This window comes from Serinus canaria, chromosome 1 (assembly GCF_022539315.1).
Source record: "Serinus canaria isolate serCan28SL12 chromosome 1, serCan2020, whole genome shotgun sequence".
In the NCBI taxonomy this organism is placed as follows: domain Eukaryota; kingdom Metazoa; phylum Chordata; class Aves; order Passeriformes; family Fringillidae; genus Serinus; species Serinus canaria.
The window spans coordinates 101,080,799-101,324,164 of record NC_066313.1 but is presented as its reverse complement, the minus strand read 5'-3'; the positions used below and the strand labels follow the sequence as shown (position 1 = coordinate 101,324,164).

At 41.5% G+C, this 243,366-nt stretch overlaps 8 protein-coding genes and 1 long non-coding RNA gene across 23 annotated transcripts; 4 read left to right on the top strand and 5 right to left on the bottom strand.

The window, feature by feature from the left end:
* Nucleotides 1-11,984: 11,984 nt before the first annotated feature.
* On the bottom strand, nt 11,985-21,279 carry LOC103815925 (organic solute transporter subunit alpha-like). Its single transcript, XM_050980215.1, has 8 exons — nt 21,145-21,279; nt 19,608-19,759; nt 19,416-19,489; nt 18,007-18,165; nt 15,330-15,441; nt 14,280-14,426; nt 12,812-12,917; nt 11,985-12,315 (listed from the first exon to the last, which is right to left on the bottom strand). Exons 1-8 carry the CDS (start codon nt 21,221-21,223, stop codon nt 12,128-12,130), a joined length of 1,017 nt encoding a protein of 338 aa, XP_050836172.1. The 5' UTR covers nt 21,224-21,279; the 3' UTR covers nt 11,985-12,127.
* A 20,385-nt stretch (nt 21,280-41,664) lies between these two features.
* ZFX (zinc finger protein X-linked) lies at nt 41,665-65,769 on the bottom strand. 5 transcript variants are annotated; one of them, XM_050972726.1, is made up of 8 exons: nt 65,666-65,769; nt 59,725-59,815; nt 58,719-59,285; nt 49,703-49,852; nt 49,366-49,509; nt 49,137-49,271; nt 46,800-46,940; nt 41,665-45,484 (listed from the first exon to the last, which is right to left on the bottom strand). In XM_050972726.1, the coding sequence occupies exons 2-8, from the start codon at nt 59,783-59,785 to the stop codon at nt 44,298-44,300; spliced, it is 2,385 nt and encodes a 794-aa protein (XP_050828683.1). In that variant the 5' UTR covers nt 59,786-59,815; nt 65,666-65,769; the 3' UTR covers nt 41,665-44,297. The 5 variants fall into 5 exon arrangements, with proteins under 5 accessions (XP_050828683.1, XP_050828691.1, XP_050828695.1 ...); XM_050972734.1 differs by lacking the exon at nt 65,666-65,769 and adding an exon at nt 65,457-65,632; XM_050972738.1 differs by lacking the exon at nt 65,666-65,769 and adding an exon at nt 65,002-65,270.
* On the top strand, nt 65,767-80,523 carry LOC127059430 (uncharacterized). The gene is made up of 3 exons (XR_007777219.1): nt 65,767-66,675; nt 75,018-77,815; nt 78,367-80,523. It is a non-coding gene; the product is annotated as an uncharacterized LOC127059430 (long non-coding RNA).
* On the bottom strand, nt 80,155-95,279 carry EIF2S3 (eukaryotic translation initiation factor 2 subunit gamma). Of its 2 annotated transcripts, none has more exons than XM_050972769.1 (12): nt 95,115-95,279; nt 92,795-92,858; nt 92,218-92,345; nt 91,980-92,101; nt 90,573-90,667; nt 89,060-89,218; nt 86,888-87,022; nt 85,883-85,977; nt 84,834-84,978; nt 84,242-84,411; nt 83,118-83,290; nt 80,155-80,898 (listed from the first exon to the last, which is right to left on the bottom strand). In XM_050972769.1, the coding sequence occupies exons 1-12, from the start codon at nt 95,181-95,183 to the stop codon at nt 80,835-80,837; spliced, it is 1,419 nt and encodes a 472-aa protein (XP_050828726.1). In that variant the 5' UTR covers nt 95,184-95,279; the 3' UTR covers nt 80,155-80,834. The 2 variants fall into 2 exon arrangements, with proteins under 2 accessions (XP_050828726.1, XP_030090188.1); XM_030234328.2 differs by lacking the exon at nt 89,060-89,218 and adding an exon at nt 88,277-88,435.
* Nucleotides 95,280-95,427: 148 nt separating this feature from the next.
* Nucleotides 95,428-98,075, top strand: LOC103815858 (uncharacterized). Of its 2 annotated transcripts, none has more exons than XM_050972774.1 (2): nt 95,428-95,751; nt 95,992-98,075. In XM_050972774.1, exons 1-2 carry the CDS (start codon nt 95,437-95,439, stop codon nt 96,061-96,063), a joined length of 387 nt encoding a protein of 128 aa, XP_050828731.1. In that variant the 5' UTR covers nt 95,428-95,436; the 3' UTR covers nt 96,064-98,075. The 2 variants fall into 2 exon arrangements, with proteins under 2 accessions (XP_050828731.1, XP_050828736.1); XM_050972779.1 differs by having other exon boundaries at nt 95,437-95,741.
* APOO (apolipoprotein O) lies at nt 95,751-161,816 on the top strand. 6 transcript variants are annotated; one of them, XM_050972760.1, is made up of 10 exons: nt 133,306-133,337; nt 136,118-136,191; nt 137,181-137,288; nt 139,549-139,668; nt 142,279-142,333; nt 143,413-143,508; nt 145,401-145,492; nt 150,158-150,265; nt 158,094-158,189; nt 160,986-161,816. In XM_050972760.1, exons 4-9 carry the CDS (start codon nt 139,642-139,644, stop codon nt 158,160-158,162), a joined length of 447 nt encoding a protein of 148 aa, XP_050828717.1. In that variant the 5' UTR covers nt 133,306-133,337; nt 136,118-136,191; nt 137,181-137,288; nt 139,549-139,641; the 3' UTR covers nt 158,163-158,189; nt 160,986-161,816. The 6 variants fall into 6 exon arrangements, 3 of the variants coding, with proteins under 3 accessions (XP_030090272.1, XP_050828717.1, XP_050828720.1); XM_030234412.2 differs by lacking the exon at nt 136,118-136,191 and having other exon boundaries at nt 133,214-133,337; XM_050972763.1 differs by lacking the exons at nt 133,306-133,337; nt 136,118-136,191 and adding an exon at nt 133,375-133,566.
* A 17,584-nt stretch (nt 161,817-179,400) lies between these two features.
* SAT1 (spermidine/spermine N1-acetyltransferase 1) lies at nt 179,401-182,128 on the bottom strand. The gene is made up of 6 exons (XM_009089716.4): nt 181,861-182,128; nt 181,694-181,745; nt 181,526-181,609; nt 180,264-180,365; nt 180,132-180,172; nt 179,401-179,912 (listed from the first exon to the last, which is right to left on the bottom strand). Exons 1-6 carry the CDS (start codon nt 181,924-181,926, stop codon nt 179,742-179,744), a joined length of 516 nt encoding a protein of 171 aa, XP_009087964.1. The 5' UTR covers nt 181,927-182,128; the 3' UTR covers nt 179,401-179,741.
* Nucleotides 182,129-187,435: 5,307 nt separating this feature from the next.
* On the top strand, nt 187,436-210,738 carry ACOT9 (acyl-CoA thioesterase 9). Of its 3 annotated transcripts, XM_018913620.3 has the most exons (16): nt 187,440-187,776; nt 189,157-189,248; nt 190,815-190,841; nt 193,779-193,824; nt 197,387-197,557; nt 197,650-197,687; nt 199,763-199,846; nt 200,431-200,534; nt 201,328-201,401; nt 203,424-203,491; nt 204,472-204,583; nt 205,593-205,683; nt 206,448-206,533; nt 207,298-207,385; nt 207,581-207,731; nt 207,993-210,738. In XM_018913620.3, the coding sequence occupies exons 1-16, from the start codon at nt 187,763-187,765 to the stop codon at nt 208,049-208,051; spliced, it is 1,305 nt and encodes a 434-aa protein (XP_018769165.1). In that variant the 5' UTR covers nt 187,440-187,762; the 3' UTR covers nt 208,052-210,738. The 3 variants fall into 3 exon arrangements, with proteins under 3 accessions (XP_050826914.1, XP_009087962.2, XP_018769165.1); XM_009089714.4 differs by lacking the exon at nt 190,815-190,841 and having other exon boundaries at nt 187,439-187,776; XM_050970957.1 differs by lacking the exons at nt 190,815-190,841; nt 193,779-193,824 and having other exon boundaries at nt 187,436-187,776.
* Nucleotides 210,739-214,339: 3,601 nt separating this feature from the next.
* PRDX4 (peroxiredoxin 4) lies at nt 214,340-222,631 on the bottom strand. 2 transcript variants are annotated; one of them, XM_030234018.2, is made up of 8 exons: nt 221,965-222,631; nt 220,130-220,247; nt 219,063-219,179; nt 218,387-218,509; nt 217,637-217,767; nt 216,022-216,056; nt 214,787-214,833; nt 214,340-214,463 (listed from the first exon to the last, which is right to left on the bottom strand). In XM_030234018.2, exons 1-8 carry the CDS (start codon nt 222,614-222,616, stop codon nt 214,460-214,462), a joined length of 1,227 nt encoding a protein of 408 aa, XP_030089878.2. In that variant the 5' UTR covers nt 222,617-222,631; the 3' UTR covers nt 214,340-214,459. The 2 variants fall into 2 exon arrangements, with proteins under 2 accessions (XP_030089878.2, XP_030089877.2); XM_030234017.2 differs by lacking the exon at nt 214,787-214,833.
* Nucleotides 222,632-243,366: the final 20,735 nt, after the last annotated feature.

The window sequence follows — 243,366 nt, the reverse complement described above, 5'->3', positions numbered from 1 at the left end:
AGAAATTCAAGAATTTGAATGCACCTACATGAAGACTGGGAGAAATTTCACATTAGCTATCAGGAACAGTATCTCCACATGCATTTGATCACTTGAGTTGCACCAGGGCTATGTCTATATAGTGCAGGGGTTTGTTTTGAGGACTTGGTATTTCCAATTGTTCACATTTTGGGCTAGCTCCAGGCTAGTCCCGTGGGCACAGGCAGCCTGCTGGCAGCTGGGGGGAGCTCCAGGTGTTCTCCTAGACCACATCTCTCCCTGTAGTTGTCGGCATCCTGCTGGAGCGCTCTGAGGTCAGCCCTCCTGGGCAGCTCAAGGCATCATTAGAAACGCGATTAGGAGATTTGCTTCACACCCAGTAATCCAATTTAAACCGTTACTGTAGACACAATCAGACTGACAAGCTGTAAAAATGCATCCCTGAGGAGCTGTTTGCTTTGTGCCAGTCGGGGAATGGACTTGAACGCAAGCTGGAGAACCAGCCCAAGGTCCCAGCACAGTGTTTCCACGTGGAGGGCAGGGCTCAAGAGCTGCATGTGTATATAGCCTCACATGCCATTAACTTACTTGTGTTGACAAGGATGAAATTCAAAGCAAAAGGTATAATAGGACTAATTTCACTGAAATTGTGATTATTGCAACATACAGGAGCACTGTGTGCTGAAGGAGATGGAGTGTCCACCCGGCAGGACTAATAGAGTAGGATCTCAGCAAAAACTGAGAAGGGCACCCATCCCCTGCTTTGATTTACGTTTTTTGTCTACAGGGATGGTTAAAAGTCAAACAAGCCTCGTTTCTTACTGTTTATAATATTGGTGAAAGCACTCTTAAATCCTGTTGGGGACTGCAAGTGAAAGGATGGAAGGGATAAAAATATTCTGTAAAAATTGTTCTTTCAAATCAGTACCCAGGAGGGGCTGCACCGTGCATTATTTCCCCCGATAAATCACAGATCCCCAAACCTTCCCGATGTGTGACTGCTGCTGGAGCGGCAGCCAGCGTCCTACCACCGCTAGCAGGCATTCCTTAAAGCAGCCAAAACAACGCATCCTCCAAAATCAAAGACGGCAATATTACTTCAGGCAAAGAAATTTTTGCGCTAATAATAAATTGCAAGCGTGCCAGTGAAGGCAGGAACCAGCAATGAAAGCGGGACCCGCGCAGAGCCAGCCCGCTGCCGGGAGAACGGCGAGTGCCGTGCGGCTGGCTGCGTGCCGGAGCCAGGGCGCGTTCTCAGTGTGCCACCTAGTGCCCGCGGGCACCGGAGCCTCGCCTCTCCCGACCGCACATCTGGGCCTGCCAGATGTCGGGCTGAATGCTTCAGCCAGCGGTTGCTGGTAATCTGGTTATTGGAGGAGGTAAGAGGGAGTGGGCTCAGCCTGTAGAGACCACTTAGGTGGAGTCCCAGAGCATTGCACAGGAGATTCACTCTGTAATCTGTGACATAACTTAACCTGTGGCTGCTGCAGTGAATTCCTCATCTGGGAAGAAATGTGGAAACCTAGGGGTGAGTGTGTGTGTGACACAATTATTTCATCATATCCCCCTTTTTGGTTTTTTTTTTTTCCCTCTTCTAACAGGGGCAGGGAATTATCTCAAATTCAGTGATTTTGACTAAATTACCAGAATTTTCATGGTATGGTACTGAAAACTGTTTTTTTCCATCATAACACAAACAAACTTCAGCCTCTTTTGCTATCCTGGTGACAGTGGGCTGGAACCTCGGAGGCTGATGATACTAACCATCTCTCACTGAAATTTATTTAGTGCAACACAGTTGCAGGGGTTTCTTCATCCAGCTTCAAGTGGCAGAAGAGTACAGAAAGAAGATAGAAAACTTTGAAATAATTAATTGCATAATTTTAAAGAAAAAAACAAACAGCCAGCTGACAGTCACACTTGTCTCACCACTCTTTAAGAGAGAGTTTCAACAGGATTGCTTACTCAGGTGGAGGAGGAGCACTGATAGCAAATCTCATCTCAGGCCCTGCTGCTTACAGAGAGGATTTGCCATAGTGCCAGGGAAATCTGTTTAATCTGTTGGTGGAAATCCTGCTTGAGGATGGGATAAGGTCAGTAATATTAGCTAAATTCTATTAAACTAATAAAGGATTCAAATCACTTCCTCAAAAAGAGCCATTCAAGGAGAGGGTTTAAATCTAGAAAATTAAGAATGATAAATCCAAATTAAATCCTTTTAATCTCTCTTTATTTATCAGCATTCTTTTTCTTCAGGGAGAGACAGGCTAAAATTGATGATGGGTTGCAGGCAAAAGATTAGCATTGTCTTTTTTAATGTTACAAAAGCAATTAAAAATCCCACTGAAATCATTACAAGAACAATTTTAATTAATTCCTTTGCAAAGGATGCATGAATGCAGCTTTGCTGAAGAAGCTGTAGCACAGGGCAGAAGCAAGGCTCACCTGAGAGCTGGTTCCTTGTGGCACCTGGCTGCTGCTGGGTGCTGCCTTGCAACGTGAGAAACCGCTTTGGCTGTTCAGGATCTGAGCAAAGCACACACCTCCCTGTGGCCTTCCAAGGGATGCTGTCTGCTGGGCCAGCACTAAACAACAGGGCAGTTTATATTAAAAGTAGAGAGTGGCTTGAGACTGCTATCAGCTTCCAGAAGCCATCTGACACAATCATACTGAGAGCAAAGGCCATCTTAAACTCACAGTTACTTACCCGGGGTTCAGAGCTGCCTTGGGCTCCCTGCGGGCAGCCAATCAAGGTAGCATCTCACAAGGAGACTTTGGCAGATATCCTCCATTTCAGTAAAGGCCATTTTCCCCAGGTGGTCTGGGGCAGGAGACTGTGATCTTTGGGCCTCCAATAAGAGAATTTCAAAGGGAGGAAGGAGCAGGAAAGAAGAGGTAGCCTAGTAGAAAGCAGCATGTAAGGATAAGAGACAAAGAAAACCATTGGTTAAGCTTCATCTCCTTAACATCACTTCCCAGGCAGACAACAGGCAGGGCTTCATCTGCCAGATGACCTAAAGGCTTTGAGCTTCCTTTGCTTATACAGTGTGGGTTCTTCAGCAACTCCCAAGGCAGCTGCACTGCAGGAAAAATGATCCCCAAGTGCTGGAACCATGGATGCTGAGAATTTTAAACTTTCTATGCTGAAAGGCAGACCCACAAGAGAACACTGCATTTGACCTGAGGCTGTGGAGAAGGCTTCCAAAATTGATTGATGGCACTGGGATTGCGGATGTGTAGTTTGAATAGAAGTGTGTAATATTACAGGGTGGAAAACTTAGAGTTTAAGGTTTTAGAATATAGCAGTGTATGTAAAGCAAGATGGAGGTTTTAGGGTGGTGGTGCTTGTTTTTCTTCACCTTCTTCTTCATGGATTTGGGTGGTATTTTGGAATTGGACAGAAAAGTCCGCATTGCAGGACTCATGAGTGGTTAGTTGTTGGGTTAAAAGTGAAAATAATTTAGGCGTCATTTCTTAATTGGATCGTTTAGCCTTAAAAGACTTTGTAGAGAAGGATAGTTAGCCATTTTGTAGCTTGTTAGTAGAATGCTGTAGAACTCACCATTTTTAAGACTGTAATATAGACAGGAAATAACAAACATTTGAGCCTGAACACGAAATACCATCTCTAGCTCTTCAATTCCGACCTTGAGAGAGGCAGAAAGGAAGCCAAAAGCCACCACCCAAGTTGCCAGGTGAGTCTTTTGTAACACAATAGCTGCTCTGGAAGAACCAGAGTGAAATGGGCAGCATTACTTCACCAGAACTTGAAATTTGATATTTTTTTTTTAAACTAGAAGCTAAAGTACCTAGGGAAAACAAAGAGCTTCAGGAAAATAAGCAATCATCTCCAATCTAAATCATGAGTGTTAATGTATTAGCCCCTCTCACTCAATTGACCATGCTCTCTTTACCACATTAAATACAAGCAGTGTGGGGGGATGCTCGACACAAAAGGGGAAAAGAAGGTGGTCTCAGGTCTGGGTGTTTGACCTTGGAGATATTGCCCAAAACCAAAGCAACCAGATCAGAGGTGAACAATTTCTTGTGAAGTACAGAAGCCACAGCAGCTGATGTAATGAACAAAAGTAGGCAGTGAACAGAAACAATAGAAAGCAATAGAAAAAGAGATATGAGACTTGCAGCCCATAATTTCACAAGCAATAGTAGTTCATAAGCAATGAGCTATAAAAAGCAAAACTGACCAAGAAAGGGAGTCATCTGTTTGCATAAAAATGCAAATCCCTACCACCTCTGTGTAGCAGTTCTGGCAGTGTGAATGGGCATGGAAACACATCACAAATGCTTCTTCTGTGAAAGAAGAAAAGCAAACTCTATTTACATTCATTAAAAAATGCATTGAGAAGAGAAAGCTTCAAACCATTATGGTACTGGAAATGTTCAAAACACATTACCTAAATGCCAGAGATACTTGCCCAGTAAGGGAATTCCTGAGAGCTGACTCACAACTACCTGGAACACAATTCCTATCTCAGTGCAAACAGTTGCCATAGATATCTGTGGACCAGCAAAAAGACAGAGCTGCCCAGAAAGAACCATATTTCTATTCCAGGGCTTCTTGAGGCAGTCTTTCTGGCTAAAGAATGCTGCTTGTCAAAGCTTTGGGAGATCAGATGTCATTTAAATCTTCCCTGCCTTTGATAGCTTTCTTTTTTGGGGGAGGCTCTGCTTGGAGGTCTTAGGAGTTTAAAGGCAATGCTGTGAAAAAAAAGCAAAGCAAGCAGAGCTTAAGCACCACACTCTGTGCCACTGCTCCCCTGGCTGAAACTGGACCTCTGCTAGGCTGCCTGCTCACATGGAGGGGGCTCTTCTCCTTGTCAGTACCTGTCAAGTCACACCCTGCTTGTCAAAAGCCACAGCACACTCACACCAGGACTAACACTTGGGTGGAGTTGGCTACCAGAGATTAAAGTCTCTCCTTTTTGAGCCCTGTGGTGACAGGTCACTGATGCACTGAGTTGTCCTAGTGCCATGCTCTAAGCTACAAGGGTAGCATTGTTTACCAGAAAAACTGCCTGGTTTATAGTAGCTACTGTTATCCATTAATACAGAATATATTGAGTTGAAAGGGACCCACAAAGATCAAGGCCAACTCTTATGTGGATAGCCCATACAGGGATTAAAGCCACAACCTTGGCATTATTAGCACCATGCTCTGACCAGCTGAGCTATGTCAGGATGTTACAACTCTGGGTTGCTGCAACTAAGATAGAACATTTCTTTGCGTTTTCCAATTACATTTGTTTCACCAATGTACACATCTCTTTCCCTAATTAATTGTCCTGCCTGGATATCCTTTCTTTCTAAGTACTACAGGGGATTTACATTTCTAGGAATGGTCTGAAGGATCAGAACATAGGTGTCCTGAGAAGATGCATTTGAAAGTTTGCAGAACTCAGGCTAAAGCCCTAGTCAGTTTATTGCCTCCTTTAGGGAAATAGAAAGAAGTAATTCTAGGAAAGTCTGCATTAATAGGAGGAAGAAGAAAGAAATACAGCACATTTCAAATTTAAAAAAAAATACTCACAATCCTGGAAGATAACAATTTAATTTTACAAAATTATCATTATAAAGTATAACTCTGTGGAGAAACAGTCTAAATAAATACAAGAACACCTTACACAGCAGATACCAATACTGAAAGAAGAGTAATAGAACTCTGGGGAAACCAGGCACACAACTTTCATGCCAAGGAAATTAGTCCTTCTACCATTAGCCTTTACATAGGTTTTGATGTTATACCATGTGTTAATTATTTCCAAATCACAAGTGCAAACACTCACCCTGATTGGAAAATTAGCAGATTTCAAACTCAGGTAATTTCACCCTAATGAGGAACTTGTTGAACTGAATTTAACAATTAGCTCACACCCTTTGCTGGCTGGGTATGAAAGGCTACAGGGAGACACTGAAACTCAAAACTCACCTTTTTCAGTAATTGGCAATGAAGGATTAATATAAATTCAAAATTTGTTGCTATGCTTGTTCTAGCTCCTGCTTTGGCTCTTAAGTCAGGGATTTGCCAAGGATGATAGATAGGAGGTGCTGCCTATACTGAACACTCTCCCTTTTGTTAGGTACCAAGCCTCAGCCAATGGATTTCACAGCTTAAAAGAGTTAAACTTCTGATTTATCGGTCAGTATGCACAAGCTGTGGGCAGAGCTAACAAGCGAAGGTGCTCGCCACCCTTGATAAGCACCGGGGCTGCCTCAGCCAAGAGGGGAAGGCTTGGCTTTTGTGGCTGCTTGGAGAGGGCTGAGCCTGGACATTGCTCAGCTGCTGTTATTGGGCAATTGGTGTTGCTTCTACAGAGTTTTGAATGCTTTTTTTGTGTTGGTTTTTTTCCTCATTGAGAACCCTTGAGCTGCTAATTGTCTCTGTGTCAATACTCTGTCCCTTGGCAGCACCCTTCCCTTTCTCCCTGCAGCTCTGCTCTGCAGAATGTCTGGCAGCACTTACTCAGAGCTAGCAGTTCTCCAAAATGTCTGCACCATTTCATCTTGGGTGGAAACTGTTCCTTAGTTCCCAGGTGACATCTGTGATCTGATGCCTGATCTCTAGAGGGGAGACTGACACTTTTCAGCTGCTAGTTACAATAAGGAAAAAAAAGTAATTTTATCCTACCACTAGTTCTCTACATATGCTGTGATCCTACCTGCATCAGGGATGTTGGGCAGTTAGGTCTTAGAGAGTGAGGTCTAGATGTGGCTGTGAAGGGAAAAGACACGTGAAGATGAAAAGGAAATTGCCTTTGGACAATTCTCTCTCCTTAGAATTGACCAAAATTGTCCAAAATATTGTCAAAATTTGTCTGATTTCTCCCACAAAAACATAAAGGCTATTGAATAAAATCTTCCTGTTTCTCAGTGCACTTTCCACAGTACGGATTTATTTTCCTTGTTTGAAGAGCAATAAAGGCTATTCTGAGACTTAAGCAGAACACCAACTGCTCAGTTATTTCTCAGGAAAAAGCATCAGTATAGGTGTAACAAACTTTTTTTGCATGCAAAGAAATGTCAACAAATAGAGAAAGGGGCGGGGGGGGAGAGAGAATGAAAGAGCTCAAACTTATTTTTGTAGAATATTCTTTTTCTATCCAATGTTGTGATTGTCTTCATAATGTCAACCAGCACAATGCAGAGACAGACCTCTGCTGACAATTTCCCTGCTTTTGCTGAAAAAAAGATGATCATGCTGATTCAGACAACTGTTAGAATCACCTAGCTAACATTTTGTAAGGGATTTAAAGCAGTTAAGAGATCATATGTTATCTAACCCTCTTCCCCCAAAAACTATGTCTTAAAAATAGTCATCCATTTTACCTGGGAGCTAAGAAGCTGCAAGTAGATTCATGAGCTGTCCTGAAGAGACATGTGAATGGCTGTCAGCAAAAGCAGCAGTCAGACTGTTTTTGAAAGGGTAAGGAAGCCAAATGCCTCCAATTATTCAAATTATTCAATAGGTAGAGTTGTTTCAACAGACCTATTCTAGCATTTGCATTAGGTATGTAGCAAATGCCTGCTGTGTTCTCTGTTATCCATGAGTCTTCAGGGCTTCTCTACTGCTTACACTAAATCTGCCTATGCCCTAACTTGTCCAGTTTACCACTGGATTCAATTTCCAACACAATCACAGAATGTGCTGAGGTAAAGAGACCCATTGGGATCATAAGTCCAGCTCCTGGCTCTGGATAGGACATCCCCAAGAATCACACCCTGTGCCTGAGGGCATTGCCCAAACAATGTCCAGACTTCTTCAACTCTGTCAGGCTTGGTGCTGTAAGCACCTCCCTGGAGAGCCAGTTCCAGTGCCCAAACACCTTCTGGTTGAGGACCTTTTTCTTTATGTCCGTCCTAAACCTCTCCTGACTCAGCTTCAGGCCATTGCCTTGGGTCCTGTCACTGGTCACAGCAACTAAGAAATCAGTGCCTGCCCTTCCTCTTCCCCTCACGAGGAATTATAACTTCAGTGTACTGAGGTCTCCCCTCAGTTTCCTCCAGGCTGAACAGACCCAGTGCCCTCAGCTGCTCCTCACATGGCTTCCCCTCTGGGCCCTTCACCATCCTCATGGCCTCCTTTGGACATTCCCTAAGAGCTTAATAATGTGATCCAAATCCTTCCCCTGCTCCAGTTCTGGGAACTGGACCATAGGATCACAATGATGGATGTGGGTATTTTTTTCTTGGCTTTTCTTTGGAAACAGACATTGCCTAGAAGGTAGGCTCTAGCTGTCCTGGGTGTGCAGGCATGAGCATGAGCCATTGCACATCCTCCCTGATGGGTCCCCACGCGATTTTTCCTCAAGCAAGGGAGAACAAGGCAGAGGCAAGTGTGAGGGTGAAGGAGTAGCAGGACAATTGGAGGGTGGGATGTAGGGGTAAGAAGATCTATAGCCAGCAGAGCACCCTCTTAACTCCTGGAACATCCTTTGGGTATTGAGTCATGAAGCCACTGGTGAGAGGCCTGAGACACGAGAAACACAAAGGCATGGCAGAACTTGCCTTTCAGGGATGTCTGCTGAGGGAACCTCTTCAAGGTTCCAGTGCTGGCCATGCTGCAGCAAACAGGAGCCCACACCACAGTCTTCTGAAACAGGAGGGATTCAGCTAGTGTGGCTTTAAAATGAATAGCTTGAAGGACAGGTGGAAAAGAAGAGCACGGAGCAGCCTCTATTTACCAACCCACTCCTGCAGCATTACAAGGTGTTAGAGATTCCCCCCTTGTGTGGGGGCTGCATTCCCCTACAGGACACTCCAGGAGATTTCATGGCCAGTGTTCACCCTCCTGCCTGCATCTTTAGCACATGGACACCCAAGCATATGGCTCATCTTCTCCCATGTTCCAATGGATTCCTTCCATGTGCCTGAAGCCTCTTAACCCTCAGTCACACACCTCTGTGTATGCTTATCTCTGTTTAATGTTGTTAATCACAGAAAACCCTGATAATATTACCTTTACCCTTCCTCACACAATAATCCCAGGCAAACACAGCATAAAGGCTGGGCACTCACCCTAACAATTACTTCTTTACTATAGCTGTATAAAACCAGTTGTGAAATTTATCTTCTAGCTCTTGTCAACTGTTTTCAAATACTTCAATCACAAACACGTAGTTGAAAGTGATCTGAAAGGGATGGTTATCAGAACTGAGACTGAAGGAATTTCTGGCTCTCTGTTTTGTTTTTCCACCCCCAGACTGATTAAGGTCCAGCTTGGAGGTGGTGACTTGCAATGTTTTTATTTCAGGAGTACTGAATGCAGGCCCTGCAATGGAGCCCAGCTGTTTCCAGGCTCCTCCATTAGGCAGGACACAGCTATTGGTCTGAGCCAGAGGAGGGCAAGACAGTCTTAGTTAAAAAAAAAAAAGAAAAACAAAATTTGTAACAATAAGGCCCACACATTCTGCTACAGTCACATAAACTGTAACTCAGGAAAGCATGTGTCTAAAAAAATATATGCCTAATATATTTCTATATCTATATATAAAAATATAGATCTAATTTTACATAGAATATATAATTATATAGAATATATATCTAATTTTGCTCTGAAAAGACTTTTGTGTAAGTAAGTGATGTTTGGAATGAGATCTCCATGACTGTACACAGTAAACAGATTTGCTGACAAATCCAAAGTCTGCTTGCCAACCACCACAGTACATCTTATTGCTGAAATACGTCAGATGAAGGTCACAACAGGTATTAAATACCTATCCAAAAGCACAATAGCTAGCAATACCTGTGGCTAAATCAGGCCCACATTGATATTTACAAGATATATTTAACAAACATGACAGACACCAGCCCAACAGCGAGTGAAGACTTTTGCTGTACCCCAGCAGCCTCCTCTGGACCTACAGACACACTTCTTCCACACTCCATCTGTTTTCAAATGCACTCTCCAGCTACAGCACATGGATCTGCTTTTCCATGCCACAGACCCCACCCATCAAAGCATTCCCTTGAACCACTACAGAAAACACAAAGATGCTTTACTAACTCAAAATATTTTATTTTCCAGTTTTGAAGCTGATTGTACTCGCAGCCAACCATCCCCAATGCTGTTATGAAATTCAGCATTGCTCTTCAAGCCCATGTATGTACCCATGGCCTAGATTGCACTGATATAAAGCAACATCAGGAATATGCTAATGGTCATCATGTTAAAATACATTAAGATTTCTCACGTTAAGAATAAGTTAGCTGATCCCATCTAACTTATTCTAATGCACTCACTCTAATGCAGAGTAAAAATTTTCACATAAATTATTTTTCAAGGGAAAAGTGCAGATTCTCTCAAATTAATGCAGTCTAAGAGTCTATATCAATTTCCCAGAGTGCCTACTTAGAAAAGAAAATTAATTTAAAAATTGCATCAACCATTTTAAAACAAAAATAATTCAACTTTTCTACTATAATGGAATCCTTCAATTGTTAAAGAAAATATTGTTTCTGACCTCAATCAGAAAGAAAAAAACATTTTAAGTCAGCCCCAATTTCTACTTCAGGTGGTTCACTAGTTGTTTTCAGTATGTTTCATTTCACACCAATTCCCAAACGGAATGCAATGTTTTAATTCAATGTGAGCCATAAATAAAGCCCTGCTGTGTGTTGGAGTGGGTCCAGAGAAGGGCCACAGAAATGATGAGAGGGCTGGAGCACTTCAGCCTGTGAAGACAGGCTGAGGGAGATGGGACTGCTCAGCCTAGAGAAGAGAGGCTCTGGGGAGAGGCCACCTTATTGTGGCCTTCCAGTACCTAAAGGGGGCTACAAGAAAGATGGGGACACCCTTTTTAGCAGGGCCTGTTGCAATAGGACAAGGGATAAAGGTTAAAAAATTACAAGCCCATAGATTTATACTAGATATAAGGAAGACTTTTTTACAGTGAGAGGTGTAAAATAATGGTATGGGTGGCCCAGAGAAATGGCAGGTGCTCTGTCTCTGGAAACATTCAAGGTCTGATTGGATGGGCTCTGAGCAACCTGATCTAGGTGAAAATGTCCTGCTCACTGCAGGGGCTTGGACTAGGTGTCCTTTAAAGGTCTCTTCCAACCCAAAGTGTCCTGTGACTCTAATCTGCCTAGCTTTGCTCTCTTGCCCTGCTCTGGACACACTCCAGCACCCCAATGTCCTCTTTGTCATGAGGGGCCCAAACCTGAACAAAAGATTTGAGGGGTGGCCTCACCAGTGGGACAGCCCTGCCCGGGGCCTGCTGGCCACACTCCTGCTGACACAGGCCAGGTGCCCCTGGCCTTCTTGGCTACCTGGGGACACGCTGGCTCATGTTCAGCTGTCTGCTGGCCAGCACCCCAGCAGTCCTTTCAATCACTCCCATCCTCACTGTTAGTGCAGGGATCCTGAGTGTCATTATCCCCATTTACCAAGCAGAGAACCAAAGCACCTTGTGACATCACAGACCAGAAGATATCCCAGACTCCAACTCCTACTTTCCTTTTCCAGGCCAATGACAGAGAACCTGCTGTCCACAGGAAGAACACCTGACATTTTTACAAACAGTAACTGTGTATTAACCAATTTAGGAGGTGAATTTTCAAGGAATGTAAAAAATTTAGGAGGTGTATTTTCAAGGAATGTAAAAAATCTTGCCCATTGTTTCTGTAGGTGGAGAGCCCACATGGGTTTGGGGATTTCAGAACAACCATGAGACTGTATTTACTGATCAGAATTAGCTATGGTGAGCTCATGGTGTAGAGTGAGAGATGATCCATTGTAATGGAGGAACCATGGAAAAATGCTACATTGGACATATGACAGCAATCCAGGGTGAAATCAGACTTTTAAAAGTCAAAAAAGATGAAAAAGAATTACTCTGAATTAACTCTAAATCATAGCCATTGTAAATAGCTAAAAAAATAAAAAATAAAAAAAAGACAGCTTGGCACCATCAAGAGCTCAGTATAAAACAGTATAAAATCTTAGTAAATTACATGGTGTGAAAACCCTCAGACCATGCACACATGGCTGGATCAACAGGATTATCTTTACTGGTCTTTCAGTACTGCAGCTCACAGGCACTCATGCCATGTTCTGACATGGACAGTGGCTATTTTTGGTGCAAGAAGTTCCTGAAGCTGATCTTACAGCTCCTGCATAACAGGAGCACTTCTAAACCTTTGGCAATGCATCTTGCACAGCTGCACCATTCAGGATACTTTTAGGAGTCTGCTGCTTGTCCCCAGGTTCTTCAGCCACGCACTCTGGAGGCTCCAGGTCGTGGTATTTCCTCCGATAGACCATCCTGGAGATTACAGTTATCAGAAACATTTCCATGATCAGCAGCTGCTGGGCAATGTCTGCCAAAAAAACAAAAAAAGAAAAAGGGAGACAAAGAAAAGCCCCCCAAAAGGGGAAATTACTATCAGACAAAAAATGAATAACTGGCTTATTAATTTTCAGCTGTGCAAAAGGAACAAACTCTATCATCCTGTCCCCATGTTTCTCACACTCAGCAATGACATCAGTTACACAATTCCAGTATTGCCCATCAATAAGAATGCAATAAATTATGCATCCAAAACACAAGAGATTTAACAGTAATTAAGCAGGTTGATTTATTTTCCTCTCATTTCTGATTCCAGCTCTTCTCATTATCAAGTTGTTCTCTACAATCATGACAGCTATGAAACTTTTGTTATTGTTTTTAAACAAAAATTGAGATTCTCCAAAAGCTAATGATACCATGAAATTTGTATTTTGGGAAAACACCAGAGATTGCCATCAGCAACAATGAACTGGTACTTTTGTAAGTCAATGAAGAAAATTCTTACATTCTTCCCCCAGAAAACTTACATGACCCTCTTGCTGTAGAGGAGAGTGGTGGAGCACAGGGAATGATTTTTTGTGTAGCAAATATGTTGATAATAGTGGTCTGCAGCTGGTTCAGAATGACAATAAACTGCACCAGAAACAGAAAACAAATGCCTTAGCTACCAGAAAGGGGTTTGTAGTTCACACAACAATTCTGCTTTGATAACAGAACCTCTTTTGCCTCATGCCTCCTTGCTTGCCCTCCCTTTCCCCCCACCTACCAGCAGGGTGCCTGCCATTCTGCAGAATTCATCTGAAGGTCAGGATGATATTGCTCTGAATAGGAGTATTAAATTAATCCTGGACTTGAAAGGCATTTCTTCTCAGGCCTTCATTTGGGAGGTACAATATACACAGACCTCACAGCAGGGATTTCAAATAATACTGAGTTCTGAATAATAGGTAACAATGTTTAAAAAATGCCAGTTAATTTGACCTATGAGCTTATGTTTTTCCTTAATGGAAGAAAGACTCAAAGAACATTTTTCCTGCTGTCTCCTCTTTCTGCTATAGCAGGGAGATGTTGTGATCCCCAAATTATATGAGACTGGCTTCTTTGCAGGAGGTATGAGGGACTTTTCACAGCCTGAGTTCAGCAGCCACCACTTGCTCCTCCCATCACAATGAGCCAGACCTTCGCTGCCATGGAGTTATCCAAGTGCCTCTGTAGCTGCTGGTGGAATTGCCCGAGTCTAAACCTCACATCAACAGAGTCTGCCATCCCAAACCTGAATTCACCCTAACACAGCTTTGCAGGTGTGACCATCCTGTTTGCTGCCTTTATTAGTGCTTAATAATTTACCTAACCTCAGTGCACCAGCCTTGCTGCATGTCCTGTTCAAGGAGACATATCCAAGGATTCTGCTGGACTCTATTCAGAGTGATGTGGAAGAGGGTGGCCTTGTCCCTGTGCTTTTTCAATCTAACCTATGTGGGTTTGTTCCTTACTGCTTAATGATTTGCAGCCAGGATTTTCACTGTTATCTAATTCTGAAGTGCAGAATGGCCAAGAATACTGTTGAAACAGCATACTGTGGAATGCTGAAACAGTTCAAACAACACCTGCCTGCACAATGCAACATCTCCTCTCTGAGGTACACACCAGCATCTTAACATTGCATTTCAGGATACCACAGCTACAAAGCTTCCTTCAAGCCCCACAGAAAAAGCTGTTGTGATTTCAGTAGTCTAAAGATAGACAGATTTTACATGGCTTTCACATCTCCAGCACTCCTGAGACTAGAGGTAAATTGGCCCCAAGTGAAACTGAACAGCAGCCAAGGAGAGTGCTTGAAAGGGATGCAGCTTTAATCAGGTAAAAATATGGCTTTGCACAGTGTATTTAATGGGAAAAGATCCCATAAATTTTCAGCAAAGGAGCAAGAACAAGAAAGGCAGAGTAGTATCAGCAGTTAAGAGAAATACTTACCAGAAATATTAAATTTCTCACCTGATAAAGAGCAAACTTCGGGATAATGTTCTTACACTTAAGGAGAATCCTAACTTTTCGAAACATGATTCCTACTGCCCACAGAGCAAAAAGGGTGAGGGCACCAATGAAGCAGTTGATCCACAGTGCAGGTCTTTTGGGAGATGCCTGAGAAGCAAATTACACAATCTTATACAACCTTATTTCAGTGCTTCCAGAAAGAAGTTGTGAACTGGATGATGTTAAAATGCTTTTTTCTATCTGCAAGAAAGCTGGTGGCAGCAGCAGCTGCTGGGTTTTGCATGGGGAAACTGCCCAGTACCAACTGGAGTGCTGGCACAGCTCTCTCCTGCAGGCACCAACACAGAGATGTGTTCAGCCTGGGGAGCTGCAAGTGACACAACCCCCAATGTTGCAATTGCCAGCCATGGAGTGTGTGCCTTCTCAGAGACCCCAGCAGCACCTGGCAATGCTCAACAGCTCATGAGAGCATGTTCAGCCTGACATCTCAGGTGGGTCATTCATTTTATACCATGAAACAACAACAAAAATATTGCTTTTAGTCTGAGTTATCCAAGAGGTGCCAAATTATTATCAGATACAGATTTCTCCATCAGCTTGCAGGTTACATGGTACAAAGCAGAAATACAGTACTATCTTTTCATTTTGCACAAATATGAAAATCACCATGTCTTGCTGAAAAACACAGAATTAGGCTTCCTGTTAACATGCCAGTACATACACTTATTTCTTAAGGCCATACCTTACAAAACACAGGGCAGATACATCCCACAGGGCAACTTGCAGCCCTGCTATTCTAACCATACCAGCTGGGAAATGTATAATCTGATGCCCAACCCCCCCGATGCCCAATTTCTTTCCCAAGAGAGCCGAGGAAGGCAGAAATCAAGGATGTCAGGAAATTATATGCTTCAGGTCTCAAAAGAATACAGTAAGGACTCACTTGGAAATGGTCCCAGATTTCACAGTTTAGTAGTAGGCTAAGATAGTTACATCAGCCCTGAAACCTATGGATTTTGAGGACCTTCTCTGATTAAAGTAGTTACTTACATTGTAAAGAACATAATTGCCATTAGTCCAAAGCACTATTGATAAAAATACGAGCACGGGCCGAAAGACAGCAATCTGAAAGGTGCCCAGCTTGAGCCAAAAGAGGGTTTGCCTGGATTTAAAAAAGCAACAAAAAAATTAGATAGGCCAAGATCATATTAGCAACCTTAATAACATTTTCTGGATACTATCAACTGCAAAACTTTTCCACTCCTCTGTAGCATGGGGCTAAAATCTGGGGAGGAACAGCTTCAAGATTAGAAAATATTTCCAAGAATTTCCCAGTGTTTATTTAATAAAGTCTCTACAAAAATAGTATTTTTCCTGATCTGCAGCAAGTACATACTAACCAAGGCTGGGCAAAACATGATGTCTTTCTCTGGCCTGAAGCCAACCAGGGAGACAGGAGCTGCATAACCGGTTCTGAGCAATGATGCCATTTGCTCTTGCCTTGTTGCCTTATTATTGCAGTCCTCCCATGAAACTGGACAAATCAGCCTGTTCAGCCACTTCCTAGTCCTGTGGTAGATCAAGAAAGGGGATCACACAGCCCTGGGTGAAAGGACTGGTGGTTTTTCAGTGCATCTGGAAGAGTACCATGTAAGATCTGGGCTTGCCCCTCTGTAGTTTAACAGGAGAAAGGAATAGCCTCTCACTTGGCAAATTGCACAAGGCTGGCAGGAGAGCTCAGGACTCCTTCACTTCTGTCACTGTAAAGTGGGCTCAGAGCACACCTGTAACCCGGCCAGCCAGCACTGGAGGCCACCAGGAGAGGGGCAGATGAACTTTCTAACAGAGGGCATGACTGACCTGAGCTCTCCTTCAGCTTTCACAGGGCAAGCTGCAGCTGCTACAGCTGCCTCATGGTTTGGTCTGTTACTGTGCATTATTTCCCATATTTTCAGTGTTGTTTTCACTGGAATTCCTTGGGCCCTGCCATCAGAGATGTCTCACAGGCAACAGGCTGCCATTTAGTGTGCTAAAGGATATAGCCATGAACCAGGAATTACAGGAATTGCTCAATGACTATAGCTGGTAACCACAGGATTATCAACAGCACAAACCCATGTGGAAATACCTGCAACGGGCCAGCCACTTAGTGTGTACCTTCTCAGAGATTTGTTATTAGCTTTAAAGAATCATACATATGACAAAGAGTGCAATCACTGCAATGCCATGAGCTGTTTCCCTTGTTAACACAGGCCCATCTTTACTGATCACCAGATCTCTTCTGCTACATCTTCCCTGTTGCATGGATTGTTACACTGCCTCATCTGTACCTTGTTGCTTTCCCCAAGACTACAGATGGATATTGGGTTTTTTTTAAAGAATTAATCCCTCCCTTGGGGTAGCTCCTTGTTTCCCCATAAGATACCTATGGAAGGAATGTGAGACTGACTTTTCTCTCATACAGCTTGCCAATATCTTTTCTTTAAAAAGGTACCCTGCACTGGGAAAAGGCTAGAGGTTAGAAGCAGAGAGCAGATGGGTTTCCCAGTGGTAGAGACACTGGAGGAGTCCTAAGCCCTCTGCAGAGCAAAAAGCCTTTTTTTTTTTCCAACAGACAGCTGTCCTTTCTGCCAGCAGTAGTAGGCACTGTGTAGCTCCTGAAATGAGTCCATATCAGCTGACATCATCCTGCATAAGCTGCCACTGGGCTGAACAGCAAGGCAGAGTAGGGCATCCTCTCCCAAGCTCCCAGCTGCTATAACCTATACTCTATTAAAATAAAATTATTGAAACTAAAGTTTAAATGCTAATACCAAATGAGCCAGTTTAAGAAAAAATAATTGGAATAAAAAATTAGAATTTTTGAAAATGCATCAGAAACCACTATGTTCTGTTTGCTGCTTTTCTTTAAACAGATTGTACAGTTCCCTACGACCCTCTGACACTAAAATCCACATCCTCATAGAAAAGTCTTTTTTCAGTCCCTCAGGTTTTGCTTATAATGAGAGAAACAGTCTCATGCTCTATGCCAGAAGGAAAAGAGAGGGAAATACAGGAGTCTTCCAGTCTGTGGAGTGGTGTGTAAGTGCAGGGGTGACACTAACCAGAGGAGGAGCTCCACCAGGCAGTGCTCAAAGGAGGACAGGTTTATGTTACAGTATGTTGCAGTATATTGGTCTCCATCCTTACCCCCTTTTCAAAGATCCTTTAATACTAAGTTTAGAAGAAGAAAACATCTGCTTTTGCCTCACCAGACAATGCCATTTCATTGAGAACAAAGCTTTACAAGAATTACATCTACTTTTTGTTCTAAAAATTATTTTAATCTTAAGTAGTTTTAAAGTAAAAATCAGAATGAAACATTTCCATTTTATCAAAGTGAGAGAAATTTCCTATCAAAAGAGCCTCCATTTGACAATTCTGCTTGTGAAAAATACCCAATCTTGAGACATTTGTTCCCTTCTGGAATGAAAAGAAACTGAAATGTCAATTATTAGGTTTTCTAGAGTAGAAATTTCTCTTCCCACACACCTCTGCATTATAAAAACGAAATAAATTAGTGGTGGTGTACAGCCCCAGAGTGAGGATGCTGTTTAATAGGAACAGTTTGAGATGTCTTGAGACTGATTTTGGGAAGCTTTGCTGTGAGCCTGGCCCTGCCAAGTTGGCTGAATTCCAGCAGCTGTTTTCAAGCTTCTGAAAGGGAAATCCTGAAGGGGTGACTCACCTGGTGATGGGCACACGAGGGAGGCAGAGGCAGCAGCAGCAGCAGGGGCCGGTGGTGATGGTGAAGTGACCATTTTCAAACCGTCTGAGGAGCACCTTCTGCCCTCCACACTCTTTAATCATCATCATCAGGAACTTGTGGATAACTATGGCAAAAAATCTAGGAGAAGGGGAGAATTCCAGCTTGAACTTGCCTGTGTGTCTCATATGCCTGTGCAGGCCAGTGCCACCTCCTGTACAGCGTTTTTACAGCTTGTGCTTCCCAATCAACAAAAGTTCTAGCTCTGTCTTTGACACACCTTCTGCTTTCCATCACCTTGGAGGGGCAGAACTGCACTACCCTCACTGAAAGAGGAATGAAGTGAGGCACAGAGCAGGTGTGGAATTTCCCAGAGCTGCTCTGGGGGCTGGTGGCAGAGTTGCTGTTAAAGCACAGGCTTTCCTGGCCCCTTCATTCTGGCTGTGTTTTTCCATAAGTTATCTAGTTCTCACTAGTCCAAACCCTTTAGAACAAGTCCTCTCACTCCTCAAACGTGGCTTTCAACCAACAAACATGGCTAGGTTCACATAAATAGCTATCACTGAATGTGCTGGCCCAGGCAGGGTGTGGTTCCTCTGCAGACAAAGCACCTACTGCTGCAACCCCACCTCTCCCTCCTTCCCCAGCTGCCCATTGTCAACCCTGCCCAGGAACTACAGATTGTGCCACCAAACATGGAAATCCAATCAATAAAAGAGGTCCTCTGCTGCACTGCCTGCACACACTGCCATATGCCAACAGTATTCCCTACTCCTCTTGTGTTGTCCCTCCTCTTTTACTCATCTCCAGATGTGGAGTGCTCAGGGCCATGGCATACCCCTACTTGGTCCTGCCCACCAGGGCTGTGCCATCACCTCCAGCAAGCAGGGACCACATTTCTCCCTTCTTCTCTGTGCATGCCAGAGCTGTCATGCTCACACATAAAGTGCTTTCATCAGGACAACTTTGGAACATTTTTACACTGATGTGCTCACTGGGGGCTCACTTGGCACCATTAATAATAGACCTCTACGGCTCATCATTAGTAAAAGTGCAGGGAAGAAGTCACAGGCCAGACTCTCATTCCACATGGCATGCAGAGAGAGGAAAGACAGACTACTGTTCCAAAGAGACTGTCAGTCCAAGGAATCAATTACATGTGAGTCACAGATCCTTCACAGTGATGTTCCCACACTAGGGGACTGTAGCACTGGGAACTGTTTCAGCATTTTCCACCTCCCAGGAAAGAGCTGACAAGAGATTTCAACTCAAACAAAGAAATTACTGAATTGTTAAATTTACAGAATGACTGTGTTACCAAGAGCAGCTGATGTTTAAAGGGAAGAAATTCGGGGTTTTGAGCAACACCTAGAAACGAGCAGAATACTCACATTCCTGCTGTGAAATCTGTAAACATTGTTGAGCGAGGAACCCACATGCCAATGCATGCAGTAGTGGAGATCACCTACAAAGAAAAGGAAGGAAGGTTGTATGAAGGGCAAAGAGGTCATGTGGCTCCTGTGGATTTTCAGGGAAGCCTTATTTTCAGCAAGGAATTTTATCTCGTTTCCATGTTAGCTTACTGGAGCTGCAGCATTAATCCAAATGATGATTGATCTTTTGGAGGAGGGGATTTTCCTGTAGATGTACACTGCTTCCTCTATAAACACCAGAATGGCAATGAGCGTCATCAGAGTCAAGGTTGCAAAGAGAAATCTCCCTGGTAGGTCAAGGCCTGCAGAGAGAGAAAAGCAAACAGTTCTGGTTTATTTCATAATAAAATGAAATATTATTGAATTTAAATATTATTTCATATTCAAATATTAATGTAACAATACAATTTCTGAGGGGCTTCTTTGTCTTATTCCTGCAAATACTGGCACTCATCCCTAGTTACACAGGCAGACCACTGACTCCAGAACCATTCAAATACTGAAGTTCATGACTAAATCTTTCCAGGATTCACAGACAGCAGGCAGGAAGAATATGCCTTCACCTTCTGAAAGCATTATGCAATAGTCTCTTTCAGAAAGGGGGAGTTCCAGGACAAATATCCTTAGATGAATGTAAATATGCAGCAGAAATAAGATACATAATCTAGGAACTTTTCCAGGTAGGCTACAAGCAAACAGGTATTCAGTCAGCATTAGTTCTCTGCTTCCATCATATGCTCATAGGCATGTTACATGTAACTTCCTTAGGCAGGCAAACTTACTAGAAACTCGGTGGAATTTTGTAGGACACACGAGCAATGTAAGGAAAAGTCCCTGATATCCCAAGCCTGAGATTAAACTTGGTGTCTTCACCAAAATCTTTTTTGCTCCTCCCTAAACATTTCAACATTTACCCATAGGTGATAGGTTTTATGTCTCCATTGACATTGGGTATGGATATCAACTTTGACCCAGAACTGACAGTTGAAGTGTATTTTCCCCCAAGGGATGTTTTTCCAGAGTCAGAAAAAGGCACCGCATGCTTAATTCAGGAGAAGTTCATGCCCATCATCAGTACTAACTCCTGCCGGACCCGCAGCCTATCGGAAGGCAAAGCAGAACCTCTGCCCCAGCCTCTTTCATCGAACCTGCTTCAAAAAAACTCGGCACTTCCAGACTTGGCTGCAGGCGGGGCAGTGCACGTCTCAGTGGACATCTCCACTCCTTAGATCTCACCGGACGAAGCCCGAGACCCGGCGCGGCTCCAGGGGCCGGTTCAGCGCTCGGTTCCGCAGGTCCCTCCGCACCGCCCCGGTCTGTGCCATCCCAGCCGAGCCGGGGCTGGGGCCGTGCTGGGCTCTCGCCCTGCCCCGGAGCCAGCTCGGCCCCCAGACAGGCGGAGGATCGGCCGGGACAGGCGGGTGCCGGCCTCCGCTCGGGGATTTCCTCGCCGGGGAAGAACGGCGAAGGGACACACAGGGACAGGGGATGGGCAGGGACAGGGGCAGAGGGACGGACAGGGACCGGGTCACAGGCAGGGACAGGGGGACGGACAGGGGCAGCATCAGGGACAGGAGCAGGGCCAGCCCCCGCCATCCCGTCGCGGGTGGGTGCCGAGGGCGCTGCCGGGCAGGGGCCGCCCCGGGTCTCCAGCGGACAGCGCCCTCTCCTCCCACCCCGCACTTACTCCGGAGCAGCTCCTCCGAGTAGGGCGGCTCGCTGGAGCCGCAGGAGGGGTGCAGGCTCCCATTCGCCTCGCCCTCCATGGCTGCGCGGCCCTGGCGGTGCCGGGGCTGGGGACGGGCAGCGGGGTCGGTGCGTGCCCGGCCGCCGGTCCCTGCCGAGTGCGGGCGGCGATGCGCGGCGCGGTGCCGGCGGCCGGGCCCGGTTAATGATTACCCGGAGCCGGGGCGGGCAGGGACCGAGCCCGCGCTGCCTCCTGGCGCCCGGCACGGCGGCACGGGCAGCGCCGAGCCCGGGGCAGCGCCGAGCCCGGGGCAGCGCGCCCACCCCGCCTGCCACGGGCCGCGACTGTTCCCGGCTGTCCCCGTGTCTCTGCCCGGCCTCGGTGCAGCTGCTTGCGGCACCCAGCCGGCCCTCCCCGGGCCCATGTTCACAGGCCCAGCGTGAACATGGGCCCGGGGCACCTGGAGTCGGGTCTCGCAGCCGAGGGGCTCTGGAGCCGGCCGGGGGCGGGCGGGATGCCCAGGGCCGTGTCCGCCTCCGCTGCAGCCCCAGGGCACGGGCGGAAGCTGCTCTGTCAGCGGGGCAGGTGTGTGAGGAACTTTTCAGGGAGCCGTTCACCAAAGGCTCCCCGATTGACTTGGCTGCAACGAGGTGAGACACTGAAGGGGAGCGCAGGGAGTGCAGGAATATACCGAGAGATTCTCCGCTTTCCCACACGCTTCCTCTGCTGGAAGGATTCTTTCTGCAGCCTGAGCGCTTTCAGGCTGTTTCCAGGAAAATGGAATGAGCACTGAAATGATGGGATTTGGTGACCCACCAGTGTTCAGGATACTCGGGCTGAAATCTGGCCAACACTAATGGTTACTGCGCTGGGTGACAAAACGACAGGGACCGCTGTAACAATGAACACAGAGGGTATCCGGGGGCAAGGAGGACAGTCCTAATTACCAATGCAGTGATAAACGATTTCCACTCACGAAAAAGATCCTGGGGGCAGAGTGGACAGTCTTCCAAAATGACAGCAAGAATCAGCATGGGACAAAATGCTGAAATTTGTGGATAAGAAAAGGACCAAACAGTTAAAATACATATGGAGGCTTCCCTACACCATGGCAGTGTTCTAGATAATTGAACAAATTGAAATTGGGAGGTGAGGAATTTAGGGACATTTTTGAGCACCAAGGGCCCTTGTGGTAAGGGCTGTCATCTTGCAGTTTTCACAGGATTTCCAAGGTTTTACAGGAAGGACAGGCCAGACACTGAAACACTGCCAGCAGAAACACAAGGATGCAGGGGGGAACGGTACTGCTTGCTGTCTAACACCAGCAGGTACCCAACTGAGAGGAGACAGGCTCCTTCCAGAGTGACAGGATTTGGGAGCAAGACAGATGAGGCTACTGACAGCCTGTTCTGTTGCTGTCAGGAGAGCTTGGTTACAGATCAGAGTAATTTATTTTGAGTATTCCTTGGCATTGCTGGCATTGTTTTCACTGCATTGAGAGGTGAGGATGAAAGCCTTCCTCCAGAAGGGATGCGACAGTGAGTGGCTGTTGGAATGTGGTATCTGCCCAGTTCTCACATCTGCCCTGAGCATTCTCCACCCAGCACATCTGCTCCTACCCAGCTGCAGAAACATACAGGCAAAATCCATGAAACACTGCTCCAGCTTATTTTCTGTTTGAAAGTCTGTTTTCTCATCCTGAAGAAACAGTTGCTGGTAGAGAGGGAAATGACCTCAAAAGACCATTCATTTTCTACACAGTTTACTTGATTTTTTTAACCGACTGTTTTCAGGTGGACACATATTCCAAAATGTGACCAGAAACTCATTAGGATTGCTGAGATTTAAAGATGGCCCGAGGCCTTTGAATGTTCTTCCTGAGCACACACAACAGGATTTCCATCTGTTGCTCTTTTGGTTGCCAGCTCCTTGTATTCCCTAAAAGCTAAAAATAACCCCCTTACCTGTGAATTATTTTTTCTGAATGGGGCAGGTTTGGCAATGCTTGTGTTAACAACATTCATACACTAAGTGTAAGAGGCTCAAGAATTCCCTGAACTCAATAACAGTTTTGGATTTGACAGTCATATTTAAGCCATTCAGAAGTACCAGTTTGGAACAAATCCTGCAGCAGACACTGAACATGGCATTAGAGAGTTTCCTGTCTCAAACCTATAGAAAATTACAGGTTGGAGTTTAGAGGTTAAGGATTAATTCCCACCTGGTGCTGTAGGGGTCCAGCTCTCCAACTCTCCTCTTCTACTGGAGCATCTCATGCAGAATGGAGTCTAAAAAGAGAACCACAGACCTGATTCCTTTTTGTTAGAAACACCATTTGCCATTTTTGGGTCAAACATTGGACCCACTCCCTTAAAAGCTGCCATATGTCTTGGAGGGAGCATGCATCACCTTTTCCTCACATTCTGGACTGTGTCTTGGCAGCAATATTTGCCTGACAGTGTTTAAATGTGATAAAGCAAACTGAAGAATGTGCCGTGATCCCTCAGTTACCACACCAGAGGTCTGCTGCTGTGTGCTCACTTTCTTTGACCAGGTTCTTCAGAAGTGCCCTCTCTGCTCTGCCCTCTAAGCCAAATGCTGTATCTCTACATCAATAATAAATCCTTTAAATTCCTATAAGCCTGAGTATGTTTTCCTCCCAGCTTCATTATTCCAATTTTTGGTTTAACATTTTAGTTCAATATATTGTATTTTCCATGAAAAACCAACCAACAACCAACCAACCAACCAACCAACCAACCAACCAACCAACCAACCAACCAACCAACCAACAAACCAACCAACCTCCCAAGGACCTTCTGTGCTAGAAGAGTATTTATAAATTGATCATCTATCCATTTAGATGCATCAAGAGATTGTCTCAGGTCTTCAGACTAGAAACCACCTCTGAAGACAGTTCCCTTCCTCTGTTGACCAGGGGCTGTAGAGTACTCTGTGGTTCAGTCCTCTTCAGACACTGCACAGCTCAGACTTGTTCTTCTCAAGAAACCTTTGCTTCTACTTTGCCCCTTTGTTTCTACTCATGTTCATCTTTTAAAGAGCACTGCAGAGCTTATCTTTATTCCATTTTTGTGATGATTTTCATTTTCACCCACCTCACTGCAGGGATTACTGGGTCCTCCCAGCTCTGTGGAACAGGATGCCTGTTGTGGACATTGTCCCACAGCATGTGGTCCAGAGCAGCTGATGCCATCAGTGGCTTCTCCCTGAAGGAGCCATACTGGCCTTCAGAAGGTGACACAGCCCCTCTACCCCATGTTGGTCGGCCAAGCCTACAGATAAAAATCCTGATGTCAGCCCTGGCTCAGAAACTGAACAGCAGGACATTCTGCAGGTTATCCCATGGGACAAACTCAAAGCTCCATTGCACAGGAGACATAGGATAGGCTATTGCCTTTTGGTTGTAGGAAGGGCAGCAGACATCAGCACCATCAGTGCAGATGAGAAAGATGGGAATGCAGCCCCTTTCACAGAATCCTTTGGTCTCAAAAGACCTTTAAGATGATTGAGTCCAACCACAAAACTAACCCTGCAGTTCTGAGGCAAGGTTAACTCACCTCCTGGAGGGGTACACAGACTTCAAAACCCTTACATTCCTTTAGTCAGTGAAAATGTACATCACCTGGAGAAGGTTCCAGCTGATTCTGAAAGGGCCTCAACAAGTGTGAACTCCAGGGACAGATACCAATATGTGGAGCAGCTGCATTTGCTAAGTAAGGTTAAAAAACAAGGCAGGCATTTCAGGTTCAGTTGTACAAAGTAAAGGATTTGAGTTGTAGATGAACAAACTCCAGAGATACCATAAGGAAAGGTTACTATGCCTGCCTGATTCTCCTCTGCTGACAGTTCTGGCCATGGACCTCCAATCACATAGATAAATCAGTCAGTTTGACAAATTATTTGAGCTGTTTAACCTCCTTCCACTGCACTTGCTTAAGACAATTTGGAGGTAAACTGACTCCTACCAGAAAGAGCCTAACACTCCTCAATCACTTATCCTTTTTAGTGCTGTTGCTGGATTTGAAAAGCTGCATTTTTTTTGCACACTAATTTAATGGAAAAGGAGGTAGAGCTTCGACAGTACCTCTGCTAGAGTGTGGACTCAGGGAGCACTGTAGAAGTACTTGCAACTATGCTTATATGAAAGGATGTGATCTATACTGATGCAAGAAACTTACAACATCAGTAAAAACGTGTGTAAAGGAGTCTTTAAACTTGGGTTAATATTTCAATACAATGAAAGCAACTGGTTCTTCCTTTTTCATTGTGATGGACAGAAAGCAAAAAGAAATAACTATAAAGAAAAAGAACATTCATACAAAGGAAGGAAAAATTAAATATGAGAGGAAAAATAATACTAACTGATGATTTAAAAAAATACCAAAACCTAGACTTAATTAATTCACTCAGGAAGAGAGGTATCTCCAATCCCCTTTAGAAGAAACTTTCGTTTCCCCTGTGCTCTGCCAAAACAGAGCTATGCTTTAGTCAAACCTGAAGCACTAGATGAAAATTCAGAGGAACTGGGTGAAATTACAGGGAATGAAAACCAACTTTTTGAGTTTTTGAACTGTTCAGCAGAGTTCAAGCTAACAGGACAAATTTGTGTTAGAAAAATAAGTAATCGATTTTCAGTGCTGTAGGGGACTGTACATCATATTTCTCACAGGTTTGGATAACCAGATAGGAACCAGAACAGTCAGCTAAAATTGTTCTGATTTCAAAGGAATGTACATGTTTAATAATTAAATTAAATCCTGTTTTTCAGCTATAGCATAATAAACAGTTGGACATACATGTAATTCAGCCTTTTCCACTATAAATCTGTGGATTTTTCACCAACCACCAGAAATAAACTACCTATTTCAGAAAAGGAGGGTCATTAATGTAGGAAAAGGAACATCTATGTCACTGAAAAGAAATTAATTAGGGGATTTGCTTGTTATCTGGATTATGACAGCAACTATAAAAAGAAATAAATACAGTCACGACAATGAAATAAAGATAACAAAATTGAATTGTAATTTTAGTGCTTATTCAAGTGGACAAATTTCTACATTTAAAAGAATATCAGGTGTGCCAGGAGCTTTCATACTCTTAAGAGGAAGACAGACAAAGACTCTTATCAGCACAGAAGCAATAAAAGAGAAAAAAGAGAGGCTTTCATTAAATCTGAAGCTAACAAGTGTGATTTTATCTTACTTCCAAAGCAGCAGATCAGTTTCTGCCAGTCAATGAAGGGGAGAAATACAGAGACAGAATCAAACTAATAATTTTTTAATGTATTGTTACGCTTTCCTCCAGTTACAAGTAATCATTTCCCCTGTCTTACCCTTTGAAAGTAACTTAGGAGCAATTGCCTGTGTCAGTAGAATAACAGAAAGGAAATTCACAGTACTTCATAGTAGAACAAAGAGCTGAAAGAACCTTATAAAATTAGGATCCTAAACTGGTGGTACGGTGGTAGCCAACAATCAGCATCCTGAGGGAGAGCAGAGGCAGGGAGTGCATTTTCCCTGCCACTGCTCTGATAAAGTACACATATTTGATTGCAGAGCTTTTCAGCACTGGAAGAAGTTTTTCCCCAAAGGAGTGTTGATGAGCAGGAAGACAAATATGCCTTAAGGACCAGGTAAACGCCACTCTGAGAGCATCTCATAGGTATCCAAGGGCACTGATGGGCAAAGACAAACCTCACAGATCTCGAGCATCAGAAGGAATAGATAAGGATTAAGAAGTTCTGTCTCTAGGGTGAATTTCTGTGGATTTTTCCTTTCCAGTCCTGATTTATTACCCCCAACTTCTACAGCAGGGCTGTCAAGAATTTTGATGTTTTGTGTCAAAAATGCCAGTTCAGCTGAAGGGAGGCTTCTGATAAGAAGGGTGATTTTTAAAAGATTTATTGTCAGGGAGCTATTTTGTAACTTTGGTTTATGTAAAAACATTTCAGCTTGATATTTCCTACAGGAATTGTTTTGCATCTGCTGTTCAAAGCAAATTTTGAAATATGAAACATTTTGAAAATCATTAAAATAAAAGAGTAATGTAAATAAAAACATAATGCTTCAAAGTGAGGAAATTACACACAAATTCATTGGTTTGGTTGGTTTCTTAATGGAAGTTGCTGCTTTTCAGCTTGATTCAGGACAGCAGACCTTAGGAAAAGCTGAGAACCTCCTTATGGAAGAGGGTTTCCAGAGCCAAAACCATGCTGGAGATTTTTTACAGCAGTTTTACAGCAGTTTCCTGGAGGGGAGAGCAGGGGTCTCTTCAGCAGTTACTGCTGTTAATCTGACTGGGGCATCTCAGGCACTCTGCCCTCAATGACTCAGACTGCCCTTTTCACAACAGTCAGTGCTGGGCAGGACACATCATGCATTTCTTCCAACAGGTCACAACATGACAGAAATGTTTTCTGCTCTCTCTGTACTGCTGTTACTGGGAAGGAAAAAAAAAAACCCAAACTCAAAACCAGAACATGCACACACAACTGCAAAACTCTAATATAATATTGTAATGGAAATATTGTAATATAATTTAAAACTCAAAACACAACATGCTCCAGAACTAGGGATATACTGTTTTGTGGAGCAAGCAGAGCACCCACCAGAAAGCAAGGAGAAAAGAGCACACATGTTTAAATGCAAAATGTTGTCAGCATGGGCTTTAGTCACCATGGCACTGAGACTGCCTGTGCCAGCAGCCTGGCACGGGTGAAATCCTGCACTGCCTACCTACAAAATCAGTGCCACAGCCTGAAACTGTTCTTTTAACCTTTATATAAAGACAGTCTGTGGAAAAAACTGAAGCTCCTACTTGGTTTTTTCCCCCCTCTAAATAATTAATAGAAATTGTATTTTGAAAGTTACAGTCAGGAAAAAAGATGTTTTCAGTTTCTTGCTATTTGAAAGCTACCTCAATGCTATAACTCTTGCTACATGCATGGGAAGTTAGGGGTTTAGAAAACACTGAAAAGCCAAAGGCACTGTCTGAGTTTGTAGTGAACTGTGAAGGTGAAAGAAGAGCACAAACATTCACATTCAATTTTGAATTTTTGTCCTATAGTCCATGCACAAACAGAGCCAAATGGAGAGATGAATAGGTTTGGGACAGAAGCAAGAGCATCTGGAGCAGAGTTTGGCTGGAAAGAAATCACAAAATTATGTTTCAAGTAAACATTAGGTACACATTTGGAATAGCTCAAAGATGCATTGTCTGCAGATGAAAACTGGACAGCCAAACACATGAAGTGTGTAGGGATAGCTGCATGGTCTGGGATGTTATGAAACAACACCCAGGTCACAGTAAAGCAGAAAGTTCTGAAATTTGTTAGCAAGAGAAAGGCTGCATGGCTGTTTCTAGTGCATCTCCTGTCTTTGGGCAAGTGGTGTCTGTGCCTCTGATCCATGTGTTGAGGAAATGTGCCCCCGACACAAAACTGCAAATCCAGGGGCAGCTCTTGTCATGAAGCTGGGGGTGCCCCTCCTCAAGGGCTTACAAACCCTGCTAAATTGTTTGTGGTTCTGCAGAAAAGGAAAAAAACACCCTGAAACTGTAACTTGCAAAAGACCCTGTAGCTTTCTTCTGCACACCCCTGGACATTTTTGCAACCTCTGACAACCTGTGATGACCCAGGAGGGGTTTTCCCTTTGGAATTGGTGTGTCTGGGGTACTTGCACTGGCACCCTGGGGGTTCCACTGACCCACCCCCAGCTCACAGAGATAGGCAGGGGCAGCTCAGGCTGCCAGAGGCAAACAAGGCATTGTAGAGAGCAACTGGGTCCTTCCAAAGGGAATGGCCATTTTTTGTGATTTCCAGTATAAAACTGGAAATATATAAACAAAATACTCAGATTGTGCTGATATTGCCTTGATAATGAATAACCTGTACCACTCCAGGTGTTTATGATACTGTTCTCTTAAAATGTTTTGTTTCCTTTGCATGCTCATTTGGACAGAAACAGGGGTCTTGTGAATACAGTGAAGGAGATTCACAATAGCTGTGGTATCTGTTTACTTTGGCAAGAACTATTTTGGAAGTCAAGCAGCCTGAGTCTGAGCTTTTTCATCTGGGCAATGGCAGAAGTGCACCTGTGTGGAGGAAAGGGTCCCTCCAGAGATGGATGCAGGAGGACAAGAAACATCAATGGTTTTGATCATCACACAAATAGACAAGTGAATTCTTCTGATGCTTGTCCTATTTGGAATTGTATCATTTTTCAATACTACTTTAAAAAGTGGCAACCAAATTAAAGTGTTTGTCTTTGCTGGGCAGAACTGTAGTGATTTATTCCAAAGTATAAGGTTAAAGGCCTCATGTGCAGAGGGACTCTGGATAGCTCTGTTATCTGGCATTTATGTTAGCCAGGAGACTGGTGCAGATCAGCTTATTCCGTGAGCACTGTGAGCCATAAATTACTAAAAATAATCACATCCTATCAGCATCTGTCACATCATCTTAGCAGCTGTCAGGGGGTACAGCTAGAAATTTGTGACTGTCCAAAGAGCAAAAATGGGGTCTGGAGTAACACAAAAAGTCACCACCAAATAATTGTAAGAATAAGTACACATCAGCCTTAAAAAATAAACAAAGGGCATTATACAGTGAACCTCTATTTATACATAGAAGTTTAATTTTCTCTGCACTTCTGCCCCCTCAAACCTTTGAATGGAATCTGATAGCCATTCTTCATTTCTTATGCTTCAAGCAATTATGCTGAGAAAATGCCACCTTCTCCTAATGCAGCTCTGCCTAAGCAGCACTGACATACTCCTGACAGCATTAATTCTCATGATCCATTGATATGGAAGATTACAAATTAAGCAAATTTGCAAAGACCTGACAGAGATGAAAAGCAATTTGAAGTGGAATAGGGTTCTAATGAGTATTGTCATCTACTATGTACATATCTTGATTTTATCTGAGCGCAGTTTTTCTTCTACTCCTGGCACACATTCATCCTGAGTACTTCAAAGTGTTAATTTGTCATCCTCTCCCAACTGGAGCAAACAGGTAGGCACACACCACAGCCATCCTGAGTGGGGCACAGGCTCCTGGGTCACTGTGGATTCGGGCTCCAGTTTGCAGAAGTCTGCAGAGCAGGACTTCCAGGACATCATACCTGGCATGTCTCAGGAGGGGTTTCTTTGGCAAAGGCTCAGTGCCCCCTTCAGTAGGTGACACTCCAAGCCTGTCTTTCTGTAAGGAAGCAAAAGCAGTCTCTTTCAATAGACAGCTTGGAAGGTCCAAATTGTGTCTGTCAAGCTGAAATAGAAATTCCAGCTCCAGATGTCAGACCTTTGGCACTCCTGCATTTCCAGAAAGTTCACACTGACCTGGTGGAAGACTGGGGCAACAAAGATACATTGAGGTGACTCACCTTTGGCTTGGGTACACCTTGCACATCCCACTTCTGCTCCCTCTGTAGGGAAGTCTGGGGCTGAAGAAGGAGAGATCGGTGGGATGTTTCTAGTGAGGAGTGGGACCTCAAGCATGCAGGACTTGCTTTGGGCTCTCACCCACAGCTGACATTTAGTACGAGACCAGCCCCATCTCTGTGGGCTGCTCTGAAGGCAGCCAGCTGATTTCTGTGGCATTTCTGCTGGAATGAGGACAGCTGCAGCAGCAGATCACAGATCCCACCCTGTCTGAGTACCAGCAAAGCCTCCTTTCACCCCTGCCTCAGGACACTGCTCTCCCAATGCAAATGCATGTACTGGATCAAGGTGAATTCCATCAGCATCTGTTTCAGGAAGGAAGGAGATGATTTAGAGCCACTAGAAAGTGCACTGCTGGGCACTTTTTTCTATTTCATGAACCATTTTCAAAAGAGCTGTTACTTATTCCTCCTACATTTCATTGTCTCAGGACATGGAATAGATCTATTCCAGAGTTCCCGAGGGGACAAAAATCATTATACAGAGATTGTTAAAAAACAAAAAGGAAAGAGAAAGTGAAACATGTTTTGCATGCTAGTGAGGCAAAGTTGTTGGAAGTGATAATTTTATTAGCCTGACTTGAGAAAACTGGGAAAAAGCAGGAAAGCTTTCAGATGTAAGAACCATCAGAGGCAGCGATGTGTCAGTGACATGGCTCACCCTGTAACCTTAGGCAGCAATTAAGCTCAAAAGGCAGAAGCAATTTTAACATACTATGAGCTAGACTATAGGGAGACATTTTCAACACGTTTCTCTTGTCTTGACAAATTCATTAAATATTCCCAGATACTTCTTGCATCCCTGATAGCCTGTTTCTCTCCTCCCCCCATAATTTTGTTATTTTCTTAGAATATATTTTTGTTTCACAAGACACATTGTTCATGTTAATGTGTAAGTTGCAGGGTGTGTGGTCTGTCTGAGACCCAAGCCAGCTTTTCTACTCTTGCTTGGCAGTTCCCATGGCAGCATCTGTTATCTCTCCCTTAGACTAACATCTCTCTGATTTATCTCTACTTGCCTCTTCTATTATCTCCTCTTGCCACCAATTTCCTCTTTTCTAGCATCTGACAAGTTGACTAGCACCTTCATAGAGGAACTATCACAGCTCCCCCAGCATCCTTCAGCCCTTGCTGACAGCTGAATAATGTAGTACCTGTCCTGGTTCAGAACTGTCATTCCTGCATAATAATTTTCAGAGAAAAGTTTCTCTGATGCCCTTTGTTTCTTTTCCCTCTCTCTCTCAATTCTACCTAGTCAGTTTACAGTTTCTCTGATATTTACTCCCCACCAATTCATTCTGACTCTGTAAGTGGAAGCAAGAATTTGGATAAGTTCCACCCAAATGTTGAGCTGTGTATTCGGGGTAAGGGGGAGGTGTTCAAGTCTCACGACAGAAAATTATTACCTTGTCTGACTGACAGGTAATACTTAGGGGCCAATTTCTGCAGTGCAAACATATGTGTGTCCAGAAAGTAATTTGTATAAACATTTGTCAACAATTGCTTGTTGACAAAACTATGACTATGACTGAAAACATTCATTTACAACAGTAAAGCTAATTCAGTGAAATGCTTGTAAAAAGCTACACTGTTATCTCTGGAGAAAAAACAGAAGCCTCAAAATACTTGGTATTTAAGTATTAAATTATTTTAATCATTAAATTTCTCTTCAAGTCTTATCTTCTGAAAAAATCTCAGATTTGACTCAAAAGTCCAATTTTAAAAGATGCTTTTGTCCAAAAAATATTGAAAATGCGATCTATATCCTAAAGGAAAAACAAACATGCACAACCAAAAAAAATTAACAGCATACTGTAAAAGAAGTATACATACATACACATGCATGTATATGGGTATGTATTTAAATCTTGTCGTTGTCTGAAGTAGGCTTTTATCAGCTTAGTCCAATAAATTAGAATACTGGAGAAAATGTATTCAAACCAAAAGCATATTTTTAATAATTCTTGGTTATGTTTGCAACACTTGACAAACCTGTTTCCTTTTAAAAAGTCAGGTGTAATGCCTCATGTTTAAAACCAGACATAGAGCACAGCATGGTTCCATACTCAGCATGGCTCCCAGATGCACATGTGTACTCCTGGCCCCTGCAGTTCTGGAAGAAGGGGGGGTCTCCCTTGCCTTCACTCACCTTTTCCTGCAGTTCCCACTGCCACTGGTGGCCTTTGTGGAAGCTGTTTCTATCCCACTGGAAGTCTATTGCCAATTGCCATGTGTGAAACTATGAGGAGCTGAGTGTTCCCTGAGAAAACAGAATGAGCAGCCACTTCAGGAGATCAGGACCAAGGCTGTGCCCAGGAAACTCACTGCTCTCATGTGCCCGTGCCCCTTCTCTACCCAGCCCTATCACCCGATCACACCTCCTTGTCATGCTGGATTTCACAGGATTACAGACTGGCTGAAGACTTCTGAGCACAGACAGCACCCTCAGAGAGAATCTGTTCTGCTCCCCTGCTCAGGGCAGGGGCACTGAGAGCAGGTTGCTCCAGGTGTGTCCAGAAAGGCTGAAGAGAGAAAAAGCAGAACACAGAGATGTTAGAGAAAGGCAGGGTTCAGGCATTGCAAAGAATATGAGCTCCTCTGAAACTGGAAATTGGAGTTGTTCTCATGAAAAGTTTTCATTTAAACAAATCTGTGGCATTTATGATGACAAAATTATTAAGTAAAAATCTCTAACAGCATGTACTTCGCTTCTACAAATGATTCACTTCTACAGTTTTTCATTCCTTTCTTTCATTCCTCAGAATACCAGTATAGTTTTCTTCTTGTTCTCCTTTTCTTTAAAAAAAGAACCAAACAAAACAACAGAATAACATTCAAAATTTCATAAAGAAATTTACTTTTGATCCTATTATCTTGCATAATATTTTTATAAGGGCCAGCCATAAATCAACCTGCCACTTCATTTTTTCTTTTCAGTGAAGTGGTAAAAAGTGGAGTTTCTGCAACTAGAAATGTAGTGGTGTAGACATAAATATCGTATCCTTAGCCAACCTAGGAATACTCACCTCAAGATGTGTCTCTGTGTCCTTCAGAGCAATAACTGTAGCAACTGACAATGGGATGGGGGAGCTTAAATGTGATGAGCAATCACTCATTTATTCCCAGCATATGCAGTGTACCTCAGAAAAACCACAGGGGTCATAACACAGGGGACAGTGTCATGTACTGGAGAACCTTTAAAGCCATTAAAATGAAAATACAAACCATTAAAGCTGTTCAGGTATATTTTAACTTCCTGTTTAAAGCATAGACACTGAGGATGGCAGTTGTGGTTTTCTGCCTGATGTCTAGCAAAGGGCTGTGCTTTCAGGCTGCCTCTTCTCAGGGATAAGGAAACACAAGCTGATTTTAGGAAAATCAATACAGGATGAGCAGGCATCTTTCTGTGATGCTGTGATTTATAATATTCATGCTAAGTAATTTGATCAGTATGTTAAACACCTGCTGCACATGAAATCGTCTCAGTCTCCCTTTTGCAGCAAAAGGATTTTTACTTGATACTGATGCCTTGTGTAGGCTGACCTAGAACAGAGACTGGATGGAGATAAAGAATAAAGCAGGTATTTATTAGGAGGTCTCAACAGATTTACCTTGGGCAACACAAGAGCCCAGCCAGGGCTACACCCAAGATGAACCAAAATGGTCACAAAATGGAAGACTGGTCACAAGGCCTCTCACTTTTCTAAGTTCTGGTCCATTTGCATATTGGAGTTAATTGTCCAATTATAGATTCAGCCCATGAAGTCCCATCCTTCTTGTTTTTCTCTCTTCATTCCACCATTGTTTCTGCTCTTGGGCCTGAGACTTGAGTCTGTTGTCCTTGGTCCCCAGCTAGAGAAGGAATTGTTTTGTCTCCCTGCTCTGTGAAGAGAGCTTACCATCCCCTAATATGAAGCTCAGAAGTGCACACAAAAGCAGTACAGAATCTGAAAAATAGAAAAGCCAAAACCTGAGGCATCAATTCCAAAAAAAGAAACAGCTTAACATGTGGGGTAGAGTTGAGGTAGAGTTGAAGATCAGGAGGTGTTTGGAAAAGGAGGACCAGCCTGTGCCCTGTGCAGGAGGAAAGGGCCAGACCCAGAGAGGAGGCAGAGCTGAAGCAGAGCAGGAGTGAAGGAGGAGCTGGCTGGACAGCCTGGCACTGGCACTGCAGCTGCTACACAGAGCTTGCAAATAAAGAGCTTTTGTTTTGCAGCCAATTGAGGAACTGGATGTGATTTTTACAGGTGAGCTATAAAAATCCTGTACACAGGAGGGTTTTTCCCACAGAACAATATGGTTTATAAATTACTCCAGAGCCACAGGTAAAAAGAATGTGGGACATGCAAGGTGCACCATACCTAGTATGTTTCTGAAAGATAAGCAGTAAATCTGGAGACAAGGGATCAGATGGATGCCCAGTAAAGTGATTTGTTCGTACAAACGGTCTGGAGGAAATCAAGATTGTAAATCAGAGTCCTTTAGGATCAATATCTTTTCATGTGCATCTGCTGAGAAATGATGGCTTTTGCTTATGCAGCACTGCCCAGGTTTATCATGAAGAGAAGAGTTTTCAAAGGCTGCTGAACTCCTTTGGCACATCACTTCTCTGTCTGTTACAATCACAATAAAAACTGTCACACAGCATGGAAAAAATTCCCTACATCAGGTATTATTCTTCACAAGAAAGTTATACTGTAGTTTAAATTAGCTAGGTGCTTATGACCCCCTATTTTAAATGTGTTTGCACTGACATCCCAAGAAAAGAGTTTTGTTATTTAATTGCACTGTCAGTGCCAATGCTTTCAGCTAAACCCATTTGGAGTTAGACCTTTTAATAGAAAATGACAATTTAAATTGCCACGATAGCAGCATAAATGGTGCTTAAAGTCATTATTAAGCTGATGCTGCAGTTGGCTCCAGACCAGTTTATTAAAGTAAAATCAAGGTGGAGGGAGGAGGAGAAGAGGAAATTAAGCGATGAATCATTAATTCCTTTGGTATTCGCTGTAACAACAGCAGCTGTGGTGAACAGAATTTGCCAGTGTGAGGGAGACAATGAATGATCCCGTCCTCCCTTTGCCTTAAGCAGCATCCCTCGGGGAGGAATCGGCGGCTCGGGTTTGGGCTGGCTGTCCCATGGGATGCTGTCTTGCTCTCCTCACCCACTGCCATGGCCCTCAGGGTGGGCATTTTGGGGTTTTGTCCGGCCGCGGGACACCAGTCCCGCTGAGTCCGAGCACTGCGTTCGGGGCAGGTCCCCGTGCCCCGGCTGCCGGGGCAATCCCCGTGTTTAACTCCCTGTTTGAGGCAGCTGATGCCGGGAGGGGCCCCCTGCCCGCGGGGCTCCCTCTGGGGCCCTCCGAGCTGCCCGCGGCTCCGGCAGCTCGGGCAGAGGCTTCGCTGGCAGGGACCCGCCGCTCCAGGGCTGAGCGGCCCCGGCCCTCCCCGCCCGCGGGCCCCCGGCCCTCCGCGCCCCCGGTCCCCCTCAGCCCTCCCCGCCCCCGCGGCCCGGCCTTATCCGGCACCGCCACCTGCCGACCGCGGCCCGGGCCCGCCGGGGCGGCCGCGCCGGGGGCGAGGGAGGTGACCGGGAGAGGAGGCTTCTGCGATGGAGCAGCTCGAGGCTGCCTTAGAGGAGCTGGGATGGTGACTCTGGGAGAGCTGCAGCAGGCGGGCTTTCCTGCGCCGCCGGAGCCTTTTCCTCCTCCCTCCCCTTCTGCTTCTTGCTGGCCTCAAAGAGGGGCACCGCAGGTCAGGAGCACCACAGGTTAAAAGCACTACAAGCTTTCTAAGCAGACATCAGCTGGGAAAGCTAACCAGCATTCCTCTCGTTCGGAGACATCCCGCACCGCCTCTCCACAGAGCTCTGGAAGTGTCTCTTTGGTGCTCAAACCCGCTCTCCACAGCCGGGAGCATCACACGCTCATGGAGCCTCCTCCGTGGTGATGGAAGAGGAACAGCCGTGCACTCCTGAACTGGCCTTCATTTGGTCGGTCAGCAGAACTTGATCTTGGCTATGCCAACCAAAAAATCAAAAGGCAACCCTGTGATTTCTGCCCTTTGGAATTGGCAACTCCAAGTGGGAACAGGACTCCTAATATTGGTTCCTAATATTGATCCCACTAATAGGATCAGTGATTTAAGACTCACAAGCCTCTTGGTACTAATAAGCTAAGCAGCAGCAGGTCTGATAAGGCTTTGGACACAAGAATTTACTCCCTCGTGCAATGGGGAAGAAAAGCCCACCTGCAGGGAAGCAGCAGGGTGTGCTGGCACAGGGCTCAGTGGCTGAGATAGTATCCCCAGCACTGCTGGAGTGATCTTGCACCGCAGGAGGGACCCTGGGCATCCAAACATGCAAAAGCCACCTGGGCAACTAAAGGATGGATATGGTGCCCTCAGCATTGATTCTCTTCTTTAGAGGTGCTCTTCCAGTATCCAGCTTCCTGATTACTGTAGGCAGAGCTGTCAGGACTAGCTGCATGTTACCTGCTATTTGCATTACATCTCATTGTATGCTCTTCCAAATATTATAAATTAATAAATAAGAAGGGAAATAAATGTTGTTTTTAGACACTTGGAGCTCAACTCTAAGAGACTGTTCTGTAATCTGGAATCACTTTCAAGTTTCCAAGTCAAGATCACGTTAATTTAGTTTTCCTTTATGTAAGATCTGTGTCATACTGAAGAGACATCACTTGCCAAATCTTTTTGTCTTTCAAGCACTGGTGTATTTCACAGATGGGTGTGTATTCTGGGGGACATCATTTATTTGAACACAGATGGTAAATCAAGTCCTTCCCCTCCCTGAGGAGCCAGGGATGCTCCTGCATGTACAGGGCTTTCTCTTTGCTTTAATGGTCTTCTACATCAGGAAATGCAAGGCAGCTGGTGCTTAGCTGCTGGCACACCCTTCCCAGCCTCGTCTCCCTGATGCAAGAGGGAAATCTCTTTTCATCCAGTCCTTTCTGTGACTGACCTCCTGCAAGTGGCCAGGCTGGTACTTTGGTTTCATTTCATTGTCTTCAGCTCATTTCAAAAGCTCTCAATGAAGAAAAGGAATATCTAGTCAGCAAAGGAATTGCTGCTCACTCACTCTTGGCAGCCCAGCAGCCATTCCTCCTTCCAACCAGAGCCAGAGGAGGAGAGGGGGCTGGTTCCATCTCTGTGTGCAATTGTCAGGAGGCCCCCTTGACCCAGAACAAGTTGGGACTCCTGGGAACATGTCCAAACCAGGATCCTGCCTGCCAGCCTTGGCAGAGCAGGCACTTAATATCCAACTTGTGGGGAAGGTTTTGGTCTGCACTTGCAGGTAAGGCTACCTGGCCTCAGTGACATGGATCCATCATCCCCAGCTTCACACAGGAGCCAATCCTGCACTCCTGCTGACATTCTCTTCAGGCTCACACAGAAATCCTGGCACAGGACACTGGCAGCACAGGCTGTTTGTCTTCCCACAGCAGACAGCTTCTTCTGATCCTTCCCAGGCTCTGTGCCTGCACATGTGAAGTATCTGAATTTGTGGTGAGAGCCCTGAGCCCCAAGCTGCTCTAACAAGAGGAGAGTCAGGGTTCCTCTTGCTCTGAAGTGACCATGAGATGGTATCATTATCCTGGCTTGCTGGGGTCTTTTTGCAAGGTATTTGTTGTACTACAGAAGATCTTTTCCATGGCAATATAGGGCTGTGGGGTGTTTTGTCCTGCATCCATGATAGGTTTATTGTGATACTGGTCAACTGTCCAGTCTGGTAGCAGCTTTGAGTACTGTTGCAAAGGAGCTCAGTGAGTCTGGACAAGTGCTGGCATTACTCTGACTACCCACAGAGAATTCACATTGCTCCATGCCAGAAACTTTCCAGCACAACTGCTGCATTAAAAGTTTAAGAAGTAAGGAAATGAAAGTGCTCTCTTAGTAAGGCCATGATAGATAGGCAAAATGGTATTAATGATACCATAATGGCATTTAAAATAAAGTAAATATATAAAGCATATATTAATTTTCCTGGTTTCAAGCACTTCTTTATTGTTAGCATTCTCTGTCTTTGCCAGTCATTTGACTGGCTGTAACATCCCAGCTTCTGTACCTGTGAGTGCTTGTTAACTATGATTCATGCTTTCGAATGGATACAATCCTGGCATTCTTTGTTTTTCTGAGCTGTGTCAAACAAAATATTTCTTAGTTTTCTTAGAGCTAACTTTACAGAATCAGATTAGCAAAAAAATTTTCTCATGCCAGTGCAAGAGAAAAATCAAGCCTGTGTTACATCCTTTTTTTGTCTGTCATGAAGTGTCTTTTCACCTGTAGTTGTTTCTGGGCACATCATCATGTGTAGATTCACCTCAGGACCTGTGTAGCATCTGGGAGTCCCAAGACAAATGAGTCACAGGTGGCTTTTATGCCTAGATGGGAGCAACTGAACTGAGACCAAGAAATCTAAATAGGACAAGGCAAGTCTTTTTGAACCCTGTCTGACACTGTACTTCTGTGTTGTTTTTTGAGCTTCTAGCCAACTTGCCAAGACTTTAGTTTAAAAATCTCGAAATGTGGCTTTCTGCTTCCTAGGGCAGGAACCCTGCCCTGTGGTCCCTGTTGGAAACACTCTTGTCAAGGCTTGTGCTTTGTGTTGGGCTTTCATTACAGAGCACAAGTTTTTCCATCAAAAACTTGATTTCAAGCACTTGGCTCCTCAAAAGAGACTCACTCAGACTCCTTGGCCCCTGACCAGCACCGGAGCATTGACCTCTCAGGGCAGTGGGCCTGACAGACTGACAGACATCCCCCAGGAGAACAAGCAGCAACCACAATGGGAGTCACCCATCTGAGGCTGTTGACACGCCACCCTTGGCTCCACAGAGGGGCTGGTTACAGTGAACCTCCAACACTGGTTAAAAACCACAGCAGAAAATCAGGTGAGAGGCAGAGCAGAGGTGAGCAGTGGTGGTACGTGGGGTTGGCTCTGGAGAGTTGTGCTGTCACACCAGGGACAGCCCAGCACATGACCCTGCACCCTCCCTGCACTGGAGGAGTCTGTTCAAAGCTAGGGCACACATGCTCTAATATAGCATGTGTTTGTTGTGTTTAAATCTTTTTATGTTTCCTTCTTTGCTTGGTGCCACCAGCTGTAATTCTTTATCCCAATTTTGCCTGGGCTTGTGCTGAGATAATTGTCAAATTTTTATCTTTAATGGAACAGTAACATTTTTTCCAGATTTGCGGATTTCCAATAAATATTACAAAAGTCCGTGTAGTACATGGCCTCTGAACCACCTGTGCTTGTAGTATTTAAATGCTCTTGGCCTATAGCATTGATTGTCACAGGCCTGGAAAAAACCATCTCCAGCCTTATTTGATACTTACGCTACTTTTATAAACTATCAAAACGCATGTCTTTTCTGCATCAGCCCTTACAGGAAACCAAATCAACCCATCCCCTCTTCAAACTTCACAAAAATCAAAGGAAAGGTTTTTGTTTGTGTGTATCAACAACCATTTCTTTGCCCCCGGCCCCTCTACTCACTTCCTTATTGGTTCCAGTCAGCCCCTCCTTGGTCAGTTTTCTACCTGTCCTAATTGTTAATGTATTCATTGTATTTCCTATTAACTATATATTATTTAATTTTTATTAATACTTTAACAAGCCAAGGAACAGCAGTGAGAAGCTGTCCAGCTGCTTATTTTCCTAACTAGTGACACAGCCTTTGGCTTGCAAATAAGGCTGTCAGAGAACTCTCAGGTTGGCATCCAGGCTCTGGGTGCCTTGGCTACAGTGTCACAGCGGGGGGGGAAAATCACCCGCATGGGCTGAAAGCACCTGGGCAAGTGGAGGATCCCTCAGCAGAGCAGTGAGGCTCCCACAGCTACAGAAATCCAAGAGGAAGAAGGGGAGATCCTAGAGGAGGGGAGGACTTGCTACTGTGCAGGAGCGTAGAGCTGGTCCCTGCTCCTGGCCCTTCCCGCAGATGAATGATGCAGCCAGAATTGGGGGCATTTCCTCTCCTGGGCCCTGAATGTCTCTGGCACTCAATGTACAATTACCTGATGAGTGGTTGAGGAACATCAGGTAGATGGAGAAAACAGAAAACCAAACCAAATCAAAGGGAGATTGATGGCTCTGCAGTGTGACAGATTATTTCTGTGAAGAGTTGCCCAATGCCCCAATTTAGTAGGGCTGAATCACTGAGATGAGGAGCAAGTCAGCATTTCCTAAAGGCACCAGTGAGAGTGAACTAACAGGTATAAATGTCCTGAAGGTACCTGGGCCTCCTCCCTGGGAAGGCAGGTGCAGATAGAGGGCAGTGACATCCAACAGCACCTCTGCCAGTCGTGGCACCAGCGGGCTGGCGCTGGGTGATGTGCTGTCAACACAGGATGGCCTGTGCCAGACAGACCATTGCCAGAGGAGCTGCCACTGCCCAGCTGGATTTAACTGGGCTGAAGCATTCGGAGAGCAGTGGGGAAAACAGCCACAAGCCCTCTGCACCCCCAGCCGGCCCCTGGCTGCCCTGCACAGGGAGCAGCGGCTGGAGAAGCTGGGCAGGGCAGTGAGGACAGGCAGAGGCCTCGCTCAGACATCTCCCCACAGAGCTCACCCTGCTCACCCATCCCAGCAGGAAGGGGGCAGCTGGGCTCCTGCTGAGGCTCACATGGCAAAAGAGGCACCAGGAAACATTTATTCAGTCCCAACAACAGCAGTGCCCCTCATTTGCTTCAAGGTCTGGAGGGGCGTTTTGGGACAGTTGTAGTAGCACTTAGCAGGAAACCACTTTGCTGAAAAACACAAAGGCATTATCAGAAGTTGATCAGATGTGAATTCTTTAATATAAAACCAGGCATTAAAATGGATTTCGAAGACCTGCCATCCCTTTCACTTTTGCAGACTTCAGGTAAGGGAACATTTCAGCCACAGCAGGGACTGAATGGCTCCTGCCCCAGTACTGCACAAAATGAGCCAAGGAGCAGGGAGCAGAAGGGAAGGTAAAGTGCAGGAGAGCTGCAGGTGACTGTGTCCCTCAGAAAAAGGCTCCATCTCAGGATTGGCATCAAATAGACTAAACGTTCATTAAAAGGAAAATATTTTGAATTTTATTTTTTCACGTTATTATCAAGTACACAATTACAATAATGTCACACATCCCTATATGGTTCTATGTATTGTTTTTTTCTTTTGTCTTTTTTACAAAGTGTACAGAGGGAAGGACATATACAATATTTAACAGGGTATTTTCTACAGAACAATAATTTATATTATGTCCTTGTAAAAATCTGTACCTTTTTTAAACATTAAACTGAAACATCCATTTTATAGCATTTGCTAAGCAAATTATTTAAGAATTAAAACTAACCTGTAACTAATGTCAGTACATTAACAATAACTATAACTTCATTTTCTCTTTATACAGACAAATACATTTTACAAAATTCACTTGACCAAACCCTTAATTATTAAAAAAAAAAAAGTTTCAACATTGTGCTTTAAAAAAAAAAAGTGGGTATGATTCCAGGCTACGTAAGAGAAAGAAAATGTGTAAAATTGTGTTCTTTGTCTTTCAGCTTATTTAAAAAAATAAAGTTCAAAATGGCTAAAATCCTCAGCACTACCATGGGATTTTTTGCAGATTTTGTACACTTCCAGGTTTCCAGTTAGAAAATGCTTGAACATAAGAGAGGAAAAAAAAAGTAGTCACAGGCAAGTATTTTGCAAGAAGCAAGTGGGAATCTCTGCTGGGTTTTACTGCATCTGGTTTGGCATCAGCAGGCAACGGACACTACGGCCATGGAGGAAATCCACTAGCTTCAGCGGGGATTTCAAGGAAGGCACAATGTATTACAGCCAGGAATTACACGCTAAAGAGTCATGGAGTAGCAATATTACACAAGAGCACCCAGCAAGTCTGGGCGCACTGCAAGGAGGCAAAGAAAGAAAAAACCATCCTACAACACAAGCAGTGACATGGCATAGGATTCTCCTGAACTGCACACTATGGACAAGAATTTCAGCTTACAGTGAGACAGGAGGGATGAGCAGTAGGGGCAGGGCTTGGTAACAAGACAAATTACAAAAGGCCTAGAAGATGCACATCCAGAAAGGAAACCTTTGTCCCTCTATCACCCCAGACTTGAAACTGTCACTAAAATTCCTGTTTGAGTTCAATTGGAAGTTCACCTGCCTAGAAACAGCAATTTACACTGGCCCAGCCTCTGAAGCCTTTCCATTAGGGAATTGTTAGTTACAAATCTAACCTAATCTGGCAGGCAGCTGGGACTGAATTCTGCAATCCATCATCAGTGGCTGGGATGAGAATTTGAGCAAGAGGAGCAGGGCCATGTCCTAAAATCTGGCCTGTAATTAAAATGGTTTGGGTTTTTTTGCTCCAAGGTTATTGTTAAAGTACATGACTTTGTGCTTGGTACATTTACACTGCAATTAGCAAATGATATGGAGCTACTTTATTGTAGTCTTCAGGTGGCAAAATTGCATCTAATATTTGTAATATTCTCTCAGCTGTTTATAAACAGATTGAGTTAATTCTGGATACAGTACTAATTATTAAACAGCCACTGAACACAGCTACTAATGGCTCAGGAAAAACATTTAATTTAGTAACAGAACTGCATCTATCATAAGTTACTTTTCTTATTAAGGATATCTACGTTACGTCTCTACTCCTTATGAACTCATCTGCTTCACTCCATTCCCTTCTTAAGCTCTCTCTGTAAATATCTGGTTTCCAAAATTGAGGCACCTCTTGGTCTTAAATTCTATTCTAAAACAACTAACAATAAAAATGTGACTTGAACCACAAACTGCTCTTTCAAAGAAATACCAACATACATAAAAGCATAAAGTTTGAGGTACGTTTACCAGCACATACAGACAGTTGTGATCTATTGTTAACTCTGCAAATGGAACAAGAGTATTTTATGTTTCCAACATTTAAGACAGGAATAAAGTGGAAAAAACCCAACTCTTGTAACACACAAAATCTTTCAAAGACAAAGAAGCACAGAACAATAAATGTAATATTTGCGCATATTTTGAATTTGCCCAGGAAAGATAAAAACTGCCCCAAACCATTTTCTGAAGTATTTTTCTCTCTGAAACCAGAATGAAAACACAAAGTGAGACTTGTAACTCCTCAACCGGAAAATAGTTAACCTGCCACGAAGTCTGTATAGTTAAAACAGGACAATCAGGTGGGCCCTAGTGACTTTACTGTCAACATGACAATTCCCCATTTTATACACACCTCTGACAATTTTATCAAGAGAAATTTCGTATTTTTAAAATTCACGACAAAACTGCATTAACATGGACACTGTGAGTATCAACGAGATCAGTAAGATAAATATACTTAAATAAACTATTACGGTTGAAAAATTCAGTAAGAGACAGGGTTTACTTTATTAAATGCAACTTTATTGTTGCCATCTTTTCTTCATTTATTAAACAAACTGAATAGAATTCAGAACACGCTATTGAACAAAAGGTATAAAAGTCAACTACAAGCAATAATCCTATTTTTATACAGCAACAAATCAAATGCACAGTATTTTTTTTGTTTTTGTTTTTTTTGTGGTTTTTTTTTTGTTTTGTATGTGTGTGTGATCGCAGGTGATTGGCTTTAAAATAAGCTAACTGCCTGAAAGGCAAATTTCCTTTATAATTCCAGCCATAAGTCTGTGAAAGAGACTTTAAGGCAGCCCAACATCTTTATGATGTCGCATAATGTGCTGGTTCTTCTCTGAAGGCCTTCGGAACCCTTTCTTGCAATACTCACACCGGTGAGGGTAGTCTTTTGTGTGAATGGAAATCACGTGCCGTTTGAAGCCTGAGGCGTCTGTAGTGCTATACTCACAGTACTCACACTGATAAACTTTCCTGCCACTGTGTGTTTTCATGTGTTTTTTCAGCTCGTTTTGTTGCCTAAAGCCCTTTCTACATCTCTTGCACCTGAATGGAAGATCCTTTGTGTGAACTGAGAGTATGTGGCGACTCAAAATGAACGGATCTGCAATTTTAAAGTCACAATGTCTGCACTGGTGCAATTTTTTACCTTTGTGAGCCGCCACGTGTTTTTTCAGTTCCGAAGGCCTGTGAAAGCCTTTATCGCACATATCACACTTATGAGGATAGTCTTTTGTGTGGACTGAAATAATGTGTCGTTTCAGATCACTCGAGTTTGAGCTCTTATGGTCACAATGCAAACACTGATGTGTTTTACTTTCTTGATGCATAAGCGTATGCTGCTGTAGCTCTTTGGTATCTGAAAAAGTCTGGAAACAAATGTCGCACTTGAGCGGCGTTTCCTTACTGTGTTTAGTCTTTACGTGGGTTTTCAAGTTGGAAGAGTCGGCAGATCGGTATTCACAATATTGGCACTGGTAGGGCTTCTCGCCAGTGTGGATCCGCATGTGCTTCTTCAACTCCGACGGGTGGCGAAACCCTTTGCCACACTCCACGCAAATGTGAGGAAAGTTCTTGCTGTGGACAGCCAAAAGGTGGTGACTCAATAACCCTTGTTCTGCTGTCTCATAATCGCAGAATTTGCACTTGTGCATTTTATTAACTCCTTTGTCCCTGTGCACCATCTTGTGAGTGAATAAAGTTCCTGCGTGAGAGAAGGTTTTCCCACACTCATCGCATTCAATAAGCTTTTCTGTTTTGTTGGTCAGCTTATGACTCTCCAAGTGGTTATGTAAACTTATTTTTTTATTCGTAGTGTAATCACAGTCTGTGCATCTGTATTTCTTCTTGGTAAGAAGGTGCTCCGGGTGGTTTTTCATGTGCCTTTTCAAGAAACCTCTGGATTTAAATTTCTTTCCACAAATCATGCAGGGATAGACTGTCAACGGATGACCATCAGGGCCAATGATTATTGCTGAAAAATAACAAAAAACCCCTTTATCAATATTATACAATACTATTACACTTCAGTAAATGTCAGATGTTAACAATAAGCTGAATTGTGGAGAAAGATGGGATACATATGTTTTACTATACAGATGTTCTTCACCTCAAATAATTCTATTTTGAAGAACTCTGACTGAGTTCACACATTAAATACATGCAGAAACCAATGGCTGGTGCAAAGAACAGCAGCCAACTTGTTAAATTGAGTATCATCTAGTAAGCAAAGTACACAATCTTCTCTTGATTCTCCACAAATCGGTAGAAAAAGTTTAATCTTGCAGTTTAATCACCTACCATTGACTACAATTCAGATGCCCTGAAACTAACACCTCCTTCTTACGCCATCTGTCACAGCTACAATCTGAAGAGGTACCAAGCAAGAATCAATAAGAACATGTTTCACATACAGAAACCTCATAGCTTTGGAAATTATTTGCACTCATCTATTACCCTGATTTGTTTATCCTGAATTTGCCTAGGCAAGTAAAAAAGCTGTCTTGTCCAAAAATGTTTTATAAGAACTGACTAGCTGGAAATAGAAAAGGCCAACTTTAATTTGGACAGCTTACTAACTCAAGCTAAACAAAACGGAACTCCTACAGTTAAGTCACAATTTGGAAAGAAACTTTTAGGCAAAATTTAAGGCAAGGCTACTGAAAAAAAAGTTGTATTTTTTCAACTTTATCAAACCAAATAAATATTCTGACTGTTACACAATAACAGCAGAAAACAATTATGCCATAAAACACTTCTGTTCTCACAGATGAAAGGAAAAAGATAGGCACAAACGTCAAGGCAATTTTATTTCACCATTAGAACAGGAAAGGGTATAGAAGTTACACTACTGAAAATTAATATACAATGTTCAGACTTTCCAGTTACCTACTGAGCTGAATGAAATGCATTGTTCTACATATTTTCAATAAAGACAAAAAAAAAAGGGGGGGGTTTAAAAGGCATGATTACAGAATACCATTTATCTAACATCACCTTTAAAGTTACATTAAACATTAAAATGGGTGTGGCAAGTTAAGTATATAGCCTTTTAACCTTGTGCTATAATACTTTTTTCCTATGTCAGAGATGACTTCCTTTAAAACACCTGCCACAATCCAAATCACCCATGTATTTAAAATTTGTAAAATAAAATATGCACTCATTTATAAAGCATTAGTGTTGTCAACCAAGTAACTCCCCAAATTCCTCTTTTTACAAAACACTCCACATGCATCTGTTGATTGGCAAGTGCTGGGATGAACGAGAGCCAGGCACCACATACTCACCTGTCTGATACTGTCTGGACTCAGGTCTCCTCTTCTTCTTTGGTTTTTGCTTGGCCAGCCTCCCAAGTCCAGATGACTCATCTATGTGCAAAAGAGCACTTGCAGTGCCATTCCGACTCTCGATGCCATCGTTATTATTACCTACCAAGGGAAGTTAAAAAGTTACCTACCAACGCTGCAGGTAATTCAAGCACAAATTTTACAATGGTAATAACAGAAATGATAAACTACTATCTGGACATTGAATCAAACTGTAATAATGTACAGCATAAGCTGCAAAATGTCTCACCATGTAACTTAGGAATTATGTTTGGTATCATGAGCATTAGGTTTGTTAACCTAATTTTACAGGAGTACATAATGTACATGAAATAATGGCTTTTCACTACACAGAGAATTCTCCTTCAAATGCAGCATTTTTTTGAATCTCTTTGGTTGCTAATTATGCCCAAAATGTTTAACATTAATAAATAATTGCATTCACAGTATCCACTGTGCCCTATTTTCTTCTCAGTCCTGAAATACATTTGTGTGTGAGCTCTCATTCACTTCTGTCTGAATTCACCTGACTGAAGTTTGTCACACACCAAGTCACACACCAAGTTTCTGAAAAGGAGCTGTGATCAAAGAATCTTTCTCAACAGCCCATAAAGTGGCAAACAAAGTACACTACTTACTATTATACACCTGATGCTTTAGGGCTTACAAATTCTTTCTACTGGGAACAAAGAGCATGCTCAGTATTGTGTAACAGAAAGAAGTAAAGAGTCTCTGCCTCACAGAGCTTTGTGTTTTAATACACAAATGGTATCACTGTATGTAAAACAAACATGAAAATTACAAATACATTCAAGAAGGTATTGGCAATCAGTTTGACATAGGTAATTTAAGAGCATAAGTGAACTTTCAATAATAAATGTTGTGGTCGAGTATGTACTTGAATCAATAAGTCAACATTTCCTAGTGAAAGCAAAGAACACAAGTAAGACAGGAAGATTCAAGAAAGTGGAATATGTTCAACAGCTGTTCCTTTCGTAGGGTGCTGAGCATTAATATTCATGATTAATGTAAGGAGACTCAGAGCCAGACATGTGCAGAGCCTGAAGATTCTCATCTATATGCTAGCTCCAGTGTTCCTCTGCCATTTTCAGGCCTTCATGCTTCATTTCTCCCTGTCCCCGCCATCTCTCACCCTGTATGCTAGGCTGCTTACTGCTGACAATGCAACCATTCCACTGTTTCCCACATACTTATATTCTCCTTTCAATTCCATCTCACTGTTTTAACACATTCTGCTCAATTTTCTCCCCCTCCTCCAAAACCACTGAATGTTTAGTATCCAACGTTTCAAGTTCACTCAATTTCGTTTTTAATGCCTACTCAGAGTGGCTTATGTAATTTCCTTCTCACTCAAACTGGTCTCACCAGTATATGGTCTAAGAAGAGGCTTTGGGTGCACTACCATCCATCCCCTAAGTAACTTTTAAACACACACTGCTCCCTGAAATCTTGCCCTTCCTGACTTATGTCCAAAATTCCATCCCCTTCTGTATTCCCAACCCAATTCTCTGCTGGCACCATCACCACAATCCACATCGTGCAGACTTTTAAGTTTTGTCCTCTACTCCACTATTTCTTTTGTTTTGTTTAGAAGGAGAAGGGGGCAACACAGAAACATTTTTTCAGATGAAATTCTGGTCTTAAGCTTACTAACTTTGGGAAACCAGTCTGTGCACCAGTTGGTGTAAATGGTTCTGCATGCTGGAAATACTCTTAAGGTTTGGCTACAATTTTAATATCTCCCTCCAATTTCTTTTATTAATCAATTAATTATAGCCATTAGTGAAAGCATGTGTTTATATGATCCTTCTAGAAAGCACTTACATCAAGCTGGACCTCAGTGCTGCTTTTCACTGCTACACTGAATCTTACATACTACCATTTGCTTTCTTTCTTGCGTGCCCCCCACCCCAAAAAGAAAAAAAAAAAATCAGTTCTAGTCCCAAGCCAGCTCTCTCAGTTTTGTGTCCCAAACCCCTAAACTCTGAGGAACAGAGGTACTTGAGATTCAATTTTTTAGCTGGAAGCTCATGTATTTCCCCTTTCACATCATGAAAATATCAAGGAAAATACCTGTAAATAGAAACAAGAAGAAACCTGCCTTACAATTTCCCTCTTCCTTTCTTTTTATGGCTCATTATGCTAAGAAACCATTCTTAAACTAAAACTCTAGAAACAAACACAAAAGCACAAATACTCTAGACTACCCTCCAAAAACCAATCCCTGGTACTTTGCTGCAGTGCCACTCAAGGATAATTCTTTCAAGTATTACTTACCATAAGCTGCTGCCCAGGCTATGGGCATGAAAGTTTTAATTTCGGTGTCATCGATTTGCTGTTCATGGGCTGCTGCGGCATCCTCCTCTCCTACAATCACCTCCATATAAACCTCATCAGCTATTTCTGCAACATCTAAGATAAAAAGAAGTTTAAAAAAAAAAAAAAGAGGAATGCTGCACTGCTGAAAGCGAAAATCCCTGCTCCCAAAGGAAAGCCACCTACTTACTTAAGTCTTCGTCTTCATGCTGAGAATCATTTACAGTCATGTAAACCATCTTCTCCCTTGGAATACGAATACTGCTATTCTGATCGAGCAATCCAACTGCGTGGTCATTCTCTGGCTCGCTCTCCACAATGTCTACTGTGCCCCCTGATTAGGAAGACCAGAGCAAAATATTTTAAATACACTTCACCAAAATCTATGCTAAAACACAAAAAATTCAAAATTTGTCAACTCTTCAGTATCAGACTCACAGGCTTTTACATACCACTTGAGAGAAACCACAGTCTCATGCAAAATTTCAAGTGTCAGGTTGGAGTATTCTCAAACATGTGTATTTTACCTAAATCGTCTTCTCCAGGATCTGCTTTGAATATATAGACCTTGATGACTTCTGGACAAATGCCATCCACTTTACAAGAGCCACTTTCTGACTCTGCTTCCATGGTAATTTCAGCAGAACCTTCGTGTTCTATCTTACCAGCATCATCCACTACAAAAACAAGTTATTACAATTACCCAGTCATATGCAGACAGACATATTTGAAAGACATATTTATTAATTATTACTCAAATTTGGAAGCAGTTTAAAATTTAAAAGTTGTGGTAAAGAACCTACCCATTAATTTTTTTTTTCATATCCTTGAAAATAGTGACAATAAACACAAAAATAAATTCAAGCTGTTATCTTGTAGTTAAGGTGGAAGTGCAAGAATGCTGCGATGACAGAACTAGAGGCACGAACACCGCACCAGGCAATGCTAATAAGGAAACTGACCTGCATCAAGATGATGGTAGGAAGAAGGTATACATAAATACTCCACTCTCCTTCAAAACTAATAAGCTATTAATTATTCTTTTCAAAAGCATTATCTATTGCTCAACCCTGTCTCTGATGCAAGTGGTACTACTGCTGGCCGTCAGACCTGGTTCCTTGCAAAGCACTCGTACTGATGCTTTTCCAGCTGCCAAGAGAGGAAACCTGAACTCCAGGAAGAAACTCCTCCCTTTCCTCATGCCCTCCACTGCTGAGGAAGGAGCACAGCGCCCCCGAGCACTGCCCTCCCACTGCAGGACTCCTTCCTGCAAGACCCTGCCCTACATTCCCATTCCTGCTGCAGCCTGTGCACTGGTGTTCTTCCTGCAGGACCCTGCCCTACATTCCCATTCCTGCTGCAGCCCTGTGCACTGGTGTCCTTCCTGCAGGACCCTGTACTGCATTCCTGCTGCAGCCCTGTGCACTCCCAAACTTGGCTCTCCTGCTTCCAGAAGGGCACCCACACCACACTCCAGCCTGAGCTGCTGAAACTTGCCCAGAATCCCACATATCCATGGCTGACAGCCAGCTTTACAAGGAACACACTTGGATTTTTGAGGTATACTGTACATAGGCACCTCCCCCCATCTTACTTTACCAAGAACAGGTTTTCAAGAAAAAAATAGTAAGCATGCATTCACAAAAATCAAATCCAGCTCTTAAGACCTTTTAAGCATCTTCCAATTTTCACAAGGCCCAGATGTTTCTTCAGTACTGAAATTATTTAGGAATTCTTAACGTGACAAAATACTTTTGTAATTTGTGACTTTACTGTCACTCCCTCAGAGTCATGCATGACTTCAGTTCATGACAGAAAGACATGGAATTTATTCTAATAAAAGTCTAAGAACTGTCCTATAAATGGTGACTAATTTTTAACTACCATGCCTAGGACATACTAAATACTTCACAAAATATGCTTACTTTACTAGCACTCATTGAACTACCCTCATAAATAAATCATAGCTTTACTACTCAGTAACTGCATTCTTAAATTTATTTTAATACGTACTTTAAAAAGAAGCTCAAAATGTTATTACTATTATTTTCCTACCATGAAGCCAATAAATCAGCCTTTGAATTAGATAAACTATCACATGTTCTGTCTCATGAATCAAAATAACTGTATTTAAGTACAATTTCTCAATCAGGCATCATTACTCACAAAAAAATATGAATAACATTAAATTATAAAGCACTAACAAATTAGTATGTCTCTCTCCTTACCAAAAGAACAGCAGAAAAAACTAAATACTCAAAACTAAAAACTAAATACTAAATGCTAAGATCATGATCAGCGGCCATGGTACAGACTATTTCAAGCAGTAGGATGTTTAAAAAATTACTTTGTGTCACGGGACAACATAACATCTTGTAGCTGAACCCCAAAGCATTTAAGAGTAAAACCCTTAAGATGTTCTTTTGAATCTCATTAACAATGTAGCTCCACAGTGTGTATATTCAGTTACTAACAGACTTCCATGACTTCTCTGTCATATCCGTGATATACCAAATGTCATTGGAACTCTGACGAAAAAGAGAACTTGCTTTTGTTCCTACATTTATGTAGCTGTTCTCCCTTAACTTGGCTGTTTCCAGTGTCAGGCACATTTACTTGGAAGGCTTTCAAATCAGTGTAGACTGACTTTACACCTCTGAAGCCAAAAGGGAAGTCTGCCACCAAGATCAACTGATGCTGGAACATACCCACGAGGAAGGAAAACCATGGCTGAGTCAATCAGACAGAAAACAAACCTATGTGCATGATGTGAAACAGGCCCATTTCTTTTAACCAAACCAGAGTTTTTACTTCTATTCATACATGGAAGTATCCATTAATAACTTTCACACAACAGAAGAATTCTAGGTCTTAAAAACATGCTCTATTCATGTTTTGAAATAAGTTCTCCAAGATTTTAAGAATATTAGAATATAGTATATTCTAAGTATATTAGTATTATCCAACAAAATAAAAAAAAGTTATACAATTTAGAGTTTATTTATCCCTGAATTCCCTTTATATTCAGCATTGTTTTAAAAATATAACAACTGGTTTAAATATTTTTTAACAGAGCCATTAAACTGTAAGGCAATTGATGCATAGGAGGTATAGGCCAACTTTTCTCATCCAAAAGGAAAAAAAAAAATATCACTCTTGACAGGTGGTAATACTTTAAAAACTGAAGTCCCTGATTACTGCTTGAAAAGCAGTAATATTTGCAGCATAGTAACGGGTAACAGGATGAAAAGTAGGGTGGAAAGAAAAAGATAGGAAAAAGATAAAAATCAAAGGAACACACAAACCAGGGTCCTTCAGGAAGAGAATGGGTATTTTTCAGAAAGTACCATTTCCAAGGTATTTTATCCTATGGCTACACAAGCATTTATTTCTACTGACAGTGTTTTTTAAAATTTGCTTTCTATTTAACATTTGTCCAAAGCTTCTGCATTCTCCATGTATCTCAGTCTCACAATCTGAGAAAATTATGTTAAGAAATACTTGACTGATCAATGTTTCAAGTTGGAACTTGGATTATATTAATTTTTCATTAAATTCATAGCCCATCAAGGGGTCCCACAAATTACCATCCATGGCTGATCTTCTTTCATACTGCTCTTCTTGGACATTAACCAAAAAACAAAACCAACCAACCAACCAAACAAGAAACCCTGCAAAAACCCAACAACAACAACACTCCCCCAAAAACCCAACCAAACAAAAGTACTTAAAATAATTAGTTAAACTTCTAAGATACCACTTTCTTTTAAGTAGAGCCACTGAGCATTACTAAACTAATCACAAATCACATTCTAGAAAAAAGTTCAGGCTAGCATTACTCCAGTGCTGTCATACCTTATGCCTCCATTTTATCAGATATAAACTGGACACTAAAAACTTTAAATGTCTGATTCCCCCCGCCCCCCCCCCCCCATAATAGCTGGTAGCTTTCATTCAGTAAACAAATGGATACAGACTAAATCGCAAGAGTTTAAAAAAACCAAACAAAAACAAAACCCAGAAAAATTACCAGACACAGTATGAACCTACATGAATTGCAAGAATGCAGTCTATGGTTAGCTTGCCAAAATTCTTCACAGACTTCACTGATTAGAGCAGCCTGCTCTTTGCATACTATGATTTGCAAGAAACAAATAAGTATCCAATGTGGCCATAATTGCTTCCATATAAAGATAATGCTAGAATTGTGATCAAAAGCACAAACAGATGAGAAAGGTGTCACACATGCATGTGTCACAACATGAAAGCCACAGCATATTTAAAATCTGTCTAGTTAGCACTTATGAGGAAATCAACAATAAGAGACCAACAGGTAAAAAAAGGAGTAAGGAATAAAGAATAAAGTGAAGAAATAAAAGATCCAGGCAACAGCAACAACAGCAGAATCTATGTGATCTATCACAATGACAGCATTGGTTTCCTAGAAAGTACTAAATTTAATTTTAAAAATCATATAATAAACTAGTAACAGCCAAAGAACAATTATCTCCAGTATCTCTACCCCTCTGTTACAACATGTTCAATGGCATTTTTGGGAACGAAACAAGCTCCCATGCATTGATAATAAACTCCACACTTAAAGCCCTGTTGCTGCCAGTTTCCCCACATAGAAGCATAAATGTCAGGCCAAGATCCTGATTTGCTCCCATAGAACACCTTTTGTTTAACCATGATACATACACTTTCCCCTAGATGTTGCTTTTAGTTTTTTATATCAGATATTTGAAGGGTAGGCAGATAAAGACTTTGTACCCTTACTGTGGTTTATTTCCAATTAAGAAATGCAAATTTAACTGCAATTATTTTTAATAGATTCCATAACTTTCTAAACTTTTTCTTTCCGAGCATTTCTCCTCTATGTGGGATTAATGAGGAAAATAAAAGGATTGCAAAAAATAGAATTCATTTAAGCACAGACACCTTCCACCTTTTTCAAGTACCCACTGTTTATTGCTAAAAAACACACCAAAACAAACAACCTAAGGAAAAGTCTATCTACACTAGTTAAACACATCTTAAAAATGTGTCAATGGAGCAATTAAACAAAAATAATCTATTTTGTCAGCCTTTATGTTTCCAAATGGTTCTCTAAGCTGCTAAAAAAATGTGTATCACGGGACACTTGTCTGCTTATAAAATAAACAACCCTATTTAAGCATTCTTAATGAAAAAAGCCATTCATATTTTCTCTAAAACAGATTAAAAGCATTGTTTTCCCCTGACTTTGTTCAGTTATTAGTGACAGCAACATCTACTTCACTCAAAAGCAGACAATTCCTAGTCCACTGAAGAAACTATTTTTACCATACACTTACTTCTTGATGGCAAAGCAGGTTTCCTAACCTTTGAGAAAAGAGAAATCTGCTCTATTTTCATTTTAATTCATTGCTTTTACATGTGAGTACATCCTATGCATCTAAAGGTCCCTTCAGGGTAGCAATCTAGTAGAGGTGTAATTCCTGAGCTCCGAGCTGGGATCTAACACTTGTCCTTCTTGTGCTCTGCCCCTAGCAAACAAACCAGACTAAGCTCTGAGACATCACTCAGCCCAAGGTAACCCTTATTTCCACCACCTCTCAGGGCAACCTCCTGAGCAGCCTGAGCTGCAACAACTGCTGATGCCACTCCAGTGGTCAGACAGAGACATGGCAAGTTCTATTCTCTGAGAAAAAAATGCATTTTTAGCAACTCCAGGGGAAAAGAGGGAGACATTTACACTAAAAAAGCAATTTAAAGCATTTTGCTTTCTTGACTTGAAGTCTACTGGATGACCCTAAAGAAAAGCATGAACCCTATTGGCTTGGTACATCAGATCCACTGCTTTCAACCTAAACATCCAACAAGGATGAAAAAAAATAGGTTTCACCTAGGCCTCTGAAAATCATTCTCCCTCAGTGAGTTACCCTGGGTTCAGACTCCTGAAATGAAAAGTGTAACAAACAAGAGACTTGTCTAAGTCAGAGAAAAGCAAGGGGATGGATGGATGGATTCATTAAGCAAGGGGATTGATGGATATAACACAGATCCCATTTTCACAAATTTTTAAATTCTTAAAACTGCAGTTTAAGCCTTGTGAGGCTGTCCTTCACTCTTTCCAGACTCCTCTTGTCAAACTTTTGTACCTCACTATTTTTACTGCAGTAAGAGCATATCAGGATACAATTTTTCATCTTACAGAATCAGTTAATGCCAGAGGATGTGTCTACCATTGCCAAACAGAATGAAATCAGACCAAGAAAAAATCTCCATTTCCACTGTATTGCCAGGTGCAGGACACTGCTTTCCTGGGTTAGTAAATGTAGGATGTTTGTTTTGTTTTGACAAACACCAGTTAATCTCACCACTACTTTTCACTTAGGGAGAAATTGTTTTCCAAGCTAACAAATAATTAGTACCAGTGTGAGTCACAGCACAATTTATACTTTCCTGACCCAACTCATGAACTGGCTTGTTATGGAACATGCAAAAGAAAAAAAAAAAAATTATCCAACCTCCTTTCATCTTTTTCAAGCTACTAACTGGTAGGTTTGCATTCTTAGTTGAATGAATATCTGATTCTGCTCTGCTGTAAGTGCCCCAAATCTTCCATGGAACAAAAATGAATCTTGGGCAAAGACAAAGTATCCAAGAAAAAAAAAGTACATAAAAAAGTAACTGGTGATATAAAGCTTTGCCAAGAAGCATTGCCTTGAAGATGAAGATAGCAAAGGCATATTAATGCCAAAGCTAAATTAAATCTAACTGGGAAAAGAAGTATTAAAATACTGAGCTCAATGAAGCAAAGTCACAGAATGAAACCCATAGGAACTGTACTCTTTGAAAAGACAAACCAGTCTGAAACCAACAAAGAAGGTAGAAACACAACATTAAAAAAAAAATATACACACGGATTAGTCATTCTGAATCACTTATATTCAGGATAAAGTGAAGAAAATGACCTTAAGAAAATATACGTATACTCAGCTCATTAGGAACAAAAATGGAAATGCTTATAGAGAGGCACAAGACAGGAAAAAGCAAGAAGATTTTGCCAATAGCTTCCACTGAAGAAAACAGATGGAGAAACCTACAACAGGAAGAACATGAAGTGTCATCCCCTGCTTTTCAAGTGCCTATCTAAAAGAAGACAGGCAAAGGCATTCTGAAGAACACAGTCTAGCTCACAGATCTGGGAAGCAGAAACATTTGACTACTGTAATAGCAGACAAGATTACATTCCAACATCTGCCCCTGCAGTTCAGGGAGTTTTGCCAGAATTAAACACAAATTTACAAGTTAGGATGAAAAACCCAAAATTGGATTGGCTGGTGTTACTACCTTTTGAAAACTAAGTTTAACTGAAAACTGAGACAGGCATCAGATCAATGAACACATACACTGCTGATGCAAACAAAAAATAATAAAAAATTAATTCAAATCATATTTTTCATACAACAAAGAGACTGTTTGGCAAGACAGCCTTTACTTGATGAAAAAACACTAGACTCTGCCTTCACAACCAGAAGAACTTGTTAAGCAGGCTTTAAACACAGTAGGTGGTAGTAGGGACTTCCCTTCAAAATGAACTGTAGAACATTAAACACAAGTAGAATGCATATTTTGTCGTGTAGCGATTATTTTAAATGCTGGCTTATTTAAGGTTCTGAATCTAAACAAAGCACATTGCAAGAGACATTTAATAATAAATAAAGTATGAAACTGCAGAAATATGTGACAGAAGATGGAAAATACTCCAGCACAAGTGAACAGCTGAATTTCTGTGCTTCCTGCCAGTCACCACCTGTTGACAACTGGTTCATCTAAGAAGCCTTTTCAGCTAGGCAGGGATCATCCAAAGTGGCCTCTACCAAGACATCCTGTCCTCGTTCAGCCACTGCCAGCAATGAACAGGATACACCCACCCCTCTCTGTGCATTTCCTCAGGCATGGTTTGCAAAGTGCTCCATGGCAGCAGCCCCAGAGGCCCTGCTCTGCTGCAGGAGGAAAACCTGCACTGGAGGGGTGAGCAGAGAAAGGGGCAACAGTGCCTTGAAGAGCTACAGCCAAGGATATGGAAGAGGGAAGGATCACCACCAGAATCAGGTCCCAATTATCCATAGGCAGATTATCCAGTCTGTTGTCTAACTATGCAGCAGGTTCAGAAGCATTTGAACTGCTTTCATCAGACTTAACTTGGGTCCAGAATCAGAAAGTTTTATCTGTACCACACCAGACAAGAGTGCATTTATCAGTCTGGATCAATACCATTTCAGAACAGATCCCCTGACCTATTTCACCTCAGTACAATCCTGCAGTTTAATTTACAATATTTTGTGTGATCCATATTTTGCATTATCCCATTTCATTGTTTTCCCAGATAATAGAGAATTAACTGTACCTCATATAAACTCAAAACATGGCTGCAACAAGGTTACTCAAGGAACTCAAGAGATGATAAATTAAGAAATGCAGTGATCCTAGGTAAGGAGAAGCAACATTAAAATTTGTAAGTACAGAATATAAAATTAAAACAAGTTATTATACATTTCAAAAATATGTCCAAAAGTAAAGAAGGGGGAAAAAAAAAGAAAAAAGGTAACTGAAGCAAAGCACGAAGTACACCTCATAAACGAAATCATTTAACACCACACAAAACTGAAGTGCCTGAAATGGCAATTAAACAAACCAAAGTAACAAGGCTTTTCTATTTCTGCAATAAATAAATGTTCAGCATGACACTGTGATGTTCCCAGGTGCTGCACTGAGTAATCACTATAATAAGTAACATACTTAGAGTAAACTCTAGTTCACACAAATGGATATACTCAGTAGAAAAAGGGTTGATGATATGCTCTATTTTTCTCCACCCTCTATTTAAGCCTTTTGAAATACAATTCAAAGCGATTGTGCCACTGCTCCTAAGATTTAGATATTCACTTCCCAGCTATGAGCAGCAATAGCTACTCTTTTTGTTAGCTGCATACCTCTGTCCTTTGCTTAATCAAGAGAAGAAATCACATCCTGACAGCAAAAAAACCCATATAGCTGTCAGTATCCACAATAAATGGAGTGCAAGAGGTGAGGGCTTAGCAAAAAAACAAGACATGGATTGGATTTTCAGAAACCACATTTTTACTCTTTCTTCTTCATGAAATATTTTTGTTTCCTTAAGGTCTTGATAGTCATCAAAGTAACCTGCACAAATAAGCATTTTTAAATATTGTCACATCAATTTTCTTTCAGTTCTTATTAAGTATATGGCACTTAGTTTACTGGAATTCTTACTCTTTTGTTCATATGCTATAAATTGCTACAGAAATAACTTACAATCAGACATGCATCTGCCAGTATTTCTCTCCATTAGCTTCACCAGAACTTTTAGCCCGTACACACTCCTAAAAATCCCTCTTTGTGAGTATACTTGTGAGATCTACATTTCAATAAAAAAAACTGAAACTCTGCTTTGGGTATTGTCTTAAGCCCTCCCTCAGATATTTCAAGCCCATATCATAAGAACTTTGATGGCTTTACCCAAACACTTACAGGAAATCATAAGGTAATCATCACAGTTGCCCTTCTCATCCTGATGTTCCACAGGGATTCCATTGGCATCAATCACTGCCTCTGATGCACAGTCTGCCACCAAGACTTCCTCAGAAACAACATCTGTTCCCAGAGTATCAGTGACAATATCTGCTTCTTCAACATTATCATGAACTACATGTTCTACGTGTCCAACTTCAGGTACATGCATGGACTCAGTTGTCAGTACATGCTCTGGTATAGACATTGTCTCTGCTGTTATGTCAGAAGCTAAAACATCATCCGGGACAGTGCAATGAGCCAAAGAAACCTCTTCGGCTACGTCTGTGTCCAGCACCTGCTCAGGAATAATGACTGTTTCAGACACATCTGGCTCGTCCATGATATCTGGGCACTGAACATCCTCGATAACAACATCCTCAATGACATCCTGGATTACTACAGAGTCTGGATCATCGGGAACAAAATTATGCACAGTTATATCTGAGTCGACCACATCTGAAACAAATACTGTTTCCTGTACTTCCACAACAATCTGATCTCCATCCATATGTGCTGCATCAGCTCCTGAAAAACACAATTAAAATAGCACTTAAATTGCAAAACTGTCTCATATGAGGTGCTTGATGATTGAAATTACTTTTGTTTCACTTTCACACTATGATGCACTTTAGTAAACAGCCTAACAGCATATGAACTATTAAGATAGATAGATAAAGCAAGTCCTCAGTAGATGCTAACATAATTAAGATGAACAAGATTTTCTCTCCCGAAAAAGATTTGCAATTTTTAGACTCTCCCCCAACACCCAAACAACTATTACTTGACTGAAAGAACAGTAGCTCATTCATATTGCTGTGAGTAATAAAAACAACCCAAACTCAAAAGCCAGTACACTATACAAAAGCATTGATGCAGCACACCACTTCTAAGCAAAGGCAGAATAAACAATAGTCAATTGCATCGAATTCGAACACTCTTATCTATGTATTATCTCCTTACGGACCTGTTGGATCAAAAAACGCATTTGGCTCATGTGGCTGCAATTCAAGCCCATCTTCATCCATGGCCTTTAACTCTCATCAGTCACAGCGTCTCTAGAAGATAAAGAAGAAAGGTTATTTCACTTGTATTAGGTGAAGAAGGTTGCTTCTGTTTATGCACTGAAAAGTTGACATTTTGGGTGCATGGAAGTTAACACACAGCACCTCATGACTTTAAGATTAATTGGATTTTACTCAGTCCCTCAGTCTGGGATTCTAGCAATAATACTCTGGATGACCAAACACCCACTGTTTGAACTAGAGTGTGAGGTCCAACACTTTGGGTCCATTTTTCTCAAAACCCCATGGCTTCACAAACACAGAAGCAGCTCATAAAGGAATATGAAAATATGATTTTCTTATCATCTTAAAAAAAAATTAAGACAAAGCCTAGAGATATTCCTGTGAGAACCTTAATCCAGCGTATTCCTACTGACAGAACTCAAGTCCCTATTGGATGGGGAGGAATACAGAACTGTAAATCATTAAGAATCAATATGATAAGTTAAACACAGAGAGCTCATTATCTGAAATGCACACCAGTTCTGATGTCCTGATGTTCATTCTTGGACAGTCAGGAAGAGTTCACTCTTATGTCACTTCAGGAACTGAAATCATCAATGTAAACTGCTTCCAGTACATAACATCAAAAGTTTTAAAACCTACATCTGCAAATATTTTCAAAACTCTTGCCCTAAGACAAAGTATCATAAGTATCACAAGTTAGTTCTCAAAAATTACCAAATGTCATGTTCTACCAAAACTTTTGAACAGCATGTCAACATTTCAATGCATATTGACTTAGGATTTCAGTCTTCTTAATGAAAGAATGAAACAAGACCACAAAGTTAAAATACTTGCAAAAATGTAAAACTGCAATCTAAATTCTGCTGCTTAGATATGTGCATTACAGTTAGAATCAGGCAAACCTAGTTAGGTAAAATGCAGTCTAACATAAACTTGTACTACTGCCTTGCACTGAAGTCCAACTACTTTCCTACATGCAAAACGAGCAAGAGACAACAGAATGTTGCTTCATGTTTCTGCTTGTATTTCTGTAGAAGTGGAAGATGTTATTTTTCTTCCTCCAAACATTTCTTACAGTCACAAGCAGAAAGCTCCCTATTTCTGTGATACTTTCACAAAAGACAGACAAAACATCAAGATTTTACACAAGGTTTCCATAAGAATCATAACCTTTCCAAAATACATCAACTAACATTTACATTCATTAAGGCTTTATCAGGGAAACTGCTATACAAAAGAAAAAATTAACTAGTCCAAAACACAAATCTAAACCCATAATCTAGAACAAGTATTTTCTAAACTTGCTCCACTTTTTGGCTTTAAATTTTCTCAACTCTTCACCTCTGGAACTCTCTTTTGGGATATTGTCCAGGCTCCAGTGCAGTCACTTGGGCCTTCTCTTTTACAGAAGCTGAGGGAGAAATATAGCCAGACACTGAACTGGAAGAAAAACAGTGTAACACTAATAATTTTCCAAAGTGTTCTGTATTTGTGTGATGCTCAGCTGGATGGTCTCTGTATTTAAAAGACAGCTGTGCTAACAAGTCATTGTGGTATCCAACTGGACATGAATTGCCTCCCAATTATTCTGTGAAGCACTTCCATCTGAAGTGCCCACTATGAAGAGGAACAGCTCTTCACCCAATGCCTTTTTTCAGAACCAAGAGCAGAAGGAAAGTGTTTCTCAGCCCAAGATGCAAGAAATAGCTTGACTGATGGCAATCAACTTCTGCTGTGCCACAGAAACAAAAAGAGTAACAAAATCCCATATAGTAATTCCAGCAAGAATTATTCATACCCAAATTGCTCTCCTCCCATCTATTTGATATACACCTATCCAGTCTACTACCAATGTCCTTCCTATTCATCTTGTCATATTTTCTGTATTGCCTTCACTGTTTAGTTTCTTCTCTTCTGTTGCTTCTTTTCCAATTTTTGGTATGCCTGCACCAATATCATGTTCATTACATCACCTGCTCATTTCATCCCTCCAGCTTCTAACTACAGTACCCTCCCATCATTCACACAAACCTCTGCTAGTCACCAGTTTGTAGCAAAGATTGTATCAGCAATTAGGAAGAGCTTATTTTGGTAGGAGGCAAAGGGGTACTAAGGGTTGGCAGAAATAAAACTGCCTCTCTCCTCAGACTACACACACATAGGAAGATGGAGCTCTCTGTCCTGATCTCTGGGAAAAGTTCAGATGCACTTTGTGCCTGTGCTTTTGAGGGCTGTATTATCATGCACATCAGCCTGCCATCTGCTGCGACCTGACCAGCCTGAAGTGTCAGTTCACCACCTGAGGAACTGGCATTCGTTTCCTCTGCTTCCTGCTTTCACACCTACCTGACCACTCCACCACAAATTCCTACTCCTTATGATTCATACCTGTACTTTCTCTATCCTATCCGCTCCCTAAATTCCTCACTTCACTAAGTGAGGTACTCTTTCACTGTCTGTCTATCTTCTTCACCCCTGAGATGCAGAGGTCTTCATCACTACTTTCCAGCTTCCTCTAAGTGCCCGCTGACACCATCTCTTCCCGGTTTTTCTTGTTTTCTAGATTCCAACAGATTCTAAACCCAAAATATCCCTGTGGTGTTCAGGAGCTGCAGTTTCACAGCAGTGACAGCCCAGCACACTGCACAATTCTGGCCTCTTCTGGTCAGGTCTTCTTACCTATGCTGGCAAAATGTGCTCATAACAAAAACTCAGGCTCCAACAAACCAAAGACATTTCCTGGCACATGGCTTTCAAGTCTGAGTCTTAAAAAGGCAACCAACACTTGCTTTGGTGCTTGTTCCAGAGGAGAAAGAAATTTCAATGCTTTCTTTTTTTTTTTTTTTCCCTCTTCCTTTTTTTTTTTCTGTCTTACTAAATAATGTTTCTCAAAATGCACTTTAGCATACAGACCCAGGGAACTCTTACCCCTGTGCAGTACCATAAAGAGTTTGGAAGCGCTCCACAAGGGCACAGGCCCCACATCCACAGAAATTTGCTGCAAGAAGATGACCAAATAGGATGCAGGCACTTAAAACAGGAATTAACTAAACTATCTGAAATAACAAAAGCATCCAAATCAGAATGTGCAATCCAAAAAGGCATAAAGTAACTTGACTATGGCTGAGGCAAAAAAATACAAAGATTCCTGAAAACACTTCAGGGTTTGAGCATTCTAACCAGGAGATGAGAAAACACTTCTTCCTGCTTGCTCTTCCGAGGGTGAGCACAAGACGCAGCCACACAAAGGAAGGAACACCACAGGGCTCTGTATCTCTAACAGCAGCTCCGTGACACAAGAAATACCAGAGCTGCTTCTTGCAAGCACCACAGAGAACACCTTCAATTCCCTGGCAAGCACCCCAAACTCTGTGGCACCATAAAGGCCAGGAAGCAATTCCAGATGTTCACTGTTCTGCAAGATTTCAAGAACAGAAACTCCTCTCAGTCCTTCCCAAACATTCTAGCTAACTTTTACCTCAGGACCCGGTTCTGGCATCAAAGCTAACAGAATCAGTTTTTCAGTTCCATCTCAGGAACCCAAATTCTCAACGAAAGCTGGTGCCCATCCATGTCCCTACACTTGGTCCTTCTCAACTGTGTGTCTTCTTGTTCAGATCTCAGGAATTCTGGTAACACTTCTTCTACCACTGGGACAAAAAAAATCAGACGCATGCAAAATCAGGTTTTGTAACCTCTGAAAATAACTAAACATCTACACCTTTTACTTGGCATGGGTCCATGCCAGCTTCACATGGATCAAGAACTAATACAACTCTGTAATACACTTAATTCTGTCCATACAGTTAGTTTTCACAAACTGATTTGTACCTATTTACTCAGAGACTTGGCTGGTTTTGGCTTTATAGAAGTCAAGGTAACATTTTGAAGTGGAAGGACAGATGGAAAATTACATATTAATTGAAGAAATGGTATTACTATATCAGCAATAATATTCCAAAATAAAAATGATCATGAGAACAATCAGTCAAAAAAAGCAATGCGGACAGTGCACTGCCACATTACAGATATTTGACTCAATAGACCTACCAAGGTAATCAAAATGAAATAAAATGAAATAGACAAGTTGTCATGCTTTAAAGAAGGAGCAACTTTAAAAACAGATCTCCTTAAAAGAGATTTAAATATTCTGCAGAAATAGTTTCTCCGCCCTCACAAAAAAAAGGGGAAAAAGGGGAAAAAAGGGGGAAAAAAGGGGGGAAAAAAGGGGAAAAAAAGGGGAAAAAAGGGGGAAAAAGGGGGAAAAAGGGGGAAAAAGGGGAAAAAAGGGGAAAAAAGGGGAAAAAGGGGAAAAAAGGGGAATGGGAAAAGGAGAAAAAAAGGGAATCTTCAGAAAAGCAATCCTTGTGAAGAAGAAATGCATATAGCATAGTTATTTGCCTACTCCTAAGTAAGGCCACACACCAAATATCTAAGCAGCAAAACTCTTACAAATCAAGTCATAAAGCAGCAAAATTCCCCACGTGCAAGTGCTGGCCCCTACCCACGCTGGGATGACTTAGTGTACAGCCACAACCATGCTCCCGTCGTGCCTTGCTACATCCCATTAAAAATTGCGGCACGCCTGGCATGTCCCATTTGGGTCAGAGCCCCGAGCCAGCGAGGCTTCGCGGTGCTCCTGACGCGGCCCCGGGCTCAGTCCACGCCGCTGCTGCAGTGTCACAACTCGCCTGACGTGACCCACTTGTGGGAAACGCGAGGCACACACACACACGCACGCTGCCCTCAGTCGCACACATAGGAAAGGCAAAAAAAACCCCCCTACACTCTCTACAGGATTTCATTCCTGCCTTGAAAATAACCCCCGTTATCACTAGGTGGAGAAACAGAAGAATAAAAACGACGTGCAAAAACGACGTTGTAACAATGTGATCATTCAGCTGCTAATTTCTTGACGCATCTCCCTCAGTTTTGGCAGGGGAATCAGCGTTGCTGTGCCCACTGCGGTTCCGTAAAAAAAAACCCTCAAGTCATTCCCCTCTTTGTTGTAGTTCAGTGGTGGGGTATTTGCAGAAACCGCTTAAAGAAAAAGGTTTTCTCCAGATTTCACTGGAATGTTGTGCACCAGACAACAGTAATTCCAAAGGAAATAAGCTAATTCTTAACGAAACCTAAATTAGGGAAATGACCGATCCCAGGCGCACCTTTGAACCAGCACCAAGGGGGCCCCAAGGGATTAGGGGGCTGCTTACAGGGAAAGTGGGCGAAGGCGGCAGCGGGAGAGCTCCCGGCGCTGCCAAGCCCGCGCCGCCCGAATCTCCGGCAGGAGGAGAGGAAGGAGATGGCGGGGCAGGAGAGGACCCGGCCGGCAGCCCGACGCGGCCGCGCACGGAGCCGTGGCGAGCCGGAACGCGCCTCGCTCCACTGCGCCTCGCAGTGTGGCAGCGGGAGGCGGGGAGGGTGTGGAGGCTGCGGGCGGTCCCTGCCGGAGCCCCGAGGCTCCCCCGCCCCGCCCGGCCCAGCCCGGCCCGGCCCGCGCGGGGCCCCGGCTGTGCGAGCGATTAATTCAAGATGGCGCCGGCGCCCTCCGCCCCCCCCGCGCGCCGCCATTTTGTCTCCTCCTCCAGACACCTCCGAGCCCCCCCCGGCCGGGCCCGCGGCCCCTCACCGGCCCCACTCGCCTCCCGCCGGGCCGGCAGCCACCCACCTCCACTCCGCGTTCCTCACACCACCTCCCCCGCCGCCCCGGGCCGCGCCGGGCGTGCGGGACCCGCCGGCGCAGAGCCCGCGGCCCGCTCCTGTGGCGGAGCCCTGGCGCGGCCTAGCTGCGGCCTCCTCGCGGCCTGCGCCGCGGCCTGTGCGGGCAGGGGGAGGCCCGGGCCGGGCGGGCGGCAGGGCCCGGGCCGCGGCTCTTACCGTGCGGGTGGCGGGCGGCGGCGCTCGCTCGGCGCGGCCTCTCTCAGCGCGACTGGGCCGAGCGCGGCGGCGGCGGCGGCGGCTGCGGCGGGGCGGGCGGGCGGGCGGGAGGGGAGGGAGGGGCCGAGCTCGGAGCTGAGTGGAAGCGGCCAAGCTCCCCGGGCCGGGCCCGCCGTCAGCACGTCACGTCACTGCCCGAGAGAGCCCAGGAGCAGGCGGAAGGGAGCGCGCCGCCACCGCCGCCTCGGGCCGCCCGCCCGCGGGGGCCGGTGCGGCCGAGCGGGCCGGGGGCCTGTGCGGGGCGGGCGAGGCGGCGGTCGGGGCGGCGGGGCGGGGGCGGCGCGGCGGCGCTCGGTCCCGCGGCTCCTCCTGCCGCCGCCTCCGCCGCGGCTCGGCCGCGCTGCGCCGCCCGGGGCTCGGCGTGCGCCCGCGGAGCACAGAGGTGCCCCGGGACCCCCTCCCCACCCGACCCCTCCATACCGGGCGAGACCCCCCCCGCGCGCCGCCAGGCCCGCGGCCCGGCCCGGCCCCAGAGTGCGGGCCGGAGGCTCCGCGCCCCCGCCGCGGGCTTGGAGTGGGGTCTGCGCGGCGGGCAGCGGTTTTTAGGGTGTGGGGACTCCGCTCTGGGGTGGACGCGGGTCACCCCGGCGCGGGGCGCGGCTCCCGGCCGGAATTGCCGGGAACCACAAGGACAGCGGAAAGCAGCGGGGTGCGGTGCCGGACCCCCGGTCCCCACGGAGAACACGGACGGCGCTCCGCGGGGGTCACTGGCACTCACGTAACAGCAGAACCGGGGCGGTTGGGAGGTGGTGGTTCGCATTTTGGGGATTATGGAAAATTGGAAGTAATTTGGCGTTTAAACCTAAGGCCTGTCTAGAGTTGTTTTCTCATCCTTGTCATAAAAGTTAATAAGAATTTTCTTTTTTTTTTTTTTTTTTTTTTTTTAAGGAGAGAGTTGCTGTTGATCCATGAAAGATGCACCCTAAAGTTTTCGAGGCATTAGAAATTAGGTGGGTAACCTCATGGATATGAGGAGGTACCTTCAAATTAGTTGCATAATTGTGGGGCCAGGCCTCGAGGAGGTTTCTTCAAGAGGCGTTTTTAACGTTTAAGGAAACTGGAAGGAAATTGGCTGTTGCACTTATCAAATGATGCAAATGTAACTTATCTGGCTGAGAACAGTGAATGTGTCGTGTTTATTTTGCCAATTAACCTCTGGTTCAGCTTTGACTACACTTTAATTTTATGCACTAGTCTTTTCTATCTTAACACACAGGCATAAAATATAAATTGGGTGGTGCTTGGAGTTTATTTCAGTACAGCATTTGATAAACATACATCCTGCAAACTTTAACGGTGTGTTGTGGGTTGACCCTGGCTGGATGCCAGGCACCCACCAAAGCTGCTCTATCATTCACCTTCTCAGCTGGACAGGGAAGAGAAAATGTAACAAAGTTAATGAGTTGAGATAAGGACCAGGGGAAATCACTCAAGAAATACCTAAGGGCAAACAGACTCGAATTGGGGATATTAAGCAGAGCCAGGATAATGAGAAGTAAAATAAATCTTAAAAACCGCATTCCCCCACGTCTTTCTTCTTCCCAAGCTCTACCTCCTTTTCTACCAGCAGGGAAGGGAGATGGGAATGGGGGTTATGATAATTCATCACAGATTTTTCCTCCCAGTGCTCAGGATGTGTCCTTCCCCTTCTCCAGCATGGGGTCCTTCCCGCAGGAGACAGTTCTCAGTTAACATCTCCTGCATGAGTTCATCCTGCAGGCAGCAGTTTATCACAAAATGCTACAAGGTGGGTTACATTGCAGATGGGGTGCAGTCCTTCAGGCACAGCCTGGGGGACCCCACAGTGTGGGTCCCCCAAAGGTCACAAGTCCTACCAGGAAGCCTGTTCCAGCATGGGCCTCCCATGGACACTCAGCCTCCTCTGAGGCATCCACTTGCTCCAGCTTGGGAGTCCTCCATGGGCTGCAGGGGAACCTTCCCTTTAGTGCCTGGAGCACCTCCTGCTCCCTCCTTCTCCATTGACCTTGATGTCAGAGTTGTTCCTCTCCCATGTTCTCACCCTGCTTTTCTCTGCCTGCAGTTACACCTGCACAAAACACATTTTTTTTCCCTTCTCAAACATGTTATCACAGAGGTATTCCCGCCATTCCTGATGGGCTCAGCCTTGGCCAGCTGTGGGTCCATCCTGGAGCTGGCTTTGGCTCTGCTGGACGTGAAGGAAGCTTCCAGCAGCTTCTCATAGAAGCCACTGCTGTAGCACCCCTGCTACCAAGACCTACTTGCATAAACCAAACACACCATGATACTGAGAACAGAAGGGGAACAATAATACTTTAAAAAATTTAATTACATTAAGGTAATAGTAAAACTTTTGTAGACTCAGCCCAGACCTGGGCTTCAGGAAGGGGTCCTAAAATACTGATCTACACAAGGTTCTCTGAGCTTGACTATACATGTGATATTAATGTAAAAGAGTCTTAAGTAAATATTTTTGCCAGGATGGAAGAGGCTAAGGGAAAGAACAGAGAAGGATGATGGTTAGTTCATAATCAACAGCAAGGTAACTCTAGTATAAATAAGTAAAATGCTGGAAAATTTATTTTTCCTTATCTTTGAATTTAAGACTGTGAATTTCTTTGAAACAGTGGAATATGTTTCCCATAGAGATTGTAAAGCCTCTGGATTTGGAGATACTCAAAATCAAAGTGGACACAGCCTTAAGCAACCTCCTGTAGGTGGCCTTGCTCTGAGCAGGAAGGTTGGGGAAGACAATCTCCAGAAACACCTTCCAGCCTAAACAATTCTATGATTTCTAAGCCAGTTTTCCAACAAACATAAAGTGCATAGAAAATTCCAATGAACAGCACAATGTGCTCTAAGGTTTGGTTCCAAGGATGTTTTATTCAATTTCTTGTTCACACAGGCAATGGAAATCCAGAATGCAGGGCATGTTGCACTCAAAGATTTAGCATAGCAAGTTGCCATGTTATTGCAGAGGAAGGGCTTCAGAAAACTAGAATGCCATTAAAAGGCAAATGGCTGGATGTTTTGCAATCTTCTTTGCAAACTTATTTGCTAACTTCTTGGCTGGCTGGCCATTCATCCTGTCTGTATGTAACTGTTTCACATTTACCCCCTTGTTCTTCACACTCAGGAGCAGGATACCAGCATATTTTGAATCTTTTGTGTAATTTTTGTCTTGATGGAGCCATTACCTCAGTGTTTTCCCAACCACTCAGGTTTCCAATAGGCCACAGACACCCTGGTGTGATCAGAAACAGGGTAACTCCCATGGGTGCAGCTGCCAGGAAGGAAGCCATGTTTGCAGCTGATACTCACGGCCCTTTCTGCTTCCACAGCCAACAGAGGTATCCAAGGGCAGAACACACTTGCAAACTGCAGGTACCATAGGTGTGCTGGCACCACTTTGGAACAACATAGGTTAACTTACCTGCAGAAATGTTTTTGTAACTTGCACTTTATGGAATTAAGTAGGCAAAGAGTAAAACTACATTGTAGGCAATAGGATTTCTGACCTTCACTGGTGGTTAGGTTGTGTCAGAGAGAGAATACAGCTTGTATATTAAAGTCTGTAGCTCAGTTGTTCTCAGTTCTCAGTGAATGAAGCCCTTGCAGTCCAACTCCAATTTTACTTGTGATCTACTGTTCTTTTGTATTTTTCCGTAGAGTTTATTTTGTTGTCACTTGGAAGTAGGTACTGTGCTGTATCTTTTTCCTCACAAAAGCAAATTAAGTCCGTGGCTTTTGCTCAGTGTCCTCTTATGTAGCAGTCATTGAGTTAGTTCTGGAGATACCTGCTGCTAATTTCATACTTGGACATTTATTTATCACAATGTTGTGATCAGGTTCCAGCTTGGTAATCTTAAAAGGAGTTACTTTATCTGTTGAGTAATGAAGAATGGGTTATAGCTCCAAGTTAGTATGGCTGATGCTTTTATCCATCTTGCTGATAATTTTCTGTCAATAAATGATAAAAATTCATAATGAGCTATTTTCAGTCACAGTTCCTTCCCTTTTATCTTGTGTGTTAATTAGATCCTTTTCCAGGTACTGGCAACATGCATAGCAAACACAATTTTGCCAAGTAAAACTCCCAAATTTCTCAAGCTGTAGCTCCTCTATTGCCAAGCCCCAGGTTATAAGAGAGTAACTTGAGTTTTGTCAGCTTTCTGGTGACTGATTTGAAGGTCTTTAAGTAGACATGTGTTTACTTCTTCATCTGTGAAATAGATAAAATAGAGTTGTTTTACCATCCAGTTACCTGATCATGTTTCAGTAACCATTTTTGACCTTGACAAACCCCTCAGCTGGTGGTAAGGGTTCATTGTGAGCTGGCTACGTCACTATACAGTAAACATGAGCCTGCTGAAGTTATCTTTTCATGTTTTTCTTATGCAACCACAGTGATGGAGGTTGGGGAGGAAAGAAAGTGAAGGGGGATTGTTCTGATTTCTCCCAGAATAGTCCTGTGTTACTATATTCTCATGGAAATTCTGGAATAATTTTTCTGTCTTCTAGCTTCTATTTGAAATTTTTCTATAAAAAGGAAATACTGCAATTTTACCCAAGGATCTAATGTTCCATAATATTCTCTTGATTGTTAGTAATATTGCAAGTGCACCAATATTTACCTGCAGTCATTGGACTAAAAAGGAAGGAGTAAGGAGGATTGACAAGATTGCTCCTAGCAGTGGTATAAAGGTCTGCTTCATGACTGTAGTAGCTGTTGACTTTCACACATAGTGTACTCAGGACAGTTACATTGAAAAGGAATCCTTGTAAAAATATGTCCCAAAATGGAAGGAAGTATGAGGGATAAGCAGTCTTTCTATTGATAGTTTTATCTGCAGGTCCAGATAACCCTGGAGACTTAAAATTGAGTGCAACAAAGGAGAAGTTGTCAGTCCAAAAGTCTGTAAGACCTCATAAAGTGTTTCTGGTCACTAATCAGTAGGAAATGCCTAGTGAAAAGTGAAAGTATAGGGAAATGTGGAGTTACGTGCTTTAAAATGCACTTCTGCCTGCCTTTGTCATCAGAGGAGGTAGCTGGTTCATTTATATCAATAAATCTCAAAAGGCTTGAGCCACTTCAGGAAGGGTGATATCAGCCAGTGCCCATTTGTCTGAGTTGGGTAATAAGCTGGCTGTCATGTTAAAGTCAGTTCTTTTAAAATAATTGAAAAGCAACATGGGATTTCTTTAATAAGGAATGAAAGGGTAGAAATGTAACTAGTGCCAGTAACTGTGGCTTAGGGAAAAATGATCCTGACAGACACACCAAACTTCATTACTCAAGTAGGTGAGAAGCTTCAGCACAATATAATTGTGTAGATGGAGCAGACTTGGGTAAGGTGCTTCATGCTGCACATACCTAAAGTCTCCCTTACTTTCAGTATCACACATTACATGGCTTAAAAGCTCTTGGACTGAGTGTTGTGAAGAAATACATAACATTGCAGAAATAACCTAACAATTGTATTGTTCAAAGAGGTGGAACCCAACACTTCCATCATGGTCTAGAAGTCATCATAGAGTCATTCCTGGTTTTATTTGTGACTGTGACAAAGATGCTGGAATAAGTACATAGAAATTATGAGGAAAAGACAAAAATGCAGAAACATCATACAGACTGGATTACTTTGTAAATTGAACCACTTACATAAGTTATGTCTTAATCTGTCCAAGTGCAAAATTAAGTGTCTAGGATTAATGAATGCAAGTCATGTACCTAGAGGCTATTTCTGAATCCTGGAAAGCAGAAACTTTAGAAAAGATTGAATGAATGCAATCACAAGACACCTCAAAACCAACCTCATATACATGTGGGACAGAAAGGGCTGGTGCTGTTTGGGGATGCTCACAGTAGAGTAGGTAGTAGAAATAAGGTCAGTTTGTATCTGCTGGGTCATGTTTTTTAAATAGACCAAAAACTGGAGAGGCCACAAAGAATGAGAGAAGAATTTGGATGCTTAAAAAGTCTTTAGCTGTTTAATACCAAAAAGAACAACAACAAAAAAAAAAGTAGACATTAATCATATAGTACTTTCCCAGTTATAGGAATTCACTTCAGTCTAAAGAGAGACATGGATAGCTGGAGTTTAAACAAGACAGATTTGATCAAAGAAGAGATTTGTCTTCCTAAGTAATAAATGGTGATCGACCACAAGCAAAGCAATGGACAGTATGGGTCTTCCTCCCCTCAATGCCTTCACCTCCAGATTGGATGGCACTTCCTGGCATTTCTGCCCAAGTCCTTGGGTTCACAAAGGAGTGAGTGAAATTTAATGGCTTATGCCATAAAGAAATTGATATTAGACCAGCTTTTACAATCCTCTCCTGCCCTTTCACAAGTGGAAGCAGGTAGACGTATCTAGAAGAATATAGTTTCTTGGAGTCCTGGTTTTTAGTAGACTGATGTTTTCTATCTAAGAATAATTTCAAATAATTTTTTTGCTCTGTCAAGACATGCCCAGGCCTAGTTACTCACAAGAGACAGTAGATTTTCTTGTCCATTTTGTAGTCTTTGTAGCGCTGTTTAGAATTTCTCAAGAATTGTCCAGACGTTAATTTCTGTTTGTAAGTTGAATTACTGTAATTATCCAATACAAATCTCTGAAGACAGTGAGTTCTGTAGAGTCGTCTAGTGTTCATGCTGAGGTGCTTGCTCTCAGACAGCAATGCTTGTTTGTCCCCTCTCTTTTTCATCCTCAGACATTACAGAATTGATACTGGAGATATTGCCAAGCCTTTAATGGCTGACTGACACCCTGTTCCTGGTTGGTTTTGCTGCTGGTTTGGGAAGGGGTCTTTCTATGGCTGCCACAAGCACGTATTGCCATCACTGGTCCTTCATTATCTCTTAGCAACCATTTGGTCTTTCACAAAAAATATCCCAGGCTAGATAGTCTCAAGAGTTTCCGTGCAAGACCATTGAAGAATGGGCTGCGATCCACAGAAGGAAATGCAGCTGGAATTATTGAATCACAGCCTCTGTGTCTAAAATGGCTCTGAAAAGAAGGTTCCTTAACTCCTCTCACCTGGGGCAAAATTCATGGTGAGAAAAGAGTTGCTAGAACCTCCCAAAGCAGCTCTGGTTGTTGCTGTCTGCTGTGACAGAGGCATGTGGCCATGCACAAAATCTCAGCAGAACCCCTTGAAATTCCCTACAGAAAAGTGAAGACAGGCCAAGTTATCTGGAATTCACAGGGTGTTTTATCCACGGTATGAAGCGTTGCACCATCTTATGGCCAAGGAACCAAAATCATGAAATTAAGCAAAATCAAAGCACAGGAGAGGCACCGTCAGACCAAAAAAACATGAGGTGCTCCAAGCTGTGAAGCGATGTTATGAGGAATCAGGGCTTGGCATTCATGCTGGACAAGGGAGTGAGAGGCCTATGTGATTAATATTTCTGGTGGGTAGGAGATCCCAAGTCTAAAACTGCCCAGGTCTCACTCAGTGGATGTGATCCATAGGCACCGAGTGGCAAGTGTTTAATAACCTTGCATTCCTCTCCAAAGGCGCGGTTCACAGAATCACAGAATGGTTTGGGTTGGAAGAGCTGTTAAAGATCATCTAGATATGCAACGCCCTGCCATGGGCAGGGAACCTTTCGCTGCACCAGGTTGTTTGTCATTATTGGTGGCAAGCTGCTCACAAGTAGAGGCTTCCCTGTTCCCCAGCCTTCTCTGTTAGTTGTCTGCCTCACTGAAGACACACAACTCCAGGACATCATCTTCCGTGTCCCCTGGCTCCAGCAGCTGTCAGTGCTGAGTTTGCTGCAAGAGCTGCTCCCAGCAGGCAGTATCCTCACCACGGAGCTCGACCATGAGACTGCTGCAGCTTGGTGTGCTGCCCATCACCATCCCCTGGGAGCCTGTGAAGGGGCTTTGACCCATCCATCTGCACTTATCCAGTTACTGCTGGTGCTCAGGGTGCTCCCTAAGAGAGCTGACGACAGAACTGGCTTGGTGTTGGCAGGAAGCTTCATATAGTTTCTGGGAAGCAAGGCTTGGAAAGGGGCCCAGGCTGTCACAGTGCCTGTGTTTTGGGTAGCATCTGGCCTGATGTCTGTTGGAACAAATGGCTGGCCACTGAGACAGGCACGTTACAGCCAACCCTAGTCATGCAGACAAAGCCACCAACTTGCTTTGGCCCAGGGTGCTTGGGGACAAAAGTGCCACACACACTTGTCTCCAATTCTAGGGTGAATTTAGACAACCAGAGCTGGGATGTGCACTGAACTGCCCGTGCACACAGGCAGCCACAATGCTTGGAAGCCAAAGGCTTGAGGGCAAAGAAAGATGAATGTAAGAAATACTTTCTTTGATGAAAAAACTAGTTGCAATGAATGAAGTAATGAAACAAAGATTGACCTTTACAATTGTGTGTCAGTACACAAAATTCTTCTGAAGAAATTTGCATTAAAAATGCTCATTGAATAAAGCAAAATATCTTTCAAAGAAGGTTTTTATGGCATTATAAGATAATTTTACCAAGCCTCAGCATAGACATTGCTGGGATCTGTGTAACCCTGAAAAATAAGGTATTGGAGGAATATCAGTGAAACAAGTATGGCAATGTTCATTTGGAGAAATTTCTTCATGATAAGGCTGGAATATTGGATAGCAAAGGAGTGGGAAATACACAAACTGAACAGTGAAACATGATCAGAGAATCTTATTTGTTGCTTGGTGTCTGAAAACTGTATTTGAACTTAAACTTTCTAATGGTTCCTACTTGTAAAAAAAGAGTATTTAAAAAATGTGTTCAGATATACCAGGCTGATGACTGACTGACATGCTTTTTATTCCAATATTAACATGTATCTTAGAGAACCATGTCCAGTGTAAAAAATCCCATGGTTTTGGGACCAGAAGAGGAATGCAAGGCTCTTGTGTTTGGTCTGTCTGTGCTGTGCTACACAGGGTAGTTGTAGAGAAAGATCAGAATAGGGTCCAGATACTCAGTCTATGTCTTTTCTCTTTCAGTTATACAAGGTGAGTAGGTTGGAACTCACCTAATAGGTTTAAATCAGTGAAAATGGAAGGCCAGTATCTCTACAGCTGCCTATATCTCAGATAACCTCTCTACTTAAAACCACCAGCAATGTGCAGTGTAATGTCACTTATTTTGAAGCTGACATTTTGCATTGTACATGTTTTCAGTTGCTCGTAAAACTTTGCCAGCTTTCACAAGTCTGAAATTTTCCCTAAGGGGTGTTGGCCTCAAACTGAATTTTTTTGTGAAGACTCCAGACACAGTTTTTTCAGCTGCCTCAGATCAAAATGCAGATTATTTGCCCTTGTAGAGAAAAGAAAAAGAAGAAGAAAGAGAAAAAGAAAAGAAGAAAAGAAAAAGAAGAAAGAGAAAAAAGGATGAGAAAAATGAAAAGAAAAAAGATAAAGAAAAGAAAGGAAAAGAAGAAAAGAGGAGAAAAAGGAGAAAAATAAAAGGAAAGAAAAGATGAAACAAAAGGAAAGGAAAAAAGTAAGAGAAGAGTTTTTTAAATTGAAAAGCTATATAAAAAAAACTTGAAAACAGATCTTTAAAAAGCAGGGTGGTCCTTGTGTTGAACAGGAGTACCTTGCATCCTGTGGAGAACTGGTAAGTTATTTGTTTGCATTAAAATCTCTGACATGTCTTGGTTTACAAATATTCAGTAGGCTTCTTAATCCTTAGTTGTACTTAGTTGTTAAAGGAAGGCTTTCCCAGGCAATTTTGTTTCTAGTCATCCTGATTTCCGTTGTGCAAGTTTAAAGGTATTTTTAATTAGGACAGTTAATTATTTATTCTACAATTTCAAATAACAGCTCTTAGTTTGAACTCTCATTGGTTGCGGGGGGGGGGGGGGGCGGACATTAAAAAATCCATTATTTCCTCCATAAATTTCATTTACCTTATTTGCCCATTAATCAAAAATACAGCCTAGAGTTGTTGGCGTGTACATGTAACAAAGGTAAAAGGACTGGTAAATGTTCAACCTGACACAGTGTTAGAAGTCAGCACTGATGGATCTTGAAAAAGAAAGGGTAGAGAAGACTCGGAGTTCCTTTCCTCGGCTGGTGGGGCTGTAGATGGCCCTGAGGGTTATCTGCTTCGGTGACTGTATGAGCATTGTGTTTTGAAACAGAAACAGCCCCTCCCTGTTTCTCTAGTAAATCCTTTAACAAGAGAGCAAGACATTACAAACCAAAGCATTACACAGAGAGACCAACCTTCTTTTTGGGGAGACTTCAATGGGACAACACTGATTTTTAGTGTTTGTCAGTTCAAAGCTATGTTATTTGGTCTCTTTCCAGCAAAACTCTTCTGTAGCTACATTAACTGTGCTCACCTTGAGTGGATGGGAAGCTGGTAATCAGCTTCCACCTGGAGCAGCTTTCACCAGTCCTTAAAGCAGCCAGGCTGCTCTGGAACGTACCAAGAGTCCACTTTCCTGAGATGTTATGTGTCTAAACCTTCCCATAAGGCTCAAAATGCTTTCCAAGACAAAATGTCTGGTTTTATCTGCAAAAATGAATTCCCAGCATGAACACACAGGTTGGTAGAACAGCAACAGTGTGAAGTAGCGATTAATTTAAAGGAGCAATTAAGCTTTCAGAAAAATGGAAGTAATTTAAGATTCCAGTTTCCAAACAGTTAAAGCACAAGCTCACCTTCAAGTGCACAAGGGTCCCAGCAGTGTTAACAGGACAATTTGTGTGCCTGAAGCGCACAAGTGCATGGTTCACAGGGCTGTACCAGTGTTTTTAATGAGGCAGGAAGCAAGGAGCCAAAACCATATGGAGAATATGTGAATGCTTGTGATTGCTGTGGAAGGACTAATTATATCCCCATACCTCTCTCTGGTGTGAAGTATGACACCATGTTAGATTTTTAAAGGATTAATTTGTATGCAATTACCGCCAATGCAATAAATGGGAGACAGTTTAAAGAAATAAAAATCATAGTTGCTAAACTTTGTTATCAACAGCATTTTGGCTGTAGCCAAGAAAAAGTACAAAAGATTATTCTATTTCTGTATGCCCAGTGCTAGTCACCAAGGTTAAAAAATGTTGCTTTAATGAAAACTTGTAAAAGCTGAGACTTAACTCTGTTGTGTGGTAGTTAGGATGATGTTGCAAATGAGGTATTTTGAGATACATAATAGATTACTTAATCAAATAGATGATTAAGCAAAACTGGGAAGAGAAATGAGTTCAGAGAACCCTAAGGTGCATTTGCAGGAGAAAACACTTTTCAGGTCTTCATTGAGCAACAAATAAACGAAAATAACTTATTATAGAAAAGTATAATGTTTGGCAGGGGAAGGGGTTTTCTAAATAACATAATGAATCCAGTCTAGTACGTTGGATTTCTTTACAAATGCCCACACAGAGGCAAAAAGGGAGAACTCCTGCCCTGATTCATTTGAATCCTTAGGATTGTGTAACATGAGACTAAATTAAGTGAATCTTGATTTTTTTTCCTCCAACTCTACTGAAATATTCAAAAAACTATACTAGGCTTTAGAAAGAAACTGAACAGAAAAATTTGTGGTTTTTAAATGTATAGCATGCAATTTCTTAATGAAGCCTTCCTCAACACAAGTAAATAACATATATATTAACATTACTTCAACTAAAATATTTAAATGGTTTTCACCTGTGAGCACAGTGTGCTAGTGCCTTGTTTTATAAAAGACATTGAAGAATGTGTATTTAAATATTTGAGGTAATGCCTTGAACAAGATATCTGTTCTTTGGTAACAAAATTCTCTTGCTAATTTGTTCTTTCTTCATTGCATATATAGTGCCCACGTTAGGAGTTCTTGTTTGGTTGGTTTTTAATCCTTTCAGGGTAAGAAAGGAGAATTTATTTACATACATGTATCACACAGTTTTCGACTGTTACAGCTTCTATGTTATTCACCATAAACCAAAATTTCTGTAAAATTGCTTATTTTAGCTGGGTTCTTAGCTGGAAAATATGAAACATGCACTTTTACTAGACCACTGAGGTAGACTGGAGATGAATGGAACATTCGATGAGCACGTACAGATGGAGCTTTACAGAAACAAGAGCAGCAACACGAAGCCAGAGCACATTAGTAATTTTAGCACCGTGGTAAGTGAACATCAGCCACTAAGGCAGCTGTGCCAGAAGAACTGTGGCAGTGGAAGAGCTGATGAATGAAGAGCAGTGCTCAGTCTGGTGATGTCAGGAAAAGGCAGCTGGACGTTATGGATGTCCACGGGCCGTGCCACGGCCAGGAGGGGCGGCAGCTCGGACCGGCAGCGGGGCTTTGCGCTGCTGGTTAAGGGAGGGCAGGCGTTTGAAACTTTATAAATGTTTAGCCCCAGCCTGGCAGCAAGAACTGACCCAGAACGGCAGGGGCAGCGGAGCTGGGACTTTACACTGGCAGAAGCACTTATGGGAAAGGGGGCGGGGACAGAAGTTTAAAACTCCCGCAAGCGGGCTGGAAGCTCATCCACATGACTCAGCATGGAAAAACAGCAGGAACCCTTTCTGCAGCAGAGAGCTAGAAGGAAGCACTTTTCAAAGTGCTACAAAACGAATGCAGTAAAAATATAATTTTAAATTTTTTCTAGATTTCATGTATACTAGGAATAAATCAGCAAAGCTGTTAACTGAAAGTTTTTTCTTCACCCTTTCAGAATAAAATCTGATATTCGGCTGGAAATGGCATATCCCAAATACTCAGTAAGTCTCAGAAATAACTACTGACACGCTTCAACTTTGTACCATCTACATCTGTGTAGATGGTACAAAGCTGTAGATCTTTGTACATCTACATTTGTGTCCCCAACCATTAGAAATGCAAATGCACACCTCTGTTCAGGTAGCTAAACATGACCTAAAGAGGGTAAAAAAATAAAATCACTCTGAAGCAAATCCTTGGTAAAGTGAGAAAGCTCACAAGGCATCTCTCACTATTTTCATCCTGGCCAAGAAAATCAAAATTTTCAACTTCCTTAGCTGTACATGATATTGTCTTCTCATTTTGCCTTCATCATCTCAGCATCACAGCTCAGTGACTGAGGAGGGGGTGGTACACCCATCAGCACACAACGTATTTGCACTTAGACTGTTCACACTTGTCTCCCCAATGCAGAGACATGTTCCATGTATTCAGCAGTCTCAAAATCCCATTACTTATCACTCATGTCAGCAGTCAAAGCTTTCCATTAGAGGAAATCTAACATTTTGGTGACAAAAGAAGAACACTGTACGTGATCTGCCCCCCAGGCCCCAGCAGTGGTGTGACAGGATATACAGCAGGGTAGAAAGAAGTAATCGTTGTGAGAGCCTCACCCTGCCTGGAAAAGCCATAGGGAAAGCAGGTCAATGCACAACTTCAGTAAGATTATGGCACTGGTGTTCTTTAAATTGCAGATCAAGAGAGACACAATCTCCAAAATATCTGAATGTCTAAGAATGTCTGTGGCTGCTTAACCATTTTCTCAGAAGCTTTTGGCACGCGTTTCATTGGACCCACAGGTGCAGTGCACTGCGAAAGGACTCTGCACTGAATTTCTCCCTGGAGCTGGTGCCATCCAAGCACTCTGCTGTAGCTTACATTCTCTTTCATGCTCACCCCTCCTGCCACCAGACTAGGCAAGACTTACATTTACCCAAGTTCCTCAATTCACAATTACAGAAAGAGATTCCAAAGCATGAAAGATGCAATCCTTGAAACAGACATATTTAAGATTGTAGATTGACCTGGAGAGTCAGAGAGAACTACAGCTGACTCCTGCTTTTAAAATGGAAAAGCACTATTCAAAAATTAATGTATTTACTCTCAACACCATGTGAGGTAGTACTTTACAAATGGAAAAACTGAGTACAGGAATATAGACAGAGTAAAGGAACACAATACAGTGCAAAATCAGGAACAAAATGCAAGCTCTTTCATCAAAGTTGAGTCTGGTGAGTGAAATCATGTTTACCTTTAGAAAGCCCTTGAAGATATTGAATAAAACCAGAAGCAAGCTTTGAAAACACGCAGCACTTTGTACCAAAATATGCTAAGTAGCATAACTTGCTAAATAGTATATAAAACAGCTAGAACTATGTATATTAGTACAAATGAAGAAGTGAAATCTAAATGGATTAAAGTATTAGCACCCTACAGTAAGTTTATTACATTATGTTTTATCCTGAGGCATGTGATTCAGAGTAGCTAAACAAAAGTGCTTTTATACCTTTTTTCCTCTTCCTATTCACAATTCCACCATTACTCTGCCCCCACCCCAAATCATTCCTTTCCACAACCTCTTCCCAATATTTTATATTTGCTCAACAAAATTTTAAGGTCTTTTACTCCTACTGTATAAATAACTCCAAGGTTATTCGCACAGAGTTTCATGATGACAAAGTTATGTTCCAATTAATCAGATTATTTTTATAAATCCATGCTAAAATAGGCCAAAAACCAGTACTGCCAGTTCAGATCCAGTTTACTTGTGTTTTTTTGGGGGGATTTAAGAAAACATGTAGTAATATCAGAAATGACAAATTCAAGTCAGTCAATACTGCCATCCTAATTACAAAGTGTAATACTTTAGAATCATAAAATCAAGAACCATAGAAACAAAGAAATAAAGTTTTTGTTGGTAACAGTTGTCTAAACAAAACAAATTGTGCAGAAAAGGTACTACGTCTTCCAAGAAGACTTTGCTTGCTTTTAATTTTTGTACTTGAACAATCACTGCAGTCTTTTGTTACTCAGAAAAACTGTATGAATTAATGAAAATAAGCAATATTTTATTTCAATACCAGATTTATGGTTTTTGTGTTACACTGGGGCTGGTTTGACTGATATTAAACTGATATGTCTGAAACACAAAGTAACATAAATTAGACATGCCATGAGACATGTACAATTAATTTCTACTTAAAGGTGGATAATGAAACCCACTTCTATGCCAATTCTTTTACACTTTTAATGGTGATAGTGACTAGTATTTTAGTAAGAGGGTAAAATTCAATAAAAGGTATGAGGACAGCCATACAACTCAAAGACACTGTTTGCACAGCTTCCAATTCCACTGTGAAAATACACCCCCTCCAAAACAGAAATAGGCACTTCATCTTTAAAAATGAAGCACTCCTTTGTTCTTCAGTCATCATCAACAGTTGGCTTGATTGTCACTCCTCTTCTGATCTGACCCCAACCAATTAAACTGAAAAAAAAAAATAAAGGTTTATATTATTTTTACCAGTAGTCAGAAATATCCTGTATAAGTCAACATCCTTCTGTCCTTCTTATGCCTTCAGTTCTTACATTTTGAATTTTCTACACTTGTCTCCCACCCAAAACATTCTACAAGAACAAACCTGCTCAGTGGAAACACAGAATAGAAAAGGGTGAAGGACAGAGGACATTTGTGACCAGCTAAGGGCGTACTCCTGAACAGAAGCTGAAAATCTGAAAATATTGTAACTTATGTTGTACTGTTGGATGGTAAATCTATGCACAGCTTGATCTCTTTCACCTGTGTCTGAAGTGTTGCATTACTTTCAAAGAGAAACGACAATTCAGTAAGAAACAGCTGTAACTCTCAATGGTAGCCTGCGATGGTAACTCAGCTCTCTGTGACTGCTGCTATTTAAATTGAGGAAAATGAAGGCCTTTTTTATAGGCCACTATTGCCTCAGAAAAATACACTTGCAAAAAGAAATTCAGAATACATCCATTTCCACAGTCAGCAGGTATTTCATGATTAGTAAAACTGTGTTCAAAACCTTTCCAGTTTCTGGTGAGAAATCACACATGGATCTCAATTTACCTTGCAGCCTGTTTTGAGACACCAGAAAAGAAACTGAAGTTTATCAGAGCAACACTTCCAACTTTTTACTGCCATAACCATAGCTCAACTTGACCATCTTTGAATTCAGTGACCCTTGGAATCACTGGTGTATCCCATTTGCTGTTTAACCTCTCTCTATTCCTCTGTATATTTCCTCTTTATTTTATACCTCTTTTTAGTCTTTATGAACTTTCTTCTGTATTTTCAGTACCAGGCTGCAAGTTCCTTTTCACAGTACTAACTGTATATTATCTTTACTGCAACTAGGTTTTATTATACTGATTTTCCCAGTTTGTCTTCTTTCCCTTTTCTCAACTTTCATATTCCTTATATTGTCTTCATCTTTTTAATACAGCACAGGAATCAACTTTTCAATAACTATCTTGACAGCAGGCTGCCACTATTTGCCCACCTCATAATCCAGAGACAGGTGAGCTTTTGGGCAAAATTTGTTCAAGTTTTTAACTGGAAAAGAATCTACAGAAGCAACAAAAGACACATTATTTGCACAGGCTATCAGTCTACAGCTCAAAAAAAGGGGAAAAAAAGCATAATTTCTAACATAGTTTTTCCTCTTCCTTCTGGTTTACCTGACTTAATTTAGGTCTTGCCTTTTTTTCCCTCCTGTTCAAGACATGTTATCTTTGCCTTGGTTTTCTTTTTGATTGGTTTTTTTGGTTTGGTTTTTTTTTTTTTTTTTTTTTTGTTTTTTTTTTTTTTTTTTGTTTTTGTTTTTGTTTTTTAGAGAATAATATCTTTCCTAATTTGTCATCTTGCTCTGAGACAGCAAGCACTAAATTCCTGTCTACATTTTCTTGTCATCTGAAAAAGAAACATGCATCCATGGATATTTAAAGCTTGGTTCCTTTCCATACAGTACAGACTTCTTGTAAAAATGGCTGTGCTTTCATACTACAAGAGCAGAGCCAACAAATTGAAAAACTCATATATTCTTATCAATCCAGACATATGAAACCTGTGACAGGTACAGTATGTGTAATCACCTAAAGAGTCTGGCACTGCAATAAAGCAATTCTGTTCATCGTTTTCAGCCTCCAGATGCTTCTGCAGTCAGACATTTTATATTTGAAATTTGATTGGGTCAATCCAGTTGATATTTTATTCTTTCCTCTGTGCTTGTAGTACATAAAACATTCAAACATCCCTCCTCTGTTCCCCTGCTGTTACTTTCAGGTTGCACTAGAAATCACATGCAGCTCCACTGCTAGAAAACCACTGAGGTGTGCATAAAGATGGCTATTTGGCTTAACAGGGTGAGAATTTCCCAACCCCTTTGCCAAGATTCCCTACTGAGCTCAATTTACAGATTGTCAGTTTGGGCAACAAACACAAACCTCAGGTGTTTCCTTGTCTTTTAACTAATAGGTACTTTCCCAATCGTGGTGTTTGTTTAAAAAAGAGATAGCAATGAAATTAAGCATTCCAGAACCATGGTAACAATGTGTCAGGAGAATCCAGAAGAATTTCTAAGACAGACATACCCTTTCCTATTCTAGTACAAAATCAGACCCATGTATTTTTTTGTTAACAATGCAGCAAGCAGGTACCCTACCAACTTTGCACCAACTTACCGCCAATGTTTCTCAACTCTTCGACTCAGAGCAATTTTTTCTCCCACTTCTGTGCATACAGGGTTAGTTAGCACAATCTTCCCCAAATCAGCCTTTACAGCACTGACTCTCCCTCCAGTAGATAAGGATCCTATATTTACCATTAGAACTTCATTCTTTGATAATTTTTGCACCTGAAGACAGACATACAACACTCTGAAACATAAGCTTTAGTACTAAAAAACAAACAGCACAGACAGTACCAAGTTATCTTCTGTTACCTTCTTTCCACAAAAAAAAGATATAGCTGAGAAATATTATAAATATACACACACAAATTATGGGCAGCAGTAACAGTAGATAAAAGTTTTAATGCAAAAGGACAAATGCATAAAGATATTGTACATGTAGTTTTGAGGTTCTTGGTATGATGTACTTTCTTGGGATTGATCTACATTTTCTATAAACTATACTGATGATTTCATATAATGTATTAAAAACACAAAGAGAGATATTGTAACAAACTGTGATGTTATACTCATTATTTACCAAGATGGTGTATTTTAATTTCCCTTATGCCTACATTTAATAAAAAAAAGTAATTCATTTCACAGGAAAAGAGAGCGCTGAAGCACTTTGCTCCCTGTTGCATGAAGCAGTTTATAATTTTAAATGCTAACAGGAGAAATTATGATCTTTTGGTTGATTTGTGTAAAACAGATTGTGTTACACATGTTTGTCCTATGCCTCAAGTTCAATTTTTCTTCAACTAGAGTATTTAAAATTTAAAAAAATTCTTCAGTGAAAAAAATCTACAAAAAGCACGTCAGTAGGAAGTAGATCAGTACCACCGTAAAACTAAGTATTGCACATATGAATAGGATGATAGCAAAAGAAAGCAACTACCAGCATGTTTAGAAAAATACATAACATGACACGTAAATACTTGATGGTACTTTAAACTACTGATATGAATTTCTACTCCTCTGAAAACCATTCTACAGTATTAAACAAGCAGATAAGTTTTGTGACAAGCTTATATCAACATTGAGACAAAACATCTACATATGATCAAAGAAGTATATTCATTAACGAAAATTAGCACAGGAAGCAAAATCAGGACAAACAAAAGAAGGGAGACAGACCTTTGCAGCTTTCTTGTCTCCTTCAGTGCGCACACCCAGGAGTCGTCTCAGCAGGAAGTAGGAGATTTCCAGCTCTGTAAATATTTCTGGCAGTGCCCCAACTGCACCAAGAACTTGGCCCACCATGCGGTCAGCCCGGCACAACGTGGGGTCAATCTTTGTGCCAACACCTACAACAAAACAAGGGGAGTCAGAAGGAGTAACTGAAAGGTAGCTGTCATTTTTATGTGCTAAAATATTTGAAGATGATCTAAAAAAAACCCAGAGAATGTACTGGGAATTTCCTACTACCTGGACAACACTTTCAGAACGTCAGGAAGACTGTGAGCTCTGTCTAAACAGACGAAGAAATATTCTGCTGTTAAAGCTGGTACAATTTACAGTGCAAGCTGATCTGCATTGGCCAGTGACATTCAGGAAAATTATTTAATTCTTAAATATCCATTTTTCACACTAATCCTGTCTCTTTCTACATATATGAATTATCTAAAAATGCTTGTGATATTTTTGTTAATTAATTCATTGTTGAATGAAACCAAGTGTTTTCAATAAGCATGAAGAAATGAATCTTTTCATAAGACAATATTCTTACCTATTAGCCCTCCTGGAGCAGCATATTGTAGATCATTGTGTTCAGCAAAGAGTGACACAATTTTGGAAAAGATTGGCTTGCACATGAGTTTGCCTTCACTGTCCTTGGACACAATACCAGGCCTCACCTCAATTTCCTGGCCCACCTAATGACAAAAGTGAAAAAGTGTTTAACTGGTAATTTCACAGGAACACAAAGCTGACTAGTCACAGATAAGACTTACATATCCCAAGATCTACTTTTTATATGAGTCCTTGGCTCTGGGCTACTGTAGAACTTGTAGGATTTCTGTTCCACTGTTTAATGCAAATTCAACAATACTTATAGCAAATGTAACAACTGATTTTCTTTTCAATACAATTTGTAAAACTACTTTAGCAAAGGATCTTTATCAGCAATAATTCCAACAATTAAATTTCAGTTTAATTTTCAAACACTGTATTTCATTTAGAAATATTTCAGCTTTGAGAAGAATTTAGTTAATTCAATCAGTGTAACTGATTGACATCAATACACTGCAAACCAGAGAAAGTACAAGCTGTGTAAGTGTTCAAAGATAGTTTGCTCTCTAGTCTAACAAACCAATCCTTTTAAAGTTTCTGTCTATTGCTAGCAAGCAAGCAAAATAAAAAAAAAATCAAAATATACAGAACACTTAAATGGGGAAGTGGGACCTGTGAGAACCCACACACACTCCCCTAAGGTGCTTTTAAAGTTCTTTTGCTCTCCTCTTCCTGACAATAATTCAGCAAGTTGAAGTGGTAGGACAGGAAAAAAGCTCCCTCCATTTCTGTGAGGGATGAAATCTGTTAGCATTATTAGCAAATGTTAAGACGACAATAATATATTTTAAAAATTAAAACCAGTGCTTCTTGTTCTGGTATTTTAAAACTGTAAAGTAAAAATGAAGTACAGACAGAAAGGATAAGTGTGATGTGACTGTACTCAAGTTTCAAAAAAATCAGTTATATAGATACATTTTGTAGCAAGCATTGGATAACTCTACTCATTATCATTACAAATTTCAGTCAAGAAAGAGAAAGGGTTACCTTTAAAACACCCTTCAGAATACTGCCACCAGCAACACCTCCCTTGAGGTCATCAACTTCACAGCCAGGCTTGTTGACATCAAAAGATCTAATTACTGAAAAGAAGAGAGCATAACCAGGTTTGTATTTACTATCAGGTTTTTAAACAATATCTTTCTCTAGCAACTTTGACTGCTTCTGTTCTTATGAAAGGATACACATATTTATAAATATTACAAAAACAGATCAGTATTTTATTCCCAATTTTTAGGCAGGTAATTTTATTCTCAAAACCATTTAAACTACTCATATATATGTTTTATAAGACTTTTTCTGCATAGCAGAAAGTAACTTAAAGATCTGAAAAAGAAGGCAATGATCAATCATTTCATAAACCCCTTCAATATTCACAATGATAATAGTGAATACCAGAACTTTGTTTTAATGTACTCATAGCTGAACACTGTAACCTTGATGAAATGTGGTCAATTTTTATGCATTTATGCAATGTAGGACTCCCTTGGATTACTGGGGAAAAAAAGGCAAGCAAATGAATTCCTTATAGGAACTGCATTTTATAGTATGCTGGACAAGAACTGAAACTTTGACAATTATAACTAGGCAACAGGAGACTCATACAAAAGATTTAACTAAGCTATCCAAAATATTTCCATGGAAATAATTGAATTATCAAATTCATCAGTTTGCCAATATTTTGTTAAATCAAAACTTAAATTCATAGTAACTAAAGGTTGTTTTTGAGATAGATAAATTTCTCAATTTTATTGCATTTTAGTGCTGTCACATGGACAGAATATACACAAAACCAGCATTTTAGTGCTGTCACATGGACAGAATATACACAAAACCAACTAACAGTGAACCAACAATACAGCTCTCAGAAGACATTCAAGTTTTAAAAAAGAGTGTCCTAAATACTCCTTTTAAACCCACCTGTGTTATTCTAAGTGTAGATACGTTCAGAAAATGTTTGGCCACAAACACCCAGGCCTGACATTTACATACCAATCAGCCTTGGCTCGGATGTGAAGTCTCGCAAAGGGACTGGGATTTTCTTCACTATGTACTCGCAAACCACCTCTATGTTGTACTTCAGCTGTGCTGAGATTGGAATGATTGGAGCTCCTTCTGCAACTGTACCTAAAACAAAATCATGCTCAACATTAACCTTTAATATGACCAAGTGTTCTGTCCTTGTTAAAAATACTAATGAATTTCATGGCATGGTCTGTGTATATTTCCCAAAGCAATATCAGAGTATCTATCCTTGCCTTCAACATTTTAGCTCACATCAGCCACACCTACTTTTTGAGGCATTCTGAAAGTGTGCAAGATCATCTTGTATTGTAAGGGAGAATTCACTTCCTACACTGTGATCAGAAATATTTTAAAGATTTCCTAAGAGAGGTCAATATCTCAGTATTGGATACACCAGCATTAATTTTACAGTCAGGTTTCATTATGACAAACTAAATTTCCTGTTAATTTAATGATTTCTGTTTTTCAAATTTTGCAATACAAATACATATTTTAGAAAAATCCTTATTTTACAGAAGAATGCATTTAGTAACCCAGGTTTGTTAGCATTAGTTTTAATTATGTCTATGTTCCTTGTGATAACTTCAGCTTTCAAACTCCAAATTTACACATCAGCCACTCTGACAGAGTGGCTGTTATGAACAGCTTCTGCAAGGCAACAATTATGAATTGCAGAGAAGAAAACAAACAAACAAACAAACAAACAAAAAAAAAAAAAAAAAAAAAAAAAAACCCAACCAGAAAAAAAAGGAAAAAAAAAAAAAGACCCATTGGCAACTTCTGATGGTGACAATCTAGCTCTGCAGCTTGTTGCATATCCCACCTACTGCAGATAAACAGGGAAAACAGTGGAAGCTCCAGGGAAAGATAAAACTCAAATCACTCTAAAGGCAAGACCTGTAGAGAGTAAGATAACACTGCCCAAACTGGATTTGCACAGACAGATAAAAGAGCAATCTTTTGTCATTAGTTAAAAAAAAATAATATATTTAAACCTACAAGGTGTCTCTAACAAGTACACCTTCCTTCTCCTGCACTGCAGTAAAATCACAGTGAAATCTCTACCAAAGAAGTACTCCAGGAAGAGATCACAAATCCACTGAAAGCTACTATGTAAGAGTGACTGATGTTAGTTTTACATCTAGAGCTCTGACCCAGAGCCATAACACTGCTGTATGCAAGCAGGCTGAAACAAGCAAGAAGCACAACTCCCATGGTCTAATTTTCACATTAACAGACCATGTACACCTGCATTGCCCAAGATAAGCTTTTCTATGAACATACAGAAAACCACTATGTCCATGTCTCAACACTGAATTTCCATCACTTATTGGATTTCTGCTCATGAAAACTTACCTTGTACAAATGCAAGAATCTGTTCATACTGTTCTTTAGCCTGGCTCTCTTTCACCAAGTCAATCTTATTTTGTAGAATCAAAATGTGCTTCAGTTTCATGATTTCTATAGCAGCTAGATGTTCTGAGGTCTGAGGTTGAGGGCATGACTCATTACCAGCTGAAAGAAGAGAAGTGACTGGAATATAGACACTATAAAGATAGATAAAACATGGTGACAATCTAGCTCTGCAGCTTGTTGCATATCCCACCTACTGCAGATAAACAGGGAAAACAGTGGAAGCTCCAGGGAAAGATAAAACTCAAATCACTCTAAAGGCAAGACCTGTAGAGAGTAAGATAACACTGCCCAAACTGGATTTGCACAGACAGATAAAAGAGCAATCTTTTGTCATTAGTTAAAAAAAAATAATATATTTAAACCTACAAGGTGTCTCTAACAAGTACACCTTCCTTCTCCTGCACTGCAGTAAAATCACAGTGAAATCTCTACCAAAGAAGTACTCCAGGAAGAGATCACAAATCCACTGAAAGCTACTATGTAAGAGTGACTGATGTTAGTTTTACATCTAGAGCTCTGACCCAGAGCCATAACACTGCTGTATGCAAGCAGGCTGAAACAAGCAAGAAGCACAACTCCCATGGTCTAATTTTCACATTAACAGACCATGTACACCTGCATTGCCCAAGATAAGCTTTTCTATGAACATACAGAAAACCACTATGTCCATGTCTCAACACTGAATTTCCATCACTTATTGGATTTCTGCTCATGAAAACTTACCTTGTACAAATGCAAGAATCTGTTCATACTGTTCTTTAGCCTGGCTCTCTTTCACCAAGTCAATCTTATTTTGTAGAATCAAAATGTGCTTCAGTTTCATGATTTCTATAGCAGCTAGATGTTCTGAGGTCTGAGGTTGAGGGCATGACTCATTACCAGCTGAAAGAAGAGAAGTGACTGGAATATAGACACTATAAAGATAGATAAAACTCCTACAGTTAGGATATCTACTTTTATCTACTATCACTATGTTAAACAAAAAAACGCAAAAAAACCAAACAAAAAAAAAACCAAAAAAAACCCCAAAAAAAACCCCAAAAAACCACAAAAAAATCACAAAAAAAAACCCCAAACCAAACACAAAAAAAAAAAAATAAAAGACAGTTGTCTTTCAGGAATCTACATGTGAATGAACCAAGTCAGTAAGCACCTCTTCTCTCCTATAGCTGCTGGCTCTAGCCTCCACAATGCAGGACAGATAGGAGGCTGCCAGAGAGGTTTTCCCCATTCTACCTGCTCCCACTAGGAACACCCATCTAAAATATCCAAAGATACCAATACCTAACTTGGTGTACTCCATTCTTTAGGTCTTCAGATATCTGAGAGTTGACTGTAGCTTAATACACAAATTACCTTTCAAGAAGTATCTTAATATTTTCTTATCATTGAAGTCATAAAAATATCAATATCCCTAAACTTTGTTATAGTTCTATCAAGTATGTGAATAGGGCTGCTATCAGCATGGTTTAGATTTCAGCTAAGAAGCCAGCATTGGCTGATATGTGATTATGGTGGTTAATCCTGCCTGAAGTTTGGTCTATCACACTTTCTGGAGAAAACAGGCAGAAGAAATGATAGCTCATCATCTATATCAGACTTTAAATTACACTATCTGAGGCTAGTTTTTCCTTTTGTTGACATATCTTATAAAGGTAAGGTAATTGCTATATATCACTACAGAACAGCAGAATATTCTACAGACATAGAAAAATAAGTTTTACTCACCTTCTGTTGCTTGCAAATCCAACAAAACTGGATTATATTAAATTACATTAAATTTAATGGATGGATTACATTAAATCTCCTGTACTAAAATTTTTGCCTATATTTATCTGGGTTACTGTTTGTACTGTTGTTTGTGAACTCTACTGTATGACAAAGACTATATGCATATTTAAAGGAAACTGAACCTTCAGAGAAACTCAAAATGCAGCTAATCTGTTTCCATAAAGTGATAAAAATGTTACAGTACCATACTACTACACGGTTTTATATTACCTATCTCCTATCAATGGGACCAGCTACCAGACTAGTGGGTATGGATAGCTATGTTTAAAACAAACCAGCTTGTTAGAGTACATTAAATTGTAGCACCACTTTATTTTCTTTAACACATCTCAAAAGCATTCACTTGTTTAAATAGCTCCCCACAGCCCAGGAGATTTCAAAGCCCACACAAAGCTGCCTCATGCTACTACAAAAGAGAGTTCTGCTTTTGGGTAGCAATCATTACCTATCAACAGCAAAGCTGCATCCATTACTGCTGCACCGTTCAACATGGTAGCCATCAAAATATCATGGCCAGGGCAATCCACAAAAGAGACATGCCTGTTGCAGGAGAAGGTGAAAGAGAAATCCAAAAGCCCATTATCAACAATTCCTCTGACTGATTTATGTCAGTGATTAGCCAGACACAGAAGTTAAAAGTATCCTTAAAATAGTATTTTCAAAAAAGTTCTGAAATGCTACTAAACAGCTACTGAATACTTCTTCTGAGTTTTCAGATTTAATACCACATGTCCATATTAAGTACCACTTAAATATTTCACCAATTTACTCTAAACTAGATTACATGCACCAGGATAAAAGCCTGAAATCAAACCTACCCACCACCACTACCCCAAACCCCAACATACCACATGGGATTTCTCTTATCTCTTTTAAAAGGCACCTCCCAGACTTCAATTTTAAGAAGCTATGCATCTTTAATTATAAAGTTATAACTGCATGTCAAAGATTTGTCTACAGACATGATGTTACATTTCCAACCTTATGGTTTTATTGTGCAGACCAAGATAGTTGATTCACTGTATTCTTTCCTGAATCTATCTAGTGAAGAATCCTTGTTCTTAGTGGCAGGCCACCAAAAAGCAAGGGACTAATTTGGTGCTTTGCTGATGATGTCAGAAATCTACAAGCAAATAACCAGAAGGATAAAGGAATGCAAAGCTTTTAAGCAGTTGTTTCACAATGACTGCCTGCCTGTCACACTCCAACAGAAATTAATCTTAGTACAAGTGCTCTGCTGGGAATCTGACAAAATGAAAGACACATGGTTGCAGTCCCACATGTATTGTATCATAAACACAAACTAAGAATCTCATACAACAGTCTTCATGACTACTCTCATTTGAGCAATCGTTGTGCAGACCCACATAACCACTGCATAAAGACTGTGCTATACTTTATCAGAAATCAAGAAAATAAAGAACACTTGGCCTCCAGTGAGAGGCCTGAGTTCACATTAGGCATCATGTTTTCATATATTCATTTAAAAAGCTTTGGAAACTCTGCCCTTAGGAAGGAAAAGTTCAACAAAGATCATCTTCCAAAAGAGATTTTAAAGATGTGTTTGTGAGGTCCACATTAGTTCTCAATCTGCCTGGTTTAAAATGTACTTCTATTAATAGCAGAAATATTTAACTTCAAAGTCCTGCAACTAGCTGAGGCCAGCAGACACAGCTGTGCTGTACCATGGAGTGCTCATCACCACCAATGAATTCAGTTTAGACAAAGACTTAGCCCAGGGGTGCCCCATCTAAGAATGTAGTCTGCCAGAACCCATTCAGCTCACAGCTCAATCCTGTTTGCATACAAAGGCAAGTAAACACAATTTATTCCAGTAATTTAAAGCAGTTACCTGACTAGTTTAAAGTTCCCTTTGGTGCCAGGAATATCTGTAGGGAACTCATCTGGGGTGCTACTTCCACAGGATCGGTAGCACTCTGGTCGAGAGCAGCTTGGGTCATCCAGCTTGTAAATCTGTGATTTTTTAAATGGAAAAAAGGTTTAATTCCTTAAAGGTTAGTTACCTGTAATCTTACATCCCTATGAAATATATTAGCAACAGAGCTGCTACATTTACAGTGATGACTCACCTTTGCATTAGCATAACCCAGCTTGATTGTGATATTTCTTTCCAGTTCATTTTTAAATCTGACAGTATGAACTCCAGATATAGCTTTGACTACTGTCGACTTTCCATGGGCTACATGACCAATTGTACCTGTGTGTAAAAGGAAATGTTTGTTAATAAACTAGTTTCATTTTGTGCAATGCTTCACTACAATCAATACACAATTACCCCATATTCTCCACAGCCAGTAAGTCCATATGGTATACATATGGAATTTGTAATAATCTTTGTTTAAACAAGACCTGAAATTGTGCTCCCAATGGACAGATCTTTGCATTTTAATTAAACTCATTTCAATCCTTTATTTTGAGGTAAAACAAATTTTGCTTTAGCAACTATTCCCCATGCCATTCAACTGTGCTCCTGAAGTAAAATTGGTGCTTTTTAAGTCAAAAGGGCTGGACAAGTCCCTAAAACTACTATGTAACTGTTTCTGTACGAATTTCTTGAAAGTGTTACCACATAGGCACCATCTGCTACTGCATGAGCATCAAAAAGTCACCTTAATGCACCCCTCTTTTTATAAGGTTTTGTTTTACCTATATTAATTGTTGCTTGTCTGCTGATGACTTCTGGTGAAAGAGGCGTCAACTTGGTAACATCCTGTATAAGGGAGATTTTAGAATTTATTTATCTTGTATTATAAGTGTTTAGAAAGTTAAAAATTTAGAAACTTGAAAATTAACTGACAGTTCTATTCAGCAAAATCCAGTTATATTATGTGCATTCCCTTCTTTTAAGTGTGTGAAATATGTGGGTAAAAGTGAACCAAGTCCTGCTTGTGAATCAGTACAGACTACAATTCAAAACCCTGACTGTAAATCAGCCTTGGCTGCAAAGTGTTAAAGATGGGAGTAAAAAAAACAAGAAACCTCAAAAGAAGTCTTTAACAAAACACCCCAAGCCTCTACATACCCCTGAACCTAAGTTACACATAAAGGCAAATCCATTTTTAATAGTCGTGAGGAACTGCACTAATATTTTATAAACAAAGCTTTGTCAATAAACAGTTGTTTAATTGTTGTAAGGTTCCATTACAGCCAATTTGTAATTACAACTAACACTTTGGAGTCAGTGGGTCCAGAGGTTTCATTAGAACCCTGGCTTTTTTTTTTCTTTTTATTGACTGTTTTTCTCCTCAGATACTGTTATTGCTGCTTCAGGTACCAGAAAAAAATTCTGCTGCCCTAAACAGTCTGTTGTGTGAACTTATTGGTAGCCCCTGGCAAAACAGAAACCTCACAAATACACTCTGTAGAGATAAAGAAACAACTCTGAAAGAGTTGTTTATTTTTTTTAAAGCTGTCTGACCAAATAATGGACAAGTGTTGAAATCCACTGAAATGTTCCTCTGTAAAGTAATATCCATCCTGCATTGAATTCATATGGATGAGCCACTCAGTTCAAGCAAAGATTCATGATGCCAGAAGAGTCCTCGGTACAGGATGAAATTTAAGATACAAATAATACAAACATTAAATCACATATTGTTTACACTGTTACATGAAGGCTCTGTGCAAAATGATCAAACACAGCTGTGTAAAAATGTAAGCTCATTCTGTTCTCAAGTATGACATGAATAAAATGTTCATCTTCTATACAAAGCAAGTTTTGAACACCTAAGACACACGATTAAATTTATATTTCTCATATATCGAACTTGAAATGATTTCCCAGCGACAGGAACGTGACCTGCAGATGGCACCATGTGGCCCGGCGACCAGAATTTCAGCGTGATGCAATTCCTGCCACCAGGAGAATTCTTCCTAGTGCACGAAACCATGCACGCATGGAGGTTTTGCCTCAAGACTGGTACAAGGCTATTGCTCAGCAAGAAGCTTCACTCAGCCGTGAGCACCCAAGGGCCAGCAGAACAGGTCTTAAAGAGAATTCCTGCTGATGCTCCAGCCAGTCTCTATCTGTGCCTCTTCCAACTAGCAAATGCCATGGTCAACAATGACAGGAAGAAAAGAAACTATCTGAAATAACTACCACGCTCGCCATAGGGAATTCCTGTGCTCAAGCCCGAAGAACAGCCAGTATTATTGCTGTAAAGACAAATAAGCTGCTACAGTTTAAACACTGGGGACACAGCAGCAGGATTTTTGACTATGTACATTATAACACGCTTGCATTTGAAATATACATTACATATACACTTAGACTAGCATGTAAGTGTAATAAGTGAGACAGCCCAGGTGAGATATTTAATAGGCAAGGCTGCCACAGCGGGAGACCACTGCAACTAGCTGCAGTGGTAGACAGAACTGGTATTTCTCGGTAGCTGTTAATAGTCAAGAAAATTTTCTTGGCAAACCAACCAAGACAGGGCTGGTAGCGAACTCCTCGAGCTTGCGGTAGAGAAATACCTAAAATTTATGGTTCTACTTCGGAAAAAGAAAAGTCTTTAATACCACAGAACAGGGCAAACCTTTCAAGAGGAAAACTGCACCCACCAGTGAGCCATAAAAGCTTCAGCCGCGCCGGCAGGACACGGAGCCGCTGAGCCTCGCACTCATGGGCAGGAGAAGCGCCTCGCCCGGGCGCCCCACACCCACCAGGACCGGCAGGACCTGCTCCATGCGCCGCCGCTCTGCCCGCGTCCCGCGTCCCATGTCCCGCGTCCCCTGCCCTCGGCCCGCGTCCCCCGCCACCCAGCGTGCTGGACGCGGCTCCCCGAGGCGCCACGGCCTCCCGCGGCCCTCGGAACGCATCGGCCACGGTGGGGCCCAACAGAAGGCTCGGAGCCCCTCAGGCCGCACCCCTCGCCCACCCCGTCGCCCCCTCTGCTCCCAGGGCGCCGCCGCCGAGCCCCGGGAGCCCTATGTCTCTCCGGGGCGCCCCGCGGGCGACGCTCACCAAGGTGCCGAGATCCTGCCGGCTGAGGTGCGGCTGCCCCAGAGTCACTCCCGCCTCGTCGCCCGCCATCTTGGCCCGAATAGGAAGTGAGGAGTCCCGCGCGGCCGCCTGACAGCCGGCTCCTCTCGGCGCCGCCGCTGCCGGCCCGCAGCCTCCGACCCACAGCGCGCTACCGGCCGGCCGGGGAGCGGACACCGAGCTCAAGGAAAAACCGCAATCAGGGCCGGCGAGTCGCCATCGGCCACGCGCCGGGGCGGCCACGAGTCAGGCGCGCCACCGGGCAGCCCTTGTAAAGGACCCCCGGTCGCCCTCACGCCGGGTGATGCAACCGGGGCCTGCGGCGGGGCCGCGCAGCGTGCACGGGCGGGAGCGCGGCCGGCGGGTAACGGGCGCGGGAGCGCGGGCAGCGCCTGGCGCGGGCACGGCGCGCCTGCGGGAGCGCGCAGCTCGGCCGTGCCGGAGCCCGCCGGGGCGGACGCCCCGAACACCCCGCCAAGAGCGCCGGGAGCCGGCAAAGGCCGCGCCGGTGCCGTGCGGCGAGGGTGTGGAACAGTGCCGTGACTGCGGGAAGGGGAGCGGGCCCGGTGAAAGGCACACCGAAGGCAGGAGGCTCGTGCGGGGCTCAGGGTTTGTGGCTGTGCGTGTTTATTTGGGGTGCCCGGGGGTGCGATGCAGAAAGGCACCCGGTGGGAGGACTGAAGCACGGTGTCCTTGTATGTACTGAAATGAGCACGTCGACCGCGGTGTCTGCTTGAACAGTAACGTGTTATATATAACCTGTGTTATAACCTGTGTTATACGTATGTTGTAACCTTTGCTGGCCAGCGGCATGAGATCTTTCTCATTTCAGCCTTTTTTCTTGTTACTGTCTTTGTAGACTGGGCGACAAATATTATTGTTAGGGAAAGCATGTGGATGTGAGAGCTGCCCCAACATAAGAACAACCTGAATGTTTTGTATGAAACAGGTAAAAATCCCACCAAACACTTGCTGTTTCCAGAGTTGGATATGACATACATGCTTTATAAATTGAATAAATCTCTAATTCAGTGATGAGAGCGAGTTTAGAGGTTCACCAGAGAGTAAAGGCCAAATTCCCAATCCTTCCCTGTGGGAAATCAAGCGGACCTCTTCATGGGAACCTCTTACAGGCATAGAAGATGTTGCTGGTAGTATTTCCTCTGGTCAGGGAAGCAGGTTTCAATGCAGGTAACTAGTTATCTCAAATTCGTGTGTGTTGTGCCAACAGCAGTGGCTTTGTGTGTTGGAAAACACGTTTGTTCTCAGACTTAGCCTGGCTTTGCAAGTCAAAAAAAGCAGGTTTGGGGCAGACAACCACGTGACTGAAATGTGATGATGGAAATCCGTGTGAAACTGGTGTGCCTGGTTTAACAATGGTTGTACCCTCCCACTTTCACCAGTGCTGCTATTTCTGTGATTTCCTTATACAAGAGCTGGGAGTGAGTTCTGCTGGATATACCTAGAGCAAACACATTGCCACTGTTCTTGATCTGAGGAAATTACCAGGAGCACATTGTAAGAAACCTTCCACTATCTATGGTGTTGTCAATGACAAAATGTATTTTGTCTTGCAACTCAACCATGTCGTACATTGGTCTGGAAAATAAATTTTCATATCTAATCTTTTATCAGGCCACATGGTGTTTTCAATTTTGTATTAAATATCTCACTTCTGGGAAAAACAACTGAGATACACAAGGTGTTGTGGGAACATGATGCAATACTTGGTTGTAGTTGCTTTGATGTTCACACATGTATAATCCCACTTTTATGAAAATGAACTAAAAATACTGGACTTTGTAGTTACTTAGCTGTTTAAATTATGCAATAAATGCAGTGCAGTGCGTGTAAAATTATGAAAATAGTTTTTGTCACATTTGAAACAGCCTTTAAAAAGGACTTAATCCTTGCCAAACACCCTGTCAGAAATGTGAAAAAATACACAAATTGTTGCTTCTATTTTAATAATGAGATCATACATTTTACATATTCTGAAGTACTCTTGCTATTTTGATTCACTTATTTGGAAATTTTGTATTATAAAGAAAACCCAGAAAAGTCTAAAGTCTGCAGCAAATGTCTAATTATTGTAGGATCATAGAATGGTTTAGGTTCTAAGAGACATCAAAAATCATTGAGTTCAAATCTTCCTGCCATGGGCAGAAACACCCTTCACCATCCCAGGTTGCTCAGAGCCCCTTCCAGCCTGGCCTCGAACACTTCCAGGGATGGGGCATCCACAGCTTCTCTAGGAAACCTGTGCCAGTGCTTCACCATCCTTACAGTAAAGAATTTCTTCCTAGCACCTAAACCTCCTGCCTCTTTCAGTTTAAAGCCATTCTTCTCATTTTGTTACTACGTGCCCTTGTGAAAAGTCCATTTTCTAGCTTTATTTTGGGCCCCCTTTAAGCACTGAAAGCTTCTATAAGGTTTCCTCAGAGCCTTCTCTTGTCCAGGCTGAACAACCCCAACTAAAATAGATCAGAACATTTCTAGGAATTGACATTATGTCATACGTCAATATATGTGTATTGGACATGAATATGTATTAATTAAATAATGTTTTAAAATATTAGAATTAAATTGTAACTAGTGTATTAATACTGCTGAAAAAACTATATCCAGAATTTTATTCATTGCAATAGTCTCATTTAAGCCAGTGGTAACTGTTTAGCCACTGACTTTGTAGAGATGTCTAAATCAGAGGGGTCAACCCAAATCTCAATTTAAATTAATATTCAGTAAGGTAATCTTGATACCAATGGTCATTGTCAGAAGCCTACATGTAATTATTTAATTTTATTTAGGAGACTAGAACTGAGACATTATTAATATATTTTGATTTTTTGGTAGAAGCAAGTTGTTCTATGTGAAGGAGAAGGGAATGGGAGGGTTTTTTTGTGCTTTGAAATGTTGAGCTTTTTTAAATGTCAAAGCTGTTGTGGTTTTGTTTTGTGGCTAGGTTTGAGGTCCTCTTCTGTGCCAGTGTGTAGGAGAGACCTGAAGATCATCTTACACCTCAGCTTGACACAAACTGCAGACAGCAAAATGACAGTCAGGTAAAAGATAGAAGTCTTCCTTAGCCTTTTCCACCCCTGCTGACCTATGAAGGTCAAAAGTCTGAGGGGTGCAGAAGGATGCATGAAGTTTTGGTTGTATTTCTGTATGTGATAAACTTGGTTTCTACTCATTTCTCTTTGTTGAAGCATTAGATATGGGTGGGTACATGCTTGCTGCAGCAGGAGATGTGCCTTATGGGAAAGGGAGGGAATGCCTCTCCTTTGAGACACAGGTGGCAGGAACACCTGCTGTCTTGGCAGCGTCAGTCCATAAAGGCCATTTTTTCCACCATAAGTGCACAAGTAACAGGTTTTAAAACAGTGACTGGGGAGATGGGGCAGATTTACTGTGTTAGTGAAGGAGATGGAATAGTAAGGAGTTGCTATAAGGTCTGGCCATTGAGATGAAGGAGTGAATGGGAAGCTGATTGTAGCAGAGGGAGCAGTAGGTGGGCAGTTGAGCAGAGTGGGAATAGCTTTGGGAAATGGTTCATGGTGTGAGGCCCTAAAAGGTGGGATAGACATTCAGCTTGGGAGTGGCAGGTATAGAGAAGGTACACTGGTTTTATAAATCAAGAATGGGAAGGGGTTGGTAATGGGAGACTGAAAATAGGCTGTGAAAGCGATGGGAACAGCAGTAAGCAGGGAGAGGATGGCAGCCTGTGGCCTACTGTTTAAAGCAGCAAGTGACATGGAAGGGTAGCAAATGGTTTGGAGGTGGTATTGGCAAATGAAAGTTCCACGTAGGTTAATTCATCTCTTACAATAAAATCTGAGTTTGCCAGGCAAAGATAAAATAGCAAAAGCTAAGGGGAGATGTTTGTGCTAAGGCAGAGCCCTGTTCACCCCACTCAAGGCAGTGCTCCCTGTGTGCAGTTTGTTGGCTGCTCAAGGGCTGCCGGTCCTGACCCCTGCGGCTCTGGTGACCCGGTTCCCACGCCGGCTGGCAAGGCAGCCTGCGGAAAGCGGAGCTGGGATCAGCCCGCAGCACCTGCGGTTGGCCGGTGTCCGGGGAGGAGCTCAGCCGGCACCGAGCGGGGATTGCTGTAGCCCGGGGCGGGTTGCAGCGCTACACCGGGCAGCTGCCATAGCAGACTGGGAGCTGCCATAGCAGACTGGGAGCTGCCATAGCCTCGGAGGAATTGGCCGCACCCTGGAGGCAGCGGGGTGGGAGAAAGCAGCGCAACACCGACCCTCTGCGCTTCCTCGCGGGCCGGACGCAGATGATGCTTCTCGGCGTCGCTGTCTCCAGCCGTGCTCCTCGGGGTGTGCCGGGGCTCTAGCGTGTGGCTGAGCCCGCACGGGGCGGGGCGGGTCCGGCCCGGCCGGTACCGGTGCCGGGGTACCGGTGCCGCTCCTTGCCCCGGGCCCGCCCGCAGGTGCGGCGGAAGTGACGGCCGGCGCGGTGCTGCCGGGGGAACATGGCGCCCGCGGCCGCGCGGGGCAGCGCGGAAGGTAAACAAGCGTGAGGGCGGCGGGGACCCCGGGGGCGAGGCCGGGCCGGGAGCGCCGGTGCCCGGGCGGCGCGGCGGGGGCGGCTCCTGCCTCCCCCCCGAGCGCGGACGGCGGGGAGGAGGGAGCCCAGGATCCCCCCTTCTTCCTCCGCCTCCTTCTCCTCCTCCTCCCGGCTTCGCCTCAGCCATTGCCCCTCTCCGCAGCCCCCCGGCGCCTCCCTCCGCCGCCCCCGGCTGTATGGTACACGGAGCCAGGGCCCCTCTCCGCCGCTCCAGCGGGAGGAGCCGCGTCCTCAGCGCCGCCGCTGCCGAGAGGTGGGTGAAGAATCCCCCGGGCCCTCCCGTCGCCGTCGCCCGCCCCATCGAGGGCGGCCCGGGCGCCCTCCGGGACCCTCCTCCCCCGGGCTGGGGGACGGCGGGCCGAGTGCCCGCGGGCGGCAGGCGGGGAGCAGGCGGGCTGGAGCGGGCATCGGGCGGGCGCAGCGATTGCCTGGCGGCTCCGGGGCGGCCGCAGCCCCGCCGGGCCCCTCGGGTTCCTGCGGCCGCACGTCGCGGATTCCGGGCCTGCCAGCCCCCCTTGCCGGGGAGCTCGGCCTGCGAGCTCCGCTCACAGCGGAGCGCGGCTGAGCGGGCCAGCAGACAGGCTGAAGTAGGTCATCTGAGTTCCTGCCCCGAAAATGGCCATTTTACCTCCTCCCCCCCCCGCCCGCCCCGATCGTAGTTGATCGTGAAAAAAATATCCGTGATCTGTATGAGTAGAGCTAGGCAGGGTTGGTACTAGAGCTTGGATCCATTCGGTGAATGCTGGAACGTCGCTTAAAATTTTAAAGTTCTTGCTTTTTTATTTGGGATTTTTCTCCTCCCATTTAGAAGAGGAGTAGGAGAATCATAAAGCTATTACTGGATAAAAGGACAGAACTACTGAAGTCTGGCTTCCTGTGGACTTGTTATATAAACTTGCTTGGAGAATAACCCAGCTCTTGCACCACCATTGCCCCAGTTCACATTCAGATCCCCTGAGCGCACCACCATGCACCAACATACTTCCTGTGTTTTCCCTTCCATCACCTAGAAAACATGTTTAATTTCTACCACATGTCCTATAAACTTTCCCACTGACACTCATCTCCTTTCACTTTCCATAATTATACCCTGTGGCTGGTTTGGATCTACACATATGTTGATTTACCTTTCAGCAAGCAGAGCACAGCAGATAACCATTGAGCTCACCCTGGAGGCTTCAGACCTTTTCCATTCATCTAGCTGCCAGTTTGGGGGATATGTGTAGAAATGAAATATGTTTGAGGTTTCTGTGTTTCTGACAAGTGAGTTTGACATTTGGCTGTGAGGTTCAAACCTTGTGTGTCTTGAGCAAAGGGCACAATCAATGTCATTTTCTCAGAAGATGCTTGGAGTACTTATAAAGTTAGCAATAAAGATACAGATAAAAAGACAAATGGAGGGGATAGTTTAGCAATCCTAACTTAAATTTAAAATATTTTTTACTAATGGAGTTTGAATATTACTTCTTGCTCTTTTCCATCTTATACTAAAAATTTATAAGTCAGAAAAGATAGGATTTTTTGTTATTTACAGATACTTAGCTTGCTACTTTTCTGTATAAAATACACTATAATTTTCTTCATAAAAATCTTCACAGTGAATCAGTCTTTATTCATACCTTTTTCTTACATTTGACTCATTCTGCAAGACACAGATATATATATATATATATATATATATAAGAAGGACTAATATCATTCAGGATAGAGCAGTCCTGTCCACTTTGAGAGCAATGGCAAATCTGTAGTTTTCAACACTGCTTATCATTTAACATTTGGTATTAGTAATGCAAGTATTTCCAGTTAAAGGTAATTCTCCTTTTGGTAGATGTATCAACTATTTTATACGGGGTACCTGTTCTGGTATCAGTAGTGAAATTGCAAGAGCATTGAGCTGAGCTTGTTCTGTGTTTGGGAGCAGGTTTTTCTGTACAGGTGTTGTGATGCAGTGACCTTTTAGACAGGTGGTTCATGCTATCTTAGTGTCTGTGAAGTGCAGTTACAGGTTCTGACACATAGAGTGAAGAATAACCATGCTGAGTTGAGGCACAATCCATGCTGAGTTTTAGGAGCTTTGGTTGTAACTGGTTCTGATGCTTCTGACACAGCCATGATGACCATAATGACACCAAGTGCCACTGTTGCTATGTGCTGATTCAGATTGCTCCTAAATAGTGACAGGAGCAGAGATTGTCAGGGGAGCTGTCCTGGTCAGCTCTGTGTCCCTAAGAAATGGAGTGTGGGCAGCTTTCAGGAGTAGCCAAGTTCTGGCAGTCTGGTTTCTCTGACTGGCAGTGATTGGTAAGCTCCTAACTTCTCCATTTTCAAGTTATCCGGTGCTTTTGGAATTCTCAAGTTGGATTAGATGAAGTCTTAAATGTGAGCATACCAATGTGTTGAAGATAAATTGTTTCCCCAGTTTAGTGTACTAATTGCAAAGGATTTCAGATAAAACACATGGAAACTGGATGTGTTGCTTTGTTCCCTACATTTGCAATTGTTGTAGCAATGGAAAGCTTTGATAGCCACTGGTTATTGATCTATCCCACATGACATCACTCCTTCTGTTGCTGTTAGTGGGGGAATATGGTGAAAAATGGTAGACAAAATATAATGGTTTTAGTTTTAAACCATGTAAACAAAGGTTTAATTTGGGGGATAAATGATTTTTTCTGTGTACATTATAATTGCATTCTTACTCAACACAGTACACTGCACTCAGAGGCCCAGCCTTCAGCCATGTGTGCAGTTGTGAAGGTTTGCTAGTGTGTTCAGATACTTGTTGTATTGTATTTTCATATGTGTGTATAACATTTGATGATGGAGAAATGTCCTCTTCCTGCAGAAAAGCGTGTTAACAAAACTAGGGTCAAAGAATTCTGCTCTAGGCAGCCTTTGCTGTGAACCTCACCAAATAAAGCATGCATAATGGCTTTAAAATTTACATTTAAATGCTTGCATTTGGTGGATGGAAGAGATTATTGTGTTTTAAGCGCTATTTTAGTACTTTGTGTAACCAAAGTGTGGTTCTGTGTGTCTGGTGAAATATCTTTATGGTGTAACTCATGGATAATAGTGTTTTAGTATGTGAAAATTTGTTGTTCAGCTTGTACACAAAGGTGATTTCATAGAATATCTATGGGATAGGTAAACTGAACAAGTACTCCATAATTAGTAAATAAAACCAATCTTGCTTGTTCTGTCTCAGCCTCCCAAGTGAGTTACGAAGGAATAACAGTAAAGGAAAGCTGAAATTTTCCTTTGAGCTGGTGTGCTAGACTTGGTAAAGGACAATAAATTTCTGTCCCTAGAAAATGCATATAAGCTTACATATTACATAAAGATACATATTCAAAGGGCCCTTTTTCAGGTAGTACTGCTTTTGGAGAGGTTTTAAATCCAGGAGGGCGTGTGTCAAAAGCAGATATTCTATAGCTTGCTTCTCAGTGGCCAGTGCATTTAGACTCTGTTTCTTCTGCTTGTGACTAAGAGCCTCAGACACCCTGAGGAAAGAAGGTTCTTCTTGTTTAGCAAGAAAAAGCAGTCTAGAGTAGGGTTGTCAGACTTTTATTACAGCTGCAGAATAAAGATGAGGAATCAGTGTTCCAAGTAAGTGGTTTTGCTGTTAGAGCCCTGTAGAATCTAATGCGTTATGTGCTTAAAGAGGAAAAAATGGAAGGAACAGCTAATAAGGTTAAATGTATCTCTCTTTTGGCTTTTCAGCAGAGTGTTGCTTCCTCTGCTGCATTATCCTGATCAGCTCTAATATGTGCTGAACAATAACAAATGTCAATGTACATTGCCCCCCACCTCCCGTTCATTGTTTATACATTGGAATTTTTTTGTTCCAGTTTTCCTATAGACCACTGCAGGCTCCATGTCTTCCATTGGATTAAGTGTGCAGCTGTGATTTGCATGCATGAAGAAAGTCTAACTAAATTTTCCATTTTTATTGAAAATATGAAAAAAAAATTATGTATTGTCCTCTGGGAAATAACTGCAGCATTTGAATAGTGCTTAGAATTACATCAAAGATTGCAAGTGTGTGTGTGGGAGGAATGGCATAGCTATGCTTTAGAAAAATTACTTGCTTTGAAAGTATTTTGTATTGCTTTTTTTAATGTTTGAGCTACCACATTGCTATTTGCTTTTGACGGAGGATGTTAGCTTTAGAAATGAAGATTTTTACCAATTAAGCATAATATGCATTTAATTATCTACTTTCCCAGTTTTTGTACTATTTTAACCCCTTTGTGTATTTGCACTGGCAATGCATTTTTTGATTTAAAGAAGAATTTATCTGCTGATAATGTATATGGCTTTATGCCAAGAAAAGGATATTTACTCCTTTTATTTAATGCAGGGAGACAAGTAGTCCTTTTGCTTTTCACTCCTAGAATTCTGAAGCTTCTTTAGATGGTGTAAGGAGAAGTCTTACTGCTTTTGTGTTTACCTAAGTAATCCATTCAATGCTCACTGCTATTTAGGAGGGAAAATATGTTAATGTTGAAAACTGTAGATTTACTAAATATCAGCAGGAATGTGAAAAAAAGGATTAAGTGATTTAAACACACACATTTTTAAAACATTCAAAAGTATTAATTTCCAAGTGCTGACCCCTTTGTTACTATTATGGAGATTTGTGGCTGACTCAGTGTTTTAAATATTTTTTATGGAACAGCCAGTTGTAGGGAGATGTAAAAATTGTAACTCTAAAGGGTGTTCGCAAAATACAGGTGGATTTTATTTCTCAGTATTTCAGTGCCTTGTTAGATTTAAAATTCAAAGGATTTAACATATACATGAATTTTTTTGTGTGTGTATATTTGTCTTATTTCTATTTAATCAGAATTTAAAAGAAGATTGCAAAAAAATCCCCACATCATTGCAGTGTCTGTGCAAAAGCAACAGGATCATACATTCACCGACTAGTTGAGGTCCTAAGGGACCTCTGGAGGTCATCTGTGCCACCTGCAGGGCTACCTAGAGCCAGTTGCCCAGGACTCTCTGGTGCTGGTTTGGTTGGGGTTTTTTGGTTTGTGTTTTGTTTGCTTGTTTGGGGGGTTTGTTTTGGATTTGGAATTCTTGTTTGATTGTGTTGAGTATTATTTACTTGTTTTGCTCCTTAAAGGCAGCACTGGAGGTGCATCTACCATGTCTCTCTGCTTAACTTCACTTCCAACTTTTCCATTTTGCTTCTTGAGGATGGAGCAAAAGGCCTTTCTTTTAGGGTCATCCTGTGTACAAGGATTTGTCTCCTTATTTTTGAGGAGTACCCATAATGTAATTACCTTTGTCAAAGTAAGGGCAAAGATCCTCCTGTGTGTTTGGAGCTTGCTGCTGTGGTTTTTCAGTGCTGTTCAGGTACACAGCACTGAAAAACCAGTGCTGCAGTAATGCATATACTCCTTTGAAGAAATTCCTTCAGTAGGATTACCTCTGTAATGGGGGATCCCATTATTTCCAGATGAATATACAATTGCTTCTGTCACATCAGGAATGTTGCTTCATTTTTTAACTTTTCTCCCCTGATACATTGTTGTGTCATTCTGTTCTCATTCTCACATTTGCAAATTCCAACTGTCCTTTCCCATTTTTAAACCTGATCATGGAACTGATGCTGAGCCAAGTCTTAGTTGGTCTCCTAAAGCTCTGTAACTTACACAGTTGTACTGTCTGAGAGTCTTTGTAACCACTGGACCTCTTGGCTGATTTCAGACAGCAGTGAGAGTTGTTTTAAGTCGCTGTATATTTTATGAAAATGAGTGGCCCATTTAAAGGCAAGTGATCATTAAATCTCTGAACAGGAAGGATGAGCTCCACTATTATTTAACATCAGACAACTGGGGATGGGAAGTGAGGAGTTACAAGTGCTCTGATGAAAGAAGGAAGTAAGCTGATATTGGTCCTTACCTTTTTATTTGATATCAGAAATCCGATTAGAAAGCAAAATCCTGTGAAGTCAGGCTTTATGCTTCCTCTTCAGTTGGGTGCTTCTTTTTGAGGTGGTAAAAATTAGTGAAGTGGCTCTTTCCTCTTCTGCTTTTGTGTAAGAGTTGGCAACAACAAAGAAAAATAGCTGATGGTAGTTTTTCTTTCTGGTAGGCATTTGATGTTGAGAAATAAGAGACTCACAATATGACGTTGCAGAGCAGTTTTCATGTCTCTCTTTGTCTTCAGTGACATTGAAGGGAAGGTGCTCTGTCTTGGATACTGGTGAGAAAGTGATTGGATTATCATCTTTGTTCTTTGCTCCTGCTCTTACTTTCAGGAATTTGAATTCTGTGAGAAGGCCTTAACTGTAAAGACCACTCCCAGCATTAGCTTTATCGTGGACAGAGCCCATCATCAGGCTTCAGCAGTATGGGAGTGGTGCTAATTCCACGAGGTGTGGCTACAAACACCCATTCACCAGTTTAGTTTTGCACAGACAAAGGGTATCTCCAGTTTGGTTTTCCAGGATGTGTGCTGAGGAGTGGAGAGGAGATGATTAACCATTGATGAGTCTAATAAAATTCATTCCTGTTACAATGGCAGCAGCCAGAATGTGGTGCTTGAGGAAGTGGGGGTAAGTGGAAACTGCTCTCTGAGGCTGTGAAACACAGGCCAGCCTAGAGTCACTTCTCGGTCCATATACTTGTGTGAATTTTTATGACCTTGAGAATCTGCAGGTTTTTCTAATGTGTTGGCATTATTTAGATTTTCATGTGGGTTACTAGTACCAAAACATTATTAGCTTCATTTGTTATAGAAAATTCAGAGTTAAATGCAACAAATATCTGAGGGAAAGTTGAAGTGTAATTTAGGGTGGGATGAAGTGGAACAAAAGTATCTGAACCAACTCTAATAGTAAATGAATGCCAGGTAGGGAAGTTGTAGCTCTTTCTCTCTCTTCCTGCACAGGTGTGTGTCCTGCCCTTTCTATCAGGTTGGTTCTTGTGCCGAACCCCACAGAGCCAAGTCAGAAGTAAGGTCACTGGGAAGCAGATAGATTTCTAGTTTTGAGGTTTTGTGTGTGCTGAGGAGTGGGGTGGTCATGTTTGTGTCGTACCTTTTTCACATCTGGCCTTCCCTGCTCTTAGTTCATTTTTTAGTCATGTTTATGAGTTGAATTGACTTTTTGGAGGAGCTCAGTGAGCCCCAGAAATGGCTCAAAGTGGGCAGCAGGAGCTCAGGTCCCGGAATGTGACAGAGAAGGAGAATGCAGTGTGCTGTGGTCCTTTGGTGAATTGTTAATTGGTTCAAGCTACGTTGTGCAGCCTCACCCTATCTAAACCCAAAGAAGTTGAGCAACATTTTGAGAAGTTTCTGGATTTTGAATAGGTTTTTATTTTGATTATTGAATTGACTTTAACAGGGTAGGATCCTGCTACTCTTTGATTTTTTTTGATTTATTTGCAGTTTAGTTTTAGCTTGCATATAAGTAACGGTATATCTGCAAATGCTTAATGAGCAATTAAGCTTCACTAAGCCCATTATGCAAAATGTTATTTTTGTGACCTACTCACAAAAAATGTCAGTGCTTCTTGTTGCCTTAGTATTTTGCACTTCATAGATCTCAGAACTTAATATTAATCACTGTAGTAAGAAATGGGGGGAAATGTGATGGGACTGTGTTTTTACAAAAGTGAAGCACACAATCTCAAATAGTATCTGTGAAAATGTTCAGTTTCCTACAAATAACTTTTGAATAAGTTGACATAGATCTTAAAGCATAATAAATGTTGGGGTTTTTTTAAGATCATACCATGTACAGATCTACTGAAGCTTGTTTCTGAAGTTCAGGAAGTTTGGCTTCCTTTTTTGGAGACCTTTGATATCCAAGAGTGGGTGTTTTATTGCTCCCCTGAGATAAATCTTTAGAAAGATTGATGGGGGGAGAGGAAAAAAACCATGACAACCTTTTTAGTTCATTATATGACCATGAATTAACTTGGAGTAAGGAATCATTTTGGCAGTACTGCACAGTTATTTTTGTTCATTACCCTGTCTTTAAAATGAGAATATTTGGTTTGGGGAGAAATATTTAAAGTTTGTGTTTTAAGTTATTTCCTAAGTTGATTTTTCAGCTGGAGACAGAACAGAAAGAATGGTGAAGACTTTTAAGTCCTAATCAAAGCAATCTCAGTTAGGATTTATCTGGTCAGGAAGAGCTTGTAATATGTTATTAGAAATTATGATTTATTTTTATTTTTATTTATTTTCTTTCTTCCCCCCAGGTGATTCATGGCAGGGGACGTGGAAGGGTTTAGCTCCTCCATCCATGACACCAGTGTCTCTGCAGGATTCAGAGCACTGTATGAGGAGGGATTGCTTCTTGATGTCACACTTGTCATTGAAGACCACCAATTTCAGGCCCATAAAGCACTGCTTGCCACCCAGAGTGATTACTTCAGGATTATGTTCACAGCAGACATGCGAGAACGAGATCAGGACAAAATCCATTTGAAAGGTCTGACAGCTACAGGCTTCAGTCATGTCCTACAATTCATGTACTATGGAACTATTGAACTGAGTATGAACACTGTTCATGAAATCCTTCAGGCTGCCATGTATGTCCAGCTTATAGAGGTGGTAAAGTTTTGCTGCTCTTTTCTCTTAGCTAAAATCTGCTTAGAAAACTGTGCAGAAATTATGAGACTTCTGGATGATTTTGGTGTAAACATCGAAGGAGTCAGGGAAAAATTGGATTCCTTTCTTCTAGAGAATTTTGTGCCACTCATGTCCAGACCTGACTTTCTTTCATATCTGAGCTTTGAGAAGCTCATGTCTTACTTGGATAATGATCATCTGAGCAGGTTTCCAGAGATAGAGCTGTATGAAGCTGTTCAGGCCTGGCTACGCCATGATAGAAGACGCTGGAGACATACGGACACCATCATTCAGAACATCAGGTTTTGTTTGATGACACCATCCAGTGTTTTTGAGAAGGTTGGTGCATTTGAAAAGCAGTAGGCAGGATTCATCATTTAGCTAGGGCAGCATGCCATTAAATAGGTAAGATTCCAGAAGCTATGCAAAGGAACAAAATGATAGCATTTATTTTTCTAATAAAGAAAAGCAGAGAAGGCAAACATCTAGAAGTGTTGTCTTTGCTTATTAGACAATAATACTACAGTGGCTGGAGAACAGGTATGTTTGCAGTACATGTTTATATGTGACTTAACATGGAAAAGACCTTTTGAAATAAGGTCACTTGTATCTAGTTTGATTTCAAACGTTCTTAACTGTTTTCTACAAGTTGCTTCTTGCTTTCCAGAGGTTTTAGAGCTGCATATAATAATGTAGAGTGTATGTTATGATGATTGTTATCAATATAATCAAAAATAGTGACTGCAGATCTTATGTGGCCTAAGTACAGGGGAGAGTTATTTACAAATGAAAAGTAGCATCTGCTCTTAAATCTGCAGAGCGTTGTTGTTGTATCTTCAGTACTTGTGCTATTACATAGCAGTTAGAAGTAGGCCCTGATCCTGCAAAGTTACACATAAACTTGGTTGTACACAAGATATAATACAATCAAAAATTTTTGATGGTGTCAAATGTAATGATTGACTTTAAATATCAGAGGACTCTTTGTAACAGGTGATTTATAGTTAACTTCCATTGTATGTAGTAAGAGTTCAACAAGAAAAATGCCTTTTCTACTCTTCTGTTGAAGAACAGACAAAAAAAATTGTTTTCTAGTTCTTCAGAATCTCTGAATATTGATTAGCAGTACAGGATTACAATACTTTGTAAGCAGTTCTCATACAGGCCAGTCAGTGTTCAGGTTAGGAATTACTTGATCTGTGCTGCTTTAACAATGTTAGTTTTGTGTTATAAGATACAACTTCAACTTCTATATTTTTCACCTCCTAGGAAATTAATAGGAATTCAGACCCCATGTTTTTGTTGTGCTTCATACAAATTAATCTTCCATATGTTTTTACTTCAGTATCTAGTGAATATACAGGCAAGGCTGTCTTGGTTTTAAGGGCCACTGGATCATCTAAGCAGGTTTAATGGTTTTAAGGGCCACTGGATCATCTGAGGAGTAATTCTTATTTGTATTTCAGATTGTAAGAGCTATTAATTACTTCAGACTAGTGAATTTTTATCTTTTGGATTTTTTTCTGTGCGTGTTAGCTGAATATAGGAAGCAATAATACATAAAATATATTTATGGTGCTATATTGGATTATAGACATAAATAAAATAAATACCTAAAGATATTTTACAGCACTAATGTAATGTTTATATTGGGTTAAAACATTTTTAACTAGTAGGACTTGAACTCTGCCGGATACTTTGCAGTGTCTTGTTTTAAATAGCACTTCTACCATATTATTACATTATTTAAGCCTTTCAGTAATAAAACCTACAGAATTCACAACATATTTTTTGAGGTTAATCTAATAAGGCAGGATTTGTGTGAGTCTGCTTCAGCAGTATGAGTTTTGGGAATGCAAGCCCAAGCATCAAGCTGTCTTCAGTTAAATTTCTGTAAGTACAAATGAAAATGTATGTTGGTCTTCAGCATTATATTTGGGTATAACTTCTGGAGCTGGTTTTGGGATCATTGGTATAAATCCTGCATATAGTGCTCCTCCTGTTTTATCTTGACAGCTACCAAATGGCCCAATAGGTACAGCTTCAGCAGAGCAGTTGTTTTGAGCATGCCAGGTTATATACTACATGTAAAAGCTTTATCTGCTAATACCCTCTCTGTAATTGTATGTGGGAGCAGAGAAAAGCCAGTGCAGATTATGGAGTGAGACAGCTCAGCAGAGGGAAGCAGAGCTAATGATGTCATTTGTTACTGCAGCTAGGAATGCATTTGTGTTCTACCCTGGCTGGAGAGTATTAAGTTATCCAGCAGGACAAGTGACAAAGGACAACTGCAGTTGGAGCCAACATCAGAATATAGAACACTTTATTTTTTTAATAAAAGAGTATGTCTGTTCACTGTTCTGGCAGTAACACAGGGAGAGCCTCTTTCTTCTCTGTGTAGAATGGGGAAATAGTGGTAAAGCTCCCTTTTTTGGAAATCCACAAACAGAATCCAGCCTTTTCCTGAAGCCAGCACATAGTAAATGCATGAATGTACCAAATACAGGCTGAAGTCGACTCTTCCAGTTTATCATACTCTGTATTTACTGTACACTGGCTGACTTGTTATGTACTTTTGTGTAATCTTTCTAATACCTATTTCTCAGATGCTTTTCACTGTAGGATATAAATAACTTAGATAACTTAACTTTGCAAGTCGTGGCAAGGATACTTTTGTCCTCTTAAACTGTTCTGTTCCTTACATCTTTTTTTTTTTTTTTTGAGAGATGTACAATTTAAAAATTAAAGCAGTGAGTCTAGATTAATACCTGGAAGCTGATGCATTTAGAGTGCACAAGTGAAGGTACAGCATGTTTGCTTACTACAAAATGTCCTGGAAGAATGGCTTCTGAGCTATGAGTAGGTACTCCTTTTGTTCCTCAGCCCTTAAAGTACATGCAGATGTATGGGAAAAAATGGAAATATAAATCAAGTAAGGATTTAGGGAATAGTTAGAAAGTAAAGGCAAAGTATTTGGGGAAAAACACAAGTTTCAGTATCTGTGTTGTGCTTCCCTGTTTTTACTAAACATATCCATGGCTTTGTAAGTCTTGAGGAAGTTTGGAAATAGGAGTTGGTGTGCCTTTCACCTGGATCACTGAGTAAATCTCTGTGTTACTGGAGGCAACCATGTCATGATTTCTCTGAAATATTCTGTTTAAGCTCCGTTTAGTTTCTCTGTACTACTCAGACTGAAATGTTTCAAAATCTCTGTTGTTAAAACCCAGAGATTTTTTTTTATGTCCAGTCTGTAAGGTCTATTATGACTAGCTCATGCTTATTAATTGCTAGCCTAAATCAAGTATTTGCTAATCACTAGGTTCATCAGCTTCTGTTGTAGAGGTAGGATGAATAGCACATTATCTCTGAATATCTGCTGTCCTGTTCCTAGAAAACAGTAATTTTTGAGAAGATGTCATTATAGTTTATGTTACTGTGACTTTACCTTTCATAAGTGTGTTGAATTTTTTTTCCCCATTTACCTCCATTTCTAGTAATACATATGTATCTACTTACACGACTTCGTTTGCTGAAGAAACGAAGTTTGAATAAGAAGTGTGGATGAAGTTAGGGGCCCCTCTTATTGTAAATAGGTGCTGTGCTCAGTATTTTTGGGTGTTAAGATTGTTGTTGGTGTGAATAGATCTGGTAGCAGTATTTATTACATGCAGAGCTTCTTAATTGTGGCATATAGATTTTTGACTCCACTTTCATTTGAGAGGTTAGATTGAGTTAGACTCCAGCTTGATTTTGACAATTTCTCTTTCTGCTTCTGAAAAGAGACAGCTGAGTAATCAGTTTGAGGGCATTGTCCTTGCTTCTCAGAGGCTTTCTTGGTTAGGCTGAAAACACTTAAATGATTTCTATTCTTGCAGAATAGCCCTTCAAGGCCCTTCACTGGTACTGAGCAGTTCTCATACCAGCTGATAATTGTGATTAGAATATGGCCAGAGATAAATTGATATGAAAATAATAAAGATCCTTGTTAGTGGAGTTGATGGGATCTTTAGTTTTGATTCAGGTTAATCTCTAGTAAAATAAGTTCAGGGTTTTGTTTCAAGTAAGTATTTGATCTTTAGAAATGTGATACAGATGCCATCATTCTTCATTGGAAAGGTGGAGCATTGCTTCTGTACTCCTAGTAGCTGAGTTTGAGTTGCATCACATATTCAGAATTGGCAGGCTTAGAAAACATAAGCACAATAAATTGGAATCTTAAAACAATTCTCTGTTTACATGACTAGAAATGAGAAAGTGACGTTATGAGCCATCGAGATTTTTCTGTGCTTTTGTTTTTGTTGGGTTTTTTTTACCAGTTCTACAGAAGGAAGCAAGTTAATAGCCACCCCATATAATAACATACTAAAATTTAGTTACCAGGTGCACAAATAATAGCTGTTTAGTTTGGGCAGTTCAAAAGAAGCCTTTTTTTCTGATTTTTAAAGCTTTTTCTTATAAACCTAAGTAACAAGAATACAAATAGAGCAGTAGCTGTAAATGGTTGTATGAGGAATTTTTTTTTTAAAGTCCATATACTGAAGTCAAATGTGTTACAGAACACTTACCTTGCATTTCTTTGCTCTTCCTGCAGCTTATTAATTAGCATAATTGGTTTTGGGGAGGGGGAAAGCTGATGAACATAATGTGGGACAAAGCTGATCTTTTGTGGAGATAACTTTTCAAATTAGAAAGTAATGGCTTAATTTTTTGTTTTACTTCTTCATATAATATAAATGGAAGATTCTGGGGCTTCCATAGCTGTTACAAGTAGAAAAGCATGCATTCAATACAGCAGAAAAATAGGTAGTGATTAATCACTGCATTAACTTGGAAAGCCAGCACTTTTTATGGAGTGTTTCACTGGTTTAAAATGAAGAAGAGGAAATGCATTAAAGCTCAAATGCATTGGAGGGATGCCCCAGGGGGCACGTAGAGGGATGGATGTTTTTAATTATTTTTACATCTTTTATTATGGAATAACCCATTTGATTTTGTTTATGCTGTTCTCAGTGTGTGTAGCAGAAAGACTGATTGTGAACCACTGATAGTTCATACACTGAGATAGTCCCCATTCTCCATCTCTAGAGATCCTGTGAAAACTCTTACATTAGGTTGTGTCCCAGCATAACCTCTTTAAGGGGGTTTTCTCCAGAAAATTAAAGAAAGAATTGGAAAGAATGTAAAGAAAAATCACACGGGCAAAGCTTTAGCACTTGGTTTAAATTCCTTTTTTGATGATGTGACTGGGGTTGATAAGGAAGTCCAACTTAAAATGCATTTGAGACCCTTCAGCAAGATAACATTTTAAAGAAAAACTTCAAAGCATTTATATATTTTGAAGCATTTATATATTTTTATCAATTCAGACTGATGATGTACTCTTTAGGAATACACGTTTGTTTTACTTCAGGGTTCCTGACAATTGCTGTACATTTCCACCTGTTTTGCCAAAGTCCGTGTGTTCTCTTTGAGTGTTGTTTATTATGGACACATTCCTTCAGAGCTTCTCCATTTGAACCTAACAGGAAAATTGGTCAGTTGATAAGCACTTTGCTATTTGCTGATCAGCTTCTTGTTGTTACTTACAGGTGGTAGCAGAGCCTACTTTTGAAAGCTGAGGGCTTTCCTTTTACATGTTTTGGGTGTCAGATAGAAGTTCCTGCAAAAGGCCGTGGACTTTCATCTGCTGACATTTACAACTTACATTTGTTTTAAATACCAAACCACCTAAATTTTAATGCTTCTCTTTTTTGATTATATACACAAGTAATGAAAATTACTGTAAAAATACTTGAAAGTGTAGGCAGAGGGTTTTTCTTATTAGGGGCTGAACAGGGCTTTCAAATATTTCTAGAACATTTCATAATGTGTGACTGAAAGCGGGTCAAATGACCTACATTTGCTTTGTTTTCATTTGCATTAAGCAAGTGTGAGCAGTCTGTACTTTCCTATAGGCATATCCTAACATTCATCATTTGAGCCTCAGGAGAGGTACTGCCCCTGCATGGCAGAGGTTATGCTGGTGGAAGGTGGATGGCTAAAACCAGGGATATTTTTCCTTGACAGCCAAGTCTAGGAATGCTCCATTTACCTTTTCTTACCAGAAGTGAGGCAGTTGATCACTCTTGTTTTGTGGGATTTTTTTTCTGCATATTGTAAGAATTGCTAGTGCTTGTGTATTTTCATGTTCAGCTCTTCAAACTTGTGCTTGTCGAAACTTCCCCATGAACTTCGAGAGGGTGTTAATAACTGGGAGTTGCATTTGCTCCATCATGTCTTTTTCATTTAAGGTAAGAGCTTGGGGCTTTGCTTTGGCATGAGTGCCTTTGTCAAGATAAGCAGTAGTAAACTAATATCCTGGTATTGAGGGTCTCTCTCTGGAATTAGAGATACTCCTTGTTTCTTTTGGCATGCTCTCATGGGGTGAGATTTAGGCTATGTGGAGGAGTACAGTGATGAAGTTGTATGCTTATTTTAATTCCAGTTTCTGGCTGGCATTCCAGTTCCTAGGTCTAATAGCAGAGTTGTAAATGCTGAGAGAGAAAGAAAAAAAATTTCCATCTCTGCCAGGCTTTACTGATATGCTTCACATTGTAAGCATGTTGATCCTGTTGTCTTCCATAATTGCCCAAGAAAACCTGAACTGCATTTAGATGGAAAAAAGATATTTATATTTTTATTTAACTCCAAAGAGGATAGCTCCAGTTTGGAAATATGGAAGTAGTCCTGCTGGTTTAGAATTTGAAAGTTCCTTTTAAGGATAAAGTAGCCCAGCCACGATTCTTTCTTATTTTAACTTCTTTTTTCATTTTTTTTTTAACCTTTATATGTTACCATTTTTTTGTGCTGTGGTTCTCCCTGCCAGCATATTTTCTGTAATTTATGTTCAGTCTTTTCAGTCAGGCAAGGCATATGGTTTATTCTAACAAGTATCATATGAGCAAATCTGTCTTTGTATGATATATATTATATATTTGCAACAAGAAAATAGAGCTGTTGTTCCCAGAAGAGCTGGGCTTGCTGTAGGTTTTCAGTAAGTACCATACCTGAGTAGACCTTTTTGCTCCAAAATCACTTCTAGTAAAAACAGTAGAAAGGGGCTAGACATTGCTTCCAGAATAATATATATGATCTGCATATGACCATCCTCCTTTTTTTCAAACAAAGATAAGTTGAACTTGTCAGAATTAAAGTGGAGGAAAGAAAAAGTGTAAATAAAAATATCAAGTCACTGTAACTATTGAGCAATGTATTGCTTTACAATTGTAGGTTAATATTCGGCTTTCTTTTTGAAATCTGGTGTTTCCAGCTGTCTCAAAAACTGTGCAAATTGTGTTCAATAATAGCAGTTCAAAAGATTTTTTTAAACAATCATTCTTTGACAGCAGAATGTCTTAATTACTATGCAAGGAAGATACGATTACCAGATGGCTAACAAAATTTTAATGGGATGTGCTTATGGAACAAGCAGCTACTTTATTCACAAGGTATAAAGAGCATTAATTTCCAAATTGCTTTCCATATATGTCGAAATTCATACCACCACTCCTGAGACATTTGTTTTTTCCGACTGAGGATAGGAGGAGGTGGAGTAAAAGATACTTAAAAATAGTAGCTCCAGGTGTTACTTTGTGATCACTTGAAATTTCAGAGTGGCCTCTGAATTTTTTTACAGAGCATCACTTCTTATTTGGAGCTGGTGGATACTAAAGGCTTTTAGACTGTTTGAAAGCAATCCAATTTTATGTGAAAGAAACTGGGATTTAGGATCAAATCTGATGGAGGGTTTGTGGATTTGTTAACATCTAGCAAGTTTTGATTTGTTCTATAAGTGTGATTCAGAATGCTGTTTTACACCAGACTGTACAGGAAGAGTGAGGCTTCTGAAGAGATTCCCAAGGTGAGCTGAGGACTGCCTTGAGCTAGATTAATTAAAATGTTCAAGACAGGAATGTGTTTTGGAATGGTCTCAGGAGCAGCCTCGGGTGCTTGAATTGGCTTAGATAGCGGGAAGGGTCCCAGAAGGAATTCTTATTTTCCCCTGTGCCTGCAACTCCAAAAAAACTGAGCAAGGATGGGTTTTAGGTTGTAACTCTCACCTGGGAAATGGAAGTTCAAACCTGTCTCTTCAATTTGCAAAAGAAATGCACAACCAAAGGATTATAGGTGGAGATGTTTCCTTCTTGTGTTAAAGGCATGTGTTGACGTGTAGACTCACAGAGGGGAAACTATAAGGTCGTTATCATGATGAGTGGTTGGTGCAAGCACATATTCCGAAGGAAGGCAGTTGGGTACCGTCCCTTCCTACCCCAAGGCAATTAAATAGCCCTGTGAGCAGAGCCTAGCATTTGAGAGCTCAAGCTTAGTTTGTGAGAATTCAGAAAAAAACAGACTAGAATAGACCTTGGTAACCACAGAATGGGTGTGTGGAGTGTCGTTGAAACCCAGGAAAAGATGGAATTTTTAATTTGGGTACTTTATCGATTAAGCAGAAGATGAACAGAAGCTGTTTTCAGGATAAGGAATAATGATTCTTAGACTTGGGGATTTCAGTTGTGCCTAATTCCAGTATAAATTCTGCATGTGATTATTCTGCTGAAAATGTTAGTCACTGCTCTTGATCACTAAATTGCCTTCTGGATTTTGGATAACAATACATCAGTTTAAACCTTCATGCATAAATGCAATTGCTCTCAAGATTGCCTGAATGAAACAAAGTAAAATAATCTTCTAATGACATATAGCGATTTAGGTTTTCTGGATTGTTTCTCTTGGTCAGAATTTTAATATCTTTTAAATGTATTCATAGGTAAAAACATCAGAGTTTTACCGATACTCCCGGCAGCTGCGACATGAGGTTGACCAAGCCATGAATTACTTTCATAGCGTTCACCAACAGCCTTTGATGGAAATGAAATCGAACAAAATTCGTTCTGCCAAACCCCAGACTGCAGTATTTAGAGGAATGATAGGACACAGTATGGTAAACAGTAAAATTCTTCTCTTGCACAAACCGAGGGTCTGGTGGGAACTAGAGGGTCCTCAAGTACCTTTACGACCAGACTGCCTTGCCATTGTAAATAACTTTGTGTTCTTATTAGGTGGGGAAGAACTGGGGCCAGATGGTGAGTTCCATGCTTCATCCAAAGTGTTTAGATATGATCCGAGACAGAATACTTGGTTACGAATGGCAGACATGTCTGTGCCACGTTCTGAGTTTGCTGTCGGAGTGATTGGCAGGTATGTTTATGCAGTGGCTGGGAGAACCAGGGACGAAACGTTTTACTCCACTGAACGGTATGATATTACTGAAGATAAATGGGAATTTGTGGATCCCTATCCAGTCAATAAGTACGGACATGAAGGGACTGTGCTTGGTAACAAGTTGTATATCACTGGTGGAATTACATCATCTTCAACTTCTAAGCAAGTGTGTGTGTTTGATCCCAGTAAAGAAGGGACAGTAGAGCAGCGAACACGGAGAACTCAAGTGGTCACTAATTGTTGGGAGAACAAATGCAAAATGAATTATGCGAGATGCTTTCACAAAATGATTTCTTATAATGGTAAGCTTTATGTCTTTGGTGGTGTCTGTGTGATCCTGAGAGCTTCCTTTGAATCTCAAGGATGTCCATCTACAGAGGTTTATGACCCAGATACCGATCAGTGGACTATACTGGCTTCTATGCCAATAGGTAGGAGTGGTCATGGTGTAGCTGTTCTGGACAAACAGATAATGGTTCTTGGAGGCCTTTGTTACAACGGTCATTACAGTGATTCGATTCTCACTTTTGATCCAGAGGAAAACAAATGGAAAGAAGATGAATATCCAAGGATGCCATGCAAGCTGGATGGCTTACAGGTTTGCAGCCTGCACTTCCCTGAGTATGTTTTGGAGCATGTTAGACGTTGCAGCTAAAACAGAGTGAACAACCCAGTCAAATACAAAAGAGCTATACTAATTTGTTGAAAAAAATTACAAACCAGTTGAATTCCTGCAGAGACATTTCCTTGTCTATAAGAACAGTGGCCAAATGCTCAAGAGAAACAGGATGTACAGGCAGTGTACTTACCAAGTTTATTAGAAAAGGTGATAGTTGCTCTGACCTTGTGAAAGCTTTGTTGTTTTTTTTAATAAATGTAATTGTAAGGATGAGAAAAAAATACATTTTTGAGTCTGCTTTTTTTGGTAACATTTTATGTCCACAATGTGTTCTGGGTTTTTTTTAATGGCCATTATACCACTATGCTTTTGAAATAAGTTGAGTTTGACAAAATATTTGTGAAAGGAAGAGAAGAAAGATGTTATTTTCATTTTTTATCAAGCATCAAAATACAGATCATCACCTGTACTTGGGTACAACCAGGTATAAAGTAACAAGCCAACCATTTCTGTATTTTATGTTGTCTTTTAGATGCTTTTCCTATTAACTGCAAAGTAATCTCAAATCTACTAGGTGTTTTTGTTTTTCCTTCTTTACTTTGGAAAAGAATTTTAACCCTTTTGCATGACCCTTTTCCTGGTTTTGTATAGTTGTACCAGTAAGTCTGCCAAAATGCAAATTACACATTTTCTACTAAATTGAAAACAAAGCATTTTTATATTCAAAACACTATTTCTATGCTGCCTTCTATTGTCTGTGTCGTGTTTGTTGGTGAGTAAAAAAATGTATACACACATGTGCATACACTGTAAAAACTGTATATAAATGCATCTTTTTATGTGCAGTTAAAATATTATATTTTAACTAGTGCACAGATTCAGCCATATCTGTTGAGTTTTGGGTATTTCATGAGCTGAATAGTTCAAAGTTCTTAAATGAAACTGGAAGCCTCATTTGGTATCAAAGTATCTTTAGTATATACTGATTGATCCAGTAACCAGATTGATCCAGTAACCTTAAACTCTTTATATTGTTGCTACATAATGAACTCTTGGTTATTTGTTATTCTATAAATTATTTTTTAAAAAGTAAACTCATACTACCTGAGTTTCGTTTTGGTTTCAGTGTGCTGCCCACTATTCTTTTTTCGTTGAAATTGAAAACGTCAATAAGCAAATGCTCAGCACTGCTGTGACCCACAGTTATTTTTGGAACTGGATACTGGATATGCTACAGTTTATTGTCAATACTTTATTATATTCACAATTCAATATGAGTACTCATATTGAAGTGGTATAATATTTTTATTATTATTATTTAATTATTAACTGTTAAGAACTACTGTGTTTGGAAAATGTGGAGTTAGGTGATTGGTTTGTTGGTATAATTTGTTTCTTTTGTAAAAACCTACACAGCTATGGCTACTGACCTTGGAGTGCCTGAATAGAGATGGCTGGTCCAAGAGGGCTTTGACTATTCTATTGCGTTAACTTGCAGGTATAAGTGACAGTAGATTGATAAGAATTATCTGCCAAGACATAAATAATAACAGTAACTGCATTTGGACTATCTTTGTGGATGTAAATTAGCCACATGTAGAACTCAAAGGAGAGATCTGGTGAAGCTGAAGGCTCACATGTAGTTCAGATGCTGAAACATGAGCTGCATATTTTGTAAAATCTTATGCTGCTGTGTTTCATTCTAAGCAATAGACTTTACTTTATATGCAGCAATGCAAAACCACTGTATTCAGCATCTCCCAGTCAGAATTCACTGTAGAAAAGGAATGTACAGTACTCAGGGAGTTCAAAAGAATGCACTTACAAAGGGACCAAAATCACCCTAAATTTTCTATGTTAAAAATAACATCTGTTTGTGTAAATGAAATTTCAAATAATAGAAGTTAAAACAATGTGTAAAACTTCTCATATTGTGTTCCTGTATATTTGTAGGAATTATGTTCTGGGTTGAAATGTGAGTATTTGGCGCTATATGGCAAGTCAGCAGATTTTTTTAGGGTTTTATTGTTAGAAATGATTTATTAATCGAGTATCTTCATATGTTTTAAAAGAAAGAGGAAATGTTTGCCATCATAGCTCTAGTGATAAGTTATTTACACCAGAAGGGACTGGACCAAATATTGATATTCAGCCTTTTGATGCAGACTAGTTTGCAGCTAAATTTGTCTTTTTTAATAATAATTCAGTTTACTGAATTAGAAATATAATTTACTTTCTTGATAGCCTAACTTAAAAAAAATGTGGCTTACATTAAAACATCAGTTTTACTGTGACATATGTACATCACCTTGTATGGGGAGAGATAAACTGACTCTGGTAGGTGCTGGCTGTGTGCTGACTGTACATAGTTCATGGAATACTGGGGCACAAGAGAAAAAAAAAAGGTTGGGGGATTTTTGTTTTTTGGAGTTGGGGTTTTTTTGTTGGGTTGTTTGGTGCTTTTGTTATTATTTTTTTTATCAGTCTCATTTCTTAATGGGGCAGCAAGCTAATCCTATGTGAGGCAGCTGTCAAGGGCACATTATACATAGAGTACCTCACTTTATGTGGGGCCAGTGCCAGTGTGGGGAGCAGCCCTGGCTCTGGATATCTGGTGTTCAGGAGTCAGATGTCCTGGAGACACGGCCAAGACTTTATTAAAAGTAATGGTAAGGATAGGGGCGTGTCAAGTTACATTTTTGAGTCTGCATTTAAGCACCTTCTGAAGCTCCGTGCACTCAGCAACTGCCACTACAGTCATTGGTGAGTGTTGACACTTGAAAAATGAAGAACCAGATCGGTTTTGGTGCTCTGCTTTTAAGCTCCTGTTTATCTTCAGGTGCCCCATTCTGAAAGATCTTGTTCAGGATTGTAGTAGTAATTGTTCTCTGAAATGATAATTGAACTGTTGGTTTCAGCTCCCCTGAAGCTATGTCTCCATTGAGAGGCTGGCTGTAACCTTTCCAGCATTAGGGATGGTTGGAATTTGCTTGGGATTAGAATGGTGGGGATATATGAGAATGTTTTGTCAGTTTACATATCTACTGTGCTTTCATTGTTTCAGACCTGAAATATAATGGAACTTTATACTATAATGGAACTTCTGAGACAGTTACTCCGGTTACTTGGAGGGATTTTTTTTAATTGAAATTTTTTTTAATGTTTGCTCTTAGTATTTAGCTCCAGATAATTTCGTACCTTAATAGGAACAAACCTAAGATGGCTAATAAGAATTGTCTATTACCATCAAATTTTGAGCATTATGGTCAGATTAAGATGGGTTTTAAAAAACATTTAAATGCCTCTAATTTGTCAAGGAATAGCTAAGTTATGATCTTTGGTTATTAGATTTGGGGAGGTTCTCCTATTCCTGTCCCATAATGGAATACCAGCAAATCTAATGTCACCCACATCTTTAAAATCCAACATATTACTTGCTTTGAAAAGCAAATGTACTTGCCTTTTTTTAGAAAGGTGGACATAGCGAGTTACAGTCTAGGGGTTTTTTTTCTATAGAAAAAATGTATCAGCTTCATTTCTTAATTTAGCAACCAACTTCAGGAGGAAATTTTCTTTTGAAATGAGACAATGGACAAAAAGCGGAGTGTTCCTGTAAAGGGACTGGATACTGCTAGTTCCCATTTCACATGCTCCTAGGTCTGGTTTTAGGGGACGGATTTTTTTTTTTATAAGTACTGCATAAAGAAAAAATAGCTCACTTTCTGCCACAAAGTGTTGGTAGTTTCATTGTGGGGAGGCATCAGCTGGCAAAAAGAAACTTTAGGTACTTTTTTCCCCTTGAATTCAGCTGGAAGAAGGCAGACCTTGGTTTTACAGAGGTCCTGCTGTTTCAGAAAGCACTGCTAGCAAGTGGCAGCATATGAGCTACCTGGCAACCTGCTTTTATGTTACTTTCTTTTGAAAAATGTGGATGCCCTACTTCCTGCAGTGTGATAGCAGTCCTGTTAGAACTAGCTCTGAGGGTTTGACTGTAATATTTCCCTGGTTCCTAAGCTTTGCAGCTCTTTATTCTTGAGGCCCTCTTGCCTTAGAATCCCAAGTGCTGCATTTCCTCATGCTGATAATATGGTACCTACTTGTGTCAGGGATTAAGCTTCACTTGACACTCAGAAAACAGAGATAAAATTCAGCAGGTGCAAATTGAAACTGATGTAAAAAACCCCATTGCTTAACTCATGATGTCCATTCTTTAGCAAAGGGAGGGTAAGCATTGTGAGGAGATACTAACAGTTCTTTCAAATAAACTTGTAGTTTGTGTCAGCCTGCATACGTCAAAGTCTTTTTAGATTTAGTCACATTTGTAGAGGTATTTTGCCTTTTTAATATACTTTTTCTTAAAAAAATAAATAGTGAATTGGGCCCCAGATTCTTTGAACACTTCATGTGTTAAAGATGTCCACATGAAGATGTGGACTTCACATATGTGAATAGTCCAATACAAAGAAACAGAAGACTCTAAGGTACTTAAAGGAAAACCTGTAAGCACATGTGTTCTAAGCCTGTGTTTAAGAGTTTATAGGGTTGGGGCCATCAAAGAAAACACCCCTCCTGCTCTCCTGCTAATAAAAATATATATATCTAGGTGGTGAAGTGACTTGAATAAGCACCTGTCACACGTGGTGGGGTGTACTGAAGGAGAGTGGGAAAGAACATAACTGGAAAACACATCATCTGTTTAAACAGAACTTGCTGGTGTCCTGTAGCTAACATTCTGAGATTTGTTCTGAGATTTTGTTTGTTTTAGTTTGTTAAACAACTAAAAGCTGCTTAAAATAAATGCTAATGACTACTTTTGCATCTGTATTCTATTTTTGAAAGCTGGTGAGTAACTTGAAAATTTCCATTTTGTGTGGGTAAACTTCATAAAACATAGTTGTATGTGGCAGGTGGAGGAAAAACTAATCTGTTTTGAGCACAGTTTTCCTGTGTGTCCCTCTGCTAATTTTTTTACACTTCTCGAAGTTCAGTTTATTTAATATTTTAAAAATAGCTTTCAAAAATCAATTTTAAATACCTTTGGGTTAATATTAAGTTGGTAGCTAGGGGAAAAGAATTTCTATTTGCAGATCGTTTTTATTTATGACTGTGGTAGAAAAATCTTACTGTAAGTCTAGGAAATGAAGTGCTCTGTAGAACTGTAAAGTTAGCTATATTTAGGGGGGCTTTTATTACCTCAGTGGGACCCACCTAACTTTTGTGTCAGTGTTGGAGCAGGTGAAGGGAAGAGTGAATTATGTTTTTATGTTAAATATTTTTCCCTATATATTGTTATTTTTGTAGGTCTTTCTAAAATAAATTATTATATGCTGGAGATTGCAATTCCACTATAATATCCCACAATTCCAGTGTAAAATATCAGATTGTTTGTATTGAAAAGAATGTATTTGATAAGTTAACAGGAAAAGTTATTTTCAAACTGTACTGTGTTTGTGTCTAGCTATTGGAAATACTTTTCCTATAGAAAATCAAAATTATATGTGTATGTCCTCATATATACATTTGGATTACCTGTCTAATGATTACCCTAGGACTGCTATAAACTTATCTAAATAATTTAAGAATTGCCTCTTTTTAACTGTTTTAAAGCATTTTTTCTTGTCTTTTTTTTTTTTTGGCAGAAAGTAATTTTCCCTTGCTATGGATACAGTATGCTCAGACTTGGATATATGCTCTGTTTGGGTTTCAAGCTGAAAAAAAATGTATAAAATGTGTATAAAGAAAAGTGTAAATAAAATATTTTTAATCTTTAAACACTCTTGTGTAAACTTTGTAGTACTCAAAAATGTAGTGGACCTGGATTATCTTCTCCAGGACTTCAGAAATGACTCAGTTAAACAGCTCTTCAAAACTGTCTTACTGCAATGTGTATGTAAGATTTTTTAAAGTTGTTCCATCAAGTTGGATGTGCTTACATAAGCAACTTCAAGCTCTTCTCTTTAGCTGTTATTTCACAGTCTTCCCAGTCTTAGTTGCTGTAGTGTGTTTATCTTTTTACTCTGCATTTCAGCCTTGAACAAATGTTTGGAGTTGACTTGGTTGTTGCATTAGTCCCCTGGTGTGCCATTATGAATTCAAACTGCCAAGGCTGAACAGGCAGGGCAGCCTTTGGTGCTGGTCAGCAGCCAGGAGAGAGCATTCCCTGCTGTGGGGCTCACAGACCATGTGTTCATTGCACCCCTGGAACTCTGAGAGCCACAAGGCCAGGTTATACTCCTTAACATTTCCTGTAACAGGAGGGGGAAACTTCATTTCAGGATTAAAGTGTCAGATCAGCATTCAGTACCATGGGAGGAGGAGCAGGGTGGGAGGGCAGGTAAAACAGGTTATAATCCTATTTTCTCAAGCAGTTTGATGAAAGGCTTCCTTGTCAGTCCACTGTCACACTTTTACTTTCTCTGTCACTATTTTGTCAAGTCTCTCTCAGATAAAAGCCCCTGGTTCAAAAGTCTGTTGTCAAGAATATTTGAAAATAGCTGTGGTGTCTTTATTTTTTTCAATATTGAGTTCTAAAAAGCATTTTAGTTTTATTTTAATAATTCAAATTACTCTAAACTTCATTTGCATAAAGTACCTTTCCCCACCCTCTCCTCCTTCCTCTCCTTTTTTAGTAACTTTTCTTCATCCTACACAGTGTACTGTTTAATGGGAGAATGCTGGGGATGAGTTAAGGGGAGGAAGGGCCACTTTTAATTGTAATATGTCCCCATTTTGAGTTCAAAAGGAGACTAAATGCATTAGACTGATACAGTGGAAGAGAAGATTACAATCTTGTCACATTTAAATATTACTTACATTTCTTTTCATTTGCCTTTTTAATTTCCCTTCTCAGGGAACCAGGTTGAATTTTTGGCAATACCTTTTTTCCAAGATGTCACAATGCCTGACTTGTTAGCACCTCTGTAGTTCGTCAGGCATCTCCATCAAAGTTCCCATTATTTCACTAAGAGCTCTCACATTTTGACTGGTTCATACCAAATTCTTCTTTTTTTTTTTTTTTTTAATATATGACCTTAATTTTGACAGTAGATAGTAATCTGTGTTCATTTGTTTTGTATGGTATGAAATTAATCTTATTTTGGCAGAGGGCTTATTTGGTGAATGCTTTCTATATTCTTTGCTATAAATTATTCTTGTTGACATGAAATTCCTAATTTTAACAGCTGTTCCCCCTTTGTTATAGGTTGGGATTTTGGGGTTCTGCTTTTTGTGTTTGGGTTTATTTGTGTGTTAATCCATTAACTTCATAATACAGAAAGGCAGAGTGTTGCTTTGGGTGTTGCACAGATTCTGTATCAGTTCTGTACCTTTTGAGTTCATAATACTCTTGTGGATATGTGATCCCCTACCCAGCCTCTGGACTGTCAAATCTTCCTGATGGTTCGGTGTCATCCTTTAACTGAAGGACCTGGACCAAGGCAACTTTCTTAGCATGTGCAAAACCTTCATTCAAGGAAGAGGGTAGGGAATATGTGTAAAGGCAGCTTCAATTTCTTGTTTTCTTGAACACTTTCCACTTCTACATTCAATTCTATAGCTGTGCTGACAGCTGCTGTGGGCAATGTTAACAGGTAAAAATAAACCTCATCATTATGTCTGTTTAAGCCTGCAGTGACTGGTCAGTCATCTATCCATTGGAATGAATGCCAGCATTAACATCATATGCTGAGCACCAAACATTCTAGATTGGTGGTATGTGGTATGTAAAGGAACTAAAAAAATACTCTTGGCTGTGTATCTGATGTCTTCAAATGTCTCCTGGTGGTGTCACCCTTGGTAGCATTTCTCCTGTATTACAAATAAATGTTGTTCAATAAGTGGTGCTGAATAAAATACCTGTTTTCTAATGAGGTAGAAGGCTTTAATGGTTAACCCTTTTATTGCACTGTTTAATTTTACCAGACAGATGTGTCTGTCTTTGGCTTAAACTGACAGCCTCCTTTCCCACAGCCTTTTCCATATGTCCTTAGACATGTTCTAAACATTGATTTCTTTGGACTTTGTCATGTGTTTCTTACATGTTTGAGTTACACCATGTGATTATTTTTTATGTGTGAGAATCTGTTCTTTCCTGTGGTGAATTGTGCATGGTGTGTGTCTGTTTATATGTACTTGAGTGCTATTGATGAGACTTTCTGACTTTACCATCCTTTCTTTGTCAAAGGAATTACATCATGCCAACAGAAACCAAGTATTTCCTCTGTAGTTCTGTCACTTCAGGGTAAGAATCCTGACGTGGTCAGTGGGTTCCTCTTGTGCTAACCTTCCCAGATTGCCAAAGTCATACAAAATGCATGGGATTGTGCTTCTGGTGTCAATGGAAGGCATGGCTTTAGTGCTTCCCCTATGTTGGTATAAAGATGACCTTTATTTTCACTCCTGGAAAGCAAGGAGTTGCTCTGCTATCATTCTCCACCTCTCAGAAAGCCCTCCTGGCAAATTTATGCTCTGGAAGAGTCCAAGTTACTTAGGTGTCCTCAGTCAGTTGAGGATATTCCATAGGATTTGCCTTGTGCCACACATGCTCTCACTTCTTCCTCTGATCTTACAGGTAGTTCTGCAAGGATTTTTTCATCTAACACAGGTGGCAACTTGATACCAAGAACTGAATTTTAACTTACTGTAATGAGATCCGAAATACCTAAGTTTCAGAGGGCAAAAGCTTTTTTTAAAATCTATATATTTCTTCTCCTGTGAATTTGAAGTTCATTTAATTGCAATCAGGAAGTTGCTGTCAAGTAATAACTTTTCCTAATCATTCTCCTGACAGATTATCTAAAGCACTGCAAAACATTATGTAGTCAGAAGGAAAAAAAAAAAGGTGATGATAATTAACTGAACTGCAGCTTTTAGTTGAATGACTTTTCATGGTCTTAAAGTTGGGAACTGATCCAATTAACAACCTTCTTGGAAGTGTTTAAGCTGTTTTCTTAAAAAGGTGGATTTTGGCTTAGTGCTGTTCTCTGAAAACAAGAGGAGTGAGATTGACCTCTGCCTAAGTTAAACACACTAAAAACCTTAGCCAAGGAAATCTCAGTACAAAATTGTTAACACCCAAATAATAACCAACTGTACTCTGCAGAACTTATGCTCCTTAAAAAGTGATCAGTTTCTCAATTTTAGTTTTGTCCTAGCTTTTCTGTGCAGAAATTTTTATTTTTCCCATGGTAAAAATCAATTACAAGAATGTATTTTTTGCTAAACTTGTTAAACTGGAGTAGAAAGCCGCAGAGAGATCTGCTCTCAGATCTGCAGCCTGGATCAGAGCAGGCAGAACACATTAAAGTGACTGGATGGGTTTGCAATTTTCCAGTGCTTTAACTTTTGATGATTTATGCAAATAATCCAATATACTCCAGAGATAATGTCTGGTACCAGACATACAATTTACCTGTTTGATAATCCCATTTTCTGTAACAATGGATTGATCCCTCAGGCTTTTCAGTTCATGAAATTGCCACTCTTGATATTCAGCAAAGTTGTTCCTTTTTGTAACACCCAGTTTCTGGGCCTGTGTAGTACCCTGCATTGTTACATGCAGAGAGGAGTGAGAACCCATTTGATCACACTTGAGAAGTGTGACATTTTTCTCATCTATACAAGAGCCAAAGCAAGCTAAGCCATGGTTTTTTGGTGTGCCAGCACCATATTGTACTAATTTACGAGTCTGAGGAGGTAGTTTCAAATGCTTGGATAGAAGCAGTTAAAAGTGAAGACTCAGTCAGGCTGTGCCCCACTGCCCTATGCCCCCGCGGTTCCTGCACCATGAGCTGCAGTCATGCCAGCCATGGCCCTTCTCCAGAGGGAGTGGGGGGTAGGCATCAATGATGTCACATGAGGAGAAGTAGGGGATAATGTGCGTTAACCAGATAAGGGATCATTAGGGGAAACTACCCAAATGACTGCTTTCATTCGTGATTGTGAGAGACCAGTCCTAGAGTTTCCTAAATGCACTTCGGGACTAAGCTTGTCTAAGGTTGGTGTTGCTCCTCTGTGGCATATGCTCCTAGAAAGGAAGCAGTAATAGGAGCTACCAGATATGATGGGGTTTGATAAATATGAGGCAAAGGAATGCAACGGTGCAAACCCAGCCTGCACAAGTGCTTTGGTACCACAGAGCAAGGAACTGCAGGAGGACTTCCTGACTAATAAGTGCTCTGCACAGAAATCAGATTATGTCCCAGAAAGGGCATTTTGCATCCATAAGGAATGTGTACCTTTAATAGAAAATTATTTGGTAGACCTAGAAACTCTTAGGTAAATAATGTACTGCATTTAATAGGCATTCATATTTATGAATATATGTAAATCAGTGCATTTACTGGCAAATGAGGTAAAGCTATTCACATCACCTTGCTAAGAAATTAGGGATTACTGTGAAAATAATTTTTTAAGGTAAAAAAAATTCATGCACAAAATATTTACAGACGGGCAACAGATGCAGGACCTTTCATCTTCTATCTTCAATTGATTTCCGGAATGTATCCCGTTCAACTGAAATCTGGGGTGCATTTGAATTTTGAAAGGAGCTGGATTTTGTTCTTATGAGTATTTAAGGGCATCAAAAAGCTGTTTGTATTTTCAATGCTACTGGTAGTCTGTTACCTGTGCTTGACTAGGCAATCCACACATCTCTGTTGATGGTATCAACTATCTGTTGATAGAATGACAGAAGAATTATTCATTGTGGCTGGAAGGAGTAGCTGAAAAATGAGGAACCAGAGCTACTGGTGGCTGCATCAAAAAGCCAATGATTTGAATTAGGGGAAGGAACGTTTGGGTTTTTAACCATGGTATATCAAAAGTGAAATAGATGCAGCTGGATTATACTGGGTTTTTGCATTATGTATGTCTCTCTTCTACCTGCCTCTTGTCTTATTTTATAGAATCTTTATTTGGAAAGAACAGAGTGTATTTTGGATGCTGTCAAAATGTGACAAAGCTGGTGAGAAAACAGGTGCTGAAATTCGTCCTGGTTTACCTCAGATGTGAATGCAGTAAAGCCTTTGCTGCAATTAAAGGTAGGTCAATGGGAACGAACAAATAGCTCTGCAATGGCATCTGTTCTCAACACCCAATTTACTTTCTGAATGTGTGAATTCTGACCTGTAGCTTCCAATAAAGTGCCTTTGACAAACGTCGAAAACCGACCCACCTTAGCTATGAAAAGAAAAAGCACAGGGTAAGTTTCACTCTAAATAAGATGGTATCATTAAATACAAAAGCCTGTTCAATTTCGGTTTGTTTTTGTTTTTATTTCGGAAGTGAACGAAGTAGAAAGGATGAAGGGGTATTCTTACGGACATGAAAACTACTCCCCCTTCACAAAGGCATTGTGAAAAGTGTCATCATGCACCCAATAAAAGCCAGTTCAGTTAGCTGCCTAACGAGTACGTGCTAAAAGTGACAGGAACCTGAGGAATTGATCCTTGCTTTGCAGACCCGCCCAGCAGAGCTGTGTGCCTGCCATGCCCCTCCCCCTGTGCCGTCTGTGGGCATTTGGAGCGCCAGGCTCACGGCACTGGGTGAAGCTGCTTAACAGCTGAAGCTGAATTTACTGGAGCCTTTGTGGTTGTGTATTTCCTATTAACTACATGTTTTCAATGACCTTGAAGAGAGATCTGCCAAACAGCATTCTTTCCACTTGCAACACAAACAAAAAGCTCTAAGAGGAGGAATAGCAGTTTATTTTATAAAGACATCAAAACCCAATTCTGAACAGGCTGGCAAAAGTCATGGTATTTTTTTAAAATAATTTGTTTTAATGAAAAAAGGTGCATGGAAAAAATGGGGGGTGTTTGGGTTGTTTTTTTTTTAATATACAAGAAGATTTATCATGAAGGAGAACATCAAAATAAACCAGCCTTTCAGAATTAAAATGTTTTCCAATAATCACTGTGAGTAGGTAACTTCATTGGTATTTGATGGACAGATGTTACACACTCATATTTTAACATTAATGTGCAACAAATCATTTTTTTCCCTACAATTATACATCTATGGCAAAGAACTGTAAGTGTACTAGAAGACTGATCTTATTTTCCTGACCAAAAAATAAACTGCAAACAAGCAATCTAATGCAACATTATGAAAGCTCAGACCATAATGCCTAAGGCATTGGATTGGAGATCAAGTTTCTTAAATTGTATTTCTGCCTGTGATTACGTAGTTTATGAACTATGGTGACATTTTCAAGCTTATCTGAGCTGCAGTTTTCTGAGGGAAATGTGTCTTTCACAAGTGTTTAGAAAAGCCAATTTTCTAAAAATAGTGGCATGCAAAATCAGACTGAAATTTGCTAGAGGTCCTTAGAAACAGCGAGGAGTCAATCATGCCAAACCTCTTTATTCTGTGGCCTCAGCAGCAGAAACTTGAGCTCCTTTTTAAGCCTGTCTAACAGACTTTTGGACTGTGCATAATCCATTATGGCATATATTATCCTTGTCCCAGGGAAATTTGGCAGGGACAACCTCCTCCAGTATAAGAGAAGAATACTCATACATGAAAGCAAATATATTTGTATTGTTCTCTACAAAGGTTTTCCCATTTATTTTAATCAGTCTAGCAGTAGTTTTAAAGATTAAAATCCACATTAATGAAATGAAGATGCCTGAGCTAATAAAATTTTTTTAATTAAGGTTTTTTTGAAATAACCATCTGTTCTTTAGATATTTATATCTGTGTTACATAATTATATTAATAATTGCTGTATAGCTGCTACATGTAAATTGACGACAAAAATACATATTTGTAACATTTACACCATTTTATGTCCAGAAAGAATTGGAATTTTCTTTACTGCTCATGTACCAAACTTAAAAAGACAGTGTATTTGAAATATTCTTATGTCTGTCCCTTGCAAAAATTGAGGAACAGTTGATCTTACCCATGGCATAGGACTTAGCTTTGGTTGAGAACTAAGCAAGGCAGGTGCCAATAATCACTCTGAGTGATTCACATCACTCCTCTTGTGGGCTCACCTGTAATTTTGGGCTTTGAATATTTTCTTTCTCAAGCTCCTTGAGAATTATTATTAAAATGCATCAAGAAATGCAAGTGGTTTGTAAACTACACCATCACTCCACACCCTCACAAAACCTCCATGTAGTGCTGCAAAATCAGTTTCCATAAACATTTGCCTCACTCTGGCTTATATTCTGTAAATGTAACTGATTGTGCATAGCATGGTGCAATGGAGAAAGAGGGCAATTAGTGTTCCTCACTGATTGGTCATTTAGGTACCTTTTAGGTTTAACTTTTCCATGCTAAAATCTATGTAACCAAATCCATAATAAAATACCAGTATTGTCTGTGGGTACTGGAGCTCATCTTGTACCATTTGTTCATGGTATTTCTGCTGTCCCATTAATTTGCCTGTTAAGGAGCATTGCCCAATTCTGCAATGCAGTGGTTAAACTTCTTCCTGCTATAGCTGCTTCTGTTAGGACTATAAAGAATCTGCAGTAAAGAAATGTAGGAATTTAAAGAGAGAACAACAAAAATTATCATCACAAAGAAAATCGTGCAAGGTTGCCTACCTTGTCTGTCTTTCCACAGTACTGTTCCTGATGAACTGTTTGCTACCATATTCTTCAGGTGATTCACCTTCTGCATTAAAATTCTAACAATGTTTTCTAGGACTAATAGGGTGCTATTCATATTCTAAAATCAGTATTAGCTTTTTTTCAAGAAACTATGTTTCTTGAACATCTCCAGGGATGGTGAATCCACCACCTCCCTGGGCAGCCTGTTCCAAGTAATTTTCTGACAGAAATTTAGCACTCCTCATTTCTGATATTCATCTCCCACTGAGTTACAAGTCAGTCACTGTGGGATGTACACAAGACCCTCCCTTAGTGCAGATGTAAGCAGAAAAACTTGCACCTGTCCAACTCACTCAAGTGAGTGGGGAGATGCCCCAGGGGATGTGGAGACAAAAAGTGTAAAAATACTGAGGAAAGAGTGATTGATTTTTATTTTTTTTTTTTTAATCGGAGATAGAAAGGCACAGAACGCTATCCATACACTAGCCCCATTGTGCTGCTTTTGGCTGGTAGAGTTAATTCTCTTCACAGTGGCTGGTATGGGGCTGTGTATTGGATTAGTGCTGAACACAGGGTTGATAATACAGAAATGTTTTTGTTATTGCTGAGCAGGGCTTGCAGAAAGCCAAGACTTTTTCTGCTTTTCCTAAGGCCACGCTGGTGAGGGGCTGGGAGTGCATGGGAGGAGACACATCTGGGACAGGTAACCCCAACTGACAAAAGGGATATTCTGTCTTCAACACACAAGTAACAAAAACATCTCTGTATTATCAACCCTTTGTTCAGCACTAACCCAACACACAGCCCCTTACCAACTGCTGTGAAGAGAATTAACTCTACCCCAAGCAAAACCAGCGCAGCCATCCAAGTTATTCTGGCAAAGACAGAGGAGCAGTGGAGCTGGTGAAGGGCCTGGGGCACGAGTGCTGTGAGGAGCGGCTGCGGGAGCCGGGGACATCCAGCCGGGTGGAAAGGGGGCTCGGGATGCCTTCACCGCTCTCTCCAGCTCCCTGGCAGGAGGGTGCGGCCAGCTGGGGCTCGGTCTCGTCTGCCGGGCAGCCTGCGACAGGACGAGAGGACACAGGCTTAAGCTGTGCCAGGGAAGGGTTAGGTGGGACATGAGGAAGAATTTCTTCACACAGAGGGCGAGTAGACATTGGAACGGACTGCTGGTGGAGTCACCGTCCCTGGGGGGGTTTAAGGAAAGGCTGGGTGTAGCACTCAGTCCAGCTGACAGGGTGGTGGTCAGTAACAGGTTGGATTCGACGCCCTCAGAGTCTTTTCCAACCTAACTGGTTCCGTGATCCTGTGACTGATTCGGTGATCTCTGAACGGCCGAACCTTCTTCATAAAGGCTGCAGGGTAACACACCGAGCCATGCCGCGGGGCTGAGGGCGAGCATGTGAGCGCTTTCGGCACTCCAGCACCCCGTTCGTCCCACACCAGCCCCGAGGGGCCCTTCCCGAAGGAGCGCTCCAACCCCTCCGCTTCCCGGGCGGTGCCTGCAGCGGGGCGGGGCTGCCTGCGTGACGTCACGTCGCGGTGACGCCATCGCCCCGTCGCCGCGCGCCCGGCGCCGCCATGTTCAAGGTGAGGAAGGGTCCCCGCGCCCGGGCCGGGCCCGCAGCGCTCGGCGCTCCCCGCGCGGCCCGCGCCGTTTTGCCTCTTAACTCTTCGCAGGCTCTTGGTGCCACTCTCCTTACAGCTGGTTAACCGCTCCTTTTAGCGCTTCGGAACCGCGTACCCTCCGTGTTGCATGGAAAGAGGCACATTCCTGACTTAGAATTGCTTCTGGGGTGCAGCCGCGCGCAGCGGACTGGTGCGTGCAGACCGCATTCCTTCTTTGCAGTGCGCTACCGCAGAGTTTGGGGTCGCGCAGTTGCCGCTTCAAAGTATCAATTCGATCTTGAAAAGTCTTCCTTTTAGTGCGTGAAGGTTGTCGGTAAAACCTGCGGAAAGCACGGTCCGGCTCTAGGTGTCTCAAAGGTCTTTGCCTCTGATTAGGGCAGCCCCAGATCCCCAGATCAGGCTAAAGGCGAGCTCTGTGCCAGTCAGATCGCTGTTACGGCTGCTTGCTTTAAAAAACAAAACAAAACACCAAAACCTGGTGATGCTCGGTTCTTGGTATTCATTTTCCTTGGTACCATTTTCCGTGTGAAATATTGATATCTCTAGATACCAATATACCGAGTATACTAAATACTAATGTATAATTGAAACACAAGAAGTTCCATCTCAGCATGAGGAAGAACTTCTTTACATTGAGTGTGGCAGAGCACTGGAACAGCTGCCCAGGTCATGGAGTCTCTCTGGAGGCATCCAAAGCCCACCTACCTGGACATGTCCCTGTGTCACCTGCTCCAGGTGACCCTGTCTTGGCAGGGGGGGTTGCACTGGATGATCTCCAGAGGTCCCTTCCAACCCTGACAGTTCTGTGAGTCTGAGATTCTGATGTGCTGAGCCCTTGCTTGCTCTGCTCGTCTCTAACTCCTTATTCCTTTTGTGCTTTAATGTTGGAATTCTGTGCTCAGAATCACTGAGAATTCCATAATTGTCATTAGAGGGTTTATCTGTGGGCCTGTGCATTTAGGCACTATGTATATTAGTATATTAGTACTTTTATACAGCCAGTGAGGATTTAGGTGCTTCAGGCCAACCTGATGTTATGCCTCCAAGAGCCAAAGGGAAGGTGGCTTTTTGTCCAGGATATTTGTGCTTCAGGGACAGGAATGTTCAAGAGTTTGGATTTTGGTTTTATGTTTTTATAGTTCAGGTTGAGAAATAGAAGGAAGAATCAAAAAAGATGAGAAAAATCAAGTGTTTTCATACTTTAGGACCTGTATCAGCCTTCTCAAAAGTATGCTCAAGCTTTTCCTATCTGGTGTCTAAAGATAAAATTGAATTCTTAGCTAGAGAGGAGTAAATGTATCTTTTTTGCTTAAAATAACTGCAGAGCATTGCCAATGGAAAAGAATTTTGGCTTTGCTTTTCTGATACTGAGTGGCTGTAAGACTGGCAGGCTGAAGGCACAGCTCAATCAGTCAAAATATTTTACTAAAGCAATTGGTTTAGTAATATGTGGTTAGTATGGAATTCAAAAATGAGATCCTAAGGGGAGTTCTGGAAACAAAAAGTGTAGCAGTTGATCTTTCATACTCCCAAATACTTCTGTGTATGCAAATATGCAGTATTTCAGCAGCAGTTCTGTCTGTCCCATAAGGCTGCTGGTGTAGGAGACCATTGCAGTATGACTTGAACAGCACATTTAAGAAGAGATTCAACTTGCACTTTCAGAGGTTAGTTTCATTTTGTTAAAAATTAAAATCAATGGAAAATGTACTTCAGTATCTTGATAGTATAAACAGTTAACATATCAGTCCCAGTAGTTCTGTGATCACCAATACTGTTTTATGAAACCCAGGTGCTTCCAGTCTTGTGCTCTGCTGTTTGTGTCTTTGTATAAAAATCTCAAATATCTAAAACATTTGGTTTTACAGTTTCTACTGGTGACACTTAGTACTGTTTGCGCTGTTTGAAAACATATTTCTGAAAGAAAATGGATTTAGATTTTTGCCTTTTCAGTGACAGAACAGTTTTGCAGTGAAAAAAGGAAAGATTGAGGAAATAAACTCTACAGCTATTAATGGTTAGTAGCATTTGGTTTTGTCCTGGCTATCTGAAGTATGTGAAAAGTGTTTAGGCTAACACTGTTAAAGATTATCCTTGTCTTTCCTTGGCTGTGAAACAGCTGATCCATTCATTGTGGTGTTTCATTTATAGTGATTTAGTAACGAGTCCATAAATTCAGACAAGGAAGAACTTCCATTTTAAGCAAGTTTTTCCATACCTTTTGACCTTTGATCAGATCCCTTATGTCTTTCAGAAGAGAATCCTGTGACCTGGTTCTTGTGTGCTGTTTCTCTACACCTAAACCAGCATTTTCGGGAAGTTTGACAACTGTGTAGTCTAATTTTTAGTTTGAGGAGTCTATTGGTTACATTTAATAAACATTCCACTTGCAAGGCAGTGGAAGGAATTTAAGTTGCAAATGCTTGACTACCTACAATAAACTGATGTGGATAATTTTAAAGCTATTTTCTAACAGTTCTGCAACAGACAGAAAGAGCAATTGTGCCATGGCTGGGCCAGTTACCACCATCGCAGCATGGAGAGGGATGGTTTGACCACGGCCTCAGTGTCACAAGCAGCTAGGTCAATGCCACAGACCCTACTATTTGTGGAAAGGAAGAGGCCTTGCTGCCTTCTCCTTTCTCATCCCCTGTCCCCACAGTTCTGTGGTGCTTGTCAGGCTGTTTCACGGAAGGGTTCCATTTGCTAAGCCCGCACAAAGCTCTCCGCTTCTCTTGCAGGATTAATCTTTTGCCAAATTGGCGAGGTGAATTGCCTCACGGTGGAAGCATCCGGCCACCAAAGCTAGGGCAAGGTGAGCAGCAGGACTTCTGGGAAGCAGTGCTGGAGAGGAGCCAGACGCCTCCAGTTTGGTGTTAGATCCCCTCGTGCTGTAACCTGATCCAGCAAAACACAGGCTGCTGTAACTCTGCACATTTCCCTGAGCAGTAACAGGAGTACGAGACATTGAAGGCTTTCCCATTTCATCTGACATTTCTGGAGTTATACTTTGCTGTTAACAAAGATGTGCATTTTCTGGAAAACGCTCTCTGGGTATCTTGATTTACTCTGCAGCCAAGATATTTTTTTTTTCTTCTGTTTTTTTAAGTTGAAGCAGACTTTCCCATTAAGAAATTCAGTTTAGCATAGGTCCTGAATATTGGAAGAATTATATCCATCTTACTCATGGTGGTTGTGTTGCATGATTGGATAGAATTTCAAGTATTCAAAAAACAGTCAAGTAATTCTTGTTTCGTACAGAAAGTAGGAGACTCTCCTAAAATTCTTAGAAAGTATTGATTTTGTTCTGGTATTTATAGCTGTAGGTCTTATTGTTTTCCTAAACCTATGTGCAGATATTAAGTAGAAGTAAAACACTGAGCTTCTTGGTACTACCTACATAGAAAATTGGAGGTATTATGGGCATACACAAAATTGTTTAAAATATGAATATAATCTTGCTATTTAAACTGAGAAAGTTAATACAAAAATTATTTTAAACTAGAAAAAACAAGATCTTTTTTTGTGAGATGAAAACTGATGAGATTAGCATTTATTTCTACTGCCTCCTTAAGCCTTAGACTTTTCCAATTACCACCTGAGTGATTTAGATGTTACCATATCAGTGCCTGAGGGCATTAGATTGTGTTCTGCTGACACTCCTTTCTCCTAATTTCCAAGCATCTATTGAGATCCCTTTTTACCATGTAGAGGGACATAAACATAGTCTACCTGGATATGTTCAGACACGTTGCAGTTTTGTTTGCACATAATGATGTTCTTGTCCTCTGGTAATGTTTCCAGGTAATTCGGTTGGGGGCCACCCCTGTCAGCCTGAGCTTGCTCTCTGTCCAGGTTTATGCTGCTTCTTCAGAGAAGACTTCCAAAAAGGAGTTGCTGAAAATTGAGGAGGTAAGTGTGGTTAGAGTCTTAGTGCTCTTCTGTCTAAATAATTCTGAAAACATTGTGTTTTGATGTATGAAGGCATTTAGGTACATCTTGTCACCTTTTGTATTCATGCCTTTAAATTTGCTTCTCAGTTTTACTCAACAGAGATGTCTATACAGTTTTGCTTTTACCTGGGCATGGCATTTGATGTTCTTCACTTGATAGGGCCAGGCTTGCTTCTGTGTAAAATATTTTCCCTACATTAAAGCGTGTTATTCTTCATTCAGAAATTACATTTTCATGTTTGTAGATTTACTTATGGTTATATTTCAGGTCCACAGGAATATTTTGTTTCTTTTTTATTCAGATAATACCACTTACTTTTTACTGTAAGTAGTGTTGGTAAATTCTAATAAAAATTAATTTATGTTCTCCACTAAAACAGTGAATCAGAATGTTTTATTTCTAAAAATATTCTCTTTTTATGATCACAATTCTTTCTGGCAATACTTTGAATCCAACATAGTAGCCTGCAGAATTTTATCAGTTTTCCTTTCTTCACAGTATTCAGACCTAATCAACAACAAATACAATAAGCCGTGGTAATACCTGTTATGCTTTCATTCCTTCAAGATGTTACAAATGTCTTGGTTATAAGTAGAGCCTTAAAATACTCTGTCAAACTGTAGACTCAGCAGCATTGTTACACAGGCTTTTAAAAGTCTCCAACACTAAAAAAATCAAAATAAGTAGTTCATAAATAAATCCAGCTTTGTAGGCAAGAGAGCATGCAGTTGTTTAAAAGTTTTGAGTACTTCAATGCAAGCTAAAGTGTTGTGCCATAAGCACTGGAACTAAACCAGCCTGGTGTTTTGCACACTTAGGTGTTGTGGCTGTCAGTTCCCTTGTGCAGAGTGAGAGGAGCCGCAGTTGCAGTGGGCTCCTGGGAGCCACAGCCTGGGCCCAGCCTCTGCTGGCCTGAGTCAGCCGTGAGACAGCAGCTGAGTAATGGGCTTGCCATCAGCTCTAGCACAGCAGAATGTGCAAGCCATGGAGTTCTGGCTCCATGCCTTTCTTGTCATTCACAGGCTCTTAGTTTGGATCTCTACTGTGTCATCTGTCTAGTTTCATAAAATATATGGGAATTTCCTTATCTCTGAGGCTTCTGTCCTTGTGCCAGGGGTTGCTGTTAGGTTGTCCAACAGGATCAAAGTTCAGCTTGTGACTGTGATTGCCAGGGATGACCGGATTTCCTAGGGAAGTGAGGCTGAAAATCCTCATCTTTCGAAGTATTATAGGAAATCCAGCTGCACAAGGTATCACATTATTGGATAAATTTGTTGTAATTTTATGTTAGCAGCTTTTTTAATTGTGACAGAGAGACAGCTTTTCCAGCTGATCATGAAAAGAGACCTAGATACATTTTAATGCAGCAATACTTGTAAACATCAGATTATAATAAACTACTAAATGGAGTATAAATATGGTGTAAAATATAAGCTCTTTATACTGAACATCTGTGTAGTATATAAACTGCTAGAAATTTTAATAGGTTTTGTTTTGTTCCGAGCTTTGCTGTTCAACAGTAAAAACTCAGGGTTTTTTTTAATGGAATACAGTTTCAAATATGCTCAGGTAATTGTAGTAAATGTTGTGGTGATTCTAAACCCTAAACAGGGTGGTTTAGCATTTATTATGTGAGGGTGCCCATTGCTTGTTGCAGTTCCTCTTTGCTCAGTGCCAGGGTGCCATTAACGCTGTCAGTTGCTGATGTGGTTAATGACCAAAGGATGGGATGCTGTACCATTTTCCGGCTCAGTAACAAACAGGCACATGTGTGTTGAATGTTACCTTTGTTAGAAGCTGCTTAGGCTCTTTAATGATGCCTTGTGCATATATAGAAAATGATTGATTGTGATTTCTAGTACATTCAGTATGTTAACTGGGAACCAGAAGTGCTGATTAAGGTGGGAAACATTTTTCACAATTATGTTGTGTGTTCTTATTAAACTAGTTTAATATTAATTTATAACTTGTGACTTGGATCATATAGCAGCTATGAATGAATTGTATAGCAGTTAGAAGTCATCTTCATTGTAATTATGTGCTGTATAATTAAACTTTGCTCATAATGGTTGTCTCAGAGCTGTGTGAATTTTTATTATGCATTGTTTATGTAGTAAGCACAGTGTTAGGTGTTCTCTGCTTAGACTGTTCATGCCCTGAAGACCTACTTACACAATTACACCTTTGTTTTTAACATCTTGTTTGCTAATATTCACAGCTATCACTGTACTCCTCCCCAGCTCGTGAGACTAAATATGTGGAGAATCCCAAAACGGAGTTGGAAGAGGGGGTTTCCCGTTTGCGGCAGGTTATGGAGCCATATACAGCCTGGTGTCAGGTACAATGGTTTGTATTGCAGCTGGTGATGGTTCAGGGGTAAAGTTCCAGCTGAGATTGTGGTTTGTTTTTTCTGAGTTGGAATTAACAGGTCGCAGCAGACTAAAAGCTGATAGCTGTAACAGCATTTTTCAAAAATGTGGCATCACTGAAAGTTTTCTGCATTGTTTAAAATTTTCCACAGTTCAGGTCATAATGTTTACGCCCTTCTCACACAGAACCAGTTGTGTCTTTATACTAATTTGCTGAAGTAAATCCTGGGTCTAGGGGCTTTCCTTCCAAAAGATTTAAAATTAACTAAGGCATAGAGTTGTTTTCTGAAATGAACTTTAGGCTTAAATATACCTAGGGATATCTGGATTTGGCACTGGTTCTGTGGCTGAGGAAGATAGGGGTGTGGTATTTGCAGTTTTCATGCTTGAGGAGGCCTTAAATTATCAAGCAGTGTGCTTTGGAGCAGCAAAACCAAGTTGCCCTCGCTGCAACTGTGACAAAACACAACTTAGCAAAAAATAAATCAGTATTTGCTGAACTGGAATGTTGAGGGAAGGAATACAACTCTCTGGAAGAGAGAAAATCCCAGGCCACTAAGTACTGGTAAACCTAATCCCCAGACCTTGCCCCAAAACTTTCTCATATATATTTTATCAGGTAGTATGCTTAGAGTAAATAGTCATTAAATACAAAAATAGGCTCTGTAGTGGAGAGGAAAACCAAGATTTTTGTGATCAAGGCCTAAATTGTTGGTGTTAGACTGCAAAGCCCCAGGAGAGCTTTCTTGCTCTTTCCTGCCCCGGAAATGTCGAGGCTTGTTTTGAAGTGGGGGAAGCCTTACCCAGTGGCTGTCTCTTGGCAGCTGTAGGTGACTGTGCTTTGCCCTCTGCCTGTTGTGAATCCCCTTGAGCTGCCAGCTGTGTGCTCAGCTCTCCACTGGAAGCCAAAGCTGTTCAGATTCAGACTGGGGTGTCCTTTCTGCCTGGAAGTTCTGTGAGGTCCTGCCTTTAACAGGACTGAAACAGTTTTTCAGGGTTACTCAGTCTGGTGTTTCAAGTGCCCCCAGCAGGAGCACTGGCTGCAGCTTGGCAGGAAAAGGGGTTTTCCACAGGATAGTCAGAGCTCTGCCTCCTGAACACATGGGTTTTTCTTGCTTGCCTGTGGTTACCATTACTGGGGAATGAAATTGGAAAGGAAATTTAGCCTTTAACCTTGCCTAATGTCTTGCTGACCTGTTGTCATCCTGTTGGTTTTATTTTTTTTGTCTGTGTGGTGATTGTTGACATAAGATGTGCTCTTCTGCTCACACACAAGAAGCCATTTCCTGGCAGTGGTTTACTGACTCATTTTATGAAGTGGGCATGTAAACTTTATGGGTTTGGGGCAATATTGCTTAACTATAGTCAGAGTTAGCTTTGGTTTACACCCCCTGCCCATCCCTGCTATCTTGAAGAAAATAGTATTTAGGTGTGTCTTTAAAATCAAGCAGATGACCCAGGATAATCAGAATGAAATTGGTTATGTTTGTTATATCCATTTTACTTTTCCAAAATTACTTAACTGTAGTGGAAATGCAGCTCAAACCTTAGATGTAGAAATGAGCCATTTATATTTCAGTTATGACAGAACATCAGACTTTGGGTTCTTTAGAGCAAGTTCTTCTTAAATTGGTTTTTAAATAAGACCAGCATCCATTTGAAGTTATGTTGTGTGTCACGTGCTAACACTTTTTCATTTTCATGCTGAGTGGGTTTTTTTACTTCTCGCTTGCCAGTGAGGAGATGAAAGTTCTAAAGATATCCCCATACAATATCCTAAACAAATGCTTTCACTTCTGCACAGGTGCAGCTCAGGTGGAATTGCAAGACTATTCTCTGCTTTAGCTTTGGGCATATATGTTTATGAATTTGTACTCTAATTTATATGCAGCCTTACACTGTTCTTCCGAAGCATTATTAGTGTAAATAACAATTAGCAGGGTTCTTTTTATTGAGATTTTTTTTTTCTATTTGGATAAAAGGCGGTGTGCATTCTTCTATTTCCTGAATATTCTCAATCTGAACAAAAGTGTGGAACTGGTCTGTGGGGTTGATGCAGTGTCTTTGATTTCCTTTGGACATCTATGAACATCTTTTTTTCCAAGTCACCTCCAAATGCAGTCTTGTTAGTCTAAGTCTCCTGGAAAGTGGAATCACCTTGCAGAAAGAGTCACGTACACACCTTTGAGTGTGAGGAAAGAATTTATTTATTCTTTTTTTTGCATCACCTCAAGTATTTTTGCAATACCTACATACACTGAGAAACCCAAGATAATTCTGAGTTTCAGCTGCCTGATCTCAATAAAATACTGAGATTGATGTCTGTGTTCTGAAGTATTGTATTTTATCTCTGTTGAAAGAGTCCTTTGAGAAAAATCTGTAAGTTATGCTAAATGTAACATGGAGCAAGCACAGCCCTACAAGTGAAGGGTGGAAGTGGGAATAAAAGTAAGTTATTTTAGGGACATCACTTTTTTCTTTCTTGTTGTTTTTTCTTCTCCTTTCTTTGTCAACTCAGTTACAGTCTATAGTTAATATTTTATTTGGTATCTATTTACCCTTGTTCTCTTTTTTTTTAGGATCTTTATGCCAAAGCTATGCCCAAGTTAGAAAAAGCTGTTGAGCATGGTAGAGGTAAATCAGCTTAGTTTTCTTAACTACCAATTTAAAATGCAGGACTGTACTATATCTTCAGTTTACAGGGAATTCCATTAAGCATCTTATATATATAATTTCTAATGCATTTAAGACTAATTTATTTCCACTATGTATCTGTTTAAATTTCCCTTGTGGGTCACTTAAGACACTACATTTCTAAACAATTAAAATCTGAGACCCCCGTGTTTATGCTTATCAATGTCACTAAAAATTAGTAATGCAGGAGGAGAAGGGGAAAACCCCTCACAATTTATTCCCAGCCAGCAGTATTTGCTTGACCCAGCCTTCAGTAGTATTTGCTTGACCCAACTTAGTAGCTGAAACCTCCTGTAGAGTTTATTATTTGTTGCAAGCATTAGGTCTTTTGTTTGTAATGTTTAGCCTTTTCATTTTGGTTTGCTTCCATGGATCTCCTAAGAATTTTGAATTAATCCAAAAGAATTTTAATTTGGTTTTGGTTTTGGGAGCATCCTTTCATACCTGGGCTTTCCAGGACTGAGCATGGATTCTATGTAAAGCTCATTTCAGATACTGCACCTCTTTTTTTTAAACTTAGCAGTTTCAGTCTTCTGAACTCGTTAGCATGGAAGGTTTTCCATAGTTTTCCATTCCCCCACCAGACTCCCATCTTAGAATGCACTTTGTTTTTGCTGTGTCTTTCCATTGTTCTCTGGTTTGGTTTTTGTACAGTATTTTACTGAAATGAGTTATTGTTAACATGTAGCTTTGAAATTCCATTTTGCAAAGGTTTTTATCACTAATTTGATAGAGATAGGAGATGCAAAGAGCAAAACAAAACAGATGGCCCAGGAGCAAAGGCAAAGTCCTTTGAAAATTGGTGAATACAATACAATATTCAGTTTCATTCATGTGTCACTAGAGAAAAACTCAAAGGCTTTGAATTTTTTGCCAGCATATCTAAAATGCACATGATAGTTAAATGTGTTTTGATAACTCTTTGTGTTTTGTAACAATTGCCAGCGTGTATTGATGATTCCTTATCACAAAAACACTTTCACATTACATTAAAGCACTTTGTTCTGGCTTCTTTTCAGAGGGCTATGAATTTCTCCAAAAACCGCCTGCTGGATTTTATCCAAGGCTTGGTGTGATAAGTTTTGCTGGAATTATTGGGTTGTTTCTTGCTAGAGGTAAGTGGGAACCATTTGAACTGGTTATGTTACGATTTTGGATAAGTCATTGTTTTGTGGGTTTTAGGGTACTAATTTTTAGTTGTGACAAGGAGATCTGAATTAACTGTTACAAGCATATTTCTGCCCTGTTCCTTATAAAGAAACTTCATGGAAAAGGTGTTTAATAACCAACAATTATTGTTTTATCATTGCTGTATTTGTTACTAAAATCTAGTCTTCCATTTTTCCCAGTAGTATTTTAGTATAACAAAAATGGCAAAGGACTGGTTTGGTATCTTTTAGCCTAAAAATGTTTTTAATTTTTGAAGTTCTTCATCACATCTGTTACTGTAGAAAACAACTGTGGAATGAGCTATGGTAAAATACAGATGTTCCTGAACTATGCTATGTGTCCAAGTTTTTTCAAAGTATTGTGTGTTGATGTGCAGAGATGCTGCAGATGGTGATTCAGCAAATAGACTGGGGAACTAACTCTGGGTATACTGTAAATATCTGCACATTTTACACTACAGAAAAATGATGCAGTTAATTTCATCACACTTACTGAAAAAATGCTCATGCCTTCATAGATGGAGGCATTAGTCTAAGAAATGTTAAGTGTGAAGAAGTATTTTGTGCTTATGTTAAGATATTCTTAATGCAGTGAAATTTAGGTAACAGAACTTTAAAGCTGTAGAATTTAAATACCAGTGAGGACATGGTTTGGACAAAAATAAACCTTTGTGGGGCCTGAATGTGTTGAACTGGAAGGGTGTGCTTGGCTGTGTAGAAATTAGAAGTGCACCTCAAACTATTTAATTTTCCAGCGAAGCTGGTGAAAGCAGTACTTTACTTTTTTTTCTTGTGTATTTTTTCTAATGAAATCAAGGTAACTTCCCTCTTTGAAGTTCTTTTTCTTCATATTCCTTCTTCTCAAGTAGTGTCATGATGAATGAGACCAGCTTCCATCATTTATGACTCTAGCAAAGTGAGGGGAGAGGGGGGAGTGCAGTCTTGGGACTGGAATTGAAAGATTAGAGGATGCTCAGTTTAATAAAAATGAAAATACCTCATACTAAAAATGTTAAATTTGTGAATCTTTTAGGTTGGGAGCCATAATTTTAAAACTTGCTTTTTTTCTGGTAATAGTTTAAAATATAACTGCTATTTCCAGAAAGTATTCAAACCACAGAAGGAAGTGCCCCTTAATTTTGATGCTACTGAAAGTCCTCTTATTTTATTCTTCCTTCTCTTGGTCTTTGTGGAGAAATTGCCCTCTTGGAAGGTACAGTTAGAATACTCCAGGTCTTATCATAACACTTGAATATGCACAGCTGCTCACTAAGTAGAAAAGATGGTATTCAAAGTTTAATCATGTGAATATCGTGCAGTCGTCCAGCTTGGTTTAAAATGCCATTAGAGATAATTCGTTTTAACTCGTGTTGCAGATGGAGTGATGCACTTCACTTGTAAGAGAGCAGCAGCAATGTATTTATTGATACAAAGCAATGGTTTGAAAGGATTGGATGGCAAGGTACACTTGATCAGTTTCTGCATAGAGGACAGGATCAGACAGGATTCAGAGACTTTCTAGACTCCTACTCAGAGGAGCCTAGATGTGTCCAGTCCTAGTCCCAGACTTGGTCAGCAGTTTATGTCCAAAGGATTTTATGTGCACAACCAGTCTAAGATATGATCTTAGTGAAGCTTTCAAAGTTTAGCAGACTATTAGGGGGGCCCCTACTGATCAGAGTAATTATGTTTCTTTAGGAACTGGGAGGATGGAAGAGAAAATACACTAAAATGTATTTGAGAAAATTGTTTATAAATAAAATAGGGGCATTCAGCTGACTTGGCTAATATATACTCTAACAATGGTTTGGGGGTTTTGATTTTTTCTTACAAAACAGGCTCAAAAATAAAGAAGTTGGTGTATCCTGCAGCTCTCATGGGTATGGGTACCTCCATGTATTACCCTCAGCAAGCAGTTGCTATTGCAAAGGTCAGTGATGTTTCCTTTCTTTGCTGAAGTGTCTCTCACTTTGATTGTTGCCTCCTAGCTTCACATTAACTGGTCATCCATGTTTAAAATCCGTGTCAGTGGCAATTAACAAAATTACTGTTATTTTGTCAAAGCAGATGCAATCTGGGCTGAAAGATAATCAGTCATGTTCCTTTTAGTGGCTTTTTTTTTCTCACCTTTGCAGTAGTGTCTTCAGTTAGAGGAATGTAATTTCCTTTCACAATCTCTAACCTCATGTTACACTAAATTAACATAAATATGCTAAGTGAGTACAGTTTGTGTGTTTACATTTTGAGATAAATGTTATTGACATTTTCTGCCTTTTTTTCATTGGGGCTTTAAGAAGTATAGCATGCACATTCTGGAACAGGGTAAGAATTCTGCAAACTTACTGGATGCCTTCCCTATTTATGGATTTGTTGTTTCAGACACACAAGAAACATGTTAACTTGCAGTTGCTGAAATTAGTTTCCTGTGAGAGAAAGAACTGAAGAGACCACAGAATTGCTTACAGCCATTACTGATGTTAGATCATGTACCTTGCTGTCCACACTTAGTACTGGCAGATTCCTTAGTTCTCCACCACACTGTGTTTCTTATCCAGCTTTTAACCACTCCCAGTGCACATACTTGTATCTTTCAGAAATTCTTTCTATTTCAGCCTTTGGTAAATTTGCTATCTAGCTACTGGCCACTTGTGAATAACCCTGAGATGTCAGAATGGTAATATCATATTCTCAAGAACATATCAGGTTCTTTAAAAACTGAAAGGTCATTGACTTAGAGAGAGTCAAAACTGCTGAGTTTGAACTCTGCCAGCATGGTGGTACTCTGATCTTTGATGGAATCTTTTTTTACTGCTTCCAGGATTCAGATCCTCTAAATACCGATAATTCTCTTGGCTTGTTCTCAGAGAGTGAAAATTATGCAAGTGGCAGGTAAAAGACCCATCAAAATTTAAGAAGCTTAGACATTTCTGTTGGAAACTGTGTATTAAAATTCTACTTGCCTTCTGAACAGTGAAGTGGGAAGCGATTGAACGCTGTTCAAACTGATGTTACTGTTTTTGAAGAAGCTCAGTTCAGGCTTAAGTATGGATTTGGTGCTAACAGCTTCACAATACTTAGTTTATTTTATGAGAACTTTGAAGTGCATGGTTGCTCTTTGATTAATTCAAAGTTCTTAGTTTGACTGTAATGAAAAATCTCATAGGAGATCGGAATTGGTTTAGCTTTGTTGACTTGGTCAGGACAGTAGACGTATGAATTTGGAAACTTCTGTTGGGAGAGTAATAGCCTAGATACTGTTTTGGTTCCTTTAATCTGTCTTGTGCTTTCTTTTCTTAAAAAAAGCAAAGTTTTAAGCATATCATATCTTACCATTCATAATTTTTAGGCTTTAATCTGAAATTTGAAACACTTTCCTCCCTATTAATTATTTTTAAATGTTTCATAAGCCTTTAAAAAAATGTCTGTAAACCTAGAAATTAATGCCTGCAGTACAAAGCTCACTTGCCAAGTTAATGAAACAATATAGAAAATATTCTGTAACATAAATTTAAATTATTTTTATATTATGCTTTTTAAATTTTTCTTCCACACTTAAGTACTTCATCACTGCTTTTTCTTTTACTGTTGTATAATTCCCTTCACTGGGTATTGTGTTGTTTCTGTTTTTTAATTTGTGGGGGGTTTGTTTCTGTCCCAGTTTTATTTAAGACTTTCCAGTGGAGAGTTGGAAATAAACACAGCAAAATGTATTTGTAATTGAGGCCCAACCCTTAATTCATCTTAGGTAAAAATTTTTCTTTAATTAAGATGTATGAATTCCTAAGTGAAGTTGTAGCAACAGAGTTCATCATTGGTAACAGGAAGTTTTCAGACACTAATAATGTAATTGGAGATGGAAGAAATTCATAGACTATTATTTTCCCCCTGCTTTAGGAAATAATCTAATAAATAATATATCACAAGTTCTAATAAATCACAAATTTCTAAGGGATTTATTTCCTCACTGCCAGTATTACTATACTTTTAATGACTTTGAACAAAAGGTCAGACTGTATATGTGGTAGGGAACTGAATTTAATACTAAAGCTTATTTTATTCTGGTGGAACCCTACTTAGTGTTTTGAAATGGTATTGCTTTCCAGCTAATCAGAATATACTCAAAATAGTTAGTATTTACTGTGGCTTATATTCCAGCTGGAAAGAACTGCCAATTATGCAGTTATTTAAATAACTCTATCATTGGAATTAAATTTGTCCTTTGTTATTAGAACCTTTCAAATTTACTAAAGTATTGTGTATTGTGTTTTCATTCTTCTTGAAAAAAAGAAAAGCTTCCCAATAGAGTTTTGTTTCTTTGAGAGCAAACCACATTATTTCTGTGTCTTTTGAACCTGTACCTTGTCCCTTGCTGGGTTTGTCTATAAGGCATAAACAGCTGTGCTGGCAAAGCTGAGAGCAGGACATTCCAGCTCCAGGAATTGTGAGCTGGAAAGCAGGACCTGGGGTCACTTCATCCATGTTTGCTGCTGAATGCTAGTGAAATGGCACTTTGTAAATGTGGGAAAACCAGTGCATTCTCAGTTTGTACTTTCAGTATATAAAGAATTGCTAATCAAAATTCTGTATGTGTAATGTGCAGTGGCGTCAGTAATGCATGCTCATGGTGCTGTGTGGCACATCAGGCCTTGGAGACCAGTGGTGCTACCCTGGTAGTGCCCAGTGTGAGTGCTGGTGGCCCACGGCCATCTCAAGCTTTCAGAATCCCTGTTGAGAACCACTCAATCTGACTTGTGAACTTATTTGTTCAAACTTCAGCATACAAACCCACTTACAGTGCTGCATTCAGCAGCAATGGTATTTCAGCATGCTGACCTTGTAGCTTGCACTTCCAGTCTGCCTAGACCTGCATTTTTCAGCTGTGGAAGTGTCTGTGTGTCCTGGCTCTTGGGAGGTTTGTGCCATGGTGAAACATTGGTTGGTTTTGGCAGACTAAACTGTCTGGGTTGCTGTACCTTGTGATGTAGCTACTTAATCCAGCAACATGAATGACCAGTTTCTCATCTAATGCAATTCATAAATCACTTGGTCATATGACTCCTTATATGACTATAAGAATATTTTTAAGTTTGTACTGTTGGGCATTTAGTGTGGTTTTAAATATTTTAATGGAGTATTTTTAAGCAGAAACAAAAATATAGCTTAAGGACAGTTGTTTTTTCTCATTTTATGTTGGTAGCTGTGTCTTTGGTGATATTGCAGACAAAACCAGCACTTTGTTTATTGTGATTATTTTTCAGATTTTTTTCAGTGGTAGGTTTGTACTGTTTGCACAAGGGACCACCATCTTTTCAGATGAGCCAGCTAGTTTGTTGAAGTGCTAGATGCTAGGGAATGAACACTTATGATTCTGAAAAACAAAATAACTGTCAATACCTGTAATATTTTAATTGGGCAGTTTTGGAGATTTAGCTGGATCACTTGATGTGCTTTTTTCTTATGCCTCTTACCACTTTCAGCTATAGAGAAAACTGAGCGCATCCAATGGACTTGTTTAAACCAAAATAATTGGTCAGATATGGTGACAAAAAGGATGCTTTGTATTTAAGACAGCCTACATTTTGGATTTAGTTATGACTTAAAAGTGTAGTTGCTGATTTGGGTTTGTTTTCTTTTAATTCTAGTTATTGAATAGCCTCCTTTGTAAGGTAGCAAGCACATGGTATCTGCCCAGAAGCACATCCTTGTACCATTGTGTCGTAACTGCTGTAATCAGTCTTGCTGATTACAGATCAGACAAACAAGGGGAAGTAGCGCTTCCCACCACGTGAACCCAGCAGTAGAACCACTTGGCACAGGGATGCTAAAAATTTGCACTTCCCCTTGAACTCCATGCAAAAAGTTCATAGAAGGGAAATTCCTTGGGCCTCTTTGCACACATAAAAATCACCTCTGGCTCAGGAAATCTCTGAACAGTGAATTGATGGAGATTGGAGTATAGACCTGAGCCTGGCTATAAAAACCTAATGCTCTTTAGTTTTAAAGGGTGCTATAAATATTACAATTCCATGTCACATAAGGGACAAGGGATGCTGTTTCATTAGACTTAGGCCCTTTCCCTGTCATAAAATACTTGTTGGTGTAATATAGCAAACACAGTCTTTCCTACCTGTGTACTGTTTTGCGAGTTGACAGCTGACAGAAAAAAATTCATTCATCTATCAGGAAGTTCTAAAAAACAAATAAGAAAAAAAATCGAAAATTGCAAACAATTACTGACAATCCTCAGTAGGGTCTTTGAAATGGGTATGGCCAAATTAAGAAATACTTTGCATATGTTAATTATGTTGAATGTCAAATACTAAGAAAACAGGGATTGTTTCCATACCGAATCATTCCACTCCTGTTTGTACAGATGGATATTCAGGTAGTCTTCAGACAGGTTTTTAGCACATTATTTTTTCTTATTCCTCAGGGGACATTATTTTCCAAGATATTTGTTAATTCTATACATTGTGAGCTTGAGCGGGAAGAGTTAAACATCTTGTGTTATGAGACTTTTTCCATTTCAATAAGAAGCAAGGCAATATTCCCCAGATTATTAAGTTCATGCTTTCTGAAACCTTTTGTTTCAAAGGTTGCTGGTACACAGCTGTATGACTGGAGTCTTCAAGGATATATTGCTGTAGAAGCTCTTTGGAAGGATAATCCTAAGAAGAAGAAATCAGGGGAAAAAGGTGATAAGGTAAGAAGTCTGAGGAACTTGATTTCTGAAATTACCACTGCCTTTTCAGAAAAATAAAAATTATAAACAACAGTGGGTTTGTTCCACTGTGACTTGGTGGACTTCTTTATTTCTGAAGAGAAATTTTTCATTCTCTCTTTCTAAGCTGTGGGAAAACATTAGGCTTACTTCAAGCTAAACTTTCAGAAATCCTGTTTGGAAGCTTCCTTTAGTATAATCTGATACAGATAAGCAAACAGAATTCTAGGAAATATATGTGCATGGCTTAGTGAAGCATAATGTGAGAGACTAGAGAACTGAGCAAGTTTATTAAATGTGTGCCAAAGAAAGCCTGTGAGGTTTTAAGGTGTTTTTTTTTTGCTGATGCTTAAAGAAAGAAAAGTTCAAGTGTGTAATGTAAAGCTTCTGTTGTTTTAAATTCACTTCTAAACTCACTGTGACTGGGAGAGAGGTGTTTTGGAGACAAAATTTCACTTGGATAGACCTCTGATAGACCTCGGGGATGGGACCAAGTTCCTTTGAGGCTGGATGTAGGACTAGTTCCAAAACAAGCTGGGTTGGGGAAATGTTCACATGTCCTGGCAGTTGCTGAGTCTTCTGAGAGTGAAGACTTTCATCAGTGGATACTCATCCTGTATTGGCCCAAGGCACTTCAGTAAATGAACTTGAATAAACAAAGGTTGGTTAATTGTTCTGTACCTTTCCTAAAACCTAGGCTGTCAAAAAGAAACTCAAAAAAGCGCGCCAGTGTTAAAATATTTCAGAAAGACAAACTGGCAGCATTACTAAAAAATAGCTGAAGTTTTTCTTTAACTGTGTCCTAGGCTTTAAAAAGGTAACTCGTGGTTGTTATTGGAAGGCAAAAGCTTCTGACACTTTCATTTTGCTATAAGGCTTATTCAAGCACTTGCTGCCTCAGCAGAAAAACAAACAGCCTGTAGAATTGCAAAGACCACTAAGTAAACACACTTCCTTCTCTTCCTCCTTGCAGAATCTTTAAATCACACCCCTTAGTTGCCAAAACATGTTACTTGCACAAAGGAGCAAAATGCTCATTGATGGGTGTTCTCCAAAAGTTCATCTCGTTGTTCAGACGCTGTCAGTGTGAGCTGCTGCTGTGTAACTTGATGGATTAGATAAGGTACAAAACCCCTGTGACTCAAATGAAGAAACAGTACTTGGTCACTTGATGAAACTGCTTGCATTTCCCATTGCCACTGAGGCAAACAGCCTTACTGCTGCTTTGTCCTTGGAGTTCCTCAAGAGAGGGTCCTGTCTCCCTGCTGTGCAGAGAAGCTGAGCAGCAGCTATAAGAAGCCACATGCTTTTGTCCAGAAGGGGGACTGAGAAGTGATTCTAATAGAAGAAGTTTGCCCTGAAGCTTCCTTTGGCCTGGGTTGGTGAAACCATACAAAATGCATAGTTGAGGATCTGGGTGGGTAGAGATAGGTTTGTTTTAGGTTTGTTCCAGATGGAAATAATCATACAGATTATTAGCACCACCAAATCAGTATCAATTTTTCAAGCAGAAGAATTTCTGCTTAAGTTCTGTTTTTTTATTGGAGGCTTTTACTCATACAGAAGTGTCATGGAAGAAAGTGCTTTTAACTATCATATACTAAAATTGGCAAAGCACTGTAGGATGGATTCTGTGACTTCTGTCTTAACTTGACAACCTTGTGGAAGAATTTGATAGCTTTTGTATATCTATTTCTTATTGTCATTCTAGGCAGTTAGATTCCTGAACTAGTGAAGGCAAGTCTTAATGTTACTCTTGAGTTGTTGCAGCAGATGTAACCCGTTTAATGAAACTATGCCAGAGCAAAAGACGTTATTTTTGTTTTTGTGACATTTACTCCAACATTTTCCTGTTGCTACACAAAGGACTCTTGCAAATAGTCAAGCAGTATATGGGTGGCTCTTCTTGGCTTCTGTTAATTTGTTACGTTGCTCATAATTTGTTTGATAGTCATAGGTACCACAGCTGTGCATAACTTCATGTTTGTGCAGCAATATGTCATTAAAATAAATGTGGTATGTTAATTTTCTGAAGGTTTTATGAAACAAAATCCTGTGCCAAATTGAGGTAATATCAACTGAATTCTGAGTTCTGCCAAGAAAGATGAATTCTGGGACCTTCTGTGCCTACATTTCAAAACACTGTGGCTCCAGCCCCTCCATAGAGCAAGTCTGGCAGATAAATGTTTTTAATATGCTGTTGAAGGATGGAGCTCTTCAGGATGTCAGGATAAAATCTCTCTGCTAAAACTGAAGCACATAAAAAAGTAATTTTCTTCTCTTAGTTCTCACTTTGTTTGTCTCTATACCATTCAAAGACTTTTGCTGTATTTTTAACAATTTTGGATTCTCTCTCTTCCTGCAACACTGAATTGACCGCCCCTTGTTTTTAGTGAAGTGGCCAAATTGTGTAAAAGCAGAACAGCACTACAGCTCTAAGTATACCCTTCTTTTACCCTTTGTTCCTTTCTTCTTGTGTTTGCTCTTTCCCACTTTAGCCCAACTAGTAATGTAATCTCACAGAAAACTAGCTTCCCTCTCAGCTTCAGAGACTGAGAGAAACTTTTATGGCATTTTATTTGGTTTTCATTCCTGTCTGGTGAGCTGATGACACCACCAGTAACTCAGAAATACTAATATATGTTACATATAATTTTTAAACCCATATGTTTTTATTACACATGTAACATATATAAATATATTATTTATATAAATATATTTAAAATCTATCTCTATGGCAATCTCTGGGTATTTTATTAAGTGCTAGCTGGTTACAAAATGTCTCCAGCTGCAAAGAGGGCTCAGCTTTGGCTGCTTTCCTGTACTTGCTTAGGACAAGTGTCAAGGAAATCATGGACCAGAACCTTCCTTACCTGAAAGCTCTGTTGAAAATTGTGGTGTCAGTGTTTTGACTGGGGAGCCTCACCATTAGCACCACAGATTGTGACCATAACAAACCTTGAATTGTGTTTTAAGAGAGTTTTGAAGTCACCTGTATTTTGGTCATCTTTTAAAACACAACATAAGCGGCGGAGGGAGCTTCTTTCTTCAGAAAATGCTTGTCAGTCCTGGCTTTGGTAGGTTCTGAATAGGCAGGCAAAAGTTTGATCATCTCAACTAAAAGATAAACATCTACTTCTGGCAGAAAATGCTGTTTCCTGTCACATGCCCTCCTTTTATTGTTTGGTAATAAGAATAAAAACAATATGAAACTTATAAGAAATATTACTTCTTTTGGAGTGAATCCTTAGTATGGGCAGTGGGGAATTGAGATGTGCTAGAAGTGTGATGGACAGAAAGAATGTACTCTGCAAAACGTTGATCTCTCAAAGGGCAGCTTAGAGCAACATTTTTGAAAGTACTTCATATTTTTGTGAGAGTTAAGTTCAAGGTCAACTTAAGTAAAAGAAGAAGGAGTTACTGATTGACTGGGGGAGGATGAATAAGGTCAGGCAGTGATGTTCTCTTTATTCCAAGCAATACATTGCAAACCAAAGAGGACAGAAGGTAAATTATTAATCTGTGAGCCCAGGTGAGCCTTTGTTTTTCTTATGCAGCTGCTTTTTTTTTTCCTCTGGCAGCCAGACTTTCCCTTTCAAGAGTTTCCATAAGCATAAAAGATACACACCTATCTTACATACTTTTGAAGTTGTAATTTCTAAGATCAGTGTAACAGGGTCTGACCATCTGCAAGACTTCTGAGGTAGCAACAGAAACTTTTGCACCTGGCTCAGCTGTAATATAAGGGAAGGAGGCACCTCACGTTTGAGGGTTTGACATTTAGCTGGCTTGCTTGGTCGGGGGCGGGGGTTCTTTGTATGAAAGGAAAATTTTCAGAGTAATCATGGTGGTTTTTTTGCAGTTTGTTGTTTCAAGTTTAGGTGTCAATGTATCTCTGCTAGATGGTGTGTGAGCTAAGTTGGGGTGGTTTTGAATCACTCATGTACTGACACTGTACAGTCCCCTTAGTTCCAGTGTCATTTTTAGTTTCAAATAATGATTTTTTTTTTTTAATCCCAAGGAATCCCTATGTATTGAATATTTGATAATAAATATATTTTGGAGATATCTTATCAGTCACCTTACACTTGAAACAGTCAGAAACACAAGAATCCAAAATATTTCCTCTTCTGCTGTGGAATAGAGTTCTGATGTGTGAACTCCCCTGGCCACCCAGATTTGTTATGGAGTGGTTGTGTTGAGCCAGAAAGTAAAAAGACTGTATTGAATATGTGCCTGCTTCTGATTATGAGAGGGTACCCTGGCACAGAGGAAGTCTGTCTTCTGAGTCATTGATCTAAACACATATTTTGCTTCTGACCTGGTTTTGAGTGTGCTAGAGGACTTTGGCACTCTTTTCTGAAATGATGTGCCTGTGCCTCAGAAAGTCCTTTTCTGGCTAACTCACGTTGCTTGCTTGAGCTGTCTCACTTAGGCTCACTATTTACACTGTGGGCATATAAAGTGATTGGAGTTAAAAACTTTTAAATTGCTAATTCAGCAAATGACTTTGTGTGAGGAATGATAGTCTATCAGTGGAATGGCTTGAATTAAATAACTCAGGCTTAACAGTTATACTTAAGGCAAGCCCTTATGAGATCTCCTGAGCTCATAGAAACAAAGGAATTTAGCAAGACCCCTCCTCTCTTGTGCAAGTGTGTGTGTTGCTTTAGATTGTTTTCCTCTTTCAGGACATTAAAAAAAAAAAGCTTACCTAGAAGATAATTACTTTTTACAAGTTAAAACAAGAAACTAGAAAAACACAGCCTTCTCTGTGAGGAGCTTATTTTTAGTTCATTTGTTCAGGACTGCGTAAACTCTGAGATGAGGCATCATTAGTCAGATTATTCATTGTAAATTTTAGTAAAATGTCATAACTTAAAAGTTCCTGTACAGGCAAATTACAGAGTAGATTATTATTTTGAAATGGGTGTGGTTTGTGGATGTGATTTCTTCTACTATGAAATATCCAGGGTAGTAATCAAAACAAAATGGATTTTTGAAAGAAAGAACTACCTTTTAAAGGTCTTGCTGGGCATTTTTTGAATAAGCCACTTAAGAAATATCTTCATAATTGAATCTTTATATATTGAGTCCATATCTCCAGCTTAGGAAATGCAGGATTGCACAGATTTGGTGCCTTATCGTGTTTAACTGGTAATATATAAACTTGACCCATTCTTTGAAACATTTTCCAGTCTCTTCTAGCTTCTTTTGCTACATTTTCCATCACATTTAGTATTACAGAATCACAGAATAGTTTGGGATGGAAGGGATCTTAAAGATAATCTACTTCCAACCCTCTGCAGGAGCAGCTTCCACTAGATCAGGTTGCTCAGAGCCCCATCCATCCTGGTCTTGAGTATTTCCAGAGATGGGGCATCAACAGCTTCTCTGGACAGCCTCCAGGGCCTCACCACTCTTACAGCAAAGAATTTCTTCCTGATATCTAATCTAAACCTGCCCTCTTCCAGTTTGAAGCCATTCTTCCTTGTCTGTCACTACAGGCCCTTCTGAAAAGTCCCTCTCCAGCTCTCTTGTAGCCCCCTTTAGGCACTGGAAAGCTGCTAGAAGTTTTCCCAAAGCCTGCTCTTTTCCAGGCTGAGCAATGCCAGCTCTCTCAGCCTGTCTCTGTAGAAGAGATGCTCCAGCCCTCTGATGATCCCCTGGCCTCCACTGGACTTGCTCCAATAAGTCCACAGCCTTCTTATGTCCCAGGCCCCACAGCTGGACACAGCACTCCTGGTCTGCTTCCAAGAGCAAAGCAGACCTGCTGCCCACACTACTTTTGAAGCAGCCCAGGACGTGGTTGGTTTCTGGGCTGCAAGGGCACATTGCCAGGTCGTGTTGAGCTTTTCATCAATCAGCAACCCCAGATCCTTCTCTCCAGGGCTGTTCTCAAGCCGTTCTCTGCCCAGCCTGAGTTTGTGCCTGGGATTGTCCTGACCCCAGTGAAGGACCTTGCACTTGGCCTTGCTGAACTTCATGAGGTTCACATGGGCCCATCTTTAAAGCCTGTGAACTCTCTCTGGATGACATCCCTTCCCTATAGCATCTTGACCACCACACAGCTTGGGATTGTTGGCAGACTTGCTGAGGGTGCCCTCAGTCCCGGTGTCCTTGCTGCTGACAGAGTTGTCAGTGCCAGTCCCAGCACTGACCCCTGAGGAGCACCACTTGTAGGGGGATAGAATATAAGAAAATAAAGATAGTGTAGAAAGTAATCTTACCCCTAAGGAGTTGCAGCTGGGCCAATTATCAGAGATTAGGAACAGACCTGACTTAAACAGGCCACAGCTGTAACCATTGGGAAGAAGAGTGCTATAAAAGAGTGGGTTGGCTGGTTGAGAAGGCAACTGGAGTCAGTTGGCTACTTTGTGAAGAAGAAAGAGTCAGTGCTGTGAAGAGCTGCCCATGAGAAAATATCAAGAAGGTATGAAACTTTTGTGATAAGGAGACAACATCATGGAACCCCTGCAATAAGATGACAACACCATTTGCCCTGGTCTCTCTCAAACATCAGAGTGATGTCTGCAGCTCTGAGTGTGACCATCCAGCCAGTTCCTTATCTGCTGAGTGGTCCATCCATCAAATCAATGTCTCTGCAGTTCAGAGACAAGGATGTCCTGCAGGACAGTGTCAAGCACTTTGCACAAGTCACAGATGACATCAGTCACTCTTCCCTTGTCCACCACTGCTGTAACCCTGTTACAAAAGACCACCAAATTTGTCAGTTACACTTTGCCATTAGTGAAGCCGTGTTGGCTCTCACCAATCATCTCTTTAATTAAGTCATGTTGGTAAAAATAGCCTTCTAGAATAAAGAGGAAATGCCATTTAATTTCCATGTGTAGAATTTAATAACAATTGAGGGTGGGTGCCACCTCTGATTATTTCACCCAAACCCCTGTTCAAAGCGGAGACAGTTTCAAAATTAGATTTGGTGTTTCAGGCCTTATATAACCATGTGCTGAATATTTTCTGGTGTGCAGATTTAGAAACTTGTCAGGAAAACCTGCTCCAATGATCAGTGGTGTGATACATTTATAATTTTTTATCATTTGATCTAAGAGAAATCTGCCATGCTCCTCTGTCCTTTTCTCCCTGTCCTTTAGATGTGAACCTCTAAGAAGGACGTGGCTCTTCCAAATATGTAAATGCCCATTAAGAAATTGTGGATAAGAATTAGGTTCCCCCTTTGTCTGGTCCTCACTAGTCTGAACAGATCCTCATCTCAGCTTGTCCTTCTATGTGCTTCAGTCCCCAAGCTATGTGTGTGGCCCTTTAAGTATTTTTAAATGATATGTATTTAGAGCTGTAATCAAATGCATGTTTGTTATAGCATCTTGGCAAATAGATAGACCAGACCCTGTAACAAGCTTCTCCATTCTTTGATTTCTGTCATTAATGTTGGGGAAAGTGTGAGAACACCCTCTAAAGGGATATGTGCTAAAAGAGGTCTATTGTATAAATCCATACAGAATTCAGAGAATGCAAAATAGCAACTACTCTATGGGTATTCATCCTCTGTTATTAATACAGGCAAAATGATTCAATTAAAGCACTTCTGTTGAAAATACTTGCTCTTTCAAATCCTTTAATTGCTTGGCTAGCTTCAGGAAGACTAAAGTCTAGAAAGTGTTTGGTAGAAGATCATATTTGAATGTATTATACTGAATTAGTCTCATGAAGCACTTGATTTTGTAAGATATTTTTGTTTCAGTTTTTGAAGAGGGTTTCTGTTCTGGTAAAAACATTAATCATGGATTGCCTCAATTGAAACATTGTGCACATTTTTCTCTTCCTCAAGGGTGATGCAGTGGGTGACAAGCCCCTGGAAGTCCATGCTGCTTCAAATAAAGAGCAGACCCAGAAGTAGAATGCTACATCACCTGGCATCAAATAGGTAAAGGATAAAGACTGGTAATGGTTTGTGGCTAAGCAGCAGAGTAACTCGGGAAAGCTGAACATTTTCAAGTTTGACTTGTAGTTTTATTCATAATGATTAAGAGAGTGCAGACAGATAATTTTATTTGTCCTAAAATTTATCAAGAATATATGCACTCCCTAACACTATTCAAGTTAAGAAATCTAAATTCTTAATCTTTAGAGCATAACAAGTAATTACATGTCTGTTTGAAGGGTTCTGAATAATTGAGAAAAGCCTTGTGATTGTGGTGTTGGTTGGTTTTGGCCTTTTATTTGCTTTTCTGTCTTCCCATTTCTGCCTTCCTTACCAAAAATCTCTTTGCCTTTTTTTGTCATGCTTGTACAACTATTAGGGTGGGGAAAGAAACCTCTTCCCTGCTGAGAAGTTTTCTCTAAAGATTTGTGAGTGCCAGGGTACAACACTGCCTTACAGCCTGTAAAAGTCCATGATGTGCCTGACCTTTCATGTTAATGCAGCTCCCAAATGAGTCCTATTGGGAACAAAAGATGGAGGAAATGAAGGCAGCATTTTCCAGGCTCTCCAAGGCAGAAACTCAGTTCTGACTTGGCCTCAGGGCTGTGTTCTAAACTCAAGCAAGTCCTATGGTTACAGTTTCTAGAAAAGCAAAACAGAAACATCCTCTTCAATTTTTTGTAATGGTTTGGTTTCATAGGATAAAAATTGCTGTGTATTTGAGGCTTATTATAAATAATTATAACCTAATTGGACATAATTTAGCACAAAATGTCAGATGTCTGCTCTGTTATCAGTTGATAAAGAATGTCTCTTCTGAACATGTTTTCTACTTGCTTCTCTTTGCCCTGTATTATTTTTGCATCATGTTAAAAACTTGCTTTTCATCAGAAAGTGATCCTGACATTATAGAGACTCCTCATCATTTTTCTATGCAGTATTGCATTTACCAGAAAAATTTCATTTTTCTTTCTTTGCTGCCAAGTTGTGTAAATAGAGTCCAGATCTGGCAAACTGCATCAGTTTTTTTCCCATGCACCAACATCAGTCACATATGTTTGCAGATGTGGAATGTATCATTTTCTGAGCAGCAGCATTCCATTGCTACATGGGCAGCTTTAAAAGAAAACCTAGTTTTTAATGTTGGCTCCCTTAAAGTGTTTTTAATTGCTATTGCTAATTCTTACAACAGCAATGTGAGCTTGTTGACTGGCTGATGTACTGAGTAACTTAGCTTACCCTTTAGAGCCATGAATATAAAGTCTTTAAGAATACATATTTTCCAAGTAGTTTGTAAGATAGTAATGTAAAATAAAAACTAAAAAAATAATGGGAGGATTTTTTAATATTTTTTTTGTGTAAAGAATCCCAAGAGAACTGAGAGGAAGAAAGGCCTCTAAAATTCACTGAAATATTGTTGTGCTTCTTGTCAACTGGGACAGAGCTACTAAATGATAAAAACCCAAGAAAACTGAACTTTTGTTTGTGACTCTGCACAAATATCAAGGTTCAAACAGAAACCCATAAATAGGTTTTATTTTCTTTTAGAATTTCTTTCTATGAATATAATTTTTTAATTCACTTTTTGAAATGTCAGCTCTTTGCTTCAGGCACATTTTCTTTGTTTGGGGAAGGTTTTAAGAGAGTAAAGATAAATTGCCCAGGAGCTTGAAGAGCCTGAGCACTCCTGGTTTTGAAACCTATATGCTTTACCTCAGGTTGTTTCTGGAGGAGGCACATGAAGGGAACTGCTGGATTTTTGACCTAGGGCAACCAGATGGTGAAAGTTCAATTCAGTAACAAGTTCAGCTGCTCTGCGGGGGTGGCAGTTTGTTATTTGTGCTTGAAATCAAATTCTGTCATTTAACTCCTTACCCAAGTCCAGATGTTTTGTTGGATTTGGGTGATCCCAAAGGTTGAAGAACATTGCTGTGATCTTTGAAAATACACATATTTTTATTCTATATGAGATCAGTCCTGAAAGTCTCACTGCGTTTTCAACTGTTGGTAATATTCCTAGTTGAATGTGGTTAATAAAATAAAGACAATTTAATTTCCTCCATGATTTGCCACAGCATGGGTCTCTGAACTGTGAATGGTCAGCCAAGGACAAAATCATCTTGGGTTGAAGACAACAACACATTTCTCTATTCCAAAAACCAGCAGCACTGCACCTCCTTTATTATAGTTTGTCATCAAAAATTATATGCAAACTTCAGCTCAAACCACATCCCACTGTGGAAGAAAAAAGCTTTAATTTTATCCAGCTGTTGTATTTGAGAGTTGCACGGAAGTGACAGGGTTTTGTGTTTTTTCATGAAGATGGCATATCTCATTTTCACTCTGTTCCAGATCTATATTTATGTAATTCCATTTCTTTTTGAGTTAAATCACCCTAGTCTTACTCCAGAGTAAGTAAGATTAGGAAAACATGCATTTGATGGGAATTTAAAAGAATTATTTTGAGAAAGTTGGTTTATTACACAAGATTCCAGTTGGTGTTTGGTTTGATGAGTTCTCTTTTGTCTTTCCATTTAGTTCAACTATGGGAATCGAGTCCTCTAGAACAGATGTGATCATCATGATCATCTAATGTCAATAATATGAAGAGTTAAATATCTCTACTGCAAGCAAATTGGTGTTGAGATTGTTCCTCAAACAGATTTTGATCAACTTGCCACATCAAAGAAAAAAGCTTTGATTGAACTGTAAAAATGAAAAGGCCTGTGATAAATTTAATTCTGCTTTCTCCCTCCATTCCTCTCCCCCTTAACCTCTGTCCCCTTTCTTTGGTTATAGGTGAATAAAAATATAGATATGAGCAACCATTTCCCAAGAAAAGATGAAAACCATCTGAATCCATTTTGAATGTGACTAATCTGCCTTCTGCCTCAGGACAGTCTGATGATCTGCTGCTCGGGTTTCTGGTATGGCTTCTGTGAAAGGACACTACGTGTTGGGTCAGCCCGGAGATTTCGTCCTGTGTTCTGCAGTGGCACTCAAGGCTGCCCATGCTTGTCCCATTGCAGGATCAACATTGCAAGTAGCAAGTCTCAAAATCCCTCGGTCTCTTTATTATTTATATATAAAATAAAATTCCAGTTACAGAAAATGTCAATTTTTTTCCCTCCTCCTGTCTTCTTTAAACTCACAGATGTTTGTGTGATGTTTGCACAATCTGAGAGGTTCTCTAGGTGGTGTTGACAGTGCCTGTATTTTTTACCAGGGAGGAAAGCTGAAAGTAGTGTAGGATGTTTTGGCTAACATGAGCTCACAGAATTGGGAATGGGAACAATTACAATGACTCTTGTGTTTTGTCTGAGTTCCCCCCTCCTTTCTATACACGTCCTCTGCCTCATCAGTGCCAGCGGGAGGTGTGTAATGAAGCATCTGTGAGTTCCTGTCTGGTGGATGGATGGGAATGGAGCTGTTAATGCTTGTTCTTGTTTTTGCTTGAATGCGCAGCACAATGGGAACCAGAACGTTACCGTGGTGGGAACCAGCCATAGAATAACTTGGTTGTTTCCTTATTCCCACCCAGAGGAGGGGAGGAGAAAGTGATGTGAAGGGAAATACAAAAGGATATCCAGCATTTTGAAATCTTTGCACAATAAAACCCTTTCATCATTTGCTGTCATTTCCATGAGTCTCTCTTTTGGGGCTTGATGCATTACAAGTTACTGTAATCCAAGTAGCTCAGAGCATTTAAAGCTGTGTTGGTGAGCCTTAAATGCTCCTTAATTAATCAGTGAATGTGAGTAATGGGGGAAGGATAACATGAAATACGTGTTTGTGTGATACATTAACTTTCTAGAAAGAGCAGAGAAGAAAATGTAAAGTAAATCAGATTCAAAATGCTTCTAAACATCTTTGTTATTCCATGGTTAGGTATTCCTGTTATTGCATGGTTAGGTATTCCAGCTGAGCATATTCCACAGACTTCTAGAGAAAAACAAACAGACCTTGTCTGTGTGAATGCCAGTCTGTGTGGGCATTGTAAAACAGGCCAACTCTTTTTAGTACGGGCAATAAGGCATGTGGTTGCCTTAGGCAGAAAAACAGTACCTCCCAACATGTTCAGTGCATGTTTTTATGATTGTTTTAGGCTGGTAAAGATGTATGTTGATATAGGGAGCAGAGTTCTTGCATGATGTTTGGGAGGTGTGTGTGTGGTTTTGTTTTGACTTGAAACTTGCCAAGATAGTTTAAGCAGGCTTGGGAGGATCAAAGTAGTGTTTTTGTCAGTAGTGGAAAGGAAACTTGGGAAATAGAGCAGTTAAAGCTCTGTTACATCCCTCCTGTGGTACAAGAATAGATTTGTTTCTACCCTTAAGATAGTTCCTCACTCACGCATTCTCATAGCACATAGAGAATATCTACCATAGAATTAGGAATACAGCTTTAGATGCCTTTTTTTTTTCAGTTTCTTATTATTTCAATATTTGGCATATGCCACATTGGCATTTAAGGACTTGATTACTTGCTAATTCAGTTCTTTGTTTACATATACACATGTGCATGTTTATTAGCTTGGGTTAAATAAATATCACTTAAATACTTTTCACTTGATAGATCTTAATTCAGCATATTTACACTGCTGCTTAAAAATGTCCCAAGTGACTGACATCAAACAGGAATGCTTTTATCTAACAGGAAATTACTGCCTTCGAGCACCTGCATGCACACATGACAAGGAGATGGTTCCAAAATGTGAGCAAGACAGCCTTAGCTGGAATCCTTCTTCTGGTTTTTATAACTACAGGAAATAAAAAAAGTGTCATGCTGGTAAGAGCCCAAGAGTTTGTAAACATCAATTCTCTTGGCCCAGACATTCCTAATGAGGAACAGGAGAGGAGCTGACCACTGCTGGTGTCTATACATATCTATATATGTGTGTATGCACACACATGGAACTAAATTGTGCATGCATGTGTTATCTTCTGCCAGACTTTGCCTGTGGGTATTACAATGTAGGCTAAAAATGGTATGTTCCCCACCCAAGTGTCATGTTGGGTCATCCTTCCACTTGAAGCTTTTTGGCTTGGTAACTGGACTGTGTGCAGCTGAAACAGTGTTCTCATCTCAGCATCCTTGGCTACACTGGCTGCAGGAGATGTTGGGGCCAGGTTGCAGCGCTCTCTCTTAAAAACACCGTCTTTAATCTGCACCATGTGAAGGTTGTCATACTGGAGGTCATCAGGGTGATAGGATGGCCCTACATTGGGATGAGGATTCCTGTAGGCAGCATATCTCGTGTCAAAAGTGACAGTGAAGCCTCTCTGTTTGCTAGGAGCATCACCAGCCTGGAATAATCCAGTTAACCCTGGTAAATGTGCACAATCTTGCAGCCTTAAGTAAACACACAGGATTTTGCCACAAATGTTCATTGCAAAACTCTGGTTCAGACTCAGTCCTGTGACTGCAGGAGGCCCCAGACACAGACTTCACAGCAATCATAATGAAAATGTTTTGGGGCCTTTGTCATTGCATCTGTCACCTTCAAGGAGAGCAGTAAAGAGCAAGATTGATGTGGAGGGAATTGCATTTTACTCCATGAGAAAACAGTGCCCTGGGAGTTGAAGGGACTTGTAACTGCTGTTTATTGGCAGATAAACTTCAGGGTGAGCACATTTGCTTCCGGACAAATAGAAACTGCTGAATTTGTTTCTTTTTCCCTTTTTTGTTTTGTTTTGTTATGATTATTTCTGTACCTTCCTATTAATTCAGATCTACTTCTAAAGCCAGTTTTATCACAATAAACTGCTATTGACAAAGAGCATTTTGGCTGTTCAGGCATGCTGGGAAGGCTTGCATGGCTTCCCACTGGACCTTCCTGGATGCAGCCTCTCAGCAGTGTTGGCTGTTGCACCTGGGTGGCCTGGCAGCTGCCTAGATTAACCCCCGTCCAGAGAGGTTTTGACAGGTACAAAAGCTTCTTGTTTACAAGGAAGACATTTGATAACAATATCTAAACTACAAAGCAGAAGTTGTTTTAGTAGGAAAAAAGTATGTTTCTAATTGTGCAATAACCCTCTGTCCTCTTAAGTCTGTACCATTAGCTGATTCTGGTATTTTTGACCGGATATGGTTCTTAAGTTGACTGGAGCTGGCAGCTTTCTTAGGGTCCTTCTGGAGAAAGTGTTGGTGTATTGATGCAATTGGAGTGTTTTCTTCTATTTCATGACAGTGAAATACATCACTGGCTACCTCTCTTAAAGATCAAAGTCTGAGCTAGACTTGAAGTTCATGGATTCCTCCAGTGCTGCCCTCACAGCCACATTTTCAAGCTGGTGTTCTGGTAGCCATTGCACTGATGTTGCAAGCTGGCAAAATCAAAGGTGGGCTGAGGATGTCTCACCGCTGGTTACAAGTCTGCTCCCTTGAAAGGATCCCTCCCTCTGCTCCACTGGAAATGGACCTACAATGCCAGTAGTAGACTGAGTTTCTTGACTCCTCCTTACCCTTTTTCTTTGTGTGTGTGTGTGTATAAAGGCCTAAATCTACTAAGCAACCCACAAAGCCAGTCAGTCACGTGCTGTGTCCTACTGTGGCAGGTAAACTGGATGCAATGCTCCATCACCAGCCTCAGTTACTGAGGCACAATCCTGTAGTGGATGAGCTTTGCTGGATCTTCTGCAGGGAGGAGGATCCCAGCTGACTTGCTTGCAGTGTGCCTGGCAGATAGTCATGGCACAGCCTGAGCTGTGCTTGTGATCCCAGAGCCTTTGTGCCCACTGTGAAACGGAGCAGTGAGGACAATTGGACGGCCTGGTCAGAGAACTTCTCTTTTTGTTTAAGTGTGATTATAAACATTGACAAGACTCAAGAATTTGATCGAGACTAAAGCTGAAGTCTGAGTGTCCAGCTCTTCCTCAGCAAAGCTAACCTGAAGTTGGTAAGACAGCCTATGAAGTGACAGTATGGGTCATTTGCTCCACGATTTTTGGCTGGGGGGACAGGTGCTGTGGCAAGAAGGCTGTTGGTGCAGTCCAACAGGTTAACCTACTGGGGCAGTGCATACAAGTACTGGAGGGCTGTCAGAGAGCACCTCATCTTTTCCCAGGGGCTTGTGCAATGTGCATTGTAAGGGAGTAGTGAGTTCAGCCCCTGCATGCCCAGATAAAAGAATAACCTCACAAGGAGAACTTAATTTCTCTCTGCTTTGGCCGTTACAATGTGAAGCCACAGGACCCACCACGTCCCATACCAAAATCTTCCAAAATCTGCTGTTCTTTGTCCCACTGCATCTGAACTTCCATGTCTTTATCTGGAGTACCTTCATACAACTCCAGGGCGCAGCACTCGTGCCTTTGGGGAAGTTCAGTCGGTTTCTTTGAACTGAAAGTGAACCACATGCTTGGCTGGGAGCGCTAAGGAGCCCTGGAGGAGCCCCGGAGCCTGCTGTGCCCCGCTCCGCGGGCGGAGGAGGGAAGGACGCCCCGAGCAGGGCGATGCTCCCTCCCTGCCAGCTCACATCTTCACCCCAGAGATGGAGGAAAGCTCTCAGTGCCCCAACGAAGGGGGGAATGCTGAAGCACAAAGCCAGAAATGTCTCCGTGGCTGAATGCACGCACCAGCTAGCGATCGCAGGCAGCCAGCTGGAGACGGCTCTCACCACCACAGTTTTAGCCCCTTTAATTTATTTTTGTTATTGTTAAAAACGGTATACAGAAAATGGGGAGTTTGTGTCTCAATCCTCAGTGAAAAGAGATTCTTCCCTTCCCCCCAGCCCCCGCCCCAGATTAAGTTCACCAACGTCCTCTTTGTAAATTTAGCAAGCTTCAGACTCACTTCCTTTTGTCAGGAGACCTAAAAGAGCCATTTCCTGATTCGTACGGGGCTCTTGTATGCGCACACTAAGTGCTCATTCATGCCGTGAATCATAAAGGTAACCTCAGTTCAAAGCACAGCTCTGATACTTCGGCGTGGGACCAAAACGAAGAGAAAAAAAAAAGGTTTTGTAATTCAGCGCAGCGCGCGTTGAAGTCAGCATTTACTGAGTAGCCGCGCCAGGGGGGTTTTGGTCTTCTGTCTAAAAAGCATCGTTTACAAACTGGCTACAGTAAAACGGGGTGGTGAAAGCACCAAAGCCAGCCCAAAGGATTATGTTTACTGTCGTGTGCCAGGCTTGACACATTTTTCATATCCTGCCAGAGACGAGGAATGGCATCAGGAGCTGCCGCTGAGTCAGGCTCGGGAGCGGCGCGGGCTCAGCGCAGCGCCTCTCACCGAGCTCTGTGGAGGTGCTGGGGAAAACTCAGCTCTGCCGCGAGCAAAGGACTCGCTCTCCTGTCTGAGGTTCACTGGGAGGTCAGCGAGGCACGGTCTGTTGTGTTTATCTCTCCTGTACTCGTCTCTGGGTTCATCGGACAATGAAAGGGATGAGCTGTTACTGGCTGAAAGAAGAAAGAAATGTGCACTACTCTCCTCTCTCTGTCCCTGCCAAGAGGGAGCGCGAGCCAATTCGTACATAATATTGGTGTCTTCTGCCATTTAGCAGCTTTTGCACAGCATCCAACTGTACAAGGACACGTCCCTGGGGTCAAACAAACTTTGGCTGTACTTCTGCCTTGATGAAGTAAGATCAGTATGATCTCTCCTTGTTCAAGAGAGCAAAATACACAAATGCTAAAATCAGCAACTGTGTTTTGACCAAGAAGAAAACAGTAAAAGGGAAGGAGGCTTAGCTTGTGGAAAAAAGAGGTAACATAAATGTGAGTGCATCCTCTTTTACTACCACAACCCTTCTTGAACTCTTAAAAAGGCCAGATAGACACCAGTTGCTTTTTACCATTATTGCTTTTACAGTATTGTCCTATCTGCAGATGAGGTTAGCCTGCTAAGGAGAGTCTCTTGTCTGAGGAATGTTAGAGGAGCAGTGGTGTAAAAGCACTTTCTGCCCTGGGCTAGCCAGCCCGGGGTGACTCACACCCAAAAGTAACAGAACTATGGGAGCAAAAAACCCAAACGATTTCAGGCTCCCAGGGGTGAGGTAAAGTGCAACATAGATGTGCAGATAGACCTCTTCATACCTTAGGCCACAAATCTCTGAACTAAGATTGTGATGTGCTGTGATCAAAGCCTGATTTATGTCCTAGAAGGCTACTATCATGAGTAAACCCATAGCCACCACCTGTAAGTAAACTGCAATAAATAAAATCACAACCACAAAGGAGTTGTGAGGTGGTAATTTTAATTAGTAGTCCTGTGGGACTTCCTGTATGTTTTTATTTTCCTTGTGGAGTGAAATGCACAAGAGGAGCAGTTTTATTCGCCTAAGAGTTCTCCACTCTCTGCCTGCAGCTGAGAGACTGCTCTACCTGCCGGAAGGCTGAGGAGCATTGTGAGACCCATCTGGTTCACCTGACCGCTTCAGTGGGATGCTCCTGGAGAAGAGGAGAGTTCTGCAACATCCTTCCTGACTGGAAAAGTGTGACTCTTTCTGATCCATGCAGGATCTCAGTGGCAGGGTTCCTGGGCAGATGATTCTGTAATGTTTTTGTACTTGATTGTTGCCTTAATTCTCTGCAACAACTTGTTTCCTCTCAGCTTTTTTGTCTTGCTGTGTTTGTGATCCCTCTCTCCGGTACTTTCCTGGCTTTGCCAAAGCACCTCCCTGGCCTGAGGGTCCTGCTGAGGTCTTCCTTACATTTCTTCTCTCATGTCAGTAATTTTCTTGAGGAATTCTGGCACCTCATCATCCCTGCTTTCAAGGTTTGTCATATACAGATGCTCAAGCTTCTCATATATGATTATCACTTTCAGTTTTTATCACTTTGGAATTTTGGAACAGTGTTTCCTTAAAACTTGGTCAATTAATATTTTGAGAGCTGGAAAACAATAGACTCACTCTTTTAAAAAATTTAATTTATTTTAAACATCAAGGTTGTGAGCCAGGTTAATTTTTAGTGAAGATGGCTGTGCTGACCCCATGGCTGCATCTGACCCAGTGCAGGGGACCAGAGCTCTTCAGCAGCAAGTCTGGAACAGTCCTGGTGCTCCCGGAGCCCTTGTATTCCTACACATATGGTGTGTGGGGCCATGGGTGATGTCCCATATCAGCCAGTGCTGGCACAGGAGCCTGCAGGTGATCTCCCCACTCTGGCACAGCAGCAGCCTCTCCACCCTTGTGGAAGAGGCTGTAGCTCTGGGTGGCTGTCCCTAAAATCCTGGAAACAGCAGCTTTGCAGCACTTCTAGTGCCCTGCACCCTGAAAGGGTGTTGGTGTGCCTTGCATAACAGGGACCTAATCAAGGTTATGAGTGTTTATTTATGAAGAGGTTGGCATGGTGTTTGTTTTTCTAACATTCAGTTTCCTGCTCACGTGAAGGCAGCTACAGGAGACAGCTGTCCTTAAATGGGGGAACACTGTGGTACCCTTGGCCAGGTGAGCTCCTCAAACCTGACCTTCCCTCCACAGTGAGTGTAGGATGGGGACAAGGAAAAAAAAAAAGAAACATCAAAACAAGAGTGAGCAAACGTGCACTATGGTTTGAAAATGGCACAGTGAAAACCTACACTGGATCACTGCATTTTTTTATGCATGGTCTCCATTGTTGATTTACTCCTGGCACTAGTAAGGATTGGTTTCTTACCAATCCCTTTCTCCTTTTTCCCCTTTCCTACTCCCAGCTCAGCAGTACAGTTGGTGGGGGTCACTCACTTCTCCCCAGGTTAAAGCTTAAGGGACATTTTTGTGGGGGACGTGCAGCTGTGTAAGAGGAAAACCTGTTTCTCCAGGATGCACCAAGCTGGAGGTGGAAAGGCACCCAGTAGCACAAGCCCTGATTTCACTCAAGGTGCTACAGTAACACCAAAGTTTTGTCATTATATTTCATAATGAGTTTTATTTTGACTGCTATAGGTGATATATTCTTTAAACACTTTATTGTTTAAACATTTAAACTTCAAAAAAGGAAAATAATTCGAGATTTTAAATAAATGTCATAGAGAACAATTTACTTGTAGCAAGGCAATCAAAAGGGATGGAGATTAAGGCACCAATTTATTCACTTGATCTACTTTGTCCTAAAAAAAGGAAGGAAAGAGACAAGCAAAATTGTGTTTATAAGAAAGAAATTATCTGGGCCTTTCCAAGCATGCCTGTGCCCTAATTCTCTTTAAGATTTACAAGCCTGAGTCAATGTTATCTTACTGAAAACATAACTAGACACAACAAATATGTAATATGATAACCCCAGTGCAGTGATGGTTTTGGATTGATAAATGTTATTAAACACTTTGCTGGAGAAGTGCACCAAATGTTTCTCCTGGGGCGTTCTTGAAGGTTACCTTTAATCAGGCTCAGCCAAGTTCCCTGGGCACTACTTACCTTCAGATGAGCCAGTGGGACGAAGGGCTGTCACAGGGCAGGGAAGGACAGATAAAACCGAGTGCTGCAGAGCCTCTGACTAAAAAGAAACTGGCAGGTGTTGGGTGCCCGACTGGAATTTTCAGGGCTCGTTTGCAGGAGGTGTTGCCAGCAGTGCTGGTGTGTGCTCACAGGGTCAGCCTTGGAAGGAGATGGCCCAAGGAAGCTGGTCTCAAGATGATGCTGAGCCCCACCCCCAGACATCAGGTGACATGGGCAGCCCAGATGACCACAGGACCTGCTGCCTTTTTCACAAAATAAAAGGCATGGGAAAAAGCCCAAATGGCACCCAGCCACTGCCCTCCAGGAAAAGAGAGGAGACGGGCTCATTGCACTGGAGATATGGCTCAGCCATTAGTCAGCCCCACCACAGGACTCTGGGGGATGTGGGCTCTCCTGCCATGCCAAACCCCCTGCAACATCTCCAGGGAGGCAGCCAGCAGGTACCAGCTGGGGCTGCCAGTCCTTGCTGTGGGGACCAGGTCCTCACCCTGCTGGGACAGTCAGGGACACACTGGGGTTCCTGGTGGAGTATGTCTTTTTTGGCTGGACAAAGGACACGAAACATGGCACTTGGTTGCAATGGGCAGCAATATCCAAAACAGAGGGTGTGGTACACACTTATTGGTGGTTGTAACAGTCTCCTATTTAATTCTCTAGTCATACAGTTGTCTCAAGAATAAGACACTGAAAATGAATTATTTTATATAAAAATGCAGTGTTTAGTGTCTTCAACACACTTTTTGTTGACTTCCTTGTAATACAGAACAGACTAGAACTACTCCAGTTGAAAGAACCTACAAAGAAGATCTAGTCCCACAGCCTCACCCCCACAGGGTGATCAAAAGTCAAAGCAGATTGTTAAGGACATTGTCCACATGCCTCTTAAACACTGACAGTTTTGGGCCATTGACCACCTTTCTAGGAAGCCAGTTCCAGTGTTTGATCACACTCCTGCCAAAGAGGTTCCTAATGTCCAGTCTAAACCTCCCCTGATGATGCAGCTTTGAACCATTCCCACACATCCCATCACTGGATCCCTGGGAGAAGGGATCATCACCTCCCTCTCCACTTCCCCTCCCCAGGAAGCTGTAGAAAGCAATGAGATTGCTCCTCAGCCTCCTTTTATCCAAATACTGAACAGAACTGGCCCTAGAACTGAGCCCTGAGGAGCACCACTGGTGACCAACTACATGTAGTCCCATTCACTACAACCCTCTGAGCCCTGCCCTTCAGTCAGATTTCACCCAACCCACTGTACTCCCACTCATCCCACAGCTGGACACAAGCATTATAAATTCACTGCTACACCTTTAATGAAAACTACTCAAAAAACTTACCATGATCAGGTGCGACTCATGTACTATTTATGCACATTATCACTCAGGTACTAACTGTATCTGCTGTGAATGAAGTCAAACTCCACTCTGTGTCTGTGGGAAAAGTTTTTTAACTATGTCTTTAACGGGGCAGAACAAGAGGAACTCAGATACGTGTGCTCACTCACACGTGATGTGAGTCACACATAACTCTGAGACTATGTGATTAAATAAACTACCCTGAAAAAAGGGGGATTTAGTTAATGGTGTCAGCTCTGCTGGATGCCCATAGAGGTTGTTCTCAGGTGTCACAGGGAAGGCTGATTTGAAGTCAGCCCTGGACATCCTGGCTGTACTTGTCTGGCCTGGGGTGGTGGCTGAGTTTGCAGTGTTTTGGTAAAAGAGACTCTCTGGAAAAAATATTGATGTTTCATGCCAGCTGCATTGCAGAGTGCTGGCTTTGGGAAGACTTGCTGCTTCACCACAGGGTGCTGTATTTCTTCACTTACAAAACTCAGTGTATGTTCTACCCAAGTGAGACAGGCAGCCAAGTGTGCTGCTGTCCACAGCACTGTAACACACCCTTGGCCTTCACGTTCCAGTCCGAAAGCCTCTCCTTCAGACAAGGCACTTCCCTGTCTGAAGGAGAAGTTGGAGCTTTCTTTGTGTTGCAGAGTGGCTGCTGAGGGGGTCCAGCAGCAGAGCAGAGCCATTGCCAGCCCTGCTCTGCCCTTGGCATACCCAAAAGCCTGGGGAAGGACAAACCCACGCTTGCCCCCACATCTGCCTGTGTTTGCCTCAGTGGGTTTCTCCTCCATCGTGCTCCCACCATGTGGCCACGATGAGGCCACACCTGTATCTCTGGCTGTGGTGTCCCAGCAGGCACTAAATCCTGACCACCCCAGCTCAGCCTCACTGCAGAGAAGGAGCCTAAAACAAAGCCAGGCTCTCCTCAAACACTGTTTGCCATGTCATGAGACTGCTGGGGCTCAGCCTTCCTGGAAAAAGGCGCAGTCTTGGCATTGGCTGGCATGGTGTGTGCCTATGTGTGTGTGTTGGCAGGTGCTGAGCCTGCAGGTGTCCCCCACGCTGCAGCCAGGCAGGTTTTGCTGGCTGCAGTCTAGCCAGAAACAACACTAGCAGGATTTGACACTTGGAGCTGTCTGTGGTTGTTTTCCCAGGCATCTCCTGTGGAGTACTCAGTGCGACCTTCAGTGCAGAGCACGTGCTTGGGCACCAAGGGGCTGAGAGCTTCCAGCGGCTCAGGGACACCTCCATGCCCCTCTGTTCTGTGCCAGCTTCCACAGAAACCCCTCTGAAACATCCTACAGCACCAGTGATGAGCTTGGTGCTATTTACAGCTGTGTAAGGCCATGTGTAAGGCCACCATGGTTGAGCTTGGAAAAGATAATGAAAGAGAAGGACCAGCTGCAAGTGCCACTGTCCCCATAGTGCTTGGGCTTTGCACATGCAGGGCAGCCCAGCCAGCTGAGGGGCTGTGTCTGCACTCTGGCAAGGGGTGAAGGCTGGCCCAGCACAGCCCACAGTGTGCTAATGCTTCTAAACCTTTTATTGCAAGCTGCAAGACCCTGAGGTGCATTTATATTTGATTTATATCCTTTACTTCTGTAAATGGGGGCACCTGATGCTTTAAAACTTAAATGAAAGGACGATCACTGCTTGGATCCAAAAGGCTCAACAGTTTCCTTAAGAACAAACAGGAGGTAATGTCACATCCTCCTCTACACCTCTACTTGCTTTTAGACCTGTGTGAAAGAACCTTTCATTTTTTGCAGTCCTGTGCTTATTGCGGAAAATACCCCTGCTGAGAAACCAGATGTAAGCCTGTGTAAGGGAAGCCCCAGCTGCCCAAACTGCTGGAGAGGCACATGGCTATGGGTGCCTAGAAGCAAACCTGGCCCTGCCTGGGAGTGAAGCAGGGATGTCTGAGTATGTTGAGGTGTTGAGTGCTTTGGCTTTTAACAGCAGAAAATAGCTTGTTGACACCAAGCCCAAATGGCAAGTAAAGGAGATCTGGGGCTCTGAGTCCCTGCGGGACTCCTGTAATCAAATTTCAAATTGTGGTGATGGCAAACCCAGCATGCAAATACAGAACAGTTTTATTACTTTGTGCTGAGAAGGTCATCAACTCATGCCTATAAATCCTGAGTATTTGCTTACATAATTTATTTTTGTTTTCCTTTGGGATTCTTCAGCCTTGTCCTGACTTCACTTGTCATTTGGACCAGCTGTACTTTGTAATGCAGTGACTTTGGTTTATCACTCTGTTTTACAGTCTGGCAGCTTTACAGCTTTCAGAGATATGTAATTACATAAAATGGGTGTGCTTTCTTGCCTAGCTAAAGAATAGCCACCATCCCTCAAAATTTCAGCTAGTTTTGGTTTTGTTTAAAACTGGATTAATAAGGTGTTCTTTCTTTGATCCTAGCACTTGTTGCTGCCTCCATCTGCCAGTTTTGCCTGTTGCTCTTCAGCCACAATTAATTCCTGTTCCAACACCACCAAATCCAAAATTAGTACTTGCTAATCCATTAAATTATGGCTAATGACATCAATAAGAGGTAAAAATAATCCAGAAATTATTAATGTATCCCAAGAATATGCCTCTCAGACTTCTGATTTTCTGAAAAAAGTCTTACAGTTTGTTCTGATTACATCATCTGGAAAGAAAAAAGATGAAACTGTTTCCCTTGATGCTGCTTCCTCTGCTGGGTGTGTGACTTCCTGTGGCAGGCTGTGGTCAGCCCCTGCACCTGGCCTCCTTCAGTGTTGCAGATCTCTTCTCCTGCCTCCTTTTTAATTTTCATTTTCTGCCCCAGTGGCAAAACTACACCTCTGTATGGAGGTTATGACCTCTAGGAGTGGTAAGTGCAGAATTTGACCTATCTGTTAATTAACTCTGAAAAAGGCCCATGTACCTGCAACGGTAGCTGAAACACACTGAGGCAGTGGTTGGAAATGTTCTGGTACATTTGTGCTAGGCCGTGGCAGGAAGCTGGCTGGGGGAGAAACCCAAATACTATCATGTGAACTGATTGCAAAAGGCATGAGACTACAGACCAAAACTACAAGTCTTGTTTCCTCCTGCCCAAGGTGTGTGGTGTGTCAGTGACTCAAGTGGGCCAAAACTGGAAGTTCAGGGAGATCACAGAGAGCCCAGACTGGAGTTTGCTCATCATGAGAGCAATAAAGTCTATTCAAAGGTACCACAGTGGTATCTGGGTGTCCAATTATAGTAACTAGCTTTCCAAAGTCTCACCCTGCAGTTTTATCAATGTGTTTTGAAAATAACACTGCAATATCCAGTTACTTGGAAACACTGATAGGTTTTCATGTGGAAAGCTACCGTGTCTCTCACATTTTTTTCTGTGTGGAGAAAAGTTCTAGTAGGAATTCCAGGGATTCATATCTGATCCCTGCATAGTGTGTTCCTGGGAGGTGATTGTGAAGATGTAAACCTGCCTCATCATACTGTACAGCAAACTCTCAGGAGAGGATGGGCGCCTGGTTTTGTCTTTGTTATTTTTAGTCTATTTTAGTGGCGAAGGGAAATAGTTCAAGAAAACAGAGGTTCCTTTTTCCTTTGAGTACATGTGACCATCCGACACCTGCTATTTCAACAATCGAAATACGCAAAGTTCGGAACAAAATAAACAGAGCTATTTACCTGAGAGCAGCTTCTGAACAGAGTGTTTGTTTTCCATCCTCACAAGCAAATTACCCTCGGGGGCTTTTTGTTTCTTTCTTTGGCCTGAAGTAAATCTGAGAAATGAAACCGAAACTGGTTTGAAGTTGGAATTTCTTCCCTCTCACTCACTAGTTTCAATTGAGGTGTGTACCTGTGCTTTATTCTGTTATCAAACACGGAGTGTTTCTGATCACAGAAGAAGTCAGAGCTCAGCAGGGCACGGCCTGAGGGTGGGGAGAGGTGCATTTCCCAGCGCTGCATTGATGCTGGGCTGTGCTCCTGCCCCAGAGCCACATCCACCGTCCTCAGCCTCACGCCCTCTCCTCACAAGCTCCCGTGGGGACAAGTCTGAGCTCCTCGTGAGCTCTGAAGCCCTCCATCGAGGCTGTATTTCCCTAAAAAAAACGTCTGGACAGCAAAAAAAGTTAGCCAGGTCTTGGTGAGAGAAAGAAGAGTCCTGGGAAGGAATCTCAGCTGGATGGTGAAGTTAGAGCCTGCTTTGAGTTTGCAGCAAGATTAAACATTAGCAGTGGGCTCGGTGCTGCTTTGCTGCTTGGATTCAGACAGTAGCTGAGGCCTTCCTTTAAATTGCAGCCATTTCTCTGACACCTGAGGTTAAAAAAAAAAAAAAAAAAAAAAAAAGCAATCCTGTCCAGGCAAGCAAAACAACTGGGCCCAGCCGAGTCTGTTGCGTGAGGTGAATTATTTAAACCGCAGGTTTGGGCCCTTGGCGCTGCCGTCCGTCCGTCCGTCCGTCCATGTGAGGGCCCGGAGCTCAGCTCGGCTTCCGCTCCCCGAGGGACGCGGAAGCCGAGCTGAGCGCTGTGGGGAGGAAGCTTTAGCAAGCCGAAGGAAATAAAGCTCCTGGTCAGCTCAAAGAAAGGGAGGCACGACACACACCCTTGGGCTGGCCTCCAGCCCGAGGCAGCGCTGCCTGGCGGGGAATTAGGCCGAGCTTTCCCGAGTCCCGCTCCGTACGGAGCTGGTGTTTGCCTTGGGCTGACACCTCGGCTCCCCCGGGCCGGGCTCCAGGACGGCGACTCTCCCAAGACAAAACACCGAGCAGGAATGCAGTAAAGCCCCCATGTGCTTTTTCACAGGAAAAGTTTGCATTGGCTTTTTGAATTACATCGACATCGAAGGCTCTTTACAAGAAGAGGGGAGGGGGAAGGGTTGTTTTTCTCGCATACATTTTGTTTTAACTTGTGTAGACAAAAAAAAGCCTCCTTCCACGTCGTCGCTATGGCTACGGCTCGGATCATTGAGCAGGAGCCTGTGAACAGGAAAAGGCCGAGCGGAGAGGGGGCGGCGAGCCCGGCGCTCCCTCTGCACGCTCCTGACGCATCCTCCGGCCGTCGGTCTGCCCAAGGCCACCCTTCTGTCCCCACCCGATGGGAATGTGGAAACTCTGCCATTGCGAAATGTCCCGCTGGCTGGCTTATCGTGAGGAGAACTTCCCGGGGCACGAGTTTGAGAGGGAGAGCAAGGAGGAGCTTTGCGCCTCGGCTGCCTGGAGATGTTATCAGCGCTGTAACACTCGCTCCCTAACTCTTCCCCGGAGGCAGGCTCGCTGCAGCCGGGCACAGCGCAGCGCTGGCTGGCAGCAGGGCACACGCCAGCCCTGTGCCTCTGCTGCGCTGGGCTCCCACTGGTGGGACACCGGCCACCAGCTCAAAGCCAGCTGGTATGGGTCAGCCCCCACCATAGGCTGGCTCTCAGCTTGGTGGTGTGATTGTGGCCCTGGAACTGAGGAAAGTCACAGCAGGTGAGGTTTCTCCAGCACCTAAAGCCACAGAAAGCAGTCTACTGTATGTCTCAATTGTAGTTCCAGAGGCACTTTGGTATTCCTGTAGCCTGAGGAAGTTATTGAGGGAATTTAAAATTGGTCTGTTCTTGACACACGGCATTACCACATCACTGTTGGAGACTCTTACCAAAACGATGAGAATACTTCTGCTGGTTTAAAAAATCCTGCCTCTTAGTAGGATCTCAGCAAAAGTCCTATCTGAGAGGTTGGTCCTTGCATTTCCTTTCACGTGTGAATGTTTAAAATTATCCCCACTGGCTAGAAAAGGTCTTCTCATTTGGCAGTGCCTTACTTGTTTTCTGGGACTGCCTGAGAATCCATTCCATCAGAAATCATTTAGAAAATGCAATGGTAAGCCACATTGGCAGAAGACGAACAAGATATGATAAACAATTTTAAATTAATTGAAAATTTGACTAAGCTGCTTACTTTTCTAATTATGATGCCTAATTAGTTAGCTTGTTCCATTCAGTCATGCAGCTTTGATAGCTTTATTGTGCTCCAGAAGTCTGGGGCCTGAGATTTAAGCAGGCCTGCCCTAGATACCTAATGAACTGTTAATTTCAAAATAAAACCACTTCTAAACTACACTACTAGCAATCACCTTCTGGTCTGATAAATGGAGCCAGAAGCACAAGCTTAAAATAACTCCAAAACAGATTGCAGTAGGACTGAGATGCAGTAGGTATGAGATACAGGAGATGAGGTTATTGTAGCTCACAAAGTAACCAGTGAAGTTACTACATCTTCACCAAGGAGAAGATACAACACCCTGATGCTCAGTGAGAACTGCTAGAGACCATCTCCTCTTTCCTGTTCTGCCTCCATCACCACCTCTTGGGCTGGTTCCTTGGCTGTGCTTGTTCTCACTTCTTTTGGACTACTGAATTCCAGTAGAGAACATGGTAGCAGCAAGGGTAAGGGAGGTTTGTAGCCTGGCATTTAATCTTCGGCCAAGCAAGAAACAGAGATTTCCATTCCCTTTGGGTAGGAGAGGGATTGAGCCTCAGGCTGCTGTGTGTGGTGTGAATGCTGCCACATCAACTGAGGTGCTGCACAGACTGGGGCAGGAAATATCCCCAGGGATATTTCTTATGCAGAACCTGACCTGCTCAATCAAGGTAATTTTGGTGACAGATTCCATTCTCGGTCCAGCTGGAGTTAGTCCAGATAAGCACTGGAACCAAATCACAGTACCTCTGAATTGTTTGGGCGGGAAGAGACGTCACAGGCCATCTCCTTCCAAGCTCCTCCATGGTCAAGGTTGTCAACCACTATACCAGGTTGCTCAAATCCAGCCTGGCCTTGAATGCTTCCAGGAATGAGACATGCACAACTCTAGGCAACTCATTCCAGTGCCTCACCACCCTCACAGTAAAAATTTCTTCTTACTAGCTAGTCTAATCCTGCCCTCCTACAGCTTAAAGCCCTCTTGCCCCTGTGAAAGGTCCCTCTCTAGCTTTCCCCTTTAGGTACTGGAAAGCTGCTGGGTCTCCCTGGAGCCTTCTCTTCTCCAGGCTGAGCAGCTCCAACTATTTGATTCTGTGTTGATGGGAGAGGTGCTCCAGCCCTCTGATCATCTTCATGGCCTTCTCTGGATTCTCTCCAGCAGGTCCACATCCTTCTGATGCTGGGGACCCCAGGGCTGGATGCAGCACTCTGGGTGGGTCTCACCTGAGTGGAACAGAGGAGCAGAGCCCCCTCCCTTGACCAGCTGCCCACAGGGCTCTGCATGCAGCCCAGGACACTGCTGGTTTTCTGGGCTGCAAGTGCACATTGCCAAGACAATGTTGAGCTTGTCCACCAGTGCCCCCAAAGAAGAGCTACTTTCTGCTTTCCTCTAAGAGCTCCTGTATTTTTTATTAGTGTTCTCACTCTTGAAGCAACAGCTGAGAGCCAAACCTCACACCTGGGCAGAGCTGGCACACTGCTGACTACACATCAGCTAAAAACAAAAACAAAACAGAAAATAAGAACAGTTTCCTGCACAGCTCCCTGTCGGCCCTGGACAGAGTGATACCTTATTGTTAAAATTAGTTCAGCATTTTCCATGGCTGAAGCAGTCACTGCCCACTACTCTCTAGGATGAGGAAACATCTTTCATATGACACATGATTTATGCAGTGACCAACAGGTTTAAAACCTTGTTTTATTTAAACCAGTTTATGTGACAAGGCAGCTAAGTCTCTTCCCTTTGAAGTGAAAGCAATGCTGGCCAAAAAAGTCTTTTATTGCAGGGTTACCAGAGAGCAAGAGGAGAGCAGCACAAAGTTTGCATGCATCCACTCTCATCATCAGCTTACAAGAAGTGCACAGTACTGCAAAGTTGTTTACTTGTTTCAAAGACAACTAAAAAATTGATGAGCACCATTGCTTTCACTTTCTACTGTACAAAGGCTAAAAAACAGAGGGCTAATCTCCTACTGCTTAACACAGCACTTAGAGCTCAGCAGAAATGCTGAACCTGACCTGACATCATGATCAAAAACACATTCCACCTGAAGCATTTGAGTTTGGCAGTTTCGGACTCACATAATTGAGCCATTTGTGTAGTTTGTAAATATACTTTCATTTCACATGACCAGTCAAAACCATTTTTTTGTTAATCAGGCCTTGAAACCACACCAGGATAGATTTTTCCCTTCAAGGCTATGCCCTTCCAGCTGAGATGCTCTGCAAGTAAGGGGAAGTCCAAAGCTCTGGACTTCCTGGATCAGCAATCCAGACAGCAGCAGCCTCATTTAGGGACTCCAACCATACCTAAAAATATAGGTCACAAGGCAGGATGCTCTGCACCACCAGGGGTTGATCTCAAACCTTTTCAAACAGTCAGGTGCTCAGAACCTTGGCACCAGGATCCACAGGCACACAAGTGCTTTTTTATCCCACTGTGACCATGGTAAATCATTGAACTTGTGAGAAGGCTGACACACATCCAAGTCTTCTATTAATCTGCATGTTATTTGAGGGAAATCTTTATATGAGAATTGAAGTAAAAACTACTGCAGTGAAGTGAAAACACTATTTTATTTTTATAAAAGGCAATAATTAAAACAAACCCTACCAGTGTGTACATTGTACACATTTGAATGACACTTACAAGAATGAAGTCTCCATATACAGAGATTACAAGCCCACACTGGTAAAGGATGCACACAAGCACATACTGAACTTCACAGATGCCTCAGCTCCAGATCACAGTACCATTACTCTATAACCACACCTGCACTGCCATGATTAGCATCCACACTACTTTATTCCACTACAAACTGTACATACACAGAAAGCAAGAAATTTATTCAGAGAGCACATATATTCGCAGAAAACATTTATTTGCTGGAATAATCTCTCACTCTTCTGCTGCCATCTTCAAGAGATACTTCTTGTCAATCTTGAAGAGCCTCCAGCCCTCCTCGGTGGACAGATCTGAGGCGCCCCTTCTCTTGTAGAACCTGATGGAGGGTTCATTCCACTCGGCAACAAGGAAGTGCATGCTGCTGCAGCGGCACTTCACAGCCACCTGCAAAGACAACACCACACGGTCACAGAGCCCGGGGACAGCCCCAGTGACAACCAGCCACATTACTCAGCAACTGCACACCACCACAAGTCATCAAGTTCATGCCAGCAGCCACTGCAGCATTTCTCACCAGTTTACCAAACTCCAGACAGCTTAAAACATTGCCTAGAGTCCTGCCACCTCCTTTAATTCATGTTTAGACTTAGTACTTCAACATACCTGACTCAACTTCTTCAGAATTTCTGACCCAATACCAAGTCCTAAAAAAAAAAAACAACCAAAAAACAAGAAGCTTAAGTTTTAAATTTACAGAAGTCCTATGGGTAGTAACTCAAATTCTGCAATAGGTACCTCTGTACTCAGCCATCACATAAAAATCTTCAAGGTACAGCAGTTTTCCAATCCACGGATCGTAAGTGAAGTAATACATGGCAAAGCCCACAACGCACGTTTCTGAAACAAAGAGTCTAACTTCAGCTAGACAGAATTTACAAGGTAAAAATACAAAAGTTTTACATGCATGTTTTATGAAACATACAGATTCTCTGAGACATGCAGACATCTGATACTAGGTTACAATTAAAAATGAAGTTTGCAAATAAGTACACAATTTAAAACAAGTTCTGACAAATTTTTATCAGCCTAATAAAAAAAACATTGTTCTGTTCATACCCTGAAATCCTCAAAAGCACTGTCATAGTAAGTACAAACATGGCCTTTTTCTACAAAATAATGCACGCCCTACTGATTCATCTCCAGTCTGGAAGACAAGTACTTTACATAGCAGCTCACAATCTAGGCGATTGCCCCAGCTCTGCTCCCTTAGGAATAATCTGTCAAACCCTGATCTTTCCATGTATATTCCTCAGTAACTACTGTGCCAGAAGGCCTATTTACAGGCCACCTTTACAGCAGCATTGCAAGCACTTCCACTTATGCTTCCACTGAACATCACACCATTGAAAGTTCCTTCAACACCCGGAAGTCAAGATAAGTAAAGTTGCAGCTTCAGTTGTAGCACTGTGGCTCAAGAGAGAAGAGAAACCAACTCTTCCAACAAGAGCCCACTCAAACATAAACCCTGAGTATTTTAACTACATCTGCCACAATACTCTAAGAGAAGTGTGCAAACAGGTTTCTGCCATCTACTGTGTCTTTGGTAAAGGTTTGGGAATAGCACTTGTCCCTGTAGGCCTTACCTCATATTATGATCATCTACTTTATTGTGTAACGGATCTTTTAGTTACCTCCCCGCCCATCCATGTACACAGAAGGGCCATGTACATGGCGAAGCTAGAGACTGTAACCTGAAGATTGGGGACAAATTAAAAAAAAAAATGTGATTCAACAGAATTACATAAAGGTAAGTCAGGGTCAAACAAGAAAAGCCATTTAATAATTGGAGTCAAGCACATTATGTTATACCTGATCTCCCATGCTTCCAGGATTAGCAAGCACTTCACCAGAGTATCACTATACATTATTGAATTTCACCAGTTAACCTAGTCCTCCTACCCCAGTCCACTGGTGGAACCTCATCTACAATCATTAATATTAAGCAAGTGATGCTTCTGTGTATTTAGCGTCCAAAAATAAGTATCAGGAAGCCTCACCTTCAGACGACCACTGGTCTTTAGGCACTTCTGCAACCAGACAGTGGTAGAAAGGGTGCTCGCCAAAACCATCCTCAAGCAGCTCTAGAAAAGCAGAATACACATGCACCTGAGCCACAGGCGCTGTCACTCGGCCGCCAACCAAGTGAGCTTCTGCACCCTCCCTACCTTTCTCAGTTAGCACCACCTGGTCCTCCATGTCCTCGTATTTCGCCAGTTCCTGGAAAAGAAGGAGGATGTGAGCGGCCTCTCCCCACCCCCCCTCCGTTGCGCAACAGCTTGTTTTGCTCCGGCACCGGGCAGCGCTGCCCCCCCGCCCCGCATCCCGCCCGTACCTTGATCAGTCGCAGCAGGTCGGGACAGTCCTCGGGACGCGCGGCGCGGATGCTGAACGAGGCCATTTTCGGCGACGCTTCCCCCTGCGGCCCCCTCGGCTGACGAGTCCCCGGTGTGTGAACAGAAGGAGCAGCTGTTTCTTCATTCGTGTCCCGGGCGCGGCGGCCACCTGCGGTCAGTCAGGCTGCGAGCATGTCCCGGCGACGTTCGGCTGCTGGCGTTCCGGCTCCCAACCGCTGCTTCCCCGGCTCGGAGAGTACAAATCCTATCCTCGGCCGCCGGATTTAAAGACATCCTCGCCCCGCCTTCCCCACCACCAGCCAATAGAAGCGCCCGCGGTGCTCGCCCTCAGCCAATGGCCGCGCCCCTCCACGGAATGCTGCCCGGGCCTGCCAGCAACAGCTGCGGCCGTCTCGTGACTCGCCCTGCCCCCCCGTCTGCGTGCGGCGCCCCCTGGCGGGGCTGGGTGGCGGCGCTGCAGGGCGAGACCCCGGCGGCTCTCCCTGGGTGGCGGGACCGGCCCTCAGGGACCCCCGGCATCGTCGGCCCTGCTTGTCCCGGCGCCGGCTGCCGCTGGACCCCGAGAACCGAGCCCGACGGTGCCTTCAGCTCGGGGCTCTCCCTGCGGGGGCGCCGTGTAAGGGCCGTGGCGCCGCCCTGGCCGCAGAGCGGGGCGCGGCGATGGGGGCAGTTCGTGCGCCTATGTGGGCAGAGAGAGAAAAAGAGCCCCGGTGTTTGCGGGAGACGCGGAGTAGCGATCCGTATCCAAGCCGGGGCGCGGGGGAGTGTGTCTAGCACCCAGGTACGCCTCCGGGCAGGAGCGTCCTTACGGAGAAAGGTTCAAACCACTGAAGTTTAACCTTGGGACTGGGACGTTTCCCAGGCTGGCACACGCCCGTAAACCCGCCTGACTGGAGGGGAAGGTGCTGTGCTGGGAGAAGCGCAAAAGAGTGGGTTTAAAGCATGGACATTTGCCAGCAGTCTGCCGTAAGGCAGGCTCCGACGCCATCCCGATGGAGGTATGGATATCACTGAGGAGAGAGGTGGGCGTGATGAGGAAAATTCCATCGGAGTAGAGTCAACAACATGACTTTGGTGTATGAAAGGATGGAGAAATTACCTTCAGCCCTGTGTTTCCTCTGGATATTTCCTAGAGATACTGCTGTATGCTGAGGAATGAGCTGGATCATGATCTCAGTGACGGGGTGGTCCACGGACCTACAGCTGGGCCACCCAGAGAATTGCAACTCTTTGCTATGTGTGTGATTTTCTTTTCACCCTCTTCTATTAGCTGTGCCACTGTCATGTACATTCTGAGATATTGTAAAGGAGCTCTTTATCTTTCATTTAGCTTAATATGACTTGTTTTAAGAGTGGTTTGGGATATGGGAAGATACTAAGTCGTGCTGCTGACTCTCACAACAAACCCCCATTTTTTCATGTGTCCAACAAGCTACACTTGGTCTTCACTTAGACAGAGGGACCAGCACAGAACATGATACTGCAAGAGGATTGTATAAAGTAGTGTGTATAAAGTGTATGTTCGGGTGGCTGATGTGAGCACACAGTGGAAAGTGCCTGAAGGCCTGGGAGAGTAATTTAGGATTTATGCAAACACCCTAACTGGCTCACTTTACCCTCTACTGGAACAAGAACAGAGATGCCCAAAGAAGAGAAGCATTTCCATATCACTGAGCAATCACCCGTGGCTAGTAGTAGAAAAGTTAAAATTCATTTCAGGGGTTGTGAGTCTGAAAATCGCTCAGGACAGGGTGTTCGACAGGCTGTTTAGTAGGGATGCTGAATCTGAATAAGCTACCAAAGAACAGACTCAGCTTAACAACACACCTTTAATGAATACAGATATTTTCATTCCCTAGGAATAATTAGACTGCGATCAGAAATGGAAAATACTGTCTCTGTGGAAAAATGGAAAATGGAAAAATGTTGTCTCTGTGAGAGACAACAGCCTTTTTGTTGTCTCAACTCTCTTTGTTTTGCATTTCACAATGAGGAAGTTGCACTATCAGGAAACCTACTGCTGTGTAAGAACACAAAGGGCCTGGTTTCTTTCTTCTCAAGTCAGAAAAGTCACATGATTTAGAAGTTGAAGTCTCAGCAAAAAAAGACCCAAACATTTTCTCTCTTGACTGTTTTTGAAAGTCCTGCTTTAATTTGCTCAGAAATATGCTGATACATTTCATTTGATTTAACTTTCAAATTCACAAGGCAGAAGGAAAAAATATTAAAAAAAATTCATGATGTGTCAAAAAGTTTCATTAAAACATAGGAAATGCATAGAATTTAGTGGGGAAAAAAAAGAAAGTTAAAAATAGCCAATTTTTTTTTTTTTTTTTTAAATCGGAGACTATAGTACAATTACTTAGTTATGCATTATTAGGGGATTTTCCCCAGAATAAGTAAGTTTAATAAGAATGGTAAGAATATTTTTCAAAAAGGCTACAAAAGAACTCAGTTTGTGAATTAATCAGACTGATTTGACATGTGTTTTTACAGTTTCTTCCTTTTGTCTCCAGTCTTTTGTCTTTGAGCAGGTTTCATGTCGTCTTGACATAGCTGAGGCCAATGGTGAAATCTTTAATGACCTGCACAGAGCTTGGATTTTATCCTTGAGTGATCACAGACTGTTGATCTGCCCTTCTCTCCAAGGAATGAGTAGTGGCAAGTCTCCTGGAAAGGATCAACATTTTTTAAATTGTGCAAATATGTGTGCTGGCAGGTGGCCAGCAAACGTGTTTAAGGTAAGCCAATGTTGAAATAATCTGTTATAATGAAATATGCACTGAAGTCTGGATTAGCTCTTGTGTACCAACCAACAGCTTCTTCCATGCAGAACCTGCTGACTGTGAATCTAGCTGCATTTCCAAGAGGGTTGGAGTTTGGTGTTTGAGATGGTAAAATGGTTAGAACTATCTAAAATGTGCACAATTCCTATTATTCTTACTGTATCTTTTCCCTAAATATTACTCATAAGAGAAACAGAAAAAATTGTGCAAAATAGTAAGCGGCACTTTCTTTTTTAGCATGCAACCGGAACTTTTATAAACTTTTAAAAAAAGCATGTGGAGCATTCTGTAGAGACTGAGGCAAGTTTTCCCCACATCCTGCCCAGAGATGGAGGTCTTTTCTAGTCTGAAGATACAGGAAATAGCCAAGCTAGTTCCTCCAGATCCTTTCACAGTGATGCAACTGAACAATTTATTCAGAGAGTTATGGGACCCCCATCTGCACTTGTATCAAAAGCATGTTTTTATTTGCATCTAAATTTTCTAATGTTCTCTTTCCTTGGAGGATGGACAGAAAGGCTCAAAGTGGGCACCAACTTTCTTTCTTTACTGTTCAACTAATCAAACTCTCTTCCCCTGTTTTAATTTTTGATTTCCTCCTTTGCTAGGAAGATTCCTTGCATTCCTGTATGAATCCCTCTCTCATGCCTCAGAGGTTCTCTGTTTGCACTAAATAAGAGGAGAAGGAGAAAAACTCCTTATTCCACATTAAAATGTAGTGAATTAATGATTTTTGATTATGCTAATAAATATTTCCAAGTATTTCAATCCAAGTTGTGTGTTCTGTCAAATCTTTGGAGCAACATACAGAAAATGCAATTAATATTCAGTATTGACCTGTAATTTTTCATGATTTTGGACATTTGGGATTCTTTTATTGTTTTCCACTGGTCGTTTTTTTCCTAATCCTTAGACCTTGTGTTGATATTTATGAGTTCACAATTGCTTCTGATGTTTTATTCAAGCCACTTAAAATTACAGTTTATCAGCACAAAGCTGTATGTAGAAAAAAAAAACCTCTCTGTCAGAATAGTACAAATACTAAATAAATACTGCATGAGCAAATGCTCAGAATTCAGGGCAAATACAAAATTAACAGTTTCATGTGATAAAGCTATGCAAATTTCCATATGCTGACAATAAAAGGACCATAATTTTTCTTTATTACCTTTGAGAATATATTTTAGATCATTAGAGCCCTATTCCTGTAGCTTAATACATCTTATCTGCTATTTGTAATTATGCAGTTTAACAAATTTGGGATTTAGACATAACTAATTTTCCGCCTGAATCCAAAAATCATCTGTGTTGTGTACAAATGATTTGGGGTATAAAAGTTATAGAAGTAAATGTTGGGAAAGAATCCAGCCAGGCCTCAGTTTTGGATAAAGTAGAAGTATTGTATCTGGATACAGTAGATGTCCCTTTGGCTCTGATCCAGCAGTGTACTTAAATCAGTGGGAAATATCTCAGACTTAAAAAGAAACCTATGAAATCTATTTTTTCCCTTATAACTAAGGGGGGTTTGCACAATGAGGAGGTGTGTTTTTATGTATCACAGTCACAGTTTTGTCTTTGGCACAGTCTTCTGCACTGCCTAGAGGTGATTCTTTTCATGGCAGCTTGATTTTTGACCTTTCAGCATGCATGCGTACCAGGCTTCCACGTTTTTTTTCCCACGACCAGATGAGTGAGAAGCTTTGCAACAGCGCCCTCAGCTTTTTCATGGAATCACAGAATGGTTTCAGTTGGAAAGGATTTTAAAGACCATCTAGTTTTCAGGTGTTACGCTCTCATGTAACAAATACTCTGGTAAATGTACTTTGTGTTTGCCAGAACATATCCTCATTCAATCTTGCTGGTCATTTGCTAAGTCTTCAGCAAGGTGTGCTTAGCAACTTCATTGTTAACTTGTACCTGGTGTATAAACTGTTTTGCTGGCAAGCTGAAATGGCCAGTGAGAGCCACAAACATTGTGGTTGGTGTGGAAGCCACGGGCTGCACCTGGGCACGTGCATATATCCCAGTCCTTAGGAGGTGCAGCCATGATTATGGCAACTGCTCTGGTCCTTATGGGCTCTGGGGTGTCTTGGTCCAGAGCCAGGGCTGCCCCTCTGCCACACACCCCAGTGCAGGCCCCGTGTCATCGCTGCTCTTAAGTTTCTCCAGCTCCCAGGAAAAAAAAATTATGATTAATTGAACTTGTTGATTATTTGCCTGTGCAAAGCACACAGTTTATTTAACACAGCTCTATTTTCACAAAATCACTTAGGTTGGAAAAGACCTGAGATCATCGAGTCCAACCAGTGACAGCACACAAATGTGTCAACCAGATCACGGCACTGAGTGCCACACCCAGTTTTTTCTTAAACACTTTTAGGGACCTCCCCGGGCAGTCCATTCCAAAGTCTAAACACCCTTTCCGTGAAGAAATTGCTCTACCTAATGTCCAATCTAAATCTCCCCTGGCGCAGCGTAAGACTATGTCCTCTCGTCTTGTAGCTGGTTGCCTGGGAGAAGAGGCTGACTCCCACCTGGCTACACCCTCCTTTCAGGGAATTGCATCAGGGAATTGATAACGTCACTCTTCAAGATTTTAAACCCCTTCTCCTCAGAAAATTCCGAGGCTCTCAGTTACCTTCCCTAGCAGTGCCACCAAGTGACGGGCCGGGGCAGGAGGCCGTGCTCCCCACGCCGTGTGACGGGCCGCCTCACGCTCCGGGCACAGTGCCCAGCTGAGCGCTGCCAGCCCGCCTTCCTCACGGCACAGTGAAAAAACGGAGCATTAAAAAGAAAAAAATAACGATGTTTATCAAGAGCAAGTCCCGGCAGGGCCCGCCCGCTCGGCCGGGCCCGCCCGACGACTAACGGTGTCCGGCCCCAACCTCCGCCCCGGGGAGCGGCCGCGCTGCCACAGGGACACGGGGCAGGCCGGGGCCGGGCGGTGCCGCCCGGGGATCCCGTTGGAGCGAGGGCTTCCAGCTGCGGCCGGTCCTGAGCCCTTTCTGTGCGCGGCGAGCCGCGAGTCGCCGGTGCGGGAGGACCGTGTGGCTGAGGCAGGCGCAGCCCCGCGGTGACAGCCCCGGCGAGCACCATGCTGCCCACCCGGTAAGGCGGCCCGCGCGTCCTCCGGCGCGGGTGGGGAATGGCGGCCGGGGGAGATGGTGCCCCCGGCGGGCCCGAGCCGGGGCCTGGGCAGGGAGGCCGTGCCTCGACCCTCACCCCGCGGCTCCGCCATGAGGAGCTCGGGGCGCGGCCAGGGCGGGGCACCCCGAAACTTGAGCGGCGCCGCGGGCAGCGCGGCCTCGGGCGCGGCGCCTGGGCCGGGCTGGGGCACCGGGCGTGAGGGGGCCCTGCGGGCTGCGGCTGTACCGGGACGGCGTTTGCTGTCCGTGCCGTGACACACCGAGCCCAGGGGCTGCAGCACTCACAGAGGCGTTTCACCATCGCCATTCACGTCATTCCTGTGCATACGGGACTCCGCTGCCTTCAGATTTTTTTTTTAATTTTTTTTTTTTTTTTTTTTTGGTATGTGTGTGTTTGTGTTTCCGTTTACTCTTTTAAGTCCTCCATGAGTATCTGCAGACAGTGAAGGCTTGTGTGTACATGATACATATGTGTAGATAGTGTAGATATGCATGAAGGAGAGAGAGAGAGAGATGTGTAAATGGCCTTGCTTTTCTATTGGTGCCTGAGGACCTGCCACCTTTTCTTTTTTTGAGGTGGAACCTCAGTCCCAAAGGAAGAAGATAAAAGGACCAGCAATCCATATTCCTTGTCAGGATAATGCTGTGAACTATCACAAGGGGGTTTACACACCCTCTGTGTGATTTTGTGTTACCACAGTTATGCTTGCCTAGAGGAGTAGTGCTGGCTGGTTACCTTGTAGAACACTTAGTGAATTGTCGGTGGATTACAGTCTCTGAAGGGTTTCATGATTGTTCCTTCTTGCTTAATGGCTAAGAGGTTTATATCCTGCACTTTAAGCTTTTTTGAGTTGCTGCAGCACTAAGCCATGGAGGAGAAAACCAGGCTTAGCTGAATGGGACTACTTGTGAGAACTTGTGAAATCCTTTTTGATATATTCCTCCTTCCACTGCTATGCACACCAGCCAAGTGCAGGAGAAGTGTATGGTTAGGGTCATGGATGATTTCCTGGAGGCACATGGACTCCATCTCTTTTAAGATGCTATAGGGTAGATGCTGGTGTTCAGTCCAAGTTGGTTGTCTCAGGGAATCTGAATAGTCAGTGAGGAGAACAATTACTGCCAGTGAAGCATTTTTCTTTCTTGTTTTTGGATAACAAAAGGTGTCAGTTGGAATTTCAGCTGTCTTAGAACTGTTGCATGGATATGATCTAGTTCTAAAAATCAAGCTGAAAATAAGGACTGGTGTTTCTGAAGTCACCAGAATAATTCCAAAATTAAATCCTAAATTATTTCATGGGATTATTTTTAATGACACTAAATTCTTCTGCTCTGTCTGTAGGTTGTGCATCATGAGGAAGCTTCCTTCTCTTCTGGCTAGGACACTCACCTCTGGGACCAGTGCCTCCCCAGGGCTTCTTGACATGTCTGAAGGTAAGGTAGATGGCTGTGCTCTGGAAGATTTAATGATGTTACTGAGGAGTTTATTTTTTCAGGTGGTGTCCCTTCATGTATTAGTATGGTTTGGATAATGAAGGTGCCCTTGTCTGATAGCGCATAGTAGTAGTGTTCAGGAAGCAGCAGAAAATCACTTTGTGTTTGGAGGTGAATGGCACAAATATCCGTAATCATTGAAACTGCAGATTTAGAGGCTCCTCTGGTTCTTCAGCTTTGGCAGAACTTGGTTCTTTTCTGGCAGAAAAACTGCTGCTCAGCTTGGGTCTTGATAGAAAGTCTATGTAGTTTAGATAGGTTCAATGAGACTGGAGAGAATGGCCAAGAAATGGGGAATTGAGTGGAAATAATGCTGTACAGAACTTTTAATCTGTCAATCCTGTCAATTTCACAAACTTGTAGAAATCTTTTAATCGGATCAGCAGCATTGCCTCGTGAAATTGCTCTTGTCAATAGAGCTTTGTTTTGAAAGGTTGTTTCAATGCTCTAGCAGGAATAAACCATAATGCTCCTGTTTCAGAAGCTTTTAAAAAGGTTTTCTTGCATTCTAATCCTTTGTACTTTGAAAAGGAAAGGAGGAAAAAGGCTGGAGCCAGGTACAAGTAATTCCTTCATGGAGTTCTGCTTATTTCTGAGATCATCTTTTTTCCTTTGTTTTCTAAACAGAAGACACCAGCAGTTACTGGTTATCCAATAAAAGAGAAAATGAGGGTTATTTTTTGTTAGAGAGCTTATTTTTATTGTTGTTAATAAATGGCAATTTAGGAGGTTAAAGGAGTGAAGCAAGGATACATGATGTTGCATACTTGCAACTTGCCCTGAGTGTTTATTTGAATATTTGGAAAAGATGCCATCTAGAAGGCTAGTAAAAACAGTGAAACAGTGAGGTCATCCTGATACTCCGAGGGGTACTAATATTTTGTGGACTAAAATAACTGTAAACATTTGAGATTTGTTTCAAAATTGTTCAAATTCAAAGTTTTGCTCACATGCAAACTATTTTAGTGTTATTTAAACTGTACCTTTAATTTGGTATCTGTGCTTTCACGGATTTTCTTTAGCAAGAAAATACTTTTTCTTGCTAGTTTTTCACATGCTTCCTTTTCACAATTTTGGGTTCCCATTGTGAATGCCCTCACTTCTTCTATGACTCTCCCAAAGGCTACACAAAGCAGGACTTCGGAATTTTCCTCTGAAAAACTCTCTTACCACTTCCTGCAAAATGCTACAGATAGTCTTTCCAAAGTTAACACTGTTTGTCAACAGTAGCGCTGAGTTTGAAGAACGATTTGGGATTACACTGCAAGCAGATACCACACAGAGTCAGTGGACAGGGAACTGGAAGGCTGACTTGAAAGGAAAGGGCAAACTGAGTTGAAAACAAAAGGACACTGACTGTAAATCAGGCAATGATAGATTGCCTGCAGTTACTAAAATTAAGGAACACCTGCCTAAACAGAACTGAAGCAGGTAGAATAATCCAGTAGATGTAAATTGCATTGGTTTTTTTCATTGTTAATCTAACCTGTGTTTTGTACTCCGCAGGACACTCACCCATTCATGTGAAAAATGGTGTGTTGTGGTAATTTGTACATATTAAAATATTAATAACTAAACTTTCTCAGCTACTGTTTTTCCTTACTTTAGCATTGATGAAAAATGAGGCACTGTTATTCTTCTCTGTTGCCTTGCTTAAAGTCCCTTTGCCTTTGGTGGATGGCCCTGGTCTTAATTGTGGCAGTGTTGCACTAAATCTCTGTCAGCACACTCTGTCTACAATGCTGGATAAAACGTTTCTAAGAGGCTTGTGGGATACAAAATCTCTCACAGCAGCTGCTCCTGCAGTACTTGGCTTCATTTTAGACATTTGAACCTGCATCCTACACCTAAGTCCAGAGAAAGCTCTGTACCAAAACTGGTGGTCTTCCTGAACCTGGATGCAGCTGGGGAGGCATCAGCTCGAGGGGCATGGATCTCACTGGTAGAGATGAATGCAGTGGTCTTGTCCAGCTGCCCTTCTTGTGTCCTTTTCCACAGCACAGTGCAAATAAACTCAGACCCTGCTGCTGTGGCACTGATGATCCACTGATGCCAGTTTAGGAGAGACAGTGCAATATGCTCTGTGAGCATGATGGAGAGGTCCCATTCGCTGTAACTGTCTTGCACACTTAAGATATTTGCCAGATAACAAAATAAATAGCTTATAGATTTTTGTGCCTAATTTTTTTACTTAAATTTCTGTTGTTACTTCCTTAGATTTCTAATATCTAGAAGAGCAGGATAGTCTTCCCAGGAGGATAAAAAGGAAAAGTGAAAAACCATGTACTTATGAACTGTAAAATGGACTAGATTTGGCTTAACAACATTTAGAAACTCTTTACACTTTGTCCCTTTTATTGTCAAGATAAACATTTTAATGTGTTCTCAGCCTGGAAAATATTTTTATACCTAAAACTGAAATCAGATGTATTAAATGGGACTAACAGCTTATACAAATTTTTGCAGGTTTGGACCCCAGATTTTTTTTCAGAGCTTTTTACCTCTTTAGACATGAAAAGGAAGATGAATTTAGTTTAAACAAAGAGAAAGTGCTGTTTATTCCTTGTTCATCCCAGCACAGTCTGCACACTGTTGAAAAATTGAGGTTTTGTGTTCTAGGAGCTGTAACAGTGTTTCTGCTAACACTGTATTGATCAAATGCATGCTATGGCAGCTTCACAGGTGGAGTATGAGTAACAAGAAAGTAATACCTATTCTGTAAGCAAGTCTGCTGCTGCTTAGGGAAAAAGGAATCAGACCTTCCCTGTTTCCAAAAGGAATCAACTCTCAAGATTTTCAATCAGGTTCTTTCCTTGATTTTTTTTTTTTTTTTTTGTTATTAGAATTAGTAGTAGAAGTCTTCTAATTTCAAAACGTGTTTTTAGCCTACTTTTGTAAAAAAAATGAGGCCAAAGCAATCTATTTTTTTGTCTTTGTCTGCCTATCTTCTTGTCTTCCTTATCTTCCAGAACCTTTTGTTGATGTCAGCCAAAATAGGGGACCCACCAGTCTCAAAGATAAACATATTTCCCCAAATTTTGTGAAAATTGGCTTCCAAATCAGAGATTTGTTAGGGTGCCAGAGCTGGTGCTGGGGTCAGGCATGGACACTGGTGTTTGCTGGCTGTTGGTGAGTCATTGGATCCATGTGCTGTCTACAGTCATTCCCTTGACTGCCTCTAGCACAGGCTGGTGCTTCTCCAGCAGGCAGGCAGAGCAGAAACAGAGTTTCTCCCTAAAACTCCCTAAACAGGGGAGTTTAGGGACAGGGGCTGAGGGTGCTGCCGAGGAAGGAGCAGGGAAGGGGAGCTTTGGGGTGCAGCAGTAGTGGTGGTGTGGGGGGACTTGAGCAGAAGCTGAAGTGACTGAGGAGGAGGGGAGCAGAGCTGAGTGGATCTGGCTGAGAGAGTGGAATGTGATTTAAATCTTAGGAATTCAGCTGGGCTCCTCCAGGGTTTATAGGCCAGCTTGCTGATCATTGTGAATACTCTGATCAGGCATTTAGTTTGAAAAATGCCAAGCCTGATAAAGAATCAGCTTGTGACTCACCAGCAGCCTCTTTCAATTCACCATGAAATTCTGGATATTTTTTTGTTTCTCTTCCTTGAGGTGTCCCTAACATTTGAACCTCCTGGTATAAAAGATCTTTGTGTATAAGCAAGGGATCTCTTCTATACAATTCTCAGCTTCTCTTCTGAGCTTGGGAATTGTTGCTGCTTGTTTTCAGATGTTTCCAAATAGCCAACATTCATCAGCCATGGAGTAGTTTGGTAAATTTGATGGGACCTTAACACACTTAATAATCTCATCTGAGAAAGAGTAGAGAAGATGCTTATTACATTATTCTTGACATTTAGGAAAAACTTGTGCGGAACTATTGTTAACTCAGAGAGTGCAAACAGGGCCAGAATAAATTGTGCAGGGCTGTCTTCAGTGTCTTAACACTGTGTTCTTTCAGACTGCTAAAAATCTGGGCTATGAAACCTTGCTGGCAAGAACGAATCTGCTGATACTGCCTGCCTTCGTGGGTGGGATTATTTAATTGGTATTCTCATTCTATTTCCCAGCTGCACTCTTCCCTTTTATGTTCTTTTATGACTTTCTGATTTGTGTTATCTCCATAGTTTGTGTTTAGGCTTAATATTTTCACATCAAAATTCCCCAATCTAATATTGATCCATGCTGTCTTTCAGCTGTTAATTAGCACTGGAGGTGACTGATTGCACTAACAAACACTCTTTGTTGACTATATGCAATAAACTATGGCATCATGTTACTCAGCCCATTACTGTGATATGCCTACTAACAGCAGCAGTGAATTTGGCCAAACTTTCATTTCTGGGCTGCTATTTGCATGAATTTGCTTAATTTTCCTGTTCTGGGATGAGGATTGTGCCTTTAACACCAGGCAACCTCATGTTCATCACTTGCAGAACTAAGCTTGATTTGCTTTGATTTCTTTTTTTTCCAGTGCGGAGCAAATTGAGGGATATAGTGGGAGCATCTACCAACTGGAGGTACAGTGTGCATTACATGTATTTTACTTCATTTGTGAAACCAAGGTGGAGCTCAGGCTTGTGGTAGTGGAAGTTTGCAATAGTTAGCTTGTTGTCAGGGGAAGTAAAAGATGCCATTAAAAGGTAATTGAAACAAAACTTCTGAATTGATACTTTGTGGATCACAAATTTCTAAGATTTCTCTGGTAGAAATAAAATATCTGATCTTGGTGCTTACAAGATTGTCCTACTAGATTTAAATCCAGGGGGAGTTAGGAGCTGTAGAGTCTGGCTGTCAATGCTGTGTTACTGTTACCTCCTGAGTTATCTCTAGGTGGATTGCCTGCATGGTGGATTTCTCCTGCACTGGATTCAGAGGTAGCTGAGCTTGTTCACTGCGTACCAGGCTGCATTCTAAATGGCACCTGTGTCTCTTTGGAAAATTATCAGCCTGGGATCTGGGTCTCCTTAATCAGGATCATCTTGAGCATTTCCTTTGTCTGCCTTAATTTTTTATTAATTTACATATACTTTAAATAATTGCTGGTTTAGCTTTATTCAAGTGACTTTCCTCCCCCTCCATTACATTGAATAAGCCAATGCTGACTGTAACCCTCTGCTGTTACAGTCTGGAAAAGTGAATTTAGCAGTCTGGAGGAATTACACATTGCAGTTTGGTTGGTCCCATGTTTTTTGTTAATTTTGGCTGTGTGTGCTGAGCTCTTTTTTCCCACTTTGTGCAGTGATAGAGAAATGAAGAGAGGCATGCCTGGGTGAAGTGTCTGATGTGTCCAGGCCTTCCAACTCAGTTTATGTAAACACAGCTTCAGTCATTCTAACAAAAATGCCTGAATCTGGGAACCTGATTTTTGCTAGTAAGAGTAGTATCTAAGTATGAGGGGGCTTGAACTTTTCATCAAGTCAGCTAGAAAGGGCTCTAGAAATTGTTTATGAAAAAGCCTTTCCCACATCCCTGAATGGCTGAGGAGGAATCATGCTATATGGAAATGCATTCAAAAGTCAAGATTTTAGAGGGCTCTGGTCAACTCTGATCTTCCATCTATTCTTTTTCCCCACTGTTCCCATCCTGGAGGGAGAGCACTCTGAGGCCAGGATCACCACAGCAGTGGTTCTTAGAGAGATACTTCTCTTGTGCTGTACAAAATACAGCAGAAATGGTTTGCAGATTAATGAATCATTTAGCTACTATGAAGAAGTAAAGCCAGGGAGACCACAGATGGGAGTGCTTGAGAATGACAGGTTTAATACAGAGAGGTTTGGTGGACGTGGATAGCCTGTCAGAGCCCACTTTAAAAATAGAGTGACAAAGAGTTGATACATGTGGATACTGAACAGCTGGGGATTTTACTGAGTTAGGCCACAGAATGACTAAAGAGGACAAATCTGAGGAACAGCTTGATAGGGGTCTTGAAAAGGGAGCTGGGGAAGGACTGATGTACACATATCTGGAATGCTAGGAGAGAGGAGGAATGCATATTGGAGGAACGTCTTTAAACATTGATTTTGCTAAAAGGAGACTTTGGTTTGTGATTTCTCTTGTGAAGGCCAGTGATCTTTTGTATTTGTTATGAAAAAGAAATATCTTGCTTATGTGTTTATTCTGCTTTTGTACTTGTAGTTAAAACTATTAATATGTTCATTGTTAAATAGTCTAGATGGAGTTGTGGCTATTTCAGAAATACATAAACATTCCTCAGAATATTTAGGGGAGGTGTTAGTTAATATTAAGATGAATTATTGTTACTATATGATTAGTACTGCAGTGTGTAACAGTATTTGTCTGTTGAAAAATGTTACTGCATTGAGCCTAATACTTCTGCATATTGAAGAACACATTCTGAATTGGAAGTCAAGAAGAATTCTGCTGCTAACCTCAGAGGAGCCAGGATGGAGCTGGTGAAAACAGAATATAGTTTAAATTTTATTGTTAGGTTTCTTTATGTTTGTAGGCAAATTTCTGATTTACTTTCTGATTAATTTCTTTTAAGCCTTTCACTGAAAGAACTTGGAAAAAACTTTCTTAAAAAGCATTAAGATGCATCATCTTGGACCTTGCATCTTTCTTAAGTCATCCAGTAATATTCCATATCTGTTTAGTGGCATAACTTTAAACAGTAACCCTCTGCAGGAGGCTGTTATCTTTGTTTCCAGTAAACTGCATGGTAATCATGTTTGCCAGAGGAAGTAAACCACATCTCATGTTTAAAACAAACAAACAAATGAAACTAACTGAATTTTTCTGCTTGACTTTCATTCTCTTTGATCATGGATTATTTGCATTTCCCTGAAGCTTATTAATCAGAAAAGAGGTTACATATATATGTTGAAGCTTGACTTTCTGAAGTAATACTCAGCCAAGTAAGCCTTCATATTAAGTGGCTAATGCCCAGAATTCATCCAAAGTCAAAACTTGAGACAAAATTTCTTTTTGGTGAAAAGGTTTTCTGTTGTTTTCTTTATTTCTTCTTGTTTTTTAAAATTTGTTTTGTTAAACACAATGTCACTGAAATCTCAGCAATGCAGCAAACACAACTTGAAGGAATGGCATGCATCCAGAAAGTTACCATTAAGTTTGGTTGCTTCGTGTTTTATGCATTCTCTTGCTCCATGAAATGGATCCATATTTTTGCTTACTGCTTGGCTTTATACCAGAACTATTGCATGTTTAACCCTTGGGTTTTTAATAGATGGGTATTGATTCTAGATGTTATGAAATACTTGCTTTATTCAGTCAGGTTGCACTTTTAAGGGGAGGGAACTTTGGAACAGGTAAGAGAGCATGTTGGGCAAGACTGTTACATCTTGTAGATACCTGTGCAAGGTAGATTGGAGAGAAGTGACAGTAAGCTGGCCCCTTCTCCATTGTGAGAGTTGCCACCCCTCTGACTTGGTGGTGCTGGAAAAGCAACTCTGAAGGAATTGTTCTTCCTTTTCTGTGTTGTTTATTTCTGTAACTTTCTATAATTTTAAGATGTCTGTGTAGGAAGAGAGAAAGAAAAGTAGGTTAATTTTCTTTGTTTTTTAGCTTGCTCTTAGAACGATGCTGCAAAGGATCAGTTTTAGAACTGAACTCACTTGTGGGTGATGGCAAGTCTTAGCAGATTAGTTCACTTGTCATTAGTGCTAGCCAACACTGTGCATCTACCTTAATTCTTGGGAGAGATTGTAAATTAAAGGGCAGTCCTTTGAAATTTGCAGTGTGGAAGATGTGTGGTTTTGTAGCTCTGGAAGACATGCATATGCACAAAACCTCATAGGTTAAATTATGTGTGATCTGTTCTTTTCAAGGGGGTTGATTTTGGTAGCATTCAGAATTAGATGCATTTTGTTCATCTCATTAGTGTGAAGTATGTGCTTGCCACAAACAATTTAAAAGATTTCTGTAGTAGTCTTGCTTAACATCTCTCATTTTGTGCATTTCACTTTCTTTTCAAGGCACACTCACTGTGTCTTGTGCTATCTACTACTTTTTGGTTTTAATTTCAATAGTCATTGATGTGACATCTATTAGTTAGGGTTTCAGTTGTCTTGTACTTCAGAATAAAGTTTTTTTTCTTACCAGGGATCATGTGCAAGCAATGCAAGAAAGAAAAGCTCTCCATACTTTACTGGCAAAACGGCAGGAAGATCTCCCTCCTAGGAGAATGAAGGATAGCTACTTGGAAGTTATCCTGCCTCTAGGAAGTCAGCCTGAAATAAGAGAAAAATACCTGAATGTACACAACAGCGTGAGGTAACAAAGCAACCATGTTACACCTACAGGAAACTGTTAACTTCTGTTTGCCATGTATGTAAGTATTTACCTGTCAACCTCCTATATTGCAGGTTTGGAAGGATACTTGAAGATCTTGACAGTTTAGGAGGTATGTACCTATGCCCTTGTAAAGGCTGCATTAAGTGAGTTTGATTACTGCTGAGCACTGGTTGTGTGACACAGTAGGGACTTGGAGGGAAACCCATAATTCTGTCATCTCAGAAGGGAAGGAAAAAAAAGAAGACACAGGTACTGAAAGAGAAGGAAGGATGATATAGAACAGATGGAAGCAAAATTGTTTGGCTTCCTGCTTCTGTCAGATTTTTAAAGAACCAGCTACAAGAATAATTTACTGAAAAGTGATCCTAAATTTTGAATTTGCATTTTCAGTATGAACTCAGAGAAAATTTGCAGAGTGCCTATTGAAAATGAAAACTTATGATTTTTTTAAATTGTAAAAAAAATCTCAACCAAAATTGCCACAAACACCAACAGTTAATGACATGCAAATATCTTTATATTCCTTTTGGGGAGAAGAGAGTATAATCAGGAAAGAACATAATATATCCATTGAGAATAAATTAAGAACAATTGGTGTATGTTCTTGGGTTCTGCAAATTGTTGTTAAGGGTAAAACCAACTCAGTTATTTAATGAGTTCGCGTTCTTTTTTTTTTTTCTCCTTTTTATTTATTTGTGGTCTTGAAGAGTTCACCATCTTTTCTTTTGTGCAATAAGTGTGAGGTTGTTAATAGAACTGCAAGATACTTTTTCTTAAAATATCACCAGGTGACTTCCTCCTTCATCCTAGTTCCATAGCTGGTTGGGAACTTTTTGATGGAGGTTTTGGACAAAGAATTAAGGGGAAGTTGTGAATAGAACATCTTTTTTCTGTTCTTTCTGAGAGTCCAGATGGACAAAATTGACGAAGGCAGAGAAAGAAATGAATGAATAAATGTATCTGTATTGAGGATAGAGGAAATAGCTGCATGACTGATTTTTCTTCCTGGGAGGTGGAAGACACTGGTTTCAGTATCTGTCCTGAGTTAGTAAAGGAGACTTCAAACTGTTGTCTACCTTGCATTGTTCAATGAGATGAACCTGTTTTTCATTCTGTGCCTTGTTTAATTTCCCCAGAAATCTGTGAAGATCTAATTTTTTTCCTGTGACAGCACAAAATGTCTCTACTTTGTTTGCAGTCATACTGGTTTTCAATCAGTTCCACTGGGGATGTATTATTTTGGGGATGTATTGTTTTGAGTTAATCAAGATTCTGTCCCAATTAAACAATATTCAGGATGGTCATATTGATACAACAAGTTGATAGGCTTAACAGGTTTTAGAATTCTAACTTCAGTAAACATAGGGAAAAAAAATCTTAGATTACTTGGAAGGATAGAGATCTTCCAGATCGCAGATCACAGAATATTCTGGTTTGGGAGGGCCCCACAACGATCATTAAGTCCAACTCTGAAGTGTATGGTCCATATGGGGATTCCTTCTCTCTTATCTCACTAAGTACAAGACAGGTACTTTTGATAATGAAGATTTATATTGAGTGAAAATTACATGAATGCTAGGAAAAAGCTATATCTTTGCAGCCTTGAATTACTCCAAGGAGTCGGTTTACTTGGATGTGCTCTTACGAACGGAGCTAATTAGTTTAGAGAGTGGTTTGGCTAGTAGTAATTGTAGTGTGATAAATACCTCTGACTATGGTTTTGTGCCTGTGAGGCACAGTTTATTTAATCTCCACCTCTTTAAAAGAATCAGTATTTAAAAAGTCCTCAGATAGCATATATCCTTGGACAGCCTTCATGAAATCAAAATAGAAGCTAGGAAGAGTCTGAGACAGGGAGCTGCAGAGGTAGAGCAAAGAGATTGTGTGGGATTGGAAGTCAAGTGATGAGCTGGTTTAAAATGCTTAGTTAAATTTTTCTTTATAGTAAGTAAATATGCATAAAACTGTGATAGCTGCTGCTGGTTTTTTTATAGCAATCCCATGTGTTACATACATGAAGGTGTGGAAGCTCTGGTCTCCTATAGTAGGATACTTTATGTGTATCCTACTATAGGAGACCAGAGTGTTTTCCAGGTACCTCTTATGCTTTACAAAGATGACTTTGATCTGCTCCTCTTAAGTTTCTTTTTTTAAGAGCTGGCTCCATTTTTGATCTCTTCACAGTTCTTATTTGCTACACTCACACCAAGCAGGAAACGCAGCAAAGGTCTCCTTTATCCATAGTTACGGCTCTGGTGGATAAAATCAGTAAGTGGCAATTTAGTAAATAAAGTAGTTTCATCTGCTTGTCTTACTCTTTCATCAGCTACTGCCTTCCCGTGGTTGCTATTGAGGATACCTTTTTCATTCCTGTTTAGTTTGCTTCATCTTGTTTTAGCTTTGAAGTTTTCTGGCTTTTGTTGACAAGAGGTGGGAAGTGGCTTCTGTAGATGCTTTTTAGCATTCCATGTCATTTCTCTTCAAAATGCAACTTACATGGTTCCTGCACTTTTGTGTTTAGTTTTATTTTGGTGTGCAGATTCTTAGCTTCATTATTGAACAGTGTTTGTTATGGGGAGTTGGACTCTGTTTGTGTTGCCTGTTCTGCTGAGCGCTCCCTTGGGTCTGCTGTCCACCTCTGTGCCTGCTTCCTACTCCTGTTCTGGCTTCAAAAGTCTGCAGGGGCAGAAACTGCAGACAAGCAGTGTGGTCCCTTGCAACAACTGTCTTTCCTGGGTTGTCTTTGTGTCTGTTGCCACTTTCAGATCACATAAAGGTCCTAGGAAATCTGGCCTGCCTAGTATTAGTTGTGAGTGATCTGTCTTCAATAACCCCTAATGTTTGTCTTGTAGATTTGTGCCAGAAGATTATACATCCAGACTGTGACATCAAATTCACAGGCAGTGTTTCTTGGGTTGGGAAGACCTCCATGGAAGTGAGGATGCACATGCTGCAGGTTAGTTCCTGTGACTTCTCTCCATCTTACAACAGGCATGAGGTGTGTCAGGGGGAATTTACAAGAGCATATAGTGACAGGACAAGGGGGGATGGCTTCAGACTGAGAGAATGGGTTTAGATGAGATAATGGGAAGAAATTATTTACTGTGAGGACAGTGAGGTACTGGAACAGGTTGCCCAGAGAAGTAGAGATGCTCCATATCTGGAAGTGTACAAGGCTGGGTTGGATGAGACTTTGAGCCATCTGATCTTGGAAGGTGTCCCTGCCCATGGTGGAGGGATTGGAGCAGGATGTCTTTAAGGTTCCTTCAAACCCAAATCATTCTGTGATTCCATGATAATTCAGGTAAACAGGTACATTTTTTAAATTCAGTTGTTTGCCTTAAGTAAAGTCTCTGAGGTAGAAGCTAATGTTGCACCTTTTTGTTCTGAACTCCTTACAGTGCGGGCATTAGTGGCAATTAGTGATATATATTAAAAAAGCTATGGCATTTCTCAGAATAAAGGTTAAGTGTGTCCTTTTACAATGACTGTGTTGATTTCCTCTCCTCACTGCTCAAAGTTTTTAATAAACATTCCCTGGTAAATGTTTACATTGCAGAATTCCTGAAATGAAAGTTTTAATTATTTCCTTATCTTTGACCAGTTGTGAGAGGTGTTGGAAGGAATGATAGAATGTGAAAGTAAACAGAATTAACAGTATGATTGAATAGTTTATGTCAACTAAATAGCTTGCTAAGCACATTTCCAATTTTAGAGTTCAGTAATGTATATTTCCCTGTCTCTTTTAGCTACATGATGGTGATTACAGCCCTGTGTTAGATGCAACCTTTGTCATGGTGGCCCGGGACCCAGAGAATAAACGGTAATTTGTAGGACAGGAAAACTTTCCTGACTTGTGCTGTGCTGAAAATGACAAACATGGCAGCTTGCTCTGTGTGTGTAGAAGCCATATAATGTAGGAGGTAAATAAACCACATAGTTGATGCTTTTTGCTGGCAAGGGTTAACTTTACTGTGACAAACTTCAGACTTTAGCAGTCATGATACCAGGAATTGCTGGTAGTCTTGGGATCTGACCCTTTTTTTTTAAACAGATTTTTCTGTGTGTGTGACTGGTCTCAATGCATGCAGAAGTGAATGAGTCCGCCAGAAACCCACCTGCATTCTAGCAGTTGTTTGAATTAATGATTGAGTTTCAGTGGTTAAATAGTCTTTGAGTGATTAATACCATTAATTCCCTAGTAGACACTTAATAGGTGTAATCAGAATAAGTCAGGTTAAAACTTGCTTGTGTAACTAAAATGAAACTGTTAAGTATTCCCACAGAACATAAAACAACCCCAGACATTTATTTTGTTATTTTTCTGTTTTTTCTTTCTCAATAGTTCCTTAGCTATTAGAATAAAAGGTTGCCCTTTAGGTTTGTGACTCCACCATCAGAAAAATTGTCTGTAATTCTTACCTCTTTCCTATATAGCTGCCCAAGGAATAAACATTTCTCTGTTTCTAATTAGTTTAAATAATTGCTTGTATTTAACAAAGATGTGTTTATTGAATGGGTTTTACTTGATATAATTATGTGGTCCTGATAACATTAGAAGTAGTTTCTAGGTTTTTTTTCCCTTCAGATTTTTTCTAGAACCAGTGAATATACTATACATTAAGAAAACAAATTGTATTATCGTTCCCATTTTAAAGACTAATTTTTCAAAATAATGACATAAAACATGATGTAATTACACAGTAGCAGATTGACTGAGGACAAGCCTACATGGACTTGTGCAGATAGATGCAAACTTCCTTGGCTGTTGTACAAGCTAGCTGGCCACAGGCCAGCTATGTTTGGGAAGCATTCTGTCCATATTAGGAGGGTGTTTAAGTGAGGTCAAAACCCTTCAGAGAGGTACAGGATATGTTAGGTTGGCTGTAGCTCCACAGAAACAGTGTTGTGTGGCTTTGGGAAATTTGTATCTCAGCAGCTTGGGGCTTGGCCAGGAGAGCTGATATAGATGTGTGCTGAGCTGAAGGGAAATGAGTTCTGTGATGGAGAAGGATGCCCAAAATCCAGAGGTTTAGCAAACCAGTTTGTTATAAGAAAAAGTACCACTCTGCCTCTTTTTGCCAACCCAAGTAAAGGCTGGGGGTAGAGGTGAATTGTTCAGCAGGTCTGTGTGTGTGTGTGCATGTATGTATATGTATGTTGTTCTCAGCATTTGTATAAATGTTGAAAGTTAAAAAATAATAATTAGAAACTATGGGGAAGAACAGCTCTTGAAAATAAGTGTTTGTCTTTACTTGTGCAAATAATTAAATGTTATATAATTAGGTTAAAGTAAACTTATTTGTGCAGTAAAATAAACATAGAAATGTTGTGCTCAAGGCATGTCATAATCTTTGATGAGTGGTACATGTGGTAAACAGCTTTTGGCTGTTGATAAGGCTGTCAAGGGAACATATAGATTATAAAAACACTTGCTGGCTACAGCACTGTGCTTCCTCTATTCCAGGAGGAATGGTACCAGTCAAGTTTTGGTTTAGACTATCCTAGCTCATCCTGTTTCATTTGCTGAGTTTCTGAACAGCTTTATTCTTGAACAATTTTCATTATAATTTATGAGTACAATTTTAGCTTCTTAAGAACCATATATGCGTCACTTTCTCTTTCCTGATTGCACTAGGTAGTGGTTGGATCACTTAACTGCCTCTTCACTGTTAAAGCTAATGTGATATTCTGTTGGCAGCCATATTTATTTTTATTATATAACCTGAAGTATGTAATTTCATCTTGTACTATGTATGTAAGCAGAAATGGAAGACTCTTACAATGTATTTATGGGACAAATTCTTGTAAAATTTGTAACTTAAAAAGAACTTCCTGTCCATAGGCCAGCATTTGTTAATCCACTCGTTCCTGAGAGCCCTGAGGAGGAAGAAATCTTCAAGCAAGGGGAATGTATGTCATATTTCCTGGTAGTATGCACATCTGCCTCAGTTTTAACTTAATAGCTGAGAGGAAGAAAAGTTCAGGAGTTTTGCTACTTAGAAATGTTCCTAATTTGTTTAAAATCAGATTTTTGTTCTGTCTCATTTGTGTCAGTAGAGTAAGAGAGTTGAAAAGCCTGCTACCACATGCTTGGAAACTCTTAGGCTAAACTGACAGACACTCCTGATGTGTTCTGCACACCCTCTGGACTTCTCCCTTGGCAGGATGCTCCCCCTGCTTTGGATCTGAGTGCAGCACAGGGGCTCCTAATACTCTGGCCAGCTGATTACCCTGTGGTGGGCCTGCAGGACATCACAGCTCCTCATCTGTCTGGGTCCCCATGTTCCTTTTGGAAAGAAACTCAGGAAAAAAAAAGTAGAAGAGCAGGGGAAGGAGCATGTAGCTCCATCCTCATTTGTTTCAAGTTGGGGTTTTAAAGTGGAGAATTGGAAAACCAATGTAGAGTGAATAAACTGTACAGAAGATTTTTTCAGCTAAAATTTCAATCACTGCAGCCTATGGTAATGAGTTCTGTTATAAACGTTCATTTCATGCCATTGGTAAAACCTGAAGCTGATTGTTCTGTAGGGTTTCTTGTTAGATATGTTCTGTACTTTGAGGGCAGTACTCAAGTTTTCTGTAGGAACAGTGTGTGGGTGTCATAAAATATGTGTAGCAGTTCTTCATCACATTGGTGAGGTACTAGTGAACTTCTGCTTTATTTTTATTTCACTGCAGTCAAAATTCTCTTTGGAGCCAAAATTCTCTTTGGATCTATAGCACCATGAAGTTACAACTTTTAACTTATGGGGGAAAAGGAAAAATAAATGGAAAGATTTTTGATTTCAGGTTAAAATCTTCAGAGCCTTTTTTTTTTTTTTTTTTTTTTTTTAACATTAACACTATGGTGTTTTTTGGTTTTTCTTTTTTTTTTTTTTTTTAATATTCAGTGAACAAGTTGAAGAGGATTGAATTCAGCACTGCTTCCTTACTGAAAATGGCTCCCACTGCAGAAGAAAGAAACATTGTGCATGACATATTCCTTAATACGCTGGACCCAAGGCAAGAAGGGGAGGGGTGAAGGAGAACTGACATCTTGTGAAAGAGAAAATTGAGTGGCAAAATTTAAATTCTGTGGCAATTTATTTGAAATGCAGGTACAAACTTTAATATGACATCTGCAGCTCTTAGAGCAGTCTTCTGTTGTTCTAAACAAGCTGTTAGGAATAATTTTGAGGAAAAATGTTAATAATGTTTAAGCAGATAAGAGAATTGAATGGTTTTGCACTCATGACTTGCACAATCAGTTTTCTGCCATGATATCAAATTAAAAAAACTGTGAGGGCAGGAACTACTCACCTTTTAACCAAATAACCTTGCAATGTGTTTTAAATACAGTACCTGACAAAATTATTTGAGGGAGTTGTTAGCGTGCTTTTCTTATACTTGAGATTGGTGTGAAGTCATCTGATGCCAACAGTGCAATGTTTAATTACATTAGTGCAGTGTTGTATTTACAATAATTTGTAATTTCTTTAGCTTATTAGCCAATACAATTGTTATTTTTAAAGCTGTTTACCAAAGGCACACCTGCTTTCTCTTAAAATTAGCGGTTGTGCTTCTGTCTGGGTTTGAAAACTTAAAAAACTGTCTTAGTGTTTGATGTTGAATTATTCCATTAGCTCACTGTGTGCTTTTATTTCCTATTATGACTTAAAAAACAGAGCATGGCTTTTCTGACAAAGTGTGCACTTTGTGGTTGTGATTCATCTTTTCTTTCATGTACCTTTCTCAAGCCTCTTCATTCACATAAACTTGCACATTACCAGAAGTTTTTGAAAGATCAGGAGCATAAGTTTATTGCAGTAACAAATTGAAGGACAGCTTTAGATAAGGCTTCAAGGTCAGCTGGAACAGTGTTTAGTGATACCATTTCTTTTTTGGGTTTATTTTGGTGTTCTATATTTTTGTGGGTTTTTAAAGTATGTCTCTGCATTTGCTATTTCTGCTGTTTCGGCGTGCTTAATTCTGCTAAGTCTGTGGACTGTAAAGTTTGTTGTCTCTTCCAAAGGACAGTGAGTTTCCGGAGTCGTAAATTACCACCCAATTCAGTGTGGATTGAAGATGCAAAGCTAAAAGGTCTGGAGATTTGCCATCCTGAGGTATTTTGAAAAATAGTAATGAATTACAGAAAGTTACTTAAGAACTAACTTTGAGAGAGAATTTTTACAGGGGCACAGTGAAAGAACAAGGAGTAATGGCTTTAAACTGAAAGAGGAGAGGTTCAGAATAGGTATTAGGACCTGTGATTGTGGTAAGGCTCTGGAGCAGGTTGCCCAGAGAATTTGTGGATGCCCCATCTCTGGAAATGTTCAGAGCCAGACTAGGTGGGGCTCTGAGCAACCTGGTCTAGTGCAAGGTGTCCCTTATGGTAGGGAGGTTGGAACGAGATGTCTTTAAGATCCCTTCCAACCCCAACCATTCTATGATTATGAATTTTTGCCTAAAATTAATCAAACCCTTATTTTGTTTGGCTTCTGCAGTCCTTGAAATTTAGAGCCTAGTTTCTTTTGCCAGTTTTTTGTTATTTGATTGGATTACCACTGCAAAATGAATGATTTTTAATGACCTTTTTTTCTTACCAGACTGTTCATTCAGTGTAAAGAAATTCCTTTACAAAGTGTTTGCAAAAAGTTTGGCCTTTGGTTGCTGATAAAATTTTGAATTGTTATCTTATGCTGTCAAATTAGTCAGATGAGCTCCTATTAGATAAAGTTGCCTTGGGCATTTTGAATTTTACATACTTATTTCAGTAGTGCTTTTTATATATTCAGGTGTTTGGACTTCTGTTAAATATACTGTGGACTGAAGTGCAGACTTCAGCACAAGGCTTTGAAAAGAATTTGGGATTTGTTTCTTTGTGCAGGAACGGAACATCTTCAATAGGATCTTTGGGGGTTTTCTCATGAGAAAGGCATATGAACTGGGATGGGCAACTGCTTGCAGCTATGGGTGAGTTGTAGACCTGCAATATTTATATAATCCAGAGCATTTTGCTCATACACAAAGGTTGGGAACCCAAGCTAACCAACTTAATGACAATCTGAGCTGAAAAAACTTAGGTGTCTGGTGGAATCGTGCACTGTTAGTGTGCAGTGCTGCTTTACTTGGAGCATCTGTCATATTTACAAAGAGATTGGCATCTTGCTCCTTGGAGCTTGGGTTTTAAGCATTACTTGTCAAGATAGAAAATACATCAATTTTCTGTTTTCTTTTATCTTACCAAGCAATTGAGATGGACTTCTTAACTGTATAACATATGCATTATATCAAACAAATATTACATCTTTGCATTCAGTACACAAGAGGAGTGGGTTCTAAGCTCCTTCTGTTAATTGCTTGAGCTTAGGAAGTGGGACTGAAGTCATCACCCAGCAAAGGTCCATATATAAGTTTAATGGGGTATGCAAAGCCTGATATAAAGTTAAGTGTTTTGTGTCAGTGCTTAAAAAACTTATGCCTGAGCAATGATGGCATAAAGATTGTCCAGCAAGTGTAAGTCATGAGATACAATGATGGTGCAGTAATGTATCCTTAGAAAGTGTGTACTTCATTGGTGTGAGAGATTTCCTCCAGTGATGACATAACTCCTTACACTTCCTTTAGCCTCTGTTTAAGAAGAGTAACCTTCATTAAAATGCTGACAAGTAGATACTTTAAATTTTTGCAAACATCTCTTTTATTCTTGAGAAGAAATTTCTCTTTTGTTTCCTCAGGGGTTCCAGACCCTTTATCGTATCTGTTGATGATATCATGTTTCAGAAGCCAGTAGAAGTTGGATCCTTACTACTGCTTTCTGGACAGGTAGGAGTTGATTTCCTTTTGAAAAGGAGCAGATTTTGTCTTTGCTATCACTGGTGTTACTCACTGATAATGCACAGTGTGTTATGAGATAATGATAATGTGTGACTTTTCTTGTTAAATGGTATAATGAAATCTGTTACAGCTTTCAGCACTGGTGAATGATTACAATCTCTAACTCTTGTTTTAACTGTGTAGGTCTGTTACACGGAAAAAAAATACATCCAGATTCGAGTACACAGTGAAGTTTACAATGCAAATACCAGAGAGCACCATACTACCAATGTTTTCCATTTTACATTTATATCAGAAAATGAGGTCCCACAAGTTGTACCTAAGACATATGGAGGCAAGTATCCCATTAATATGTTGTCATCATAATTCTGTAAAAAAAAAGATTAATTTGTTTCTCTTGGAACACTGGTTATTTTAATAGATGAACTATTGGCATTTAAATAATTCAACAGGATTTCATGGCAAACCACATAGATTTTATGCTTTGATGACAGTGTGGATTACTTCTTCCTTTTGCCAGTCTGTTTATTTGTAGTTGCCCAGTATTGATACTAAGGTACTAATATGGTTCTCTCTTTTCTCCACTTTATTTCAGAGTCCATGTTGTATTTAGATGGGAAGCGACACTTTGCTGCAGTCATGAAAGAAATCTGACAGGCACTGCTGGAGCAGCAGTGCACCAGCATGCTGTCTTGGCAGAGCTGTCACTAGAGGTGGCTAATGGACAGGTGCTTGTAATACTCAAAGAAAAACCCAACAACCACCCAAAACCAAACCAACCAAACCCAAACTCCATACCAAAACCTGCCTTTTCAGTACTCTTCATGTAGTTGCATATATTTGGATTTTTTATTCTTTACTACTAGAATTCGTTGAAGTCTTTTACATGCAAATGCTAGGAAAAGAGGCTGAAAATGCAGTCTTAGGCTTTGGACAGACTCTCTTTATCTACTTTGAGAGATCTCATTGCAATCTTTGCTGTCTTGTCACCATCTGAAGCCTTTCCCTTAGTAGCTGTCCTTTGAGTTTCCCTGATAAGGGATAGAAGTTCTGTCAGAAAAAGGTGTGCAATAAGTAGATACACACAGGTGAAGCAATTTGACCTCCATTCTTGTGTAAATCAGGTTAAGGGTCATAATTCTTTTTTGAACAAGGACACGTTCATCTAAGCAGCAGTAGAGGTACAGAAGTTACTAGTGTGTGCACAATAGAAAGCAGGTGTTTCCCATCACTGAGGATTTTACCAGGTTATTGCAGCTTATGTTTCATGTTCTCTTGGGAGGAATGAAACATTCTTTGCAATGAAAATAGGTGGCTAGATGGTATTTTTGGCACTCTGTTTGTGTACTTGCCAGCCTCTTCTAATTTTTTGTTTGTTTTAATATATAACTGCGAGTTCTGTAGTGAATTATTTCTCATGGCTTGGAGACTAGAGGTCTGGTTGGTGAGACTGGGTAGGACTGGGAAATAGCATTGTAGAACAGAACATTTTTGTTTATTAAGGACTGGGAACAAAAAAGGTAAAATTCTGCCCAAATGGTAATGGTGATGTTTGGTGCTGCAGTTAGGGGTCCTGAGAATCTGTGTTGAGCAGCTCCCAGGTCAGCTGCTGAATGATGGGATCTTTATCCCCCTGAGGGGTGGTACAGCTAGAGGACAGTCTCCTCAGCTGGATCATTTATCTGTTTCAGTGGTGGACTGAAGTGCAGTATGAATATTGCACAGCTCTAAAAATTGGCAAGTTTACCTGTGACGGACAGAGAACTTCCCCAACAGAAGGGACACCATGGTGGTCATAACTGTGGCTAATAAGTAACAGGAAGAGAGTACTTGGTACTGAAGTGCTTCTGATGTAATGGAAAAAGATTTAATAATATCCAATTTCTGGCACATAAAGCCCAATTTCATGAAATAAGGAAGCTGAGTGGATGGGAGGCATCAACATCTAGCAGTGAGTATGTCACAAGCGTGAAATCGGTTCTCTGGTACCTTCACATAAGGATTGATCAGAACACTCAAAGAGGAGTTGGGCTCAGGGGTTAAACAGAAATGTGATGTCTTACAATACACAAGAATGGATTCTGGCTTCCCTGTAAGGTTTAAAATCTTTTGAAAAGAGGATGCAGCAAATAGTAATTATGTCAATCAGCACAGATGCACGAACCACGTTGATAAAATTAAGTAGCATGTTGAGCTTTTCTTTCTGAGTAAGAAAGCCTGAGACAGTCACAATTAGGAGCAGTTTCCTTTGGTGCTAGAATGACATGAAGTTCATGACCCCTAGCAGCTCTTTGCTCTTCCTGTGAGGAATTGTAATTGAGCATTGTAATAATCAGCATGCTACACATCAGCCTTTCCTTCTTAAGATTCAGCTGCTGCATTGGGTAAGTTAGATTGCTTTCCAGAGTAGGTACAGGGGTGTGGCCTGATCCTGAACAGATTCTTGCATTGCTCTGATGGTAAACTCTTGGTTCCTTCCATAGAGTTTTTCTCTTCAGCCACACTCCAGTGCTGACTTAGCTCTATGACATTAAAATCTTTAATGGTTATGATGCTGTGGAGATAATTTGTATTTTCTGGTTTTTCCTTTTTAAAACTGACTCTATTAGACTGATCACATAAATAAAGAACTGAAATTGTATCTCAGCTTCTTCCCCCTTGTTGCAGGAATCGGTGTTGACTGTTAAAAAATAGATCCTTTCATTTCCTGCCTTCCTATTTATTTCAGAACTATGTTCTTCTCCTGAGTACCTGCAGGTTTTTATCACTGACCCAGTGATCCTACACAGATCACTTTTTGATAACACATATAAGTTAAGGGGATACCAAATTCATCCTCTACTGGCTTTTCAGCTGCATTTAAAGATAAATTTATCATAATTTTTAAATTTAGCCTTTGGGAAGGGGTTGGAGAGAAGAAGAGGTAATAGAGTATGGAGGAAAGTGTGTCATCAGAACCTCTGGATGCAGTGGAGAAAATGAATGCCACAAATGAAGATGTGTAGAAGAATTGATGTGTTCTCAAGGTTCATGATAACTTAATCACAAACCACAATGACAGTAGTTTCAGAATGTATGTACAGCCATACAGAAAATGTGTGTGTGTATATGCACATATGTAAAAGATACATGCTGTTTGCTATATATATTTACTCTTGTAAATCTGTTTATTGCTATATATATTTACTCTTGTATTTTTTACCTCGAGATGGTAACTCCAAGGTGTCACCCTCTCTGGTATCTTTGTTCAAGGGTATGCATGCTGCTTTGTGCCTTTGTGTGTATGTGAGAAAAATGTTCTCTGATCTTACATTTAGAATTAAAATATTTCAACATAGTAATTCATGTTGCAACTTCTATCCAGCCTGTCACTGCTGTAGGTGACTAACCATTATCACAGAAGCCTAAAGGAATTGCTAGAAAATATTTTTATTTATAGTAAGCTTAACCATATAATTAATTGACTGTGGCTCTGTAGCAGGAAGCAGATGTCTGTGCCCATTGTTTCTTGGAGTACAGTGAGGAGGAGCAGGATTGCCTCCCCTTACCCTTTCACTTAATAGTGATATAAAAGGAGATTGGCTGAACTCAGTGCCCAAAGGAGTGCCTTGTTTCAAATGTTTTTATTTTTCTGTGCTTAAAAAGTACTAAAATTACTCAAATTTCATGTAACAGCTTCTGGTAGCCCTTTTTCAAATAGGGACTATTCTTTTGCTGCCCTGTCAGATTTTGCAGCAGTCTGGAAAGAAGTTTGCAGGAGCTGATGCAATGTGGGTCATTGAACAAAGTTTTAGTTCAGAAACCTGCTCTAAACTCACTGCATGCTCAATTGGTTTTACTGCACATCCAGTCCAGCCTTTGGTGACAGTGGTTTGATTGCTGATCCTGCTCTGAATACATTCTTAACTAGGCATGGGAGAGATCATTTCTGCATGGGCTAGGCACAAGCCAACAGGAAAATAAAAGGGTAAATACTCAGCTTTCATAAAAGAGAAATTGGGTACTCCTTTTGTGGAAGGTGTAGTTGGATGACCAGAGCTGCACAGAAAATACACTGGAGCACTTATCTGCCAGCAGAGATCCTCAGACCTGCAGGGCTCCTGTCTGTGAGGCTGGAGGCACTGCTGGGCATTGGCAGATTGGAAAATATCTGTAAGATACATTGAGTCCAACTGTAAACCTAATACCAGTACAGGCTCCCAGCAACATGGTGGTTATTTTTTGGATATACTTGAGTTTGCAGAGGAAGAGGTTTCTCTGGGCAAGGAATGGGCATAACCCAGGAAAGCTGCAGAGGGCTACATCAGCTAATAACATCAAAAATCTGTGCCATTATTATTATCTGAATTGATGCTTCTTTGATACTTCTGGAAGTTACATCCAGGTCTCAGCTAGATCCATCCTACTTGGAGAGGTGGCTTTCATCTGCAGACCTCACCACCATATATAGCTTAACAGCTGTGGGGGCAGTAGAAGGGTGTGGGATGTTTGCCCAAGATAGCAGAGGAAGTTGAAGACTGTGTCTCATTATTAGTCATTACTTGCCTTGCAGGACCATTTTTTGCTTTTTCTGTAGAAGACAAGCTCACAATGGCATCTGCATTTTATGCACTTCCAAGAGAGGCCCCTGAATATATCCTGGGTTTTGGGAAAACAGAGATGTATGAAATTTAAGTTTTCCACTATTTCAAACCTCAGTTGGAGTACTGGAAGAACAGAGTGTTTTGTCATTTGTTCATTTCAAATATGTACAATCACATGGCAACTCAAGTCTTTGCTTAAGGACTACTTCACTATTTCCCTAATACTTTTTATCCCCATTGAACTGCATTAAAAAAGCCCAAAACAACAACCCTATGCCATCCCTTACCACATGTTTAAAATGGACATGTGCATTTATAAAAACCTTGAAAGTTTACTCAGCTAGAGTGTTGTGACTTAAATTTGCAATGCTCAAAGCATGCAGATGGCCCCAGTTTTCTTCAGTCACTAAATGTTCTCAGCACAGTTTTCTATTCTTGACATGGGCTATGTACAGCTTTTGACACGTGCTGTAGTTTGCTGCTCTTGGTGCTGACTGCCACAGAGATACACCCTGTGGCTGTGTTGGTGTAACTCGCTGTTCACTGGGCTGTGCAAAGAGCCATGAGCTGGGTGGAGCGCGTTCAACACATAGCAGATAACTCATCTCTGTCTTTATCAGGTGTCACTGGCTGGCTCAGTGCCAGAGGTTCCTGCGGCTGGGAGAGCATTACGTGTGACTGACAGCCAGCTGGCTGGAGAGGTGGGCACAAGGACTCTCAGGAGCAGGGCATCAGTTCTAAAGGGGGCACAAGCACTGTGTTAATTTTGTGCCTTGGGCTGCTGCTGAATATCCATGTAATAGCTGGGCTCATGTTTCTCACGCTACAGTGGCTTGGGGTTATTTCAACATTCTGTGTGATGTTCTTGGTGCTTCAGGGTTGATGTAAACAGAATCCAGAGTAAAATTCAAGGTGATTGACATCCTAGTCATGTGAGAAAGCACCTTTCTCTACATGCTGCCCTCTGGTCTTTGCTATCACAGGCTGGAGCAGCACAACAGGAGCCATTGAGGTTTGGAATTGATCCTGTTTTGCTTCTGTTACCCTCTAGATGGGATGAGGGACTCCTTTCCCCAGACCTCACAGGAACAGGGAGGCTGAGGCTTAGCGAAGCTCTACTTGCTCTGGCTGTGGTTCCCTCTGCCCATGGCATGTGCATAGGTGTTACTTGTATCAGAGCTGAAGTGAAGGAAGTAGCTGTTCCTGCTCTGTGTCTGCAGTGACTAACATGGAGAGCTGCTCAGTACTCACCCAAAATCATGTAACTTCACAGGGCAAATGCAAGTCCTGGCCTGGTTCTGCAGAAATGAAGTGAAGAGTCTGTGTGCAGGGCAGGGAATTGTATGGTCTGGTGAGGGAAGGGGAGTGAGTTCTCAGGCATGTGGGATCCAACCAAGAGTAATGATGTAGTGGTGCAGATTTGAGATGGAAGGTGCCTGTTGACTTTTCAAGAACAACCCTGGTGCAAAGGGTCACACATTTCAGTTGCTGTTTTTCCAGTTGCACAGAATTTAGAAAAACAGGAAGAGGTGGGAAGAAGCAAGATGACATCCTCAGGAAAGGGTTCTCCAGTGCACACAAGTATGTTTTACATGGCGATGTTCTTTTCACTTGAAAAAAGAAATCCTTGTCCACCAGCCACAAGAGTTTCTGATGATCACATGTCAGTACTTATCTTGGAAAGACTACAACTACTCCCTTAAACCTAGGAGCCACACTTAGGGAGTGGATTGGCACAGACACTATCCCCTACATCCATCTATTAACAGTATAGGGACAAGGACAAAACGCAGAAAATGTGAAACAGAATCGATCTTATCTGCAAATACACTACAAATTTAAGCATAGAAAAATTTACTGGTTCAGCCCTTGAATCACATGAACTGGTAGAGGTGTGGTTTTTTCAGGGCAGATGTATTGATTTATATAGTGTAGGGTATGTTCTTAGTAGTTGAAAAGCTTTACACAGACTGGAAATTTGATTCAGCAACTGTAACTTACTCCTGGCTTTTAAGTTAGCTGCAATTGCCACTGGACTGGTTATGGTACACAGACAAATGTACCAAAGCCAAGTGGCTCTTTTCTAGCTGTACTTTCAGGAATGTGACCAAACACACAAGATTTTTACAGAAATTAAAAAATCCATTAATAGCAAAAGTCATGAATCTAAGCCCAAGAGACTAAGTGGATTTGGGCAAGATGAGCATTTAAATAAAACCTAAAGAGAAACCATGTATTTCATAACAATATTCTCAGATAACTAATGAGGTACCTGTGCTTCACACAGGTTAGACTTCTGTTTAAACAATGAGCCCTTTAATGTTTTACTGCTATTACATAATAATCATGCTCACAAAAGTACCAAAATTAATGAAATTTTATTGGCAAAAATCAAGTTGAATGTGACCTATTGAATTCAACAGAAGTGAGCCTCAGTTTAGTTTATCAAAATACTTCAGTTTTCCAGCTGGATCTGGAATTATCTGTGCAAGAAGGAAAATGAAAATGTTAGTCAAAAACCAAAGCCACGAAAACATAGCAAACTATAAAGCCAGAACAGCACAGTATTTCACAGTAAGGTGCTACTGCCAACTCACTTGCAACACTGAAGAGTAATTTATCAGTTGATTTGGTACTAGATAGCTGTTGATCTCTAAAGGTACCTAACAGCAGTAGCAGAGAGATTCAACCAATTGAGGCATGAGAGAGTGCAGCCTAACAAAGGAAGAATTTTGACAGCTTGCCCCAAAAGCAAGATATTTTGGTAAATTAATATCTGTAATCTAGAGGCTCAGAATTTACTTACAGTTCTTCCCTTGGCCACCACACTCTCATGGCTTCCTCTGGTTTGATCTAATTAAATCAAACACATTTAGAAGGCATGACTACATCTTTGAGAAAGGCTTTTTCAACTACTCTGCTATTGTCTGCATCTTTTGCACAGAGGAGGTGGACAATGCTTATGTATTGCTTTACATTACTAAATTGGCAGTGTTGGAGCTGTTAGTATCAGCATTGTAAGACTGTTGTTAGAAAATGTATCAATGTCATGTTATCTAGGTGATCCTAGTTATGGAGGGCAGAACTTTTCAGTGCCAAAATACAAATGTTGGGCCAGCTCGCCCTCTTTCATTTTACAGTCTTAATATCCAGCTTCCCCCATTATGACACTCCTCTGCTGGCTTGAAAAAATTGACTCCCAGCTTCAAGTTTCATCCTAGGAAACTTTCCTATCCAGCAAAGAAATGTGGTTTAACATTCCACTGGTTTTTACTATCAAGTACAATGCTCACTAACTCTGCTTAGAGACTGCTGGGACCTGGTTTTTGTTGAGCCAGCTCTTTAACAACTGCTCTGTCATCACCAGATGGTTCAGAAGGAAGCCACATGCTCAAGTGACAGTGATCTCATCTGAATGAGGCAGCTCAGACCTCTGGTGAAAGTTTCATTATTCTGCTGAGGCTTGCTCTGGGCCAGGGAACACAAACAAGTTCAGTGAGTGTTTATGTGAACTCTGGCTCCTCTGCCTCCAGTCACAGGGAGCCCAGGAGTAGCAAAGGGAGGGCAATTGCACAGCAAAGCAGTGCTCCCTGCTGGAGTGCTGATAGTGGCACTGGCTCTGGTACATACCACAGCAGCCTGGAAACTTCTGTCTGTCTTTTTTTAGGTAGTGTCAGGATGTGCAGTAAGAACCACCAAAAATTTATATGGACAAATAACCAAGAAGATACAACAAACTCAAGAGGTTTGAACTTTCCCTCATCAGGTGTTAACAGGAAAAAGTTCTTGATCCCAAACTCACTGCTGATCAAGTGAATTTTGTTCACACACCAGGAGTCTGAAACAACTGGGAGATGTCTAGTGTGAGGGAAAGAATCCCCTAATGAAATCAATAGTAATTCAAATGGTGTAAGTTTAATAATGTGACATGACTCATACCTTCTCACTGAAAGTTGCTGAGATTTTGGATTTGGCTCTATCAGAAATGGTAACTGAGTGCTTGTTAGTACTACATGCATGTTAATATAAACAGTGACTTACTGTTTCACTGCCAGGTTTCCAACCAGCAGGGCAGACTGAAAAAAAAAAGGGACAAAGTTAGCTTAAGTATTTTTACACTCACAGACTTTTGTGTGCTTAATATTCTCTTTCTGACCTTAAAGTAAAACACCATGAAGTGTCACATGTCAATATCTGAAACTATTAAGTGTGCTGTTTTCTTTACACATGGGATGGTGACTGAGCAGTTTACACCTGACACCACCCACCACTTCAGTTACCTGAAAACTGCAGATCTCTGGATGGATGCCTATGCCTTAATTTAATTGTTGCTCCCTTCTACAAAAAGTACTGGCAAAGCAGTATCTGAGAAGGAACACCTATTCTAGTAAACCAGAAGTTTTGCAATAAAATTCAGGTGACTACATAGAGACCTAACTTTCTTTCTTTGAAACCAAAACTAGGAGCATTTTTTAGCAAAGAGATCAGTTCAAATATTTCACAAGAGACTAATTTTATTTGTAACCTTGCTTAGGAGCAAAGGGATTGCAGCATGTGCTTACCACAGTGTGGCTGGGAGCCCTGGGACCACCTGAACAGCTGCACATTCTGGAGTAAAGCTCTCATCTATTCAGAGCTCTCCTCTGAGGCTTCAGCCCAAGCAGTTATTTCATATTACACTGCTTTAAGATTGGCTGGCAGACAAAAGGCCTCACATGCTAGTAGGAATTGTGGAGAACTGTTATTCTGTGTAAAGAAACCAATGAAGTGTCTACAGCGGCTCTCCTCAACATTCATGTAAAAGCTGGGAAAAAAAGTGTTATTCTGGAAACACTGCAAATCAACATTCTGTAAGCTGGCTTTGCACTAAATGTGGGGAAATTTCCTTAGTCAGATGTGCATAGCCTAAGTATCAACATCTATTTTTTCAAGTCAGTACAGCACAGCAGAATAATGACTTGTACCTTCATATAAAAGTACTTTGAAATGCTTGGAGACATTGAGTTGAACTGGAAGTTAAGTTGCTAAAAGTGTATCCATATCTAAACAAATCTTCAAATAAGTTATTTAAAGAAATGTGAAAAAGTTCACCCCATGCTTGAACTGGAGGAATAACAATTCTCGATACAAAGTAATGATCTGAGGACTGTAAAATTTCTTTGTTGGGGAAAGATGATCACATAGCACTTATACAGAAAACACAAGTAATGGTGCTGTAATTTCCACAGTATCACCACGTATCTTGACATGAAACATTCTCAGTTACTTGTCACAGGTCCTCACTGAATAGCACAGGACAAGGATAGCCTGCATCTCCATTATTTTAGTATGCAAAAATGTACTGAAATATTGGGCCTCATTCTTCACAGCCTCATATTTTGTACAAATTTATGCTTGTGACACATGGTACATCAATTCAGACTAGAGGAATGCTTTATGCTCTCGTTCTCATGGATGTGAAACAAAATGTAAATTACTATTCCAGAAACAACCTAAGGACCTGGGACCACAGAATCAAGCAGGGCAATCAAACCACTTCAGTCACTGTATGAGACCCCAGTTCCTTAATGCTACTGAACACCTTTCCTCCAAAAAGCTAATACAGTTTCCAGGCTAAGTAAAACAATCTTCAATATGGCAATACTTAAAAGAGCACCTTCTCCATGTTTGTCTGTGTACTGGAATGCTTGTACTAAACGAAGTGTTTCATCCACTGATCTCCCAACAGGAAGGTCATTCATTGTGATCTGTCGAAGGATTCTCTTATTGTCAATAATGAAAAGGCCTCTGTGGGTAGAAAAAGTGTGTGTGTGTGTTAGGAAACAGAATTAATAATAGTGGTATTTTTATTTATATCAGCTGGATGGGAGGAATTTGATCTTTGCAAACACCCTGTAATACTCACCACCAGTAACCTACTATTCTTTACCTGGGTATCAGAGGACTTGAGCTGAGCTCCAGTTAAAACCAAAAGAATATACTTCTTTGCAGAACTAACATAGAACTAAGCTCTCACAGGCCCTGCTGGGGGATGCTGCAGATGCTAGGGCATTACAGGGATCTCAAAATAAACTACTCAGTTTTAGGCAAATGTATCTCTTCAGGTAACCTTAGTCTTGACTCCATCTGGACTTGGGAGGTCCAGAGCAACTTCAGTTCTGGGGAATCCTGCACATTTGCCCTGCCCTAGGTAGATACTGATGCCTGCTGTTAAACAGGATATTAACCTTGATCCCTCTTCTGACTCATTATGACTACATTTTTTGTAGTCATATATTTTGCTATTATATTCAATATTTGCTACTTGCCATGAATCCCCAAGTAAAAGCTGGTCTAAAAGAAAAATTTCAAATGCTTCTTTAAATATAAAGCAGGAAGTAAAACAAACTGCAACCCAGTGAAATACCTAAGTGTATGTCCTTGATCTTCCAGATACACTCCATAATCCTTTGAAATCTGGTGTGTCAGATCAGAAAGAAGGGGAATCTTCATTGGTCCAAGTCCTCCTTGTTTACGAGGAGTATTAATCCTTTGAAGGGAAGGAAATATAGATGTATTTCTCACACAGATTTATATTCCTTACACAAGTCAGAAATCACAAACTACATCAGTATGGACAGAAGGATTTAGTGCAAGTGACATTTTTTCTGTTCTGCACACAAAGGAGATGAACAGTATTTGTGGCTTGAACAAAATGTTCAGTAGATCTTTTGCAGTTATGGCCACATCTGTTAATGATGACCTTTTTGTTATCAGTTGCATTTGCTTTATGCCAATGTGCTCATCAACTGGGACAAGAGAAGCATTTACTGATAGTTTCATTAGTATTTTCTTTTTGTATTAGTAGTATTTTTTGGACTGAGACATGACATATTGCAAGCAAGACACATTAAACAAACTTAAAAATTAAAGGTACTTTCACACACTAGGATTAAAATTTACTTTAAACAATTGTGTCAATAGCATCACACTTTCACACATTATGATATATCTCCACAGGCAAAAACCCTGGGGAGTACTGTTCTTTTGCCAAGTTGGAACTATGAATAATGTTTAGTGAAAGACAAGAGAAAAATCCATACCATGCTAAGTGAGTGAATTTTGAGTCCACAGAACATGCTACTACTTCAGTATTTATTGCTCTGAATTCTTCAATTCGGTCACTGAAGGCAATTATCTCAGTTGGACAGACAAACGTACTAGATGATTAAAGAGAAGATAAAAGCCAAAATTTCATGAGAAGCCAGCAAATTCTCTGATTAACTTAAAATGGTGAATTTATCATTAATTTTATTCAGCTTTTGCTTATTTTTATTGCTCTTTTACGTATTTAACCAAAATGCTGCTTGACAAACCCTCCACCCTCAGACTCCAGCTTTGGATTATTTCTGAAGACTACAAATCTATGGTTATTTTACAATCTGGATTCAGAGCTTGTACAGTTACTTTCTTTTAGACTTTACAAATGTGGCTGAATTTAAGCACTAAAAGCCAATTTTTTCAGAGGATCATACTATAATTTATTGTTACTGTGCAAATCTACAACTTTAAACTAATTTGTCTTCAACTTTTTCTATTACAGAAGAACTAAAGTAGTAAAGCTAATGATGATACACCATTCAAAGTAGTTATGCACCTCTGTCCTCTTATCTTCATTTTGTGGAAAAGAATGGGATTGTCCTTTAAAATGCAGAGATGTTTTCACTCAATCAGTGAAGTTACTGCATTCTAAATAAAGGATGTTAATGCCAAGTGCTCTTAGGATGTCAGGGAATGAGCTTAAAGGGAAAATGCCACCTCTTGGATATATTATATACACTCTAGAAAGGATGCTTTCTTCCACTTGCAGCACTGATTTACAGCATGAAATAGAACATAGACTGCCTAACTGGGTAACTACAAAATTGTTTGTTTTGTGTGGAGACACAAATTAGTGGACCCAGTTACTAGGACAAAGACTGTGTTGCAATTTTACCAATGCATGATGAGAAAACAAATGCAAAGAATATATCTTCTTCTGTCACTCCTTTCTTCTCTCCTAAATTCTTACCAAACAAAAAATACAAGACCTCAAAAAAATAGAAGAATTAATGAATTATGAATCTAGAGTAGCTGCACTCAGTAGTACGCCTGCAGTGCTCTTACTTACAAGTCAAGAGGATAGAAGAAGAAGACAAGATATTTTCCTTCATAATCTGTTAATTTCAGCTCTTTAAACTCTCCATTAATGACTGCTGTTCCTTCCCAGTAAGGTGCTGGCTTGGAGACTGAAATGCAAAGAATGTTGGAAAAAAAGTCAGAATATAACACCTGTGTTCAAACCAAGCCGTCCAAGGACAGCTGTTCTTCCTTTTGCTTGAAAAACAACCTGCAGCAAAGTTCCAAGATGAAACTAGCTCTAAACAGGGGGGTACAGAATGATGAAGAAATGAAGGCTTTAGTACACACACAAAGTAAATAATTTGACCAACTTGTGCTCATACATGAGCGCTGCTGATCACTGATAATCAAGGCCACACAAACCTTATCTGGGCTGACTGAACAAACCCTGTGTGCACTGCCAGCTCAAGGCACCTGCTAGACTGAAGGGGAAAGCTCTTTAATACTTCAGGTCCTCTCATTGTTCTGCTAAAAATAGTTGTTAGGAACCAGAAGCACAAAAAAATTCAAACTCACTTTGCTGCTTTTTAGCCATGGAAACCTGTCTGGAATCCTGGTCCACAAAAAATACATGCCACAACATGGTTAAAGACAAATGCCTAAAAATGCAGCATATGTTTATTAAATTAAAAATCCTAAGCAAATTGTAACTTGAAGATAGCTGTGTTTTAAAAAAATATCCAGTTGAAAATCATGAAATATATTTACTATTCCTATCAGAAGGGATTAACCTTAAATTTAAAATATTAAAAATTAATCTGCCAGGTTCTATTTTCATACCATTGTGAATCCTGAGACAAAGGATAAGGTTTGCTGGATTACAGGGTGGTCTGAATATACTTGCCATGTCAAGGACAATGACATCTCCAGCAAATCAGGGAAAAGCTGATTTAAATATTATAATATTATCTGGATGGTGCCTGAATTGTTTGGCTCTTCTTTTCTTAGGATGACCCACAGCTGCAGAATATAGTTAGCAAGGATGTATAACAACGACCTTCAGATTAGGAGGGAGAAGGAAAAGATATTAAACGAAATACTGTATATCTTGACCCCTTTCTAAATGAGGGTAGTTTTTGCAGTTATAAACAGCTGTCTGTAATAACTTACATTGCAAAGGGAGAAAAACCCAAACGATATCGGTTACAAATATCTTGTCTGCTTTTCCTCGTTTTTTTTTTTTTTGGTCGCATCCGCTTGCAAACGTTTAAAACAGAACATATACCCTGGTTCAGTAATGGAAAATGATTTCAAATTGGAGATAATATCTGTGTGATCTCTCTGTACTCTGTGCCCTGCAGGACAGGACTTTGAGCAGGTGTCCCTGCACATCTCACAGCGATGCCATTTACGGTGTTTGTCCCCACGTCCGTCACGTAAAGCATTGAAACCGCATCAGAGCACAGGCACAAAGGCAGTGCCAAAGGCAGCGCGGTGGCGACGGGTTACGAGGGGCGCCCGTTCATTGTTTCTGATCGCAGTGTGAGCACAGAACATTCCTGTGGATCCCCTGAAGCGCGTCCCTGAACTCGTTCGCCATTTCTGGAAACACGGACCTCGGTGGACACCCGTGAGACGGCGGCGGTGACCACGACGGGGATGTAGCTCTGGAAGGAGCCGGCCCTCCCCCTCCTCCCCTGCCTGCGAGGCCGCCCCGGAGGCCGCAGGCAGAGCGGGCTGGGGACGGGAAGGGCCCGGGCAGCCCCCGCGCTCCGCCTGACGTGGCGCTGCCGCCGCCCCGCTCCGCAGCCCCGAGCGCACTGCGGGCACATCCCGGCCCCGGCCCCGGCCCTCCCCGCAGCCCCGGCCGCGCCCGGCACCTACTCTTGGCCTGGCTGAGGTGCAGCGAGTGGTCGGAGACGGGCAGCCGGGCCGCCTCCCCCGGGTACACCTGCCCGCCCGCGTAGTAATGGCACTGCTCGTCCCCGCGCTGCCGCGCCGGGCGCGGCTCCTCCGCCTCCGCTTCGCCTCCCAGCGCCGCCGCCACCAAGAGCAGCAGCAGCGCGGGACGCCGGGCCCCGGCCCCGCCGCCCGCCTCCATGTCCCGCCGAGAGACTGCACGTCCCCGCGGCGCGACGAGGGGCGGCGGCGGCGGGGAGGAGCTTGGCCCGCACATGGCCACACTCCCGCCACATGGCTGGGCCGAGCCGGGCCGGGGTTCAGGGAAGCGGGCGGGGGCCCGAGGGGTTGGGACTGTGCTACCCCGAGGCACAGCACAGCTACCCCGGAGCAGATCACGGCCGCCCCATCCCGGCACGGGAACCCCATCCCGGCACAGCCTCCCCGGGCCCTGCCCCGTCCGTGGGGCGGGCGCTGAGCGCGGGCGGTGCCGGCGGGGCTGCGGGCTCCCGCCTCGGAGGAAACGGGGAGCGATGTACGCGTGTAGAGAAAGAGGGGGAAAGAACGCGTGTGTCTGCAGAGAGAGCGCGCGCGAATCCGGAGCGATTGCAGAAGGAGGCTCCCCATCTGCTATCATCGCTCATCAGTGGCAGCGTGGCTTCTGTGGGCACGGCACCACTCGCGGTCATACCCAGCTGTGCCAAATGCAGATTGTACATGCTGGCCTCATGAATACAGGAAATGCAGAGAAGGGGTACTGCCTCAGACCCAAACCCTTGAATTATTGCCAGCTCGGCAGCAACTCGTGAATAGGCACCATGTAGTGCACGTGGTGACTGTGCAAGAGTGTGGTTAGAAATCAAATACTAAGTGCTTTAATTCACAGAATCACAAAATGGTTTGGGTTGGAAGGGACCTTTAAAGATAATCTATTCTAATGCCCCTCCAATAGTAGGGTCATTTGCAGCTAGATCAAGTTGCTCAGAGTCCTATCCAGCCTGACCTTGAATGTTTCCAGCGTTGGGGCATCCACCTCTGGTCAGCCTGTGCCAGTGTTTTGTAATTCGAAACCATTACTCCTTGTCCTATCACAATAGGCCCTGCTAAAAAGTCTGTCCCCACCTTATAAGCCCCGTTTAGATACTGGAAGGTTAAGGTCTCTCTGGAACCTTCTCTTCTCCAGGCTGACCAACCTGAACGTTTGCAGAAGAGATGCTCCAGCACTGTGATCATCTTTGTGACCCAGATGCCTTGGTTCAAGTTTGCCTAGTGAGAGGTCATTTTTCCCAGTGCTGAGTGAATTGTGGTTCATATCACAAAACAATTACATACATCACAGATAAGCATAGGTAGAATGTAATTCCACAGTGCATTTAATAGCAAGATTTTGAAGACAGTAAGTAGGCTTTGACAAGCAGTTGGTAAGGCTTTGCAGCACAATTTCTGGTTGAACTAGGCATACCTATTGGACAGGGACAGGTCAGGTCAGCTGTCAAGTGTATCAATGAAATTGTACCCAGGATGAGGTACAATGAGGGTGTGAAAGAGCTGGAGCTGTCCCTTATTGAAGGTGTTGACCTTTTGTGCTTTGAGCAGTGTGGATCCCATCCATCAACTGGTGGTCCAGGAACAGCTCTCCAGACTGACGATGGCAGGAACGTCTGCATTGCAGCCTGTCTCTGCAGATGATTTGTGATAAATGCTTCAGGATGCTGTGGTACCTGTGCCAGAATGGACAGTGCAATTTATCTTTTCTTTCCCCCCCCCCCTCCTCAAATGATACAGAACAAGCATGTAAATAGCAGAGGGAAAAGAATATGCTAAGGGCCATTTTCAAAGAATAAAGGCTCTGTAAAAGAAGAAAAGGATTAGCAACACACCTGTGATTATATGTTGTGTCTTGAAAATATCCTAATATTTTTCTGGTTTCCTGTAACAGATTTCACTCTTTTGAAAGATACTTCACAGAATTAAATTCACAGGAGTGGGAGAAACAATATCTTCCAGGCATGCTTGGACTTCTTAACCTATGATTTTAGTGTTCCTTTCTCCCAAAGCTTGGCCTTCTCTTCAGAAAGGTCTTTTTTTCTTTCCCATTTCTTGTGGTATTTGCCTATAAGTTCCAGTCCAGGTTCTACAAGCTAGGGTCATGCCACTCATATCCTTACTGCCACAGTAATACTCTTCCTTGGGCCCACCTGAAGGAAGGGATTGAAGGTTACTGAGGGTCAGAAGTGTAAGGCTCTGGACAGCCCTCTCATTAATACGGAAGCAAAATACCTGCATATTTACCAGGTGTGATCAGCATGTATGGAATTATACAAAAATTGTATTAAATGTCTGCCTAAAGGGGAAATGGACTTGATGGCACAGGAGATCCCCTTGTCCTGTTTTTTTCACAGAGAGTTGGTGGTGGCTATTCTCTGTTTATACCTCCCCGAGTGTTGAAAGCAGGATAAAACTGTTATTTTCAGGGCTGCTGTTTGAGTTTGACTCCCTCCCCTCTCAAGGTCATGTCATTAAAAAGAGGATGAAGAAAACCCGTTTGCTCATGTTAAGCACTCTGGCTGTGATGGAAAAAAAAACACTTAAACAATCTGTGTATTCCCACTGATCTCAGAATCACATGAGCTTTACATTTAAGCTTGCTAAAATGTGTTGATAGATTACTGTCTTACATGGTCTAACTCTAGTAGCACTGAATTTAATATCAAGAGTTCACAGACCAAGTTATTTTGGTTGGCCCTGCTCTTCTCTTTGTGATGGTGTTTTGAGCTGTAGGAAATGGCAGTAATTTGAAAGGTAGGCACACAGTAAGGTTGAAAAAAAAAGAGCAGTTGCAAGGTATGCACTTTGTATAATGTTAACATCCTTCAGATGAAAGATATTCCCACATATCTGTGAATGAGAGAGAAGAGCAGTAAAATCAATGCAGTAAAAAATAGAAAAAAAGCAGACCTCTGATGAGTTGAGAAAATGCTGAAGGACAAAAATGGGTTTTATCTGAATATAATGTTAGTTTAATAGCACTAATTTGAGGTTCATATGTGATTAAATGTATATAGGCATGGAATGGAGTTCAAAAGAGCATCAAGAAAGACTTTCTGGCTGATGCTGTACTCTCAAGACTTCTGCAAATTATTAAAAATGAAAAAAATTCATAAATGGAATCCATTATGAAATCAAAATATATATCACTCTTCTAAATGGAGAAGATGGGCAGCAGTCTTTCTTTTCCCAGTGATGAAATACTTGACTGAATGCTGATTGTTGTGTTTGAATTGGTGATATTAAGTGATGCTGTTAAACTGTGATAAGAGAACCACTGCTGCATTCACCCTGTTACACAGCTCTTCTGAAGCTGGAAGGCTCAGCAAGTGTAAAGGGAAATCTCTTAAATCCTTCCTTTCCCCCACTGCACTCAGGCAGTGTTCCTCCTGTCATGGCCCTATCCAGGCCCATGAGGAAGGTTCAGTTTTGGCAAAGGATAGTGGCAGGATGTCATTGCCACAGTGGCACTAAAGTTATGTTAGCAGGGTGTGATTTAGGTTACTGAAGCATTTCAAAAGTGGTTATGGAGGTTCTGTGTGGTTATAAAATACCTCACTGCAATTTAAATGACCAAACATAAAAATATCTTGGAAAAATTAGTGTAATATATTGTAGCAAGATACCCTCCACCATTTCCTGGAACAGATGGAGCAGATGTTCAATATTGTGCTGGTGAAACTAGCAGTTGGTTTTATCCTCCTCATGGTTTACAGGGACATTTTAACAAATATATTGCATTGCTCATCATGCATGACAAAAAATCTATAGCATAGAAAACTTTGGAGAAAGGAGGGTAGAAAACATCTGTTTTGTGAGAGGGATTGGAACAGAATGACCATAATCAAAATTAACAATTAGAGAAGACTTCTCTTTGGCTCTTGCTAAGGCCAGACTGGTGGGGTCAGGTGTGTGTGTGCTGGCTGCAAAGAGCCTTTGAAGAAAAAGTGTATCAAGCTGAGAAGTGCTGGGTGGTGCCATTTGCTTTAGCAGGAGCTGCATCCTGACTTCTGACTGCTGCTTGTGTTGTCAGCTACTGGAAGCAGTATGAGTAAACATAAGCACAGACTTAGTAAAATCAGCCACTTTATACTATGGAAGCATCATAGATGTGTTAATTTCTGCAGCCTACCTTTGGGGAATGCATTAGTGTTTAGAGATGAATTTATGTTTTTCCTCTGCAAACACACCTGCCATAGAAAAGTTCTGCTCCATTTCTTTATCCTGCAGCAGCTCTGCTTCCCGTGTCATTGGTGTCAGAAACTCTGCAGGGCTGTGGGATAGGAGCAGGGCAGAGCAGGTTACTGATGTGTTTGACTGAGCCTGGCAACAAAGGCTGGTTGGTGCTGCTAGTCCCTGGATGAAGGGGGGAGTATGATTTCTAAAGCACCTCTGTTCCAAGCTTTCTTCTGCCTCTGCAAGTGCTGACAGAATCTGCAAGTTTGTGAATAAAAACAAACATTGTGAAACCACCTTCTTGGGTTGGCAAATCATGTAGTCCTTGTGGGACCTCCTCAGTTTTCCTTTGGCTGTCACCTGGGGGTGGGTTACAAGTGGGTTTATGCTCTATCTCATTTTTTCTTCCTTTAACAAGTCTGTATTTGAAGAAATGCCCAAAACATCTCTGTGCACTAGCACAATTTTGGGCCGGCTGTACTGATGAGGACAGAGAAAGTCAGTGCTGACAGCACCTGTTAGACATCTGCTGTGCTCTGCAAGTCAGTGAACTGTGAAGGACAATTGAGGAATTGCTCTGGTCTGGAGCTGCTGTTGGCAGCGTGCTGCTGCTGTGCCCTGAGGCCGTCACAGCCAGGAGCTTGCTAGCCAGAATCACCTTGCTGGCTTTGTCTGGTGGTGCTGACCAAGACAGACTTCACCCTCAGAGCAGTAACCCCACTGTGTCAAGGGCAGTGATCTCTACCAGTGACATTCACAGGCTCCTGCCCTCGGGGTGCACCCCTTGGCTCTGCCTTCTCAGATCTGAACTGAGCCTAGAGCGTGCTGGTCCAAGCCTTGAGCTCAGTCAGCCTTTGGGAAAAGGTGGAAAATGTGTCACCTCTCTGCTCAGACAAAGCAAAGCTGTGTCTTGTCCTCACAGGTGACTGAACCACAGCCTCATGGGTAGAAAGAAGCCCCGTGGCAACCTAATCTCCTATTCTCTTAAACCAGAGTAGGGACAGATGTTGCTAATGTTTATTGGTGGCACATGGGGGATGCCTCTTCTGTGGGCAGCCACTAAAGCCTTGCTCAAGCTTATGGGTGTGCTACATGCCTTGCATTTGGGCAGTGAAGGAAAATTGTGAACAATATTTAGCTATTGTCAAAAAATTGACCCTACTGTCTGAAGCACGGGTGATCTCTTGATCTGTGTAGGAGAGAGGGCTGCATTCCCAGGATGGTGGGATAACATGGTCCTAAAGAACTCCCAACTCCTCTTATTATGCTGGCCTCTGTGCCTCTTCACTTTTATCTTGCACTTTTATCTTTTCTATTATCTATTTTCTAGCGGAGTTCCCTACCTAAATTTGCTATTCTCTTCTATTTGTACTTGTGAAAGGGAAAAATGGCTTGCAGTGAGAAATATTTATGCACCTTGGTGTGTCAGTTGCTTTTACATTGCTCACTAGATGGCAGTACAATGCTTGTTATACTGATGGAAGGACCTGGAGCCATCTATTCTCCGAGTCTGAAATTCCCTAGAATCTGGTATTTTCTTCTCTAAGATACAAGGTCCACAGGTGTAGGAAATGCAAATTGAAATCTATATTCCTCACAAACAACCCCAGTTTCTGTGAACTTTTTACAACAATCAAGCTTATATAATTTTTCAGTGAAAAGTTTATAGAATAAACTCTGAGAGTGAAGATGCTGGTGATGCTACTGAAATCTCTTAAAAAAGAAAAAAAAAAAAAAAACCCAACCATAAAAGTTCTGGTGAAAGAGGTGAAGATGTGTAAGAGAAAAGGAGTTTTAACCTGATCACTATGGAGTACTGAAATCAATACTGGATTTTTGTTTCTGCTTCCTTTTTTGCTAGCTAAGCACAGTTTCTGGGAGATTAGGAACCAGTCCAGGAAACTATCATCTCTACTTTAATTGAAGTGGGGTGCACAGGCCCTGGTTCTTCTCTGCTCTTTCAGAAATCTCTGTGCTCCATTTAGAATTGCTGTAAATAAATGAAGGCTTTACCTTTTCTATGGTAACATCCTCACCTATCCCAGTTCAATTTTGCAAATATTTCAGAGGTTCAACTATTTTGGCTTGCCTGCTTGGTCTAATGCAAGGATCTAAAGATTTCCTTATGAAGCAAAATGTCTCAGTAATTGGAAATGAAATAGACCTGATATTTGTGCTCCTTGGACCATAGGTATATGACTTAAGCCTCCTTCAGATAAATCCAATAGTCTAATTTAGCATATAAGTTGTGTAGTAAACTATAAATAACTTTGAGTTAATACTAAAATAACTCCTGTTAGAGTCAAAGCTCTTTCTCTGCTTTGATTTGCCAACTTTCCAAGTAGCCTTGGGAAGCCATGCCTCTGTGCAAGAGTAAATATTTGATCAACCACAACTAAACTTGAAATCTAGTGCTGTTGTTTTTCCATGATTGAAGGAAAAATGGGCTGTACATAGATACAGGTACCTAGATATGAGTATTATTTATTATTGCATGTTTATTTATTTTTAAGAAAGACATCATTCTTAGAAGTTTGGAGAAGTTTGCAAATTTACAAATTCTTAAGTGAAACATAGGGATTTCAAGATGCTATAGGTACTATAGGTAGTACACTTGAAGTACATTACCTGTGTGCAGAACATTTATATGTTTATACCCTACAATCATATTCATCATTACAGAATCAAAATATGGACAAAAATGTTTAGAAAATACTGATACTTGCTTACAGTTGGGTGCAGCTGCTTTTCTTTTTTCTGCTGCTTTTGAAGCCTAAAATAAAGCACAGTGTGCAACTTGCACACTTAAATCATAAGACAAGAATGAGAATCAGTATACTCTGACTGTTTTCCTCAGTATGGATTCTAAAACAATGAAAAGGGGAATGGGTGTAATCTGAAAATAAAATAACACTTCTGCATGAGCACAGTTAATGCTCCCTGTGCCACTCCAGGCATGACTCAAAGCCTGTCCCTGGACACAGGGATGGGTATATCTGAACCACTCTACAGCTGCAGCTGTCTTGTCAAAATTTGTGTCATCTCTGTCATTCACTGTGTGGGAGGTGCTGCCAAATAATTCCTCCTATTTTAAAAAACATTTTAAAACTTTCTAAGATTTTGTAGATGGTAAATGTTGTTGAGATATATAAAAGGATGTGTTGACCTTCTGCACAAATACCTGTTGCAAGGGATTATTCCTCAAGCCTACGCTTTGAAATAGTTGCTGTGAGCAACTATTGAGTGAACTGAAGTTGCCAGTTAAGAAAGCTGATAACACAGAATAGTTCATGGAGCAGAGTTCCTCTCTTAGACCTGGGTGTTGATTTCTGAGATACGTTTTCTGCCAGATGGTATTTTTAATGGAAATGAAACAAGCAGCATTAGAAGAAAAAACCAACCAAAGAAGTCAGATTGCTGTATCTCCTGATCATCCTGGAGGAGAGCAGTCTTCAAGGTCGTTTGCAACATTTGCTACCATTTCTCAGAGACCTGATGTGATGCTTTTTGTCCTGGTAGTGCAGCCACATTACCAACAGACTGGAGCCTCCTAGTGTTTAGCAAGAAATAATTCATTTAAAAAAATGCCTCGTTAAAAATACCTGCCACTATCTCTTTGTTAATTTAATTTTTGTTACCCATTCATTCAGTTTTCTTACTAGAAAGCCATCTAGAAACTGTTGTGGCAAGTTGGCATTGATACTGAAAGGCTTGGCTGAGCCATGAGCTCTGTGCTCTGCTCCTCCCCAGGCAGCAGCAGTACACCTTGAGAGTCACCTGCTTGCTGTGCCTGCTGCCTGGACATACTTGAGTAGGTCACACAGCAAAGCACTGTTTGTATTTACCAAATTGTTTGTTAAGGGTCAGAAGTTCATTACAATCCCACTGAAGCCCCTTTGTGCTTCGGTGCATTCCCGTTCCCATCTCGCTGCTCCTGGGTGCTCCTGATAAAGGCAGGAGAACTGTTATTGTGGAGGGAGGGACAGACTGTCACCAGTATGTTCTGCCTCACAGAGGGGTTTCTTTGAAGAATTGCAAATAAAGAGCAGGCAGAAGGCTCCAGGTGACAGAATGTATAGCCTGGTCAGTAAATGTACTAAATCCTTCTGCACCCACTCAAAGGAAACAGAAGTCTGTCCTGTCTGCAGCTACAGGGGCTGTCTGTTTTTCAGAAGCTGTAAAGGTTTTGCTTTTTTGCCTGAACATTTGTGGTGTGAAGACTGCTGTTGGTGGCAGCAGTGCTTCCACGATGGAGGAACATGAGCTCTGCTGGGCAGCAGTGATTCTCCCCAGCACACCAGCCAAAATGTTCCCTCTTTGCTCACTCCCCACAGTGAGCCAGGTAACAGCCCCAAGGAAGGAAGCCTGGAAGGAAGAAAAGGTGAGTCCTGTGCCTTGAGCTTTTGTGCAGTGTTGCTAAACCCAGGTGCTGAGAGGTTGGAAGATGGAAAACAGTAGCAGTAAGAGGCTTGGAGATATTTGGACCTGTCTGGTTTCTGGTGTTCATGTAGGATTCACATGTCTGGGTTTCCATGGAGCCTTGTTTTGAATGAAAGGTGAGCTTCCATGTAATTGTGAGACATTTGAAGGAAAGACTTTGGGGAAACAAGCAAATACTGTGATGTTCCTGAACAACTTTGCCCAGCCTTTGGGTGGCTGAAAGCAGAAGAGCAAGGAGGAGCCTCTTGCCATGGGTCAGGTTTGGCTGCGGTTCTTACATGAGATTTGTGTAAGGACAGAGTGTGTGGGGTCTGAACAGCTGCCCTGCTATGCCTGCAGCCTTCTCCTGCTGTGGGCTGGCTGAGGCAGAGGCCAGCAGCTCCTTCCACCCTCCCCTCCCGAGTAGAAAACTGCTGCTGAGAGATGCAGCAGGGTCAGGGCTGTTTTCAGAGCCTGGCTGGAGAAGAGGTTACAGGCATCACCAGGAGGAGTCTGGCATTGCCCTGCTCCCACTCAGCCCAGAGAATGCTGCTGCCCTGGTTACATATCCCAAACCAGCTGGACCAGGCTTGGGTTTGGAGGAACACCATCTCTGAAAGGTTGACTCAGGCACCTGAGGAAATTAGTGTGGAATAAAGACTTGGGAGAACTGAACTGAATCTGAGCATCAGCAATGCATCAAGAGACACAAATATTGCTAAAATATATGAAATGAAAGTTAGTGGAAAAAATTAAACCTTTAGTGAAGCATGCAGAGCTGGAAACATTGCTATGGTTGTTAGGTTTTAATTAGTTGGAAACTGTTCATTCAAGCTCGGTTTCTGTGCAGTGAATGTCCCAATGTGCTTGGGTTTGGGACCTATAGGTTCTGAATTTTCCTTTCTTTACGAGTTCTAAGTCCTGAAATATTCATTGTGCCTGTGTCCTTCTGGCTTCTGGGGTGCTGTGGAGGGAGATACTTTGTACACAAATTTTGCAGTGAATGATACCATTTACTGCCTAGTGGTGCTTACTGTTGCCCCAGGGACTGAAGTGGTCCAGCTCAAAAGACATTTCATGTGAAAGTAAACATTTGAGGGTGTTTCACAGCAGGAAAGGAGTGCCACCTTAGCTGTTTCACCTTTCAATATAAAAAAGACTGAGAAACTCATGGCCTGTGTTTTTACAATGCTCCGTGAGCTCACGTGGCCTCTGTATGTACATGTACACACACAGACACCTAAGTGTGTCAGTGAAAAAACTCAAATTAAGCATTTTTCTTCCACTGAAAAATTTCACCTCCTCAGTTGAGAATACTCCATTCCTATTAACATATTTCATAATATCTGTTTTTGGGGGCGGGAACGTTTTTAATCCCTGGCCTCGCTTCACATAAGTGAATACAGATCTACCTATTAGCTAGAGCATTGGTACCTGGAATTAAAAAGGCATATTTTGGGCATCACTGTGTGTGTCTGTTTTCCAATTCCTTATTTGGAAGTCTTTATCTTTGCTATCTTATCTGATGCCTTCTGGAAACAATTTTCCCTTAACACCACTTCATAAATTTCAGCATACACTAGACTGAAGGTTCTGGGCCATTTCTCACATTTTGTAATGAATTTTCTGATTGAATTCTTTTACAGATAGCACCTCATACATGCAAAGCAGTGCCTAAGATCCTGGTGGATTTTTTACTGATTTTATGTATACACCTCTAAGAACTTGTGACATATTCTGAAAAGCTAAGTTGCCACTGAAATGTGCATGCTTATATTTTCCAAGGCATTAAATTAAAAATCTGAAAAGGGATAAGAATAGGATAAGAATAAGCCTATTAACATAAACCCAGGTAAAATTAGAAACCAGGTGTGTTTGCATAGTTAAGTTTTATTTGGAATAGCCACAACAATTTGAAATAACTACCAGATATGTTGTCAAATAGCTGAATGCTATTAGGGAAACTCTGTCACTGACATTAATTTAATTAATGCCTCAGGTTTTACATGAGTAGCCATAACACTAAGATGATTAATCTCTGATTGTAAAAGGAAGCACCAGTATACTTCTGTGGCTTCAAAATTTTCCTCACTGGGCAACCCACATGAATTTTAATTTGGAATTTGATTAAACCTTCTTAAAAGATGGCTCTGTCATGTCATGCCCCTCAAGGATGGCTGAATGTGGGGGAGAAAGGCAGGGGCCTCTCCCCTGTGAGAGCGGATCCCAGCCCCCTCCATGAGCTCCAGAAATGCCTGAGTTCACAAGGAAGGTGCAGCCTGGCTGCAGGAGGGGTCTGGCTGCTGAGGGAAGGGTTGTTCTCTGGGGGTGTTTTGGGCACTGAAAGTGTGGAATTGTTCACAGAACCGAGCAGCTGCAGAAAAAAGCAGGAGTGTTAGCGGAGAAAGAGTCGTGCTGGGAGGGGTTTTGCTGCTGTGGAGCAGCACGAGTGACTGCATGTTGAAGACACTAAAGGGGAATGAATCCCTGGAGAAGAAGCAGTGCTTGGCATCGCTCAGAAGGGCAGGCAGGGACTTGTTGGCATGGTTAGGGCTGGAGGGACTTTTGGTCATTGCAACCACTGCACACTCAGATTCAGCCAGCTTTCAGCAGCAGAACAGGAACTCCTGCATCTCTGCCCCACACATCAGCTGTACCACAGAAAGGGAAAATAGTAATTTGTCACCTCTGTTTAAGAAGGACTTTGGAAACGTGTCAGTGTGGCTTTTGTCAAGAGAAATCGTGTCTGAGAGAAATCCACTGCTCTTTGTCTGAAGCACTGACATGAGTGTGGATTAGGGTGATTTGGTTGGTACAGTGTGCTCAGATTTTCCTAAAGCTTTTGATAAGCTCCTCAGTGGAAGATCCTAAAGAAGCAAAACAGCAGCAGGATGAAAAGAAAGTTCCCTGCTGGAAATGATGAGAAGAGTAGGAATAAACAGTCAGGTATTTCAGTGGGAGATAACAAGTGGAATCCCACAGGGATCTGCACTGAGTTCTGTGATGTCTGGCATATTCATAAGTGGTCTGGAAAATGTCCTAAATAGTGCTGGATGCCTCTTTGATGGAGTTATTCAGGGTAGGAGAAATAAAAATCTAGTTTTAAAAACCTGGTGAGTGGCATTGCAGTAAAATGGCAGCCTGCATTTGGTGCCAGTGACCACAAGATAACGCACATGGGGGAAAATAAACCTGACTGTACGATGCTGAAATGGACTTTAAACTACCTATTGTGACTCAGGGAACAGAGCTCAAATTAGCTGTCAGTAATTCTAAGAAACGTTGGCTGAGGGCAGAGCAAGGCTCAAAAGCAAATGGTTTGTCAGAAATTGCTAGGGAAGACACAGCAAACAAAATAATTATTTTGCTGTCTATTCACCTCTTGATTACTGTGTGCTGTTCTGGTCTCCACGTCTAAGAAAAGGCATGCCAGTGTTCAAAGGGGACAGAGAAACCTGACAAGTGTTTTCACAAAGAAAGAGCAGCTTCTGAATTGAGATTGATTAGATAGACTCTTTAGATGGGGAAAGGGAAGGTGGAAAGGCATGCGATAGCAGTGGTTAAAATCATGAGTGGCACGGAGAAAATAAGTAGCAAATGATTGTTTGCGTTTCTCCCAGAACAAAAACAAGGGACATCAGGTGGAATTACTGGGTAGTGGCTTAAGCAAACAACAGCAAACTTGGTCCTTGTGGTGTGTGATTAAACTGGACCCAGTCTTACAGTATCTGCTGGGTGTCAAGAGGTTAAATGGGCTCAAAACCAATGAGGCGAATTAATAGTGAAAGAAAATCTATCAGGGACTAATAGGCAAGGAGGTGACATTTGTGCCTGAGGAGCTGCCTGTGTGGCAGGCTCTGCATGTGGGGAGGAAAGAGTGGAGAAAATAACTGCATGGTTACCCCTTTTAAAATTGCTTGCCTTGGTATCTGCTGCTGGTTCCTGTTAGCAGTGGAATACTGGACTAAGTGGACCTTTGATCTGATCCAGTAGAATTCTTCTGCATAATGTTTCTGTTTAATGTTTTTTTATGTTTTGCACATAAAATAGCTCAGAGACCTACAGGATCCCAAGGTTTAATCCCTGCTTAAATAATTTAGACCCAACCTGGATGTCCATTCAGAGTCTTGAAAGAGAATGTGTTTTGAAGTCTCATGGATCCAGCCACCTGAGAAGGTGAGAGCCCTGGGGACTACGGTAGTGAACCAGAGACACCCATGCCTCTGGGTGTGGAATTTAGTTCCTTGTGGGATAAGTAAGTAAAATTAGGTTCTGCACTGGGTTTTCCTTCATCCTGTGACTCAATGATTTGTATTTGTCTGAAGAGAACCTTTTGCATTGTACAGTTTGTTGTTCTGCTTTCTGAGCTTGTGTATGACATGGATGTACAGGAGAAGCCAACATATTGTCATTGGTTACAGAATGTCCCAATTAAAGCAGTGACAAAATGACTCTGCAGCAAGAAGTGTGACCATGAGAACTGCATTTTGATATCAGGAGAATGTCGAACTAGAGTTAAATTGAATGTCTGTTTCTTCAAGGAGGGTAAATTTAATCAGCTGCTCAAAATCAAATTAAGGGGGAAATCGGTTTGGAAAAACACAAGAATTACAATATAGCTAATGACCTGAGGTAATACTGGCAAGAAATTTGCCTTCAGATTATAAAATGAAAAATTGTTTCTCTAAGAGGGAGCTGCTTGTAGCTGGTGATTGCCTGCGGTGGTTCAGCACCCGGTGTTTCCTTGCGAGAACAATTAAAGTGTGCCGCCCTTCCACCATTCACTTCCCCTCTATTATGGCAGGAATACCAACAGTCATTATACTGTGATCAAGCCTGTCAGGGTTTCTATCATTGTATTATTTTCTAACTTGGATGTTAATCTGGAAATGTTTTCCCAGCCCAGCCTGAAACAGCCTCTTGCAGCTGGTGGTCTATGAGTGATCCTCAAGTGTCATATCTCTTTCAGGAACACAGGCTCTCCTACAGCATCAGTCCTTACAGGAGCCACCTCTACAGCTGGGAATAGAAAGTGAATCCTGCATTTGACTGCATCTTCCTGCAGAGAGGGATCTGGATTTTAATGTACAGATTATTTTGATTAACATGGGTGAGTAGAGGGGCTTTATTCAGTGTGGTTGAAAGGGGGGATGTCTTCCTCTGCTGATTTATTTCCAGTATAAAGGGAAGACACTGAAGGAGCTGTGGCTCAAAGGTACTGCTGCTGTTCTCATCCCTGAAGGTGATCCCTTCTGCCATAAATTTGTCTCTCTTATTGACAGAGAATTTGGAGATGGTGGCCAGAAGCTGCAGCCATGACTCAGTAAGAAGGGGAAAAGTGCTGCTCTGATATTACCTAGAATTGCATTTAACTTGAACCAGCACAGTGTCTTGCTCTTCTGTGACCTTTACCCATCAGGAGTTATTAGCTAATTGAATTCAGAAGGTAACTCCCAAACTGTTTTCAAACTAAATTAACTTGCTTCAAGGGACCAAGTTGTGTTTGTATTTCCACAGAGATAATGAGTTTAGGCTTCAACTGAAACCTTGCCAGATAATGAGGGAAAAATAAATCAATGACCTCACTCTTATCTGGTCTTAACAGGCAGGCTTTCCTTTGCTAAAAGTGACCCTGAAACAGTCTGGATTGATTCATACAAATACAAAACCCTGCATCCTGCTAAGCAGAGCTGTCCTGGGGAACACTTTGCTCCACGAGGAGATCTAATCTGAGCATCAGCAAAGCTGCAAGGATTTGAATCACAGCTTTTCTTAGAGTCAAAATGAATGCTTCTGAGAAATTCAAATGAGCAGTAAAATGAAGAGCAAAGGAAGAATTTAGCTTCAATACTTATTAGAAGTAAAAAAACCTCCACATTCTCACACTTGTGCCTGGGATTGAGCAGTCTTCATAGGCATATACTGCTCTGATTCTCCATAGACATATGCTTCTCTGATTATTTAATTAGCTGGTATTATTAAATAAGAAATGCTTTACAGATGTTAAAGGGAGATTGTTGCCTGCTGAGAACTGGTGTAGCTGTGTTGGTGGAGATCCTTCCTTTGGTGCCTTGATTAATGGAAGAAGTACAGCTCAGAAATGTTCCTCTCCAAAAGTACCTCCTTACTCTCTCTATGGATCTCTCAAATGAAGGCTTAAATATTCAGGTAATAAATGTGATTAATAATAATTTTAGAGGATATATGAGGCAATCTCCTCAAATATACAGAGGTAAGAGGCAGGAGATTTTAATTATGTGTGAAAAATCTGTAAAACCTACTCTTAAAGTCCAAAAAAGAAAATTGAAATTTTATGGCAGCAATTGCAGCAGTAGTAGAAAAGACCATTCTGATCTAGTAAGAGATGTGATGTTTTAGGGAGAGATGGTTGATTTTATCCAGTTTGTTGATGCAGGTTGTATAGTGCACCAATTCTTCTATTGTTGAACATCAAGGAAAAAGTGCCCCGAGGCAAAACCCCGTGGAGATGTGCAAAACCTGAGTGGACACAGCCCTCAGCAACTGTCTTATTTTGACTCTGCTCTGAGCACAAGGGATCATTGGGACTGGGCCTTCCAAACTCAACCAATCTATGACTTTGTGAACCTAGAATACATTTTTAATGAGTGGCAGCTGGTGCAACTGGTGCAGAGAACAGAGCCCAGGTCCTCTGCAGGGGATGAAGGCTCCTGAAAGGGTTTCTCTCTCATGAATCAAACTGGGCTCCTTGTGTTGCTTTGCTTTTTGTCCTTTTGCAAAACCAAGGGCCCATGCAACTTTCAGACAACTTAGCTCCTGGGAAGTGTCTGTGATCCCAGATTTATCAGCCTGCAAACTGTGAGAAGTTGGCCTTATGGACATAAGTGAGTTCCACTCAGAGCAGTCTTCATTTGTGATTGGCATAGGTGTGCTTACTTCAGTGCTGCATCCAGAAGGACAAATGAACTTATTAGGGAGGTGGTTTGATCTGGGAATAAAGTTAATTCATTCTAAAAGCATCATAGAATAAAGCAAAATGAAGATAACACTCCCATAAAATGAATCAGGTATGAAAATAAAATGTCAGAAGCTGAAATCGTTCTATAAAATGCATTTTATTTTTCAAGTATTTGCAGTGGAAATGTTTCTTTTAAATGGTCACATTTGGAAAACCTTTTGATTAAAGAAATTAAATTAAAATATCCTCTGCCTTATTCAAAATATTTAAATATTTTTATATGTTGTTTCTGTGATTATTAAGATTAAAAAATATATGATAAAAAAGTAGATGCTTGAGAAGCTGCTTTAGGTCATTGTCTTCAAGAAATTGCCATAGCTCCTTAGTGACAATGTGAAGATTATTATATAGTCAGAGTCCTGTAGGGATGAGAATTAAGCCTTGAACTTTAGGAAAATTGTAGGATATTTTCTGCCAAGAAAAGTGAAGGCCTGAGCCCTTAGTGGAGATCCAGAGACCACACAGAATATTACATGCTAATGTACCTATACAAAAAGCCCCCCCATATTAAAAGTGGAGCAGTTGGCTGCTATTTGATTGTAAACATGTTAAATAGATAATTTTATCAAAGAGTCAAAACTGATTTGTTCAGCTGGATACATCTTCACATTGAAGCAGAATATTCAGCTAATACATGAACCACAGCTTTGATTATAAAGCTTTCACCCTAGTTTTAAGTTGTTTTGTGGTAACCAAACCCTTCTTTTCCTTTCTTGTCACCTGTGCAGGGCAGTCCACTTGACAACCAGGGCTCCATCAATTTTATCAATAGTCACCTACTATTAGCAATTACAAATGCAATTCCCCAGTCCAGGGCAGTTAAAGATATGTGACAGCTTCATGTTATTTGAGGAGTGATTCCTTCCTGTATGAAGCTTACACAGCCTCACAGATGTGCACACTTAGACTCCAAACACAAACACATCTGGTCCCCTTCTCTTTTCAGGTCCTGAAACTAAAATAGATTGGATTACCCCCAGTGGTAAGACTGAGTGTCAAAACATATGAAGAAGGAAAGTTTGTGTTTGTTTCTGTGGTTTTGATCTCTTTGTTTGGGTCCTTTGCAGACCTCAAGCTTTCCCCACATTTGGGATTTTCATAACCACTTGCTTTCTGTCCCTTGTGTGCAATCTGGTTTCTAAAGAGGTGGGAGTTTGTTCACCAGCCTTTCCCCCACAGGCAGCATTGATGAGCTCTTTCTCTTCCACCCACACGCTGTTTTCAGGAAATGTGTCGGAACTTAATGACTGTAAGCCTTCTGGTTTGTCTTATTAGATCTAAATTGTCCAATGGGTTCACAAAAGGTTAGGGAAGAGACACAACAAAAGACAAACAGTCCTGGATGCAGACATTAAGAGCTTTGTATCCTTAAGAAATGTTAGCACTTTAACTTTCACTCAGAGCTGACTAGAGGAACATCTGGGAAGAAACAGTGCTTTTCTGCTCAGATGGTTCTTCAGACCTGGGGCTTTCAGGACAGGGCAGTGGCTGAAGGAGACTGGCTGATTGTCTCTCCCGTGCTTGATCAGTCTGGACAAGGCTGAGCATCCTTGTCCCTGCTGACCCATAGCAGGGCTTCATGACTTTCCTCTCACATGAGCAATCTTTGCATTTCCTGGTCTTGGTTTTAATGTCTGCCAGTGTATCCACTCTGAGCTGAAGGAGGTCATCATAATGTGACAATGTGGAAAACTGTTCTACTAATTCAGTCCTTTAACAAATTATTCGGTTTTGCTTTCCTCAGCAGCTTGCTTGCAGTGATCCTTCTTCCTCCATCTTCCCCTTCCTAAGTATCAAAAACCTGGATAGATGAAACTATTTTGAAAGAGCTGGTATCCAGACAGGTGAGAAAGACTCCCAAAGCTGCCACTGGCATCAATCTTCTTCTCTTGGAAGCTTTAAACTGGGACACTCATTATTCTTCCTCTTCCAGCTGCTCAGTTTCCAAGTGCAGGTTCTCTGTGCCAGCAGCAACTCACTGCCTGCAGTCACACCCCAGCACTACAAGCACTTTCTGCTTGTCTAGCTGGGTTCTGGATGCGCTTTCAGCCACAAAAGTGGTGCCTGGTGAGTCCTTTCCAGGTACCCTCCACACTTACAGACTCACTCATCTCTGTCTTGTTCGTACCCCAGGGCCTTGCCCAGCTGCTGGGGCTGACAAGAGGAAAGGTCTGGGACACCTCCCAGCCAATGTGGCAGGCTCAAAGTCAGAGCAGTCTTGTGTCCCAACAGGCATTCTCCTTTTATGTAACCATATGCATAATATAAAAGCAGCTTGAAATTTTATCATTGGCTATAGGGGATGTGTTTTGGAAAGAGGTGTGTTCATCCAGGTTGTTACTGCAGTGTAGGAAGTCTCAGACCTTGGGCTCCAAGTTTTCATTTTGCTTAAAAAAAATTGACCTGAAATGAAACAGTCCATTCTGCTTAAAATATTTTCCATCTCTCTCTCTTTTTTAAATTTTTTTTTTTTTTTTTTTTTTTTTTTTTTTTTTTTTTTTTTTTGGTGTGGAAACTTAAAAAGTATGTTTTGAATTCTAAACAAGAAGGGATGTTTCTTTTTAGAATTACCTGGAGATGTGATATGTGATTTTATGTCTATTTTGTTCCAAAGTCAAGATTTCATGGCTGGCAATTCCTACTAGTTCTGTATGCTATGTAAAGCAGGGTCAGGTAGCTGGAAGGCAGCAGGTGGTTACAGATGCTGTGATACTTCAGTGATACTGTTGGAAGAAAAGCAGACATGGACCTACATGTTGTTAAAGTTTAGGTGATTTAGTGTACTATCAAAAAGACATCACAACAGCTACCTACAACTTACTGAAGATGGAAACCACCAATTTAATGTGGAGTTGGTATGCATAATTATGTTCAAATTCTGCTGTAATAATGTTGTCCATATTTTCAATACTGTAAATGTGAAAATGAATTTCTGTCTGAAAGAGTGCCAGTGTGAAGCAGCATATAATTTTGTTTTTGTTTGTGCTGTACTCTGCATAATTACTGTAATTATGCATATTAGGCTGTTCTGTGTAATGGCACCAGAAGGTAGATAATTTTGCCAATGGAGCAGTTTATATACATTTTGTATCATCTACAGAAGTGCTTTGAAGATCACTTAATACTGCTGATTTGACCATAATAGGTCAGAAATGATTGCTGCTGCTTCCAGAATGTCTGTCTGGAAGAGACGTCTTCCATAAAAATCAGGTGCTACTAAAAAAACCCAGAACTTTGTGTCTGAAAACACAGAGAAAAGGTATAAAAATCTTTAATTAGCTGTTAGGGCCTCCATCAGTATGATGTGACAGGAAGATGCAGCACAGATTATACTCTGCACAAAAAATTGCAAATGTAGAGCCACAGAATCACAGAATGGCTTGGGTTGGAATGGACCCGCTAAATGCCATTTACTTGTTTTTCAATAAGAACAACAAACAGAACAAACTTAGATCAAAATATTTAATAAAGAACTAATATGAAAACTTAATTTTTAAATTATTCTAAGCAGAAGCACATTGATGATTGAGAAAACAAAACGGGGAGAGAATGGAGGTGGGAAAAGTGGGGTCAGGCAGGGTGCGGTAGGCACAGAGTGAGAGGCTACCTGGGTAAGCTCAGAGTTTCAAAGGAAAGGTGGTGTTTAGGAGATGGTTCCTTCAAATGTTCAGGAAAAATTCATGAAAGGAATCTCCTTTGCTGTATGAAGCAGTTGTTTGTAATGGTATTAGGGTAACTGGAGACCCCAGCCGTTCTCCAGGAGCCTTTTGTGTGCAGCAGTGGGGCTGCAGGGCTGGGACCAGCCCTGCTGCAGATCTGGCTCTGGCTGGCACTCAGTTGCAGTGGCCAAGCTTTTCTCAGCATGGAAAAGCTGGCATGGGGGGTCCTGGGGAGCCAGCCCTGTCCCTCTGTTAGAGGAGGGGGTTTCTAGGTGGTGGTCTGCAGATGCTGTGGCCTGGGAGAGCCTGGCACAAGGAGTTGTACACTGGTCCCTGGCTCTCTGTGGGCAGCACCCTGTTGGTAATAGCTGTTTTTCAGTTGTTGCTGCTGTCCCTCAGAGTGATGGATATTGCACAAGGCTTTCTTCTCTTCTGCCAAAAGAATCATGGGTGGATAGGTAATGACTCATTTGTCAGAAAAGTTTGGGAAGTACTCACTGAAAGCAGAAGTGGAGTTGTTTGGGGAGATGAGCAGGGCACAGGGTCTAAAGCTGTTGTAATTTTCTTTTGTGTTATGCTCTGCATACTCATCAAATTGGGGCTCTGTTCTGTGGGAAGGGATGCCTGAGTGACCCTGCTGGTCAGATGCATTAAAAGTGCCCTCAGCCCTGGTGAAGCAGGAATGCTGCTGCTAGATAAGAGCAGATCCTCTGAGAGGATCTTTGTCTCCCCAGGCTGAATGGATTCACTCTGAAATAAAAGCCACATGAAAACTTCAGTGTCATTTTTAGCTCTCCTTCAGAAGGCACAGTTTGGCAGCACTGATTTAAGACAGCAGGCTGTGTGGGGTACACTGTTATTTATCTTGTATTGACCTGGCCATCATAACCTGTGCTTGCCTGAGATGTAACAATTGTGGCTCCCTTCTTGTTTGCCAAAACTGCCCTGCCACTTGCCATTCATTTGAAAGGCAGCACCACACCTTGCCATGGACTTGAGCTGGCACATTCACCCTGCACTGTTTTCTTTTTTCACCCAAGTCAGGGTAGCCCCCATGCAGCTCTGGAAGGGGCTGGCTGTGGCTGTTTCCTCTCCTTGGTCTCTGCTTGAGGGGACTCTGCACTCACATGTCATGTGGGATTCTGGGTTTTGACATGGTGCTAGAAGTCAGAAAGAATAACAATTTGGCTATGGTGGCTCTGACAAAAGGCTATTTATTCCTCTCTGAAATTTGGCTGAATTAATTTCCACTCATAAAAACAGCCACAGATAAGTGTATTTTCCCCTGAGTGATTTGAAATGATGATTGTTGCTTTATTGACTGATGTGCATTTCAGTCAACCCACTCTTCTTTTGTTGACAACTTTGTAGAATATTTCAGGTAATAAAAAGCTGTTTTCTCTTTTTGGTCACCTCAAATGTATTTGTGTTCTTCAGATAAAATTGTTATTGCTTAGGTTAGTATCTAAAAGCAAAAATGGTTATGGAAGTTGCAGAGCCTTGTTTATCAGCACACACTCTCAGGGAAGGCTGCTGTCATAATATAAAACTCAAGTCCAACTTACTCCTTGGTAAGGAAGGTGAGAAAATCCAGTCAAATGACAGAAAAAATTAATTAATCTTAAAACTCAGAATTAAATCAGATGATGAGATTTAGCTGTAGACTAGTGAGACAAGTGAGCCCTTCAGTTTGGTATTGGGAAGGAAGCTGTAGTTCTCAGTGACCTGGAGTCACTGACGTGGCTGGGGATGGTTTTGCTCTAATGTGCACAAGGTCTGAACAAATTTTTCAGCCACTGCCAACCTTATTTCCCCAGGAAGTTTTCTAGTTGAAGTGTCTCTGCACTGCTTTTTTTCTGCTGGCACAAATTGTAACTTTAACTACTGCTGTGCTACTAACACCCTTGTTCTGAGAACATCTTGGACTTGTTCTTTAATCTGTGCTTTCATTCCTGAGATAATTTTTAGCATTCATATAGAAGGCTGTAGCAAGGTGGAAGCCACAGTCTCACTCTGTGCTGCACTTCCCTGGGTGATACAAGCAGCTCCCCTACAAGGTCAAGCAATCCAAGTGTACTTGAAGAGTTT

What these genes read in the sequence shown, in the direction of transcription:
- ACOT9 (XM_018913620.3), top strand. An exon ending in GGCTCTGGTGGATAAAATCA is followed by an intron (nt 199,847 to 200,430) that starts GTAAGTGGCAAT and finishes TTTGTCTTGTAG; the next exon opens with ATTTGTGCCAGAAGATTATA. An exon ending in CTTAATACGCTGGACCCAAG is followed by an intron (nt 204,584 to 205,592) that starts GCAAGAAGGGGA and finishes TCTCTTCCAAAG; the next exon opens with GACAGTGAGTTTCCGGAGTC.
- LOC103815925 (XM_050980215.1), bottom strand. Translation starts at nt 21,223, where the DNA reads ATGGAGGGCGAGGCGAATGGGAGCCTGCACCCCTCCTGCGGCTCCAGC. An exon ending in CTCGGAGGAGCTGCTCCGGA is followed by an intron (nt 19,760 to 21,144) that starts GTAAGTGCGGGG and finishes CTCTCTCTGCAG; the next exon opens with GCCTTGACCTACCAGGGAGA. An exon ending in CCTCGTGTGCCCATCACCAG is followed by an intron (nt 15,442 to 18,006) that starts GTGAGTCACCCC and finishes TTTTAAATCCAG; the next exon opens with GCAAACCCTCTTTTGGCTCA.
- ZFX (XM_050972726.1), bottom strand. Translation starts at nt 59,785, where the DNA reads ATGGATGAAGATGGGCTTGAATTGCAGCCACATGAGCCAAATGCGTTT. An exon ending in TGATTACCTTATGATTTCCT is followed by an intron (nt 49,853 to 58,718) that starts GTAAGTGTTTGG and finishes TTGTTTTTGTAG; the next exon opens with TGGATGATGCTGGTAAGATA. An exon ending in AGCCTGGGCAGCAGCTTATG is followed by an intron (nt 46,941 to 49,136) that starts GTAAGTAATACT and finishes TTCCCTTGGTAG; the next exon opens with GTAATAATAACGATGGCATC.
- LOC103815858 (XM_050972774.1), top strand. Translation starts at nt 95,437, where the DNA reads ATGCAACCGGGGCCTGCGGCGGGGCCGCGCAGCGTGCACGGGCGGGAG. An exon ending in GGGGCTCAGGGTTTGTGGCT is followed by an intron (nt 95,752 to 95,991) that starts GTGCGTGTTTAT and finishes CTGTCTTTGTAG; the next exon opens with ACTGGGCGACAAATATTATT.
- SAT1 (XM_009089716.4), bottom strand. Translation starts at nt 181,926, where the DNA reads ATGGCCTCGTTCAGCATCCGCGCCGCGCGTCCCGAGGACTGTCCCGAC. An exon ending in AGACCAGTGGTCGTCTGAAG is followed by an intron (nt 180,366 to 181,525) that starts GTGAGGCTTCCT and finishes TCTTTGTTTCAG; the next exon opens with AAACGTGCGTTGTGGGCTTT. An exon ending in TGTGATGGCTGAGTACAGAG is followed by an intron (nt 180,173 to 180,263) that starts GTACCTATTGCA and finishes TTTTTTTTTTAG; the next exon opens with GACTTGGTATTGGGTCAGAA.
- EIF2S3 (XM_050972769.1), bottom strand. Translation starts at nt 95,183, where the DNA reads ATGGCGGGCGACGAGGCGGGAGTGACTCTGGGGCAGCCGCACCTCAGC. An exon ending in TTCTGAAGGGTGTTTTAAAG is followed by an intron (nt 84,979 to 85,882) that starts GTAACCCTTTCT and finishes TTTTGTCATTAG; the next exon opens with GTGGGCCAGGAAATTGAGGT. An exon ending in TGCTCCAGGAGGGCTAATAG is followed by an intron (nt 84,412 to 84,833) that starts GTAAGAATATTG and finishes GTTTTGTTGTAG; the next exon opens with GTGTTGGCACAAAGATTGAC.
- APOO (XM_030234412.2), top strand. An exon ending in TGGGTTGTTTCTTGCTAGAG is followed by an intron (nt 143,509 to 145,400) that starts GTAAGTGGGAAC and finishes CTTACAAAACAG; the next exon opens with GCTCAAAAATAAAGAAGTTG. An exon ending in AAGCAGTTGCTATTGCAAAG is followed by an intron (nt 145,493 to 150,157) that starts GTCAGTGATGTT and finishes TTTGTTTCAAAG; the next exon opens with GTTGCTGGTACACAGCTGTA.
- PRDX4 (XM_030234018.2), bottom strand. Translation starts at nt 222,616, where the DNA reads ATGATAGCAGATGGGGAGCCTCCTTCTGCAATCGCTCCGGATTCGCGC. An exon ending in GCACCTCAGCCAGGCCAAGA is followed by an intron (nt 220,248 to 221,964) that starts GTAGGTGCCGGG and finishes TTTGCATTTCAG; the next exon opens with TCTCCAAGCCAGCACCTTAC. An exon ending in TTCTTCTATCCTCTTGACTT is followed by an intron (nt 219,180 to 220,129) that starts GTAAGTAAGAGC and finishes TTAATCATCTAG; the next exon opens with TACGTTTGTCTGTCCAACTG.